The sequence below is a fragment of the Metarhizium acridum genome (assembly GCF_019434415.1).
Source record: "Metarhizium acridum strain ARSEF 324 chromosome Unknown scaffold_572, whole genome shotgun sequence".
NCBI classification, from domain to species: Eukaryota; Fungi; Ascomycota; class Sordariomycetes; order Hypocreales; family Clavicipitaceae; genus Metarhizium; species Metarhizium acridum.
The window spans coordinates 1-271,978 of NW_027094042.1; the positions used below are offsets into that span (position 1 = coordinate 1).

The following is a 271,978-nucleotide window of genomic DNA, read 5'->3' on the forward strand; positions in this document are numbered from 1 at the left end:
GTTGGGCCCTGTGCCTAGTGGCCATGTGACCACGCATATTTTTACCGCCATGAATTGCGTTCCTTTGTTCAAATGTTATGCACATCAACAGGTTGCTTACTCGCGTCTTTTCCTGCCGCCCTTCTCGCCTCGCTGTGCGGAGCAGTACACTTTCTCCAGGGTTTTGCCACTTTGTAGATTCAGGAAGCATTCGAAAAAGGCCAGCCAGCCCATTAGTGTCACACTCACTCCGCGAACAACGCAAGCTTGGGTCCATCGGCCGAGAATATTGACCTCATGCCGGTGTTCGTGAACGAATGTGGCATGTTTGTCACATCCCCCAGCGCCTGTTGAGAGAGCATCACCACTCCATGCCGCCAGCGTGTTGGCTGCTTGCCCGCTACGCGTATCCCGGGCCATACAGCTTCTACCTAGCTCCTTCCATTGCAAAATCCTTCCTTCCTCCTGCGTCCATCTCGTAACTTTTCGTAACCGACTTAAAGACACAACCCGCACATTGCACATTGCATACGCGTCCCGTCTCCAACCGTTGGCATATTCCCCCGAACCACCACCCACCACCTTCAACCGTGTCGCAGAGCACCGCTCGCATGGGGGCTACCAGCTCGTCTATTGGCCCGACCAGCATCAGCATACGTACTCTCTAACTCACAATAACTACCTAGGTAGGTAGTTATCTACCGCCATGGTGGTCGCCTCGCAAGGGGCGTGTCATAATCATTCTTTCTGCCTGGAGAGCGCTTCATCTCCAATAACGACGACGCGTTAAAGAAGGAGTTCAAGCACCTGCCCCTCATCACATCTCGTCATATGAAATCAAGTCGCCATCCAGCACCGTCTTCTCATGCCTCAAGCGCCTGCTTCATCACTTTGACCTCACACCAAAACACAGTAGCCAAGGCGACAGGCACCATGGCATCTACAACATGCTCAGCCACTAGCTCTCTGCGCATTCTCGCCGCACTTCTCTTCATCCCGGCATTTCCTCTGTGTCTCGTCCATGGCATTCTTAAGCACCATCCCGTTCCGGCTTTGGGTCTCCTGCCCCAGTTCTTTTCTATTGTAGCGGCTGCTGTTGTATTAGGCTTCCATCGCAAGAGAGATGATGGCGAGCACGGCGTGGAAGGGACCGACCAGCCGCCACGTGAGAATACCCTTCGGGATATCATTGTCCACCCGGTAACCGTGTTCTGCTACGACGTAGCCCTAGCGTCTGGCTATATGATTGTCTTGGTCTTTACTTGGATTACGACGGAAGGACCCTCAGGGCTCAGCATGTTGGCTGCGTATGCTACAATCCCGCTGCTGGCAAACTTGTAAGTCATTGAGCATAAGCAGTTGCTCTACCCCAGCGTGCTAACTCTAGACATGGAAGCCTCATCCACCTGTTTCTTGCCCTCCAAGCCGTCTATCATGGGCTGGCCATTCACAGCCTCGTCCAATGGGTCGCTTGGCGTGCTGTACCGCCAAACTGCCCCAACTGCAATGTTCGCCTGCGCACATCATTTCCCGATTTCCCGTGGCTCAAGTACCTCCAGGGCCGTAGAGACGGGTACACCCGCCATCCCTGCTATGGAACAGGATCGTTTATCGCGACGATGCTGGCGAAGAGGGACGGTATCGCTCGCGGGAGCCCTGAAGCTGTTTTGACATCATTTCCAAGAATCGCAAAGGGAAGGGGACGGACTTTGGGCATGACTCCACTTGGGAAAGCTAAGCGTCAGTTTTTTTTTTTCTTTTGATGGAAAAAAGTATCGTAACTCGCCAATTGAAAGTATTGTCGAAATCGGGGTCGGCATTGCAACATGGCGGTTATTGGTGTTTGGTGTCGATGGTCCCTGTCATTCCACAAGTCTCTGCTTATACTGATATAACGTCTAGTTGTAGCGGTCTTTGACACTTTTCCCACAATACACTCTATTCCCTGGTCCTTTTATACAAATACCTGTCCCTTGTATTCTGTGTGCACCCAGCCGTTTTTATACCTCCGTCTCAATACCCGGCTGCTTGCTATGATGGTCAAAGAGCCCCGACACGCTCTCTTCCACCTTTCCTATCTTGTGCTTCATCCATCTCGCCGTCCTCGGGACCTACGCTTATTAGCATTGCTACGACTAAAGAGTTCACAACCTGGGAGTAGAGGGCCTCATGTCTCACCTTCCACTGCATCAAGCCTCGATGCTGCCTATGCAGCGCCTTGTCCCGCCGCTTGTAATCCCTCAACTGGTCCATCAAGCCCTGCTTATGCTGTGCACTCCCATCCGGCAATTCCTCCTTTACTCCATCCGACGAACTGTCACTGTCGCTGGAAGCTTCCTCATCCACTATACCTGCTTCTCTTTCAATCTTGTCCAGGTCTAGATTGTCGCGGGCCGTGTCAATCACCTCGACCACGTCGCGGGTATGTTGATTTCGACTTGCCCAGCGGGAATGAGCAGTACCCTTTGCAGGGAAGAAAAAAAAAGATGTTAGTGGCATTATTCGCGTGAGAGGCAGCAAAAAGAGGGTTTTTTACCATTCCGGGCAAGAAAGTCAGTCTAACTTTCAGAGTGCCCATTTTTTCACCGCAGTCTTCTAAACAATTCGTCGTTGCGCGCTCATAATCACCCTTCAGATGGGAAGCTCGAGATCTTGTTCCTGTTCCTCGGGGATATCCTTGAGCCAGAGGACGCAGAATGCAGAGACTTTGTCCCCCAGAAAGCGCTTGTCTCGAAACTTCAACGGCCACCATGCAGCTGCTGTAGCGCTTCTTGACGGCCAAATGGAGGTGCTGTTCCTTTTTGGACGTTCCACTTGCCGCTGCTTCCTGTAGGTCGCATTTTTGCCATGCTGATGTCTGGTCTTGAGTTTGAGTTTACACGACTTCAGCTCGGGCTGGCAATTTTCGCTGACGGCAATTGGATGTCATCAACGGTGCCGTAGTGCCAGCCTAAGAGGTTAGAGGGAGCTTGGAGTCGGACGCTGCGCCAGACCATGGATAGTCTGATGCGACCACGGCCGACACCGCCACTTAAGGGGTACCATCCCATGATTTGGGAGCGGTCCTTGAAGAGCTCCGCAAGGGGGAGATGAACAATCCCTAGAAGGGGATTGTCTTCGTGAAGTCTCGCATCCCGGACGGAGACAAATACCTCGCAATCTCTCCAGTCTCTGACGAAACGCTCGCATCCAGCATTGAAGAAGGGCTTTGCATTTTGTGGTTTTGTTCGCGTCTTGAATGTCTTGCTGTGGTTGATGATGACGGTACAGTAAGAGCTGGGCAGTCCATCACCCTCTTCTTCTTCATCGCTCGCCTCATCATAATCTTCAGGCTGACGCTTGTTTAGTCTTTCGACTTCAAGACCAGTAATGTTGTGGATTTGAATGCTGAATAAACCGCTGGGATAGTCGTCTGGTGGAGGCGCCGAGCATATCATGGCATCCGTTTGTGCCTTCATCTCCTGAATAATTTGCTGTTCTAATTCTTCCTCGTCACGCACTTTGAGGCCTTCTTTGATCATAAATTCGCGAAGTTTTCGCTCGCAAGTCTCGTCTACCTTGTCTTTGAGCTGTTCCATCGATCGAATTTTAGGATCATGGGTTTGCTTGTCAAACTGGCCTTGCTGAATTCGGGCCTTGGGGAAGTAGCCCACGCTCCACTCCAGCTTTCCGGGCATGTTATCACCGGCCTTGAGAGCACGGAATCCGTCGGTTCGATGCCAAATCTTTCCCCTCGATTCAGGACTTTTCATGAGCTCCTTCAAGCTAACTTCAATGCGTCCCAGATCATCGTCCGCCGTAAACCTGTCCGAATCCCATAGTTGGACGCGGAGTCTCTCGTCAATGTTCACCTCCTCCGGGGTGACAAGGACAAAGCACGTTTCGTCCCAGCAAGGTTCCATTTCACATTTCAAAATGCGCGTACTCCAGAGAACCTTGCCGAACTTGGCCCACCCAACCGACACATAAGGATCGGAACTCGCCTCTCGGATAAGAGGTATTGCCGAGTCTCCCATCTTGAAATCATATCCGCGTTTGATGTGTATCATTAAAACTCCTCTCGAGACTGTATCCTTCTTGAAATCATCACCCGCCAGGATATCCTTCAAGTCCACGGTCAGGCTCTTTGGCGCGACATACTCGGCCACAGCGGCATCAATGGCACTCTGAACAAAGTTGCTAATGAGTGGAATATCCATGATATTGAGACCACGACGGCTCAATGGAACACACCGCACGTCGACTTTCGGCTGTCCCATGAAAGTAACTGTACAAAGCGAAAAGAATGGCGGATCCGGACACAGCTGTAGACGCATCCTCATTGTTCCGATAATACCAAGCAAATCTACACAGACGGGTATCTTGATGTTTCCAGGTAAATAGAATGCCACGTAGAGATGCATGTCCTTGGCTCTGTCCTTGAGGCTTCGCGAGCTGGACCGAGTTCGATACGCAAACGCCACTTCCAAATTGACGAAATCGCCTTCTTCACCTTCCATCCCCTCGGCGACAGCTTCAGCCTTTGACAAGGTCTCGGGGTCGCCAATTTCGCCAGGGCTTCTTACACGCCGGTGTTTGGCTGCCGGTATTCCCCTCAGAATCGTCGGGCGACGTGAGCTTGCCACTCGTAGTTACAGACCTGCTAGCGGCCCCCCGTTGGCAGCCATTGAATGCCCAGTATCCGAATAGATTCACTTCCCTGGCCAATATCCTCAACGCTCACCATCCGAACCAACTTAGGGAGGGAAGCTTGCATGACATCTTCGAGAGTATCCGACAGACTGAGAAAAAGATCTGGATTTACCAGCGGCCAAACAGCTCCCAACACGGAATTGAGCCATATAGTTGTCTCAGTCTCGTGCTTGCTAGTGTCTTTGGCGAGCTGCTGGCGGTGAGCATCCCAAACCTCATCTTGGAAGATGTTGTTGATTTTGCGAGTGGTTGTAGTCTCGTACTCCAGCAATCACTGCGGCGGCAGCACCGGCTACGAGTAGGATAGAGAGCATCCACCACTTGTTGCTGTCACTATCAGCTTCGGAAACCGGGCGCTATTTGTTTTCGTCCATGGGAAAATGCTCCAAGAAAGGAGGCAGACAGAACGACAACCGCAAGCCCCGCAAGGCCAAACGTCAGCCCTCGATTGTTGATTGCGGTAATGGTTTGATTCAATAAATCAAAATCGGGAGGCGGAAATCTGCTGTTGAGTCTCTCGTGAACATGTTGGAGGTGTCGAGCCTGTCGAGCCTGACTTTGCGACTGCTCAGTCGAATCGCGTTTCAAACTCAAGCCCGTAGCAGATCGCTTTTCGGATTTGAAAGCGGCATGATCCAGGACTGTTTCCTTGAGTGCCTCGTCTGTAAAGTCGTGGATAGTGACGGGGAGGTGAGTGACGGGATCCGTCACCTCCCGCTCGGCCCTTTCCTTCCGCCTGAGCTTCAACTCTTTTCTCCTTTGTTTTACATCGGTTGAGGCCGGGTCAACCTGGGAGGTATCTTCGGGGGTGTCGGCGTGAGTGTCGTCACGTTTGGCGTCGTCCTCGCGAGAGGGGCAGGGCGAAGGTTCATGCTTCGCCTCATCGGCAGCCGTGACGACGGGGGGCTCTGCGGCGATTTCCTCATCCGAGTCACTTCGCATTGACTCTTGTTGCCTGGCAGCCTTCTCTTCGCGGTACCTGGAGATTGTAGGCACAGGTCTGCGAGCGCTGTATGGTGCCTGGTACCGGCGGACATCATCATGTTCGTCCGTGGCCAGAGGCATGACGGCGGTGGCCCTGCGGAGTAAAGCCTTGACGGCGCGACTGCGGTGAGACCATGGGTATCAAAACTGACAATTGTAGCAGGCCGTTGCAGTTGGACGTTGGCAGAGTTTACGCCCGAGCAGGTTGCATCACAAATGCCCACAGTATTTCGCGTTACGTCATGAGCTTAATTTCTTGGCACGAGGCGTCCGTACCAGATCGGCAAGAAGGCACCAATTGGACATTATTTACGGAGTGGACGGGGTCAAACTTTGTTTGGGGTGGAGGTGGAAGATTGAGTAAAGAGAATTCACTGGGACTTTACAGGTAGGTGTAGCCGTCCTGCAAACATCACGCCGCAAAGCCACAACCACGATGAACAAAGTGGATACTGCCCACTTGCCACAGAACACTTGCCAAGCAGGGACCAGAAAAATAAAAAAGAAACTTGTCACCACCTAATTTATTGAAGAAAAAAAACAGAACAATAGAAAGAACCTGACGACAGAGACAGGACTCGAACCTGCGCGGGCGAACCCATTAGATTTCTAATCCAACTCCTTGGACCACTCGGACACTCTGCCTATTTCTGGGATGCAGGGATGTCGACTTATTCGAATTATATGGCTCTCACATTGGTTTGGATTGATTGCACTAGCGGCAACAGCTGCTGCCGTTGCGACGGCTCTCACTCATTCTTCACCTCAAATCATTGTGGCATATCTTGATCCAATCACTATCTATTAGACATTTTTTTGATCGTGCTGCATGTCATTTTATGACCAGGCATGACTATAGGTTGTTTGGTCTTCAGTGGTATTTGATGTCGGTTTCTTCACGTCTCGGCGTCGATGGCATCCAACCATGTGCCACTCGGGAAAGTCAAGTGTCCAATGACTTGCTTAGGGTTTACCAACCCCCCTCCGTCTACACACCTGGGGCCTTTATCCTCGAACTTCACCTACGAATGAGTCTCGTAGACATGCTTTAACCACTGTTTGTTGCTCTAAACTTGGCAGGTATTGGCAAGTCTAGGGTAGCTCTCATATATGCTGGGCTGGGTCTGATCGACGAATGGGGCCAATGAGTCAGTGATACGTTCAATGGGAAAAACAAAACCAGATTTTTCTCATGCAAAATGACAATGAGGTTGCCTGTGATGTTTCGAATTCGAGACCCGAGCTGTGTACGGAGGAAAGGGTGTCACAGCATGGAGGACATTGATACCATCATACCACGCCTAGTGATTCGAGATACCAGTCACTTTGGCCATGTTTAGCCGGCCGATGTTGTCCAAAAACTCGACTCGACCTTGGTGACATTCAGGCTTATGATTTATCGCTTGAACTTGCTGTGCGACGCACCTGTATTGGAAAGACGCCTTCCTCCTTCGGTCTACTACTTGCATTTGGCACCTGGCACTTTGCGCTGACCGCAGGGACCGAGCTGTATCGGCAATTGTCTCATCTCTGGTGCGTAGTTTCATCACCGTCATGATGAGACGACCAGGGGTCCGAAGGTGCCACCAACCAGGGCATGGTCTGGTGGCCATGAAAGCAACCAAGACAACGATGGACAAAGCCCCCGAAAACATCTGAACTTGATAAAGTTTTCGGGGTAGATTTCCGAGAGAGCAAGGCTCGCGGTGCTAATAATGAATGCGTAGCCAGGACTCGGCACTGCGTCTGGTGACGTTGGAACGGCGTGGGGGGATTAAATGGGTTTAAATGGGCACCGAGGACTCTTGGTGGTCACGGTCATGATCATACCATTCATTGATCGCCATTGGACTGGGATGTGGACGAGGCCATCTTCATGCCTCGCTCCTTCCTCGCATCGTACCACTGGCGCATAGAAAGAGCTGTGCCCCCTTGGCTGAATATTCAAATACTGAATATCGTACGCGGCGTTGGTGTGTGCAACAAACTCGTTCGTCCATACTTTCGCCTCTTGTTGTTTGCCTATTACGCAGTCTTCCAGCTGCATTTGAACAGGTGCTCGTCCTGAGTCTGATGAGAAGTGCCGCACGCGCTTGTACGACTTCGCAACACCGCGATTCCGCAATACCGACTTTCCGGTTTGGACCAGCCCGACTTTAATGACCCCAGTCGTAACGTCCAAGGTCGAAGCCGCTGACCCCCTGCCCCGGCCCCATTTGTTACAGACAATCCCGAGCACTGGACAGCTAGACCGTTTGGAACGCTTGGAGAAATCGACCTGACGATGGCGTAGTCACCTTGCATCCATCCGGGGCCCGTGTCCAACATCTCGTTGGCTCAACCCCAATCTCTAAGCGCCCGGAATAGTGGCCCCTCTCCTAAAGAGGTTTGGTGGCCGCCGATGTCATGATTCTTCGACCATTGACGTCCTGGATCGAGCCAACGTTTGCCAGTTTCACACGAGGCCCTTGCGGTCAAAGTGCTTGCCAAGAGGGGGGGCTTCGATGCATAACAGGCGGCATAGGTTATTATTGCAGGAAGACCATGGGACCGGACAGGCGCCTTGCTCGTTATTAAACGGCACCATCAACCTCACAGTCTTATCCATCGCAGCAGAGTTTTCATTTCGCCATTGCACTCTCAAAGGGAATGAGAGCCTTGCTCTGCGTTCCTCACCATGAACGCCTGTTGCTGACATCTGCCGCACATAACCAACCCCGTCAACCTTCGAAACACGCGAATAACTCCAACGACATAACGTTAAAGGTTTCGAAGCCAGCCTCACGCACTGACTGTCGCATGCCCCCGTTCCTCCATACCATCCCATCTCCAAAATCTCGGCCAACTAACAGGGTCCATCGCGGCTTCCGAACCTCTGCAGCGCCTGATCTACGATTCTGAACCGTGCTAGCACTTCTCATACTTCCAGGCCACCTTTTTATCTCCTCCCCTTGCCCCCGTTGTTGATTCTGTGAGCAACGGCTAGATATTCCCTGGCAGAATCAAAAGTTTCACGATCAATGAGACGCAGCTTACTGTACTGCTGTTCCCGGGTGCAAAAGATAGCCTGGCTACAGTTCCGCCAGTGTCAGATCCCCAGTTCACCTGCGACTCGGCTCATTCGATCCGTCACTGCCTTGGACAATTGTTCCCGCCATCTCTCGTCAGCATCATTTAACCACGTTGCGCCACTGTTTCCTTCAATTGCTATCTTTGCTCTCTCTCTCCGTCTTGGCAGAGGCTTGGACTTCTTTCCTTTCGCTACTGCTGGTTCAGATCGCTCTCTTTTTGTTGTATTTTGTTCGTGCCTAATTGTGTCTACATTCTTTCCTCGACTTTCGCCTACTATAATTGGTTCGAAGATTTGCGCATGCGGGTAGACTTGGTCAACCGAGAGTCGATATCTGTGAAGTTCACTTTGTGCATCTGGGCGAGCAAGAGAGCCGTGTCTTAAGCTCCGGACGGGCCGACTAATCTTGGGAAGAGCCCGGACAAGAATACTGTATAGATATTTGGTGCTTGTGTCCACTTCTGTCGCCGGTCGACATTGAAACCATCCTCAAGGCTCGGCAAGCGGTCACATTATTCACCATGGCGGGACAATTAGGTTACCGCGAGTTAATTCGCAAACAGTTCACCCCTCAGAAGATGATGTTCCACATCCTTTTTTGGACATTTCACTGGGGCATCTTTGCTTATGGATGGTAAGTATAGAGCTATCAAATACGGATTTGACGATTTTCTTCATCCTCCAAAGTGGAACAGTGGTCTAATACTCTGCAATACAGGTACAAGCAAGCTGCGGATGATCGACTAGCCGGCTTGAACACTTTGAAGTTCTCCGTCTGGATCTCTCGAGGTGCCGGTCTGGTGCTTAGCGTTGACGGAATGCTTATTCTTCTTCCTGTTTGCCGCACACTGATGCGCTGGCTTCGACCCAAGCTTCGCTTCCTCCCTCTCGACGAGAATCTGTGGTTTCATAGACAGCTTGCCTATGCCTTGCTAGTCTTTACCGTTTTCCACGTCGCCGCCCATTACGTCAACTTTTTCAACGTCGAGGAAACACAGATCCGTCCTGTTAGCGCCCTCCAAATTCACTACGCTCAAGCAGGCGGCATTACTGGCCACGTCATGTTATTGTGCATGCTGCTCATGTATACGACCGCTCATTCTCGTATCCGTCAGCAGTCGTTTGAAACTTTCTGGTATACCCACCATCTTTTCATCCCTTTTCTGCTGGCTCTGTATACACACACCGTCGGATGTTTTGTGCGTGATTCAGTCGATGCCTTTTCGCCATTCGCCGGAGAGGCATACTGGACGCACTGCATCGGATACCTTGGCTGGCGTTGGGAGTTGTGGACTGGAGGCTTTTACCTGATTGAGCGTCTTTACCGTGAAATCCGAGCTCGCCGGGAGACTAAAATTACCAGGGTTGTCCGCCACCCTTACGATGTCGTCGAACTTCAGTTCAACAAGCCATCATTCAAGTACAAGGCCGGTCAGTGGCTCTTCATTCAGGTCCCATCGATCTCAAAGTACCAGTGGCATCCATTCACCATCACATCGTGCCCCTTCGACCCATACGTGTCTATCCACGTCAGACAGGTTGGAGACTTTACTCGAGCTTTGGGCGATGCGACTGGTGCTGGTGGCGCTCAAGCCAAGCTCTATGAAGGAGTTGACCCCATGGGTATGTATGAAGTTGCTCTGCAGAACGGACAGCAGATGCCCGGCCTCCGAATCGACGGACCTTATGGAGCCCCCGCCGAAGACGTCTTCGAAAACGAAATCGCTGTTTTGATTGGTACCGGTATTGGAGTCACTCCTTGGGCGGCTATTTTGAAGAATATTTGGCATCTTCGAAACTCTCCTAATCCCCCTACCCGACTTCGCCGTGTCGAATTCATCTGGGTTTGCAAGGACGCCGGTTCCTTCGAATGGTTCCAGACATTGCTGTCGTCGCTGGAAGAGCAGTCCAACGAGGCTGCCCGCATCCCCGGTAGTTCCGGCGTAGAATTCCTCAAGATTCACACCTATCTCACTCAGAAGCTCGATATGGACACTACGCAAAATATTGTGCTCAACAGCGTAGGCGCCGACATGGACCCGCTTACTGAACTCAAATCAAGGACTCACTTCGGTCGCCCTGACTTTAAGAGGCTTTTCAGCACTATGCGAGATGGTATCCTTGACAGGACGTATTTGAGCGGTTTGGAGGGTAGCATGCGAACTACAGTGGGTGTCTATTTCTGCGGTCCCTCCGCAGCTGGTAAGTTGGACCTCAAACTTCATCCTGACGCCAAGATCAAGCCAAATGTCTAACATGTATTCTCAGCTCGTGACATTAAGTCGGCGTGTAAGGCTGCTACTGCACGGGAGGTCAACTTTAGGTTCTGGAAGGAGCATTTCTAGATTTTGTTTTTGGGATTTATTCTTCCTGGTTTAATGCAGGTGAGGTTATGTACACATCAGGAAATACAAATATGTCATGTTGGGTAGCGGATATGATTTTTTTTTTCTTTTTTTATATTTGAATTATGAGTCGACACATGTGAGCAGGGCAATCAATCATGTTGCAAGGTGTCCTGAATATTGCCACACTTTTTCCACGTATCAGTCCGACCTTGTGCGAAAGATACATTACGAGTTCCAACCCATTCCAGTCAGCAGCGTCCTCCTCAAATTCATATTGGTGGTGCATGGCACGGTTCCACAGGAGGCACGTCTATCACCACTCGGCGCATGTACAATCACTTCCCATGTATTATATTTAAAGACGCTCGAATAAAAACCATCTACCTCCAATCATGCCAGATTGGTTTAAAATATCCCGCGACAGGCGTTGCCTCCCTTCGCCATGCATGCATGTTCCTGTTCAAGATATATCCAAATACTAGTGCCCCCCACCAAAATCACCCACCGCCATGTGCCAATGTCTCATAATTCTTAAATCAGTCTAAGTCATACTTAATGCAAGTATATAGCCCTCTCTTTGCTGATGCATGTATTAAGGGTGTTTTTGCATATACGGTCATTGCGGTCAGCGTTAGCTTAACGTGATGCATGACTAACGCCCCCCATTGCGGTTACGCAATTATTCCTTGTCTTTTATAAAGGGTTCATATGTCGTGTCTTTTAGGGACTGGATGCATTCTTCTGTGTTTTAATGCAATAATATGGTATGCCGATGAGAAATTATTCACTGCGCCAATTGTCCGTCTGGAACCTGAAATAGTAGTTTCAAGTGTCCGGTTCAACGCATTTCGGTAGGTTGGCGTGAAATTTAACCTCTTCCATACCATGGTGTGGTCTCTCTTCAGGATAATTACCTGTCGAGGTGGCTAGTCTCGCTCTTTAGCTTCTTCATATTCTCCTCAGTCAACGCCTCTCCAGAGCTTGGTCCCTGAAACGACGGGGTACGATAAAAGGATGGACCACCTGCCGCATCAATCAACTTATTCTCTTGAAGCATGCTGGACAATTCTTTCTCGCCTTCCTGATGCCTCACCTGTACATTCAACCCGGGGACAGCAGGAGAATCAAGTGGCGATGGTTCGGGTTGGCCGTTCGCTGTCTTAAAAGGTCTCGGCGTCATGGGGCTGCCATGGAGTTCATCCTGGACTCGCTGCTCGGACCCGGTGGCTTGTTCTTCAACCCCAACATGAGGAATTCCTGCATTATCGCAATGTTCGCTGATCTGAGAGCAGTCCGAAGATTCCTCTACTGCTGCTGATACCTTGCGTCGCGACAGACACCACCGTATAAGCATCCTCTCAAGTATGTTCATTGTCACTGGCTTGGCCAGGTAGTCATCCATGCCGGCCTTATTACACTTTTCCCGGTCACCATGGATGGCAGATGCCGTCATAGCCACAATTGGGACATCCTGCAGCAAAGTCTTGTATGGGGAGTGATGACGCAAGAGGTGCGTGCACTTGTATCCGTCAATAATTGGCATCTGCACATCCATCAATATCATGTCTGGCTTCATATTTTGGCCTCGAGAAGTGGCCATCAGGTACTCCAAGGCCTCTTTGCCATTCCATGCTGCAGTGACCTGAAAGCCAAGTTTCTGGATTGTCTTTATGGCAATCATTTGGTTCACAGGACTGAGAGGTGTTGTCAGTAAATTTGTAAATCCTCTTCAGTTGCAATGGTACGGACAGAATTGGGGCTTACTTGTCTTCAACGACCAGAATATGCGTCTTAGCACGTTCGGTTCGAGGCATGTCTTGATCGACACAAGGAGGAGTGCGTACGGAGAGGCGTCGACGAGGAATTGACGAAGATATTCCGATCCCATCAGAGCCCGTAGATGTGCCCCCAACCTGGTCATACTCGGAGCTATTACATGATATACTTAAATCCGACTGCAATCGATCTGGAATAGCCCCGCTCTGGACTGGGTGAGATTGTCTTGGCCCGTGGGGCTTGTTGAAGGGAATCCAAAAAGAGGCCTTCGTTCCGCTATCAACAGTTGATTCCAAAATAATCCGTCCATGCATCAAGTCCAAAAGGTTCTTGCAGATCGTGAGGCCCAGACCGGTGCCGCCAAATCGTCGGGCCGTAGACGCATCACCTTGGCTAAAAGGCTGGAAGAGCCTCTTCCGTACATCTTCTTGAATGCCAATACCAGTATCTTCAACGACAAACTTGATGTTGATCGAATCAGATGTTTCAGACTCTGTGGTGACAGAGAATCTCACATAACCTTGGTTTGTAAACTTGATACTGTTCGTTAGTAGGTTTGTGATTATTTGCCGTACGCGTCCGGGGTCACCAATGACAACCATGTCATTTTCAATATCACTCCCAATGTCTGATTGGAAATCGAGGTTCTTTCGTTCCACAGCAAACCGGAGCATTCGCACGACTTCCTTGACAACTAATGACAAAGAGAATTGAACTTCCTCAACGTCCAATCGGCCAGATTCCACTTTGGAAAAGTCGAGAATATCGTTGATGACTGTTAATAGAGACGTGGCTGAGCTCTGAATATTATCAAGATAGTCTCTTTGTTCCTCATCTAAATCCATATGGCTGAGCAGCTCGGCCATGCCAAGAACGCCTGTAATTGGTGTCCGAATTTCATGGGACATGTTGGCCAGAAATTGACTCTTCAATCTGTTGGCTTCCTTCGCAGCAGCCTCATTCGCCACCGCTTTTCGCTTCTCCCGCGACTGCTTCAGTAAGGCCTCTTCTCGGTCGCGCAGTTCTGTAACATCCATAATGACACCAATGACCCCTTCTATGGTACTATCACTTGTCGTCTTGCCGTCGTGAGTCTTTTTGCCATACATGGGAAGAAAGCGAGTCCGGTACCAGCGGTCATCTAGGCCGTGTTCTTTAACGTCTTCGGTAGTGCGTCCTTGCAGTATGTCCTCGATGGGCTGTAGAAAGTCTAGCTGCTCGCCCTCCGGGGGCTGATCCACAAGTCGGTTGAAGACGGTGTGCATATTCTCTCCGATATACCATCGACTCGGGTCGTGAACGTCTTCATATGTATGGTTCCATATCAAGGCACCCTCGAGCATATTTACGCGGCGGTTCGGGTCTACAGTGAAGATGGTGACCTGAGAGTGAGCAATGACGCTTAGGAGCTGTTGACGAGTTCGCTTGGCATCAAATTTGGTTTCAATGCTCTCATGAACGTCGGTACATGTGCCTGTATGACGTTGATTAGCATAGTCCCTTGCTCTCCCACCGAAAGACCACTACAATTCGTCTTACCAAACCACTTCTCGATATCACCACTATCTTTATTTCTCACCGCCAAGGCACGACCCAGGAACCATCTCCATTCGCCTTCTTTACTTCGACAACGGTACTCCATTACAAACGGTTCGCCAGTCTCTAGAGACCGCTTCCATCGGGTTAGTGCTTCGTTTCTGTCGTCTGGGTGAAAGGGCATCTGCCACTCCATGCCGAGACACTCCTCCGGCCTAAGGCCAGTATATGAATACCACCGAGTATTGAAGAAGTCGTGAAGTCCATCCGGGGACGCCGTCCAAACTAACTGCGGCATTGTATCACAAATCAGCTTGAAACGCTCGTCATCTCGTTCTTTTATTTGAGTGATTTGCTCCGTGATAACCGTTACATCTCGGCCCGTAACCACAGCAGCTAGAAATTCCCCGGTGACATCGTCCCGGATTGCTTCGCCAAGTACATCGTGTATGAGCCTCTTCCCGTCGCGGTCTACAATTCCAACGCGCATGCTCGCAAACGGACGTTCTGTGCGAAGGAGAACAGAAATGGGGTATTCAGAAACGTCTAATTTTCTAGTAAAATTCTCATCCCATAGGTCCCATTTCCGTAGAAGATCAAGGCCGTCGTCACAGCTATCTAAATCGGCATCCAGAGATAGCAGCTGTCTCGAGGCTTTGTTAGGAAAGATGACGCTGCCATCTTTCCATATGGCGAGAATGGGCATCTGGGTGTTGTCAAGCAAGGCGTCCTTCATGAGGGTTATCTTTTGCAGCAGGGATGGCGTGCTCGAATGCGAGGCAAGCGACGGCGGGCCCATGGGAGGGAATGGGCTTGATGACATGGTGACGATGCCTGGGCTATAGAAGGAAGGTGAATTCGAGTCCCGGCTTGATGCAACGGACGATGGAGCTGAAATTGCAATTGTCCGTCGATGAGCAGCTTCCAAAACGCTCGGCTTTGCAACAAGTTTCTTAGTATTGGGTGGTGAAGAGGCCGCAGAATTGGTGTTTGTAAATGTGAGAGTGAAGAAGGTTTGCTTATCCTCAATTTCCCAGACAGTGACAATCATTTTAGCAAATGCTTGGTACTCGGAGGCCCTGGCTTTATATCGACTGTCGTAAGTCGTCTTATTCATGTCCTTCCTGCTGACTACTACTTCAATGACAGCGTCCTGAGAAGGCAGAGCCATCGAAGGACAGCGAGGCTCGGTGGCAGGGATCGGCAAGTCTAGCGTAGGAGTGGCATCACCGGGGTTTGCTTGGGGGAATTGAGGTTGCTGTGCATGCGGCGGAGGCGGACGAACGCCAACTTCCTGCACCAGACTATCCAAAAAGGACTCCCAAGTTATCCAAACCGGCCTGCCATCCTGCAACATGTCGATCCCGATTTGCGATAAAGTTTGACCCCGAAGATGTTCAAGCGCGGCGGTAGCATCATCTTGTGGCGTGGTCTCGGATGTTAGGCCCATCATGCGGCCGATGGCCTCGTTTGCTAGAACCACTGTTTTCAAGTTGTTTAAAACAATGACGGGTACGGGCAAATACTGCATCGCGGAAAATGCCAGTTGGCCGGGGGTTATCGAGGGGATAGGAAGCCGCAGCGGGCTTTGGGATTGAGATCGCCCTCCTTGATGCGCAAGGCTGAGGGGGTCCCGGAGGAATCGCCGGCCGTCGGAAAGACGAGGGGTTTCATCGTGGTGAGTTGGCGCAGCGTTCAACGCTTCCAAGGCAGGTCGCTTTGGGCCACCGTCAACGAGAGGGATGACGAGTTCATGCTGTTGTGAGACTTGATCCTGTGCGGCAATTGGAGCGGCCGACGCAGCTATGTCAGGTGAGGCAGCATTGCCCTCTGCCAAGTTCTCGGAAGCCATGATATCGCACACCGGCGTTCGCACATGGGAGACAGAGCGACTTGGGGACGGTCCGCGACCGCCCTCGATCGTGGGAGCAAAAATCTCTGCCACCGCGGTAAAACAAATATCTCCAAATTCGGTCGTGTGAACAATATTACCTTACTCGTTGGTGTAGCGGGCGAAGGATGTTTCAGATTGTCGTCGACACAATATAGACCACCCACCGAAGTGAAGTCGTTGATATAACTCGAATAAGCACAAGTAATCCAACAGCAATGACATGTGTTTGCGGCCGTGTAACTACTAGAGACGAGGGTTTGAGACTCGAAGCGTATGGAAATCGGAATGTATTACTGGTCGAAACTTCCCAGAGCTTGGTATTTGAGTCGCAACGGTAGTAGTAGTAATAGCAGTCGTGGTGGCGGTAGCGCCGTTATCTTGCGGTCGATGGATCGATGGCTAGTAGTACTGGAATGCCGAGTGATGCGAACTAGGGCCACCCGGATATCTGGGCGTCTGGGAAGGCTCAATCAAACTCCTGAAGGAGGATAGAATGGCACCCCGAAGAAACAATGGTGTCGATGACGGGTGATGGGCAATAAAGTCGGCTCGCAAGTGTCGATGGAAAGGAAAAAGGAGCCGGAACAAGTGTGGTTTCTAGACTCTAATGCGTTTTCAGACGCCAACCGAACTCTACAGACGCACCATGGCATTCTCGACGGCATGGGAGCCAACGACCGGGATCCTGGACGGCCCTGGGGATGGCTTGTACGACCGGCGGCAGCTGAGACCATGACCAGGTGGACCAGGCATACAACCAACCAAACTGTGTTGTGTGTAGGTGGTGGCGATGGAGGAGGGGGGGGGTGACGGCAAGGACGGTGTGGTGTGCGAAGAGAAAGACGACGTGCATGAGATGGAGAACAGGCACAACGCGGGCTTGCAAGCGTCCCGAGCTCAAAGCTTGACCCCCAACAACAGCCAGGTCCCAACGGCCAGGTCGCAGCAGTACCTTGGTGCCTCGTCGAGGGCATCAATATGCCAGGAGCAGTCGAGTTTGGTGAAACTCGCTGTGTTTTTCCATCGCAAGGCTCTTACTGGCGGCCGCTGCATGGATAGGCCCGGCATCAAGGTGACAACAAGACAATAGCCATACAGCCAGCGGCCAACGACCAGCCGACGGATGTCAACGGTCAACGGTTCACGGTCAACGGTCAACGGTCAACGGCCAAACAGGCATTGGTCAAGCGCCGGGGACATCTGAAATGCTCAAGCTGATCGATCAACTGTGGTCTGACTGGGTCTGGACTTTGACGTCCAGGAGCACGCACATTTGCAAGGTCACGACAACAGCCTTCAACGTCTGGCCATGATTGATATAGAGAACTCCGTTTGTACATGTACAACATCCATTGTGCGCTCCGTACGGTTGACTGAATACCTACTCCTCGGGTACGTGTCTTTGTGCCTTTTTGCCGCCACGAAGAGGAGAGAGAGAGCGAGAGAGTCACTAGATAGAGCCTCTTTCTGTCTCGCCAATACGGATCACATTAACGGCATACGAAGCCAATCCTGTAAGCTGGCATGCAACTTCAGCCTCGTGGGAATATATAACTACCTTCTGACACCAACTAACGCAAACGCTTCTGTTATAGTTTGAATGGACTGGACAGCCTGTCGATGTCGAGCTTCGGCCGATGGGCGGATCAACCTACGCATAGTACACTCTTTCTCGATTTCAGAGTATTGTACCACGATACGAAATACGTACCCAGGTACTCCGCACTTGACGTATGGTAGGTATCTACTACACTTGAGCACACAGGATATTTATTCCACGTCCCAGGTCCCAGGTCCCATGCCCCAGCCCGCCCACACAACCCGACTTTGAAGGCTGTCTGCCGCACTTGAGCGCTAGGCCACGCCCGATTTTTCTATTTGTGATCAGGGCCAGTTCCGGCATTGCCCCAAGCATGGTCCAGACGGGTCGACAGAGCTGTTACCAGGTGGCTGCATGGAGCGCTAGTATTCCCAGTCTCCCAGCAAGTAGCCTCGTGGCGTCCGCAATTGATCCAAATCGTGACACAGTTGCCGACATGAACCACACCCCACGAAGGAGTCTAACAAGGGGAAAGGACCCTGCGAATACGGCTACATGCAGATGCCGGTGGGTGACATTTGAACTTCTCAAGATCATGGCCATATGGAGTAGATGCCACCAGGTCGAGATTCCATACAGGCCTACATCCAGAGGCGGTGTGTATATCTTCACGTCCATGGAGGAGTTTTAGGTATCAGCGGGTGCAGCTAAGAGTGGCCAAGCAGCCATCAGAGAATTATTCCAATCTTGGGCGTGGCTGAAGCTAGCGCACGGAAAGCATCCGTCCGTCCACCACACACACCATTTCGACTCCTCGCCCTACTCGCCCTGTGACCAGATGGAAATCAGTTCTGAAGGGTCCGCAGAAGCAACTAGCGGAGAATGGGCACCACTGGAAACCCGTAAATACGACAGGGCGTAACCACTTCCAGCCCATCCAATAGTACCTCGCACCTCTGGACATGGCTAGGTGAAAACAATTCTTCCTGGCTCCTGTTTGTTCTCAGCCTTGAATCATGCTTGCTTAACATTGTAATGCGTGTAATGCGGACAACGTCGTTTAAGTCATAGACAATAGTACTCATTACCCCTTTTGCCCTCCTATGACCCGGCGATGGATCTTCGAAACAGTCCCCTCTCGAAACATTCCCTCGAGCATGGGTCCAGAAGCGATGGACACTCCTATTCTAGCACTCCGGCGATGTACATGGCGGGTCTCGGCGGCAGGGCAGATCCAGACTTCTTACCAAGACACGGAGAAACGGGCCAACGGAGCATCATCTCTAGCAAATGTGGAGGCCGTTAACTCTTGTTGCAAAGTAGATCAGAAACAAGGAACGGGAACAAAAGTCACCCATAGACTGAATATCTGGCTCTTCTTTGGGCATAATGCTGCCTACCCACGCCAACAAAATAAAATAAGAAATACCTTGAAGTAAACTGGAGACTTGCCGCCTATCTAGCCAGGATCAGCCTGAAGGTCCAGACCCGTGCGCACGACTCTTTGACCACGTTATAGCCGCTTTAATCTAGTTGCTGCACTTGGATGCACATGTCACTTATCTTAACTACTAGTAGGTAGTTGTACAATTCCGTGCTGGTGGCACACGATTCAACCGACAGTAGCAATTTTTTCTCTGCTATTATGCAACATTGTGGAACGGCTTCAACTCCTCGGCACCAGGCCAGGCACAAATCCGAGAAGTGGGCAAGCTGGCGAGTTGGTCTAACGGCGTGCATGCAGCGTCAAGCATGAAAGAATGAGGTGTCAAACCATGGTTCAGCGAGGAATCTCGCGCTTGTGACTTTTTTTTCTCTGCTAGGGGCGCGGTGTTGTTGTCGTTGTTGTTCTTGCCCTGCTTTGGATTTATGTCTGGCATCAAGACTCATCAGCCAGTACTCTAAAACAACAAGGCTAGTCTACATGGACAGGAAGTCAATTGGATACAATTGGACGGAGGACGAATTGAGTGGTAAGAGTAAGGTGTCCAAACCCCCGTGGTCACTTACTGCACAACCAAGAAGACGAGCGCTGTATCAGTCAACGGAATCAGACATGCCCCGAAGTTAATCGGCCAAGCTGATACTTTATCTGGTGCTAATTGATCCGGATAGCCAAGATAGGCTGGCCAACGCCTTTAACCGGTGATGCTGTCAAAAAGCTAGACGAGTCCTTCTGCTCTGGTCCTCCTCCACTTTCGCCCACGCAACCCTCGATCTGCGGACGTCGGGATTTGCGTTTGAAACGATTGCCAAGCTTGTGGGCCTCTTTATCAGCCATGGCTTGCAGGGACAGGGGCCGGTCATCACATCTCCAACCAGGCCCGGACCCTTACGCCTCTGCGATCCATCAGTGTCTAGAACACGGCTCCGGGCGTTGATCAATCAGCACCCAGAGCGACACGCTGCAACCTGCAGCGCCGCAGCACGCGGCTTGACCTGACCCTAGTGTCAGACAAGTTACAGCAGAAAGGAGAATGATGCCCTCCCTGTCTGCAGGTGGATGAAAGCTTTTCTTCTTGCATTTGCCCGTTGTGTGGTTGGTCTGCCTAGGCACATTCAGACAAAGTTGCTGCCACGTACAGAAAGATGAGTGCACCGTACCATGCCGCTTGCTGCCAAACGGATCATCTCAGGATAATGGGCAAGGTGTCAGGATCTGACACATGACCACTACATATGTACATCCAGGACATGCGTTGCATGCATGGCGGACACTCGCAGATGCGGTATTAGATGAGCGTTTGCACCAGACTCTACAGCCATATTGTGCCCGACTAGTCACGCAGCTAAGCTTGGATATATTAATTCGAAGCACTCCGCTCTTTCAGGGCCTACATCACAGGTGCGACCAGTCATCTGGTCAGCCCGATGAGCCCCAAAGACTTTAATTACCCTTGCCAGTGGGTGACACGACAGGTCGTGGGCGTCCAGGGTCCCCTACCCAGCCGATCTTCTCCAGTTCCAATCGGCACTTTTCCAAATCTTGCCTCAACAAAAAAGAGCCTTTTTTGTTTCTGATCAAGCAACGTTGAAACGTCGGCTCCAGCTCGTGCGAAGAACCCTATGCTGAACATAAAGGAGGCCTGCTGAACCTACGCCTCTCTGTCCCATTACATCAAAACACGACATGTGCACAACTAGAGAGGGGGGCCATAGTTGTACTCGACGCGATGAATAGGAATTTTCCCGTGTATACCAAAAAAAAAAGTTGTTATAATCTTCTCGCCGAAGTCGCTCTACCCTCATACTATTACAGGCATATATCTACTTGTCTAGCCGCACGCCGAACTGTATGGCTGTATAGCTGCATACACAGGTTTTATCATATATCCATCATCAAACACCCTACTTGGAGCTTTCCTTCATCTTGCCACATAGAGAGCACGTCCACCATTGTCGTTCCATAGCCGTCCCACAAAAACTGCATATCCACACCCAAGGTGCTTCTGAGGCCAACGAGGGCGAAGCCGCCGAGCTTTGGGTCTGCTTTTTGCTAGGTCTATCTTTGTGGTGCGTCTTCGTTTTCGGCGGACTATCCCTTGTCAAGTCTATCGTGCTTGCAGCCGGCGTGGCAGTAGTCTTCTTTTTTGCAGGCCCCTTTACGGACTCTACCGACCTCGTCCTCTTGCCTTGGGTCCGTTCCGACCCGCAGGCCTCACAGGAGAGATATCGTAGCGGGTTGTGCAACGTGCAAATTTCGCAGACCCAAAAATCCGGGCCCTGGCCGTTTCCAGAACCCGCTGTGCCTTGACCCCGGTCCTTCGGGTCTCGGATGATTGAAGCTCGAGCGGCAGCGACAAAGCGTGAGGCCTGACCCTGTATGCCAACGGCTTCCCGAGTGAGGGACCCGCCTGCACCTGTCCCCTCAGGATGGTTGGGCGACGGGCGTACGTAAGATTGACCATGTTTCGCTTTCTCCTCTTCCTGGACAAGTTCCCAGAGGGCCTGGGCGATGGCGACTTCATTCGCCTCGTCCTCCTCGGCTTGTGTTTTGAAGCCGTTCCTGGTGGCCGTGTCTGCGATTTCAATAATCTCTCTATCGTTGTACCGCCCGCTGCCACAGCCCTTCAGAACGGCGTTTCGCCTTTCAGCAGCGCTTGCGATGACTTGCCGAATATCCTGACCGGGTCGGGGCGCGGTTCCGCCCAGTCTTTGGCCGGATCCGAAGCCCTGTGATGCGCGGATGCGTCGCTTCTCGGCTGCCTCGCGGGCGAGACGACGTGCTTCCCGGTCTGGCATGCTCGCTCCCCCCAGCCGGTGTCCCTGGCCTAGGAATCCCTCGCCCGTGTATCCCTTCATCATCAGGCCCTGGCACTCGTCGCGCAGCTTGTCCCAGAGCGCGTGGAACTTTTGGTCGTGTGGCCCGTGGACAATATGCGCTAGCTCGTGCAGCATCGTGTCTAGCACATTCTCGAACGGGAGAAACTGGTTCTTGTCTCCTGGGTACCGTAGTCGAAGGCATATCTTGGCTCCTCTGTTGACATTTAAACCTGTCCATGCAATCTTCAGTCAGTCCCATGTCTGCTTTAAATAAAGCTATAGTGTAACAACCTAGCAAATTGGTCTGGTTGGGGTAAAACTCTGCCAACTGGCCGACTTTCCATCCGCGAGCCCTCATGATCGGCTTCACTTGCGAAGCGACCTTTTTCAAAGTATGCAGAGCGTCACTTGCTCGCTGCTCCATTGCCAGGTGGACATAGGAGCCTACGAGGCTCTCATGTTCAGGCATCTTTGTGAAGGGCCGTCTATAGGCACCGCACTGATGTTCTGTGCACGTCTGGAGCGGTGGTGCTGGAGGAATAAGGTGCGCATTTTGGAGGAAGGCGGACTTGGGCAGGCCAGATATTGATGATTGGGACGCGTAAGGCACGATGCCTTGCTGGGGGCCGAGACTGGTGAATTGGGCTGGGTGGTGTGAATTGCGTGGTTGGTGGGATGTTGGTGCGTGGTGCGTGGCTCTGGAAGTTTCGGCGCGAATGACTAATCGCGACTTATCCGCAGGCTTCAACCAGCAGCTTTGAGGTTGTGAAGTCGTTTGAGACGGGCGGCAGCGAATCATTGGCTTTCATTGGGGCTGTGATTATGCGGTCTTGAATGTGTAGTCTGCCCTGTCACGCCCTGTGTGTGTGTGTGGGGGGTTTTTTTTTTTTTTCGTTGATTATTCTCAAGTGGCTTTGGCTGTAAACTGTGCATGCTCAACTATACACCGTTGGCATTTAAATTATCCCTATAAACATATATATTGTCCCTTTGCTACTTCGAGGTGTGATTTGTGTGAGAATCATACTTATCTAACTAGCACATGTAGCAAACGGCAATTTCATGGTTCGGCACGGCGAGCCGCCTCAAGTGTGAAACTTGCAACTAGAGCACGATGCTCACTGCAAGCATAACTCACACATAGATGTGCGGAATACATTTCTTTCATTTCCGAGCTATATGCTGCGACACATACGATCCGAGCTAATACACGGAATTCTTCTACTGGCACAAAGTTGATTATAAGGCAACAAAAGCGGTTGAAAAAAAGGCCTTCTGTGACCGTTTCCAGGCACAGAACCACGAGGCCCGTTTTCTTCCCCTCGTTTACATTGTCCCATCCCTGTGAGAGTTTAACTTAATTTGTCTCCTTGAACATTGCAATTCAAATTTTCCCAATACGCCCTGTGGCTCGTTGTTACGTGCGCGGAATATACATTTGTTGACGTGTTTTGCGCCATGAAGCAATGACGGCGCTTGTAAATGTAAACATCTCTAGGTTGCCAATTCTAGGAATATCGAACCCCATTCATGTATATCGACAAAACCAAAGAGCTACTCCTGTCGCATTAGGCAATTAATCAACCTCCAGCAACTTGAACTTGTCATCACCTAGAGCATCTTCCACACGCTCCATCAGAGCGAGCACCTTTTCTTCTTCTAATCTCCGTCCAATGACTTGAACGCCAACAGGGAGCCCATGCATGTCGTTGGCGTCATACAATTTGTAAGCACCACGGGCAATGCCGTTCAGATTCCGAATGTTAAAGCCAGCAGGCAGTTGATCCTTGGTCTTGTCTACGTGTGTGACGGGGATAACGCCAGCACTGTAATCGAGCTGTTCAAGCCATATTAGCGGGCATGTCCATTGTCCGTGGCAATGTTTACTTACCAAATTGAACATGAAAGTATAACCGCAACTACTGACAGCATCATGCATGCCGTCATGAGGAACGGCAGGAGTGGCATTGGGTGGTGCAATGATAAAGTCCAGTTTAGTGGCCTGCCAGTACTCCCACCACTTTCTCTTGTAAGCTTCTCTGCGCCCAATGAGTGCCCAGTATTCCGTAGTGGTAGTGCGGTGCCAGTCACGAAGCAAACCAGCCCACAGTGTGTCACGGCGAATGTATCGGACCCAGAGGTAGTACAAGTACTTGATGGGGCTGGGAAGCTTTGCGTAGAATCGCATCTGAGCTACGCCTCGATCATTCCACTCACCAGTCCTGAAGAATCCGCGAACGGTATCAAGACCATCGGCACATAGGAGACGAGAGGCCAGGTATAGAGCTTCGTACGGCTCGGGTGGGTTAATCTCGACGATCTCGTGGCCAGCCCGACACAGGGCGGCCTCAGTCATCTCCAAAGCCCTCTTGCAAGCTGGGCTAGGGTCAACAACGCCGTCTGTTTGCAAAACACCAACTCGCATGACCTTCTTCTCTTTATACTCTTTGACGACATCTGCTCTCCAAGGGATAGGATGACAAGAGTAATCATAGTTGTAGGTGCCCTTCTCAAGGACAGCGCGAGTAAAGTAGAAGAGATCATTTAGTGTTCGGGCCATTGGACTGTATACAGCAGGAATGCCGTCCTGTCCGGGCATGCTTGTGGTCATACCAAGCTTGGGCCACCGACCAGTCGAGCACTTGAGGGAGTAGATGCCAGAGAAATGCGCGGGGCATCGGACACTTCCAGCAACATCGCTACCGATACCAATTCGGCCTCCCATGGCGAGGAGGGCGCCCTCACCACCCGTGGAACCACCTGGAGTGTATTTGCTGTTGTAAGGATTGGTAGAACGACCCCACAGGTCGTTGGAAGACTCGAAGCTAAGGAGGGTGATGGGGATGTTGGTCTTGACGTATGGGACAGCCCCAAGCTCCTTCAACAACTTGACAGTAACACCATCTTCTGCCTTGGGTTTGTGGACATTACACGTCACACCGACGGAGCTATCATAGTCCTTTACATCAATGGTATCCTTCAAGCTGACAGGGATACCAGCAAGAGGGCCTTTGAAGTTGATGGAGCCATCCTTGATCCACTTCTCAGCATCCTCAATGAGAACTTCAGTGACACAGTTGGTCTTCGCATGGGCTTTCAATGCGACCTTTCCATAGGTATGTAGGAGGTCGGCAGCTCTGCTTGGGTCCTTGTGTACTTCTTGGACAAGCTCCTCAATGGGCTTGTTGATGATCTCCCGATCCAATGGACTGAAAGGAGCATGGTAAGCAGTCAGAGCGCGAATACGACGCACACGCTCATCCTGCTTGAACCGGCTATGAGAAAGATGGAGGTGTTAACGTGGGGTCAACAGCAGTTTGGTGAGAGGGGGGGTATGGTGAGTTGGTGACAGGGGAGGGGGTCAAGTAACGACCAGTGTTGGCCAACTTAGGTACTGTCGACGGTGTTGAGGTTCATAAACGTCTAGGATGAGGGGAGCCAAGACGCAAGACAACACACATAACGAGCACTTACCAGTCACGGCGGTGCTGCAGGTAATCTAGAAGCATGTTTTGAGAAGAAGTCGCCAGACTCCGCAGGCTATTTATTGGATGCTGTTTGATGCTGTTGGGTGTGATATTGAAAGAGGGAAGTCGAGGGTCAAATGGTTGTGGTTGGATGTAACTGGTAGTAAACGGGCAAGTCACGAGGGTCTGCGGCATGGATTAACCATCACGGAGAATGGAGACGGCCGTTGAGCCCGGAAGGGAAAGAGTTGTGACACGGATGAAGACACAGAAAGGTCAGTTGGTCAGGTTGGAGGCAGGTGCGCCGGGCCGGGGAGCAGTTATTAGCTATCACAGGGCGGAAGCAGTGGAACCCGTTGATAACCGGCCACTTCACGACGAGGTGAGTGGTCAGAAATTAGAATGTGTCACCAAGTCGTCGTGTCTTTAGCCCCCTGCGGGCAGCGACGTGGGGGGGCTGGGGTTTCTCCAAGGCAAAACCTGGGGTGATGGGCAATGGCTGGTTTAGGTGTGGCAAGTCGCCCGGCTGCCCTCCGACTCCGAGTGCTCCATTTCTCCTCCGATGGCGGCTCCGATGGGCCTAAATCCCCCAGTCAGAAATTTGGCCATTATGTAAAAGTACATCGACCTGGTTCAGTGAAGCTGTGATCAGCCAGGCATGCTATTGTCTGACCTGTTCACATCGCGTCCCGTTGCACCCGCGTTGTGGTAAAATACTACGCCACCCCTTGCACGTTAGAGCTGTGGGTGCAAGGGGTACGATCATCCGAAGGCTGGGAGTCCTTGGGCCAAGCAACTATTAAGACATTACATTTAGCTAGCTATCTAGTTATGCAGAGCCGTGGTCTGACCTATATGGATTCCGTGTAAGGACCTGTCGTCTTCTATGCCGCTCATCCCTCATCTTCATCTTCATACCCTCTGGTGGAGACTCGTAAAACAGGTGACCACGATCAAAGGGCGCATCCAGCATCAAGCCCTGGAGCGTTTTTACGCGAGAGACAGCTACGTAGCTTAAACCAGTCTGAAAGTCCCGACAGGAGAGATCTGTCACGATGACATCTTCAGTGATGCTCTGCGACTTGTGAACCGTAATGGCGTAGCATACGATCAGGGGAAACTGCGTGCGAGTGCAGAGAGTGCTTCCGATGAGGAAGTCCCTGTCTACTGGGAGAATCGGGACAATCTTTCTGCCATCAGCGGTGGTCAGGAACACAGGTCCACTGTACTTGTCAAACTCCATCATGATAACACAGGGAGGGTCTTGGACTGGGTCAGCCCCCGGTGCCCAGCCGATATCGTAAACGGTACCGCGAGCGCCGTTGCAGAGACCAACTGGCTGCCAAAGGTTAGATGTCAGCATCAGACGGGCGCCAATGCATATAGGGATCTGCTTCGCAAGGTTGCCCGCCTTGTCATCAGGCGCCGCAGCCGCGCCAAGGCCGACATTCTTAGCCTTGACCTGAATGACTGGCCGGCCGAGGCGGTCGAGGTGGTAGTGGTTATATTCGTTCACCCTATCTTTCGTGGCGTATACTCGCAAGGCGTTGGCGAACCTGGCGACCTCCAGATCATCTAGCTTCGCCTGTACTCGACCGGAAAGGAGTTTCCAGGACTCGACTGACAGTTGGAGGAGCCGCAATTCCTCGAGAGCTGTGCGAAACGCCTTCTGATCGTCGCCCCGTTGCCGTTGGACAACCTTCAAGAAGACTGATTTATCGAAGCGTCTATATGCGTTCCTGCCTTTGATCTCCACTCCCTGCACCTCTTTATCGTAATAGAGCGGCTTCTGTAGCACGGGTGGAAGCTGGAAGAAGTCGCCAACCAGAAGGATGTTAAGACTACCAAAGAACTCCTCATTCCTACTCGGGAACGCCTCGCGCAGGCGGTCATCGATCCAAGAAAGCTGTCGCAGTCCCAGCATGCTCTTCTCATCGATGATCAGGTAGTTGATGTCCTTCAGCTTCTTCTGGAGCTGGGCCATGTCAGTGGGCGAGAGGGGCTTGAAGTCCTTGTTGATTGGAAGGTGTAACAGGGAGTGCAAAGTAGTGCCCGATATCTGATTTCCCGCGACGCCAGTGGGCGCGGCACGCCAAACAGGTGTCCCTCTCCCGGCAGCAGCGGCTTGGAGGTGCGCGGAGAGCAAATTAATGAGGTATGACTTCCCGGTACCACCTCCACCATCCACATGGAGCAGCAACTGAGAGGGTTCCTGATTCAGGAAGTGGTCCATCACGGTATCGTATACTAAGCGCTGATCCCGGTTTAGGGAATCTCGAGCTTCCAAGGGCTGATGATCCACATCAAGGTCAAGGCGGTTTGCCGCCTTGCGTTGCTTCCAGTAGTCGCCCTTGAGAATACCGTCATCAGTATACCGTCCAACGTGAGGGGTCCAATCATAATTGATGTCGATGTCTCGGCGGCCGAGCATGTCGATATCCTCTTCCTCCAGCGGGCGGTCGGGAAGCATGCGGGCGAGTTCATGCCAGTCTTCATCCACAATGGGCTCTTCATGGACCTCAAGCTCAAATTCGTCGTCCTCAGCCCTCAATTCATTTGTATCTGGCTCCCCATAATGATCGTCCGCATGGGTGTCACGGTGCTGCTCTCTGCAAAACCTGTACGCAGCCGCGAAGGAATCGAACCGCTGCCCGCCCACGGTGAGCAACTCCTCTGGAGAGCGATGCGGATGAGCCATCATCAATTTAACACGGCAGAAGTCACCAAACTGGGGAGATGCCTCCACGGACCTGTATCGAGGAAAGTAAGACAGGACTCTCTTCTTCGCGTTGGCAGCGAGTCTCCTCCACGTCTTGAGATTATACGATTGCAGGTACTCGAGGTAAGTTGCATCCTCGTGCTGGTCATTTCTCTCGAGATACCTCCTGTAGCTGCCGACGGTCTCGTTGACATCTTCATCCACGCGATACGAACGTGCATGTTGCTCCAAAGGACGGCAGTCGACAGAGACCACCATCCGCGTGCCTTCCTGCAGAGGAATGTTAAGGAGAAGATGGGAAATCTCCTGCGCCGAGTAATCTCTCTCGGCAATCAGCTTATTCATCAGGCGAGAGGAGAAGGATAATAGCGGCTGAAGGTGTGCCGTGTGCGGCAAAACCTGGTCTGCAAGCTTACAGTAAGGCTCAGTCTTCTTCTCAGATTTGCTGCAATACTTGGCAGCGTACGTAATAACCGCCTGTAGGCTGGTGCAAGGAGATATGTCGATATTGGCTAGCCAGCCTAGTATAATGGCGGGATTGAAGTGATTCATGAGGTTGTCATTCCGCGCCGCCTCGAAGACATAGTACGACTTGCCTTCCTTCCTGATCACTGCGGCCAGCTCCCGCAAGGCACGAGGAAAGTCAAAACGACACTCCCGCTCTGGATTGGCCGCATTGGCCGCCTCGATATCTGCAGCAGCGCCTTCCATATCCCTCGCCAGATCAACGGTTCTCTTCCTTACGCGTAAGCAGTATGTGGTATTGCATCTGTGGCGCTGGCAGCGGTTGACGATTTGTGAGAGACGCAGGAATGTCAGTTCTGTACTCAGTGGATCTACGCTCAGGGGGTTACCCTCACCCTGGGGCATAGTCCTAGTCGGCTCAGGATTAATGGCAGTGATGTGGAATCCCCACGTGCGTGCAAAAACATCACGAGCGGCTTCATCCACCATGTCGACTCTTGGGCAATTCTCCATCCAGTACAGGCCATGGTTGTGCGGACTGCCACGCCCTTGCCATTCATACCGATCCCAGTAATCCGTAATGTTGAACTTCTTGCTTAACACGATATCTCGAAAGAAACAGTATCGGCGGTAGAAATGGAAAGCAGCAATGTGAGGATTCTGACGCAAAAGTTGGCGCGAGAGACCCATCCTCTCGGACTCGGACGCAGCCAGCCATTCATCATATCGGGGCATGTGCTGGTAGAGACTCCGCCAGTGTAAATCTGCCGGGCTGAATGTGATGAATGCACCAGGACATCCAAGGTTGTAGGCATAGGCCTCGAGGTCCTGCCTCTTCCTGTTCCAGAAGGGGCGCGTGCCGCGAATAGGTACCGCATGTCTTGTGATTGAGTTGATTAGCACCTGCGCCTCAGGGTCCTCGCTGTGCTCCAGTGCCTGAACAAGCTGCTCCCGTGTGAGCGGTTCATGACTACCATCGTGTTGCTTCACGAAGAATTTGGACCGTGCACGGGCCTGTGACCGCATCAGAGTATTGAAGGCGACGAAGCGGAAGGTCGGGTGGCGTGCAAAACGCCCGTCATGCCAGCGCATCGCGTGCTCGATGTAGTCCTTGTAGTCGATTGACCGTAGCCGAGGCTCAACAAAGTCGGCTCTCCCGTCAGGAAAGAGGCAGGGAAAAGCTAAGGAGAGTAGGGCATGAGAGCGATTGAACTCATTAATGGGTGTGCGCCGTATATTCGGAAGCTGCAGCTCGTGCTGCACCTGCTCCTGGAAGCTTGTGGAAAGCCTTGGTTCAGCTTCTGGTTCTCCGGCAAGAATAGACCGCAGAGCATCGAGCTCCGTGTCCTTGGCCAAAAGGTCCGGCACCGCAGCCTCGTCCTCCAGGTCCGGTTCTGCCTCCTCATCTTCCTCGGGTCCAACTTCGGCAGCCTCCACCTGGCTCTGGGGGATGTCGTCCAGGACATTGCCATCTTGAGGCAATTGACTCAGCCGCTCTTCGTCGATGACGATGCATCGATAGCCAGGATGATGGCGCCGGAGGTAGTTAAGCCATATGGCAACTGGCTGGCGGCGTACACGGAACTGGCGGGTGAATTGCCGGCTAAGGTTTGCATGGGACGACGTATTGGAAGGACGGAGTAATACAGTGTTCAACTCCCGCGGCAAAAGCGGGAGTTGGTTGTACACCAAGCCAACCTCGCGGAGAAAGTGAACAACATGTCCCCGATATTTGTACTGCTGGCCCCGCACAAGCATAATATTCACGTGGACGTGAACACGGCCTATTAAAGACTCTTCAGTAGGTGTAAGCTGAGGCAATTGAGTCGGTACGGAGCCAAAATCCAACTGGTTGTCCACAGAGAAGAAGTACGGCTCTTCAGGGCCGCGTTTATCATCCTTTCGACAGCAACGCGCACAAATGCCATCAGAATCGATCTTCATCTGGAACCAACGCTCTTGACATCGACCACAAAATTGCATTTGGTCATTGTCCAGCTTTGTCCAGAACTCACGGAGGATTGCTTTATCACGACAGGTCAAGGCGCAAGCGTCCAGGTCCCCATTCCACACCGGATCTTGTGCGTGAAATACGGCCGATTCTTCAGGTGGAATCATCACTGGACTCCGGTACCGTCGTGGCGGCCCCGACGATCGAGTTTGCCTTTGAGATTTTTTTGGCCGCCCTCCTGTACCAGGGGCAGGACCACGGCGAGCACGGCGACGAGGCCCTGACTTTCTGGAAGGCTGCCGCGAGCAATAGCGAAGAGGGCTTTCGTCCAAGGCATTGCTATTATCGTTCCCGTCTTCGTCCCCTAGATCGGAATCAGACTCTACCCCTAGGTGTTCGAGGTACTTCCGTGGTCGAGCAGGTGAAAGCAGCAAGTTGAAATAGTCCTCGACGTCAACATCAGATTCAGAGAACTGTCCCCTGTCATCCGCTTCCTTGGTCATTCCATCCCCATCTGGGAGCTCATTTGCCTGTAGTCGATCTTGACTCCCAGCTACGTTCCGTGGTTAGCTTGAACAAACTGCCGGGACCACAGCACAAGGATACCTTCTCCAGGACCATCAGAACCTTCAAAGACGCCGAGTTGAGAGATTGTGGGAGTTAGTGACACAGCCTCCCCTGCACGGCGTCGTGAACGATGGTCGCGCCGAATAGTGGCCTGCTTGGCCCTGGCGCCGGCCTTGGAGGCATCATCTTGCGAGTCCTTCCCGCCCTTGTGGAACCTAACAGCCAGGTAAGAGTAGTCCACACCAGTCGTGCTGCTTCGGACAGTAGATGGATCAGAATGTGAGGCGACAGGATCGGTCGAGGGCGGCACAGGCGGTGAGGGAGCTAGAGCCCGGAAGAGCCGCGAGCTCGCTTGGGTTGGTGGGATCGGCGTCCCCAGCACTATCTGCGGCTGGCTGCCTGGCTCTCCGAACAAACTCCTAGCTGTATGTTGTTGCCGTAGCTTCTCTGGCGATGTAGGTTGGGTTCCAGATCTCTGGTTAGGAGGCGATAGGCCAGCGTCTCTGTCGGTTCTTTTCGGGGCAGATCTCTCAGCTGAGGTAGGACGGACAGCCAGCTTTCTCAATGCAAGGACGGCACCTTTGGACCTGGCACGCTTGATCAGGTTAGGGAGGCATATATAGTATATCAATGGTGTCAGTTACCTCGGAATTGCGGTGGTCCCGGCATTCCAGACAGGTTGTAGTTGGATTGGCAGATTTCCTCCTGCTAACGAAATTACTTGGTGATTTTGTTCGGTCGCAAGACGGGCAATGGACTGCCAATTCAGATCTAGGACTAATATTACCCCTAGAATCATAATCCATACCCAACCATGCGGTACATCTGTTTCAATAATGGAAGAAAGGCTGCTGGCCAAGCAAACGAACAGATCGCTGGGCAAATTTAGCGATTGTAAACGATTGTAAACGATTGTAAACGATTGTAAACAGAGAAGTAAACAAAGAAGCACCGACAGACGGTGGCTGTCCTTTACCCACTTTTCTAGAGCCACCAACCAATCCAGCCTTCTTTCGCGATTTCCCATACAAAATTTGGACCAATAGAAACTTATTTGTCAAGCCTGCACCAAACCCTCATTATTCGGAAAACTTATTTATGGATTAATGTAGAGTCAGCCTTCGGCTGAATAAACGCCTGTTAATTATATATAGCTAGTTTAAAACTTAGATTTACGTGAAAGAAATTTCACGTACTTAAAGTTAAGAAATATTTTTTTATATTTTTTTATATACTTTTATATACTTTTATTTCCTTTTTTTTATATATTCCTATCTTTTATTAGCTTAAGAATAATATACTCGTATATACAATTACTCTTATATATAATACTATATAGTAGCGCTCGTATAACTCTTATAACTCTATTATTTTATATTATAAAATAATAATCTCTTTATAATAAGAATAAACTAGCTTATAGTATTTATTTTCAACTAGCTTTTTAATAAACTTTTTTAGTTTCTTCTCTTTCTCTTGTTTTTTATTTATATTTTTAATAGCTTTATTATAAGCTTTTATAATTATCTTAATCTTTTTAAGCTTTTAATTATAGTAATTATAAGGTTATTTTTAAGTGTCTCTTTTCCTTTATATAAGGCCTTTTTATTAATAATAATAATAGTATAAATAACAGCTTAAAGATTATATCTCTTATATTTTATATAGTTAAAAAATATAATGCGCGCACGAAGTTATCTGTAAAGATTAGAGTATTAATAAGAAAACTATATTTTTAATTTTTAAAAAAGCTTAAATAATTAATAATAAGTCTAATAAAATACTTAAATTATAATAATAAATACATAAATTAGCTAATATTATTACCAATTAGCTTATGTAAAAAAGTGGGTCCCTCTAGCTTATTATAAGCTTAAAAACCAGATGATATAATTTTCTAAAAACACACTATATTATATAATTTATACTATACTATAAAAACTATAAAATGTAGTTTTTAAAGTTTTAAGCTTATAAGAGTATATAAGGACCCACTTTTTTAATAATAACTTATAATTTTATATTAATACTACTTATTCGTAAAACTTAAAATTTTATAAGTATTTTATTAGATTTAATATTATTTATTATATTTAAAACTATAAAAACTATAAAACTATAAAACTATACTATAGTTAATACTCTAGCGAAGATAGACCGAATCGGGTTTACTAGTATTCTAAAACGAGATATAAATCCCTATTAATTCTAGTTTAAATTATATAATTATAATTATATAAAAAGTAAGTATAAATTAAAGTTAAAACCCTTAATAAATAAGTATAAAAGAATTAATTTAAATATTAAGTAATTTAAAAAAGTTTTAATCTTATATTATTAAAAGATTTAAGAATAAAGTTCTTTTTTAATTTCTTACTTAATTATTTTATATTTTAGGTTTATTCTTATAAAAAAAAGAATAAGCTTTAATTATTATAATATAATTATATTAAAATAAACCTAAGATATAAAATAATTAAATAAGAAATTAAAGAAGAACTTTATTCTTAAATCTTTTAATAATATAAGATTAAAACTTATTTAAATTATTTAATATTTAAATTAATTCTTTTATACTTATTTATTAAGGGTTTTAACTTTAATTTATACTTACTTCTTACGTAATAATACTTATAGAATTTAAACTAAAATAAATAGGAATTTATACCTTATTTTAGAATATAAGTAAGCTTAATTTAGTCTCTCTTTACAGGTAACTTCTTATACGCGGTACCTAATTCGATCCCTCTTCGCAGGTAACTTCGTATACGCGTTATAAATTACTCTTACCTTAGGTTCTTAGCTACTTAAACTATAGTTCTTCTTGTATATAAATTTAATTAAATAAATTAATAAAATATTAATAAACTAAAGCATTAAATAAGAATAAATTAAAGATTAAAATTAAAGGCTATCTTCTTATACTAGTAAAATTAAATAGTCCCTCTAATTTCCTCTAAACTATAAGCATAGACGCCGCCACATAATATATATTTCTTAAAGTATATCTCAACTTATACTTAATTACTTGCTCTTAAGAGTAGCTAAGATATTATCGCCGATAATATATTCTTCTTAAACTAGTCCATCTCTAGAATCATGCATGTGGCCTACCGTTTAGCTTGTAACCTCCACGCACTCTATATCTGGCTCTTTGTCGCCCCCTCCGGAGCCCGTACAAAAGGCCGTCGTAGATGAAAATAACTCCGATTCAACCTGGCCACAAGAAGCAGTGCGTATCACGTGCATCCTGTAAGCAAATACGATACCTGCGGCCGTGTTGTAACTATTCGAAGTCCTCTTGTCACTGCTGGCTTCCATATTCACCCCTATTTCACGGGGCACAGGTGCTCCAGTCAAATCAGGAATCACGGATGCCTCAACGGAGATGGACGAAGTCAATGCAGCCTCATTGCTGACCTTGAATGAGTCCTTGGCAATGCGTAGTCCAGACACTATGTACACCGGCCGCTTCCTGGCCCAGCCGAATTTGCCACCATTGACGTACTTCTTCACTTGGTCGAGGTTGACAATCGCCTTGACAGTGGCTGGGCTCAAAGCACCACTGAACTGATGCACCACATGGTCAACAGTACCAAATGTTCGGTCAAGGAAGCGGGCAACGTCAACATTCCCCGAGCCTGTAGCCAGTTCGACAAATTTCGCAAAGAATCCGGCATTTATAGACTGGTTCGCTTCGGTGCCGTGCCTATGGGCAGTCTCAATCAGATACTCCACTTCGGGGAGAACAAGACTTGGCGTTTCATTTGGACCGACGGTTGTTATGCTGAGAGTCGGTCTCCCTGGGTCTTTGAGGATTGTTCCCAACCGTATTTCGCCTTCCGGTCGGAAAGTGAAGTCGGGTGGCAGAAACCAAGTTTTCTGTGTCATCGTTCTATAACGACAATCAACTGCAAAAGCTGCCGCAACAAGTAACTTAGTCGCGCAATAAGTTGGCGGAGATGATTTAACTTCCACGTAGCGACAACGGGTTCTTAATCGCTCTATTTGTAGATTTGGGCCTCATTGGGCATCAATTATCTGTACAAAGAGTCTCTGAGCCCAAAATGCCGCAGCCATTCAGTCGTTGGGAAGGGTCTGCTGTGCTACCAAAGAGGGAACTTCCGGTAGTTTACTCTGGAAGCTGTCATCTCTTCCCATGCTCTTGCACCCATCACATAATCTGCGGGGTAATGACCAATACGGAGTTCCTCTTAGTTGCAGGGCGTGCTATTATCATGCTAGCTACTTTAGGAAGACCTTCTGAGTTATCAAGTTTCGACTTCTTCAAAGCATGGGACATTGGTGTCAAATACGTACATCAAGTTAACCTAGGCCATTTCCCGCCTGCAGACGTGGACCAAGTAAGACTAAAATAAAAATGTACCTGACTGTTACACGGTCCCGATCCAGCAATAAAGCCCAACAAAAGGGCATCGGGACAAAGGACCTCACGTTTACACAGATGAACACCTGACCGGTGAGGGCCCCTAGACACACGTTCTTCTCATTATAGCGGTCACTAGTCCATTCCTCTCTCTTGGAAAACCAGGGACCTTTGACATCCTACAAGGTTATCAATGAATTGAACTATTTGCTTCAAGCCCTCTATTGAGCCCTTGTCACACTGACTTCTAGGTAGCTACCAAGCTGCCCGATTACTCTTGTTCAATGCAATCTTCTTTCAACCATCTCGATATCCTGCAATTTTGGGCCGACGGCTATCTATCGAATCTCTATTCCCACTATAAAAGTAACAGCTCCAAGTTGACTCTCTTCTCTTATGATATTCAAGTATTAATCCTGTTCGAGTTCAAAATATGTATATAGGTCAAGAAGTCCCTCGTATTTCATGTGAGTTTTGACATGAAGTAATAGCCTTTCTCGAACTTGCCTGTCCACATTCATTTTGCAGGGACGATGGGTCCATTACCAAGTTGCGCAACGACGGAGACTAGACCGCTCATGTAAGAGCTTAGTTACCAGACAACAGGGGTACTTTCTGCTACGTTATCTTTTTGACACTGTTGTTTAATAGGAGCTAGCTCCTCGCAGTTTGTTACACGGAAATAGCCCAATGTTAAAGGTTACACAAGGGCTACGGTCATGAGACCTAGGGCAAAGTCCCTCACCGACTTCTTGCATTTAAAGAGGTCTTTGGTCAACGAGGCCTCGAGGAAAACCAAGGACCTTTGATACCAAAGACTGTTATTAGATGAATTGAGCTAAATTGCTCCAAGCCCTCTAACGAGCCCTTGTCACACAGTTGGTGATTCTACATAGTCGGACCTAAGAACAACTGGGTTCGTTAAGATGTATGATTCTGAAACTCATCAATTCTTAAATTACTTGGACTTTCACTGAAAGCAATTACTAGTAAAGGTAATATGTTCCCATGAGTTAGAGTTGTAAATATGTATTAGTTTTAATATACTATATAGTTCTCCACCACGTATATAAAAACACCCTTAGGCCAGTGGACTTGGTATACCGGTCTGTGAATAATGACTAAAGGTCACACGGTTACATGAGGACTACGATCACGAGACCTAGGGCATAAGGCTCTCACCGTTTACTTGTATAAATAGAGCTCTTTAGTCTATCCAAGCCTTGAGAGAACCAAGGATCTTTGATACCACAGACTGTTATTAGATTACTTGAGCTGTTGACTCTAAGCCCTCTACGAGCCCTTGTCACAAGTGGATTCACACTGTTCCATCGCCCAGGAATCGGCCAGTGCGCATCCCGGACATCGACAGGTTGTGGGTGGAGTCTCGTATGACTCGGGCCACGATGATTGATACATCACCAATTGTCTAACGCCCTAATGACGCAGATCCACCGGCTTACACATGCAACCTCGCGTCTTGATTCCTCTTGCCACTACTCGTGCCACGCCCCACCATTAGTATGGTGGTGAGAGCTTCTGTAGCTGAATTACCTAATGGTGGGGCGTGGCACGAGCGTCGAGTACCTGCGGATTCGTTTGTCATCCAAACTCGCCTCAACTGTTATTTTGGCTGCTGTTCGCATCTGGATACGGAAACGACCATGGCAGGGTTAGTTGCTGTGGCTCTGCACCACCGAGATCATTTTTCTCAGGGAAACGCCCGACGAACTTTTGGCTACGAAGCTTACCACTGGGGTATAATCGTCATGCCCCAGACGAGCCAAGGGCGAGACTGCCACGCCTTTGATGCCACAGATGCAAGTGACATTGACCCCGTGACCTTTCGAATGAAGAACCCTACTATGGATTGGTGGTTCCGTTCCCAAACAGAAGTCGACCTTGAGCTCGGGACTAAGCTCATTGGGCGTATCGTCATTGGCCATGTTCCGGACGAGGTGTCGGCGCCGGAGCTTGGCGACTTTTTTGGCAAGGTTCCTCTACCCGTCAAAAATACGCATCCGCAGCAGAGTTGCGTGACGTGGGTTGAGGATGCCATTCGAAATCTGCAGGAGCAAGGCTGGGTCCAGAAATTTAATATTGATCGGTTCAAAGACTGGGCGCTCTCGTATGCTGATGAGAGAATGAAGGGAGCGGACTCGAGTGAGCCGTCTGTAAAGTATTACAATGTCGAGAGTTAAGACTGAGAAGCATGCGGAGGACTCTTCTAGTCTGCCTTCATTCAATACACAATCTGCGTAGATATAGAACCAAGAACCCTAAGTTCAAAGCACAACATCAGGCATTCTCGCGAGAAAAGATACAAGCAGGAGTCTTTATGTGCCCGTCATTGAGTGAACACTGCTGCCGTGGAGAGTTTGAATAATCATAGATTTCTTTTCTGATGTAAATACCAATCTGTCAGCTATTCGCAAATATAACGGGGGCGAATAATAAGAGGGCGCTGTTCAAAAGCTCGTACGAATAATTGGAAAGATATTCTGAAGCCGCCTTCAAGTAACTCTCACTCCTCTTGCACAAGTTTGCTTTAATCTTTGTCTTGTGGCATTTCGCAATAGTCATCCTCGTTGCTAATATCAAGATTTGGACGATCCAGAGCCTTCTCCTCGTCGGTGTTTCTTGTGCCTCTCTTGCTTCCTCTTTTCCGCCGCTTCCTCGGCGCTGCGATAAATCGCTCGGGTCAAGTTGTTTGAGGGACTCTGCGACTTGGTCACGTCATGGTAGACTACATCAAAGCCTGTCCTATATACCTTGTCTCTGTCACAAATTGCGCGGTGAAGGCCCGCCGATGTCCCCATCCTGTCACTGTCCCGCCACATTTGGACTCCTTTTGGTTTCAATGGATACTCTATCCTAGGACCGCCAGACGCCAAGTCGGGGAACCTTTCGATATTCGCAAACACTTTTGGGTACTCATTCTTGATTTCTTTGGATTTGCCCTTGGCGTGTTTGTCGTAGTCTGGGATTTGAGCTATCTGAGCTCTGACATCGGATGCTTTCACGTACCGGCCGGGGTGATGCGGTTCCAAGTTGGAGCAGGAGTACTAAGATGGTTTAAGCTTTTTAAAAGAAAACAGAGATCTAGTTGCACAAACAAGAAACTTACAAAAGACCCGTTTTGGGCTTCATCATTCGGACGTGACTGTCTTCCTCGCGTCACGAGTGTCCAGTCACTGGACTCACTGAGCATAGTTAGTACTCCTCCTCGTGGAAATGGGCTTGTGATTGTGTGAGCCGGTACTTCATGGTCTCGGGGGCGGCCATGTGTAGACCTTTCTCTCCCCATTCGCTCGAGCTCGATGCGTCCATTGCTTGTCCTGTGGAGCAGAAAACCAAGAGCTGGAAGACAGGAGCACAGTAAACGGTATCGACTAGGAGTGGGGGACTTGAGAAATACTCCATGGACAGACCGAGAACAGATATACAACATTGGGTTCCCAAGCCATGCATGGCATTGGGCCCGGAGTCGCACCACACAATGCCCAATCACAAGGCCAACAACCAACGGACCCGGCTAGGGGATCCGGCCATTCTTACCCCAAACTTTGTGTAAACTCGCAGACCCTCTTACTGCAGTAAATTTGGGGGCCAACAATTGATCATTGGACCCCCGAGGATGATGTGATTGCGTGGCACAAAGCGGTGCAACAGGCGGACCGCGTGCATGTTGGCCGTGGTTTCAGTTTCTGCCAAAGAACGGCGTGCCATGCGTGAAAACAAAAATACAAGGCTGTGTTCATGCACAGAAGTAGCCCTGTTGGTTAGCAGTACTCGTGGTGTCCGCTGCGGGTGTGGCAGGGCCACAAAGACAAGAGTCAATGGGTAACACACAGAAGCTATTGTGTGGCGGCTTCTCTGCACAAAAGGCCGGGGAAACAAACATTACGCATTTATCATATCTTTGTTGACAGCATCTGAGGACTCTTAACATCCCAGAGCATCGTTACCGGTGAGCTATTCATCAAAGGTTGATTTACTGCTTATTTGATGCAGAGGCTCGAGTTATGGTGCGGTGTTGAGACTTACACGGTGAACAAGGTGTCTAGTCCGTTGTGTGGTTGGTGTGTTGCCTTTGGGATCATCAAACTTGACTGCATATCGGGGGTGTCTGGCCTAGAGAAACTATTGCTGGATTCTTTTTTTCTTTGGGTCTTCATGGCTCAACGGTGAAACCCGCCTGGCGTTGTGAAATGTTGACTCTGCGATGTGAAAGTCGCCTGTTCGGACACAGAATGTCTTGCATGCATCAACAAAGGATGAACAGCTCCATGGCTTTGATCATTGCCACTGCTGATTGTGTGTGAATAATTTGACTCTCCAAGTATATAGAGCCACCCTTTTGCCGTCAACAAACTGACACTGACAATGCTCCGGCAACTCCATCCTCTCGATATCCTCTTCTTCGCCTTCGGCCACTATTTTATACGTCAATCCCCATCATGGCGGAGCAACAAATAGATTTCAGCCGTCTTCGCAACCGCGATGAGCTCGTGATCGACGAACTCGTAAACAAATTTCTCCTCGCAGCCGATGCGCCTCCTCGTACCCCTGATCGCCGAGAGAAAATCATAGAATTCTTCTCGTGCATTCAGCATTTTTCCAAGACCGGCCACGTTCTGTGTGTTTTCACTACTTTGATCCGTCTCGCAAGCTGTATTCCTCATGACCACAGTTGGCAGCGGGATCTAGCCACAGTTTTTGAGCAGATGTTTGAGAATGTAGTTGGATGGAAGAAACTGGATGAATTTGAAAAGCAACTGGAGAAACGGTGGATATTTAGTGTGTATACAACCGTCGATTCGACCACGTCCAGACCTGATTACTAACGGAAATATCCGACAAAGATCCCTGGTGTAGCGACGAGCAGATTCTCAACGATATCAAGACTTTCCAAGTTGACGAATGGATAAATCTCAATGCCTTCGTTGCAGGCCTATACGGTGAACTGGGCCGTGGCTTTTCCTCCTTTGCCAGCTCCGGGATGAGTCTCGCGCTTGACACGTGGAACGACAAGCCTGAGGAAGTACGTGATCCAAAGATTTTTGTAGCTTGCTGCTGGATAATTCGCGGCAATACTCGACTTTTGCAAGACTGTCTCAATGGAACTAGGTCTGGGGGATGCGGAGACCGCAACTTTTCCACCATTGGAGCTAATTTCAGCACGCCGCTGATTACAAAAATGTGGCAACTTTGGAAACGTAAATTAACGACACATGCACAGTGGATTCATGATGAGAAGATTTTCGACTACTGTTGGCGAGCTCTGGACTCGATGGACGAAATAGAGAAGAAGCTGTTGTCAGGACTCAAATTCGTGATTGATGCGGACGAAAATGTTAGGGTGGTGAATTGTCAGGAGGAACTAGATTCAGCACACGCCACTTGAAGCATCAAGGAAGCCAGAACACGTCAAGTTGGTTAGACTTTGGACTGTGCTTTTTGGGATAACACTATTGATGAGGACAGCATGGGGAGGAATTGAATTCAGGGTATGCTATTCGGAGGCTGGAGGAAGTTGAAACACTGCAGGTTTGCGAGACTATAGGATTTGCTTTTTAGGACTTCAAGATAGTTGAATCATGTTTTTGCTTCTCTCCTTTTACCACCATTATGAGCAAGACCCGGTTGATGGTGCCTGCGGCTCTCCCGTGACGTAAAACCAAACAGTTGGGTTTTTGAATATGTGTAGTAGGTAGTTGTATCGCTGTATAAGGATTAGCTACTCCTTACATGCAATAGTAGGAACCCACACGAGCTGTGCTCACCTCGCGTGACCTTGCGAGTGACAGGGACGAGTTGCGAATAAAGGATGCGCCACATGTAAAGGAGGACTAAACAAGCATTTTTACAAGTCGCAAGAATTTGTTGCATTTGCTTGGTTGTTCAAAGCGGACTCTGGGTGACAGGCTGAAGCGAGCGCGACGTCCATATAAGCCACCAGACGGTGGGGATTCACGGTAACTACTAACGGCCGGCCGTCTGGTCCTACGAATCATGGCAAAAACAATCGACGGTCGGGACCCGCCCCGTATGCTGAATTTCCTCCACCTCATCTAGATCTACCACCAATCCCTGCCTGACTGGAGCAATCGCTTCGTCCATGGCAACACTTGCTTTGAACAAATAATCCAGTTTACAGCATGTTGAGACCGACCCTTGGCACCCAGGCCGCGGCTTTTGTGCCTGTGTAGGTCGCAATACAATGGAGGAGCTGTTTCAGCACATGGGCAATAGCTCTTTGACCGGGGTGTTAATTTTTTTTTCTTTTTTGGTGCACCCCGCCTTTTTTTTCCCTTTTATAGAGCCAGCGTCTTCTCTCACAGTAGCCTACTTGGTCAAGCCTTTGTGTCCCTTCAATTGTTCCGCTTTGCCGCATCATGCCCACTGCCATCATGCCGTACCGTCACAAGACTCTTTGCTGCCGCTGCCCATTCTTGTCGCCCAACAGGTCCAGTGAGCAGCAAACGGGACCCATTGATTAGTACTTGAGACTTGGCACTCCAATGTGGCAGATACGACAAGCAATGGTTTACTCTACATTACTCCTCACCGTTCGAGTCTCGCACCGTATTGGCCAACTTCCGGGAATTGCCACGTGTGTGTCCGCTAGTACGCTACAGGCCGGGATCATCAGTAACTCTGTGATGCAATGCAAGCAAATCTGCTACCATTAGCCAATACCTGTCAAATTTATCCCGTGATCTTACATGCTGATAGTCACCTTCGTGGTGTCTCCACTGGCTGCGTCTGTGACTTGAGTGCATAACCAGCTGGGGAACAATCACCATCACTATATGCAGAGTGCTGTGAAAGAGGCAGATTAACCGGATGGCACATCTTGTCATAATTGCAGCATATCCCGCTCGCCACCCAAAGCCAGCTTGTGGTTTGACCAAAAGTTCAACGCAGAGCTTGCTCATGACCTAGGACATTGAAGGCTAGCGGTACCAGAATATATCTGCTAGATATGTACAGCTCGTTTAAATGAATGCAGAAGAAGGGAAGCGGTTCCCACGGAGTATGGAAAAGCTGAGTTCGCAAGGTTCAGCATCCATCGCTCTGTCCCGCTAATGACATTCCCTGGACGTATGCATGTCGTCGGAGCTGCCACGGCAGCCCAGCACTGCGTAAAGGACCAATTCTGAATGGAAATGCATTTTGTATCGTGTTAGCATGTGCCGCGACAGAAATACAGGCGAAAAAAAAAGAGAAGTTACATGATTTGCATTAGTAGAAACTCGGACAAGCAGGACAGTGTGCCCGCGGCCTTCGAGATACATATAAAAAGCTGGAAATGCCAGCTTTAAGGCACAACAATGTCTTTTTTTTTTTTTTTTCACTAAATACAGTCAAACAAAAGTAGCACTCATCATGCGTTACATGTCTGCTCTCCTCCCATCCGCCAGCCTGCACAGGCTTGTTTCTGGGCAAGACGTCGACGAAACGAAGCCAGCACCTGCTAATGCCGCAGCGTACGAGATCGGAATACCCATTAGTAACATCTCGTCCGACCCAGCGGTACTAATCCATTCGGATCTTCAGGAATCTTCGATCTCCTCACGTCGAAGTCGTGGTCCCGCAACTCTAACCTGGCCGCCCAATACTATGCAGACGGAACAGTCTACAACCTGGTGCGAAACGAAGAGAAGCCCAAGATGTCAATCGTCAAAGTGTGCGGCAATTACTTCTACGCACCCAACATCTACTGGAAAGGTGGCCTCACAGGAAAGCACCTGCACCAAGACAACAAGCGCAACCAGAAACAATTCTACGCGGGCGTCACGCAGGCCGAGCAGAACGTCAACGGCGAGTTTGTCACTCGCGACAAGCCCATCGAGATCATGACGGAGAGGACGAGCTCCGCGTGCGGCTCCGTCAGCTATTCGTGGAAGACCAAGGGAAACTGGGGTAGACTAGGTGACATTATGGACGACTTTTCAAGACTGTGGCTCGCCCCAAAGGACACGTGTGCCGTGTCCCCCTCGCACGGCGGCGGCAATGGGTTGCTGTGCGCTCTGCCGTGCGATCCCATCAGTCCGCTGTGGTTTCAGTCGACGAAACTACGTGAGGCAGACGAGGTGGGTTAATGGCAAGCAACTGTACTCGGTGGTGTATAAGCTGCGCGGTCAGTTTAACAGCGGGGACGGCAACGGTGGCTTGAGAAACCCGACTTGGCTGAATGCGCAGTGCGATGGGGATAACTTGTACTTTAAGGATACGCCCAATGATGCTACGTATGTGGTGTTTTGGTAGGCGATTGCCTGAGAGAAGTTATCGTCGTTGGGTCCAGCTGTCGGCTCAGAGTTCAATTCAGGATGGATCGGCTGCCTATGGGCTCCTGCGAGTGTGATGTTAATTCGGAGCTATGCACCGAATATGTAGTAGGCTTTTGATTTTATACAGGATGTGATATCTGGAAATGCAAAGCTGGCCAGAAAGAACCTCACCGTGCAGGATTGTTTTCTTTTACCCCAAGGTGTGTGTTGGGGTTGGTATGCCCTTTTCATCGACTAAGAGTGACCACCGGTTCTTTGCGACACGGGTTTCATGCGACTGACGTCAAAGAAGAAGATTTGTCTGTCAATGTGGTACGACGGGACGAGCCGCTTGAGTGAAGATGCCCGACGCATTCATGCTCGGAATAATCCAAAAAGGGTAATGTTCATCGGGGAACTCCGGGTCAAGCCGGACCGTCAACGGAACCGCGCCGCCGTGGGGGTTCCGTTCTGGATCAATGTATCCCGAACTCCACATGTTCAGGATCGTACCCAGGCGGGGACAAACGAATGGAACTTGTAAATGCGGTTGTTTGTATTTAGTCAGAGTACCTCAGTGCCTCGAAACTGCTTGCAGCGGTGCATTCCCACCATGCTCACTTGGTCCCTAGCTTTTAACCCGGCATATAGCGCTCCGAGGCTGCTATTAATACTGTTTTTAAACTCGAGGGGCCAAATGCAGTCGGTGCAGAGTATATCGTGCTATATTTCTACCATGGTGACTGGAATAGAAGGAGGCGCACCCAGTCCCCATGCAGCAGGTTGCAAATTCACCAGCATAAACAGAACTCAAGTGCACCCTCATACTCGACGTACTCTTCTCTCTCGTGTGTATTGAATTCAGAAATCAAGTACAATAGCCAAGTATCCCACATAGCGATGCATACCTAAGCTTTACCCTGTCCTCAGGCACACAGACGGCAGTATGGTTAAGGGCCGCCGGGTACTGGGTATGACTTGATCTTGGCACACTGGCTGCTTTTTGTCGGCTGCTCAGTTGGTCTCCAATTCATGCTCCTTGCATTTCTTCTTCTCCAACCAATCATCTCATGCAGTACAGAAACTTATTATTAGCGCTTCTACAAGACAGCCGGGGATGGAAACACGTGGACTCTTCCTTTTGCAGCCTCTCTTCCTCCTCCTGATGCTCCTCAGCCTCAGTCTTCTTCCGCCCGATGTTATAAGTCAAGCCGGTCAGCTTGCATGCCTTCTTAGCTGTCTCGGAACCGTCCATGCAGTACTAAAAGTCTAAAGGATCCCTCAGGCGCGTACCCGGACTGCCGCAAACCCACCGTGGGCGGATACAACCTGCTTGCCCCTTTCGAATCTGCTCTTCCCTCTCTTTGTCGGGCAGTCCGTTTCTATCTAGCTCGTTGGTGCACCTTTCTCTCAGCTCTTTGCCGATATCCGTCCTGGCATCATAAGCGTAGGACGTATCGCAGTCTTTCTTGTCGTGCCAAAACTTGCACTTCTTAACCGACTCACTCCAAAATACACTACTCGCGTCTTTGAAGGGTATACACAGCTTTGTGTTTGGCTTGTAATACACCATGACGTTTCCTGTAGTGTCGAACGGAGAGGACCTGGTGCCTGATGCGCCGCATATGGGGTTCGTTTGTAGCCACTGGCTAAACCCTATTTCGGGGCCAAACCAGCCCCCCTGTCCCATGTTAGCTATTATGAAGTTATACACGAGTACTGCCGTTCCTCCCACAGCACCCGCCGCTCCACCTAGGCCGTATTTGCTCTTGGTGACCGAGGGTGCGGCTTTGAGAGAATTGTACAAGCCGGTTACTGTTCCGGGCGCATCTCTTGACAGCCCAACAAGAAAGTCCTTGAGCTTCCCTTGGTCAACGTTGCCGTCTTTATCTGCGAACTTGGCAATAAGTTCGGTGGCGTTGCCGTCACCGTCGCCCACGTACTTGCACCAAACCTACAGCCATCAGGCATATTAGCACAGTGACAATAGCGGCGTGCGAGCATTTTCCCTTCCACCATGCATTGAACATACCTGCGGAGACTTCGTAGGTGTGTCAAGGTTTCCAGATGTACTGAATTCCATGCCGAGTTTCTCGCAATGTGAACAGTAATAAAGACGCCGCTTCTGGAGACACTGGAGGTACCCAAGGAAGAAGGACTAATACATCAGCCATCAACTACGCCTTGTCAAGAGATGGGTAATACCACCACCGATTCGGGTCTCTTTCTTACCCGCCCAATCGTATAGCATACTCTGTTTTTACTGTGCACAATTCCTTCAGATACTAGATGCTGCTCCGGTGATTCAACCGATGCACTTTTATTTACACAAGTTTAATATAAAGCGCACATTCACGGCAACTTTCACGAGCATAGGGCGGCAATGCACACATATGTGGCTCAATATTGGGGATAATCGGCCACGGGCCGCTATTTTAAGATCGGTTAGCCTAGTTCAACTTGACGCTTCAACCTAATACCCGTCCTGGCCGCAACCATGTAGCTCGTAACATGTCCAAGTACCCTGTTTGCGGCCCAGACTAAAGAAAGATATCGAGTCCGCAGTCGTCTGCATCTTGCAGAGCGGACTATTTGGGGGGCCCAGCCCCCATGAGTGCCTTGACGGCATGGAAATTGTCGAGAACGGAACCCGCCTCCAGAGGCGCCCAAAGAGCGTCAATCTTGGCCGCCACCTCGGCACTCAGAGGACCCTTCTTGATGGCCGCGAGGTTGCTCTTCCACTGCTCAACAGTCGATGCGCCAACAATTATGCCGTCGCCCTTGGAGGCATCTAGGGCAGAGTTGTGCGCCACCCAGCGGTATGCCAATTCCACGCTCGAAATGCCCTCGGCCTTGGCAATCTCGTGCCACTTGTCCAGCGCCTCCAACGCCGCGGGCTTGTTATACTGGAACTGGTACAGCTTTCCGAAAAGCCCTGCCTTGTCCCAGCGGCCCTGGAGAGACTGGTCGCGGAACTGCTGCGATGTCTTGGCAAAGAAGCCGCCCGCGATGGGACTGTAGGCCACAAACGCAATGTTGTGTTTGCGCAGAACGGGAATTACTTTCGTCTCCGGCAGGCGTGCGATGGCGTTGTAGCTGCCCTGGAACACGGAGGGAACTACAAAGCCTTTGCTTTTGCAAATTTCAACAACTTGTTCGATTTGTTCGCCGGTGTGGTTGGAAATGCCAAAACGTTTGAAGGCGCCCTCTTTGTAAAGGCTGTCGATGGCGGCAAGCGTCTCTTCGAAAGGGACTCGGGCATCCGGGGCTTGCAGGTAGAGAACGTCAACCTAAGCGCGGAAAAGTAATGAATTAGCTTTACGGAGCTGCAAATTCGAACTCTGGCAAGTAAACACCAACGCACCTGCTGTACGCCTAGCTTATTCAGGCATTCTTTGGCCTGGGCAATGACGTTGTCCTTTGTCGCCGTCAGGACTGGATGAGCACCACCTGTCACCTTGGTGGAAATGGAGAAATGCGATGCGAACTTGAGCTGGCCCAAGTAGTCCTGGCACTCGCGGAAGGCAACGGCGGTATCGACTCCGCTGATGGCGTCTTTACTCTCCAACAAGACGTCGAGCCATGGCTTGACGTCTTCGGCGGACTTGTAGCCCTGGTCTGCGTTCAACAGAACGGTACCGAAGTAAATCTTTGGCGTAGCCATGGTGATCGAGACGTTGTAGGGAGGGCAGCAAGTATGATGTTGTTTTGTCCACGCTCTGGAAATACTGCAGAAGGGGATAATGATCTCTTGAGAATTCGCTCAGATGTCAGGGGAAAGACAGGTATTAAATACAATGAGGCATTGCGAAGCAGCCCAACCTGCCCCCAGCCTCCTCCAAGGTGCCTTCGTCCATAGCTTGCCGCATTCGAGCCCTCTTACTCACACTCCCCACGCACTGCAGGACGTCGTGTTACTGTAGTGTCCATTCTGTGTGGCGCATTACAATATGACATGTGACTGCAACGCTGTTGGAAAGCGAGTCCGAACGTGTTGGTCCGGGCTTCGGGCACTACCTACAGAACCAACAAGTTCGGTGACTGGGGACCGTCTCATGTTTCCCGGCTCTTCGGATCGATGAATTGTAGCAAACATGTCTCAACTTGTCGGTGAGACTAGGATTTGCTCAACCAACAAGGTCAAAACTTGTGCCTGCCAGGATTGGTGAGGAGGCGGTCAGTAAGAAGCCTATTGGGATGAGAGATTGACTATAATCCCTCGAATTTCAGCCGTAGAAGCGATTGGTTTGCTGCAAACGCGAGAGATGGTTGGTTAGGTGGCGGACCCCGAATCCATATGACTGAGCCACTGCAGTTGACGTGGTGTACTCCGTATCATGCAAGATCATTTCCCCCCTTGGCCCCCAAGGCTGATTGAAATCCTGTCTTCCCCAGAATTCCCGGAGATAATTCTTGCGAACCTCTGTGTTGATTCAGCCTATGGCGCAGCAATAGCAATAGTCACCGGGCCTCTTGCTCGATACTTGGAATATTCGGGGCCGTAGTTTTGTAAAATCTTGAGTTCGCTCTGACCCAAGTTCCTACTCGCGAAAGCGTCCCGGAGCTCATTGTCCCTCAATAACGATCGGATATGTTGTTTATACTTTGAGACTGCTTCTCACTATCCGATAAAAAACGAGTGACCAATCGATGTTATGTGGGCTCAAACCTACTGAGAGCCTGAGCACCATGATCATTGCGGTTACAGCCGTCTTCTATGTCTCATATTCCGGCTCACTTATTGATTATCATCTCTCCTTATGCACTTTAGTAAGTTATCTGATGACATATCATGATAACGTCCCTGTGCAAAAAGCCTTGCTGTGGGGCGCGATGTCGTGACGGGAGCTCAAGCCAGATGTGTTCCATCAGACTACATGTCCGTGTTGGCAGTGATGGGTGCCAGAAAGCTTTGACCCGGTGGAAAATATAGTGCTGAGCGGCAATACTGATTGAATTCATCATGTCGTATCGAAATACGGGATAGGACGACACGCGACTTGGTTTACAGAAGGCCCTGAGCCAGCTGTCACATTGGCAAGGTACGCTCACAAAAGAATATGCAGGGCTGCCAAAGCTTCTTGCACAGCTCGGAGCCGGTCTAGCTCGACGTTGGCACCTCAAGCAAGTTTCTGTCAGGTTCAACTCGCATTCTCCTCGACGTACGACGCCGCAATAGCCACTTAGGCATCTGTAGACTGTAACTGACAGGTCAATAACTCGACGTATCGCAACAGCGACGCCTTCATATGTACCGTTGTAGAGCTAGTGTGCGTCTTCATTTACGGATGTCTGCCAATAATACCAGTGCTCTTCCAGGCCATTAGGAACTGGGACTGGTGCTACAAGCTATCATCACTGGTCTTGGATCGAGCGGCAACGAACAAGGGCCAGTTCTCGCAGGGTACCCCCAACAACTGGATGCAAGCCGTCACCAGCATCTGCCGAGAGCACCGAGCGGCTCGAGCTGGGCACACATCTCCCAAGCTGCGTATCGGCATTGGCCAGGGTGCAACGCACCATTGAGCAATTGCCAGAATCCTGCTCCGCAGAGCGTCACTGGTTTGATCAGCAGCATATCGCAGAAATCATCCAACAGGGCACCAACCTTTGAAACCGTGTAGTACACGGAGTAGGTTCAAATTCTTTCTTCATTTCCAGCACATAAGTGATGTGATAGACGTAAATGCACGTGGAAGGGACCGGACTGCCAAGAAGCTCCTTCAGCAGAGCGCCGTGGTTGGCGGTCACGTGGCAGCTTCTAGTCGGTGATGATTGCGGCCAAAATTCAAACCGCTCAAAACACCTCTCGGCCGCATCTTGGAGTGTCGGGACCGGCCAAGAACCCGAGACATCCATTGCGGCACCCAAGGGCATGTTTGGTTCCACCAGGTACAAAAATATGTACTCCAGACGGGCATCTCATCAGCCAAGCCACTGCTGGTCGTTAGGTACGTCGATTCCCGAGTCTGAACGGCCGCTGCATCCCTTGGCAATTCGGCCTCGACCTTGGCTTAAGCTAATAGCTGGTGGCACACAGTCGACATGATTCTGATTACGAGCCCACTTAGTCTGGGGAAACACAGACGGCACGGCCAACGTCGGGTCGAAACTTTGCACCGCCGTGTACCAGCCGGATGTCGCCCGTACTACGCGGCGTTAGCTTCGCCACGCAAACTATCTATAGCATGTTCGCGACACAAATACAGGTGCGCAAATGCACTTGGGTTTTGCGGCAAGAACCTAGACACCGCCATCTTCATTTGTTGTGATTGGAAGTGAGGCTGAGAAGATGGTCATGGGAAGTTGTGAGGCCTCAAGCAGGAAATGAAGCAACGGCAAAGACACCGCCTTTCTCAAAGCCCATTGAAGGGGACGACAACAACCGGATGCCAAAATGCACAATGAATCCAATTGAGGTTCAATCAGCCCTCCCTCCGCGTCAAATGTTGACTTTGGACTTCCGACGAAGCCTCAGCTTGAATTTCACTGGCGGTAGCATGGTATTCAAGAGCGATTTTCCTACGCTCTTGCCCACACGAGCTCAACATTATAGATCACAAAGGCGCGAGGCCAGTGTTTTCGACGTCTGCGCCACAAACCGCCTCCTTGGGCACGTATGGCGCCCATAGCTAGCAATTCCTTCGTCACAACCTGGTGCTTCTCTATTTTACTCCTCAAACGGTCTGGAGAAACGGAACGCATTGAATAGCCACCGCTTAATTTTCGGGATCCAAATGTATATCCTGGGTAGAAAGTACCACTTGAACGGCGGCGCCAACATGTAAGTTGTTTCTAATGTTCAAGTGCCCCGCGGTGACGTCGTGAAAGACGTTAGGGTCGCTACATCGGAAACTTGCTTTAACTCGCGCAGCGTCGAGTCGATCTGGTGAAGCTCATCGATCGCCTCATGGGTTCCAAGACCACCCTGCCTGGCCACTACTTCCAAACAGGATGGCAAAAGTGTGCAGAACAAGCATGCTAACCAGTCGCAAAGCTATGCGGGCAGCACCACTTTGGTCCTCGTTTGACTGAGATCGGAATCATTCACTATGGAAGGACGTCTGGCACTTTTGCTCTGCCAGTCTTCCACATCGAATGTGGCCCTCTACCATGTGACTCGGCATCTTGACGAAGCACGCTTGGTAGAAGTTGGCACGTAGTGCTATCACCGGACCACCAAGGCGGCGAAGGAATGGCGGGACGCAATTCATGTTAGCACTTCCCACGCGTAATGACGTTGTACAGTGTCGAGATATTCCAGATATTTCACGCAGTTTCATCGCCGCTGAGCGGCATGCCTATCATACTACGCTGGAAAGCCTGAGAGATGACTCGACCGCATATGTCGCAGCCAGTAACCTTCTTCCAATTGGGATCACTGCCACAGATGTCGCTACGGCCAAGATTGACCTCCGTCGTGGCGGCAAGTCGTCTAATTGCAGCAAGTTCTCATGTATTTCCGGGACGGAGATGACATACCTTAATTGTCTCGAGCATGCCTCTCAGGTTGGTCCACTCATTGTCACCTAACTTGTCCGGGCTTGGAAGTGTTGGGATGGATGGGGGGGGGGGGGGGGGGGGCATGAAAGTATTCACGCGGTATTGATGCTGGCAGAAACTTGGTGAAGAAACCGCGTTGAACAAGTACATATATAAGAACCACCACCTGCGGTCGGCTCCGAATGTCTGGGAATCCTACATTGTGCGTGCCAGTTTTCCAGGGGTGAATTTCGACCTCAACCATTGGTAAACATGAAGACTTGACGCAGTGCAGGAAGCTTGGCATGGGGTCAAGACAAGAAGGGAGGTGTGCATTTAGTAGCACATGCACAACATATGCGCCTCACCTCGTCCAGAGCCTTCCTGCAGCCGGACGTCCTTACAACATTGCCACGTCGGCGCGATTGTGGAGTCCGCGGATCTGAATCCGGGGCTGTGTTTGTCCTGCAGGCGATCATGTCACGACAAATGCAGGTTCCAGACTTGGTGCTACATGAACAAGCCTAGCGCCTGACATCTGAACCATGAATTACAAGAACGTGTGAGGCCTAAACGTGGAGGCTGTGAGAGAGTGAGTTGACTCTCCCCGTTACGGCACATCTTCTGGTACAGTATTAATTCCTCGCTCGACTCAGAGACATGGCGTTTTAGATAATACACACGCTTCGCGGAATACTCAGGTTTTGTGGCCGATTGAACCCGCGGCATTTTTCAATCATACATGGACAATATCTACTGTACTTTTGTACTTGAGCTCTGCTTCATGATTTTATAAAGAGTGGCCTAGAGTCGCTCATTCTACCTCCCATTGAGATGATCATTCAATTCGATCGAAAGAAGAGAGCTAGTATCTTTGTTTCACGAATCCGCTCCAATTGAAGAAGAAGCTCTGGATAGATCACGATGAGACCGGAGGAAAGTGACGGAGCACCGAGGATGGTCATGACTTCTACGAAATATCTGACATTATCCCTCGAGAATACTCATCAAACTATTCAAAGTATTGAAAGCATGGGCGCAACGAAGGAAGCTAGCAAAAGCTGCATTTTGCAAACTACATTACTCACAATCTCTCCGAGAAATTTGCTGCCGGCCCATCGCACTAGGGAGTGCAAGCCGGGGAAAGAACATCATTCCGTCTTCTTGCTTACCATTGCACTTTTGAATCGCTGTGCCTCGTTGTCAGGTGCTGTCAGCCTTTTTGAAGAGCAATGGGTACAGAAACTTGACCGACGAGTCGCATTCCCCCGTTTGGCATGGCCGTCCAAACGAGCGATACTCTCCATGTCTGGCTCTCCAAGCACCCTGAAGACCTTGATAGCTTCAACGATTCTATGGTGTTCCCGACGAAGCTGCCAACTGGCCTGTCGAGAAGCCCGTTACGTCAATGCGGTGGAGTAGGTCACCAATGTGCTCAAGTCAGAGACAAGTTTACAAATCTCTGCATGCCAGGACTCCTTATCCTGAAGGACATGTCGTATCTGATTGAGACAGCGTCGCCCACGTCTGGCGTTTGGGACAATGTACGCGACTGTTCGGGGCCTTGAGCACAAGTACAAAGTCAGACTCACAATGCGCCGAAAATGATGCAGCTTTAACTGACCTTGCGCTCTTCTCCCTCCAAAATTGTTCCGTGCCAGGCGCCGACATAATTATCGCTTGGATAATGAGTCTCGCCTTGTTCTTGAGTGCCAGCACCAGCTCGGTGATATGAAAATGCTGGATTTGGTGGACCAGCGGTGCAGGCACCAACGCAGGAAGTATACGTCTGCGTTCTCACAGCTTGTGTGTTGAACGAGTCGTACGGCGTGGCTTGCACTCTCACTTACAGGTCCTCTGGAATCGTCAAAGTTGCGACGACCTACGGCAAGCTCTGGGTGACAAAAGTCCGATGGCAGAGCTTCTTCGCCAGTGCCAGAGCCACATGCTAGTTGCCGTGGCCGGAGAAAACAACCTGCGCTGGTCCTAGAGACGCCCAGTTGTAGCGACTGGTGGTGTACGAGGAGGCTGATTGAGACCTTTGGCTAAGGATTTGCATGTCTACGACTCGGATTCAGCGGTTCCAACAGCAGGTCGTGGGGTTCTGCTATGGCCTCGGGTACAGCATAATGGCCCTTGGAGACTTAAGAGGACGGGGTAAGCTAAACGCCATCTTCTGCAACTGTAGGCGAGTAAACCTTCAGAGTCGTCGGCGCGTCTTGTATTCAAGCTGCGCATGCTCTGATGGCGTTTGCAAGCCGGGTTCATCGAAGAAGGAACTCGTGAGAAGGCATTTTAGAACTGTGCAGTTACAAGATATGTAAATGAGTTGCCCACCGTTCGGCCGACTGGTCAGAGCTACCAAGTTGGTGGACAGATTGTGCTCATTATGTAAGTTCAAGTAGAGCAGAGGATGAGGCACTTAGATGCCGTCAAGTTCTGTCTCATCTTGCACATTTTTGCGTTTTGCAGTTTTCAGGCTTTATAGCTAGAAGAATGTTCGTTTATAAGTTACTAACATACTAATATATGTCATATAGAGGAACGGGTTCGGGCTAGGGGCTACAGTCGATCTGTAAGCTTAGCTCGCCATAAGAGCATGCTCCGTTCCTTCGTAACGACATTGACGCACTCTGCATCATCTCGGTCGAATTGGCGGTTACGTGTATAGCGTTTTGTTAAACGGCAGCAAGAAGTGAGAGAATAAGAGAGGTGGTTGCGACAATTGGATATTGACATGAGTTCAGCACTCGGCAAAAATCGTGTCATCGTTGGAGACGTGGCAACACCGCCCGGTGGTGTTGTTGCGAATACTCTCATGACTTGCCTGGATGTTCCAGTTTGAAAGAGTTAGGTGTCGGCATTTTGTCTCGATTTCTTGTCCCATTAGCCATGTGCCATGAGTTCACAGTCTTCTTTTGTCAGCAACCAACAGAAACATGTATTACCCAAAATATTACGAGTATTCACCCATGGGCCGCTGTTGTTGGACGATTTTTTTCTCCATGAGTCAACAGTCAACCCCAACTCCCGTTGTGACACAGAGGGACGGGACCAGATCTGCAGCAAAAGTTGGAGCGCTCCGGCCGCCGTCACACGAGTACATCGGCATCGATGGCCGTGGAATAGGATACAGCTGGCCGGCCTCGAACTGCTTTCCAGATGACTTGTTCTCCCGGCAGGCCTTCAGAAAGGAGTCCAGGGGGCCGGCCTCCCGGGAGGCGAGTCGCAACACGCGACGCGATACGGACTCGCTCTCAACGACGGGCTCGGCGAGCGTTTTTGGCACGCGGACAAGACTGATGCCAATGGCAGCCAAATCATGGGCTACTCAGGCACCGCCAGTGTTGCCCGCGACATGGTGAAAGTCTCGGACAAGATCGCACAGCTGCGATGTCGTCAGCGAGGACCAGAACCAGACGAGGGGAGCAACGGAGATGTTGCCCGGGTCCAATATCTCGGTTTCTTATATGGGACTGTTGTAGGGCATTGCTTTGCTTCTCTGTTCCCCGAGCGCGTGGGCCGACTGATTCGTGACGGAGTGGCAGATCCCACAGATGATGCCTCGGGGCCGGTACGTTGCCGTCTTTTCCTTATCCATGCAGATTGTCACTTCCGACTCCTCATCTCGACCCTTGAAGCAATTTCCACTGTTGGTGCTTGTTCTTAGCTAGGGCGGGACGACTGCTTTGGCGGACACGGACAAGGTCCGCGATGCCTTCTTCTCCGGCTGCCACCACGCTGGCTCTTCTAGATGTGCCCTGCGCCGGACAAGCCACAAGTCTGGCGAGCAAATAGAGAGTCGCTTCAACAAGTGGCTTCAGCAGCTTGACGATACCCACTTGACGCCCATCGGCCCCAGTGGCGACGTGCGCATCATCACGGGAGACGACGTTCGCGCGTACATGTTCAGCGCCTTGTACGCCCCCTTGGCAACTTTCCAGACCATGGTGTTCGACTTTGATTCCGCCATGACCAGCAATACCACTGGCCTTTTTGAAAACACCACGGCATGAAATGGACGGTCATATGTCCGATGATCCTTCCGGTCCTGTTACAAGTGACGGTGGATATCCCGTCCGCTGTGGTGATGGCGGCGACGTCACTGGCAAGGACGTTGCTTGGTGGCAGATATATGAAACAGAAGCTGGCGTCGTGTTCATTCATGTTTGGCAGTTACTGTGCAAGCAACCGATTCGTCTGTTCAGGCTGGAACTTCAAGCTTCAACTGGCGCTTCACAGGGCCATTCACGTCTCCAGAATTCAGAAAAGATGCCATCGGGAAGCCCAGTGCCGGCTATCTAGCTGCCCCGAATCTCTATCTCAGTACTAGGATTGATCCTGTTACACGCCTCCGTTCTGCTCAAAACATGAGAAACTTCTATCCTGGCGCTGGCCTGGCCATCCTGGAAGCTGCAGGGCACACCTTTCTAGGAGCTGGGGCTAAGAATAAGTGCATCGACAAGATTATTAAAGACTACTTGGAAACAGGGCGTTTTGCCGCAGAAGAGAAAGCTTGTGAAGCTGAGTGTAGTCCCTGGGATAAGCATTGTGACCTTGGCTATATAATCTAACCGGAGCGGAACCCAACACACCCGCGCCCAACGTTTGTGTTATGCATGAGTGATTCGAGACTGAGACAATGGAAATTGTTTCTCAGAGCCAGAGAAAAACCGTTGCAGGTGCAGCCAACCTTTTTATGTCCTGTTCCTGTGATCAAACCAATCACCATCATCCCTTGTGTTGATACTGAACGCAGATGCATGTGGTTCCCCTGAGCCTCACGACAGTCAGTTTGTAAACTGACGCTCAATACGACTCACTTTCGAATACAGACTAGATGTCCATGCGACACATTTCCATTTGATTGAATTATAAGATACTATATGATACATGCGGTCTTGTCCCCATAATCTCTTTGCAATTACACCGAATTTTCAGCCGTCTACAATTACGCCGCCTTCCAAAAATTACCATCACATGATTTGTCCTCTTGAACAAGCAAATATCTATCCCGCAGCAATCATTCGTAAGTAACCATCTCACCTCCACTCCTATATATTAGTTCAAAGCGTCCCAAACATATTCCTCTCCCATTCGTTCGTGACCTGTTGGAGTCCAACGCCAAACACCGTGTCGAAGGGCCGATTCGACAACTTCGCGTTTGACTGGCTGGGGTGCAACTGCTTGGCGACACTGGGCCGCTTCGCAGCTGTTATCAGTCCAGCCAAATTGCAGATCATCAGCCCACCAAGTGCGAAGGTCAAGCCCAACATGAAGGCGGACAAGTACAGATGTGATGTTCTGGTATCCATCAAAAGTGACTGGTGTAAGAGGGCAAGGGGCATTAGGGAAGCTTGGACAGGCTGGCACGCGCTTTACTTCTGACCATGCAATAGACATTTCATTTGAGGCGGCCTGATTGTAAGTGTAAGCAGAGACTTCGAACTCACACCACTGCTCAGTAGCCTGAGCGGCACATCCCAGATTCGCGCTGTACAGGTTGAAACGGAAGCATGGATTGGGAGAGTTTGGCCCAACACCAATCTCAGCTGTATCACTGCTCCCCGTTGAGGCAGGACCAGTCAGAGCGGGCGGGACAAATTCTACAAGTTGGCCTCCGGATGAGGCCACATACCCTTGAACAGATTGAGGTGACAATGGTGCGACAAGGAATCCTTCTGAGAACCAGAAGTCTCCAGCCGGGTTGAAAAGAGGACCTGGCTTCAATGTATCAAACTGTAGACAATTAGCACTTGAAGTTGAAGAAGGCTCGACTGGATCACTCACATTTACTGTAGTATTGCCGACTTTGCCGCCAGCCGGGCACATTACCGAAGCAGGAGGGAGAGCAGCAACACTGGAGGTTGATGGCGCTGGGGTAGGATCCATAGGAGGAGGAACCAATGTTGCACTCTCAGTCAAAGGCGGAAGACTTGCAGAGGTTGAATTGGCCCAGCCAGCGCCGAAGGAGGCAAACCTGTCTGTGGGTTAGTAAACTCCATTCCGACTAAAGAACTCATTAGGGAATTACATACCTCTTCAATGGCTGAACAGCGCGCTTCACAACAGAACCCTTGGCAGAAACAGTGACGGTAGTGAGGGTAGTCAAGGGAAACTTCATGGTATATGTTGTGGTTGGCTCAGGAATGACATTGACCCAGGTGCTTGTTTGGACAAAGGTTGCAATCGGGCCGGCCTGGGGATTGAACAAAGATGACAAGGCACCATATCCAGCGGGAGAAACGCCGGCCGGCTGCCAGCCATATCCGCCGGGCGTGCCCTGTGGTGCAGGACCAGAAACAGGCAATCCCTTGGTGTCGGCATTTCCAGGACTACTGTAGACAGACAGAGGTATGGCAGTGACGACCGACAGGACAGGGATACCACCTGGGCCAGTAACAATGGTGAAAATGGTCGGTTTCGCGCCAACGTCTGTTCCAACAGGCAAACCGCCAAGTTCAGAGCTGACTACTGGTGGGGAAAGTATGGTAGGAGTGGCTGGAGATCCTGTACCGTATTCTTCCAAGGCAGGCGAAACGGCCGAAGCAGCACCTGGGATAGTCACAACGTTTGTGACTCCAGAAGTCAACGCCTGCGGCTGGGGAGTGATAACAATTGTCTGAACAACAGGCGAAGGGACTCCATTCGGTCCAACAACGGTGACGGTGACTGCAGTGGTGATTGGGCTTACAGAAACAGTCTCTGATGGAGTGATCCCTTGTGGGAGATCACTGAAACCCGGAGGGGCAACAGACGGAAACCTAAGTGAGGTGGCGAGGACAGTGGCGCCTTGCAGTTCCGATACCTGTGTCGTCAAGACAATTGTTTCCACGACGGGAGTTGCAACACCATTCGGGCCAAAGACATCAACAGTAATGCAGGTAGTGTAGCCTGAACCAGTTTGAGCGGGGATAGAAACGCCTTGAGGAAGCCCGTTGGTTTGGCCCTCAGGAACGATTGATGGAAGACCAATGCTGGTACCAGTCGGCAACGCATTGCTGTTGGGCATCACAACGGTAGATTCGAGGATAGTAGGAAGGCCATCTGTGCCAAGAACTGTGTACGTCACACAAGTAGTCAGCCCTTGAGATGCCATCTCGACAGAGCCAACCTGGCCCGGAGCGGCAGTAACTTGTCCTGGAACGCCGGTGATGACTCCGGATGGGACTACAGTAGCAACAGGTGTGGCGGCAGGTCCAGGAATGAGAAAGCTAGTTTCGACAACTGTGAGCTTCCCATCGGTCCCAATGACTGTGTAGGATGAGTGAGTGGTGATTGCCCCTGCACCAGGGTATCAGAGATCCAGGAATAGCTGTAGCTTGTATGGAGATGCCGTTTGGGAGATTTTGAGGCAATTCGGTAGCCAGAACAGCGGATGCAGGAACCACCAAGGTAGATTCAATCACAGTTGGTCGGCCGTCAGGTCCGAGGACAGTATAGCTAGTGCAACTAGTGATGCCCTGACCGTTTGATGGCGCTTGAGTAGCCCCAGGGGAAACAGAGACACCAGTTGGCAAGGTAGCAGACGCGGCAGTGATAGGAGCGGTTTCGATGACCCATGTGGAATAACGAACAGTAGCGATCCCATCAGCTCCAAGGACAGTAATGGCTGTAGTGCTAGTAGTTCCTGGCCCTGTGTAATCGGGAATAGCGCCGGCGGCGGTGATGGTTGTGACGGGAGTTTGCTGGCCGACAGCGGTAGAAACAGCCTGAGGAGAAATGTTGCCATCCGGTCCAGTGACAGAAGCAGAGGTTGCTGTTGGTGCACCGCTATTGACCTCGTTTGTAGTAACAGTTGATTCAATCACAGTTTCTTTTCCATCAGTGCCAGTAACAGTCCAGCAAGTCACAGCAGGTCCTGATGCAGAAATGGCTTCAGTTGCAGCGGTGCCAAGAGTGATGGTGTGTTCAGAAATGACAGTAATGGGACTTGGGCCGCCATCAGAGCCGGTAACCCACTCAACATTTGTATCTGTGACAACTGTGTACAAGTTTGAGGGATGCACTACAGTGCCTCTGTTGTCACCATCACTACCATTGGGATTGGCAGTCACTTGACCAGTGTTACCTGTCGTGTAGGGCGAGTTGGATGGAACATTCTGTACAGTGCCTTGAGTAGCACTTCCATTGTCTCCAGAATCATTGGTTTCAGCGGGACTTTTGCCCGAAGCTGAAGCAGGGGTGCCATATGTAACAGAGCCGGGAGGAGATGAGCCATCAGAAGGAGGAGATCCACTGGTGACATGGCCAAAGTCTGAGTTTGAGACAGCAACAGAAGTGGGATTGTTTCCGGAATCAGAACCACCACCACTCCAGAGATCTGAAATGGTAACAGTAGTAAAAGCCTGGACAGTTGGTCGGTTTCCATTGGAAGAATCCAATGGAGAAACTTGAATGGTCCGATAACCAGTGTGATCAGGAGTTCCGTCAGTGCCGGTGATGGCTGCAGGGGACTCGTTGCCGTTGGAGACGGGAACAGTAGGATAGACCGTAACAAATACAGTTAGTTGTGCCCTGCATCTGACAAGATTTCCCGTTGGGAAAGCCATTGGAGTTTTCACCACTATTGACAAACACGGTGACTGTGCTCTGTGGGGAGTCGACTTGGCCAGCAGAGTTTTCGGTATCACTGCCATCATCTGGGTTTCTGTGTCATTCAGTCAGCCAAGTATCGCAGCCGTAGCATGGTGAACTTGCCCATAGGTTGCTTGAGCGGCAGCTTGATACAGAAGACTGCTGGCCACCACGGCCCCGAAAGTAAGGGAAGCACGCATGGCGGACGGCGGATTGAAGATGCTCAAACAAGATGAAGCAGTGGCCAAACAGATGATTCAAACAAGTGATTTCTGCGGGAATATGAGAATCAAGAACAGGGGTCGGCGGGAACGAGGAGAGTACAAAATGGCGGGTGAAAGAGAAATGGTGGTGAGAGGATAAAAGAATTCAGGTGCCGAGAGAAAAGGGCGGCAGAGTTCAGGAACGGCACAAACGGCAGGCCAGAATCAGGTTTCCAAGCCGTGGAAAGTCATAGAATAGCCAAGACCTGTTGACATCGAGATCTCGTGCCGTGTTGCCGATATCTGTCGACGGAGGAAGGAGCAGTTTGACAATTGCCAGGTGCTAGGGAAGGCCCTTTCGCAGCGAAAAAAATCAGCCAAGCCAACGGTCAACGGCCAATCCTGATGTATTCAGTAGCACGTCTAATAAGTACATTGTCCATTGTCAATTATGACTTCTAGAATTGTGTTTGTGGTGGGAAATGCACGATGCATGATCGCTGTGGCGGCTTATCATCTAGACTTGTTGGCCAGTGTGAAGGTTCTTTCTTCCATGGCATTCCCTACTGTATGTTGCCTAAACTTGGATGCTGCGTGGCACGTAGCTGCCAAAACCCAGAGCTCCTTCCCTTGAACACAATACTGCATAGAAACCAGAGAACTAAGGCCAATCCCAGCCCACAAGTTGTGCCTAGCCTACGGCTGTCACGCCATTATCACAAGCCAAGGTCTGGCATAAAGGAGCTGTCCTATCACGGCCTGAGAAATTACGGCAATAAATGCCGAGCCAAGATTCAAGTTTAAATTGCCAATGAACAGCTGCCAGGGCCGCCAGGAAGTGTCAGACGGTTGACGGCCAATGAGGAAAGTCATGTGTGAAAGCCCCCATGGAAGTTGCAAGCCAGGTTTGAGACCAGAGTAAGAGAAGAAGCCACGGAGCGCAGGCTTCAAGTCGCGCAGGTCCCGATGATCGAGTTGAGCGCAGCGCGTGGCGGGGCTGGGCACAGAGCATGCACTTCGAAAAAGAGATCAATATCATCATGCCATATCGTCGGAATACTCTGGTGGGGCTTCAGTTGAAACTTGCTCATTGACAATAAGCGAATCGACACCCGTCCTTTTTCGCTCGTCCTCAATTCTTGCGGCCCACAGCGCCGATCCCGTCGTTGTCGTCAGGAGGAAGAAGAACGAAAGAATGGGGACCAGCTCGAGAATCATTGCGACAGTACCAAACCAGACATAGTCCCAGGTCAAAATCTTGATCTCCCTCTTTTGTTCTTCTTTTGAAAGCCCGCGAAGCTGAAACCACCGATAATGGGAAAGCTTGCCAAGTCTAGTGCCTGTGATGATGATGAAAGCCGGCGTGCCAACATAAGGAACAAGGTTGAGAGGCAAGAAAACAACCAATTCGACAATCTGTATGATGCTCCAGGGTTGATATATGGCAGGGCTTGTCGGTTTTCCAAGCATTTTGACAGCATTTGGTGCTTCATCGAAGAGAATTCGGTGAGGCGAAACGAGGTTCTTCAAGCCCAGCTTAATGAAAGTTGCCTAATGAGGGCGTTAGCTGACCAGCAAGTGTCTGACCGAGTATCGCGTTGCAATAGCTTACGTCGAAAACGTCCACCCGACACTCATCGACAAAGAAACCCTCAAAAAGACCTTGTATGATGATCAACCCTTCACCTAACGTCAGAACCACGGCGTTGACCCATGCTCCCCAACCATGAAAGATGGCGAGGAATGCAAACTGCGGTAAAAAGGCGAATGTGAAGAGGATCAAGTACACGAAGAACGATATCAGCGACAGGGGCAATAGTCTCCCACTGAAGAGGGGCCAAAATTCCTTGTTACGTAGGAAGTACCATATACCGCGCAACGGGTATGAAGCCGCAATGCCAGCCCGTTTGGCATAGTTGGCCGGTCGTGAATCGGTGAGCGAGCGAGCGTCTATGCCAATGGACCGGCCGCCGTACAGGCTGGTGGATAAACTACCTTGCGATGGCATCGTGAGCTACAGCATAGGTAACGAAGATTGAGAGAACAGAGTTGTAGTCGAGCCGCCAAGAATACCAAAGCGTCTTGTGGTTGCGTGTCCCCGGTAGTTAGTACGTCACACCGTCGGACGTGGGGCAGCTGAAGTGTCCGGTTCGGATTGGGCCAGCTGAGAGAGCAAAGCGCTATTGGCTTGCCTTCGCGAACATACTGGCTACCCTGGGGCTTGGAAGGCATGTGATTTTGGTACATGCCACAACTTCTGTTCAACACAGCACGCCAAGGACTAAAAGCATGGGCTTTTAGCACATGGGAAACATTTCAACGCCTTGGTGGTAATGCTCGGTGCAAAGGCGGCCTGGCGACACGCAAGTTTGTGATGCGAAGACAGCAGATCGCAATTGTGTCGAGGAAGTATTCAACAAACCAGCAAAATGCTTATTCCAGGTAAAGCTAAGCAGCGCTACAGCTGAATACAATGAATCAAGGTGATGTACTGGATCGCACAGTGAAGTAAGTCCGAAGCAGTCACGTACACAATATATTAATGAAATGGCAAAGTTGCTGTGCATGCAGTAACATGAAGCTAAACAAGGTAAGTGGCTGCCGGCCGCCTTTCCATTTATTTCGCGAGACTTTAATTTCACCCCGGGCCAACGTAATGCGAAAATATGACGTAATTTGGATGGAAACTGTACCAGTTCTGAGACTCATGGCCAGCAGTTCTCACTACCTTGTTTTATCATCGTGGTAGCTACGAGGCAGATGTCGCCACGGGTGCGGGAGTTTGGCACGGCCCTTGCCAGCTTGGAATACATGAGTGACTATTCTTTGTTCTATCATGGCTTATAAATTTCCAAGGGATTTTAATGACGTCTAGTATACCAAGTGCAGAACAAACCAGTTGCAATGGTTTAAGTTGTCGAGGTGCGAAGCAAATCAAGGCTACAAGCTTCCCCGCGCGGCGCACGCCACAAGCACGCTCGGCTACTCTACTTGGCGGAGCATCATTCAAAAGCCGTTAATCACGACACACCATGTGCCAAAAAGAACCAAAATTGAGAACGCCATAAAACTCCTTGCTAATCTTACAGATGTAGCCAGCTTAACCAAGCTCCAAACCAAGCAGTACAACAAAGAGTACGCACGCATCTACACGCAGCGCAAATCACACAATCACCACACCCATCGTCGACAACTCGCCAAGCCGCGAACATCAATGGCTGACTCCAACCCAAAAGTAACATGCCAATGCGGCGCCGTGTCCTTCCACGCTTCCCGCCCCAAGCCCCTGGCAAAATACGTCTGCCACTGCATCGAATGCCGCAAGCAATCCTCTTCAGCGTTCGGCACGTCTGCCATCTTCCCCGCCAAGGGAATGTGGCCTCTGCCGGATGATGTGCGGTCCAAGCTGGGCGTGTGGACGCGTATTTCGGACAAGGGCACGACGCTGGAGTGCTATTTTTGCAACGAGTGCGGCGTGAGGGTGCTGCACAGGCCGTTGCTGCCGGATGGGACGCCGAAACCGACGCTCACGGTAAAGGGCGGTGCGTTGGAGGGCTTCACCTTGGAGGGGGCCAGGCACATTTGGACCAAGTCGGCGGTCATGCCTGTGCCGGAGGGGAGCTGGCCAGAGAGTCCAGAGGGCTCGGATGTTGAGCTAGTTGAGGAATGAGGCGTGGCCGTGATGTTTGAAGCGTGGAGTTGATGGGAATTGGCGTGTGTGAGGTTGTTGCGTGTTGCGGGGTATACATGCGAGGGAGACCGGCTGAAGAGGAGAGCTGAATGAATTTGAAAAAGAGTTTGTGATTTGATAATTTGATAAGCTGTCTGGATTGGTTTGGGATGTACAAGAGAAACACCTGAGCATTTATATGCCTGGCTTCTTCAGAGCGTCCCTCCTGCACACCATATCAATCCAACCACAATACTGTAAAAGTAAACGACGATGCTCGTTCTATAAATAGGCGTACATATAACATGTTCATTTGGCATCAGTTGTCCTGCTAGGAACACGACACTGCAGGTGCGTAACGGTCCCCAGCATCGCCATCCTCTGTATCGAGACTCCAGAAACCCACCTCACAGTAGCAACCCACGAAACACGTCCCCTGGCTTCAGACTTGGTATGCGTCGCCAGTCCGGGCGATGTAGTGCGTTGAAGCTGGCGGTATCACGATTCGGCAGGGGCGAGAGTGTGCGTGCCACGAGGTTGGAAGCCTTGTCAAGGCGTGAATCGTCTTCCCATTTGATAAATTGAGAGAGAGATGCACATTCGACATGGTTGTTTTATTACTTTGCAGCCGCCGGCAAAGCAAAACTACAAGCATGCAGTTCTGAGCATGGCGATGCCGCGGTGAGGCGAGAACGCAGGTGAGCGAGTGGCGTTAAATAGCAGGAAATAGTTGGGACGGCTGAGATGCATCGTCAAGCCATTTTATTCCAGTCTATTAGACAAATCGCAATAGATAGGCATTGGGAGGGCGAATCATGGCCCAGCTGAATTGTAGGAGGCGGCCAGGACGGCACTCAGATCCGGGGATGTGCTTGGACACGCGCAAGCTGCGCCAACGGCAATAGCTCTATTTGCGACGGGCCGAATTTGAGTAAGTATTTCCATTATTACAACACTGGGCTCTTTGAGCTTGTTGGCGCCACGGATCCGCCATTGCAGCGTACCCTTTTCATACGAGGACCTGGGCCCTCCATTATATGGTCTGGATCAAGCACAAAGGTGTGTTCACTGTTGACCAGTCACTAATCGCCTGACCGCCTTGTCGACGCGACGCTCACGTCAAGTCATACCAGGACCATCTCTGCACCCGCTATTCATCCTCCCGCGTAATGCGTTCACGGGTAGCAGCACCGATGAGATGCTCATCCGGAAGCATAATAGCTCTATCCAACGTGTAAGGCAACCCCCGATGTCTCCCCCGTATCATCATGGCACAAATGACAAGTTTGCCAAACGTCGAGAATTCAGTTGACAGCGACGCGTTGATGCCCGGGTACCCTAAGCTCAGCCCAACATTGCCGCTGGAGAAATGAAAAGGGCATTAGCATGCTTGTCCCGATTATTTTTTTTACAACGAAAAAACTCAGGGACCTCTTGTCGCCCTTGGGTAAGCTGTGACGACTTACTATGCGGAAACGGCCTCGAAGAAAATGGGGAACAACCCAAATGACTGGCACGGTTAGCAACCAAGCACCAGTGATGCGAAAAGAAGAAAGGAAGGAATGACCATACAGGCTGAGCTAGCTGTTCAATCTTGCCGGCTTCCGAAATGCTGAGAACAAAAATACCCAAGAATATATACCACAAGTCAAAGCTCAGCTGCTGACTGCAGATGGCGAACGAGGTAGGACCGCCCGCGGTTTTCGTCGAGATCCTCCTCCGTGCCTACTCGGTAGATTCCCAACGACTTTTCCTCGTACGTGTTGGAGGCCCGGATGCTCAACGCGACGGGGAAGGCGGAGATGTACATCATGATGAGGAGACTGAATTGGACGGCAGGGCTGACGTTGGCGAGGTTGAACACGGAAGCGCCCGTGTGTCGTGACGATCCGGCTTGAAAAATGGCAGCCACGACACGGGGACCCGGAGGCAGGGACGCAACTTCGGCATTGTTCAGGTCCAGGATCAGGATGAAGAATGCGTCCATAAAGTTGAGGATGAAAATGATGCCGAAAAGGGCCCAGGTGGTGCCCCGTGGAAAGAGCAGCGTGTAGCAGCGTCGCGGGTGGTTTAGGAGGAACTGTAGAGATTCCTGCGTGACTGATTTTCGGGCCACCATCCTGGACATGGTCCAGAGGACGAGCCGGAGAAAGACGGGGTAGAGAGTGTTTCCTGCCAAGGTCAGGAAGGTCGAGAGGAGCAGCGGCCACTCTGCCTGTCGAAAGGATATCATGGAGTCGGGCGTGAGGGTGAAGCCAAGGTTGTCCATCATGCTCTGGGCGGTATAGAATGCCCACCAGATTCTATTTTGGCCGCACTGCTGCAGGTAGGCGTCGTACTTGGGATCGGCGTGCAGGATCCAGCCGACGAGGCCGATGGCCCCGAATATATGCATGCCGAAGAAGTAGATGACGACAACTTTGAGCAAGAGTTGTAAGCTTCGGTACTCGATTCCTCCCAGTTCTTGGCGGTCTCGGCTTGTCAGATTATGAAACCGTGAATTCCGTCCGATGGTTGCTCTCCTGGAGAGATACGGCATTCTGTCGGCTGCTGCTCGATGCAATGTTGGGGCTCTGGAGAGTTGCGGAACGGTTGGTGTTCTTCCAATGATGAAAATGGATCCAGCTGCACCAGCAGCTCTATCAAGTGACTTGGCTCTTGTCAAGCGGCGTCGCGAATCTTCTGCATCTGCATCGCTGGGGCGAGGTGAGCATGTCGCATCGGCGTCTGTGGCTTTGGTAAGAACATAATGGATTGGGAAGTGATGCCATCTAGGGCGTCGTAAGCTAACCACTGAGTCTTCGATTTCTCAATTCAACAATCGGATCTCCTTGATGAAGGGGGAGAAGTGAGCATGAATATCCACGGCCTTGCTTGGGGTCATCTAACAAACCTCTGTCTCGTTCACGTGGGCCAGGGATATACAGTGTACTATCTCTCCTGGAATTCGTAGGCTTGTCCCACACTGATGGATGGAAGGCAATGCGCTGGGTTGGTTTCTCAGTCGGTTCCAAAGACAACTCGAGGGCATGGTTGTGCGTTTCCGGCTCCGGTCGAATCTCGCCGACCCCGCCGTCATTGTCATTTTTCGAAGGCTGCCTAGTTCCTTGGCTGTCGAGCTGATCGCCTACATGACTGGGGATATTAGACAGCGCAGCTGAAGCCGTGGATGATGAGACCTCGGTGGGTTCAGCAACTTCAGGATCCGAATGTACTCCCCCATTGCCAGATTTGCGCCTCTTGACGCGGATCAATGCCGGACCTGTCCAGTAAGGCAAAGTATTAGCTTGTCAGAAGCTCTCAACATATCGCGATGGAGAGACAGAGGTTTCATGGGAAGATCGGCGACCCGTGGCAAAGCTTGAAGCTTACCGAACCTGTCAAGGTGCTGATTAAACCAATGGAGGCGGACGACGACGACGACAATGTTGATAAAGCACATGTTTGTAAGTATGGGAATGAAATACAGGTACAATTGTTGGTACAGCGCTAGGTTCTTAATGTCGACGCTGCAGATGCCGTGTTAATACAACACATACTTCATCTTCTCACAGCTACCTCATCTCATGGCCGCCGAGGAAACTTACGTGTTTAGTCCGGACTCAGTGGATGCGCTCGCTCCGAAAAAGTAAGCGTCAATGGCCGCCAGGTTGCCGTATGTGTATAGGACGGGGAACGACAAAAGTCCCATAGACAGTATCCAGGCATCTGGAGGGATTAGCACCGGCGGTTTCTTGATACTGAACAAGCACCTCGGCACTTCCCACGTCAACTTACAATGAAGGGTAATAAAATTGACAGGGGGATGCCACATTGTGAGCGACCTGGTTGCCCATGTCGATATATGGACGACGCATCAAGGATTCGCAACAGACGTATGCGTGCTTTAGTTTTGGTCAAGCCGAATCCGTCGGCGAGACTGTGAGCGATGGCCGTCTGCGGGTCGTATAAGAGTCTAATAACGAGCCGGCGAAGGCCAGTTCATGGACTCATCATGCGCGGTGGCATCGATTGATGAGCTGGAGATGACTGGGGTGCTCTTTGCCCAGTTGTTGTCATCCAGAGTCAAAAATCTCGGGAATTTCGGGCTCGGAGGCAGACGCGGACGCAGAGGCAAGCCCAGCGCCACCTTAAGTAGCAATGCGACGACACATGCGAAACCCTTCGACTGTCAATGTACAATATTGACCCACCGTTCACCTTCGCTCAAGAAGCCACCCACGTGTGCCGCCACATACCTTGGGGTAACTGACGTCAATCTTGGCTGGCAATCTTGAACGGCTATTAGAAAAGCCTAGACTTGTCAATCGCACCCGTATCCGGTCCCACAAGCTGGAGTCGTTCAAGGCGCTGTCAAAGACCTTGCGTTCATCGAGTTGTGGGCTTGCACCCGTTGGGGAGGTATGAAGGGACTGGTGATGGAGTAGTCTGATGGAGGTGGACTCGAAGTTTGTACGCCGTCATCGTGAGTTTTTAGCAATTGCCACTCTTGGGATTCTCTGCCCACGTTTGCACTCCGACTCAAAAATCACTGGCGTGGCAGACAGTAATTGAGAAAGGGGAGGAGTCCTCGAGTACCGGGGGCCATCCAAGACGCACATGGTATCACGCTGGCGGAAGAACCGACATAACCATCATCTCTGACCATGGAAAAAATCCAAATTAACTTTATTGCGGAGCCATACTTCACCGAATACATTGCATGAGCTGTGGATGAAAACAAGTCATACAACCGTAGGTAGTTTCTGTCATACACAGGTACACACATCCGAAAACAGAGTCCGCCAAGTTATCACTACCAATACGATGTCCCGTATATCTCGTCTCTGAAAAGTCCTTCTATGATGGCTCGGGCGTCAACTTCTCTGCCATCCTTGATCTTCTTGTCGATCCCAGCAAACTTTTCCGGAAGAATGTACTTCTGGTTTTCGAAAGCCATTTTTTTTAAAATGATGTCTAAGAATTGTAGTCCTCTCGGCTTTCTGATACTTCTTGTATCCCTGAGCCAGTCGGTCGCAGGATAAGATCAAGCTCAGTCCCGCAGCAATAGCAGTTGCGACTGAGCTTCCCGAGATGTAATCTTCCGACTCGAGAAAGGGGATCTTGCCCGCAGCCACGTCCATGCCCCGGATGGCATTATCATAGTTCTGCGGCGCATTTTTAGCCACCGCCCCAAATTCGTCACAAGATTTGATGGTTAGGGTCTCATGGAAGATAGATGGAAACGATATTCAATCCTTCGTCATGGGTGCTGCATAGCATTATGATGCCTGCCTTTGCGGCGTCCTCGCAGGCTTCTTTCAGTCCCTCCGTACTCTCCAAAGTGGCGAAGCTCATGGAAATGATGTCAACCTTTTGCTTTATTGCCCATCGGATTGCCTGAACAGGGATGGAGCCATCAAGTATTAGCGGAAATCGCGTCTAGACCACTCGATCTACCACGTTATCGGCATAGGGAGTATTCAGGGGCTACTCTACTCACCCGCTCGACTCGCGCCGGGATGATGCCAGATCTCCCTTCGTTGACTTTGGCTACGTAGAGATCACAACATGGGTCAATAGCGCATATTAGATTTGCCATCTCGGTTTCATGCGGGTCGGATGCAAAAAACCAAGGACTAACGCGAAAATTTTCCTCGACGAAGGATTGCCCTTTCTTCATGGGTGACGACAGAGTATTTTGTCTGCCATTTTTATCGATTTGGTATTCACCTTGAGACATGTTTTTGGAGGACGAGCCCTCCACGTTATCATCGGCGGATAGATTGTTAAAAGTATGCAGGCCATTTGGAAAAGCCGAATGGGTTTCATGTGATGGAGAAATGCTTAGAACACCATTATCGATCACAGCGACTCGAACGGGCTGGAATGGTTTAGAGTCTTCTGTCATCCGGTCCTGCACGTAGGTATGGTAGCTTTTAATAAAACGAGATAGTTTTGGGACGGCCCGGTCAGCTCTGGTATCGGTCAGCAAAAGAGTGAATTTATGGCTTCGTGCTCCGAGTGACAGCGTCATGGACTTACATTTCTTCCAAGTCGGCTACTCTTTCACGAGTTGGATTCCATGGACGGACACTGACGCGCACTACGAGCTTCTCATGACCCATAGCTGTTCGTTTGTTATTTATTTCATTACTCAGTCTCCTGAACTCTGTTCCAATAAATTTGACTGTGGCCCGGCATTCTCTTCAGTCATTAATTCCTTCGCACTGGGTTTAGTGCTTGGCGCGGTGATACTGGCCGTGGGACATAAACCTGCACAACATAATTTTCGAGGGTAGTGAGCTAGTATTCGTGGTTTGTAAACATGTGATATGTATAACGGACAAATAGAGGAGCACGACATCCGTGGAACTTACGGTTGTAAAAAGACGAATCCCATCCTCACTCAACCAATTCTGAATTGTCGCTCGTTTGCCGCTGAATAAAGATGGAGCTCTCGGATTCGTTGCAGTGTACCGTGTTCTTTAGAGTCCGAATCTTTGAAAACTGATATGGATATGTCGAGAAAACGCACTTCTCCCTTGAATTTCTCAACATATTTGCTTAATCTAACCTCGTCATACGGATTCACAAGCCTGTCTGGAACTGTCAGTTCGATGATGTCTTTAACGGTTTTACGTCGCAGCCAATCCAGGGCGTCAAAAATCTCGTCATGATCGGCTTGAGTTTGATCACTAAATATCTCTTTTTCATTCATGTTCAAATCTAGAGCCGGAAACTCGGCATATCTGGTCGTCTCTTCATAAGTAAACAGCTTCGCATCGTCTTGATGCTGGGTGAGTAAGTGACAAAATAGGAGACGCGATTGAGCTTCGAATTGAATCTCCAAAGATCAAAGCATAATTCATTGACTAAATTATCAGCTCATTTCCAAGATGAAAGTTTCGAGGGATGGATAAACTGTGCTTACCAGTTTCTAAAGAACGACCAAGTAACGAGTTAATGGCAGCTATATGAGACGAAAGGTAGACCGAGTGCCAACACACCATCAGAGTGCTGAAAAATTTCAAGCAGGTCCTGCATCTTATCCACATTTCTGCTTGATAGTGGCAGCGACTAGGAGCTTGCGGATGTCCTCGTGTGTTCTTTTGCTCTTCTCGTCACCCAGATCTCGGGGACTGTGCTTTCCATCCTCTATGACATTGTTGTTGTACTACAGTGGATAATAATTATGACTCGTGCTAGTGATGGAATTGTCATAATTCCGCAAAAACAGTTCCACAAACTTGGTGTTTTGGTGCTGGACAGCAAGATGAAGCAGTCCGGACGTGTTCGACTCCAAAACCAACTTATTCTCGCCTTACTGAGGAGCCCAGGCCTTTGTTCCAGGCCTTTGTCTCAGTCCATCCCCATCATACTACATTGAATACATCTACCCCCTAGGTAGGGAGACAGGTACTCCTAGCAATGCCCAACCTCAATGCTTTCTCTTTCTCGGGCATCAATGACCATAATACTTCCCAAGTAACAACCCACCGACGACTACTTCAATTTTCACTCTATTGGCAACAATCCTTCCCTTTACGTTCTTTGTGCGTCATAGAGTTTCAGGAGCACCATGGCCAATCTAACGAGGATGCTGGGCAATATTTCAGCCCCGAAAAGTTGAAAAGACGAAACACAGGAGGCCAAGGGGATGACCCAAAATCCCCAACAAGTGAACATATGACCTTCAGCCCCAAGCTAACGGCGGAGGGATTCGAAACGACACAAAAGCCACAGAGAGCAGCCAAAGAGGGCGGAACGTTCGCCGACACCTCGATCGAAGATCCAGAGGGGTCAGATAAAGTCAGTCCGCAGTTAAATGAGGTTGAAGGTACACCTGCTTCGGCACCATCCACATTGTGCAAGGTAGATTCGGCGGAATCTTTTCATGAAGCGGTCTCTAACTTGTGGGACGTGGCTTATGACAATCTAAGACCACGACATAACGACTTACTAGAGCATTACGAAAGAACAATGACGCTATGTTTGTACGTAAACGATTTGGAACAAGGGCGGAAACCTCCTGTATTTGACGCAAATGAAAACCTATTTTCAGGTTCAAATCATCAAGAAAGGCGACAGCATGCGCAAAAATTCACCAACTTCTGTCTGAACACCCAGAAAGATATCGATTCTGGCATACAGTCGTTCGAATTCTCTAGAAAAACGGGAAATGTGATCAAATCTTTACTCTGCAATATTGAGGAAGCAGCCCTACCATGGGCGGGAGCATGTCTTTGTGTAGAGGTTAGCTGCACAAGTCCCTTGCTAGCGTTCTATGACGAGCGGAATACTAACAATTGGAGATTATATAGTTGATTTCGTGTTCTTCTGCCCGACCAGAAGTAGTGTCCGGCGTTGATCACGTCGTATCCAGCATGCCCGGGTACACTCTTCTCCCTAAGCTTCTTGATGGCATTAACAGTGATCAAATCAAGAAAGGCTATTACTTGAGCGATAAAGGAAGCTTGCAAAACCGCATAATTAATCTCTACCTAGAAGTTCTTCTATATCAAGCTCGCATCATTTACTCCGAACAAATGGGCGATCGAGTGGATAGCTTTGCCCGGGTCAATCAAGGCCTGCTTTCCGAAGTTGTAACCTTGAACGCTTCCGACGTAATGACCGCAGAACGTCGGATTACATGCTCTCACGCTAGCGATGACAAAATTGATATCTGGCACCTTGCTATGCCCTCTGATGGCAAGAAAGCTGATGCGACCAGCCAAGGGAAGCAGGAGCCTAAGGAGAGCGATGTGGGCATCACGTTGGACATCTTGAGCGCAACCGATGAGCGAAACAGCAATCGAGAATTGGATACCCGAACCATCAAAAGTCTTTATAAATGGGTGAGCTCGACCTCCCAATACACCAGCTTCTCCGAAGGAGACGCACGTATGCTATGGATCAGTGGTGCACCAGATGCTTGTAGACCGATGGTTATTTGGTCAATTGTTCATGAATATCGGCTACAGAGAAGGTCGAGTTCAGAACCCAAGTTTTTATCACTTTCAGTTTGCGGTATTGGCGAAAATGAAGTGGACAGCGTCTTGTCTGTCCTTAGGAGTCTCATCTACCTCGTGCTGGTAGACCAACCCTTGCTGAACAGACACCTGACTGATGCTCTCAAATCAACAGGCAGGCGGGACTTTTCGGACTTCCATGATGTTTGCGCTCTAACATTACTCCTGCATGCCATGGTCGGCGACGAAATGTTTGAGTCAACTATTTTCCTCATTGAGTTCGGCGTCGAGGGCCCAGGGTCTTTTATATCATTCATTATGACAACGCTGAGATTGTCGGACAAGTTCAAATGGTTGATATCCGGCTCAAATGAGTGGTTCAAGGACAGTTTTGAGTCAAGCGACCTTCCCATGGAGAAAATACAATGCATAGATCTTGATGCCGAAAATGACAGAGTGCAAAACATCTTGAATCCGCTTTACATTCCCCCCAAAGTCTACCAAATAGCGAGTCGGTGGAATCTGGGGAGCGGATTCCGAATCGAAATCACAAACCTCCTACGCGAGGCGTCGTCGGGAAGTTTCCTACGAGTGGACATAGGGTGTCAGGGGATACAACGGGAAGATCCCTGGCATGCTTCGGATAGTCTTAAACAGCTGTCACATCACACATCAGCATATACAGACCCAACCAATAACCTATACTCTCTCTTGTACAACAAACTTGTGAATCTACCTTTCAATGACTTTCAGCTCTGCCTCGACGTGCTGCGTACAATGGCAGCCGCTTTTAGTCCTCTTGATGTTACAGAGTTGGAAGCACTTTTGAACATGCCATCACATTTCAAAATCCAAATCCTTGCTGAGAAATGTTTCGGATCCCTCGAATTCCGTGATATAGCGGTGTGCTTTTCACGCAAAACCGCCAGAAACTTTATTATCAAAGAGACCATCAATGATTTCTCTAAAACACATGCGCAAATTACGGAACGTTGTCTCAAGTCCGTGTCGGAATATTGGGATTCATCTTCAAAAAGCTCATGCGAGAGCCAAACTGAGGATGCGCCCGTCCCCAAAACCTATCCGGCACTGTATTGGATGCGGCATCTCTGTAGAATAGATGATGCCGAATGTGTGATGGACACGGTGATCAACTTTCTTACTGAGAATATCTTAAAATGGCTGGATCTCTTGGTATCTAAAAAGTGGCTATCTCAAGCTCAGACTCTGATATCAGAGCTAAAAAGCCATGTTCAGGTATGTTTTTCTACATCTCGTCTTGACAAAAGTCCGCTGAAAGGGGTGCCTAGTCACAAGACCGATACTAATGTGCTATTAGTTCAACCTGAAGCCAAAATTGGATGATAGGGTCCATCGGAACCAGAAATTTTTGAGCATCGTCTTTGAGACGCATCGGTTGATCAATTTTCAACAGATGATTCAGAATGAAACTGATTCTAACGCCAGCAATACTCTTCTGTTTTGGCCTCGCAATAGCATTATCCAAAAAACACACCTTGAGCAAGAATGGCCAAGCCTAGAAGGCCCGGTAACCTTCAAAAAGTCTTGGGAGCTTCCCATCGATATCCTTGAGGGACACACAGACTTTGTTGATTGCTGCGCCTACTCTTACGATGGCAAGCTCTTAGCCTCGGGCTCTAATGATGGCACTGTCCGTCACTGGGACACCGTTTCGGGGAATGTGCAACATACATTTCGAGCTTTTGGCAATGGGAAATATACTGTAAATGACGTGGATACCATTGCCTTCTCTTCCACAGGATTTATAGCGGCATCAGATTGTAATATTATAGAGGTTTGGAATATTTCTACTGGGATCCAGCAGAGGTTACTGGATATTGGGTACTTGCCCAAATACGAGCCAGATACAGTCAGGGACGTGAGCTTTTCAACCGATGGAAGCATGCTAGTGGCATCGGTGCAAAATACCATCATTATATGGAGGGTTCCATGTTTTGAGGTCATCTTACATCAAGATGTCCGTGTTCACGGAGTAAATATTGAGTCGGTCCGAGTGTCGAAAGATGGTAGTCTACTGGGCCTGACGTCATCGAGGCATGTTTCTATTTGGAAACTGGACAATGGCATATATTGCCATGCCGTGAATGGATGCGTTGATGACTCAGAGTCCGGTGTACAAGCAAGACGAATGTTGAGGTTGCAAAAGGAGCTACCTGTGCCTGCATGTACGATGGAATACGCGGCCAGATTTGCCTTCTCTCCAGATTCAAAATATATCGCTACCGGAACAGACCGCGACTACAAAGTATGCGTCTGGGACTGGAAATCGGAGGCTCCTCCCAAGGTTCTAAGTGGACACAGGGATCGCGTAACAACAGTTTCTTTCTCACCTGATGGCTCCTTTCTAGCATCTGGATCATGGGACAGAACAACCAGAATATGGCGAGAACCATGGGACGTTGAACAGTCACTAATAGTACTAAACCACAAATAAAGCATTAATGGCTTGTCATTCTCTCCTTCTGAGACATGCGTTGCCACCTGCTCGAGGAACGAAACCACTTGCATCTGGCACTACGACAGTCAAGATGAAGCCCAAGTGCAGTCAGAAGTTGGTGTAAGACGAGACCAAAATGCACCGTATACGTGGCCCATCACAAGTATCACAATATCCGAGGATGGGAAATGGGTTGCATCGGCCTCTATGGATGGCTTGATTTGCTTGTGGGATGGAAACTCAGGCCTGCTACAACGAAGAATATGTGAGCACAGAAAAGAGGTCCAATCACTCGCATTCGCCCATGATTCTCGCAAATTGATATCAGCTTCCGACGACCAGACTGTCCGTATCTGGGGGGTGGATCGCAACTCTAAGTCGCGTGTTCTCTATGGACACAAAAATCGGGTACGGTGCGCGGCATTATCGCGAAATGGCAGACTTGTAGCTTCAGGATCTGACGATAGGATCGTACGTGTGTGGAATATCACACAATCCAAGGTCGCACGCGCTAAATCGGGCCAGGAGGAAGAGGGGAAAGAAAGAAATATGCAAGGGGCACGAGTACTTCGTGGCCATGAAGCCTTCATCATGGGCGTTTTGTTTTCACCAGATGGAAAGTATGTCGTATCAGGTTCTTACATGACGTTCTCGGCAGATTCAACAATGTTCGTCGCATCTGATGCGGTAGGGACATCGATATGGAACGTGACTTGGGGAGCTGGGAACACGAGCTGCCAGCTCAAGCTTACAGCCCAAAAAGGATCCTGGCCTGCTCAATGCACGTCAACGCTGAGTTCCCGCAGAGCGTGGTGACAGAACGAGGATGCATACTTATCAAAGACCTAGGCAATGGTGAAAAGTCGCCGTGGATAAAACCCGAGCCATGGTGTCCTTATGGCGTCGAGGAGTTTGGCCCTCAGAAATGGATCACTTGCAATGGAAAAAAGCTCATTGTCTTGCCAAAGATGTATCACCCAGCTGAGGACCACACTGTGAGAGTTCAAATTCATAGGGTCAACTGGTTGTTATTGGCTGCGAGTCGGGACAGCTCTTAATCTTCCGCTTCAATGAGGGCGCACAATATCTATAGCCGTTGCGGCAGTAATATGAATGCAACTACATGATTTCTTCTTTGTAATGAGTCTGCCAATCTGTCCAACGGCCCTTGTGTCGCGATCTTTGCCTAGCTTGTGTTTGGGACTTTGACAGTCCGGGATGAATATTCGCCCACAGAGTGGGCTCTACTTGCTGTTTGGGAAGACACACAGAATAACACAGCAGTGGTCTGGCACTGACCGAGCATACAAAGATCTTTTGAACTATGGGGACTATTCAGAGGGCACTAGTTGGAGAATATTTGCCTGCATGGACGCTTTGATCCTGCAACACATTATGTAACCAAGCCACCCAGAAGCGCGATATACAGAAAACCAGCACGATATAGGCAAAAATCAACACAGTGTGATCTATTTCATCAACTGATAGCTGAGTCATTGCCACTGTAAATATACCACGTGGCACCTCTAGCTGATATGCCGCTGGTGGACAAATCTTTGCTCCCGCCGGGAAAGGCGAGCGGTCACATCCTTTGACTGTTCCCAAGTCAACATAAACGTAATGCTATCAGTTACCAACTATTTTAGCCTGGGCGCCACCATACGAAGCCTTCCCTCTCCCATGTACCGGCAAACCAAATGATTTTATTGCTATTGCTCATAGACAAGTTTTTACGCGGCGCTGATGTATTCTGGATCGCTCTACACAACCAGCCATTCAGATTGATGCCATTTGTAACATACAATAACATAACAAAGGAAAGCTGACATGAAGTCCCGCTCATGGTAAGTATTTATGGCTAAGCGTGTAATCAATTGGCTTGATACCAAGGGTGCAGAAGAAGAGGCACAGCATGATAACTAGAATTCAGCCGAAGGACTGCAGTAGCCGGAGCTCTTTGCGTGGCACCGAGGGAGGCGGCCACACTGGCGATGTCGCCAACTCGGTGCTGAAGGGGGAGCAACTAGGTTTTAGTCGGGTGAGACATGCGATTATCGATAACTTGGCGTGGCAATTTATCCCGCTTCCCTATCGAAATACACGAGAGTCCAAGGAACTCATGGTGGCATCCTGGAGCAGATTCACGGATAATCATCCGTCAGGATGATGGACGAATCGATTCGGCAGCTTTGGCAGCGCAAAGGGTGATGAACGAGTGTAGTATATCATGGAAAAAAAATGTGATTGGGCGAGGTAACTTGCATGATGCAGGATACTTGCCCGGGAGCAGATACTTGAGCCCAGACTTGGCAGCATTGTTGCACTGAGGTTTCCGGAATCTAATGAACAGTCCCAGACAGGAAAAAGGGGAGCAACAGGTAAGTACCACGACTATGGACAAGTCAACAGAAAACGACGCAAATCCTGGTCTGCCGCAGAATTATGTGCTGCGGCCCGGAGCTTGTGCGAAATCGAGCGGGTGAGATGGCACGATCAGGCGACTCGGCCGTGATCGTGGCTATAAGTATACACTGATATCGCGAGGCACTTTCAGCACTTGACGACAGGTGAAGAGAGTGTGGTTGCGCAACACCTTTGTGGTTTCGGTGGCAGTAGATAAGTGATGTACTATATAAGTGAAGATGTTTTTGCCACAAAAGCTCTCTCAAAGGCACGGGTCGCGTTCAATCATCTTTTCATTCCAAAACATCACCCACTCCCTGGGAAAAATATCCGCCTTCAGCATCCTCTGGGTTGTTGCCGCCGTCGTGAGCACGCTGACTGCCGGGGCCGCTTCTCGTGCAATCTTTGAGCCAGGATTGGTTGCGGAGACCAGGCCAACTGCACGCCGCACTACATTCGTGTATGTTGCTCTCTGGTGTCTTGCAAGTGATTTTGTTGGCTAACTACTCCCAAGAGCTTCGACTTCCATTGTATGAGTAAGGAGAGGCTTTCAGTGGCCGCGTCTATTCACCCCAACAAACTCTTCCAGAGCTGCCGTTACATCATATTTTCACGGCTATTCCTCCAAGTTGAGCTCATTCAATGGGACTTGTATTCTCTTGCCATCCAACCGATGGGCTTGACCAAGCCAGTCGGCCATATTCGCTCCTCCCGCATGAGCTAGTCATGTTGGCATGATGACCAACAACGAAACCTGCGATACAAGCCAAGACAAGGGGCCATCTTCCCAAGAGTTTGACGTTGGCGCCGCGTTTCGTCCCATATCCCGTCTCAAAACGGGCCGCAGTCGAGGTGTACGACGGATATATACTACCTACTCATTTTCTAAAATACGATAAAGATTTTTAACAAGACTTATTCTATTAATTGCAGACTCGATGGAACTGCCACATTGTCTGGTGAAGCGCCGAGTAAATACGTTGATACTATCGGCGTTGAAAACTGCAGAAATGCTAGCATCTCGAATGGTATTCTTCCTTCCAAGCTATATAGAGCACCCGCGCTCAACCACCATGTCGCGAACCACAAGGCAACCAGCGCTCCCCTATCCATCCTTCTCGCAGCTTCGACCCAACACCTCCATCTCCCATAAGCCATCTCGAAATTCAACATGGGCTCCTTACCTCTAATCCTCGCCGCGCCGGCACACCGCTCAACCCGGCAGCCACGGCTGGCAGTGCCTGTCGAGCGCGGCGCAGAGAGTCTGACGCGGCTTGTGCGAACGCCAACGACCAGAGATTTACGTTAGGCGTGTCGAACTAGGTAGGGGACGACGGCGCGGGCAACTGAGTTCGTGGTGTAGACTTTCCTAGTGTACAATATCGCATTTACCATCTTGTTAGAACCTTGAAGATGGGCTGTACATGAAGCGTCCGGTTTGGTTGCCATGCCGCGTGCACACCATTGATCGCACGGCAACACCCCCTTGTACAGGCATACCGCCTCCTCTTCCCCCAAAGCCCATTCTCGTTACATTTACATGTCAAAACAAAATACCCCCCATGTGTTAATTCTTCTTCAAGCTCGTCGCTAAATCCCTTGCCGGCCGAGCAGACATATAAGGCGGAGGCTCCTCAGCCGCCGGGCCTGCAGCCGGCGGCACCACGGCGGCCCGGCATCACGCTCGCCCATGCCCCGGACGGACTCGGTCCGCAAGTCCACCGTCTCGACCTGGCTCGGCCGCGCGCGGTTCCGAGTCCGCGGGGGAGCCTGGTGCGCGGCCATGATGGCCGTGATGCGCTCCTGGCTCGCAACGTCCTTCTCCTCCTGCCGGAGCAGCTTCAGCTCCCCGCTCACCGCGACAATCTGTCGAGTAATAAGGCTAATGGTGTAAATATAAGACAACCTAAGCAGAAACCGTCAGCACAAACCCCCCCAGCTTCCCAAAGTAAAAACGTACATGAGAATAATGGACAGCCAAAAGGTGGCGTTGGGCACGGCGCAGAAAGTCGGCGTCAGTCCACGGCCAGACTCCCCGACTACGATGCAGGTCAGCAGCAGTCCACGTTTTACCCTGCGCACCCGTCAATACTCACAGACATGAGGGTCCCTGCCGAATGCGATGCCGTGGCAGTCGACGGGCAGGCCGGCTGCCGCCAGGACAGCAACCAGGGGCACCTGCAGCCCCAGGCAGAGAAGGTCGAACAAGATGAAGAAGATGAGACACCCGCGTCGCCGGTATCCGGCCAGGCGCGTGCCGAAACACTGCTGCACAAAGGTGAGAACCAGGGTCAGGGCCGCCTGGAAAAGAGTCGTCGTTAGCAAACACGGACGGGGCGATAGTTGCAACAAGGGAACAAGACTCACCACCACCATTGCCAGCGTGACGCTGCCTCCTAGTCCTGCGTCGTTGGAAATCAGCACGGCGAGCAGGAACGCGCTGATGGCTATTATCGTCACGTTCAGCACGTATTGGCCGATTCTCAGCCAGCGCAGGCGCCGGACTAGCGGCCACCGGCCTTTTTCCTGAAAGATGGCCATTTTATTCACCCGTCAGCCAGATGGTGGAATCGCTGGGCCCGGGAAAGAAAGACAGTCGCACGAGACGACAAGGAAGAAAAGATACGGGAAGGGAAGAAAGATATGGAAACTTGGGATGGGGGAACGGGACAAGTTCATAGTCTCGAGTGCTAGTTTTCAAGGAACCGCAGGGATCCCGCCCTCGCCTCGTATCTGCCGTTTCACGCCCTAACGCAGCCCTACAATATGATGCGGCTGTGCCCTGTGAACCCGATCCGGGAGGGCCAACTTGGGAGGGCGGCCTCGCTCTCCGACTGGGCGTTGCTCTTCCACGGGCGGGCCAAAGCCCAGGGGAACCCGTCTGGAAGTTTCCTATTTGGACTTTAGAGATGAGCGAGGTGGGGCGAATGCGAATGGTGCAGAATGCTTCAGACGGATGGGCTTGACTTGGTGTAATGCGCGGCTCGAAAGAGGGTCTTGTGCCAGCGGCAGTTGTGACGTCGGTGGGCTGATTGCACTGCTTGACTGAATGAAAGCCCTTTGAGGAGGACCGGACTGGTCTTTATTTCCTCCAAGGTATATAAAGCCGCGTGTGCGTCGTGGCAGCGTGTCTGTCGGAAAGACTATCCCCTCTCCATCGAGGTTCCGTCGCCTTGCGCAAAACACGCGCCCGTCTTATTCGACCACCGCTTCTCGCCCGACACCGAAACATCATCCCATCTGTATACCGTCTGTATACCGTCTGTATATTCATATATCCATTGAGCGAGGCGAAACGCCGGGATGCCGCTCCGGAACGGTGCTCGATGCATTTTGTATCCTCCTCTCGCCGCGACTAGTTGAGCCTCTGGTGCAGCGACAGTCTGTCCGAGCCTCGCCGCTGGAACGACGGCTGTGAAAAGTGTCAACTGGTCCTCTGTTCGCATCGAGCGGCTATGACTCGCGCGCCCCGAGTTAGTGCTGTGATGAGCGTCGAGTTTCAACCGCTGGCTCAAAATGTCCCCGCTGCTGGTGCAACGATGAAATCCCCTCGGCCTTTCGCTCCATCATGCCGTAAGTCTCTCGGAACGCGGCAAAGGGGGCCGCCATTTAGGCCATGCATTCGATTCATTGGAAAATATTCCACCATTCGTGACACTGTAGTGATAACGCGCGTGTCGCACTTGGGGATTGGCGTCGTTTTGCAGCGCCGTATCGAGTCGAGGAACCGCGAAGTAGTAGGACAGAGCCGTCGAGCCTGTTGAAGCCTGTTATGTCGTAAACTATTCATCAGAGTTGGCCGGGTGCTTGTGACTGGCGTGACATGTCCGGTACTATATATACGATGTACTGGTGTATATTCAAGTCTTGACGCAAACGCCATCCCGTCTCATAGTCCCTTACATTCATCAATATCAATCATGCAGATGCTAAACTACAAAGTAGATGATTGTCCAGGTAACCGGCGACATGTCTACTACTTGACTATTTATACAACAGTGTAAGTCCAAATCTACTTGCGTAACTATCCACCTCGTGCTCTATAATCCCTCAACTTCATCACCATCAACCTCACAGGGCATACAGCCCCGACAAACGACCCCATCACTGCCCCGACCAATATATCGTCAAACAAGTCATCCAAGCCGAGATGTCGAACTCTCTCCCGCGGTCCACATTCAAGTGCATCCTCCCAATCTCCCCTCTGGCCGAGCTGCTCGTAAAAGCCGCCACGACATCCTCCCGCCCGTCGCCCTCGCCTCCGCGCTCCTCTGTGAGCTTGTAATTCTGCGCGTGAAACGCCCGCTTGGGCATCCCGTCCACCGTGACGCGCTTCGTCCTCTTCCAGCAGAGGCTCCTCCTCGCAAACCTCCCCGCGAGAGTCGCCCGCCGACACATCCGCAGCCTACCTGTGCTTGACGCCCGAGTGTGCGGCGACCAAGTCCTCTCAGCGCATGGTGTCAGGCGGGCCCGATCTTGAACGAGTTCAAGGAGTGCGGTAGATTGGAGACTGCCATGACGTGACAGCTCTCGTCTGGCCCGTCGTGCATCGTCAGCAGGGGCATGTGCCCTGCGACGGGCCGTCTGCGGATATGCACGGCAGGACTTGCGGTGTCGCCCATGGGGATGATTTCGAGGTGATGTTTGAAGGGGGAGGCCCTTGGCGGCGAATAGGCACGGCAGGACGATTGCGTACGGCGTTTGCGATATCGCCATGGGTGGATGATGTTTGTTGGGGTTATCACATCGCAAGATGGGCAGTATTTTTTGTTCTCTCAGACTCTTGTATTTTATATAGATACGCGGTTTGTATCATCATGCAGCAATAGCATCGGGGCCGACTCCGGCCTGCTCTGCAGCTTGTTCAGTTGTTGTCCAAGGCCACGAGGGCCTTCTCGGTTCACGCAGACTTGCGAAACACGACGAATGCGACAAGACGTCCCAGCCGGCAAGAAGTCACGGAACACCCAGGGAATGGGTGACACAGTTCGGCTGGCATCTAGGCCCTTCATGCATGCGACAGGATGGCGTCGAATGGTTCTAACACACCCGTGGACAATTGGACACAGCATGTGCGCGAGAGCGGCAACGAAGCCACATTGTTATAGGAGCCAGCACCCAGTATCATGAACAATTCGTAGGCCCCATGGCCGAGCCAGTCGTGCCTACTAGTACAGAACAGGTGCGGACGCAGCACACTCCATGTGCGTGCGTAACTAGAGAGAAATGAAACCAAAAAAAAAAAACAAAAAAACAAAAAAAAAAAGCATGAGCCTATATTACCATGCCACGCTTGTCTGCCATCAGAAAGTGAACTCGCTAGTAGGTACAGCAGAATAAAGCAGAGGCACCCGACGCAGAGTGAATAACCCCCCTTGTTGCCCACGACGATGTGTTGAAAAAGGGTGGAGGGGTAGAAAGCGGTAGAGTTGAAAAAAGAACAAAAAAAAAAAAAAAAAAAAAAAAAAAAGACAAAGGCCCTCAACGGGCATTGACGTTGATTAGGCTGAGAAACTCGTTGCGCGTCTTGTCCCTCCGCTCGAAGCAGCCGAGCATGCAGCTCGTGACGGTGGTGCTGCTCGTCTTTTGCACGCCGCGCATCACCATGCACAGGTGGCTCGACTCCATGACGACGGCGACGCCCTGGGGCCGCAGGACCTCGAAGATGGCGTTGGCGACCTCCTTGGTGAGGCGCTCCTGGATCTGCAGGCGGCGCGCAAACATCTCGGCGATGCGGGGCAGCTTGGAGATGCCGATGACGGCGTTGTTGGGGATGTAGCCGATGTGCATCTTGCCGGTGAAGGGCACCAGGTGGTGCTCGCAGACCGAGTAGACGTCAACGTCCTTGACAATGACCATCTCGGAGTGGCCCTCCTGGAAGATGGCGCCGTTGACAATGTCGAGCACGTTTTGCTCGTAGCCGCGCGTAAAGTACAGCATGGCCTTGGCGTAGCGCTCCGGCGTCGCCAGGAGGCCCTCGCGGTCCGCGTTCTCGCCCACGCACTCGAGGATGGTGCGGACGGCTCCCTTGATGCGGTCGAGCCGCGCCGCCGCCGCCTCGGGGCCTTCTTCCAGCCGGTCGCGGGCGCCCACGCTGGGACGGCTGAGCCCGTCAAAGTCGATGACGGGGCTCTCCAGTCGCGCCAGAGATCGCGACCGCGAGGCGTCCCGCTTGCCGCTGCTGCTGTTGGCTTCGTCGTCGTCGGCTGCCGTCTGGCGCCGCTTCTCGCTCTTGTCGCGCTTCTCCCTCTTCTGGCGCTTGGTCCTGGGCTCAGGTTCGTCGCGGCGGTCGCGGCCTGGTTTGCTGATGCTGGAGCGGCGCAGGCCGTCGCCGTGAGGGCCGTTTGCCAGCTTGGTGACGCCCCCGTCGTCCTTGTCACCTCTTTCGCGCTTCTTGCTGCTGTTGCTGCTGCTGGTGCTGCCATCGCCGTTCTTGCTTTTGCGTCTCTTTCCTCCTCCGCCTGCCGATGCAGACGAGACGGGCGTGTCTCGGCCGTCGGTGGGTTCCGATTGGGGCATTGTGGGAAGGTCGGGCGGGTTGCGCGGTTTCGAGATGGTCTGGTCTGGCCTCTGAGGCTGGAGTGGCCAGAGTGCCAACAGAGTGCCTGGACGGTGCTTGCGGGAGCAGTGCAGTCTCCTACTGTTTGCCGGATCGCATGGACTTCATGGGCCAAGCTGCAATGCAGGAGTGTGCAGATGCGTGGAATGGAAAATTTTGAGGCGCTTCAACAAGTCGAGTTTTCCAGATGTCGGTGCGACCAAAGTTCCGGAGCGGATCAATTGGCGGCGGTTCGCAATGGCAGCGTGGGATGACGGATGAAAAATGGCGTAAGCCAAGCGGTACGGAGTAACTTGGGTTGATGGCTCCATTTTACGCATTCGTTGCGCCGATATCGCCGCGGGGTAGCGAACGAGTGGATGTTAGCCATCAATTGAGCCGGGCCAAAGAAGCAATGGAATAAGTCAATGGACTCTGTACAACCACGATTATGGTCCCCGTACAACATCAAGGTTCGAAATGTTGCCCATTGCTGACCACCAAACTCCGGTCTGTTGGGGGCGGCAGAAATAGTTAGACTGAGTCATAACCTAGGTACCTAGGTACTCCGTACTACCAAGGAACAAGAGGGGTCCGACACTAACCCTAACCCTGACCCTACCTCTCGTCAGAACCAACCAGCTGAAAAGCGGGCCCCAAGTTGGAATATATCCTCGTTGCCTGTGTTTCCAGCCTCTGAATGTCCTCCGCAGCCTGTTCGTCCTCCTCTTCCAACTCCTCCCTCTGCTCGCGCTCCGACTCCTCAGCATCCTCCGTCCTCGTGCCGGCCACCTGGCCGCTTCCCCCCGCAATGAGGGGTTCTCCATTCGCCCTCGATTGCCTCCTCTCTCGCGTCTGCTCCAGCAGCATCGCCGCCTGCTTGGTGGCCTCCTCCGCCACAACCGCCAGGTGGCAGCGCTTGTATACACCCAGACTGGTCCCCAGGTTCCCGAGCACCTCGTACGAGAACAAGACGGGCAGGGCATAGTACAGGTGCGGGTTGCAGCCGCCCGACCATATATCCGTGAGGACCTCGTACGCCGCGTGCGCCGGCAGCGCGTACCCCCAGCGATAGAAGCCGCTGGACAGGCTGAACGGCACAATGACAGAGGTGACGTTGGTGATGACCCAGGTGACGAGCGCAAACGGCACGTACTGCGGCGGGATCCATATCGAAAAGACGTCGAGCACGAGGAAGCTGACGTGGCTAAGCAGCCAAAACGTCATCCAGTCCAGGACGAACGCGGCCCCCGAGACGTTCCAGCCTGCCTTGAAGGCCCAGATGGCCGCGGTGATGAGCAGGCCCCCGAAAAAAGTGTACCCGCAGGATATGATGGCGCGGATGAGGATGATGAACCTGGGCGGTGCGCGGTTGTAGATTTTGAACTGCACGTACAGCCCGTTGATGGTGGCGAGGAAGAAGAAGTTCTGCAGGAGAATGAGGACAATGGCAATGGTGTTGTACACGGCGCGGGCGCCCTGCGTCGTCGTCTTGAGATTGATGGACGTGACGGTCCACGGGTTCGCAAACACGGACAGTGCAGCCGGGTTGTCCGGCGGCATGGTTGCCAGCGCGGCCGTGCCGTTGAGGGCCACGTAGGAGATGCGGGCGGCGCTGGACAGGGCCACCATGTTGCTGGACAAGGCGCCGTCCATCACGGCCGGGTATTTGGCCTCGTTCCAGATGTAGAAGAGCACGTTCGACTCGTTGTACTGCGACGTGTTGAGCCCGGCGATGGCGAGGCCGAGGTTGGCAGACGACCCTGCCGCCGTGTACATCGCCGCCCAGTAGTCCGAGTCGCACACGGCTCCGCGCAGGGCGTCGGCCGAGGGGTACTGCGAGGCGGACCGCGCAACAAGAGTGGGAAACTGGTCGGATCTCAGCCGCGCGTAGGCCGCGTTGACGGCCTGGCCGATGATGCCGCCGTCGTAGTCTACCCACAGCACGCTGAGGTTGTGGGTGCGCGGCCCTTGCTGGTACAGCGCGCCGAAGAGGTAGCAGAACAGGGCGAAGAATACCACCTGGACGAGAAGCGCGCTGATTATGCCTGCTTTGATGAGCTTGGGACGGGTGGCCTTGAGGACTGGGTGCAAGAACGGCAGTCGGCAGTCCCAGGCGCGAGGGTAGTACTTGTGGACAATGGACAGAGGAAAGGTCCGTCCGGGCCGCGTTTTCTCCCCGCCCATTATGAGAGGCAGACTGCGTCTCTTTCTAGGAGCCAAGCGAGGCTTGGTGAGGGATGAGAAATGGCCATTGTTTCCGAGTTGCGATTTCAAGTACGGTTCGCGGGGCTGGTGGCATATCGCTCCCGTGACCTCCGGAAGGAGGCGCTCTTTGAGCTTGAATATTGGTGAACATGGGCGTGGTGATGATGGAAAGCCAGGCCTTGAATTCTACTGGTTGAAGCCCTACGCCGTGGCTTGGTGCCGAGGGCAGAACTGCGTGTCGACTTCATCGAACCTCGCCTCGAGTTCTGTAATCACAATGGTAAATCAGCGGTTTCTCTCGCATGCTCATCGAGACGGATTCTTCCAATCGACTGCAGGTCGTCGCTTCCCAATGCCAATCCCTCTCAAGATGGATCGAATCAGCAATGGGAAACACTCAACATGGATGAATGTGGGTCGTGAGGCATCATATGTTAAACAAGATACTCGCAGCTCGTAACTCTGCAACTACAGTGTATGGACGTCTGGTGGCCACAGAGGCCTTGGAGTGATTGCCAAGTAAGGGCCATTTCGCATCTTGTATGAAACTCCTTCTTTTGGGTGACTAGAATATGCGAAGATGTCATACAGCAGTGCGACCTTGTCGATACAGGGCTTAATATTGCCCAGTCCTAGCCATTTGCTAGCAGACGTACGAGAACTGCAGCCATGACGCGATCCAAGTCACCCCCAACACCGACTGCAACAAACCCAAGAGAGTCCAAGAGAAAATTTTATGAGACACAACCCAATCTTCCCGACGTCAAACCATGACAGACTGTGCGGCTATAGAGGGGGCTGGCGGCGGAAAGGGCGCTTGTTGGAGTAATGTCCGCAGAGTTACGGAGTACAGGAGCGAGACATCGAAAACGCAGACGCCAGGATTCCCTGGCACAGCTTCCCCCCCATTGGGAGCCCTTCCCTTTATCAGCTTGAGACTCATCGGATATGAGCAAAACCGGGGTCCCTCAGATCTTCAGTGCCGCGCTCTGACATGCGAACCCGAAGCTCGACTTGGTCTGGTGGGAATAACCCTAACCCTACTAAATATGATGGGAGAATTGAGAATTGGCGCAGAGTCAAGGCCCAGCAGGTTCATCGCGCCTCTCGAGCCATCAGCCTCGCCGCTGCGCTAAACCAGAACATATCAAGCGAAGCTCTAGTTTAGGGGGAAAAAAATTCAACTCTTCTCCCCCGAGACAGTCCATTGTTGCTTCTCAGTCCTTCCAGGCCAGCATCAGTCGCACATGACCACCTTGTCAGACTCTCCTCAACAATAGCCCGCGCTCTGTTGTCCTCCCAAATCGGCTCCAAACAATACCCACCATTCGCTAGCTCAGCCGTGATCGACGCTCCCTCGCTAAACCAACCCCCCAACAAGCTTAACCTATTGACAGAACCTAACCAGGGAAAAAAGGGGGGGGGGGGGGGCATTCAAGTGTCCAGTCACACACTGTGCCCCACAATATGCCTGCCCGTTGCAAAAAACTCCGAACCGCCTGGCACGCGCTCAGAGACACTGACTCGCCAACACGACATCGAATCGCCCGCAATGCGCCGTCGATCCTCCTGGCGAGCAGAGCATTATCCACCGCATCGACCCGAAGCAAAGCATGCACCACGCACGACACCGTAAAGCACGTTTCATGTGCTCCGTGCTCCGTCCCCCGCGGGTGCGCCTAGGGCAAATCTGCATGCGGATTGACTTTTTTGCATCTGACTTTGTTACCCCAGATGCGGTCTGGTCTGGTACCGTGTAACTCAACTTAGCATCCATCAGGAGCCGAGCCTCAAACTCTAACTGAACCACACGTCACAGTTGCCATTTTCTGCCCTTAACAAATCAATGATACGATAGGCGAAGAAACCAAAAGCCCCCACAGAATGAATCTAAGAGATATATGCACCTCTCTAGTATGAATTGACCATACTCCGTAGTACTCGCTATCGTACAAGAAATTGCATCAAAACCCCAGATGCCCCTAGTTTCCCGTGATCCCGAATAATGACAAAAAAATGTAGTAGCAAATAGAGCCGTCATGGGGGGGTGGACAAGGCCACGATATTGTGACAAGAAAAAAGAACAAAAGACAATGAACCAGTAGATGCAACGTAATAGTAGCCAAGAATCCATTGCAGCCGCCCTCTGATGCTAATGACCCTCTCGCGAACGTTGGAAGGAATATAATTAATATAGTGGTGATTGTGTGACATGATAAGACAAAGAAAAAAAGACTTGCTATGCATGTCCAGGTCGCTTCAGAATAATCAGGGGGTATAACGCCATCGCCTTGCATTTTCATCAACCCACCACCTCGTCATAAACGACGCCTCCTCAGCCCATTTGGCTGCATCCGATCCGTACTTCTTCTCTACGCTGTGTAGGAAGGTGACAAAGTCAAATGAAAGAACTCCATCCTTTTCGTGTGGATCCTTTTCGAGATTCGTAAATCTCCACTCAATGTCCTTGATCACAGGCACCACCAGCCGCCAGTTGGGTTCTCGTGCGCTACGGGTAGCAACCTGGGCTCGCCCAGTGTTCATAATCGTGAATTGCCAGTCGGCCTGGCCAGTATGTTTCGACGACGTCTGGAGAGGTCGGATCAGTGACTGGCCTTCGTAGTTGCGCACCAGATCAGACGCGGCTTGGCGTTCAGACTGAGACAGAGAGCCCGTCTCGATGAGCAGGTCCAAAATTGTCGGCAGAATAGAAATCGAGTTTACCGGAGTGTTGATGTCGATGGGAGGAAGCTTTGGATGTGACATGACCAAGGGGACATGAAAGTTGCCGACATTGGGTTGATAATAAGGCGTAACCGCGCCCGTTTCGGGAACCGACAGGCCGTGGTCACCCACCATGACCACCAGCGTGTTGTTAGTAGACCCCTCCTCCTCGATGATTTGCAAAATCTTTCCCAGCCATCGATCAACAAATCCAATAGTGTTGACATAGTGCGAAAGGTCTTCGAGCTTGCCTTCGGGCGCAAGGGGCACATATGTTTCTTCGTCGGGCATTTTGAACGGGTGGTGGGCGGTACTTGTCAGGTGAGAGAGGAACAGTCGCTCGTTCTTCTCGTTGGCCGTCTTGAACGCATCTCGAATATATTCCTCAACGGCAGACTCTGCCATGCCGTAGTAGTTTATCTCAGGCATAGTATTTTTACCAAACTTGGCCTCATCGCTCTGCAGATACTCCTTGTGGATGAGCTCCTCCTCCTTGTATCCCATCTTGGGCATTAAAAGATCCTGCTTGTCGTAGAAATTCGTAACCGACATCATGAAAGAATTGCTCCACTTGTATTTCGTGTACTCGGCGGTGTGCTTCGCAGAGTCGTTGGAGTGGTCAAGGGCGTTGAATGCGTTGAAAATATGCGGCAGACAAGGCTGATAAATGTGGTTGGCATACTCTACGTTAAAGTCGGCAACCAGAGGTGTGATTCCACAGAGGGTTCCAGGAAGGCTTTTGAGGGTGTAGGTGCCGGTTGTATGATCATTGTTCACGTTCAGACCGCCGCGTCGCTTAGTAGTCTCATGTTCGAACCCATCGTTATAATCGCCGGTCAGAAAATTTGCATTCTGAGTGAGAGTTGAAAGCCGCTCTTGCACTTCGTCAGGTAAAGTACCATTCTCCCAAGTCTCGGCAAACTTTTGCCAAATCTGACCATCTTTCTTGATGGGGAATACATCCTTGCGGGTGCTCTCTAGCTTGATTAGTACCACGTGCCGAATATCGACGTCACCCAACTTGCCTCGCAGAGGTGCGAGCATGTCATCCTCCAAATTAGAAATCTTGAGGGGGTCATGAGCAGCGTTGTAATGGTCCATCTCAGCTTCATACCAGTCCTCAAATCCGGGGAGCGGGGTTTCCGATTCGGGCAGCCAGTTCCAGCGAATCGGCTCGGCCAGGGCTGTCTCATTATCCCAACCCCAACCAATACTCTGACTGTAGTAGGGAAGCAGACCGGCCAGAGTCGGCGAAGAATGAGCAAAGTCGATAAAGGGCAGCAAAATCGGCGTCCAGGACATGAAGATGAGTGAACTTTCAACAGGACGAACGATGGCCAAGACTGCCTGTGTGACCAAAAGAATGCCAATCACAGTGTAGAGCAGCCACATGATCTTGTTCTCTGGCAGGGTTGCGGGACCGAGATTCTTGCGTTTCCCGACCGAAGTGAACTCGTCATCACCGTCCGATCCATCTTCAATATCAATCTCCTTTTGCGGTACGTAGTCATACTTGACGGTCGTGGTCGAGCGGCGACTGCAGTAGGGGATCTTGCTGAACAAGAAAGTAAGAGGCAGCTTGACGATATCGAGAGCCATGCCGGCAAAGGCAAAGCAAAAGTCCTGAAGAAGCCAGCCAACTATGAGGATGGCGACAAAAGCAATGGAGCACGACACGAGCCCAGTCAGAAGCACGGACCAGGACGATGAGTCCCCCGCCAGGCCGATGTTACGCCAGTGAAGCTCGGATCCCGCCACGACAAAGAACGAGATGTTGATTGAGGCGAGGACATGCTGGACAAACGTAATGACGCAGGCCAGACTAGTAGCCAAGAAACGCAAGCACCCAACTGCGGCAAATAGAGGCAGCTCAGCATCCAGCAGCAGGCGCAGCATCAGTAACAAAGCCGTGTCCTGCGCAAAGAACGACAGTCCCCATCGAGCCATTTCGGCCGTTGGAAGGGCCGTAATGTGTGCATATATATGGACCCATTTGGCACCGAGAATAGAAACGGCAGCAATAGAGAAAACAAGTCGTCGGTTGGCAAAACGGGAGGCAAAGGCCAGGCAGAGCCGTCTATTGGTCAAGACACAACGTCGGCTGTTCAAGCAAGAGGCGAGAGAGCCTGCCGTGCGGCGAGGTAAGTCGATCATAACGGCGAGGCGGCGGATCTAGAGTTGGCTCGATATCTCATACTCGGAAAATGCGGAAAGATGGGGCGTCGAAGTGATGGACAAGGAGTGTGGTCGATGCCAGTCCGTTGATTCGGCGGAACTCCGCTGTTGAAGCGGCCTCGATTGCTCTCCCAGCGCGTGTAGCTTGCCACTGCAGGAAACGAAAGTATAGAGAAACAAAGAGAGAATACATGCAGAGCTAGCCAGCAGAGGTGACAAGGACTGGCACGAGTACGATGGGCAAAGGGCGAACTCCAAAGAGAAGGGAAAATGCGCGACCAAGGTGAGGCGCGACAAAATGAGTACGAAGAAGAGGTGGCGTAATGGGGGAGGGAGGAGAAGAGTAAAAAGGAAGGAGGTGACAAAAAAAAAAAAAAGAGGCGACGATGGGTGTGTGTGCTCGAGAAGGAGTCGAGAGCCAGGCAAGGGCTGGCACGAGACGAGACTGGAAAGCGTCAACGTGCGGAGTGCAGCAGCATCGTGCATCTACTTACTTGAGGAATGAAAGGAAGCAAGCTTCCATTTCCACAACTCACTTCGACTTCTGCTCCATCCACGCCCTGTCGGCCGTCCAAAGGAACCTAGCATTTTCCTGATCACACACCCTGGCTTGCGGGGAACGGCTGGGGCAATAAGAATGAATCGAATCCTGCGTACATGACTACACCGGCTTGACCGACATCTGGAATCTTTACCTCTGGCAGCCAGCTTCCTCGTGTGTTTCCCCCAGGCATCTTCAACTGTCCTGCACCTCGATGAGTATGTTTTGGTGTTTTACAGCTGCACATCACGCCCGCCTTGCCTGGCCCATGAGGCGGATGGGCTAGCCACTCAATACCATGATGGCATGTTCACATGGCAACATACAAACATGGAGGTGCGGGAGGCGGCTGACAAGATGAAAGCGAGAGGAGCCAGGCAAAAGCCAAGGCAACATTCAACAGCCACCATCCAGGGACCCGCTCCAAAAGTATGCGCACACCGTGTCGCGTGAGAACACTAGCTGGCTAGATGGCTCGGCTTCATCGGATGTCCTCCGAGAATCCTGGATAGCGTACGGAGCAGAGCCCCGAGGCATCCAACGACATGACCGGAGAAACGGTTAGAGACGAGATTCTGAGGGGCTTGATAGCTTGGCAGCTTGGCGGATCATCACCATGAAAGGGGGGAGTGGGGAACAAAGAGTTCCGACGATGGAACCAGGGCGGGCGTGACAGGCCGTCTTTTCTTTTTGTTTCGAGTACGTACCGAGTACGGAGCACAGAGGATGAGCAAACAAGATGGCGTTTCGAGGTTTGAGCTGCTGGAGAAGGCGAGTCGTGCCTGCCCTTGAGAAGCGCGCTGGAATGGCGCATCGGCGTTGAGGTGGTGTTGCCGGAATCGACTCGACCCCTCTCAAATTATGGCCAGGCGCCTTCGTGCGAATAACCTTGAATACGGAGTCAGCAATGGGGCTGGTCTGTGGCTCGTCCCGCACAGTCTCCGGCACACTGTGCCCTGCCCAGCCAAGAGATGTGGCAAAAGGGTCGGGGCCGAGATGTGCAAGACGACTGTCGTCGAATAATGTAGTTACTGCTGCAACCCTCGGCCATCGATTCGTGCATTGCCCTACAGCTACTACCAGTCAACCGAACCAAGTTGTCAGCGACTCGTCTCTTTTGCCTCTACTGTACGAAATATTGGGCCAAGGGTCGGAACTGCGCCAAAACTCGCGACAGCCCCGGTGAGGCTCATCCTTGACAGATATTGATGAGTAAAGAATCTCAAGTACAAAGATGTATAATTTACTTCAAAATTATAAGGCTAGTAGTAAAAGCACTTCATACAAGAGAGATAGTACACTACTTGTAGCTTTGTATAGGTAAAGAATTTTGGCACTTGACTTTATGAATCAAGAGGTAACTACTTGTTCAAGTATCATGGACGGAGCGGAGCTGTTACTCCGTATGCAACAACCAACATCTGCGAACATCTAGAGGGATACGACGTCTCCATTCGAGGTTCCTCCGTATGGAGCACCGAGTACGAGACATGAGGAGACCAACTCATAGGGCTGCCAACCAACAGGCTCTCGTCCCCACAGCTTGCATCGTGAAATTGGAGGTGCAGGCAGTCAATCGCAATGTGCATGGACAGCGATAGCCGCGATGTATGTCTGAGATGCCCTTTTTTTTGTCTTGATGAAAGATGCGACGCGGTGGGTCAAGGGGCATCTGTCACAGAAATGCCAGATGGTTCAGCACGGGAATCCCGAAAATGCATACAGACTCGGTATTAAAAGAAGGATGCAGCAAATGCAAATGGTGAAAATAGGGGCTTTCCAAGACGACGGACCAAAAGGGTCCCCATGCCGCGACGCAAGCGCGCCCGTGGTGGACCAGGAGCCGCATGCCGCCACGAATGCACCAGTGACCAGTTGACGTTTGGATTTTCCGCGCTTGCCCGGTTATGGGCATTCGACACGCGACTCGCTCCATCTCGAGTTCCACAGCGCCAAGTACAATACCTTGCGACGTCACGACAGCATCGAGGGAAAAAAAGACTGCCGGACAGTTGATGGTATATTCCACAACTCTCCACCCCTTCTTCATTCCGGCTCAGCTTTTCGTTGTCTGTGGTTTCGACTCTCACCGTGGCATCACGCGACCTCTTTCTGATTTAACACGCCCACCATGTCGTGCCACCACAGGAATGATCCGAGAGGCCTTCGAATCAATGGCGTGGCTGGTGGGTGGCTGCAACAATCGGCGCCGGCGCCAATGGACCTCGGGAGTCCATGCTCGGTAGTGCGGAGTGCTGGCGACGCCATCCATCATGAATACCCCTGAGCCCGACACCATCATGGTGCATTCCACATTCTCATTCAAAATCAAGCCCAAGCCGGAAATCTTATCAAACGGGGCGATTCTAAAGAGCAAGAGGTCGAAAAGTACTCCGCCGCCGCAATGCGACCAAGTTTCATTTCGGCAGAATGTCAGCAGACGCAGCAAAGTGCAGAATACGGACAATAGAGTGCAGAGAAACATCATGTGTACCTACTTCCGCCCTTAGACAGGGCAAGCCGTTTATTCGCTTCCTCTTTCTCTGTCTTGGCTTACCCACGCTCCCTTCGATCTACTGTAACTTGATCCCTCGATGCCCACGGTAAGCATCAAGTGTTACGCACATTGCTAAACAGTACACCTTGATACTACTCTCGGCAGGGGAACTCTCCAGCACTACTGCTTACATGGCAGTCCATCATTCATCATGGAGCTCATCATGTTCAATGAACCATTCCCTACGGACGAGTTGCGTCCCTTATCCACAAAGGTCCCATGTTGGCCATGGGTAATGCAGGATGAGAAACAAGTCTGGAAATAGTAAAGTCCCATGTATTACATATGCTCAGTTGAAAGGAATTCGGTCTTGGCGTCGCTTGACCCCCCCCTTTATATTTTGTTTCTTCACGTCCTCCTCCCCCTACGCGACCCGGTTCCATACGCCACATCATCAACTCTGTGTCGCCGAGATTCCGGCCCAAGTCTGCGGTTAGCGAGAGGTGAATACTACCATCCTTCCCCATTCGGTCACACATGTTTGTCGGGAGTGAAGATGTCAGCTCCATGGGATGGGTCTAGCTGGAAATGAGGCCCATAATTCTACGCACCAGTTGTTGACCCATTTCCCAGATGGGTTGTCAGCTATTAGTTGCTTTCTTTATTATACTGATAACACGCATGGTATGAACCCTTGTGTCTTCGCTGCCGCCTCCGCCGGATTCTTCATTGGCTCTGGCCATGCGACCCGATCGGCGTGATAAAGAATCCGGCATCTGAGCTGCCTTGCAAATGATGCTTGCTCTGGTCTATTTTTCAACGGAGTACTCAGCAACTACTCAGTATAAGTGTCACGCACTACAGTTAGCCTCCACGATCCAAAGCCCACCAACGATTTTGGGAGCCCTCAATCCAGGGTGCCCTGCAACTATTACAATGTGGAACACCGGAATGAGGCATCTCAACTTTGTATCGTATACGGTGCTCCAAACTTTGCGTACGGCTATACAATCCAACCCCTGTGAGTTTAGCCATGAGTGACCTGACAGGGAAGTTAAATGGGGGTTATTTACAGGAACTTTTCTGTTAATAGGAGCTCTTTTTATTTATATTACGGGCTATTAATTATAATATAGGTTAAATAATAAGGGAGTAATAGCTCTTATTATCATAACCTTTATTAATAAAAATTTTGATCGCGTTATTAGGTACTTTTAAACCCCACACGCTCTCTGTCATAATCATATCTTATTACATTTAACCCCCTTGCTATGTCACGCCTGGCTAAACATTCAGGGTCTGAATTGTACAGAAGGCCATTTCAAATCCACAGATATCAGATGGCGACGGCGCCATGCACATCGCCGTACGTACGGTGCCTGAATATTTCCTTCGTATACTTGCTAATTGAATTACCAGGCATGTCAGCAGCATGTCATGCAGGTAGGTCTGGGGAACTTGAACACTGGGTACCTAGGTAGTTGTCTGCGAAAATATACTAATCAGGCTATAACAACGCCACCACCTATGGCAAACTTTTGATATACTAGTAGCCAGACCAGGTGCACGATCCTCCCGTCCTCGCCAAGCCACTGCCCTTGCCAGGTCAACTCCACCTGTCCATCAAAAATCCCACCAACTCGGATCATCTTGAATCAGTTGCCCCTTTGTAGCAAATCCATCATCGGTTGTGGCCCTGTGTCGATTTCTTGAACGAATCTCGGCATCACCGCTGACCGCGTAGGAGCAAACTATAGGAAAATGATATTTTTGGAAGGAAAGAGGACGTTCAGTGCTGGATGATCGGTAGAAGTCCCGTCCTGTTTTTGTCGTACGGAACATGCATAGACTTGGCCTTTGCTACCTTGAGTCGCTTAGTCGGGCCAGATTTTCCGTAGTATTAGCATCAGTTCAAGACGGCCAGGCGCAGGTATTTCAACGGGGCTGTATTTTCCCATCTTGCCCTTGCCAAGAATGACACTAAGCACGAATCAGTCCGTTGGGCCTCAAAAGACCAAGGAACACTGTAGTCGCTCCTGTCTGAACCAAGGAGTAGATTGCGGAGTAAATAGGGTTTAATTCAAGGTAGGGAGAATCCGAGTGCGTATCCCGACTCCTGACGATGGCTCTGCATTGACGTGAGTATTCCGACCGCCGCACCGGTAATTACTGTACAACGGACGATGCGCGAAGAGACTGCTAATTAATTTATCAGAAACGTAGTGGCTCCATTTCATGCGGTTTCGGCGCCACTGAGCCGGAGCTTGTGCTTCGTGACTCGATTCTCCGGCGTTCCCGAAATCTATCTTGAGCGTATGGAGTGCTTTGAAATAATACCGTAAGGGGGAGGAATTATAGAATTGGGACATGGAGGAATAAGTCGAAGACATTATTGGCTGCCCGGTGCTGTTTGGCCTTTGCAAAACACAACACAAATTTACTTGTTAGACTTCAGCTAGCTAGAGACCGTAGGACCTGGGATGCATCAAAGCAATAAAATTAGAGAGAAAACGAATCACAAAGTCTGGCTAGTTGAGGTTCCAGCATGCCAGTTAGGGCTCGCAGTCCCTTCGGTGAGATGATGTGTTTGTTGTGAAGCGCAGTCCTCGACTCATGTAGGGTAGCCCACACTTTCAGTGCAGATACCTGCCAGCGCGGGATCAATTGATATTTGCTACAATGGACATTGGCAGCCTATTTTCTTGTACCGTGGCACGGAAACGCAGTAGTCGACCAGTCCGCTAAGCAGCTAAAATTGCCTTTTGCAAAGATACTAGCCTCGGCGTCGAAATCTTTAAACGACGCTGATTTGAGTATCTGAATGCTTAAGCGAATTTAAACTCTGTGTCTCTTTTGAATCAAAACTCATCAATTTGCCATATTAAATAGTCATCTAGTGTGCTCTAGTGTGTAGAAGCATGGAATCTGACCTTCTGTGATAGCCCCCAGCAACCGAGGGTGGTTATGGCTCGGAGAAGCACGAACATGGCTCCCCAAAAAGATGATGTAGGACTCACTTTGAGAAAATGTGACGTCAAGACACAAAGTCTGAAATCACGTTACTTGGCTCTCTTCGTGTTAGAGTCGGCGTGTCATCACTTCGTCTATGCGGTTTTGCATTCCAACAATAGCTCTACTGCGACGGTCTACCTGTGGCGGCGTGTTGCTCCAGACTCAACGCTGAAACCCAACAAGCATGGTAACACATAACGCCTCTGTAGGAAGAAGATAATTGATGGTCGAGTTGAATACACTAGAATATAGCACCTCGGTAGGATGCGGTAAAACAGAAAGGTCTACGGAAGCAGGAATTGTTCTGCGGGCGACACTCCATCTGTTGAACGGCCTATTTCAAAAATAAAAAAGTGCCAGAGGAACGGACGACAAGAGGGCTTGGGGTTATGATGCAACACGTTGTGGTGATTCTTAAACTAAAAAGCCAGACGAAACAGTTGGAATTGCAGTTGGACGGCTGGGGGCACTTTGGCACTATTGACGAACTCTGTCTTGCAAAATGGCCCCCGTGGCCCATATATAAGATTAAAAGGCGTGTATTTGAGGAACAGGATAAATTTTTCGTCATTGAACGAGTTCAAAAACTATCTATGTTGCAGTTCAAGCTACAGTTGCTTATAGTAATGATGTTAGCGCCACACATACACAGAGAGAGAGGGCCAAAAGGTCACACGCTGGGTCTCGGGGATACTCGGCCAAGGGCTGCTGTTGCTGGATCCTTCTGCCCCTGGCTCCACGGTCAAATCCAGTAACCGCCATGATGCATGGTTTGGTAGTGGCAGAACATGCCAAACTATACAGACACGGTGAAGGCGCCAAGTCGGCCATGACAACGACTAAAGAGCGTCGTGTTGGGTCGACAGTCCTGCAAGTAGAGTTTTCTACTAATTGTTGATTGAGTTATACGGGTCCCCTGAAGACGAGGCTGTCTAGAAGATAGCATTAGCCGCGCAATTCCATCCGTCTTGCTGTCTAAGAATATCTGGATTTACTGCTATTTTAGGAGCCTACTAAGCAGATAGTTAACACGAAGTTGTCTGTAGTCAAGTGTCAGGAGCGTCTTGATTTGCAGAAACTTGAGCTAAAGTTGCCCGCGACCTTCAAAATGCACACGACTCAATGACGTAACTAAAGGCTGTTCCCCCGTTTGAGCAGAGTTAGTGAGCCACCATGACCGCTTAGCCGCAACAGCAGATAGGTGGAATGGTTTGCTTCGCAATCAGAGGTCGTTCCATTTGTGACGTGCTGAGATGGCGCCTTACGGTTCTGCTTCTGTATGGAGTGGTCAACCTGCTACGCCACCGCAGTTACAATCCACGGGCCGTGTAGAGCCGTCCGACAAGTAGTCTCGAGGGCCTTAAAATCAAATAGTCAGAGAGAAAAAACTAGAGCCGGTACGTACCTCACGATGTTACTACTGTGGTGTTTAGTGCTGCGCGAGGCCGGCGGGCGCCTTCTACTAATCCGGGGCGAAAGAAAAAGAAGGCGCATTTATACACTTGCTCTAAAAGGTATGTTGCACTTTGCTGGGATCCCAATATTAATGGTGAAACTTGTTGGTGAAATCGAAACTATAAGTGAAAGGAATTAAGCAAAGCGGGATGAAAAATTGGTTGCCGAGTGGAGTGAATACGGCACGTTGGGCAAGCAATAAGCTGAGTGCAGCTTCCAGCTTACATGTTTAATGTAATATATAATACGGGTATCCCCTAGCCTTTAATTGTTTTATGAAAAAAATACTTATTAGTAACTGGTCAATAGGAAAAATAGGGCTTACTCTATTTACGTGTATAGCATCGCGAACCTCGCAATTTATTGATGCCACCGAGCCGGCCGCAGGCGGCCCCCGGCAGAGACCCTGAAGCATCTCTGAAGGGGATAATCTACAGGCTCCAGCTCTCTCCGCTTTGCCTATCCCTAGGGCAACTTGCTCGCTGATATCGGGTCTTGTAGTCTCAGACAATTTGATACTTGTAGGCGGTAGTTTTTTTGGGCTGTCATTCCTAACTATCTCACGAGGGAAATCTTTTCGGCTCAGTGGAAAAGAACCTGTTCCTTTCAATAGTGGTATTCAGCTCATGTGATAGTCGTGTCTTGGAATAAATAGGCGAAGAACACGCCAGTATACTCAATTCGTCACCGTAGATCATTGTAGCCTTATAACTTGTACAACAGAGGCAATCGTCTTGTCTGTGGCATAGTTGAAGGAACGAAGAGTCCCAACGCAACTTCCGTGGCCAGCCCAAGCTCTGAACAACTGGGTCATTGTGGCAACGGCAGAACCGATGGCGCCAGCGCCTCGCGCACGAACTCGCACCGTTGAAGAGAGGTCACTGTCAACTGCAGGTTGACGTACACCGAGTCAGACCAGTTGACACTAGTGACACAATGTTGCTCTTCAACTGCCCGTTATAAAATTGCATCCAAAGAATTCAGGTCCAATCTTGGAACTAGCCATATCTACATCGGCAACATTGCTTGAAAAATTCCCGACAGACGCATTGCCACGGCAAAACCCCCATAAAGAAGCCTTTGCGATATCCATTCATCTTGATACTAAGCCCACGCTACAAATGTAGTAGTGGCTTGCGATTACGGCCGGAGAGCCTCAAGGGACAAGGCTTCTGCTCATTTATTCCTCAGTATGACTATTTGTGAGCATGTGTGATTCATTGGCGCAGCGTGGTTGCCAGACTGGTGGGTGATATTTGACGCAAGTCAGCCTCAGCTGACCATACGGCTCCTCAGCCGCAGGGACAATTGTTATTCTTCCCGCTTTTCTCCTCGGCTGGTCCAGTGTATTCAGCCATAAATATGCGCTGTCGGCTTTTCAAAACTACTCCGTTCAACAAGTCCAAGTTCCTACGTTTACACATCTTGCTTGTTTCTCGGTACAACATCGGAAGCCTTTGAGTACATACAGGCACCCGCACAGCTGTCTTTATTCTTGTTCCCTGGGGAACACATTCGACTGACTGTTTTACATTGACATCCTTGGGACCGACATCCTTCGGGTGTCAAAACGCCCCAAATGCTGTGCCATCTCTGCGACTGCCTCAGTATAACGCGCTTGAATCGCGGAGGCTACCACCACGTGCCTAATGCTTCAGCTCTCGACGACTCGGCCGCCAAGGGCTGCAAGTTTTGCTCGCTGACACGGGCCGTGCTGAGTAGAAGCCCTCCAGAGCCCTTGGGATCGGCTCGAAACACTGCCGTCGCACTCTCACTGGCAAGAGTTGGCCGTCGCGAGGGCCAGTCTTCACTGGGGCGGTGATGTGAACGACGGCATCAAAGCGGTGCTGCGGACCGATCATGATGGCGTACTGGAGGACCGACATGGTCGAATGCACCTTTTCGTCGCCCCGGGTGTGTATGACGGGATCAATGTGCGCCGCAACCTGCGAAATATATGACACATCGACTAACTTGCTTTATTTTTTTTTCCATCAAGATTCTCGGCTTGCGGGCACAATAGCAGGACGGGAAGTCCATGCTCGTGCGGATTCCGATGCCGTGTTTGGCCGGATAGCTTCATGGATGAAGGACTGTATATGCAACCACCCAAATGTTGCCGAGGACGCCAGGCTTTGTCAGGACATCTCTCAAAGTTATGAGGAAATCAGGGGGCAGAAAGAAACACAGCAGCAGTTGTTCCAGCTCAGGGATGCAGATGCACACACGGTCCATGACCTTCCTCTACTGCCCACTCGAGTCATCGACGTAGGGCCCTCGGATGGATCGAGGATCCCTTTTCTTCTGGAGACGGAAAGGGAGCTTCGCGGATTCTACGTCACCTTGAGCCACTGCTGGGGTGCCTCAAGACCCCTCGTCACAGACGTCGAAACTTTGGCGGCCAGAAAAGCGCAGATCTCCGAGTCCGAGCTGCCGGAAACCTTTAGAAATGCCGTGCTCATCACGCGCAAGCTGGGAGTACGATACCTATGGATCGAATCTCTCTGCATCTTGCAGGGCACGGATGCCCGAGCCCAAGCTGACTGGCGGCGCGAAGCGGCGCGAAGCAGCTCTGATGGATCAATACTACAAGAAGTCGCTGTTAACAATCAGTGCCGCCGGCGCCGCGGGCAGCGAGCAAGGCTGCTTTCTTCCACGCGAGACGAGAGCCGGACGCGTCAGGCTCAACTTGAAGCAGAGTTTTGCCCTAATGACAAAAGCCCCCAGAAAATGCCTACCTTGTCTCTCCCCTAGGATACAGAGAGACGTCATGGATGGCCCATTACCGGGTGGCAGCGACGTGTTTGTGTCGCAAATGCCGCCCAACGTGCCCTTCATACACTCTGAAAGGGGAGACGGGCGCGCCTGGATCCTTCAGGAAAATGCGCTGTCGCCTCGGGTGCTCATTTACGGCCAAGATATGGTCGCATGGCGATGCAACACGAGACACTGCACCAAGCGGGGAGACGACATCCTCCACGACACGTCGAGCCATTATGTCATGGCGCCCCGGCTCCCTCACCACTTGCGACATGCGCCGGGCTACAGCAGCGAGGACCTTCGTTGGCGAATGGCTCTGCGATGGGTCACGATGGAGGCGTCGACGTGGTGGGCGAAGATGGTGCAGAACTACTCCCGGAGGAACTTGACGTACGAGGCCGACAAGCTCCCTGCCATTTCGGGCTGCGCGAGGGCCATTCAGGCCCTGAACAAGGACGACTACTACTTGGGGCTGTGGAAGCGAACTCTGACAAACGATGTCCTGTGGCAATCCGTGGCGTCCAGGACAGCAACCAGGCCGGCGACATACCGTGCTCCGTCTTGGAGCTGGGCGTCGATCGAGGGGGAGGTCAGGTGCTGCATCACGGCGAAATACGACGATATGAAGGAGAAGCTTATCGAGCTTGTTTCAATGCAGGCAGAATACGTCGGCCCAGACGTGTTTGGGCAGGTCAGGACCATGTCCCTCCTTGTCAATGGAAGCCCTGCACGAGTGAGGCTCGGACCGAGAGTCTCGGGTGACGCAGGCGAATCTTGTGCCGAGAATCCAATCCATCTCCTAGAGGCCATCGATGATCCCTGCCCCTGTCCAACCTGTGTCCAAAAGAGAGCGTCGCTCAAGAGCTTGCAGGGAAATGTTATAGCCTCTGGCGCAGATCCGACGCGGCCTCCGCATTCCCAACTTTGGCGCGATAGGCGCAACAGATGTCTACTCGTCGCAGGATCTGGTGACGATGCGTCACAACGGGCTCGAGGGGGGACATATGGGCAATGCTGGCCCTCAGTATACTGAGATGACACTCAAAATCAATAACAATGGCCTCATGAATGGCCAAATACTGGAACATGATGGGCTGGATGCCGCGGGGTCTTCCAGTTCGATGTCGAAAGCGATAGGGACATGGCGGCGAAAGGTTTATGTTGCTTGCCCATCAATCGACAATTCGGACTACTGCTGGTCAGAAACGGTCCCCTGATGGTGTAGGGTGAAGTTGTGGAAAGCTATCGCCGGGTCGGGCTTGTGAAGTTGAATCTCATGCTCACGAGTTGTCACCTTTGGCTCTTGTATGAGGAGTCAAGACGCCTTGAAAAGGTTGGAAACAGCGTATTTGAACTTGGCATTTCATAGCAAGGGCGTGGATCCGTTGAATTAGTCGTGACCCATGTTATTCAGATGCCTTGAAGTGCTGCGTAGCCCAGCTTTCTCACGCCGTGCTGCGGGCGGGCAAACTCATGCCCAGACACAAACATTGCCCATCCCGAGTCTCAAGGGGGCATTATCGAATTTGCCGTTCTTTTCCGGCACCGTTCATCTCGTCAAAGGCAGGAAAAGGGACGTGGCTGACATTCAGACTTGCTATTGGCGCGCAGATGCCAAAATGTGGTGGCTTTCCCCGACGTCATCAGCGCGCAACGCACGACTACTCGGGATATGTGTGATCAGGGCTGATCGTCATTCACATCTCTCCGGCACACAAATTTCCAAGTGGCCATGACGTCCCACGCTCCTGACTTGTGCAGCGGCGGCAGCGTTGCCGCACAATCATAGCACCCGCACTCCGCTCCACCTTGATGCCCATCGGCCTGGCGAGGAGCGCATCGTGACATTTCCGACCCTCGTCTTTACTCTTCGCCGTCGCAGCAGTCGCGACACCATGGCCTCTGAGAAACAAGCCGACGAGCAAACGCCCTCTCCAGACTCTCCGCGACCCCGAACCTCATCCGACCCCCGCGCCGCATACAATGCCGGCGTCGACACGCAGAACCTGTCTCCCCGACGCGCCGAAGCTCGCCAGCGATCCGCTCGCTCCGACACGGAAATCTACCGCGATTCCTTGCCACCCGTGCTCGTCCGCCGCCGCAGCTCGCGCGCCAACACGTTCAAAACTGTCGATGATTGCGATGACTTTGACACGTACGGCGCACTGCCGGGCTGGCAGCCTGGTTCCGAGCCGGGCTACGATCCTGAACTGCCTGATGGCGGCCACGCGTCCATGACCGCGCTGAGTGCCGAGTGTGACATTACCGTTGTGGACTTCGCCCTGGAGCGCATGGTCCAGCAGCATTTCAACAACGAGTCCTTCATCGCCTTCTTGGAGAAGCCAAAGGAGACCTGGGCCAAGTGCCGCTGGATCAATGTCAATGGCTTGAGCTGGGACGTGATCCAGGCCGTGGGCACCAACAAGGGGCTGCACAAGCTCGCGCTGGAGGATGTAATGAACCTGCGGAACAGGACAAAAGCCGACTGGTCAGTCTCTCTCTGCCATTGGTAGACCGTGGGAGATCTTGTTGATGCATTGCACCACTGCTAACTTTGGTTGAACGACCCAGGTACCCCAGCCACGCCTTCATCGTCATGACGCTCCAGAAACTGGTCCACCTTGTTGGCGACGACGACAGCTCATCCACCTCGAGCAGCAGCACGCCGTCCCAAACCACCGTCAAGCGGTGGCTAAGCAGCCTCGGCCACCGGGCGGCGAGGCAGGCGGAAAGGGACCCCGAGCACCACATCCGCGACGCCCAGGGCGGACCGGTCCTGGCCGACGGCTCAACACTGCGGGAAACGTCCATGATACGCTCGCTCCAGCGGTACCACGCGTCGGGAAACGAAGCCCGCACCGAATACATGGAGCAGAACTCGTCCCTGGCGGCCTACAGCATGGCCGTCTCGGCCGAGCAGGTCTCCATCTTCCTCACCAACGACAACACGGTGATATCCTTCTTCGAGGTGTCGGCCGACGACGTGCAGCGGCCCATCGTCACCCGCCTCTCCACGCCGGGCACCAGCCTCCGCGAGTCGTGCGACGCCTCGCTCCTCGTCCAGGCCATCGTCGACGCCATCATCGACCTCGCCTTCCCCCTGACCGCCGTCTACACCGACCTCCTGGGCGACCTGGAGCTGGACGTGCTCACGTCGCCGAGCATCAAGCAGTGCCGCCGCCTGTACATTTGCATCAGCGAGATCAACAAGATGCTGCGCTTCCTCAACCCCATCGAGAACCTCGTCAACGTCCTCCGCGACCACCGCACCCACTTGACCCAGGAGCAGGCCAGCCGGGAGCTGGAAAACCCCGCCAGCGGCGTCATCGTCACCCCCATGACGCACACGTACCTGGGCGACGCGCTGGACCACTGCATCCTCATCACAGAAGCCATGGGCCAGCTGAAGCAGAGCTCCGAGAACCTGATTAATCTCATCTTCAATACCATTTCTGCGAACCAGAGCGCGTCCATGCAGCAGCTGACCATGGTGACAATCATTTTCCTGCCCTTGACGTTTATCACGGGCTTCTTTGGGCAGAATTTCGAGGGGTTCCCGGAGATCCACAACGGGATATGGTACTTGTAAGCTCTTTTCCTTTTTCCTTTTGTTTGTTCGCCGCCCCGTTTGGTTCTGGTCTGGGGCACGTGTACTAATATCGAGTTCAGTTGGGCGTGTGCCGTGCCGACGGCGTGTGCGACCATTATCATTCTCATGCGGGACATGATATACGCCTGGTTTGTGAGGCTGGTGCAGCGCAAGCAGATTGTCTCCCTTCGCAAGAGGAAGAGGAGGCCGCGGAGGGCCTGAGTCTTTTCGGGGAGAGAGACCATGGGGACTAGCAGGTAATCTTTTTCGAGGCGGCGCGCATGGCTGCCGGGTGAAGAGCAATTCTTGGCACCGAGGGCCACAGCAAGCTAAGCTAATAATAGAGAGCTAGAGTTATACGAGGCTTTGTGCAAATATACATGACCCGAGCCCCCGTGGCAGTCAGGGAGCGCCGTTTGTACAGTCCGCCACGATGCACTCCCACTCCGCGCAGCGCGCGTCCCCCGTGCCCAGCGCCTTCATCAGCCGTGTCCGGTGGCACGCTCCGTCGGCATCACCCTGGCGAGACGCGCAGTTCGTCTCGTCAATCTCAGCTACAAGACCCTTGAAACGCTCAGATACCAGGCTCATGGCCCTTCCAAATGCAAGAACCAGGTCTGTCCAGTGTGGCGACACGTCGAGCCCGTGGCGGGGATGCCACGGCGCGCAGCGGAAAGACGCTACGGCGCAGCACGAGGTGTTGCTGTCCTCGGCGTCGTCGTCGTCGTCGTATACGTACAGGGCGAAAGCCAGGGGGCTGTGGTGCCGGTCGCGAAGCGCGCTCGAGAGATGGGCGAGGTCAGAACACGCCCACAGTCTCTGCAGGCAGCCTCGGGCGACGCTGTCCCCCAGGCCCGTGGGCAGGTGGGAATGCATGATTCCCTCCAGCAGCGGGTCGAGAGGCTCGGCGACATCCATCTGCCCATGGCGAGAAATCGCCATGAGGGATGCGGTCGTCACTGGCCGAGGGCAGACGACGGCCGCGTCGCGGCTCAGGTGCCGCAGCGGAACGAGCAGGTCCCTTTCCGTGAGCCACACCAAGGTCGCGAGCTTCTTGGCCTGGACCAGTGTGAAGTTGTTGTTGGGCCGGAGTGAGACGCTGAGCTTGCAGGATGCATCCACGCGGATGAAGATGGCGCGGCGGAGGGTTTCGACACACCGGTGCACCGGGGACAGGTCGCCGTTGAGCTCCGTGTCGGGCATGAGCGGGCTTCGGAGCTTGACGCCGCTCCAGTCGTAGTTTGCCGGGCTGCCCGACGAAGCGAATGCGCTGTGGCAGGGCTGTAGGATCCAGGAATCGAAACGCGCAGACTGCCAGGACCTCTCTGTCAGGTGCGTTTCGTTGTGTCGGATGATGACGTTGGCGTTGTCTCTGGACAGGACGGCCCTGCATTGGTGCAGGACATCCATGGATGGGTCGTCTGCTTGGGATGGACAGTTCCATTTGTGAATTTGCGAGGCGGTGCTTTCTGTATCGTTTCCAGCAGCTGCGGTGTTGTTGTTGTATTTGTAGCCGTCTTTTTCGACAGCCACGAGGAACTCGACCTCGATGATCACGCTGAGCACATTGGGATGGGTCGAAGCATAAGCCATGGTGACTGAGAGAAAACTACAAGTTTGGTCTGTGAATTCTGGGTTTTGTTGAGTTTTTGCAAAGGGCTTGCCAGACCTGGATCACACTGAGTTTCTATATATTACGTGGTTGGACGAGGGAGTACACGGCAGTAAAGTGGCTTGGAATAGGGCATTTGAATGCCATGGCGAAATGTGCCATCGACAAGGCCGATTAGCTCAGAATCTATTCCATCATGCACCCACGCAAAGCATCCATGCGAGGTGGCTGAATAATTGAGACTTAATGAGCCTTCAGTCTCTCGGGTGAACCTTGGGAGGAATGCTCATCGTCCAACACTTGGCTTCGGCTGCCCTACCCTTTCTCCAGGTATTGGTGCCAACACATGTCGAGCTCTTGTAGAACAAAATTAAAAGCTTGATATGATTATTTCATGGGAGAAAAATCCATATTTCGCCAGACGGCTTTCACATTGGCGCATTTTGATCCCACGGAAAGAGGGGGCGTAGGATGGCACAGAAATGGTTAAGCCCATCTCAGAACATGGGCAAGGTAGGTGGCACGATCCCCGATCGTGCACAACTGGTGAGACGAGAGGTCAGCTCATATGCGGTACGACAGCAAGAAACCGTGTTATTGGTACTCATGTCCTGGACAATGTGGCTTTCGTGGTCACTTGCAGCATTGTGCACATCGCATGGCGCCAGGGCCATGGTAAGAAAACGCATGGCGGGCAAGGTGGCTGAAGATAATTGTGCAACCGAACCGGCGGCTGACACGAGAGCAGTCAGTGATGATGGTCTCGCCACGATACGATGTTGAGGTGAGACAGAGCTAGTTTGTCGTGGCAAGGGACAGCCCGATCCAGCGCCCAGCGAAAGTGTCTTTCGATCGGCTGGCCCCTTGAGAGTTTCAGACACATAGGGCTAGATGTAATTCAGCAGCGAAAAGAAACATGGGCGCAGGAGCGAAAACAAACTACAGTAAGGGTCATAGAACGGTGCATCGTGAATGCTTGCCGTGAGTGTTAAGAAGTTGAGACGAGGTGGCGGCCTGGGAGTTTCAATTTCAGTGCTGCTCATTGGCTCCAGGTTGGCAAGCGCGGTTAGCTTCAATGCCGGTTCAACATTCACCCCACATCCAAGCTTCTGCCTGCTCACGTACTCTGCGCCGGAGCACAAGCAGGTTGACCTTGTTCAACGCGAGAGATGCTGCGCAGTGTTCGCCATGATACCAAAATCCCTGGGACCGACATAGCACGCCGCTTGAACTTGGTATTTTTTTTCTTTTGTGACTGATCGCTAAAAGCCAGCGCACCAACAATGAGCGGCTTCAACAGGGCCAAGTCGCCAGATGCGGATGCTGAGCGTGAGGAGGAAATGCAGTATGGCGCAGTCGGCTTGACGAAAGAAGAGCTCGAGGAAAAGTAATCATTGAAACCCTCATTTTCGTCATTGATGTCCTGGCTGACAATCTGGCAGGTACCCAAACAGACCGCATAATCATTCCAAAACCCTACGCTTTTCCGAGCTGTTCTTGCAGCTCTTCAACCCGCTCAATGAGAACAAGAAGCAGCCCGCGGCTGGCCCGGCTCGCAAGAAGGGCCCTCACGGTGCAACTTCGCTCTCGCCGCAGGAGCAGAGACGCCACATCATCGAGAGATTCATCAACAGGTGGCGCAAAGAAGTCGGCAACGACTTCTATCCCGCTCTGCGGCTGATTCTGCCCGACAAGGACCGCGACCGTGGTGTCTACGGGCTCAAGGAGAACGCCATCGGCAAGCTACTGGTAAAGCTCATGAAGATTGACAAAAACTCTGAAGATGGCTACAATCTCTTGCACTGGAAGCTGCCCGGCCAGACAATGGCGGCTCGACTGGCTGGCGACTTTGCCGGCCGATGCTACGAGGTCATCTCCAAGAGACCGATGCGGATCGAGGTGGGCGACATGACCATTGCCGAGGTTAATGAGCAGCTGGACAAGTTGGCTGCATCGGCTGGAGAAGCGGAAAACCTGAGGGTGTTTGAGACGTTTTACAATCGCATGAACGCCGAGGAGATGCTGTGGCTCATCCGCATCATCCTCAAGCAAATGAAGGTCGGTGCCACGGAGAAGACGTTCCTCTACCTGTGGCACCCCGACGGCGAGACGTTATTCAGCGTGTCGTCGAGCTTGAGACGCGTGTGCTGGGAGCTGTACGACCCGGACGTCAGGTTGGAGCAAGAAGAAGCCGGCATATCGCTGATGCAGTGTTTTCAGCCCCAACTGGCCCAGTTCCAGATGCCTGCTTCTTTTCAAAAGATGACGGAGCTGTTGCGGCCGACAGAGGATGACCCGGAATTTTGGATTGAGGAGAAGCTGGATGGGGAGCGAATGCAGATGCACATGGTGGCTGATGCCGCCCACCCCGGAGGGAAGCGTTTTTGCTTCTGGTCGCGAAAGGCAAAAGATTACACGTATCTATACGGCGACGGCGTACTGGACGAAAATTCCAGCCTGACGCGCCACCTGAAAGACGCCTTTGCCCCCGGTGTTCGAAATCTCATACTGGACGGGGAGATGATCACATGGGACATGGCGGTCGACAAAATTGTCCCCTTTGGCACCTTGAAAACCGCCGCCATTGCAGAGCAACAGAACAAGTCCGGCTCCGACGCATCCGGCCACCGGCCCGTGTATCGCGTCTTTGACATATTATATCTCAACGACAAACCTCTCACGCAGTACACCCTTCGCGACCGGCACCGCGCCCTCGAAAAGGCAATCAAGCCTGTTCACCGGCGCCTCGAAATCCACACGCACAAAAGCGCCACGACGGCCGACGCCATCGAGCCCATGCTCCGAGAAGTCGTGGCCAACGCCTCAGAAGGTCTTGTCCTGAAGAACCCACGCTCCATGTACAGACTCAACAGCCGCAACGACGACTGGCTCAAGGTGAAGCCAGAGTACATGTCTGAATTTGGCGAATCGCTGGACTGCCTCGTGATAGGCGGGTACTACGGCTCCGGCAAACGAGGCGGCACGCTGTCCAGTTTTCTGTGCGGGCTCCGCGTGTCCCAGAACCACATCCAGGCCGGCGACAACCCCGAAAAATGCTACAGCTTCTTCAAGGTAGGCGGCGGGTTCCGCGGCGAGGACTACGCCGAGATACGGCACCGCACCGAAGGAAAATGGGTCGAGTGGGACAGACGGAAGCCCCCGACCGAGTACATCGAGCTCGGCGGCGGAGAGAGCAAGCAGTTTGAGCGGCCGGACGTGTGGATCCGGCCCAGGGACTCGGTTGTGCTCTCGGCAAAGGCAGCCAGCGTCGGCCCGTCGGACAGCTTTGCCATGGGGTACACGCTGCGATTCCCCCGGTTCCGCCGGCTACGCCTCGACCGCGCGTGGGACTCGGCGCTGTCGGTGGACGAGTTCGAAGAGCTCAAGCGGCAGGTGGACCGGGAGGCCAAGGAGAAGGCCATGACGGTGGAGGACAGGAGACGCAGAAACCCCAAACGCGCCAAGAGAAGCGTCGTGATTGTGGGCGAGGACGCGACGGCCGTTGAGTTCCGGGGCGAGGCGTCGCACGTCTTTGACGGTCTCGAGTTTTGCGTGCTCTCCGAGTCGCTCAAGCCGTACAAGAAGACAAAGGCGCAGCTGGAGGCTGTCATCAAGGAAAACGGCGGCACCATCTCGCAGCGCGCCGTCGCGGGTACAAACATGGTTCTCATTGCGGACAAGAACGTCGTCAAGGTGGCGAGCTTGATCAAGGGCGGCAAAGCCAATATTATCCGCCCCAAGTGGATCAGGGACTGCGTCGTGCAGGGTGGCGATTTTCTGCTGCCCTACGAGGAGGGCCACCTGTTTCATGCGACGGAGGAGTTGCGCGCTATTGCGGCCAAGAACACGGACATGTACGGGGATAGCTATGCGCGCGACGTCTCGGTGGATGAGCTGAGGGGGATATTGGGCGGCATGCCCAAGGTGGAAGAGGCCTTTGACGGGGATCATTTTCTGGCCGAGTTGGAAGAGAGGGGCAAGGGCATCACGGAACTGAGGGGGTTCATGATGAGGCGGTGCGTGGTGCATTTTCGAGCCGTGGACGGCGTGAACGGGTCGATGGGGAAGCTGGTCCATTATATCATGTATACGGGCGGCAAGGTGGTGGACAGCCTGCGGGAGGGCGTCACGCACGTGGTGGTCGTGGGAGACGACCCCATGGAAGTCGGGGAGACGGCGGACACGGTGAGGAGACAAGTGAGCTCCTGGGCCAAGGTGCCGCGTGTTTTGGGAGATGGGTGGGTTCTAGATTGCTGGAAGGAGAGGACATTGCTAGACGAGGAGAAGTACATGATTTCATAGCCGTGGCATGTTCCCCAAGGGGGAATTTATATATGTACATATAATGGAGGTCAAGCTTTGAGTTGTACTGCTGCGAGACGAGGCAGCCAGCAACAAGGATATGAAACAAGACGGGCAGTAATTCTATGATTCATCTACGCATGCTTAGCTGTCGTCAGGAACAACCTGTCACCGATATCGCCCAGGCCAGGCTTCAGCATGCCGTCGGGCGTCAACTCGGCGTCCACGCCGGCAATCCACAGCTCCGTCCCCTCGGGCCACTCCTCGGCGGCCCTCTTGAGACCTTGCTCGGCGCCGAGGACGGACATGACAAGGACCTTCTTGGCGCCCCATTCCCTCAGCGTCTGGATGGCGGCGGCGCACGTGCCGCCCGTGGCGATGATGGGATCAACCAGGATGGCAAGGCTGCTGGCGGTGCTGTTGTCGGCGGACGACTGCGGGATATGGTGCGGCAGGTTGTTGTAGTACTCGACGGGGTCGAGGGTGGACGGCTCGCGGTACATGCCGAGGTGGTGTACGGGGACGGGGGCGGGGAGGACGGTCTGGACGGCTGCGTTTTCTGCGTCAATGCCGGATTCATTCCCACGCGGTTGAAAGCTGGTTTTTCTTACCGTCCACCATGCCCAGGCCGGACCGGAGAATGGGCACGATGCAAATCGTCTGCGGGTGCGCCGTAGTCGCCGTGTACTGGAAGCCGAGCGGAGTTGCGTCCTGGCGTCGGCGTCAGTGGGTGGTTTGAAACAGCTAGAGCAGACTGGGGGATGTTCACCTTGGGTCCGGGGCCGGTTACAAGATTCTTAGCCAGGGCCTCGCATGCCAGGATGAGCGAAATGTCATTCACGAGCGCTTTTACTTGTCTCGAGTCGGCTGTTTTGGAGCGCAGCTGGCTCAGTTTGGTGAGCAGGGACGGATGCGTCGAGACGTGGACGTTGGGGAGGGACGACATGGTGAGGGAACGCGAGGCAAACGGTCAACTGGCTGGGTGCCTAAATCCAAGGACGTGGTGCGGATGCAATTGCGGGCGACGGGAGTCCTGGGAGCTTGAGATTACAGGCGAGGTGCTCACGTATCTGGGTAGCGAGCATCCGGGGGGAGGGGAAGCGGGCGAGGCCAAGGAGGGGGAAGGGACATTGAATGTTGGGAGGTGTGAAGTTTGAGGTTTGAGGGCTGGTCACCTGGCATCGTGTCACTTATCGGGCGGCTGCGGATAAGGTTGCCTGCGTGCCGAGCCCGGATAAGGACCAGTTTGACCAGTTGCACATGGCGGGCGCCACTGCATGGTTAACGGCTGATGGTATTTCGCTTGTCAGTTGACGGGATGCGGCATGATGTTGATGGAGGGTTGGTGAGGGGCACCTGGGCGATCTGTGGCGTGTGGCGTGGGGAGTCCGGAGGTCTCCGCTGCGGTTGGCGATGGGGCATCGAGTTGGGGTACGCACCCGCTGTCAAGCCCCATCACACGTCATGGCACAGTGATTTCCCCTTGAATACTGATTCTACCCCGTCTACTCCGCACGAAACATGAATGTTCTGTGTCTACGACAAGCGGTTCGACGAAATATTGATGGCACGTAAGTCGCAAAATAAACAGATTAATAAAATGAAAAGGCATTTGAATACGGGGACATGTCGATTGACTACATGGAGCCTTGTTAGCCGGATATTACCGCTCCCGGCAGCTGTCGATGGAATTTTAGAATATTGAAGATATCAATTGATGGCGCCAGGAAGCCGGATTCCGCACTACGAGAATGGGCGGCTCGGCTAGTTTAGAGAACAGATGGCAATGGACAGCGAGGACCCTTCAAATATCAGGATGGCACCATATTTCCAGAAGGAGATCGATCTTGTCAATGTTGCTTTGCAATTGATGTTCTAGATTCGGCAGGTCGTAGCTCGAGACTGGGGTGCCGGGATAATGCATGCTTTCACTAGACGGCGGCGACGAAGGGTGGGCTGCTTAGTTACATGGGTTGTGAACAATGAACATGCTGCAAGTTGCGGAGTGTCGAGTATACACCGACGTCGGCACAGTGTCTGCCGAATGACGACAACGGCCACCTGAAATTGTGCCCATAGTCATGAAAATAGCAACAACACAAAACAAATTCGGCTCGATATTGTTCGTTCCATCGAATCACGTCTTGTCACGGCCGCTGTGGGACAGCTCCAAGCCTCCACCGCCGCCAACACGAAATTTACCGTCTGCCAGTGCCAGCCGGTATATCCGTTGTGGGTCCAGCTAACCCAGCCGTCAACGGTCACGCATCCTTCCTGTTGTCAACCACCCCCGGCCTGCCAACCCAAGACTTTAAGATGCTCCAACCCTCTTCATTGAGCCGCCTCGTACGGCGTCAATGCAATTCGGATCCCTGAGCCATCATGGCGGGTGACACGCAAAAGCTGCGCGATAACGAGTTGATATCAACCACCGCCATCGCCAACTCACCCGACGCGCCCAACGCGGCCTCGGATAGTCCAACAACCATGGTCAACAACCCTTCTGCCTCAACAACCACGGAAAAGAGGGTTAGCCGCTCCAAGTCTCGACGCCGAAGAGCCTCCGCAGTAGACGAGGAGAGCTACTCTATCCCCGATGCCTATCTCAACCTCGACGAACTCGCGGCTCCTTGCCCTGTCGAAAACGTCACCGACGGCCCCGTCTACCGTCATTCGAGCTTAGAAGTCGCACGTAGCCACGAGAGAGAGTGGCGTACAAGACGATCACAGCAACTTCCCGAGGGGCCGTTTGAAGCAGAAGAAGCTCGCAAGGGAAATGTGTCCCAACTTTTCACTCAACTATACACCCTATCATACCTGGTCTTCTTCTCATTGATGGGCACGCTGGCGCGATTGGGCCTGACGGCTCTTACTCATTACGTCGACACTCCCGTGATATTCACCACAATCTGGGCCAACTTTGGGGGCAGCCTCATCATGGGCTTCCTCGCTGAAGATCGAATGCTGTTCCGCCATGAATGGGGCACACCGACCTACGACCAGACTCTCGCGCGTGCAAAGGGGCGTAGTGATGAGGAGAGCGCATCTACGGCAGGGTCTGCGTCTGGCATTGATCCCGCGGCCGCAAAGAAAGAACACCTTGCGACCAAAAAGACGATACCTCTGTACATTGGGTTGGCGACTGGTTTTTGCGGGAGCTTTACCAGCTTTTCATCCTTTATCCGCGATGTTTTCCTGGCCATGTCGAATGACATTGTCGCGCCGGGATATGGGACCGAGGCTCAAAGTCGAAACGGGGGTTACTCGTTCATGGCCATGTTGGCAGTCATCATCACCACCGTGGGACTGTCGTTGGCAGCGCTAGTCTTTGGTGCGCACCTTGCCATCGCAACGGAGCGCATTATCCCTTCGATACCCTACCCGATTACACGAAGAGTCCTGGATCCTCTGTTTGTCCTGCTGGGATGGGGATGCTGGCTTGGTGCCGTACTCATGTCCATCTTCCCTCCGCATGATCAGTGGCGTGGGAAAGCCACATTTGCCCTGGTGTTCGCGCCTCTTGGGTGCTTGGCGAGATTCTACCTCGCAATCTACTTGAATGGTAAAGTCGCCGCGTTTCCTCTGGGGACGTTTGCCGCCAACGTCATGGGCACGGCTGTACTGGGCATGGCATGGGATATCGCCCACGTTCAGAGCGGCGGCATTATTGGATGTCAGGTTCTGCAAGGTGTGGAGGATGGATTCTGCGGCTGCTTAACGACGGTGTCGACGTGGGTCGCGGAGCTGAACAGTTTGAGGAGGAGAAATGCCTACGTATATGGCGCGACGAGTATCGTCGTCTCATTTGCCGTCATGGTGCTGATTATGGGAGGGTTAAGATGGACCGACGGCTGGTCTGTCTTGATGTGCTAGGTTGCCGTGTACAATTACTCATCAGAGCGTCAAAAGCCCGTGTGGTGAAGACAACTTGATGGTGAATCAACCCTTGATGGTACGAAAATTCTGTTCAAGATGCTCAAGTGAACCGTGGAGTAGGTGCAACGCCATGTACTTCAACAAATGGCCGACGTAGTCTCGTCTGGTCGTGTCAATTGATGGCTGGCAACTGCCCCCCAGCTGGCATTCGTGCCATGCACGTGCGTTTTGCGCATTCATATTGACGAGGTCGTTGCCGTGCAGTCAGTGATTGACGTTCCATCTTGCAAGCACGCTTCCTTTTCTTTGTCCACCTTCTTCATCATCTTCGGATCCAACAAGAACGAATATTAATTCGCACCAGTTCGTACCAGGGCATTCCGTAGCGCTTACATCTTTCGCTTAGGAGCTTTTCTTTCCATGATATAAATCACCTTGCCTTCGATACAATGTCGCCATGACCTCAACAAACTTGCAAATGGAAACGTATCCCATCACACGGCCAACTTGTGCCGCAAAGAATGAGGCCGGCAAACCTTGCGGCGCTACACCGGTTATGCCTTGCCTGGACTGCCACCTGGTTGCTGTATGTACGATGAGACACATTGAAGTTGACTCTGAATTAAGAATCTCTAGTACTGCGACCATGCCTGCCGCGCCCGACATTGGCCCGAGCACAAACTAGCCTGCGAGAAGACGCATGACCACCAAGTGTCGAACGACGTGCAAGCGGACGAACGAAAAGACGTGGATAGCTATTTTACTTTTTGGTCAAACTACGCCGCAACAGACTTACTGAACCTTGAGAAAAACGAAGGGCGGTTTTTCAATGGAATGTTGTCGATGTTTATACATGGACGTACGTCAGTTGGACTTGTCACTCCGAGATTCGCATTATAACATTGGCTTAGAGTCTTCATTTCGACACTTCATATACACGCTTCTCAAGATACCAAATACAGCCAAACCAGTCCTTCGACTAGCCCTGAATCCTACCACTCCAGCACATGTTTGTCGGGACTTCTTCGCTATACACCTGCTTTTCGATCGGCATCACGATCCTTATTTGAATGCCGAAGCAACGATTCACCTCTGGTACTCAGCGAAGCTGCCACTAGCTCTCTGGCACCATGTAGACGTTGTTATGAAGGGATATTACGAGGATTTTGATGAGTGCTTTGAGACTGCCAGAAGAGAACAGCAGAGCGTATCTGACGATGGTGTTGGATATGAGGTATCATATCAAATGTCATGGGGCGACGGTGACATCAAGTTCGTTGGAAACTTGTTTGAGCGCCAATGGCGCCTGATAAGCAGGGTTCTAAAACCAGACAAACAAATGTCTACTGATCAGGCAGCCATAGTTCGAGCTCTGGATGCTGAAAAGAGTTGCGAACCTCTCAAAATAGCGGCTTCCCGAATGACGCATTCCAGGACTGCGGGCTTGATGAAATGGAGAAAAGATGGCTTGTTGTTGCCATTTGGACACCCGACAGATGGATTCGACATGTTAAACCCGCAAGTTTCTCTCCTTACCTTGCGCTTCATCTGGTTCGGTTGAACTAACCTCTGATTTTGATGTAGCATATTCTTCCAGGGCGACGGTTGTTATCCACATGGAGCAACCGCAGAGCCCATAGCAGAGTGGCCCATGGAGTTTCTCGACTTACAAGACGGGTTAGTCCAAAATGATGTATATGGCAAACTGTTTTACTATTTGCGTGACATATTAGTCAGATTTCAAGAGGAAAGCAAACGACTGTCCATAATGGTTGGCCTCACTTCGGTAGGGATGTCCATGACCCTTCATCGAGCTCCTGAGCCAGTCATGTATGATCGTATTCACGTGAGTTTGTTCCAAAACCGCGCACCAAACAACTTGGCTGATGTAACAAGATGGGAGACTTGTGGGATTTTAATCCTGCGTGCAATTTGACAGTTGCGGCCGGGAACCTGCGACACCAAGACCAGAATCCGTTTGCCACAATGCTGGCTATGTGTCGACTATCGGTCACCAATTCTGACGCAGAACTGGAAGGGGAGATTTGTGAAGAGGGATACCAGACTTTTGAGCCGTCGTCTACAATTCTTGACGACTATGCCCCCCCAGTCAGAATAGAACAAGGTTGTGAAACAGAAACCGTCATTCGACGGCGAATTGGCCTTTTGATGTGGCGCAACTGGGACAAGTTTTCGGAGCGGTAAGACGTAACTCGAGTACGAAGGCCGTCTGCGGCATGTGGCTTACGAGCAGTTCATGACACAGGTTTATCGAAAGCGCGAAGCTTTTTGCATTCTATCTCGCAATCGACTGTGAAACCGACAAGGAGAAGAGCATTTTCAAAACGGGATTCCTCGGCATGGAATACAAGGAGAAGAACACGATAACCCGAAGGTGGCCTAACCGTCTGGTACACAGCAAAAGCGACAAGCCCAGCCTTCGGGACTTTGACCGGCATGTCGGTTGGTTTGACACCATGCCGCAGAGATGGATAGAGTGGAAACGTGTTGACGACGCCGGTGACAATGAGTGGGAAATGGCGAGACAGTGTGTTTTGGATAGTTCATGGCGCGACATGGCTGAGGTGCAAGCGAAAATAATTGATGAAGAAGCGCAGGTACTAGATGAAGAAGAAGACTTGAACAGGCGAATTGAAGAACTGCTGGCGGAGGATGCTATTGATAGGGAGAAGTCCAAGAAGTCAGGGGCGACGAAACCAAAGGGAAAAGCATCAAAGCGGAAGAAGGGTAAGAAGAAGTAACTAGAATTAGTACAGTTTGATTTGTCGGGTAGACTTTTTCCAGCAGTTCTTGAGTCTTGGTAACAGCGTAATTGACGTATATAGTATTTGGTGCGCAACAGTCTTTTGTACGGCTGATGAGACTAAGATTTCTCTGGAAAGGTGAGGTTGATCAGGCTCAGTCTCCAGGGCGTAAAGCACCAGGCGGCTTTATCAATCAAAAACTGCTACGAGCCTTCTGACTGCAGCATCAATCCAACGGAAGCCCTCTGCCACAGACCTCAAGTGCCCCCCCTTTAATTTATCAGCCGTCACAGCCAACCTTTCGGCAATAGTCTTGTTTCATTCAACAAGCCCATCACAACCTTGCAGCCCGACTCGTTAATCAACGCGATAATCGCTATTAATATGCTGAGTTCATAAGAGTAATGGCGTTTTTAGTAGCTCCATCTCCAGTATTAGGTAGCGATAAATCTATGGTATCTACCAGAAGACCTTGCAGCAAAGAAATCATGTCCCCCAGCATCTCCAAGAGCTCTGCTCAGCTAGCCTTTAGTATCGCGGCTACCAGCAGCAGAAGCTGTTGGTCAGTTAATCGAGACTAGTGGCGAGACCAAGCCCAATACGCTTGGCATCGGGCCCAGCAGGAAGGCCGTCACATTCAACAGCGCCGATCCGGGCCCGGCCGCAAGCTTCCAATTACGGCCCAATTACCCGGTTCTGGGACGTGATGATCAGGTCCAAGAAAGAAACGCGCGGCGTAGCGATGGCTCTAGGGTCTAAATATTATATAACACAAGTGTTTGGTAGCAGAAACGTTGAATAATTTTTACGATGTATGTGACTTCTTTATCGCTTATAATATACATTAATCTTGGGCGAGTTCCAAAATCGTCATGTCGCCCCCGTGGCCTAGTGGCTGAGGCGTAAGATTTCTAATCTTAGTATTAGTGTTACACTAAAAAGAAAAATTAGATTTTATACTATAATACAGCATGGTCCCGCCGGGGGTTCTTTTTTCATTTCAATTTTCCCTCTACTTATTTCATCAATTATTAGTAACATTATTATTACTTTTTTTTTTTTAAGCTTGATTCATGGTTCATGCTAAGAGTACATATATACATTCTGTCAGCCGCCAAGTGTAAATACTTGAGAATTCAACACAGTGGGCGCCATGGCACATCTCGCAATGGTGTATTTGGCGTCTTTTGCTTCCGTTATAACGCGGGCAAACGACATGTATGGCCTGGTTCACGATCAATGTCACGGCATGGCTGGAGCAATTTTTCAAGTCCTCAACCAGCTATTCCCAGAGCGAGGTATTCAATACCCTTTACTTATATTTGTTCTATCCTGGCCTATTTGTTCTCCGTCAAGAAGACACACAAGGAGAGGACGGCTCCTTTTCACCGCCAGTACTTGCCGATATTGCGCAAATCGGCAATCAACGCGGGCGGACTGTCCCAGCCCCGGGAGTTGCCGCCAAAGTCGTCCTTTGCCGGTCAGCACCAGTCGAAATGATTGTGTTATTGTTCCTTGAGCGACTTCAGAATATCCTGGCTAATGCCTATTGTCGACCTAAGCCCGGGGACACGGGGCTTAAGGGCAGACAAGCATTGGTGATAACATCGCTCATACGCGGCACATCTTTCAAGAGATTTATACGAAACTTGCTCAGGTTGTATAGCCTGCTAATCGCTGCAGTCTGAGCGGCATGCAAGCTCATCAGCCTTACTGTAAGGCTTGGCAACAACTTCATGGTGACGATGGTGGTGGAGAAAGGTGGCTAGGCAGACCGACGAGGGTAGGTATGAAAAAGTAAGCTAGAAAGGCACTGAGAAGTGACGGCCGGGAACTGACAGAGGTCAAAGACGCTAGGAGGAACAACAGGGGTAATATATCCTGAGTTTGTTAGTGCGAGGCTTATTGGGTCATGGACTCTTCAACTTCGTCATAGTCGACGAATCCTAGCCCCTCGACAGCTTCACGCGTCAACAATGGCTAGGCCACTTCATGCGATCTAAAAGGGTGCTTCTTGCGCTTGTGCAGCTCATCTGTAATGTATGGCCGGACAGCCTCCCGCAACATCCGTTCTCGGTACATCATGTCAATCCTGGGGCTGAATTCTGCCATCGTGGACCTTGGTCATCGTGGCTACTAGGCTGCTGCCCATCCTTGTCCTGCTGAATATATCCAATTTTGGCATTTGGAGGTAGGCGGCTCGAAACTCACTGAAACATGTTATTTTCGTGCTTGGCTGGCTGCTAATCTTGACGTTTTCCTGCCTCGCCAGCTCCGTGACGATGTCGGCCACGGCTGATGAATCGATACTAGCAGACGGATAGATTCCCACTGGGACATCGGCTCGTAGTCGCAGGCGAATAGATTCAACAAGGTGCTCACGCACGCCCTGGACCATTTCGTCAACAGTCCGAGTTTCCGCCTTGGGCTATTCATCACGTTAGCCTCGTGGCCAAATGTCGGGCGTCAAAAAGACCATCCTGACCTTGTCCTCGTACTCGGCATCCCAGTATCGGTGAGACTGAAGTCCTCCCTCCGTGGCCTCAAGCCAATGCCCAGGCAGCAGTTTCTTGGCTCGCTTGAACAGCGTTCGAACATTCAACTGCCAGGCCGACGTGGCAATCGCCTCGACAACCCAACTCGGCTTCCAACCAACAAGCGGCAGGAAAGCCTTGGCTTCGGCCGCCGTGAGAACTCTGTCACCGACAGTCGTCCAGACCATCGGCTTGATGCCGTACCTATCCCGTGCGGCGATGACCCGCCGGCGGCCTTGCCTTTCGTCGTACAAGACGAACGCGAACTCACCACGCAAGTGCTGGAAAAACCCGGGCGTCCCGTAAATTCTATACAACGCGAGCAACCGGCTATCGCTCTCGCTGGAAAATTTTACCCGTGTTTGTCGGCGCAGAGCTGTCGTAGTTGATCCTGGTCGTAGATTTCACCGTTGACCACGGCGTGGATATCTCCGTCGTCGCTTGCCAGGGCCCAGTGGTCGCCTGCCGCTCGGCGTGAGATCATTGACCGGAAGTCGACAGTGGCCGAGAGCGACGCTCTGATCTTGGCTTATCCACATCCCCGACTCATCGGGACCACGGTGGTTGAGGGCATTGATGGACGCTTGAAGCATCTCCGAGAGCGACATCGAGTTGTAATCGTTCACATACGTATATCCTTTCGTGTGCCCATCAGTGTACCCGTTTGTACGGCCGTTGACCCAGCTGTTAATACAGCCGTTGGCCCTAGCTAGTAACAAGCCGATGGAAGCAGTGATACCACACATGACGTCCTAGCATGTGCTGGCCATGCCCGTTTTCCACTGGGCATAGGATCGCCGTTGGAAATTGATAGGCGCCTGCGCAGATTGGCACAGTTGTCGATTCACATTCTTGAATTTTGCGGCACGAGGTCCGCTGATACTCAGCCGTGGATAACATTCAACCCCATTTGCGTCTTGATTGTCCCGCCGTCAGCAAAGCCAGCTCGGACTTGGTGCCCTTGTCCCAACTTGAGGCCTCCGAAGCCTTGGAGTGGCCGCCTTGGAGCGGAGGCATTCGAATTTGCCCATGTGGCTTGCCGGGTTGCAAGGGATGCGTAGTGGGCTCCGTGTGTAGTTGACGGCTGTTTCTTGAACGGACCGAGCCATTTTAGGACGCTGTTCATGCGGCCTGGTTATTCTTGAGTGGCGTAATTTAGTCAAAAATGTAGTTGATAGTGCTGATGGCATCGATTTGCTGGAGCGCAATTCTACCTCGGGCTACGGGGACTTTGACCTGCAACCGAATTGGGTGAATTTGGTTGTCCTGAATACGTAGTGGATAGGTATTGGAATAGTGCTTTGCACGTGGAAGCTAGATGTAAGCCCGCTGGAAACTCAACGTTTCTGTAAAGAAATGTATTGCAAGAATGTTGGTCTAGCTACAAGTTAGAGTGCGAAATTTGCCCAGTTCTCAACAGGCAAAAACCATCGTGATCATTTGCCGCTTCGCTTCATGGTGCTGGCTTGGCATTGAGCTGGCGACTCAGTTCTTCTCGTCGGGCTTGCGTAAAAGTGAAGCGGGCGAATTACAAGAAACTCAGGATCGTATGTGACGGCCTCTGTCGAAGGGTCCTCAAAATGATAACTATACACAAGCTCCGCAAGGACCGTCTGGACTTGCATCAGCGCGAGGTTTAAAAGATGCACATCCCCTCCCGCCTGCCGCGAATGGCGAGCACGTCCCATTCTTCATAACTGTGCCTGAGATGCCGGGGACGGCCCACCGATCTGGATCGAACTGCGCCGGGTTATCCCAGTAGGCTGGGTTCTTGCTCAAAGTTGGAAAAGACAGAATGACCATCGCGCCCTTGGGAGTAAGGTAGCCGCCAGGCAAAATGACACCTGTCTTTGTATTTCTTCCGGTTTGGAAGCTAGGGCTGTGGAACCTCGTTGTTTCTTTGACGAAATCCATGAATTTCATGTGGCATGAGTCCATTTCCACTATCCGCGCGCTCCATGGTCAATGAGTTCCTGGAAGTGGCACTATTCATTGCCCTCGTGCTTGACCAGCGAGTAGAGAGCCCAGTAAAGGAGAGACGACGTAGTCGTGAAGCCGGCAGCGACAAGGACGACCACATTGCCGAGCAGAATATCTTCCGGCAACTTCACCTTTTGACCGCGGGCCCAAGACAAGAAGTCCTCGACACAGGCAGCTTGTATTGGTGTCGTGGGATCCTCTAGAGACAGGAGGCCAGTCCCTGGCATGAACACGTCCATCTCGTCGGCGATCGTCTTGAAGAGGAGGCGCCGAACAACCTTCAAGCGAGCAGATTCACCAAAAGGCAGGCTGCCTTACCATCTCGGACGCAGCGAAGTCTTCTTCATGAGCCGAGGTAAAAGACGGATTGCGACTCCCGGTGGTGTCGATAGCGAGGTAAAGTGCTGCAGGTGTTGTTCGAGTATGACCCGAAACACGAACTGGCCAGCGAGCTTGAACACGTACTGGTATACGTCACCTTCGAGCTTTTGATCCGATAGTTGGTCGAGAACCTTGAATACTGGACGGGTCGCATCTTGTACCAGAGGCGCGTAGTGTGTGACTGCCCTCGGGGACATTGTGAGCTGGGGGAAATGCCCGCGTGGCGCTGTCGCATGTAAATAGTGCCGTCTGCTCATTCCTGTAGTATAGTGGGTGAGAAGGATCCGAGGTGGTCCTGGACCCCTGGTGAACGATTCTCCCCCTCCCAGTACGTAGCGGGAGATCTCAGCATCGTTGGTGATGTAGATGGTCACCCCTATGTTGGTGGTTTTGGTGACAGGGCCATGGCGCGTAAAGAGGGTAGTTTCCAAGCGGATCTGGGTAAATCTCAGACTGGTCTCCCACGATGGGAAATGCTCGCGGCCCCCGAGGAGGTCGCACGGAGCCTATCGCGGTCCAGAGCTCGACCGACTCCCCAGACATCCGTATTGTCGAGAGAGAGGAGAGCTTCTCGCCCTGCCTCCTCTGGAAATACAATGCTGAGAGTTGTTGTTGGACACTACCACATCGCCTTGATGCACCTGGGACGGTGACTGGCCACTTACACGATGGATCGGCAAAAGAAAAAGCTGTGCCACACTTCCTCCTTGTTATTCGAAGGTCTTAAAGGCCATAGTATGGACCGATTCGCTCTGACTTGATGGCAACTGGCCAACAAAGAATTGTTTCTGCATGGCTACGGCTGCAGGAGCACTTGATTTTTTGTTTGTTTTTTTTTTTTGGGAAAAAGGGGGGTGGAATACAAGTGAAGCCGACAGTAACGCAATGATTTTCCAATGAATATTGTAGTTGAAGTCAAAGATTCTATGCTGAAGTTTCACAAGGCCGTATACTTGAAGGTGATCAAGTGCTGCGAGACCAGCTCGTGGCTTCTGTGCTATTGTGCCACTCAACCCCAACACCTCCGACAACGCTTTGCACCGAGCGCAAAGATGTTCTCCCAACGTTGTTAGCCCTGACGATGGCGAATTCTTGCTACAAAAGGCGCGAGACGGCGGTTTCCTGTCCTCGGTCGGGTTGCGCTTATTACGCACACTCCTTTCTAGGGTGTAAAAGGTCCACGGGTACCCGTGTGGGTTGCTTACCCGTGGGCTTTAGGTAAGTATAGGTAAGAAAAAAGACTTAAATAAATTTATAAGGGAAAGTAAGATACTTATAATTATTTATTAAGAATATTAAGTGTTTTTAAGTACTTAAATAAAACTTATATAACTTACTTTATACTTTAAACTTAAGACTTATTATAAATATAATTAAATATTAAAGAGTTAATATTAATTATTATAATTAATTATTATAATTAATTTAAGAAAATTAATTTATATTATTATATTATATTATTTTACGTTTTATAGGTATTTATAAGGTACTTATCTTTATATTAGGTTACTTATAATATACCTAAATTACTTATATAATAAAACAAGTAGCCCACGAATAACCTAAGAAAAACTTAAATACCTATAGGTGCCCACGGGTACCCGTTTTTACACTCTACTCCTTTCTAGCATACAGCCTAGTCTTCCGTACAATACTCGAATGTCCATGGCGTAATTCTATTACCGGCTGATACGTGCCTTATATAATTGGCTGCTTGGCGCCTTTCGTTGAGTTTATAGTAATTGGCCCAACAGGCTCGTCAAGAAGTATTCGAAGGGATGTCACACGCGTTGATCGCGCACTCCATGACGAATCCAACGTTGATGACCGGTTTGCTCCTATAGCAACTTCCTCTTGTTTTCAACTTAATGGATCATATTTGACACACTCAGTGCCCAATCCAAGCAGCCGTTGACCTTTGTCGAGAACCTGGACGTGGAGAGTCTAAACGACCAAAACCTTCGCAATTCAGACCATGGGCCAATCATTCATCCCGATTTGACTTTGTAGCAAAAGTGTAGGTTCACCGCAAAATGCCTCCATTTTGTGACGGCAAGGCATCAATTACTTGCCAAACATGGCTCTGTCAAAAAGACATGGGGGACATGCTGACACAACAAAGGTCAACATGCACCTTGTCAAGTCTAAATGTGGACAAGGTAAAGCAGCTCTCTGGCCCTGCACTGCGGTATAGTACTATGTGCTCATCCACGTCGGCTCCGTCTACAAACTCACAGCATCCTGTTCAGTAATCGTCAAGCATCTGGCGAAGGCGTTGAAGGTGAGCGAGCATTCTTTCTGTACCGTCACATGCTAACAGGTTTCAGCTGTTGCAACACAATGGAACTTGAGAGGAGTAAAGCCGACCCACCTCTTGGCCTGCGCATGTACTGCGGCCATTTATGCGACCATGTGTCCTTGTGACCGTTTGAGGGCATTTCCGGCGCTGCTGCCTAATAACCAATACATCAACCAACATTCGATCCCAAGGCGGGCGAAGTAAGGTACAAAGGAGCAGTCTTCCCGCTTGAATTTCTTCAGCTTTTGCAACCACGTTCATCAGCCAGTTCTCCACGTCACCATCACCAGCTCGGCCTTCCTCTGTGAGACATCCTGCCACCGGTGCCCCGTTCACCCGAGTGAGTCCGTGTGCCCGCACCTAATTGCAAAATCTCACCACCACCCGACACCATGTTCCTCCCAAGCTAGAGGGATCATCGCCTTTGAACATTTGCCTGCACATTTTCCCCTGCCCAACTACCGCCTCGATAAGATGGCGATGAGAGGCGACGATGTCGCCTGGGAAGAGAGTGACCGCGTTGAGCGCGTCTGGCGCCACTCTCTTTTCGAAGAAGCAACCATGAGGGCAATCGGCCAGTTTATTGCCAAGCACCGACAAGGAGTGCCCACTGAGCTATGTGAACCAAGGGCTGGCGGCTTCAACGCGCTGTTCAGGATGAAATTTCTAGACGGCGGTTCAGCCGTGATACGCTTTACCAAGCCAGGCTCTACAATGTTTCCAGAGGAGAAGATAAAAAACGAGGTCGCAACCATGAGATTTATCCAATATCACGCCACGATACCGGTTCCCTTTGTCCACCACTGGGGTACCCAGGACGAGAGCCCTCTTAATATAGGCCCGTTTATTATTATGGAGTATGTCAATCATGAAATGGACATGGTTGACGCGCTGAATACTCCTAGTCTTTCATGCGATGACCGGCCTATTTTAAACCCAAATGTTGACGAGGCTACGCTTAAGATGCTATATAACCAGGTTGCAAAAATACTGCTTCAGCTCTCTGCATTAGAGTTCCCTCTCATAGGCGCTCTTGAAGAGACTGAAAAATGGTCATGGGAGGTTACGCGCCGCCCCTTATCGTTACCCATGAATGAGTTGGTTAGGGTTGGGACTTTACCGCGGGATAAATTGCCCGACACCACCTTTAGCAGCACATCTGAATATCTCCAAAGCCTAGCAACCCTTCACGTCCATCATCTCGCCCACCAGCGGAACGACGCGGTCGACTCCGTCGCCGACTGCCAGCGCAAGTATGTGGCTAGACATCTATTCCAGAAGCTTGCCAACGAAAGGCGGCTTCTATCTAGTGAATACGATGAAGGACCCTTTAAACTCTGGTGTGACGACCTGCGGCCATCTAATATCTTACTCGACGCCAATTTAAACATCGTTGGCGTTATTGATTGGGAATTCAGTTATGCCGCGCCAAATGAATTTACATTTGCTCCTCCGTGGTGGCTGCTCCTTGAGCAACCCGAGTACTGGAAGGAAGGCCTTGATGATTGGATCGAAAAGTACGAACACCGCTTAAAGGTATTTCTCAAGGCCATGGTAGATTGCGAAGACGCCGCTATAGCCTCTGGAAAGTTACAAGAGCATCAGCGACTATCCTGTAAGATGCGTGAGAGCTGGGCCACCGGCGACTTTTGGACCGTCTACGCCGCGCGGAAAAACTTTGCATTTGACTGCGTCTATTGGAAAAAGCTTGACCCACGGTTCTTTGGGCCAGACGAACGGGATACTACCCCTCTTGAGGATACTTGGATGAACCGATTCGGGCTGCTTGATGAACAGACCCGGGTGGCTATGGGATCTTTTGTGGACAAGAAAATGGCCGAGACAGAGACGAGGGAATTGGCTTGGGATCCAGATGAGTACACTTTGAAAAAGCAGGCAGCTGTCACTGGTTAGATTCTGAACAAGGGTCGGGCAAAGACGTCGTTGCGTCGACACGATATAATTGATGGCGATCGTGGGCATGGCAATCAAAGACACTCGTAGTGGAGGGGTTTCCATCCAACCAGACCATATTGTCAAGTGTGCCTTTGGTGAAGCAATCATAGAACTTCTGTAGATCATCCATTGTTTCTCTGCGAAATAGGTCATGCCCTGGGGAAATTTTTCAATGTCAAAGGTACCCTGCTAGTAGCACATGGAAGTCTAGTCTTGCAATCTTGTGATGCTTTGGATTCTTAGCCACTTGTTTGAAGATGTCGCCTTCCCAAACGTGGTGAAGGAGCCCCGTGAACGAAGTCGGGAGCTGGGCATAGGTAAGCTAGGGCGAGAGACGAGTCAGTGTACATGGCAGCTTTGTTTCACGAGTAAGAAGCAGTCAAATACATTGAAATGTCCCAGATTCTCGATATCATTGCGCTTGGATTCCCCATAGTCATCGTAGAGAGGTCGAGGACCAACATTAGACCAAATATCCTCCGCTTTCGACATTCCAGCAAACCCTTGGTCGATGCTGTATCGCGTCAATTGTAACCTCTTGGAATACAAAGCTTCAGAACATGCATAGAGTTTGCGCAAAGGAGTTCTTTTGACAGCTCACACGGCCGCGGCAGCATATTTCTTGGTACGCATCAGTCATTGCTTCCCAAGGAGCGATTGCTTCGATACGTTGTGGCATGGCTGACTGGCGAGCCACGAATTGCCAAACATTACGGCGCTACCATCACATCAGTCTTGCTTCCAGAACCAGTCAACAAAGTCGATCTCGATCGCTTCTTGCTGCCCCCAGGCATTGATGTCACGTTCTGATTGGCAAGCGCCACGAGCATCAGGATGAACCACCACGTATCCCCCCTCACACCACTCGGCAGGGTTAGGGCCTTTAAAATTCTCGTAGCCGGAGAGGCTTGGTGGGAAATACCCATCCAGAAAGGACCCTTGGAGTCGTAATTCTGGGGAGAGGTGCCACCCGCAGCTCTCCCGTGCGGACACCAGGCATTCAAAGTAGGAAATTTCTCCGGATCAGGCCGGGAAGGGCGATACATGTTGGGGTAGGTTTTTTTTCCCCATCACTCATTGTCACCGAAATATTAATCTTGAGGATGACATTCACTTTGAAGGAGTCGAATCCGGATGCAAGACATGGCCTCTTGGAAGTTAGATTTGGTCGCCTGGGCGGTGCGGGCGGTGGCCTTGGTAACGAAATCCGGGGTACTTCTCGGGGAACGTCAGATCACGCCGGATAGTGTTGGGAAAGAAATGCGTATATATGAAGAAGGAAAGTGAGCGCATAGGGTCCGAAGTGCCCGGAACAAGCTTGGGATGCGAATCGAGCCATGAGTTGGATGATGATATACTGCAGTAACACGTGGGTGACTTGATTAGCCTACACACGGGATATGCATTGCCTTCGGTTCAAGCCCATCAATCAATTCAAGGCTAACGTAAAACCTGAATATTACTCGGCCGGCAGTTGCGTACCGGGCTTGCTACTCGGAGCTGCTCACGAGTCACGAGGCAAAAGATTAGCAAGTGTGACATTTGACGAGGTCCAACGACTAGACAAGAATCAAGTGAGATTAGCGGCCCGGTGTAACACGGTTAGGCCACAACAAAGGCGTTGGGCCAACTACGGTCACACAACAATAAAGAAGCACTCGAGGTATTCAGGTCGGACCTTGGGCGGGAGTTGCCTCAGGCCTCTGGCAAAAATTGACTCTTATATATATAAAGACCTCTGGTCCCTTAAGGCCTCTTAGAGAACTAAGGACCTTTAATATCATAGAGTCAATTATGAAAGATTAAATTAAAACCATTACGCTCCAAGCCCAGTTGGCCTGCCCTTGTCACATCTAACCCGGAAGTAGTTGTTACGGCCCAGCCTAGAAAGGCGCGTGTAGGTGCAAGGCGCTGTGTGCCACCGCGCAGGTCTTATCAATCAATGTAAGTTGTAGTCAACCACATACATACGTCTGGTACATACTACCAAGTATTCCGCAACGGCTTCGATGCAAGAGTAATAGCGGAGGCCTTCTTTACCTCATCTTCCGTATACCTGCGGCTTCTTTCGCGAAAAGGCTTTGTGATCAGATAACAGCTCCTGGCTAGGAGACCGGTACCAGTATCCGAAGCTGAAGTGTCGTAGCTCCAGACTGTCAGAGCTGGTCCAGAGCCTCGAGAGCAGCGCGCCACACCTCTACATCTATTTAGTGTTGCGTGAGACCCTCTATGATTGTATCCCTACCCTGCGTTCAACGCCAATTCACATTGTGAAAACACCTTGATTTCACTTCTAAAATCTCCATGATCACTAGATTATGCTTGTGACTGGACTTATCCACTACGCGAAAGCAAACGGCACGATTAGACTTGCCGCATTTATATACGGATTTGGCCCGTTAGATGTAAATTGGGGTGGCAAGGCTGTACGGAGTATCTCGTGTCATAATCCGGGCCTGAATGACTCGCAAGACGGCAGCATGCATCAATCACACTGAGGAGATTAGAGTAGGGGACTTGAGTCTAGCAGTGACGAAGGGCTAAACGTTCCGAAAGCCAAATGGCACAAGGCACTCACTATACATCAACGTTGTAGTTTTAGTGTTTTTCAAGTCTTGACGAATTTTAGTGCGTGGCTGTTGTCACGCCGCATGAATAGGCAGGTTTAAATCCGACGCATTACTACTGTAACATCACTCGCCCCGCTGTTCATGTCTCAGGCATCATGCGGGCCTCTTGCTCATCCTTCGTAAAACGTCCAGTCCCTGGGTAGTTCTCGCCAATGCTTTCCATGCCATCAATGCCTTCTCAGACCCGGTCTCGCTCCCCTGTAGTTTCCGGTATATTAGCTAGTATATGCATTTAATTTAACCTCGCCTCATCAAAGAAACGCACAATTGGCTCATGTGTAGACGAGTGGTTCTCGGAGCTGCAGTTGCAGGCCATTTGGTCTATTTGCCGCCTCTTGGCTTTTCACTCTTGGCATTGACCAAAGACAACATCTGAAGGCAGATGGCTGAACTCGGGACCTAATCGATGACCCGCCCCTGTTGGTTGACGGATAAGAGACACGGCAAGTCGGGGATTCCAACTCACGAGAGTGGCTACGTAACTAGGACCAGATTTGGCCATATCTTCTGCCCACCGACCTCGATGCATTTGGCCATCATGGGAAACGATTCCACGGACCGAGAGGGTGACGACGCGTTCTCACCTTGGGAAGCCATCAACCTTGCATTTTCAAGCCGCAACACCGACTCCCAGCTTGTCATCATGTGCAACGGGGTACGCTTTGTCCTCCAATTCTCCGAGAGCAACTTCGATGCATCCCCTCAACTTCTTCAAAGATACCTTTCTTCTTGAAGGTTGCTGAAGGTTTTGAGCTCGATGGGTGTACTGTTGACGACTTGTACGATTGGGCCGCCGAGCCTCTTTTTCCTATATTTCACGGAATGAAGCCTTCACCTAGCCCACGCAAGCGGTCTGTGCAAGACTTTCTTTCCCCAGAAACGTACCATTACAAGATATGTGGCATCTCCGAAAAGCTGGTTGCAAAGTCCATGGCCCCTGGCCAGAATAGCGCATCGAAATAACGCACTCCATCAAGCGAAGAGTACTGCGGGAAGTGGCCTACATACCTACCGTCCGAGATTTGTATCGACCAAGGAAACCAGGGCATAGTTCCGACTCATGTGCCAAGGAGGGTTCTGTTGCCGGACGGCACCCAGGCCTTTCTCAAAATGATGCACCTGGGTGACAATTGGAGCCTCAGACAGGAGGTTGCAGGCCATCCGAAGCGCGCCAGTCGATGCATCGCTTCGCATCTCGCGCTTATTGGGGCTCGTCAAGGACAAACGGATAGTCTATGGCCTGCTACTCACCAATGTGGACTGTGGTGGCGTGACGCTCTCATGTCCAGTTCGGCCAGAAACCCCAGCCACCCTCAGGCATCATTGGATAGGACAAATTCGAGACATCCTTTGCCAGTTACACTCCGCGGGCATATCCTGGGGCGATGCTAAGTCGGCTAATGTACTGGTTGACGGAAACATGGATACATGGCTTGTGGACTTTGGTGGCGGACATACCGAGGGTTGGGTGCCGAAGGAGCTGGTAGACACGATTGAAGGAGATCTCGTGGGTCTTGCAAAGATGGAACAGTTTATCAAGGATCCTGAAAGCATGTTAATTTAGTAGAGTCATGAAAAACCGACCGCTTAGAAACCGCACGAATCTGCAATCGGCCGACACGGTGTAATACAAAGCGCTTATTCCCCATTCTGCATCAAAATGGTGTAGGCAGTGAAGTACACAAATTCGCCCACGTTTTCTTTGTTACATTGCGTAGTGGAAAATACAAGGCCACGTTTGGCACTGTTATAAACAGTGCCTGAAGCAGAACCGTTGTTGGCCCCTCTCGCAGGCTCGTTTGTTGTATTAATTATATGGCGCCACCAGGCTCCGAGGTCCTCTTTCCCTCCCTGTTAGCTGTGTTCCATTCATTTCTAGGTCTCATATTTCCGTTTCGACTATAGAAGCAGTTAGCAAACTTGCCAGAAATGTAATTTGGACGTGTAACTCACCTCCAGGTTCCCTTCCCTTCATACTAAATCTATCTTTAATCTTATGCCCCAGCACCTTTGTTTCATCCTTTACAAACTTCAAATGCCTTAGAGCTGAGATATTCATTATTCCTCGGTGTTTCCGATGCATTTCCGCCCTGCTCTCCTTTTTATCCTGTTTCTGTCTTGCCCTCTTCAGCTCTGCGTCCTCTATTTCCGAATCCGTAAGGTCTTCTTGGAGAACGATTGAAGAATGGTCATCTGAGAAAACCGAGGACGCCGAAGAGGCGTACCGGCCCAGGTCACTCGCAAACTCAACACCAGTTAAAGAGTCGGAATTTGCTGAATATGACGAATCAACCTCTTTGTCGAAGCTGGGCGCCCCGAATGGTAACCGGAAGGCGTCGGCGTCGGCTTCGTCGTCCTCTGCGGATTCGGCACCTTCAACATCGTCAGAGTTGGTTCCCGCGACCTCGTTGTCCGCATTTCGGTTAGTTACAACGTCCTTTACTGCACCGGGCGTCTCCCGCTTCACGATCCGCGTGCGATAGCCCTCGGCAAGAGTACATCTCCAACTCTCGTAGCTCTCGTGGTCGTCATTTGTTTTGAGCCATTGTTGATGCGAGTTGTCCATGCCCATTTTGAACCGCACCGTTAGCTCGACAGTGCCAATTTTTTCTGCTTCCAGATCGTTTATTGCCTTGGCAGTAGAATGGTAGTTCTGCGCAAGCTGTTTTGGCCGAGAGGTCTTGTATATCGGAAGAGTCAGAGTAGTGGATGTGTTATCAACCAAGTCGGAGAGCCAGTATACTGCATATGCGATAGGCTTTCGGCTGGTAGGGCTGAAAAACAGCAACCGCAGAGGGGATTGATAGCGATGGCGCACTGGGATGAGAATACGGTGTAGCTGCAGCTCATTCGATCCTTCTTTGAAATGGTCAAGGTTCCACTCAACGGTGCCGGGTCTATTTCTGCCTTTGTTGATCCAGCGGCGGTGAATGTTGCCTTTGGCCGAGTCCGTGTAGACGGCAATTCGTGAATTCGACAAGGTACCAGCGGAATCGTCCTCGACAACGACCTTGTCACCTAGGACTTCAATGCTGCCAATGTCCCAACCGAGCATGTTTTTGGGAAGCTTGAGGTCAACTGACCTGAACAAGACCGAGATGGTGATGCGGCCATATCCCATACCGCCATCCAGGGCATAGACGGCAGTCTTTTGTGACGCTGTCTGAAGCACCTCACTCAATTTAATTGTTACCGCACCCAGGATCGGGTCATGTTCCCGGTACACACTGTTTCGGCATGTTACTGTGAAAACACTCGTGCGCCAGTCTCTGACAAATCGTTCAGTCTGGGCATTGAATATTGGTGTTGAACTCTTGACTTTGGTCCTCGTCTTGAACACCAATTCATCATTTTGGAGAATGGTGCAATAGGAAGACGGCAAATCATCTGCCTCTTCGTCGGTATTCTCCCCGGTGATCTGAGCTGGTGTCCAGGGTTGATAGTTGCCAAATGTTCCAGAAGGGCGGTGTACCTCGAGATTCGAGACTTGATGAATGAGAACTGAACAGATGCCGGATGGAAGCGAAGGGTCTGGGGGTGTCGTAGTCACATCGACTTCATGCTGCGTCATTACCGTGCCCTTATCATCGTGAAATTCAGGTCGGTGCCGGATGGACTCTGGTAAGGAAGCGTCGCGTCCGTCTGTCTTCATGGACTCCTTTAATTTTGACCTGGGAAAGTAGCCAATGTCCCAGTACAATGTTCCGGGCAACGCTTCCCCCTTCTCGTCTTCAAGTGTGTCAGCGCGCTCGGCGATTCGATTGCCGTAATTCTTAATCAGATCTCGAAGGTCAAAATGGACCTTGCCAACCGCATCGTCAGAGGTAATCATGTCTGAGTCCCACAGCTCAACAGAGAGCCTTTCGCCTGCTGTGAGCTGATCCTGATAGACAAGAAGACACGTCTGTTCGTTCCACCGGGGATTGAGTTCCTGTTCGATGATGCGAGTACAGTAGACTGGTTTTCCAAACTCGGAAAATGCGAGGGTGATAAATGGGTCGCTTTTGCCTGATCTATCTTGGGCAGCGATGCCTTTCGCGTGTTTGATTTTGATGTAGATGAGGCCCATGGCATCGGTTTCCTTCTTCACCGAGTCCCCCTGAAGCAATTTGGATACATCCATGATGAGGGACCTCGGGGCAACGTAGATATCCAGCGCAGCGGCAATAGAAGAGTTGATGAATCCAGAGATCAAAGGCAAGTCAAGAACGTTGATCCCCTTGGAAGTCAGTGGTACAGCGGATGCGTCAATTTTCGGAAGACCCATAAACGTAAATGTGAGCTTTTTGAGAAACGGTGGATTGGGAGTCAGTTGGAACCGAAGACGAATTGTCCCAATAATACCATTCAATTCGACAAAGATGGGAATGGGGACGCCAAGGAGGCTTTGGATTCCAAGGTAGAAAATGACTTCTAGATGCAAGTTTTTGGCCTGCATTTGCAGTTAGCATTACAATTCCCTCGCATCAGCGTAGGCATCATGCATTGTTGGGAGCAGAATAAGTCTCCAGAGTGAGCACAAAAGCACTGGGCTTTGAATTACAAACCTTTCCAATTACTCCCGAGGCGGGGATCGCATGGTACGCGAAGGAAGCCTCAAGGTTGTAGTACTTGCAGTTCGGATCGTCCTCGCCCTCCAATTCTCTCTGTTCCTTCTTATTGGTTTGACTCTCTTCTGCCATAGTCTGTTCACTTGTCTCGTTTTGCACCGTTACGCCGTCTTCTGCTGAAGGAAGAGAACGAAGCGAAAGGATTTTGAATGATTCATCTCCGAGCCCAATCGACGACACCTTGACATTTTGAATCAATGCCGGCGGGACGGATGCCTGCATGACATCCTCAAGCGTATCTGCCATGGCAGCAAAAATCTCCGGGTTGATCAGCTTCCACACGATACCCATTAGCGAATTCATCCACTCTACGGATTCTGGAACCAAAGACTCGGTTGCGGCGGTCGCTCGCTGGCGCTCAGAGTCCCAATTAATGGCATTGGCATTGTCTTGTATATTTCGAAGCCAGAGATGAATTCCAAAAGCCACAATTACTCCTGCCAAGAGCGATGCGAGTAGCCCTTTCCAGCCGCCCCCCAGGAATATCCAGTTCAGTGCCACAATACCAACAATGACTACGGCGTTGATTTGACGCACTGCCCCTTCCAAGGCAGAAAAGCTTGCTTTCCAATCTGCAACTGGGGTTGGATGGTACGGCACATCGTAATTCTTGCTGTGATGCAGATAGTCGTGCGTCCTCGCTGGGTCGGCTTCTGGTGGCGCGAGCTCGTCCAGCGTCCGTCTGTAGGTCTCTCCCTGGCCCTCGGGAAGATGATTGATGTCAGGCACAGTAATCTTGGGTCGCCGAATCGAGTCCTCGAACGATCCATCAACATCTTGGATAACGATTTCGTTCTTGGTAGTGGGATCAATGACTTTTCTCCGAGAAGCTGCCCTTGCGGCAGCGAGTTTTGCAGAGTCTTTGCCAGAGGCTGCTTTGGATGCATCAGCCTTTTGAAGGTCTAGCCGTTCTGCCAGTTCCTTGGCGAGCTTCTGGATGGTCGGCACCTGGTATTGGACCGTGGTGTCAGCACGCTGTCGTTTCGAAGTAGCTTTGAGTCTGGTGTGGCTTACCTTGTTTCTCGCGGAATAGGGATGCATTTTGCACGGGCTATGTCTGTCACATTCACAAAATAAAATCCCATTGATAAAAAAAGTCGACGAGAGGTCATTTTCGAAATCATTATCCGGACGCAGAATGCTTTTGTGGCTGGTTTCTATGACGATCTTGTCCAACTCTTGCAACGGCACAAGCAAGTCATGATCCACAAGTTTGATACTGACGTCACCATTCTGCCCGCTTTCAACGGGTGATCAAGGAAGGGCCAAAGACAATCTGGCACCAGGGCTCCCATCGAATTTTCAACTGACCGCTGGACCCTGCCTCGGTATTGTTGAGTGTAGGTTGGGAGATGCACATTTATACCCAATAGCCCAAGTCGTCTCGAACACAAGCGTGAATGACACAAAGGCCTATTGACATAAGACGTCCACCAACGCAGACGGAATGGATGCTCACCCCTCGGCTGCGAATGCTACTGGAGCTTGGAGTTGCGACGGCAGCATTGATAAAGAAGGCCTCGTTCGTCGTGAAACACTTACCTCTCAGGTATATTGTATTCTAATCACGAATTGTGACTTGGAGCTAATCATTTACAGAGCCCTCAACCATCTGGTCAACCGCCGACTGACTCTCATATCCAGTATACACAAGACAAGTCATTGAGGGCAGATCCAACCAAGTACGGACAGGCCTACTCCGAGCGAAATCCCCCCACGAATATTCAAGCATTCCGCGAGCGGCAACAAACAAAACAAGAAGCGTCTAGCCGATACTTTGATTCGGACAAGGCGGAAGCCGAAATATCACAAGACCACCCTGAGGATAAAGCACCGGAAGCGGACCATGGCCCAAGGGCTGGTGAGACGGACGATGTTCCAATTGGGGCAGAGAAATCGAATGTCCTGTTTCACCCGACTCCAGATGTGAACTTTGATCGCGTTTTCGACTCCGTCGAGCAAGGTCTGAAGCAAGTGTCTTATCTTGTATTTGCGGCCATCGTGGTACTCGATTGGCTTTTTATCGGCGGGGGTTTCAAAGGCTTTGTGAAGTCAGTCTTTCCGGCAGCTGGTGTGGCAATAGCTGTTTACTTAATTTTGCAAATGGTCAGCCAGAATGCGGCCGCGCGAAAGATTGAGCGAGCACAACATAAGACAGAGAAACTCAGATACGTACCCGAGTCTGTGGAATGGATGAACAGTCTAGTGCAGACCCTATGGGAAACCTTGCAGCAAGAATTCTTTGACAACGTTGCGTCGCAGATCAACGACACCATCAAGTCATATATTCCCGAGAGTGTTCCAGGTTCAGTCAAGATTACTAGTCTTGGCCATGGCAGCCACGCAGTCAGGGTTCTGTCGGTGAGATCTCTTCCTGACTCTGAATTTGGAAACTTGGTACCTTCGCACGGGCTTGAGAAATCTGCATCGCCCGACAGTGTCAAAGAACGGGAGAGGGCAATTGAGATGGAGGAGGGAGGGGTGTTTTACAACCTGGAAATCTCCATTGCATACCATCAACCCCCCTTTCAAACCCGAAAGGATCACATGCACGCCGACATACTGGCAATGCTGGGTCCTGTGCCTCTGCCAATATTTGTCCAAGTCAAGGAACTTTTTACCACAGTTCGAGTTCGGATCCAGATGCATCCCGACTTGCCATTCTTGAAGAAGGTGACGTTTTCCCTAACCGAGAGCCCAAAGATGAGTGCGAGTATATCGATTGGCGCATATTGGACCATGGATCTTTTGAGTCTGCCTGTTGTCGACTCTATTCTTGCGTCACAGATCAATGCCGCCTCGGCTAATTTTGTTCAGCCAAAATCCATGAGCTTGGATATGACTTCGATTATCGGTGGCTCGGACCAGAAAGAAGAGACTGACGCGATTGGGGTCCTGGTGGTCAAGATTCACCGAGCTCGCAACTTGGCTCGCCAGGACACGAGAGGGCCAGGAGCAGATCCATACTTGACTATTGCCTTTAGCAAATACGAGAAGCCCATGTATGCATCGCGGATCATAAAAGGGGATAGGAATCCGGTATGGGAGGAATCAGCCATCATCATGATCCGTGCAGAACATGTCAAGCGCAAAGAGAATGTGCTACTGCGACTGTGGGACTCGGACACCATGGGATCGGATGACGTCTCTGGCGTCTGTGAGTTCCCTTTGCAGGAGCTGATTTTGGATGAAAACAAGATGCACTGGAGAGAGGATCGCCTTCAGGGAGAGACGGCAGGCACTGATGCCGAGGGGGTTCTCGAGTGGGAGATTGGCTACTTCCCACGAGCACAGTTCAAAAAGCAACTCAGAACAGACGCTATCGACCCACGGGACCGCCACGGCGAGAAGAAGCAAGTTGCCGCCGAGGAGCAGGCTCAAAATGCCCAAAATACCGTTCCCGACCCGGGTCTGCCGTCGGGAATACTGGGCATCACAATCCATCAGTGCATCAACGTCGAGGTCGATAACCCGAACAAGAGATCCATGGGCCACGTCAAGATCCGGGGGCAAGACTCTGATGGAGATGACGATGCCGAAGAAGAAACCGTCAATATTGAGTATATCCCATCGCTCTATGTCGCGGCGGACGTCAACGATAAACTGGTATACAGAACTCGGGTCAAATCCATCACCAACACTCCAGTTTTCAACTCAAATACAGAGACATACATTCGGGATTGGCGCATGGCTACCTTGACTTTTTCTGTTTGGGACACGAGAAGGGCATCAAACGACTGTCTCGTGGGTGTTGTGGGACTGACACTGTCAGAAATATTCCACAAATCCTCGTCTGTAGTCAAATTTTACGACCTGAAAGGCGGCGCAGGAACAGGCCGCATCAGAGTCGGCATGATTTTCCGTTCCATTGGGATAAAGCTCCCGCAGTCACTCCTTGGCTATGAAATTGGCACATTTGTCGTCACGTCACCAATCATCTGTCTCGGTGACGGTGTCAATACCAGGAAGCTTACCTTGCGTACTAGCGGATCACGGAGGGTATTCAAAGGGGGGCAGAAGACAGAAAGCGGCTACACGTGGACGCTGGCGAATGGACAGGCCTCACTTCCCGTTCACTACAGATACATGTCACCGCTCGTGTTGGAGTTTTCTGGTATCTCGGAGGCGATACCTGGTCCTCTGAGCAAAACAATGAGCAAGAACAAGCATTTTGCTATTGTGTGGCTTTCTACACTGACTGATAACGAATCCCAGCAGTTTACGCTCCCCGTCTACAAGACAAATAATCCAGATCGTCTTATTCAGAATGTTGTGTCCGAGTCTGACGACAGTATGGAACTGATAAAGGTTGGAGAAGTAAGGCTCTCAGGACGTTTCAAGGCTGGATTAGACGAGAGTCACGAAGAGTTCCTTGGCAAGGGGAAATGTAGCTATGATCATTGGAGTTCCTATCGTAGCTGGGTGGCTGCAAAGAAGAGCGGTACGTGAGTCTCAATCTTTGTTCTAAATCACGCAAAGTAGGAACTAATGTGTGAAGTAGGACAGAGGGAGTTGCAAGTTAATCGGAGGTGTTGAGTGGACTAGCCGGCGCACACCGCAAGTAACTTCGCGTGATCCATGAGAGTGCCGCTTGACTTGGGCTGTCATTCAATGGGAATCGTCTCTTCTAGTCCAATGCTTGGATAACTGACCAAGTCAGCTACAGCATGCTATATTCTAGGTTGGTGGGAGCGTTTGGTAGCCGTGATACTTCTTTACCCTCATCTTCTCTAGCAGGATTTGTAGGATAAGAGTTGCCAAGAGACAAACAACAATGCAACTGCCTCGCATCTAGAAACCATATGTAAATTCAGCACGCGAGTCCAAGTTTAAATTGGTTGTACAATGATTGCAGGCACCTTATAATGCGGGAAAGGCTGTTCAGAAGCATAAGAGCTTACACCGGCATCTGCTAGTCCGCCATAGAAACCCACACGAATCCAGCAATAAACAGCCTAAAACACTTGACTGTCAGAATCCATGCGCCCGCCCGGTCATCCGTGGTGATCTCCGCAAGCTTCTCCTCGCCATTGCTGGCATGGCCGCTCCCATCATTCCGCTTGGAGATGCCACCAGTCGCACTGGTCACCGACGGGTTGGTACCATCAATCAAGAGGCTAGGAACCGCTGCCAACGCATTCGTGGCCTCTCCAGCGCCGCTCGTGTTGTCCACCGCCGGATCGATTGCCCGAGGACCAGTCAAAGCCACATACTCTTCCGCTGCTTCCGCCAGTACACTGGGCAACTGCTGCCTCGGAGGATGTTTTCAAGACGGAGCCTTTGTAGGAAAGGACATCGGGAGTGCACTGTCCTTGCTTCATTTCACAACTCTGCTCGTATGCTATGCCCTTTGGAAAAGAGTACTCCAGCGAGGCCGTGAGCAACTTGTCGATTCGGGATTTCCATTTCTCGTCGCCATTGGTCTGTTATCCTCCTTGAAAACAGAACAACAAAGCTAGGAATCCCCTAGGTTGCGTATCGCGGGGGAGAGGGGTGCAAATACTTACATAATTGTACATAAACGCCGCGCCTGCAGAAGGATGGCGGCATTGTAAGAATACGTGGTTGGCGTAGGCTTTGAACTGTTGGAAACTCCATACCCGCCATCAAAACCAGCCAGGATTCATGGTCAATGTACTTGACTTCCCAAATCCAGTCCCAAGTCTCTTCGGTGTATTTGGCATACGTATCGTTATTCGTATAACGTGCCAGACGTATACCCGTATTGAAAAAGCAGCCGTTTGCGTAGTATCGGCTTTTGTTTTCCGCAGGAGGCCCAGGCAGAATGCCGGGGACCTGGCCGTATTCATCGTCGTGATAATGACTCCTCAGGTCAGCAGCAATGGAGCGAGCCGTCTCCTCGATATTGTCTATTGGTTGTTTATGCCTCAGCTGCGGTCATTCTTAAGAAGGGCGCGGCGATGGGAAAGAAAAGCTGTCATACCTATTGTGTCAATGTTGTACGCGGCACTTACAAGCAAATCTAACTGCATAATGATGCAAAGCGTCGCGGCTGCCCAGCGGCCGAAGCCACAACTAGTTCTCAAGATCATTGTAAATCATATAAGTCCGGACAAACAACGCAAGACAGAATGGGGCTGCCTCGCTCTACCCTTTGTCTACCTCCAACCGCATGAGTCGACCGTGTTGCGTATGAAGAGTCCGATCAAGATTGCGAGGATTCACACCTCGACGGCGGTAGTCTGGGAGGACGACTCAAGCACAGCCCGCTACCATAAGATCATTGAGCGTGGAATTGGTCTCTATAGCGGGTGGGCAGGCATCGCCGCGGTAAGCTCCGTACCTCCTATTCGAGGGCTTCATTGTGGCGGAGTAGCGTCCAAGTCACTCCTCCAAGGAGCATCAACAGGGGCTATGTCATTACTAGATTAACATCTGGACCTTGTCACGCATTAACAAATCTTGAAGCTGCCCACTCAAGACGATCGAATGCTCCGAGTACCGAGCCGCCTTGGCCCACCGCGAAGGATGTGAATCGCGCGACTGCACGCTTCCATTCCTTGGCATGCATACTTTTCGGCTCCATGTTCAATCTGCTATGCCCATCACGCTTTGAACTTGGACGGTTCGGCCCTGCTGCGCCCCGTATGCGTTTGCCCGTCTGAAGGCTTCTCTCTGGGTGAACACAACTGTCAACTAAATGGTACACCATCTGGTTTTCTAGAAGCCTTGTTGATAGCAGCCAGAAATTCCAGCGAGAGTCTAGCTCCATTCTCATAGTCCTAAACTTGTTGGCAAGCTGCATCGTGGTCCATATTGCGCATATTACAAGCTGAAACGCTATACCCATCAATGACTAAGTGGGCGAGCCACTTGCACCAGACTTGTAGACGCTGATGCATCGCATAGCCACACCCTCAAATTTGCCTTGTCTAAATATGGACTCGAGGCCTACGGTTTAGACGGCCGCCGATTCGTAACTTGAATGCGGAGGTTTTGCGGAGGCTTTGCTTTGTTTCCCGCCGGGTTCTCGTGGTCAACGCGGACAATTTGTGACTGTTTCATCTCACTCTTCCGAACGTTATACTTGAACATTTCCCGCTTGGTTCCAAGTCTGCAAAACAAAGTCATTCATTTTCATTGCTTTCTCTTGCTGTCATCTTTTTCAGCCCTATTTGCCACGAAGTCTCATGGCAGAACCCAATCACCACCGCTCGTTTCGGCTGCTGTATATACTTTGCGTTACCGGACAGACGGTCGATAAATGACCAAGATGCACCTCCCGCGTGCCCAGTACCTTCATGGGTCTAGCTTTCTCACCGGTCTTCTGTATACAAAAGTTGGAATCTGCAGCTCGCGCCAGTTGCCAAGAAAACTCTCGTTTCTCAGCCATTTTGTTCAACGTCGTCTTCACTCCCAACAACAACACGGCGAGTTTCCAAATATCCGCCACTTCCACTGTTGAGAACTACGTGACTTTTGACGTTCGAGGTTACGCAAACTGCACGGCACTGCTGTTGATTGAAGCTGCGGCGGTGATTAGCGCATCTGTCATGCGGCCGTGGATGGACAAGCCGACTAATTCTTTCAATCTTGCTATTGGCGTAGTCAACTTTCTCAACGCAATATTCATTTTTATATTTACTAATGTCATTGGCGCGCCAGGAGTCGTTGTCGGCGTGCTTGGGGTTGTCTTGTTTGCTCTCAACTCCGTCTTTGCCTGCGTCTTGTTGATCATGGTGATTGTGTCAACGCCTTGATAATGCTGCGCAAGAACCCGGACGCCCGCTATCGGATCATGGCTGACGACCGCGCCTCATTCACGAAGTCGGACATTCAGCTTGCAAACGTCAAAGGGTTGGACGCATTAGAACCTACGGCTCAGGATGATAAATCTCGATCATCTTTACAGCTCGGGCAGAAGCGGTCGCAGTCGCCTATCGCTCCATTTGCGCCACTTTTACCAGCAAGCGGCGGTCGATTGTTGAACTAGTCTCGTTCTGCGTTATTAACCCATTAAAGTTGGAAAATACGCTGGCCGGAAAACGAGGACGCATACATTACCGCCCAGACGGAGAATACCCATGAGCTGTGGAAGCAGACTGGCAGTCACATCGATGCCATTGTTTAGAACGTCGGATCGGCTGCTTTTCTACGCGATGTCTCGGAACGTCTTCGGTAGCATGGTAGGCACACTGGCTTTGTCGCCGTCGAGCTGGTGGAGTCAGCTTTACTGTCCGGAGGTCCTTTAGGGGCACGATATTGATGGTAATCGAATTGGGGACGTAGTATCTTTACGACACAAAAGTATTGTCAACGGAATCACGCCAGTTTCAAGCAATGAAACTCAGAAGATGGCCTTTAGGCTGGCACACAAAAAGCGCCGCAGCCTATGTACTAGGCAGAACGTCGTGGTAGAGCTAGAGTTGACAGAGCACATAGATTCAGATGCCAATTTTTTTTTGGGTTGTGTGACTCGTAGGTAAAGTACGTGGCAGCATTTTCACGACACAGGGACACTCATGGCTTGCACGGGTAGTTTGAGATACATAGTCCAGTCAAGGCAACAGGCCCTTAGTTTGTCAGGCTAAATACTAATGACAACGAAGGAGAAAGAATGCATTGTATCATTACTTCTATTCATATGGAGTCACTGCATGCTACATGATAGTGTCATCGTATCTCTAGCGGGTTTCAAGCTATTCGGAGTCAGCAAGTTTTAATATCAACCGAGAACAAATCCGAGTTATTATGCTACAGCACTTGAATATGTGGGAAACACTACTGAATGTGTGTAAAGTTAATATAGCTTCATAGGCGTAGCTTTTATGATGTACCATAATACTTCCGCCGACAAAAATACCTCTCACCGGCAGATTGAGACTTTTGAGTTGCTTCTCGCGATACGTTAGCAAGAAAAGCAGGTCCGATATCACAAAGGCTCAAAGCGAGAGAGGCTACCTGATGGAGAAACAAGGTTCTAGATTCGCCGATCCGACTCATTGGACGAATTAAAATTCACTTCCATGCTCAGAGATTTCCGCAGTGCACTTGTGCTACCTCTAGGCTCGTGCTGTATAGGTATAGAAGGTCATGGAAGGCTCCGTTTGCTACCAACGCCGTTTGTCAAATTGACTCACGTGAGAAAGAATTGCAGTAATTACGGATCCAATTACATTATTATTTCGCAAGTCTGCGCTTTATCTTCCATATCAGAGCACCATCCGTTTGCAATCCAGTTTTTGTAGACAATTCAAGACCTGCCTAGACTCACTCGACAGACGCCGAGAAGACGAACGAGACGATACCGTTTGACAGTGACACCATGGTCAAAGTTGATGATCATATCGGCGCCTTCTTTTCAGGCTATCCTGACTTCGACTACGAGCCAACAAACGAAGTGTGGTCTGAGTATCGTCGCCTAGTCAAGCAGTATGGGTGGGAGCCCAAGAGCCGAGAAGAAAACGAAGCAAATGGTGCTTTTCGAATTGCATTGGTGAAGCAATTTGGAAGGATATATGGGACCGACGATAACAGGCTCGAGGTCCTTCAGCAGCTTTGAGAAAAATTAGATGTCGATCAAATTCCGACTAGCATAACTGGTTGCAAGAAAGTAAGAGGAGTGCCAATTTATATTAAAGCGAACAGGGCTGACAGACAACAATGGGATCCAGCCCATTAAGCGCATCCATGTCGACTCTGAACGAACTGGAGAGCCGGTTCACAAAGTTGAAAGTGTTGGGACAAAATACATTTGGAAAACGGGCAAGGTCTTTCCCAAAAAGGAAGCAAAGAGCAGTAATTTACTGCGGTTTCTGCTACGCCGTCTTTGCCATTAGCCTAGTTGCGACTGATGATGAGCCATGTGGAGGAGCCGATTTTTGTTGTTCAGGGTAGCTTCTAAGACATGGTGATTTCAACAATGAGGAAGACTGTCCGCGGAATATAAGGGGGTGTAATTACATCGCAGTTGGAGAATGTTCTTTTGGGGACAAATACCGACAATTGCATATTTGGGCACTGTAATTAATAAGAAACGATACAAAACCGGGCCTGACATATTGTCACGACGGGCGTTGGGTTGACATGTACACTACGGGGCAAAAAGCTCGAGTCACAGCGGTCCTTGGCCGAACATCCCGAAAATAATATGGTTATAATAGTGTGAACGGTCTTTTTTTACGAGGAAGCTCAATCATTGTATTACTATGAACAACGCCATTTCCCCGTCCGATATTTCTTCCCCGCAGCCTCTACAAACGCCCATAATCGTCTCTTGGCGACCAAAGACTCGATCGGGATGAGCAGCTATGAGGACGAACACAGCGATAACAATAAGTCTGCATTATTATAAATTATAAAGACTTACTTGAATAGACTAGAAATACTTCTTACACTTCCTCTTGACCCATGAATGTGCCCTCGTTGATTATTCCGCTCGAGTCGCGGTGCCCCTGGCTTATCTTGAGGTACCTCCAGGAACATCACCCCAGAATCTAGAGAAAGGCCGGGGAGATAAAGGGCAAGAAAGATCTCATAGTTACGGCTATTAGCCACCTTGAGGGGCCGCTGCCATTGAAGTACCAGATGAGAGCGTCGACAAAGCAAAGGCAGAGGGGAAATATCACCCTATAAGCGCGGGCCAAGGCCTGCAGGGAAATGTTGACACCCGGCAGACTTTACTTGCGCCGCGACAGATATTGCGGAGACCACCTCCAAAGGCCTGAAGGCTGATGCAGACGACACCCAGTAGAAAGCTCTGATGCGCCACTGCTCCGGGGTGCAACAAAGAAAACGGGCCGGAGTGATTAGGTACAGAAATTTGCTGGAAAAGTAGGATTGAGCCGTCATAGGTAGAGTATGTTGAATTAGGTTTCTTGATGGGTACGCGTATTATCCTTACAGAATGTTGGCATTGGTGATTTTGAATATTATAACAGAACATTGAACCCAGTAGTAAAGGTCATGGTCAAGTCTGGTGTGAAGATGAACATCTGGCGCCTGAACAACATAATTCAGGGGAACTGTGGGGATGGTGATCTTTCTGGCAGCTGTCAACTGGTGGCACCGTTGACGGTCAACCAGTTGACCCATGTGACTGCAGCTGGTAGCCGAACAGACCCCGGTGCTTGGTCTGTGCTAGCATCAAGGTCAATTCAAGTTCCTCGCCATCACATCCGCCACCATTAATTGTCATGCTTCTGCCGCCTCAACAACATTTTAGACTCCGGCAATGCTGATTCGCACCGCTTTCAACGTCTACTCTGCCAGCTATCGCAAACATGGCTTCCTCGACTACCGATCCCGCTGACGTCTTCGGTCTTCTTGCCTGGCGACCGCAATACCTAGATCAGACAATGATACGCGCCAAGGTCCCGTTGAAGCCTCCACGCGTCAAGCATATCGACCGCCCAAGTTCCCTTGGTACTCTTAATAGATTGCCACCCGAGATTCAGCACTCAATTCTCAGCATGTTGGACTTGCAGACGATTTCACACATGGCCCGGGTTTCTGCTCACGGACTGGCCGTTATCCAGTCATTGTCGGCCTACCAAGAACTCCTTGAACACGCACCGTATATAGTCGACGTAGACTAGGCTCCGGAATGTTCTACGGTCCCACCGCTGCGAGTGTTGTGCAGAATATGGCGCGTACTTGTTCCTTCCGACTTGTGTGAGGTGCTGCTGGGAGTGGCTTGAGGGTGAAGCCATCACTCCGAGCCATCTCCCCAAAGTAGGCTAAAAAGTATTTCGGCCTCAAGGAGCAGCACGTCCAGCAACTTCAGGTCCTGCATACTATCCCTGACCTGTATCTTTTCTCGCGCGCGCAGGACATGGAATCATCACACCCCTTGTGAGCGCCGTTGCAGCCAAAGAGCAAGCGATTCGGGTCTATGGATCAACCGAGAAGCTTGCAAACAACTTGCTGAGGAGACTCAGGGCGCCGGAATCGATTGCTATCGGTGAGTTTCCCCAGAGAACATGTACAAACCATTTGCGGAAGGATTCTCTTGCACGTCCATGCCAGGGCAATATTCCACCTGACGACTTCATTGGGATGGCATCAGTACCATTTCCTTCGCTCCCAGCACCAGGCATTGTCGAAAACGGTCTATGGTGCAAAGGCTGTCACCATGCATTTGAACTACTTAAAAACGGGCAGCTGGACGCGGTCAGTCTTTCGAGTATCGTACCTACGGGCTGGGAGCCTTTCCGTGTGCTAAACGGAATGGCCAGAAGTGCCTGGTCCAAGACTGGCTTTTTGGAACATGTTCGGCATTGCTTCGGGGCACAGAATCTTATTCAAGATTCAGCTCGTGACTAATCGTGGTGATATTTGTGCGCTTATTTTAGGTATCATCCCAATGTACAGTCTGTGGCAGACTGTATTCACCCACCGAGTAAACACAAATATACTGTAGTATATTTCGATACAAAGCGCGATAATCGAGTACCTGGTCTACTCAAACTAGACACTTTTTTCTCCCACTCTATACGCTATCAATAATCGATAGGTTGCTAAAGCTAGTCCCATTCACAAGGTTCCCGAGCCCTCCAGCTCCCAATGGCTCATATAGCCATCTGCCTACCATTTATCAAGGCATTCCGGGCTTGCCATTACTGACGCACTAAGTACCGAATCCTCTCTACACGTTTCTAGTGATCCGACGAGTGTACTCAGTCGTGGCTTTCCCCTCCCTCGGCAAGTGCTTGGGGCAGTAGTTGCGGGAAATTTGCTCGTCGGGTCTAGTTGTGTGGCATTGTAGGTTGGACTGGGCATCGCGCCGATCATATTGTTTGGACTCCCCCTTTTACTGGCAATCGCATTGATACTTGTGATACACTGGGTGCACATGTCGGATGGATCCACCCTCTTGACCGTATGGAGACATTCAATGTTGACGCTTTCGCCTCGCCCATACCTACGCACGTGCTGAAGAGCAACTGGAAGTCGCTTATACACCGCGTGTTCGTTGAAATTTCGGCACATAGACATCTCGTCGGTCTTGGTTCTTTTCGCTCTGCATCGATTAAGCCCGAGGGGCCCCAAAGTCCAAGCACAAAGGAGTAAGCCGGCTACAGCACCACCTTTACCATGAAGACGATTCCAAAAGATGAAATTGAAGTCCTGAACCAGGAGATTGACGACGAAACCGGACAGTACCGCATCCGTGCCAGGAACAGAGTACACTACCTCACCATTCCAACAAGCGTCTTTGACGACAACTCCATATGTCGGCCGTACCTCCTCATCCCACAACTCCCCGAGTTCCCAGACTACCAGTGGACCACCATGCAAATCAGTCGAGACGACGCAGGATTGAAAACTACCTTGTCGTCGGAACCACTGCCAGAGATCCAAGCCATATGGTATCCAAAGCGCATAGATATTCTGTCCTTGGTCAGACGATTAAAAGACGCGCGGCGGTCATCTCCGTGGTTGGGCACCTCATGATTGAGTGCCAATGATTGTGAAACTCATCCCATGCCTCAAGCCCTTGTAAGTTCTCCTGTTCAGCCCTGTGCGGTGTTTTTGTAAAGACGGGCCGAAGGCATCGGAGAGCTGCCTTATCAGCGTGCCAAAGACACAAAGGCGGAACTGAGGACGGGAAGCAGGTGGCAACAGAATGACGGGTCGTGGCGTCTCCTCGACGGTGCGCTTGACTAGGGACTGTGCGAGATCTAGCGATTTGATACGCGCAAAAAAGCGGAGTCGCCTTGTTTCCACGAGTTGGAGAACCGGTAATATGCCGGTTTCTCGGTGCAGGGCCGTGATTGGCGTGGACCTCCAGGCGGGGAGAGTGGAACTTCTGGGCCGTAGTTGACAAGTAGTATGTTCGATTTCCACCACCAATTTAGTGGTTAGTATAAGGGTTAAGGTTAAGAGTTAGAGTTAGTGTGACGTGATGTGATGATTTCTTGTTGAGCTAAGCTAATCGAGCCCTGTGGGCAACTAGATATATAGACCGTGTCACGTGACAACAAAGACGACGGCAAACGAATCTCCCGCGGAGATGGCAGGTGCGACGCCGCCCCTTCCTCGTAATTCTCGCTTGTCTGCGGGGCTCCTTCCTGGCGCGTCGCTGAGATGTGCAATCGCTCGACTTATCCTGCCACTTGATGCACTTCAAAAGGATTCCGATGTGCTTGGGACGGCTGGTTACGCGTGGATGTTAAGCTGTCTAAGCCGTTACGTTCACTTGTTATAAAACGTTTAAAATAAACGTTTACTCTTAATTTAAGTGAGAGGGAAATTAAAATCTAGAACGCCTAAGTAATTACTATATAATTACGTAATTTAATTGGTAATTAAGTTATAATTATCTAAAATTAAAGATATAAATACGTGGTTTATAATAAGAAATCGTGCTAAACGTATAATTTTAAGAATAAATTATAATAGTAAAGGTATTAAAGACATAAATAATAGATAGGTAATAAATAAAAAAGATGCTCTTAGTTCTAATAAATTAATCTTAGTCTTAGTACACAAATTTTCTTAGTAACGTATAATTACTACTAGTTGTAACGTAATGTAATAATTTCTTGTTAAGCTAAGCTAATCGAGCCCTGTGGGCAACTAGATATATAGACCGTGTCACGTGACAGTTAGCCTATCCCTTTAAGTGTGCGCAGGTGCCTATTATGTATATACTCTACTTTTCTCTAGTACTTGCTAAGTACATCGTTTATAATAGGGTAGCTACTTATATGCTTGTAACTTCTAGTATATAAGGCACTTTATTTACCATATATATTCTTAGGTGACTTAAGTATCTTTTGATCTTATATCTTTAATTAGTTAATATCCTTAATCGTTACTAAAATAGCATCTACGTGTAACGGTAGCTTAAGTTCTAAGGTATAATAGGTCTATTTCTTAGAAAGTAAGTTAAGTTAAATACTATAAAGTAACTCTTAAGTAGTATTATAATAAGGCTATTAAGAGTATAACTCTTAATAGTAAAACTATTACTTAAATTAATTAATAAAGAATCAAATTATTTAATTATAATAGAATATTTTCTTCTTAAGTACCCGTTTATTTCTCTATTATAATCAGAGCATTAGAAGTAGTGTAGTTTTGTAGTTTTTAGTGAATTTTAGTGTAGTGTAGTGTAGTGTAGTTTTACTATACTACATTATATTTTAAAAATTAGTGTAATATATAGTATTAATTAATTTATAAGCTATTATTAGCTAATATAATTAGTAAGCTAAAATAGAGCTAGATTTACTTATTAATATTAATATTAGTAAGTAGGGATTAGCTAGCTTAAATAAGCTAAAAATAGGGATTAAAAAACTAATAAAAATAAAATAAAAATAAAATAAAAGGGAATTATAAGGGAATTATATTAAGTAAGCAAGTATTATTTTATATTATTATTATAAGTAAAATATATTAAATATAATAAATTTAAAAATTTCTATTATTTATATATAAATATCTTATAAAATAATAGTACTTAAATATAAAATATTAAATATTAAAGTTATAAGAAATATATTAAAGTTATAAATAATATATTTAAATACTTTAAAGTTTTTCATATAAAATAATATTTTATACTTTCTTTTTATATATATTATTTCTTATATTATAATAGATTTTATATTTCTTACTTAACTTTTTTATTTTTAAATTTTATTATAAAAAAGTTTTACTAAAAAAAGCTTATATAAGCATATTATATATTAAAATAAAGCTAAAGATCACGTGATTTTTAATCTTTAAAAATTAACCTTAAAATGTGAATATTAAGCGAGATATTAAGCTTTTAATCTCTTATTTTAAAAAAGTAGATCTTAATTTTTAGCTAAGATTTAACCTATTATAACTCGCTTAATTTATAAGCTATACGTATAAAAATTAGAGTATTATAAAGAGCTAAATTAGTTTTATTTAAGTATAATAATTATAACCTTATAAGTCTTATAATTAACGTTATATTTATAATTAAAATTTCCCTCTATGATTACACATTACACTATAAATGTAGTTGTAGTGTAGTTAAACTATACTAAAACTATAAAAACTACACTATACTAAAAACTACACTAAAAAACTACATGTAGTGTAGTTTTTTTATTAATGCTCTAATTATAATTCTAAACTAATTAGCTTAAATATTAATTTCTTTAAACTTTAATTAATTAGCTTAAGGTTTAATTAATTTAATTCTTCTTAATCAATACATTTAAATATTAATCTCTTTAATTACCTTTTAAATTACGTAATTAATTACGTACTCTTACCTTCTTCTTATACTTATAAATTATACTTATCTTAGCTAGTATAGTCCTATCTCGTATCTTATATAGTATTATTTATAATATTATACCTCTTCTTTATTAGTTTTATTCTTAAAGCTATTAAAATAAATTAACTAAGTGTTATATATTTTTTCTTCTTTTATTATTATATACTATTATATTAATTAACTATATCTTAAAATAGTAGTTTAAAGCTTTATTTACTTCTTCTCTTTACTAGAATAATCTTCTTTTTATAATAATTAATAATTTATCTTTATCTCTTATAAAGGCTTACGCTTATTACACTTATATAGGATTTCCTTAATATAAAGCCTTTATTTTTAATTTAAGTTATTATATAAAGTGTATAGTAGATAAGTAAGAGAATTATAATATTATAAGAGTAACCTTTTAATAGCTTTATAGTGTTATAAATTAATATTATAAGCTTAAAAGAGAGCTTAAAGAAGCTAAAAAGCGTGTCTTAGCTAAGAATTAAAAGGTTTTACGTTTATAAAAATAAAAGAAATTATAGTTTAAGAAAATAATATATATAATTACGCGTAATATTAATAATATTAAAGAGTTAAAGCATATAAAATGTAAGAAAGTAAAATAGCTTTAAAAGATTATAAGAGTTCTTTTTACTTCTTTTAAGAATTTAAATTCTACTTTAATTTATTTCTTAAATATTAAGTTTAATATTAAGTTATTAGGTAATACTTAAAAGATTAATTAAAATGTATTTCTTAAAAATAAAACTATTTAAGTAATATTAAGTAGTTCGTAAGATTTTTAGCTAGTTTTTAAGTGTTTTTAAAGTTTAAATATCTCTTTTATTTAATAAAATAATAGTAATTCTTTATATTCTCTTATACTTTAAGTATTTATTTAACTTTATATTTATTAAAATCTTTTATTATAATATTTATAGTAATTATAAATTTATTTAATACTTTCTTTAATAATAATATATAAAATATAAGATAGATTTTTATTTTATTTAATAACAATAATTTATAATTAATATTTAAGATTTTTCGTTTAATAAGAAATAATTTAATCTTCTTTTAATTAAGTTTATTATTAGGTTACTTAATTTTAATGTTTTTATAAATAAAATATACTTTATATCTTTTCTTTAAGATTAATACTAATAATCTCTTTTTATTCGCGTAGTATTTTATTTAATTCTATAAAAATATTTATTTCTATTATAAGTATTTTTATATTTCTATTATAATTATTATATACGTTATAGCTATTAATACGTTTATATTTTATATTATATATATTTTAATAATAGAGTTAAATTCATAATTTACCTTAAATAATAATATCTTTATACTATTAATCTTAAAGCTATTATAAGCCTATTATACTAGTAATAGCTATTTTACTTAATTATTTTATTAGTAGTTAATATAGCTTTATAAATATTATTTAAGTATTTAATTTAAGATTTTTATTTATTTATTTAATTATAAGTGAAATACTATTAATAAGCTTTATTTAATCTTTATAGTTTCTATAAGGTATTTTTAAAAGTTTAAGATAAATAATTTATTATAATTTAATATAAGCTTTATTAATAATTTATATTATATAATAACTATTTTAAAGAATATATATATTAAGTTCTTAGTATTACTTAATTTCTTATATAAAATATAATAAGCGTATTTTATAAGTTTATTTATAATAATTAAAATACTATTATAAGTTACTTTTATTATAGGTTCTTTTAACTTTAATAGTTTAATAATAAAGTCTATTATAATAGTTTATTATACTCTTTTAAGTAATAATATTAGTTATAATTTTTTATATAACACGTATTACACTAATTTTACTTTATTACACGTATTATATTTCTTAATAACTTTTTATATTATTTTTTTACTTTCTAAGAAGTTATATAATTTTTATAATCTATTAATTATCTTTCTTATACTCTAATATTCGTGTAATAGATACTTATATATTTCTTTAATAAGCTATTCTTAGAGTATACTAGAAATATACTATTATTTATTATATAAGAAGGTTTTACCTTTCTTAAATAAATGCGTTTTTATTTTTTAATTATTTAAATAGCTATTATTATTAATATATAATACGATTTAATATATTTATATTTTATTTAACTTAACTTATTATATTATATTAATTTCTTAGGTACTTAATATAAGATTTTTATTCTTAATAGTACGTAATAAAAGTGTATTACTTACTTACTTATTTAATTTTAAGTTCTCTCTTTAATTAAGTGCTTTTAATATAAGTTTTAATATAATTAAATCTTTTATCTTTTAAAGTACTATAGCTTTTAGTTTATTTTATTAAAAGCTAACTTCTTTCTTTATTAGGTTTATAAGAGGTTATAAAATATCTTTATATTCGCTTAAAAACTTATAATAAAAGTTTATAAATATTATAAATTCTTTAACTTCTTTTAAATTCTTTAATATAAGCTATTTCTTAATAGTTTTAATCTTATTTAAGCTTATTTATATTTCTTTATATATAAGTATATACCTTAAAAAGTATATAATATTCTAATAGAACTAGTATTTTAAGGCTTTAATTAAGAGTTTATTATTCTATAAAGTTTATAGTACTTTATATACGTGTTATTTATATTTCTTAAGGGTATTTAAGTAAATAAGAATATTATTAAGGTATATAATTATAAATACTTTTAATTATTTTTATAAGATTATATTAATTATTCTTTAAAAGGTTACTAGTACGTTAATAAGCTTAAAAGGTATTATTAAATATTTATAGTATTCTTTACTAGTTTAAAATACTATTATTTACTTATAGCTTTCCTTTATTTATATAAGGTTATAAGCTTCTTTTAGGTTAAGTATAATAAACTATTTAGCTTTTTTAACTTTATCTTTAATTTTTATTATAAGTAATAATAAATATTAATTCTTAATTATAATCTTATTTAAGTGTTAATAATTAATATATAGTTATAGTTTCTTATTCTTCTTTAATACTTATATAATTAAGTATTTTATTAGGGACTTTAATAGTCTTATATATCTCTTTTATAATATATTCTTTAAATACTTTTTAAGCGCTTTATTTTACTTAAAGTTTTAAGGATAAATTTTATTAAATGTTAGTTTAATATTAAGTTAAAGTTTAATCTTATAGTTTTAACGTAAATACTTTAATAGTTTTATTTTTAGCTCTTTATTAAATAGCTTATTATACTTTAAGTATTCCTTAAAAATCTTTATTATTTTAGCTTTTAGCTCTTTAATAATTATATATATTTCTAAAGGCCTATTATAGTTTAATTAAGGTACTCTTTATAGGTTACTCTTAACTTTATAATTGTATTTTAATAAATTCTATTAAAGTTAGCTGGTTCTTTAATTAACTTATAAATTACTCGCTTATAATTATTAACTAGGGTATTCTTAATATAATATTATATTTTAAGATTACTATAATATTTAATGTAACCTAGTATTTTATATCTTATATATTAACGAGAAGTTACGCTACTTTTATATTAATTACTTCTTAGCTATACTTTATTATAGTTTCTTTTATAATTATAAGTTAATAAAGCTTATCTTTAGGTATTTAAGGTAATTATAATTTATTAATAAGATTTAGTAAGATAAAATTTTCTTATACTTTACTATTAATTATTACTTAAATCTTTTATTCTATTATAGTTATATTAATTATAAGGTATATTATATTACTAATATTTATAGTATATAAAGACCTATTATATCTCTATTAAGAAATTAGTTTTAATTATAATAATAGCTATTATTTTTTAATTTATTAATCTTATTCTTATATTATTCTTTAACGCGTTATTTTAAGCGCTATTATTAGCGGTTATCTTTTAATATATTATTAAAGCTTTCTTAGTAATCGCTTAATTTACTATTTATATTAATTAAACTTAAGTTAAGTAAGTTACTTATAATTATATAATTCCCTTTCTTCTTATATTATAAGGTTATAATTTAAGTAATATATACGTTATTTTTAGTATAATATAACTTCTTATTTAATATCTTTAAATTAGTTTATTATAATTTTAATTATATTATAAGGGTTCTCTTCTTTTATTACTCTTATAAAAACTATTCGCTTTCTTACTTATTACTAAGGTATATATAATAATTATTATTATAATAAAAGGTTTAATTAAGAAGTTTATATTTAACTTTAAGTTTATCTTTTTTAATCAAATAATTCTCTTCTTTTTAAATCTATTTTAATAAAGGTTTACTTTTTAGTAAGAGCGTTTAATATTTCTAAAAGTTATTAGGTATTAATTAGGTTTTAAATTTCTAATCTTTATTTAAACTAATATTACTTATTATTATAGGGTTTTCTTTTTAACTTATTATACTAAGATTTCGCGTAGGTAAGTCTTTTTAGTTTATAGTATAAAGCTTTTTACCTTTAAGAATTAGCTTTTATAGCTTCTTTAAAGCTTTATATTTATTTATAAAGTATTTAATCTTACTATAATTATAATAAGTCTTTCTCTTTTTCTTATTTATAGCATTAAGTTCTAAAAGTTTAGCGTAATATTTATATATAATAAAGGTTTATTATAGTTTATTATTATTAGCTTTATTATATTTAATATAAAATTAATAATTCTTATTACCCTTTTCTTAACGTTATTTATATAAATAATTATTTATCTTAATAATTATTTTAATAAAGTTATTAAATAGCTTAAGATAATCTTCTTAATAAATATTATTCTTTACTTCTTTGTTACGAACAGAGCATTAACAAGAAAACTACATTTTCAATTTTCAAAAAAGCTTAAATAATTAATAATAAATCTAATAAAATACTTGAATTATAATCATAAATGCATAAATTAGCTAATATTATAACCAATTAGCTTATATAAAAAAGTGGGTCCTTCTAGCTTATTATAAGCTTAAAAACTAGATTATGTAATTTTCTAAAAACACACTACACTACACTACACTACAAAAACTACAAAATGTAGTTTTTGAAGTTCTAGGCTTATAAGAGCTTATAAGGACCCACTTTTTTATGTTAGCTTATAGTATAAAATTTATACTATTTATTTGTAAGACTTATAATCTTATAAGTATTTTATTAGATTTAATATTATTTATTATATTCGAAACTACAAAAACTATAAAACTATAAAACTACACTACTTCCAATGCTCTGGTTACGAACGACACTGCATAAGACACGGGACGGGACCGCACCAGCTAGGATAGGCACGACCTATAGGTATAAGAAGAAGGTAGGGGCACGTAACTAGCTACGTAACCTAAAAGGTAATTAAAGAGGTTAATATTTAAATATATTAATTAAAGAGAATTAAATTAATTAAACCTTAAGCTAATTAATTAAGGTTTAAAGGGATTAATAATTAAGCTAATTAATTTAAGACTATAATAAAAAGATAAATAAGTACTTAAGAAGAAGGTATTCCTATAGCTAAATAATTTAAATCTCTATTAATTAATTTAAGTAATAGTTTTACTATTAAGAGTTATACTTTTAATAGTCTTATTATAATACTACTTAAAAAGCTACTTTATAGTATTTAACTTAACTTACTTCCTAAAAAATAAACCTATTATACCTTAAAATCTAAGCTACTATTATATTTTAATTAATTCTATTTAATAAGTTACCTTAAAACTTTAAGTAATAATAACTTTTAAGATATTTACTTTAAGCGAAAAGACTATTAACCCTAAAGAGATAATAAAGTACCTTTATAATAAGATTATTAAGCTTAAAAAGTAAAATTAATAGCTTCTTAATTAATAGAATAATCTCTATAAAAAACTTAAGGTATAAGAAGAGAAACTTATAGTAGTTTAAAATCTTATACTTATATTCTTTATTAATAATAAATAATATACTAAAATTCCCTAAGCTTAAATTATATAATAGTTATAAGGGTAATATAAGAAACTTTCTTATATAAGCTTAAGCTTACCTATAAGTTAACGAAAAAATCTATATAACACTTAAGTTATAAATTCTTTATATTAATAACCTCTTAATTAAAAAAGAAGTAAAATAGTAAAAGCTAACCCTTCGCGTATATCTTAAATATAGTGTTAAAGTTAGAGTAAAAGTTATTTATATTTTCTTTAATTATAAAACCTTTAAAGAATAACTTTTTATTATATTTAAAAACCCTAATAAGTATAAAGAAGCTATATAATAGCTTACTTAACTTAAGTAAACTAAATTTATAGCTTATTATACTAGGGAGTTTAAACGTATTATAATAAAACTTAATTAAAATACTAAACCTAAAATAAAAGTCTTTTATTAAGGACTTAAAGAAGAAGTAAAGAATAATATTTATTAAGAAGATTATTTTAAGTTATTTAATAACTTTATTAAAATAATTATTAAAGTAAATAATTATTTATACAAGTAATATTATAAAAAAAGTTATAGGAAATTTAAATTATATACTAGGTTTAATAAACCTAATAATAATAAGCTACGCTAAATATTAATAGTATATAAGTATTACGCTAAACCTATAAAACTTAATGCTATAAATAAGAAAAGGGGGAAGACTTATTATAATTATAGTAAAATTAAATACTTTATAAATAAATATAAAGCCTTAAAGAAGCTATAAAAGCTAATTTTTAAAGGTAAGAAGCTCTATATTATAAATTAAGAAGACTTATTTACGTGAAATCTTAGTATAATAAGTAATAAAGGAAACCTTACGTTAATAAATAATATTAGTTTAAATAAAGACTAAAAATTTAAAACCTAACTAATACCTAATAACTTTTAGGAATATTAAATACCCTTATTAAAAAGTAAACCTTTATTAGAATAAATCTAAGAAAAAGAGAATTATTTAATTAAGAAAGATAAATCTAAAATTAAATATAAACTCCTTAATTAAACCTTCTATTATAATAATAATTATTACATGTACCTTAATAATAAGTAAGGTAATAAATAGTTTCTATAAGAATAAAAGGGAAGAAGAATAACCCTTATAATACAATTAAAATTATAATAAACTAATTTAAAGATATTAAACGAAAAGTTATATTATACTAAGAATAATATATATATTACCTAAGCTAGAACCCTATAATATAAGAAGAAAGGGAATTATATAACTATAAGTAACTTACTTAGCTTAAGTTTAATTAATATAAATAGTAAATTAAGCGATTACTAAGAAAGCTTTAATAATATGTTAAAGGTTAATTATTAATAATAGCGCTTAAAATAACGCGTTAAAGAATAATATAAGAATAGAATCAATAAATTAGGAAATAATAGCTATTATTATAATTAAAACTAATTCCTTAACGAAGATCTAATAGGTCTTTATATACTATAAATATTAATAATATAATATACCTTATAATTAATATAACTATAATAAAACGAAAGATTTAAGTAATAATTAATAGTAAAGTATAAGAAAATTTTATCTTATTAAATCTCGTTAATAGATTATAATTACCTTAAACACTTAAAGATAAGCTCTATTAACTTATAATTATAAAAGGAACTATAGTAAAGTATAGCTAAGAAATAGTTAATATAAAAGTTACGTAGCTTTTAGTTAATATATAAGGTATAAAATATTAAGTTATATTAAATATTATAGTAATCTTAAAATATAATATTATATTAGAGATACCTTAATTATAAGCGAGTAATCTATAAGTTAATTAAAGAACCAGTTAACTTTAATAGAATTTACTAGAATATAGTTATAAAGCTAAGAGTAGCTTATAAAAAGTACCTTATTTAAACTATAATAGGCCTTTAAAAATATATATAATTATTAAAGAGCTAAAAGCTAAGATAATAAAGATTTCTAAGAAATACTTAAAGTATAATAAGCTATTTAATAAAGAGCTAAAAATAGAACTATTAGAGTATTTATATTAGAATTATAAGATTAAACTTTAACCTAATATTAAACTAACGTTTAATAAAATTTATTCTTAGAACCTTAAGTAAGATAAAGCACTTAAGAAGTATTTAAAGAATATATTATAAAAGAGATATATAAGACTATTAGAGTCCCTAGTAGAATACTTAATCCTATAAGTATTAAAGAAGAATAGGAAATTATAATTATATATTAATTACTAATACTTAAATAAGATTATAATTAAGAATTAATACCTATTACTACTTATAATAAAAATTAAAGATAAAGTTAGAAAAGCTAAATAGTTTATTACACTTAACTTAAAAGAAGCTTATAATCTTATATAAATAAAAGAAGGCTATAAGTAAATAATAGTATTTTAAACTAATAAAGAATACTATAAATATTTAATAATACCTTTTAAGCTTACTAACGTACTAATAACCTTTTAAAGAATAATTAATATAATCTTACGAAAATAACTAAAAGTATTTTTAGTTATATACCTTAATAATATTCTTATTTACTTAAATACCCTTAAGAAATATAAACGATATATATATAAGGTATTATAAACTTTATAGAATAATAAACTCTTAATTAAAGCCTTAAAATACTAGTTCTATTAGAATACTATATACTTTTTAGGGTATATACTTATATATAAAGAAATATAAATAAGCTTAAATAAGATTAAAACTATTAAGAAATAGCTTATATTAAGAAATTTAAAAGAAGTTAAAGAATTTATAGTATTTATAAACTTTTATTATAAGTTTTAAAGTAAATATAAAGACATTTTATAACCTCTTATAAACCTAATAAAGAAAGAAGTTAGCTTTTAATAGAATAAACTAAAAGCTATAATATTCTAAAAGATAAAAGATTTAATTACGTTAGAACCTATATTAAAAGCACTTAATTAAAATAAACCTTATAAGCTTAAAATAAACGCCTTAGACTTTATACTAGGCGAATAGCTTAAATAATAAGATAATTAAGAAAGATTACACTTAATTATATTCTTTTTAAAGAAACTTTACGAACCTAAACTTAATTATAGGATTTATAATAAAGAACTTATAGCTATTATTAAGTGCTTTAAAGAATAAAGATACTATTTTATAAAAGTAAAGCATTAAATTAAGGTTTATATTAACTATAAGAATCTTATATTATTCTTAACTATAAAGAATTTAAATAAATAATAGATTAAATAGTATAAAACCCTTATAAATTATAACTTTAAAATTATATACTATAAAGGATTTAAAAATAAAAGAGTAAATATACTTAGTTAAAGAGAGAACTTAAAATTAAATAAGTAAGTAAGTAATACACTCTTACTACGCGCTATTAAGAATAGAAATCTTATACTAGGTACCTAAGAAATTAATATAACCTAATAAGTTAAGCTAAATAAAATATAAATATAATAAATTACATTATATATTAAGAATAATAGCTACTTAAATAATTAGAAAACGAAAACGCATTTATTTAAGAAAGGTAAAACCTTTTTATATAATAAATAATAGTATATTTCTAATATACTTTAAGAATAGCTTATTAAGGAAATATATAAGTACCTATTACACGAATATTAGGGTATAAAGAAAACGATTAATAGGCTAAGAAGATTATATAACTTCTTAAAAAGTAAAAAAATAGTATAAGAAGTTATTAAGAAATATAATACGTATAATAAAGTAAAATTAGCGTAACACGCACTATATAAAGAATTATAACTAATATTACCACTTAAAAGAGTATAATAAACTATTATAATAAACTTTATTATTAAACTATTAAAGTTAAAAGAACCTATAATAAAAGTAGCTTATAATAGTATTTTAATTATTATAAATAAACTTATAAAATACGCCTACTATATTCTATATAAGAAATTAAGTAATACTAAGGACTTAACGTATATATTCTTTAAAATAATTATTATATAATATAAATTACTAATAAAGCTTATATTAAATTATAATAAATTATTTACCTTAAACTTTTAGAAATACCTTATAAAAACTATAAAGATTAAATAAAGCTTATTAATGGTATTCCACTTATAATTAAATAAGTAAATAGAAATCTTAAACTAAATACTTAAATAATATCTATAAAGCTATATTAACTACTAATAGAATAATTAGGTAGAATAGCTATTACTAGTATAATAGGCTTATAATAGCTCTAAGATTAATAATATAAAGATATTATTATTTAGGGTAAATTACGGATTTAACCCTATTATTAAAACATATATAATATAAAATATAAACGCGCTAGTAGCTATAACGCATATAGTAATTATAATAGAAATATAAAAACACTTATAATAGAAATAAATATTTTTATAAAACTAAATAAAATATTACGCGAATAAAAAGAGATTATTAGTGCTAATCTTAAAGAAGGGATATAAAGTATATTTTATTCGTAAAAACATTAAAATTAAGTAACCTAATAATAAACTTAATTAAAAGAAGATTAAATTATTTCTTATTAAATAGAAAATCTTAAATATTAATTATAAACTATTATTATTAGATAAAATAAGAATTCACTTTATATTTTATATATTACTACTAGAGAAAGCACTAGATAAATCTATAATTACTATAAATATTATAATAAAAGATACTAATAAATATAAAGTTAAACGAATACTTAAAGTATAAGAAGATATAAAGAATTATTATTATCTCGTTAAATAAAAGGGATATTTAAACTTTAAAAACACCTAAAAACTAGCTAAAAATCTTATGAATTACTTAACGTTACTTAAATAGTTTTATTTTTAAGAAACGCATTCTAATTAATCTTTTAAGTATTATTTAATAACTTAATATTAAATTTAATATTTAAGAAATAAACTAAAATAGGATCTAGATTCTTAAAAGAAGTAAAAAGAACTCTTATAGTCTTTTAAAGCTATTTCGCTTTCTTACGTTTTACACGTTTTAACTCTTTAACGTTATTAATACTACGCGTAATCGTATATATTATTTTCTTAAATTATAATTTCTTTTATTTTTATAAATATAAGACCTTTTAATTCTTAGCTAAGGCACGCTTCTTAGCTTCTTTAAGCTCCCTTTTAAGCTTATAATATTAATTTGTAATACTATAAAGCTATTAAGGGGTTACCCTTATAATATTATAATTCCCTTACTTATCTACTATATACTTTATATAATAACTTAAATTAAAAATAAAGGCTTTATATTAGAGAAGTTTTATATAAGCGTAGTAAGTATAAGCCTTTATAAAAAATAAAGATAAATTATTAATTATCATAAAAAAAAGGTTATTTTAGTAAAGAGAAGAAGTAAATAAAGCTTTAAACTATTATTTTAAGATATAATTAATTAATATAATAGCATATAATAATAAAAGAAAGAAAACGTATAATACTTAAGCTAGCCTATTTTAATAGCCTTAAGAATAAAACTAATAAAGAAGGGGTATAATATTACAAATAATACTATATAAAATACGAGATAAGACTATATTAGCTAGAACAGGTATAACCCGTAGGTATAAGAAGAAAATAAGGGCACGTAATTAGCCACGTAACCTAAGAGGCGATTAAAGAGGTTAATATTTAAATATATTAATTAAAAAGAATTAAACTAATTAAACCTTAAGCTAGTTAATTAAGGTTTAAAGGGATTAATAGTTAAGCTAATTAATCTAGAATTATAATAAAGAGATAAACGAGTACTTAAGGAGAAGGTATTTCTATAGCTAAATAGTTTAAATCTCTATTAATTAATCTAAGTAATAGTTTTACTATTAAGAGTTATACTCTTAATAGCCTTATTATAATACTACTTAAAAAGCTACTTTATAGTATTTAACCTAACTTACTTTCTAAGAAATAGACCTACTATGCCTTAGAACCTAAGCTACCGTTATATTCTTCTTTAAGTTCTTAATAAAAAACTTTTGTTTTAGGTTTAATATTTTAATTAAGTTTTATTATAATACGTTTAAATTTCTTAACGTAATAAGCTATAAATTTAATTTACTTAAGTTAAGTAAGTTATTATATAGCTTTCTTATACTTATTAAAATTTTTAAATATAATAAAAAGTTATTCTTTAAAGGTTTTATAATTAAAGAAAATATAAATAACTTTTACTTTAACTTTAATACTATACTTAAGATATATATAAAGAGTTAACTTTTATTATTTTATTACCTTTTTAATTAAAAGGTTATTAATATAAAGAGTCTATAATTTAAGTGTCTTATAAATTTTCTTTTTAACTTAAAGGTAAGCTTAAGCTTATATAAAAAAGTTATTAATATTACTCTTATAATTATTATATAATTTTAGTTTAAGAAATTTTAATATATTATAAGTATTTATAAAAGTTATAAGTGTAATTTTATAAATTATTATAAGTTTCTCTTCTTACTTATTAAGCTTTTTATAAAGGTTATTTTATTATTTAAAAAGCTATTAATATTACTTCTTTATTTTAATTATCTTATTATAAAGGTACTTTATTATCTTCTTAGAGTTAATAGTCTTTTTACTTAAAGTAAATATCTTAAAAGTTATTACTACTTATAGTTTTAAGGTAACTTATTAAATAAAATTAGTTAAAATATAATAATAGCTTAGATTTTAAGGTATAAATATAATAGGTTTATTTCTTAAAAAGTAAGTTAAATTAAATACTATAAAGTAGCTTTTAAGTAATATTATAATAAGGCTATTAAGAGTATAACTCTTAATAGTAAAACTATTACTTAAATTAATTAATAAAGAATTAAATTATTTAATTATAATAAAATACCTTCTTCTTAAGTACTTATTTATTTCTTTATTATAATTTTAAATTAATTAGCTTAACTATTAATCTCTTTAAACCTTAATTAATTAACTTAAGGTTTAATTAGTTTAATTCTTCTTAATTAATACGTTTAAATATTAACCTCTTTAATTACCTTTTAAGTTACGTAATTAATCACGTGCTCTTACCTTCTTCTTATACCTACAGGTTATACCTATCCTAGCTAGTGCGGTCCCGTCCCGTGTCTCATACAGTGTTATTCGTAACACTACGCACACTTGCAGGGATAGGATATAAATTAAAGTGGAGCCGTTATCGGATGAGTAGGGACCTACTATTATTTCGTGTACCGCTATAAGATCGATTGATAACTATATGCGCTGTGCGAGGGTGCGCGTGCCAATATAGGTACCGTCTAGTGCTATCCATTTAATCCAACTCGATTAACACCCAGGTTGCGTGCTCTTTAGTCCCATCTAGGATAAACGCTAAGAGGGTCTAGTTCCTTGGGAAGACAGTACTTTGCATGCGACGATTATGCGCATGGTGTATGAGACGGAAACATGAGCCGTTCTCGCCCTGGAAAAACCATCTTATCGGTCACGTAAATAATGGGAAGGACTCATGCTCAAATCGCCCCTTGACTTATGCCCGGTCACGTGAGGCAATTATATCCTAGTCTTAGGCTGTGCTATGCCTACTACATCGACAATTATCTAGCAGCCGACCCTTTGGGGTAATTGGTACGTCCAGCTAAGAGTAAACAGAGTAAACAGAGAAAGTGACATGACATGGCCAGGTGGCCGCATGACCTTCGCTCGCTTACAGGAACATCCAGCCTGCATACACTCAAGTTTAATCAATCACCCCTAACCTAGCAGGGTTAATAGAGCAAGGGGGCCTTATTATATTTATAATATAAATATCTTAAGTGGGTTATTATCAAGTAGGCAAGTAGTTATTAACTAATTTATAAGAGTATTAATAAACGTTAGTAATAAATATAATTTTATAAAATCAGGGTACTTACTCCCCCTACCTCCTCTCTATGACTCACGTTCCCTTGTAAAGTCACGGGTAGTCGGAATAGTTGGTGGAGACTCGGTTACTTAGGAAAATTGCATGGCAGGAGAGTCTCCATCAGCCATTGCGCAGCTAAACAGATAAAGAGTCTGGCTCCAAGGTAATCCCCTAAACTTGGAATCGCAATTACACTTAATTACTTTTAAACGCGTTAATACTTTTCTCATGAAAACCTCAACAGTCCTTGCTGGCCTGTTGGGGTCAGCTTTACCTGCGCTAGCGGCACTCGAGCTTCGTATTCAAGACAAGGCGCCTTGGAACCTGCGAGCCATTTCTCATCGGTCCCCTCACAGGGCTCCAAAGGTGACTCGTCTTCGTAATTTCAAGTATTACTATTCTTGGAACGACGAAACACCTTACTATGCATACGTCATTGACTCGGGAATTCGAGTTTCACACAACGAGTTTGAGAACCGCGCGGAAAACCTTTGGACTGCCTTTAAGACTTCGGATAAAAAAGACAACTTTCAGGATGGGAACGGCCACGGCACCCACGTTGCGGGAATTATTGCCTCCAAAACCTATGGAGTGGCTAAGAAGGCTCGGGTTGTCTCTGTCAAGGTTTTGAACAACGAGGGCCGTGGAGACTTGTCCCAAGCCATAGCCGGATTCGACGCTGCTATCCGCGATATTCACAAAAATCGTCGCTACCACCATGCCGTGATTAACATTTCTGCCGGATGGACAACCTGCTCCAAGGCCCTTGCAACTGCCATAGACAGAGCTTATAATACCCGCGGCATCTTGACTATTGTCGCCGGTAATGAAGGCCCGGGCACTGTACAATGTACACCCACGGATTCGACGCACAGTATAACGGTTGGGGCCATGGCGCCAGATTGGAGCGCTGCCCCCTTTACTAACCTGAGGTACAAAGTCGATATATTCGCGCCAGGAGTTGATATCCTTTCACTTGCAAAGGACAGCGACTCTGCTACTACGACCAAGTCAGGTACTTCAATGGCTGCACCTCATGTTGCCGCTCTAGCTTTAAACGCCATGTCGGTCTTCTCAAAGCAAGGCCAAGAGGTTACTTCATTCCTCCAAAAGACTGCTACCAAGAATAAAGTGAAGGGGGACCTTGGTGGGTCGCCAAACTTGCTCGTGAATAACAACAACGACAAGCAGAATTCGTGCAAGGCTCAACCTGAGTCCGACGACTCGTGTTAGGGTTCAAAAAAGCTAGTGTAGTAAATGATATATATTGACACTTTGCGTCCGTGCGCTGCAGGTTTTCCTTCCTCATCCCAAGTCCCGCGCATGTGGCCCGGCCTGTCGCGTCGTGACCCTATTCATGTAATGATATGAAATTAAATGTTTCCACGCCTTCACAGAACGTGAAAACTCCCTGTTAAGTTTTCAATAAGAGAGCAGGGCAACCCCCTAATCTCTCTGTTATTACATTTCTACACCTCTACACCTCAACACCTCAACAAAGACCAGAGAAAATATTATCGACAGATAATCCCTTCACACGACTTCCCGTTAAAGCTCGACAATTTCATAATGCGGGACTAAGACCGGCGGTTTACTAGCCTTACACTGTGGATAGACCATAATGCCGCCGCTCTTATTTGCTGTCACGACAGATGCAAATGCGCCATCTCGACCAAGGCTTCGCGGGCGATAACGTATTTTGGCGTAACTTTCATGGCATCTCTACAGGTCAGGAAAGGTCAAGTTTGACACAGCGGCTAGCAGCATTTGAACTACGAAACCCAGGGGACATCCCTGCCTTCAAAAACAGCTCTCCTTCGCCCTCAAAATTACGAATCTATAAACGTTTCGCATGCAATTAGAAACCACTAGTCTCCACATTATCACAAAAGGCTATCGCTTAAAAGGACTCGAAGCTATTCGTGCTCTTCTGCTAGCGCGAATAGAGGTTCGCTGCTCAAATAAACGACTTCGTTGAGCCCGTGTGACTGCGGACATGGAAGACAGGCCTAGGACGAAAGTATTAGATAATTGTGGGTAGCAGTAACGTAGTAAACTCCGCCGCGAACCAGTCAGTTAATACAAAAAAAGGTCATCATTATTAATCAATGCGACAGCTAGAGAACAAGAGGGACCACATCCGCGATTTGCGGGCGGCCGAAACATGGATCGAAAATCCAAGTACTCCATCGCTATCCTTCGAACAACGGCCTTGGCTTGAGCGGACCGCTTTCGAGGAGATATTCCGGAAGAAAATCCGTCACCTTCTCACCGCTCTCGTAAGAGTTAGGCGATACATGTGACAAGGGCTTATGTGAGGGCTTGAAGCAAATGGGCCCAATTCAAGAATAATCTCGTAGGATGTCAGGGGTCCATGGTTCTCCAAGAGAGAGAAGGGGATCAGTGACTAATATGTATACATGAGAAGAACGGTTATACCTAAGGGTCCTCACCAGTCAGGTATTCAATCTGTGTAACCGCGAGGCCCTTTGTATCGATGCCCCTCTGTTGGGCTTGGTTGCTGGATCGCAGCCGTGTGACAATATAGACCAGATAAACAGCCCTACCTACTAGGGCGGAAAGGTGTGGATAGGCTTAAAGAAGATCTCGTAAATTTACCAAGCGACGAGCTAAGAATTTCCTACACTATTCGATTATTCGATCCTATCATGGATAAGTGTGAAGTAGCAGCAAAGAAGACAGGCCACAGGGTACTCTGCTGGCTGAAAAGCGTTCGCTTACAGTCGAGTTTCCCCAAGCTATTTATACTCCTACAAGAGCCCTCAAGTACGAGGAAGTGTCATCTGATCTTTAAGCGGGCCTTGAGATTTGTATTCCAGATATATCAACTTAATGCGTTAATTTTACGAAAGATAATCGATATATGCAGTTGAGGGAAAAGACACTTATCCTGCTTAACAGAATATAGCATAACGACTACTAGAAGACTGTTTAGAAAGGCTGTTCAAGCACTAACAAGACTGGTACTAGTACATCCTGTAGCGCCCTAGCAACGAGTGTGCACGCAGGAGAGAGCGGTAGTGGTGAGCTTAGTTGGATAGTAGGGATGAAGATAACTGTGATATAGAGCAGTACACGACAGCCGACAAAGAGCGAGCAACACAATCAATGAGCGTTCTAGTCAGCAAACTAGCGAAGTGGGCGGTCATGCTAGATCGCATGGCAGTGTCCACTCATCTGAAACGATCCTGGAGCTCTCGGGGGAAATTTAGGTGGTGTATCCTGAGCAGATGCTTGTGTTGTTTGATGATGTGATGCTTGACGAGCCTCGTCACTAAAGGCATAGAGATTGCGTGCAGCCTCCTTAAACGTCCGAGGACCTTTGTTGATAAAAATTCCTTGACCGACATCTTTGGCAGTGATGGCCGACTTTATTTTTTCGAGAAGGGCGACAGTTCGCGCCTCGTAGCCAAACGGCCACTCTAGCCGACGTTAACCACTTCCAGCTGGTACTGGCGCAGGCGTTTGAGATTGCCAGAACTATTAAACATGTCTTCTTTAGGATATAAGAATACTATAGATAGACTAATAGCACTTACCATCTTGGTGGCAAAGAGCTCATCACTTTCTACAATTGTAGCAGAGTAGTCAACTCCATCTTCCCCTTGGCCAAGATGACCCCTCCAGTGGATGCGACCATATTTGGAGCACTGCCGGAGCTGGGCGTGTTTGATATCGCTCCAGGTGGTGGAGGGTGGACCGTCAAGGAATGCTTCATCCACAGGGGGGACTATATTCCATTTTTGTTTCTTTGGTGGCGTTGCTTTTGTGAGGCATTTCGATGACTAATGTGATGCAGATGCAGTTGACTCTTCGGGACGGGCCGAACTCGAGTCTACCCCTCCGTGGAGGTAGAATTCCGGGGACGCTCTAGGCTTAGCAACGGGGAAATTTTTCATACGGTAAAGGAATGCACAACGCCGAAAACAGACACTTCATTCCCTTGGTCAAGCCTCCGGTCAGTGGTCGTCGGAATATATGTCGCTGCACGAAACACTCCGTAATCTCGCCCCAGTTCCAAAAACGAATGTCGCAGGGACCGCAAGGTAAGGATTTCGAACACGTTATACCGGGCTTGCCATCTAAATATAAGGCGAACCAAGCCGGTAACAGCGAGCCCATAGCTCTCCATTTTGAAAACCTGGATCCAGCAGATAGCGCCAGAGCGGCCCCGATTATGCTGTTGTGCCGCTATTCGCAACTTTGTTTGTTTCCAGGACATGCATCTTCGACTCGTCTTGTATGCACCCTGTAAAGTTGCCTTGATTGGGGCAACACACCAGAATGCATGCAGCATACAGCACGCAGCAACCAGGCTCCGTCACAATCTGTCTGGTCATCCCGCTACAGAACGCAACTGTTTTCTAGTCCAAAAGAACCATCACCTCTGCAGAATGAGGCGAGGAAATCGAATGGCGTAGAGACAGTCCACCTACCCAGTTGTCGATATATTTGCTGGGACTGTTACATAAGCCGACTGTCTGCGCTGTCTTCCCCCTTCAGGGACTGGGCCGCGATTGCAACCTTGTGGCCTTTCGAAGCATTATCATCAATGGCCCGGACCCGGATCCTTCAGAAGGCTCGAGCTCGAATATTAATTACATCATGTCCAATTCCATCATTGCTAATACAACTCTTCGAGTGGTGGGCATATCCACTTGCTATTCCGAGTTCCCATCCTTCCATGGCTGTTAGTGATTCACTCGCATGTCAATATCGCCATTGTCTTCAACTACACCAAGCTTCACTCTGTGGAATTAGAAGCGGGGCGTGCTATCATGGATGACCTATCAAGCGAGAAGAGAGAGGGCTTTGAGCTGAAAATTATACTGTCTAGGATCCCCCGCTCTGGCTGACTTTCTTGCCCTTTCAGTTGCGTAAGCTAGTATATTCGCTATCCCTTGGCTAATTTGGTGCATTAGGCTGAGTTGGAGTGCTGTTTAGTATCGTCAGAATTTGTCAACTTGCTTCTTCTCCATGATTAGTCTTGAATTAGGTAGACTCTCAAGGCAGGTAGGACTTACGATCAGTGTGCTTTAGACCGTTGGGGATAATGAAGTGATGTATTTAAAAGGAGACTAGAAGTCCGTAATGCCAGGCCTATCTTACGCTCCATCATCTTCTGCATCTTTCATCAAAGCCAAGATTAAATCAATTCGCAAGCTCTCCACCTAGAATCAATTTTCGGACACCTCGGTACACTTTCATCCAAATAGAGGAAATGGGCGATCAGAGTGTGGGGAGTTCACGGGCCAAACGCTGGTAAATTTCTTCTCCTCCGTGAGGAGCTAGGCTGCCGTATGTGACGGAAATTATTCTACTTACCGACGTCAAGAATCCCAAGTACGTCGCCATCAACCCGAACGGGCGGCTGCCCCTCTATCCAGAACCCAAACACAGACCTCACGCTGTAGGAATCGGGCGCTATTATCGAGTACCTGACAGAGAAATACGACAGTCACCACAAACTAAGCTTCGCGCCGGACACAGTTGAGGCGTACCACGCTCGTCAATGGCTCTTCTTTCAGACCACCAGCCACGGACAGTACTACGGGCAGGCGATGTGGTTCATCATCTATCAGCCGCTTCCCGAGGCGCGCGAGCGATAGGTGACCGAGGTTAACCGCGTAACTGGAGTAATGGAGGGACGCCCGGCGAAGCAGAAGCCTGACGCGGACGGCAACTCCTGGTTCGTAGGCGGCCGCCTCTCATACGCGGACATTGCCTTCTTTACCTGGCAGCATACAGCTGAACCGCGAATTCCGAATGAGGAGTTCAACCAGGATGACTACCCGCACGTCAAGAAGTGGCTTGACAACTTGCTCGCGTGCCCGAGTGCGAACAAGGTCTTGAAGCTCCAAGAAGCCAAGTAGGGCGAGGGGGTTCTCTGTCTTACACAGGCGAGTCACTGCTATGAGGGTGGAGGTGAAGAAAGATTCTGTTAAAACAGGGTGATGAATAAATACCCCTGCCATGTGCGCCTCCTGCTTGATCTCGAGTGTTGGTATATTCCTTTAGGGGGGCAAATTTGGCCTCAGAAAGGTTTCCCAGGTCTCGATGACTGCTTGTGGTTCATCAAAGCCTGTTCAACACCCTTGAATGTTATGGATTGCGGCTATGAGGGCCCAGTAAAAGCGTGTCCGAGATCAAGGCTACTTGGGACGAGATAGGTCATTAATAGAGCTGTATTAAAAACCAGTTATGCTCAAATAATCACATAAAGAACGCCGGAGCCCTTAAGCTGAAAAGTTGAACAGCCTTTTTTGCTTCGTCATGTAAGCTGTTGCAAGCGCGATGCATTCGCGCCAGTTCCTCGGAACGTGAGTGTGTGCTTGGATCCCTGGCAAGTGTCTCTAACAAACGTAGAAATGGCTCGAAGAGATCGAGATCTGAAATTGTGTTTGGCGACATGGGATTTTGTGTTAAATTGTAGAGCATGCCGCTGGCTGAAGCGCGGAAAGCGTCAAGCAGCATCCTAGAGTGAGTCAGACGACGAATTCAGAAAGGTTCTGCTTCTCTAGAGATTTACCAGACACAGGCGCAGTCTCCTCGAGGAATGGCTCCAACAAGACGGATCGCTCTGCGTGACCCAGCGTCGCATAGACTGCTCGGGGGCAGTAATGGTTCAGACCGGCCGAGCTCTTGAGTGGAGGAAGACTGCGCCGTCGGGGGCAGGCGAGGCAATGAAGATATGTGAGTCGTAGAACCACCTTGTGGATAATGTCGCCTGAAAGTTGGAGGACTGAAGATATCGTGGAGTCCTCTGGTAGTTCCAGCTGCGCACCGGACCTCCAGTACGATAACAAAGAACTCGACTCTTGTGCCGCAATCGCCCTCTGTGCCCTCGTTTGTCGTCCAGCCCGTACCGAGTACAATTGTTTATACACCTGTCCCTGAACAACGCAAGCCCTATGCGACAGTTGAAGAGGTCTAGACTACTGGGCGCAAGACTTGCGTTTGTTGATGGCAGACGTACATCCATCATCATCTTGACCAAAGGGTCGGCCCGTCCGGAGACTGATATCCTTGTCAAGAATGCACACCTTCCCAAACACCCGCCTCCGTTTCTCGGCTTGTGATTCCGTGAGTTCTGGACTGGGAAATTTCCTGTGCAGATTCATAGCCTGTGCCAAGCGCAGAGCTGCGGCAACGAGCATTGCGGCTGGCTCCGGACTCGGTGTGCCCTGAAGAATGCAAGTCATGTCCGCCAGACCTGGACGACGGAGAGGCTGCGGTCAGAGACGCCCAGCTCGGAGACGACGCTTAGGGCGTTTTGTACATAACCACCAGCTAGAATGTTCTCCTCTGTCGGGGCTAATGTGCGTAAGGCGCGAGACGATGAGCTATCGACAGTACTACATTGAGGCATGCCCACCAACTAGCATCTCCAGGATTGGAAGTCGAGTACTTGAGTTGAAACTATCTCAAGAAGTCCTCTTCATTAAAAACTGGAAGGAATCTATTATAGCTGCTAAAAGCTTCCTCAATCAACTCCAGGCCGGCTGCGTTTGTGGGGAGCTGCTGGCGCGCTGGTAGAGAAACTGGGCGTAACTCTGGAGCGGCATGAGGCCACATACGGTCAGTTATATGACTTCTAAGCGTAAAAAATGGGGTTCGTTGTGGTCGTGTGCCCGAGATAGAACTCCAAGGTTAAACCATAGGTTATCTGTGTGTGCGGCTGAAGTAATTTGTGGCTCACTCTCTGGCATCCATGGATTACTTCCATCAAAAAATTTAATCAATGCCGCTGTGTTGAGTGGCTGTGTCAGGTAATACTGCGGGTGTCGTCTGCTCCTTACGCGAACCAATATCAGGTACAGTTTCCTTTCCCAATGACCTGTCTCCTAGTAAAGCCTCCACTTCCTAAACTCCTTTCTCGAGCTGTGCGATATATTTAAATCTATAAAACTTTTAACACGGGCAGACTCCGTTGGCTAGAGTAGCATACTAGTCCAGCTGGTCTGCGAGGCTTCCTCTTCGTTGCAATTGGCGCAAAATGACATCTTGCGCCATATTTGGTGCATTAATTGCATCCTTACGTAGGAGGCTCGCAGCGTATCTTTGAGATGTTGGAACTCCTACTATTGCATACATCAGTTAGGCTCGAGATTTTTTTATCTCCTGTCGACATTAGAGTCTAGTAGCTCCCCATTAATGTTGTATTTGGGTTTGTCCGGTGATACTAAGCCCGGCATGGGTGTACATATGGCAATCGCTTTTTCCCCTTTTAATAAAAGTAACAATTATAAAACCACGCACAACACACGCGTTGTCAGTGAGAGCAAGATCAAGAGGGGACTGGAAAGAAATGCATCGCAAATTAGCTTGCGTATCTGCTACTCGCCATCGCGGCGGCGTAGTAGTGCGTGTAAAATGCAAAAACTAGCAATAAAAGTTAAACATTAAGAAAGCTATAGTTTTGGGAACCTTGGTCCTAGTCCTATTTCTTTACCTAGCACTAATTAGGTAGCGCTGCAAGAAAGTTATAAGATTCTAATTCTAGGCGGTAAACACTGCAGCTTGCATAAGTCACTTAAATATTCTTAAAAGAAATAACTTACCAATCTAAGTTTAAACAGCAATTACATGTCGTAATTACTTCCCCTTAATTTCGGGTCTGTTGGATGCTCTCTGCCGGAAGAATCCGGGTAATATCTGTGGTGAACATAATAATAGTAACTAGTATTCTTCTCTTTCTACGTCACTAGTAGTATAGTGTAAGGTTGAACTAATCGATACACCTGTATCCTACATGGTTGGTGCAGCTTTAGAACACTAAACGGGGATCAATTGCTAGGCTACCTATTTGACTTAGACGAACTTTCGCAGGCTCTTACTGAGACAACTGACGGGCACTTGTTACAGACTACATATGTCAATAGTATGGTCGTCAAGCTAGCCCCCGAGAAAGACACCTAACCTCCGGCAACAATAGCGTCTGAGGCCATCAGGTCTGGTACTTATTGTCAGCGAACACCCCGGTGCCATTTGCCATTAGGGCACGCTTTACTTCACCTTTCAATTTTGTAAAGCATGGCACGTGAAGAGGACATTTTAACAGCCGTGGACAGTCCTACACATATGATATTAAAAGTAGGGTTTAAAAACCATGATCAATAAGTTCAAATTCATGATTTTGCGTATCAGACGGACACGTCCAGTTGTCAAGCAATGGAACGGTTGGCTTGTGGCATGTTGATTCCTTCATGGTAACGCAATGCAGGTCACCAACCAGTAACCACGCAACGAAAATGGAGCCCCTTCTATGGGCCGGCGGTGGCTCTATTAAATTGCAATAAGCTAATGTATATAATATATTTTGCGCATTTCACTCATCACAGTGCCTCCCAAAAGTCGTCGTATTCATGGCTCGCACGTCTCTCAGTGGCACAAGATCCGCCTCATCTGTATCTCCATCCCGATCTCCACAATTGGCGTGGACAAATCGTCCAGGCCGAAGTCTCTTTTGGTTCATGCTTTGTACCCAAAGCGTTGGATAACCAATAGGCCTGGGATGATGCCCAAGGTGTTGGAGACGGTAAGGTGCTCCCGACTTCGATCCCGGATCGGTTCACCGCAGGCGTGAGCTGTGAGATTTTTAACCACTCAAGGGCAAGTTATTTCTAAAACAGTGTTTTGCTAATCATCTAACTCATAAAGTGATGCTTGAACTGAAAAGTTCTTTGGAACGCAAGCGATTATGGATTGCTAAACAGCTTGATCGCCACAAATGCAAGAAGAGTTAGTGAGAGCACATTGCATTTGCCTCAACGCTGGTTCAAGGCAAGAAATCTATTTCAGGAATTTTATTTAGTAGAAAAGAATCAAGACAGTCAGCAAAAGCAATCAAATCTTGACCTACAGCGCATAGGGGATACTTCGTGATAGCCGTCACGAACTCTCCCTGACAAGTGCCTATCGGAAATGGCCATAAGACCAATCATGTAAAAATTGCAAACATTCGATACGAGAACCATACTTTTGTAGTGCAAATCATGTCCAGACTGCGCTGTCCTGAAGAAAAGTCGATATCATTCGACTTATAAGGGTTGCCTTGTTTAATTCCAGGCATTCACACTTGTCGCTGTTGGTTCAGTCGTGCGACAAGAGGTATGACCATAAGTGTTGGGGAAATGTTTCCGTATTTGGCGGTCACATCAAGGGCTTCCACCAGTCAGGTAGATGGTCAATAGATGATCACTAATTCGGCAGTATTTCTTCGTGTGCTCAAATACCAAACTTATCTCCTCCAGACGTTTGGTAGTTCTGTCTGGGGGAAGCTGCAGGCTGGCACAACTGGAATGCAGGAGCAAGATGCCACTTTGCTTAGCCTGAACCCGGTCTGATTTCAGGGCATTGTGGCATATTGAGTAGATTGGATTTGGATATTCTTTTTGGCTTCTCCCTACTTGGACTAAATGGCCTTCAAAAAGGCAAACACACTAGTGAGTTGATGCAGCTCATCATGCGGTCACTACCATGTACCGGACGTTTTGCAATGGTCAAATTGAGCTGACACTCCCAAGTTCAGTCGATGGCCACAACTCAGACGCCAAGACTGGCCACCAATTCTTTGTGTGTCGTAAACAGCCTACCTGTCAGTTGGGCTTTTGGATATTCCTGCTTTGAGCATCTTGTGTACCAATGCCAAATTGGATGCATCTCACATTATTACCGTTTCCGGAACGTCTAGACCAATTACAGATGAAAGCTTACTTGACAAGCGAGAATTTTAATACAAGGAGTACACAGTCTCGGTAAACTCTGGCTCAATCTCTCTATCTGTCTGTTGACTCTCCTTCTAGGATGACTATGACAACTGCACCATTGGCCTTACGCCCGCAAGGCTCACTCGCCTGGTGGCTTCAGCAGCCGAAGAACATGCTTGAGACGCTTGGACCTTGTCTACCCGTTAAAGTGTCGGGTATTATAGAGGTGTTCATTGCGGCATATGTGACCGGTTATGAAGGGACATTCTCGTGGCGTCAACAACAGCCGCGCCCTGTGAGAGGGGATCGACACGACACGCGGGGTTTGCCGTGGCTCCAAGCCACAGTTTGCTAAATTGACTTCGGCTGGTCAGCCGTTTCGGCGTACAATTCGGCATACTGATTGTTCGGCAAATCTGGGCTAAGCCCCCATCAGGGGGTTGATGACCACCCACAATGAACTGTCATCAATATACATACGCTTGTTTGTGGTTCAACACAATGCGCAACATTAGTTCAGGGGCTACATGTTAGTTCTGACAGTAACCTCTACGTCTGATAGATAATCATAGTGCTGGCTATGATCGGCCGACTCAGCGCCTTTGACCTCTCTGGCCGCCCAATGTTGCTGGCAGATCATCGGCCTGTGACTTATATTCCCTTTCTCTCAGCAAGAATGTTCCTCATGCTGCCAGTTCTCTGTATTTACTATTGCTTGTCAAGATACCAGTTTACCTGAGACATATTCGTTTATTATATTAAAGCGATACTTCTAATAAAGCATTCACCTTGTCTATATCCCTCGCAGCTACCAGCTGAATCTGATCGTTATCCAGATACACAACAGTGAATGTTTCCTGGTACGTGATTCCGTTGTTCCTCGTGCCTCCTTCCCCCGCTGATTTAACCTGTGACGCCTGGTTACCTACGTCTCGCCGCCCATAACTGACAAGGCCAGTTGCACTTCCGGAGTATGAATTGGTCGTTTCTCGTAGCTTGGGGAATAATTGAACTAGCCTTGAACGCGCTGTTGGGAGACAATCGCAAATGATGCTGACGTTTATCTCAACATTGGACCAAATGGCCACGTCGGCGAAATCCCACGTCGGGTTAGTCATGGAAAATGATAGCTTGACAAGAGATCTCAGGCGCAAAATGCTCACAATCGTAACGCTGTGGACGTGTAAACCCATCTGTCAGCTGCTGGCTTCTTTCGTGGACGGCCAAGTTGATGGAATGACTTATAATGCCCCTATTGAAAACATTTATTCCACAACTACATTTTCCTTGCAGCCCAGTTTGAGACTCTTAAGTTGTCACAAAGGAATGCCCAGCATCCAAATATCAAGAATTATGCTGATAATGGCATTTGACCACGATATGGCGGATATTCAGGCATCTGCCGCCGGGCTCGCCGTCCCACATATTCCAGAAGTAACTGATTGGTGTGCACTGAAAGGATGCAATAAATATATAAGCCGGCCCAAAGAGACAGACGGAAACGATAGTCCCACAGAGTAGACATCGGACGGCCGTACCGGGGAATATGCGTAGATGGAAGAACAAGAGTGCAAGTTTTGCTACGGCGACCTCGGTTACGGAGATTATCAGTTGTACACAGAAATATAGGAAGAAGTTGGTGATTTGGGCTGGTGTAAGCGTCCAGATGTCACGCCCCAGGCTGTTGACGGGAATAAGCCTTGCATTGACAACAGTTGAGTGCTTGGGGTGCCGATCAAAACCATCGCGAGAGTGAACCAGTCATCAGCGCCAATACTAGTATGTGCGGGTATTTTGTAGGCAAACCGCTGTATTAGCAACCGGCAGCAGGATAAATCCGGGTAAGGTCTGCCGTTGAGATGATGACCCATTTACAGAATGATGAATACCTTCAGAAATATTGCTGATAAACATCGCATGACGCAAAGTGCCCATTCGCCGCTTCCGTGCCAACTAACTTCCGAGGAATGAATGCAGGGAACAGATTGATTCTTGGTGCAATCAGCTGCGAATCATGGCTGATGATGTGACGATCGTTCGAAATTCATGTAACGGCCGTGTCTCACAAATGTCCCTTTTGGTACAGCAGTTAGATTTTGGGCCAGTCAAGACCGCCATGTCAAGTATGGCGACTGATACATGGGCACCCGGGTGCCCAAATAGACTAGCGCACCCAGGTGCCCAAATTATGTCAGCACTCCTCTAGCGCTGGGACAGAACCTGTGCCCCAGCATGTTCCTGCAGCCACTGCACATTGCAGCGCCAATCAGATTGATGAAACATGGATCAGGCAGCATTCCCTGACGACGTTCTTCCACCCGAAGGCACATATGAATCACGCGAGTCCTTACTTGATGCTATCAATTCTTGGGCGAAACCTCGAGGGTACGCATTTACAACAGGGAAATCCCTCAAGACACCAAATGGCAGAGTCAGAGTAATATTCGCTTGTGATAGGAATAAACCTCCTCCAAGCCCTTCTACTGATCGAGTGCGACGCACTTCGAGCCGAAGAACTGGCTGCAAGTTTTCAGTTCTAGCCAAGCAATCGCTAGATGGTAGTACATGGGTCTTGAGCCATCGACCAGACATCGAATGTGCTAAACATAATCACGCGCCCAGCGATGATCCTTCTGCACACCCTGCCCACCGCAAGCTTGTGGGAAAAGATGCGGCGATCGTCTCCAAACTCGTGAAGTCTGGAACTGCCCCTCGAGAAATAAGGACCTACCTCCATAACCACTCAGAAACACTTGCAACTCAGCGGGATATATACAACCGGATTGCGGCAACCAGGAGAGATCTTCGCGAAGGCCAGAGCAGCATTCAAGCCCTAGTCGACCAATTAGATAACGAGGGCTTTTGGTGTCGCGTCCGCTTGGATGTAGACAATCGACTGACGGCTATCTTCTTTGCCCATCCTGACTCTGTGGCGTATTTACAATGCAACCCGGACGTATTATTGCTGGATTGTACCTACAAGACGAATAAACACGGTATGCCGCTACTCGACATGGTCGGAGTAGATTCTAGCCAGCGGTCGTTCTGTATCGCATTTGCATTTCTATCCGGTGAATCGGAAGAGGATTACTCTTGGGCGTTACAACATCTCAGGTCACTTTACCAGCGTGAACTTCCGTCAGTTGTCTTGACTGATCGATGCCTAGCTGCAATGAACGCTGCTGCACATTGGTTTCCAACGACCAAAGCGCTCCTCTGCCTCTGGCATGTCAACAAAGCGGTCCTCCAGCGCTGCCGGCCCTTTTTTGTGCAGAAAGAAAACGAAACCTCAGAGCGGGCAGAAAATGACACATGGGAAGAATTCTACACCTCCTGGCACTCGATTGTTGCTTCACCAAGTGAAAAGATATTTGACGAGCGCCTGGCCAAGTTTGAACTGAAGTATGGCGAAAAATATCCAGAGTGTGTAGGGTATATCAAGATGTATTGGCTCGAGCCGTACAAAGAGATGATCATTAAAGCATGGGTGGATATGCACTTGCATTTCGGCAATGTGGCCACCTCGAGGCAGGTGGCTTATACTATATGCAATTGACAAGACGCTAATGGAACGTTCCCAGGGCCGAGGGTATCCATTCACTGATGAAAGCACACATTAAGAAATCGAATTTGGACCTTTTCGACGTTTGGCAAGCCATGAAGCATGCCATCGCAAACCAACTCAAGGAACTTAAACATATTCGAGCTTCGCAACAGTTACGCACACCTCTAGATGTATCCGGGCTCATGTTCGAAGCAGTACGAGGTAGGGTTTCGCATGATGCTTTGCGCAAAGTCCAGGGGCAACGGCAGTTATGTCTACAAGAGCCACGTCAGATTCTATGTAGTCAGACTTTCACTTCGTCACATGGGTTGCCGTGCTCCCACACCCTCGAGAAGCTGGAAGAAGAAGCTCAGGGTCTTCTGTTAGAGCATTTTCACCCACATTGGCACTTAAAGCGAGGGGTGGCACTGCCAAAACCTGTTCTGGAACCTCGCCGGGCTGCAAACCAACTAAATAGGACTCAACCCTTAACGAGCACAAGACGCGAACCATCCGGTTTCGAGAGAATCCAGGGTAACAGAAAGGCTCCCACTTGCAGCGCATGCCACGTGGTAGGCCACATTATGACCTCGAGGTCCTGTCCGCTGAAGTTCAAGGGGTCGCCGGTAGTACCTCTGCCGGAAGCTCGAAGTTCAGTCACATTTTCAGGTGCCACGGCGGAAATGGCTCCTGCGGGTGTCTCTAAGGCCCCCCCGGAAATCGTGCCAACGACCCAGCAGTCGCAATGTTCAAATGCAGTGGCGGATGCCTTGGCAGAGATTGATCAACCCTCTTCCTTTGCAGCACGCATGCCACCCATCCGTTCATCTCCTCTCATGAGATTTAATACGTCGACTGACTTGGGGTCGCTTGCCACATCAAACAACGCGCCCGGCAGTCCGCCAATGTTGACCGTTGAAGGGCCAACGGTTGAGCAAGTCCAGTCTTTGTCTGGTGTCACCTTGGAAGAGCCGCGGTACGATTCCCCGGGTGCCATTTATGAGAGATATGTAGCTGCTAGAAATGCGTGGTACGCTGCGCAACCTGCTGGCAGCATCAAGACCAACCAGCAATATCGCAAAGCGATGGGGCTCCCACAAAGATACGACAAGCGGAGTTACGAGTGGTGCTTGGACTACAAACAAATGTCGAAGCATCGCGTCACTGCGACAGGGTCCAGAGAATGGACGAAAGAGGAAATGATGGCGTATCTAGACTGGAGCAACCAGGAAGATGAGCGGATTGAAGCCCAGGTCGCTCGGGAGATGGGTGATCATCCTTTGGCTAACAAGAGAAGAGGAATGAAAGAAATATGGAAGAGAATAGAGGTAGACAGTAATGAGCAACAAGCTTTGCACTCAGCGAATAGCGCGACGGAGGATTGCATTGTTGTCAAGTTGTAGATTAAACTGGAGAGAGTAACTAGTTGAAATGATCTTCCAGCCGGGTCTTGCGGGTCTGTCCCAGCGCTAGAGGAGTGCTGACATAATTTGGGCACCTGGGTGCGCTAGTCTATTTGGGCACCCGGGTGCCCATGTATCAGTCGCCGTCAAGTATGGAAGCGTTATCGCTTAGTAATTCTGATTGGTCTGCCAACGGGTGCAATGGCATGCACTTGCTATTTCCTGTCCAACCTAGATATTATAAACTGCAAAACAAACTGCCCAACGAGGATAAACACAGCACATGGATGGCCATTGTATCTCATCTGGAATTGACGAAATAGTTCTATTAATTACAAGTCACTTGCCTTCCCGACGACACTCGAAACCTGATATTCTAATCTTCTTCATTACACAGGCTTTCCAAACACCCACTCGGCAAAGTCAAGCACTGTGTCAAAATGAAGATGCTCTCAGCATTCCTCTTGTCACCGCTGGTATTTTTCTCTGCTTTGGCTCATGACCCCAAACAATGCAACTGCGCCGGCACAACCAACAGCGGCGTTGATTCGGCACAGTACATCTGCCATGATTCGCGTCTCGGACCCGTAGTCCTGCCGCGCAAGCTGCCGCTGGCTACGTTCATATCAGACTATGACCGTTTCGGGGGCTTGACTCCAGGCGAGTTCCTCAAGAAGTGGACGAATGAAAACGGGACGTCGGGACGTATGTGTTCCCGCCGCAGAATGGATTTCAGCTCAACACAGACGGCAACGCCATCAATGGCACTATGATTCTGCAAGCCGGAACCCTGATAGACCGCTTTGGAGGCGAAGGCGGTAGGTTTCCTTGCCAAACTGTCCCATGGTCACGGTTAGTTGAGTTAACTCGGTCGTAGGAACATTCGTGTCTGCCGCGGACGCTCCCTTCTCTCAGAGGGCGCTTCCTCCTTCTAGTCTCAACACGAACGCGTCTGCACCAAATTTTCCCTACAATTACCACCTCTACCGAGTCATTCAGTCATTCCCTGTTGTCGGGGGACCCATTGCGCCATGGTTTGGCCAACCAGGACTTGGTGCACAGTTCTATACTGGTGGAATAGGGAATATCGCATATTTGATCAACCAGGGCTATCTGCAGAGAGAGGACCCCAACGTTCTGATCGCCGGTAAGAAGAAGGGTTGCGTTTTTTAGCGCCTCTGTTCTCGTGCGCGGCCCCAAGAAAGGGATCACAACGCCCTAGAACTTTCTTCAAGTAAGCCCGTTCAGATATTGGTCCAGGGAGTAATGGCGAACTCGAGTCGATCGGCAACAGAGCCAAAGGGTTGGGTAATTGGTATGGAGTACGTTCTTCGCTACTTATTTAGTATTGGTATTAGGTGTGACGGGCCATCTAGTAAGAAGATGGGAAATCTTTGACCCTTTAAATAAGGGCTTGGAAAATGGAAAAAAATATGATTAGAAGTGGTGATCCAAACCACATCTTTGGAACTACGTACACTGTCGCACTAGGTGAATGGAAAGGTCCTGTCCTTTTACCACCAAAGACAGACTTTGAGTCTCTTGCCCAGAACAACGGAGTACACATGGAAAATTTCTTCAGCTTTATAAAGTGCTTTATTGCATGGCTACCTGGCGATCGACTTACATGCCTTTAGTACTATCTACACCCATGGCTGAAAACGAAATGCGCCCCGGGTACGATATGAATACTAGCAAGTTACCCAAGGGCGGGGCATATGATGTAGGTCGTGGCGGCTAATAAATCACCACTCCGTTTTACAGTGTTTGCTAGCGCGGGTATGAACACTGCATGTCGTATTAGCTCAAGTGAGTTTTTTTTTCTGTATAGTTGTTGCGATCTACACCTGGAGTGACACGATGAACTACTAGGCGTTGGATAAACTCATGGTGAGAACCACCATTTGCGGTATTATAGCGACTTCTCGAAAAGTTTGCTGAAACGGGGCAGTCAGACATGTTGGAACATACTCATAATGTACTTACCCCTGGCGCAGATTATCGTTGTGTCAGAATCGTTGGGCTGCTAGCAGAGTGACTAGGGAGATGCGGCAGAGAGCCTCGCTACGAGTGAGCTATTAAGTAGAGTTATAATTATAATCATATTAATTTTTAAACCTTTTATTTTATATTTTACTAAATTTCTTTTTTATATCTTATTATAATCTTATAATCAAGTTATATAATACACCTAGTAGGTCCTTAATAGCCCGAGCGCTAGTTCACCACTATTCGTCCCTGACACGTTGAGGTTTCGAAAATTCTGTTCGAATTTAGGACCCGACGACTCTGCAAAGGACTAGGAGCTATAAACAGAAATACGAAGCCACATTATTTCCGAGCGCGCTTGCGTATTTACAGAGCTCTCACCGGCATGAGTGTGCAAAGGTCCTTTACCAGGGCTACTTGGTTGCCTCTCAAGTCGCCGACCATGGCTGATAGAACCATGTCGCTGCTACGTCTCCAGTCCGGAGACTTCAGCAACTCAGAAACGGTGCAAAGTTTCAACTGCTCCGGCTTTGGTGGCGATACCCTCGGCCGCTAGACGGTGTGTAGTGTTCTGTCCACCAGCCAGCCGCATAGTGTAGCAGAGGTGGTGTACCACTCTGGTCCGCCTCTGAAGCCTCCCGGCCAGATAGCTGAGGAGTTTTTCCAACATATGCAGATGTGTCTCTTCAAGTGACTGTGAAGTAAACAGCTCCGAATGCATAGGAATGGCCTGGATTGATGCACCGCTAGTCATGACACTGAGGCTGCGAACGGTAATTAATCCGCATAAAGCGCTTTCCAGCTTGAGCACCTCGTGGCCAAGGTCAAGATACCGGTCCGGTCTTTTCTCACTGTCTGCGCTACCCTCGAGATCCTCGAGAGCGAGAGCGTGGGACACCTCTAAGAACGACAGAGGCCGTTTCGAATGTAAAACCCATAGTAGCAGCCTTGCCGTATGTGCTCGTTCGCTATTCGGTAGCGTGCCGAGGATGAGCGATACAAGGCTCCGTGCTCCTGATCTGTGCATTTGTGACATGGTGGATCGAATTAGCCCTTCATCCTCCAAGGAAGCTGACTTTGCTACCCATTTTAGCGTCACGCTGTACATGATAGGTTCATCTTCTGCGACCCGTTTGAAACATTGCTCAAGCTCATGCTCGATAGGGCATAGAATCCACATGGGTATTTTGCCGCTAGGTCTTCGACATCTGACGACACTCGTGCGCTCTGACACTCAACCCATGGTTTCCCTTTCAAACGGACTGTCTCTACCATGTGGTGCTCCTTCATCGAAGTTATTGCGCTGACTCGGTCGCCTGCCGTCTCGAACACGACGCAGGGCTTGAGCCTTGAATTCGGAGAGATTTCTGGAGCCAACCAGCCTCTCGACCAAGGTCAGCAGCTCTGCAGAAGATTTCCTGATTCCCCAGACAACCCAGACTACTCGCTCGGTTCTTCTGGAGAACCAACGGTTCACGTCTTAAAAAAAGGTTGTGGATCTCCATGCCCGTTAGTCGGCCGGGATCTTGCAGGGCCTCTTCGATTCCCGGCTCGATTCCTCCCCACCTCTCGGCTCTTACAAGGAGATAACAGAGGGCCCGGGTCGCCAATGATTTCAAGACGGCCCTGGCCGTATTGGCGCGAGGGTGCTTTTGTTCAAAGGTAAATGTGAAGATGGGAAATTGTGATCCAGATTTTTCCCCATTTCTCTTCATATACCTGATTAACTCGTCCAGGCTTGTTGGCTGTCTTTCCGGATTGATCAGGTGTAGGATCCGTGATCTTGAACTTGGCCACTCAGTGCACGACATTACCCATGTCGTGTCGGTATTCCAGGACGTCCCCGCCGGATGATTGACCTGCTTTTCTAATGTTACGGGCAATTCGGAAGTGACGAGGTGTTGGAGACCCTTCAATTCAGCCTTCATAGGCGACACGACCAACTCACCTGTCACTTGTGTGAGTTCTGTACATCACAGTAGCGGAAGATATGCGACCTACCCTTCTCGTCAAACCCAACATCTATATAAGCCGTTCATTGCACTTGCTGCCTACTTTTGCGCATGGCAGTGGCATGGGCGAGTTTCCCATAGCAGTGCGCGTTTCCGAGTTCCAATTCAAGGTTGCCGTAGTCTCATCAAAGAGCTGATTGATAATAAATACCAAACGTAAGCTAGGCGTGCTAGATGTAACCTTTCAAGTCCCGGTGAGAAATAGAACGCACTTACCGAGGGCGTCCTGTGCTCAAGCACAGAAAAGACATTGGCGACTTGAAGTCGAATGGGCATGCCGCTTCCGAGAAACATGTAGTTTGTGACGAGGATCGTGGAGGCAGCCAACTTTGCTGTCTTGAGCACCCCGAGTCCTTCCCGACAACTCGCTTTGTAAAACACTTCAGCAAGGGCCTCTGAAAGCTCGTCTTGGCCACTCGGCCTATGCGGGCAGTTGACAAAGATCTAGTCAGAGAAGGAACTAGCGTGGCTCGTCACGAATACTAGCTCTAGGGAAGCAACGCGCCGTCAACACACCAGGGCATATGTTGCCTGAAGCATAGCCCCAGACTTTTCATGATGACCTGATCCCGTGGCGAGAGCCTAGGTCCTGTCAGTGGCCCTGAGTTTCGATTGGAAAACTGAGGCTGAAAAGTGCTCACTCTCTTGACAATCGTCATACCAGTATCTTGGCAGATGAAGGCCAACGGTCGCCGTATCTGTGCCAAGTAAGAAGGAGAAATCAAGAACCCAATACGCGGCAACAAACCTCTTGTGGCTTCGTCCTCCACCGTTCCAACGCCTTGAGAAGCAACTTGGCCGGATGCACAAGGTCCTTTCTGCTGTGGATGCCATTCAAGACAGACTCGGACCGTGTATACAAAAACCAGCACGAGCGACTCACTCTTCAGGAAGAGCTCGCGCTCGATCCATTTCTCCCCCGACGGGGAATCCCCAGGGTTCGCCCCTGGATCCGGTTAGGCCGTGAACGGTGACTATACTGAAATCTACATGGTGAGTCCCGCAGTTCAGAGAAAATGCTCGTGTCTTAAGGCTACTTTGAAGTAGTTTGGTGGCATTCTCGGTTACCTACTCAAGCTTCGGAGCTCACCCCCTGGAGAAAATTCTTCGACAAACGAGATAGACATGTTGGTTCTGTTGGCCGGTAGTTAGTGCTAGTATGTACTTTGATGTAAGAGTATGGGGCAATGAATATAGTGACTATGGCCTTGCTCTGGCCTTGAGCAACGCTGCTTCGTACTGTCGTTCAAGACTCGACATGTTGCCAAGAGTAATGCTGCGGCAAGATAATGGAATGGCCACACACAAGACGTCACGCCGCATTGATTTGCAGAATGGTGTGTCACACGGTTAAGCCACAACAAAGGCGTTGGGCTAATAAAGGCGTAACACAACAACAAAGAAGCTCGAGGTATCACGAGAACAAAGAAGCTTGAGGTATCATGAGACCCCGGTTGGAGCTTGGGCCAGAGGCAGCCTCAGGCCTCGATCGCACACCGACTTCTTGTATTTATAGAGTCCTCTGGTCCCTGAAAGCCTCTTAGAAAACCAAGGACCTTTGATACCTTGAAGTCGATTATCAAAGATTAAATTGAACTTGTTACGTTCCAAGCCCAGTATCACTGCCCTTGTCACACACGAGTTGGAGAGACCAGTGACGGGAGTCGGACCGATAGATGCCATCGCAAGCATCAAACGTCTTGGACCTATTCCTGCGGTGGCGATGGATCTAGTTTCGATATTCGAAATGTAATATTTCCGTCGTCTTGTCTTGCTCAAGGCACCTTCTATCTGTTTAGCATTCAGACCAGACTTGCCTCCTAAGTGGAGCATGTGTGATAAGGGCAGGATAGTTGGGCTTGGAATATTGGGTTTAGTTTAATCTTTAATAAATAAGATATTAAAAGTCCTTGGTTTCAAAGAGCTCTTAAGGGATTAAAGGTCTTTATATATACAAGAAGTTAGTGAGCTCTAGCAGCCTGAGGTAGCTCTTATTAAGGTTCGTCTCTGGGCTCTCGTGGTTTTTTTGTTGTTGTGTAACCTTTGATATCCGATACCTTTATCCGGGCCTTGGCAGTGTGACAGCATGTCACTTATAACGCGCCATATTCCATCTTTGACCGTAGTTTCCCTAATCTACAAGCACTCACGCAATCTACACTAAAAGAGGCCCCGGGGTCAACTAATCTAGCAATTCAGGTTAAAGTGTTTCTTTATAAAAAGCACCTAGATCTTGCTGCATAAGTAGCTACAAGTATCTTCCCCATATTAAGAGGGTGGAGTTACTCAGTTCACGTTCCAAAATACTACCTAAATCAGAGACCAGTCAGTTATTTTCCTAGTGTTCTTAATCTATTAGCCCCCTCTTCACCCCGGAATAGTAGGTTCATGCTATACACATCAAGCCAAGTCGAAATAGGCTTCCACGCTCGAAGGCTCACCGCTGCTTTGCATAAATAAGAGCCATTCGCCCCAATAGTCTCAAGGAGATAAAAAGGAGTAAAAACATCGAAAAGTAAAAAACATAGAACACCGGGTATTCGCTGGTCGTCACCGACCCAACTACTAATCCAGCGCTTGCTAGTTTGTCGCTCGGAGATCAAACGGGATCCAGATCTTTCTAGCAGCTATGGTCCTATGTGACTGCTTACAAGGAAAAATGGGTTATAAATATATCAAACGAGGAATTGGTGGTTTCTTTAATTAAGGGATTTAAATTGTACTCATTCCAATGACAAGACGCAGAAGAGCGCTGTATCAGTCTTCATTGTCAGTATCCGCGAATCGGGACAAAAGAGACCAGTCAATCCTTTGGTCTGTCCCGGCCACGCGCCGCCCTACCGCGCTCAACATGGACGGACCTCACTGCGTGCCCATCTCATGCATCACAGTAAACCAATAGCATACCGCACTGTGACCTCATGCAGCTTTTTGCAGAAAAAGGACAGTCTCATTATGTACTGGTTACTGTGTTTGATTCGCCTCAGTCACAGTGCGTCACAAGAATGGCTGTCGCTAGTTAAATAGAGGTCAGTTCTCGTTCAAAGCCTTTTCCCTTCTTCTCTAAACTTGTCCTTTACTGTCTAACGCCCGACATGTATCCCGACTGGCCAGAATCAGAGGCCGATTTGGTGCCACTCCCGCAGGTAAGTGCTTGTTGCACCCCCCACCCCCCCAAATGTCACCACTTCGACCCGCGCGGTCGAGAGGTTCAGCATGTTTACGAACTGCGCTTCATTGTAGGTAGATGGCCCGAAACTGCCTCCGTTTAATTTCCAGGGCCCTCAAGACATCAAATTCATTGAGCATATCGGAGAGGGCCTTCATGCACATGTCTTCAAAGTCGAAATCTCGGGCCAACTGTACGCCTTGAAGCTGGTAAACGAGCGTCTCGACAGCCCCAGCCAAATCTCGGATAGCGAGAACGCTAACTAGCTGCATGTGAGCTGTCAATAGTTTCGGTTTCCCTACGACTACGACTGGGAGGGGCCGCCTGCACCTGCCACCGACGACTACGATTGTGACGAGTACCGTGAACTGTTTTCTGCCCTCTACAACTATGCGGACCCTTTTACCTGCGAGTGCCGTGCCTTTGGGCGCCTTCAAGAATCAGGCCACGAGACGGTGGCGCTCAAGTGCTACGGCTACGTCTTGCTCGATGAGGAGCACGAGCGCACCGTCATGGCTCAGTTCCCCAAAGTCGCGTCCGGGGCCGACCTAGACTTCACCGGATCCGGCGACTACCCCGGACTGGATGAGCTGCGCTCGCGGTTTCTGGGAAAGAGTGGCAGGCCGCCGCCTATTCGTGGCATCGTCAAGGAGTTGGGTGTGGCCGACGAGGACAACTTGCGGCCGGCGGTTGCGCGCAACGTCCTGCGCGACATCATCAGACTACAGAAGCTCGGCATTATCGGCATTGATGTTAGGGACGTGCAGATTGTCAGTGGCAAGTTGTGCGACTTCAGCACCGCCGTCACTACTCCTCATTTTCTGACGACCCCGGAGATCAATCCGCATCTGACAGCCGATATGGTCTCACTCATGGAGCTTGCGACTTTTTCCATAGCACTGCAAGACTATAAGAGTTTTGACGACATGATACGCGAATGGAACCTGTTCATGGGCAAGGCGCGCCGCATCTCCATCACCACATTTCCTGGCGGCCGTGGCAGTGAGCTGCCGTACAATCTGAGAAACAAAGCAGCCAAGGGGCGTATTTTCACCTACGTTGACCCGAGATCGTATGACTGGAGGATGCGCGGGGCAAATCTGGAGACAAACGGCGGTGATACGATACGGCGGCGTCGATCAGAACGAATATCAAATGTCCGGGAGCGCGAAGGCGTTCCACGACGGGGGGGCTTCTCAAGAACACGCAGACCACTGACGTCTACGCCATCTTTGTGGCATTTTGATTGCAGATTTCGCCCGGTTATTGCAGCCAAGCTGAGAGCTGGCAATCCTCCGGGGGTCTGGTTACAGTGGTACCTGAAAGACGGTTTCCTATTTCCTTACGAGGTAAGAGACTGTTAGTCCTAGCTCTTGGGAGGCCGACTGACTGTGGAGATGCCACTCCAGGGGTCAATAACCAGTAATTATAAATAGTACCTTCACCAATTCGGCTAGTGTGTCTGACGCATCGCGATGCGTTCATGGTGTCTTGCGTGGTTAGTTACAGTTCCCTGGCCTAGGTGCGGCCAAAATACAGTTCTACTAGATGCCCTTCATCTAGCCCCTTTTTTTTTCATAGTTCAATAAATAGTACTTACGCCTAAAATTATTCCGTATAGCCAATCATGTACCAAGCCGCTAATTCTACAAGCCGTGGCTGTCTTGCTCTTCCTGGGGTGCCAGTTGCATCACAAGGGAGTCAGCATCCCAAGATACTCTTGCTCTGACATCGTCGTTCCAACCCTCCACCTATTCCTTTATAGCTTTCAAGTTTGTCTCCCGAGTTCTGCACCACGCCGCCCTCACTGAGAGGCAGTTGAGCCTTCAACTTGGTCCTGTCCGTCATTGCCATTATCCACATCAAAGCCAAAGCCCTGCCCGTCATATGCAGCAACGAAGTCGGTGGAATTGTGCTGGAAGGATAGCCCAAGATCAGCAGGTTGGCCCGGGATGAGGGGGGCGTTGGAGTCGAAATCCTCTAGTACGTTGAGTCCTACTCCGGCCATGAAAAGAGCGGCATTGCCGGCCACGTCGTCGGGCGCCGGTGTCTCGTAGGCTGGAGGAGACGGGGCTTCCGTGGGCTCCTTATAACCCGAGTATTTGTGGCGACGCACCCAGCCGCGCTCATCGTCATCGTATTCGACGTCCCACTTGCTGATCGGAACTATTTCATGCTCAAGGGACGAGCGGCTGTGAGGAGCCGAGACAGCCAGCATACAGAGCCACCATAGCGCGAGGTCTGTCGTGAGCTGTGCCGGCCCTTTTTCTGGACCATGGGACTGGCATAAGAGCAACTTTGAACCTACCGAAGGGGAAGTCGGGATCTTCCCCAAATGTGGTGTAACGGCACGCAACGAGCGCCTGGTCGGTCATGATGTGTCCGTATCGAGTCTTCGCAAGTCTGCATAAGTTGGCAAGTTGTCCCAGCGCCCACATCCGATCTGTTGATGTGACTTGAGAATCAGCGAGCAGCACGCTCGTCGGAAATTTCCTATAGGATTTCACGAGGCCCACCACGAGCTTCAACAACGGGTGATCAAGGATATCGTTCTGATTCTGGCCCTGGTTGAGTGGTCTGGAGCAGTGAAATCGTTCAGCAGGGAGACGCCTGTGTCAAGGCCAAGGCTTTCTCTTGTTAATTTTTGAGCCCTATCAATTACAAGACTATTCCATTCGATCAGACGCAGAATATCGCGAGCTTCGGAAATCTTGATTTCGCTATTCAGCGGAGTGGCATCTGGGACTAGGATGCCTCTTTCAGGAGCTTCCCGGTTAAGAATGTAGCCGAAACTCTCATTAAGGAATTCAAGTTTAAACTCCTTCCATTTAGCAATCCCATGCTCCTCACTCAGCCTTGATCACCGACCCGCGGTGTTCTTGGATAGTCGATATTTTTTCCAACAGATTTCTGGCTTTGGTGTGGTTGGAATAACCCGCAAGCTAGTCGTGTTTCGGATTAGTGTCTCTTCTATCCAGCTACTTAATTTATCATTAGAGATCCCTGGTTTTCCTTATAGCCCTTGGGGCAGATGACCTTTTTAATCTGAAGCAGCGGTGAACCTTCAAGCCTGGAAGCCCAAGGCCTCAGCTAGGTCTCGACCCCTTGTGTAACCATCTTCAAGTTCGAGGGTCGGTCCGTGCCGCGATGCTACGTGGCCTCCGTGTAGCCCATGATGGATTTCGCAACAAACCGTAAGAGGGGCGGAACGCTCTTTGGCGTATACTGTCGTGGCCATTGTGGCAAGAGTGTCATTTTTCAAAAATCATGGATATTTGTGTGAGCCAAGTGGATTTGCCTGATTCACCGTCTGCTATATGTATGCTAGCACTGTTATAGAAGAAGATCTATCCACATCTTCTTCTACTCTAGGCTATTCTACAGAAAGATGTGGTTTCTTCTTAGAACTGCCACAGTATATTTATGTATGTATGCATGTATGCATGTGTGTGTGTGTGGGGGGGCGTGTGTGGGCGTGTGTTTCGGTGTCACACGGAGTGACATATCCTTCCGAAGACGGTCAATATATCATCATGCGTCTGGAACCGGCTGCATCAGCATAAAGGATGCATGGCGGGGGTACAAAAATGTCAGGAGGTCAGACCGGGCCTTTAAAGATGAAATCCCAAGGCAGCTATAACCCGGATGCCTCAGTCATCCAGGTCAGGCTACACACACCTAGGATATCATGTATATGTACAGGTCAGAGGTCAGGTCCCTAGATTATAAAAGCCAAGGACCTTTTATCCAAAGACAACTACTAGATTGAATTTAAAGCTAATCACAAGCCCTCTATGGAGCCCTTGTCACAGCCGAAAAAAGAACATGCTCTGCTTGCGAAGCAGTCATCACCCCTGGTATTCCGTTGACAACATATATATGAACTCTTGTGTTCTAAATACAAACCGAAAAATCCCCCATGTTTCATTTCCCTTGTTTACGCCCGTGTCAGTATTTCACAAGCTCATTCTTATAGAATAAATTTGACCAGCGCTGTCCAGCCTCGGTCCCGGATGCAAAGCCCAGAAATAGCCTAGGCTCCCCAGACGCCGTCATATAAACCGCCATGCCCTCCGGCTCGCGAAACGACAGCGGTTCTCCAGCCTTGGCCAAAAGAGGACCCTGTTGAATCTTGGCCGTGTTCATGTCCACGCTCGTAAACTCCGAGTTGACCTTGCCACCACTCTTTTCGTACGACGTTCCCGTAAGCACGTACAGATACTACCCGTAAGCAGCGTATCCCCGAAACACATCCGAAGCCGCTTAATCACCGGCTGCTAGAAGCTCACCAGCGGCTTGGAGAAGTCGCCCTTGGCAGCGCTTGACAGCGGAAACGCAGCAATGTGTTTTGCCCCGTTGAGCTGGTAGCGGACAATGAGCGTATCATCAGACGGGTTGATAACACAGGTGAATGATGACCCGTTGGCAAAGGGCTTGAACGTCTTGACACCAGCGGAAGCAGGGGTGATGGTTTTGCCGGTCTGGAATTTAAACCGCGCGAGCTTGAGGCCGTACCTGCTGTCTGGGTTGACGTCGGCCTCGGTCCAGAGATATGTGTCTGCGCCGACGCCGTGGCTAAAGCCTTTGAGGTACATGTATCCCAGCTTCTTGCCCGTAAAGTCGAGCTGCGTGATGGCCAGGTCGCCCTCTTTTTCGGGTGATGCGTTTTTCAGCTGAGCCACGAAAAGCCGGCGGTTCTTGTTGTCGAAGGCGAAACCTTGCTAGACGGTGCCGTCTTGGAGAGCCTTGTTGCGGAAGAGGTCGTGCGATGGCGCTTCGAGGTTGAAGTAGCTCGAGGCCGGGAGTTGTCGCGTCTCGGGGCCATCTCGAACTGCCACTTGCTCCGGGGACATAAGAGTCGCAGACGCGGTAAAGGATAGGAGGGCAGCGCCAATTGCCGCTAACAGACTGATTGTACAACGCATCTTGAGTGAGACGTTAAAAGAATGGCTGGTGTACAGAGAAGGGACGAGATGTAAAGATGAGATGTAAAGATGAGATGTAAAGATGAGATGTAAAGATGAGATGTAAAGATGAGAAAGGACGTCGTGTACATGAACAATTGCGCAAGTCTTTTATGCCTGTTTGAATCACCCGCACCTACAATATAAAATTGAGATGGACACGCGACAGAAATAAGCGCTAGTCCTCGTTGACAACCAGCAGGACTATTCACAGTTATGGTTGATCACAAGAGTCTGCGGCTGAGGACGTTATTCTGCATGAGCCTGAAGCTACTAGGCACCAATCCTTATGGCCGCGGCGACTGCTCTATTAGATTGCCCGGCTAAATAGAGCCTAAATGCAAATTTCAGCTGCTAGATACCTCAAAGGGGCAAAATCTGAGGCTAAGCTAGCTTTTCAGTGCCTGTTGGTAACAGATGCTATATCTAGTTTTGCCTTGTTGGGACTGTTGCCAAGTATTTCGGTCTTGGTCCTGAAGCAGAGTAATACACAGAGAGTCATGTTACCAGTTCTATAATCACTTCTATATATTCTAGGGAATTCGTGTTTGAGGTACATCCCTACTCATACCATGTAGGGCGGCCATGATCGCGCTTCAATAGCCATACGGGGCTAATAGTCCCCGATCGGAGCTCGATCCAAGATTGTTCCAAGGTCTCTTCCTGGAGCACTCAATCTCACCATTCTATTCGCCGCCAATGGGCGAATATGCACCCAGCTCAGCGGGCACCCAGTCAAGGGAAGACCGAAAGATACTCTGTGAGAAATTCCGTGGTACACAAACGTTGTGCAGTCGGCTTAGAGAATGACTGGTTCCCGTGGCCCTGTAGAATGGAACCACAGTTCCCACGGGATTCAAGTATTTTCGTAGTGCTGAATTGCAAGACTCAAGGTCATGGCCCATCGTATACGTCTTGAATTCCTGGAGGTCGGTGTCCTCGAGGTAGTAGCGTTATCAAAAGTTATAGTTCATGTCCTTTCCTCTCGTGCCTATTCCTCGGATGGCTCAACGTCATACTCAATGTCCGTTCTGATGATGTACTTGGCTCCCTTCCGTACACTTGTCCCCTCGTGCAATAATGCTCCTTTGGTCTCGCCATGGGGGAAAACTGCGACGCCTCCCATCACCGGACGCACAGGATACGCATTGAGTGTCCCCTCACGCTGCCCCGGTATGTAAAATGTTGTTTCTCCGCCTTCAAACTCATCATTGAGATACAGCAGGAAAGTGAATAGGGAACTTTGCTTCTTTTCTGCAGGGGAATCGTCGTACACATATGTGTCGTCGGGGCGAATACCTGAAGGCGGCCATGCCCCATCTATATGACATCGGTACTCGGCCCCAGGGACGTATCGATAGACACGGAACCGTCTATTCACGCCACGGGAACGACGGCTATTGAGCGAAGCGGGGACGAATGGCGCCATGCGTGCCCAGAGCTTGTCGTGAAACGCCGTGTCTACGACCCAGTAGAAGTTGTGCGCCAGTACGCTGGTATCTTCGCCTTCTCGAACGGGTATATCGGGAAGGAAGCCAACACTCTCTCCTGTGGCGATTATGGCCTTGCATTCCTCGGGAGAAAGGACACCAGTGGCAAGGCCAAGATGGGGAACGCTGGGGTGCTTATGATATGTTATTCCGGAATGCTCTGGAGACAGGTCAACGGTGTTTGGTTCTGTCGTGTATAAAATGGCTGGATGGTGGTTCGGCGGTTTGCGTAGATGTCCGGGCGTCGTCTCGATAATTCGGAGAGAGGAAGAGAGAGAGTCGGGGCCATGGGACAGGATTGATTTATCCAGGACCGAGGCATAGACTTGGTGTGGCTGTGTGGAAGGCCGCAAGTCCCATGTAGGCTGCAAAGCTATGTGAGAGGACAATTGGGATGGAGGTTTTGCCTCCAGGTTGGTATCAATCGGGCAGCTGACGCGCATCACAGCATCAAGAACTTCCAAAAGTTCCTTCTCTTTGTCGGAGCGGTTGGGGCTGACGATGCTCGCGCCATTGGGCTGCGTAACAACATCCAGATCCCGAACCCAGCGGCAAAGAGCACCCAGCTTCGGTTCTTCGCCTCGTAGTCGCATTTCAGCCAGCAAGATCTTAGCCTCAAGGTACTTTTCGTCGGCAAGCGCCGCTGTGACGCGGCCGGTGAGGTTCGCGCCCTCGGCTGAGTTCACGCCCGTGATACATGATTGCCGGAAATCGTAGACGGCGGTTCGTAAATTTTTGCATAGCTTCGACTTGGTAAGGCTTGGGTATTGCGCTAGAGTTGTCAACGTCTCAATGGTGATGTCGAGCTCTTCGTCCGAAATGACCGTTTGCAAATTTTTTGGTTCATACTGAGTGGCATCATCATCGGGAGGCGGTGTCACAATGGTTGTGGTTTTGACATGTTTCTTTGGCAATTGGGCCTGTGCCTTTCTCTTTCGCTTTGCTGATTTCGATTGTGCCATTGCGAGGCGATGGCAATTGGTGAGAAAGGGTTGGTCGAAGTCTAGAACCCCTCATGCTCCATCATGTCGGGAAAATGCTGTGGATTTTTGCGGCTTTCGGACCCACTCGAATGTTGTCCATGGGAAGGTTGCGTTCGTCTAATAATTGATCTGCAGCTATTTCTCGAGTACAGTAGCAGGTGAGAGGGTTATTCTACATCGTCGCCAGGGATTTTGTGTTCGTATAGGGCTTCAGATTTTCCTAGCATGTTTGCAGTCTTCCATCGTTTGTCGGTGCGTTTCTTAGCAACTTAGGCACCTACCCTATACCAGGAGGTGCCCTCGGAATAATTCTTCGGGGAGAGGGGTGGGCAAGGGGGGACAATTGCTTCATATTCGCGCTTTTTGCGTAATCGGAAAAGAATGATTGAATTTACAGAGAGCTCCTAATGCCTGTCTGATGAGGCAGTCTGCCAGTCTATTTTGCTACAAATTGGTTCAACAGATTTACGAAAAGACGGAACCACGACCCACGACAATTTTCATAATCAGATTGACAAGTGCGGGCACTGTCTCGAAAGCATCTCGCAATCCTAATTCATTGCTACGGCGTCCATGATCCTCGAGTAAGAGAGCAACACGATTCTGACCGCCTACTCGCAACAAATAATGGCTGTATGCTCGACGTTGTTGTCGCAGGCATGTGTTTGCAAATGAAGAGGGCTGACTCAATTGACCGTTTATGGCAAAGATCATCCAGGCAGACAGTCTGCTCCATTAAGGTGCCAGTTGGAGGTCATGTCTCTCAGACATGGCTTTGCGAGACAAAAGAGGTTGATCCAGCACCAATTTGCCCTCATTGAGCGGGCCAATTACCTCAAGTCAGACATGCAGTCAAGCTTGCTTCTTCCCGCAGAAGGTTGTCGTGATATTTCTCTATTTCATCCAGTCTCGTCAATTGGGTACGCTAAGCCATTGAGGAAGCCTGGGCTCGTGACTGGCCCTTGCCGTTACTAAAGCAGCTCGAATTCAGAACAGTCGAAAGCCCGGACCGTGCTGTTACTCTTGATTAAGAATTTGAGTGTGAAGGAAAGTAAAAGTCAGCAATGACAATCAAGCAACAAAGGAGAAATTGCGAGTCTTGTATTTGATTCTGCGCAAGGACTCTCAGCATCCACAACTGCCTCTCATGTCATGCTGCCTGGTAATAGACCAAATTGGACAATGATGAAAAGACTGGTAAGCATGGACTAGGGTTAGGGTTACTGCGTGAACATGCGTTATTGGAGATACGCCAAGTACAGTTCATTAGATTATGCTAAAGATTATGTCTAGTTCGGCCAAATACCGTATAGTAATAAACTATGGTCGTTTTGCGGCAGCCCGCGCGTTGATCGCTCTCATCTCGTCATATATTCATGTAGTTGACTATGGAGTATGAGCATTTGTATTTGCTCGTACTCCACTGTCCAATCCACCGTCTTCTGAATAACCATTGTTTTTGCCGGGAACGACGGGCGCGTTTGGATCTCGTCGACATGTTTCCACGCTAATAGGCCGTCGATGTTTCTTGCGGTGCCTCCTGTCGATGGCCTGTTCATGAATCGGGCGTGTGTCCCGGAAGGATCCGTGAAGTCGTCCGCCCATTGTCTATCGGCCCGACCACTCTGTAACGAGGTTCCATATACATTTTTTGATGAGGACCCTGTTGTCGTATAGCCGGTTGAAGAGTAATTGCGCTTTGACGTCACTTTGCTGTCCCATTTGTAGTCCATATGAAATGTCCGCAAAAACGGGCGAAGCGATGTGATGGATGCGGACAGGACAGAGAAATGCAGCGTGAATTGAGTGATTATGCTTGGTGCAATGCTCGTGTCTGTCGAACCCGTGTTCACGCCTGGAGAGAGTAACCAGAGTCGTACGGCAACGAGGGGAATCAGCCTGTTGGTCGTAAGTACTGGGCCGATATGCGCATGAGAAGAGCTGGGGCATACAATAAGCGAGCAGCGAAAGCAGACAAAATGACAAGGCGTTTTTGTGCCTTTAGTTGCAAGCTGCCGACGAGGCTTACGGACAGTAGGACCAACATAATCTCAACAATGAGACCGGTAGTCTCTACGACGATCCATCGGAAATACTTTGATGATTATTAGGAAGATAAGATCGGCGTTCCAAAATACTTGCAAGCTCACCATAGTTTTCGTTCCAACTAGCGTTTGCCATGGACGACGCGGGTCGCCTCTCAAGGCGATGACAAGCATAGAGCCGATTGTCCATATCGCGGAGACCCCAACCAGCACATAACCTGGTCTATTTTGGGGACCCGAATACGCCAAATGTATGACAAAGAGTGCCGTAGATACCTTGGAAAGTCCCGAGATGAAGATATAGAGCTGCTGACCGGCGTAGAGAGACTTAATGCGTATTAGTACTTGCAAGCGACTTTAACAAAGACTGTATTGAAAGATGGATGTGCACCTTTTCAACTACAAGTTGATCCTCTCGTGCAATTAGGTCCATCGGCAGACCGTATCCTCGATGAATTGCTGACATGATCGCCACAATATCCATTGTCGATACCAACTATAACGGAACAGGTGAGAGGGGGTCTATCAACAGAGGTGTCTTCGGGATGACCTTACAAATGCAACGGATACTGTATAGTCTTCAGCACCCCAGCGTTTGGCAGTTACTTTCGCCCAAACACGAACGAAGAAAATCAACGTCGACCAAGCCCATACAATGGTCATTGCACAGACAAGCCAGTTTCCATGATTCTCCGGTTCTGCCATTGTCATACCGGAAGGCCGAACTGTATGGTACGCGGCGTTATAAGGTTCTGTCAAACACACGGAAACCACTAATAGGAAACAGATGTTATATGAACACAGGAATGGCGCTTTGCATCATTTTTGAAGTCACGCCTATGGAAGCCACGGACACGTTGGCCTTCGCGGCACTTTAGTCTTCTTTGCCACGATATTCCACATCGGCTCTTCATCATCATCTGTCTTTCTCTCAAACATGGTCGCCAGTTGCCCTGTGCGGCACGGTTCGGCAGTTGGAAACAGCCACGACCAAATTCTATCAAGAAGGAGGATCCCAGCGTTTCTTGCGATAGATCGCAAAAGTATCTAAAAGACATATTTAATCACGACAACCGTATCAACAAAGAGCTTTACGCGGTTGGTGCTGTGCTCGTGCCTAAAACGGTCGAGGATGGCGATCTCACGCCTCAATTGGAGCAGAGACCCTGCTTCTAGGGGTAAATTGGAGTACAGCCTGCTCATTCTGTGGGAAGTGATCTCCAATGCGGGGACGAGCTTGAACCAAGAATGTCTCTCTATTATGGGGTACTTCATGTTGTGTGACCAGATCAGAGCCATTTGCGGTGAGATTAGACTGCGGCTCGTGGCCACATTATGCAAGCTTGGACTGTTTACAAGCTTTTCGCTTTGGCGCCCAACATTTTGGCGCCCAGATTGGCCACTCAGAAATGGCGGTTGCTGCCAGGGTAGCAAAAGGCCATGGTAAGCTGTCGTGGAAAGCCTTATTCAACTTGGTGTTTCGGTCGCCATCACATCCACTCAGTTTTCTTTCTTTCTCATTTTTTTCTCAATTAACAGATTCTTCTTCTGTCGGACTCTCTTTCGCACTTTGGTATATTCTTTTGACTTTATCGCCCTCTCATCGTAACCATGATTCCCAAGGCAGAGTCTGTCCACCGCCCTAATGACACATCAATTGAACTGGACTGCAGTGTGCTCAGAGATAAATCCAATTCCAATTACAATTTGACCTTTTGCACTCCAAGAGACAACAAGCATGGTGCCGAGGCCTCTGTTATTGAAGATGCCGAGCATGACCGTCAACGAACAAAGTCCACCGCCGCCGACGCTGCGGACATGCGCCGCATGGGAAGAAACCAGGAACTAGTCCGAAATTTTCGCACGTTCTCGGTTGCTTCGTTTGCTGCGGTGGCTGGTGCGGGCTGGGAGTTTGGCATGTTCCAGATTACGCCTGCTCTTCTGGATGGTGGCAGGCCGGGCTTGATATACTCGACCATCTGGAATTTCATCGGCTTCGCCCCCATATATCTGAGCATGGCTGAAATGGCTAGCATGGCTCCAATTGCTGGTGCCCAGTATCATTGGGTGAGTGAGTTTGCACCGGAGAGCATGCAAAGAGTCCTCAGCTATGTGAGCGGGTTCGTAATGTGATTCCCAACAGAACAATTGAAGGGGTGACAACAGTCTGACTGGGATCCGTAGATGGACATCAACTCTGGCAATGCAAGCTGGTCAAGCACTTGGCGTTCTTTTAACAGGCACCCTAATCCAGACCACCATTCTTGTTAATAACCCGGATTATACAAGCCCGCCATGGCACGTGTTTCTATTCATTGTCGCGGCTGTTATAACAGCTTTTATTGGCAGTATCTGGGGTCATCGGTCTTTACCACATTGGCAAAACATCGCATTCGCCTTGCATGTTCTGGCCTATTTTGCTGTTTTAATCCCTATTTGGGTGAATGCACCAAGGACTACGTCGGAGCAGGTATGGACAGGGTTTGAGAACACAGGAGGATGGCCGAATTTGGCACTTGCCCTCTTGATCGGCCAGATGACTGGCGCGAATTTTCAAGTTGGCATTGATGTGGTATGTCAGAACCCCCTATATTATTGTATGTTCGGCAACTTGAGTAGAATCGGTTGATTGACCATGGAAAAGGCGGTGCACATGTCCGAGGAAGTTCGGAATGCGGCCTCGTCTGTTCCCAAGGCCATGTTGGCAGTCTTCTTGTCCGGCTTTGTGTTGATACTACCTCTTCTTCTTACGATTGTATACCACCTTCCGGATATTTCCGTTGCTCTCAAAGACGACACAGCTTACCCGGTTGTCTACGTGCTGCGACGGAGCATGTCTAGCAATTGGATCACGGGCGTCCTTGTCGTTGTGAACTTCCTGGTAGTCTGTTCGAACGTTTCATTCCTAACCGCCGCTAGTCGCGATCTGTATGCCTTTTCTCGCGACAAGGGGGTTCCCTTCTCCGACTGGATCTCCAAGATTGATCCAAAACGACCCGTGCCTCAAAACGCAGCGATTCTGACGAGCATCTCCACGCTCGCAATGGCGCTCATTTACCTCGGCAGCCCTGTTGCTTTCTATGCCATTTCCTCGCTCTTCACCGTGGCCTTGCTCCAATGCTACTGTTTGAGCATTGGCTGCTTCTTGTGGAGAAGAATCTACTACCCCGAGACCCTGCCGCATGCCCAGTTCTCCCTGGGCAGATATGGGATTCCGACAAACGCTGCCGCAGTCGTTTTTGGCTCATGGACCTTCTTCTGGGCTTTCTGGCCAGAGTCATATCCCGTCACTGCACAAAATTTCAATTGGTCTTCGATCTTGTTCGCAGCAGCTCTGATCGGGGCACTGATGCACTTTGCACTTGTCGGTCGACATAGATATCACGGACCAGTTGCTTTGGTTGACGGAAGAAAATTAAGGTCATTCAGCCGGCAAGATTGAAAAGACGATGGTATGCTGTTTTAACGACAAGCATGGTGGCATATCATCTGTTGTCCTAGTCTGCGCTGGCTTGGTTGGCGGTTGCCGATGGAGGGAAGACATCGCATCCCGCACTTGTTCTAAGCGTTAATGATATTTAATAGATGACGGTGATAGTGTAGATGTCAATAGCTCAGTGGTAACTTTGGTAGATGTAATAGGATGGTTTTGAAGCTTGTAAATTATGTCTACACAGTGGCTATGCTATAATTATATGCGAAATATACATGCGTTACATGTGTCTCGAAGCTTATGGTTTGACCGTTGAGCCGTGGAGCAAAACCATCCAGCAAAGCGGCACTTGGCCGAATACCCTCGATATGCCGCTTACAAGTATAACCTTTTTGGCTTTCTAACCTCATAGTCATGTGAAGATATTATCATAGATCTGGCGATCCATAGTCGCAATCTGTCAACTTTTTGTTCAACTCATATTGACCCAACTCATAATTCTGGCGAGACTAGAACCATTAGGGCATACATTTTAAATTCAAACAACAAGCGCATCATCTGAAACTTAGCTTGACATCTAAGCCTTGCCGTTAGTTCTGGGCGTCTTTCTCTGACTGCATTCAAAGACGGCATATCTTGATGATGGCGGGGCCGGCAGTGTTAGCTTCATTGGTCACAGTCTTGTTGCAGCCGGTTAGGACAACAGAAGGCCGACAAGCAAAATACCCAGGAAGCTTTATCAAAGGGAGTGGCAGGGACAAAGATTGTAGGTGCGCTTCGTAGCAGCTGTTTTGCCGGGCATGTCTGTTTTCTAACCTTCAACACAGACCTTGCTGGCATCCACAGCGTCACCGCCTCAACATCCGCGGTCGTTGTCTGCGAAGCTTTTGAACTATTTCTTCAGCCACGGATATTATTACTTGGGCATACGTGCCAACTATCCCGTGTACGGAGCCTGCTCTTGTATCGGTGAGGGTTACTGTCGGTGTTAATGGAACGCCACCAACGTGGTCGTGGGGCAACTCATCTTCCACTTTGCCGCCGGCTATCGCGGCGGCCAATGGCCGAGCAATCACTGGTTGTTGGTCGAATGATTGGCATTGCCGTTGCTTCTGCCATGTTAATGCAAATATAGGGAAAAGGAGACGAGGGCTAAACAACGAGATTTAGCAAGATGCCTGTGGATCTAATAGTTTTTAATGGCAGTGGTAGTTGGACAAGTCACTTAAAAGCCTGTAGACCTGTTGTAGTCAGCGTGCCTAGTTGTCGAACTTTTCGAGGTTGGCTGAGTTGTCACAAATAATGCTTTTTTCCATCCCCAGATTTGTACCTAAAGTCTAGAATACTGCCGTCTTTAGGTGCTGGGGATCATTAAATTCTCATCCATTCACTTAGTCACTGCAATCCCTTCGATTGGTACATTCATATCGACCCTTGCGCTGGCTGATGTGCAACTCTCTACCTCCGTATACATATTTATGCCATGTTTCCTATGGATGAGTTTGGTGGACGCTAGTTCAACGGTAAACATTATTGTGTAATCTACTCGGATTTAGTAATACCTACATCTAACTGTACCTGTAGGCCGCGCTATAAAAAGAGGGAAATGAAATTGGCCAAGCGGCTTGATGCCCTTGTATCCTCAGCTGCCTTGCTTTGCAGACATCTCATATACAGCGTTGTTACTGGGCTGATTATGCAACTCATTCCTTGAGGGGGGATCAGAAAACATCTCCTGTGTTTGAAGCGGAGGGACAGCTTGCCCGTGGACTATTTGTGTGGACGGTTTTGTCCACGGACGCCGGCACCTTGAGAGGGAGAGTCCAAATTGGCCTGCTGCTGCTGCCAGCCGTCCCCAGCCTCTGTTGTGCCAGGATATACTGGTGGAGAGCCGTGTGGTATCGGGCTCACTGTGTCCATGGCACTTGAGTATGGAGATGCGCTCGGCACGCTCGAAGGGTAATGGGGAGAACCAAATGGAGTTGTTGATGTTGCAACTTGAGGTGGTTTGCCAACGCCATCCGGAATGGGGACCGTCGAAGACATTCAAGGAGGTCCGTTTCCGGCTGGAATCTGGGAGGCTATTGGCGTTTGTGATTTCACAATGTCGTTTCCTCTGTATCCAAAAGTAATACAACAGAGCGCAGGCAATGACGATGATTGCGGCTGCGCCGATGGCGACTCCGAATATGGCTCCTGAAGGGAGACCACCTGAAGATGATGACGAGGAACTTGCCGAGCCAGACGAGTAGCCATTGCCCGAGTTTCCGCTTCCTGAGCTTCCACTTGCTGAATTTCTATTCCCAGGGCATCCACTGCTTGAATTGCCATCGAGACCTCCGCCCGAATGGCCCGGTACTGCACCGGACGATGATAACCCAGCCCCGTTCGCAACGCTTTTGCATATGGCATTGGCTGCCGAGATGGCCGATACAGCAGTGCAGAATAGTCAGCGGCAAACGTCTGGTCACAATACTTTGGACTGTCTGGTCTTTGCCTATACCGTCGGCCACAAATGCGCCGCAAGCCGCCTCAATGCAGTTGAAAGCTCCCCACATGATGGCATTGGCGTTCAACGGCTGGCACTCACACGCCGTGTCCCCGAGCTTGCATTCTGTGGACTTGGTGACGGCGCTGGCAATGAATCCCGTCTCGCAGGAGTTGACGATTGCGGTGCGTTTCTCGAGACGCCTGTTGACTAGGTCTGGAGACGGAGCTGCGGTAATTACTGGAAACGTATCAAAGTCGCGTGCAGGAGTCGGGGATGAGTAGACAAGAATTCGGCTTGCAGAAATCGTTTGAAGTAATAGCATCACCGTGGAAACCGGTCGCCACGTTGAGTTGTCGTTGACTTCTCGCCATTACGATCAGCGTCGCATGTAGACAAGGCAGTTTCGGGATGGGATCTTGGCGGCGATAGCGATGTACAGAACAGATCACAGATGTAACGGATGAAATAAGAGAACAGAATTGTGCGGACAGAGTAAAGTACGACCCTGGCAGCTGACATTAAAATCCTCGAAACGCCCAAGGCCTCTACCCCGTACACAACTTTCCATATCTTCTCAGCTCGCTAGCCGTTTTCATGACCATGTCGATGCAACAAGGCTCCCTGGCTAAACTTCGCTGATATGGCATCTCGCCTATGTAAATGGCAGTGGCTGCATTAGAATCAATGGCCGCGCTTCATTTCCGCACCGTTTCTCATCCTTTATTAGACAAGAAAGCCTGGGACTGGGTTTCGCGAGCCGCCTTTGCCTCGGGGGCTTCAGCCGCACGTGGGCATGGTGTTGCAATACAACCCGAACAGTGTTAGTCGACACTGTAAGGTTTGGAGAGAAGATGAAGGGAGTAAGATTATTTTAAACTTGTTTAAAACGAGTCATGTATGTCGGAGACAGTCGGGGTTTAATCACCATCTGCTGGTGTATACGTAACTCGGAAGAGGAACTCAAACGAGTTGCTCAGCCTTGCTCTGATCTCATAACTCCCCTCCCGACATACCAAGTTGCCGATTCTCCGAATTGTGGCTTGAGCTCGCTAAAATTGCCCACGGGGTGGACACCGGAGAACCAGGATTCAAAAGCAAGCTGAGCCTGACTGCCGAAAGCAACGATGCTCAGACTGCACTGCTGCCAGGGCCGAAACGTCTGTCTTGATCAGCGTTTGGATAATTTCTTTCTTTTCACATATTTATGCGCTTCAAGGATTCATTCCATCTTCTTCTTTTGATGGAGAATTGGGGGTTGGTGTCCCCAGGTTCTCACCTTGTTTCGACTTTTTGTCTTGCAGCCCACAAAGTTTAGCTTCAAACAGATCATTTAGCGCATACATGATAAAAGACTGATTGTATTCTGGATAAAGTATGAGAAATAAGTCAGTATTTTCCCAAGACATTCGGCACTGAGTTCGTAAGAAGAAACGTATAAGTAGATTTGTCCGCAGGATGCTTCTCATGTAGAACAGACTTCTGATCCGGGTGTGCGGCGTTGTGTAAGATTTCACAATATTCAATTCACATGCCAGGTATTAATAACTTGAATCTCCTTTTGTTTCGTAACCCAGTATCACTTGTGCACAGTCTATGTGCTATGAGTCTCTAGGCAGCTCGTAGGAGCTCCTAAAGACTTGAAAAAAAAAGGTATATGCAGTTCGCTGTCGCGAAAAGGAAGAATAAAAAGTAATACGTTAATACTTATAATAGCTCTAGGGTAACCAATAATAATAATAAAAATGAGTTAATAAAAAATACCAAAAAAAATATATATATATATTCATGTAAGACATTTAGCACTCTATTTTAGCCGTACCTAGGCCAGGGAACCGTAACTAGCCACGCAATAGAAAAATTTACCAAAGAACTAGTAAAAGAATAAACACCTTATAATGGTTTAACCTCATCCCGGAGGGGTAGAATAAATATAAATAGATTTCATTACTTGTCAAGTTTTGTACGATAATTTTCAATCGCGTTTAGTCATTCCATTTGCTCATTATTGCTTTTATGTCAAGAGAATCCGAGTCAGTAACCTCTTCCAGCCGACCAGCATCGACCCGCCTGATCATATCGGCATGCGCCGGACTCCTCGGTGTAATTGTATACGGGAACTCCTTCGGAAAGCAGGCCACTCCACAGCCGAGCTCCAGCTCCACGTCAATGTCTCTACCTTGCTCATCGACGGCCTTGCGAATGTCGAAGGAGGCGAGAGTTTGCGCGAATGTGAGATACAGAATGGTATCCCCCACATACCTCCCGGGACATAACCGGCGTCCATAGCCAAATACGTCCAGACGCGGGTCGCGTTCGTTTCGTGGCTCTAGCTATCTTTCGGGGTCGAATTCACCCGGCTTTGGGTATACCTCAGGATCGTGTAGGAACCACCACACGGCCGGCATTATGATGGCCCCTTTTGGGATACGGTACCCTTTACATACCACCTCTTCCGAAGTAGCATGTGCCAAACCTAGCGGGATTGCGGGCGACCATCGGTATGCTTCCTTAACCAAGGCGTCGACATAAGGCAACCTTTCACGATCAGAAGCAGCGGGAAGCTGATGTGGCCCTAGGACCGAATCAATCTCCTCTTGAGCCTTGCGCTGGACGTGGGGAAACAAAATCATGCACAGGACAAAGATTCTCAAGGCAGTGACAATGGTGTCCGACCCGCCCAGATACATGACCGCCGCAGTGGTCTTTATCTCGTCCTCGTCCCGTGAAGTCAGTGCCTCGCCTTGTGTTGCCTCGCGATGTTGTTCGACCAGCCCTGACACAAACGACTCCCGCTGAATGCCCGAGGCCATCTGACTCAAAACAAATTCGTATGGAACATTGGCCATTTTTTGCGCTACTTTGCTGAACTCCTTGGCAGTTTGCTTAAAACCAGCCCCGGGGAACCAATCCGGCAAATACTTCAGAGCCGGGACAATATCCACGGCCCAAGCCCCGGGAACAAGTGCCAACCCTAGCTGTGACGCCGAGAGCTCGATCAACTCGATAAGGGGGTCTTTCTCGGCCTTAGTAATCGTGTAGCCATAGGTGACTCTTAGCACAGAGCCGCCGGCATGGCTACGACATGAATGGTAATTAGCTGGGTGTGCAATTACGGATTTTGGAGCCCCGTTTGACGTCCGGCATGATTGCCTCGAGCTAAACTCACTTTGCGAGATGCCTGAACAGGCTACTTGGGCCATTGAGTACCTGAAGTAAATACTTGCGTGTTGCCAGGTCTTGGGCGTCATCAAACTTGGAAGCCGAGATCACTGTACCGAGATTCTGGTGCACCATTTTTCGACAGCGCCGAAAACGCTTGTCGTCTCCCCGAAGAACAAACAAGCGTCCGTATCCGCAGAGATTGTTGGCGAATTCCGACGTTGGCCGTTCCGACGACTTGGACGACGTTTTTGTGAGCAGCTCGTGTGCCGCATCTCTGTCGTGTATGAGAACAATGGTCTGGCCGAGCACTCTGACGGAACTAACTGGACCGTATAGATCCTTGTGCGCAATCCAGTGCTGATACTCGGGTCTACCACTGGGCGGCAAGTCTCTCATGTTGCCCAGTATTGGCAGCCCCTTGGGACCGGGAGGGAGGTCATGGGTGCGACGTTTTCGAAAGAAGATGAGATAGATGCAGTACGTGACTATGGTGAAGCCGACAACTGTTACCAGCGCGTTTGTCATTGTGCAACCGGTTGTGAAGACTTGCGATGGCACTTGATGCGGCTGGGCTCGGTTACGAAAATTAGCAATGACTGGTGGTTTGTGGCTGTTCAAGCTTCCAAGCAGAGACAGACAAACTGTGTAGCTTAGTTGACTCGATATATGGAGCCATTCTTTGTATTTTATAGGCTCCTGGATGAGCGGCCCCGCGAATGCCTGTCAAGCATTTCACGGTTCAAACCGGTGGGCTGGCGTCGTTACCGGTGGTACAGCAAGTGTCAGGCTGCAGCAGGCTGTGGGTGTATTAATCCTAACACGAATAAAAGAGAGCCGTCACGCTATGGTCGAATGTTGCCACATTCTGCATGTGTTGGCACACCCATTTGGTTTGGATTGCTTGTGGGTGGTGGTGTTGTAACTTGGCAGTACGTCTGACATGGCAACTTTTGTCGCAGCGTTTTTGAAGATGGTATAATTTTTCACTTAGTTGTTCATCAATGGGCTTACGAATTTCTTTGGAGACATTCATCCCAAAAGCAATGCTTCATCCATGTCTTTCTTACTTGGATATTGCAACAGCCAAGAATGAGCTGAGTCTAGCCGCCCTCAGGAAACCGGGTAGGATGTCGAGGATGCGGTAAGAGGGCATGTGACGCAAAATCCAGCTTAAATCAGAACACGAGGTCGCACAAAGTGGGCAGTCATATTTTCTGACATGGAGATGGAGACGTGTGTGCAACGGGCATTGGTTGTCTTCTCCCTCCGCGTCACATCACGTCTAATCGACAACATCACAGCAGCGTGCCATGTAGATGTAGATGTTTTAAATTACTCCGAAATCGGCCCAGCGAGTATGAGGACACATGTCTTTTCCCAGGGGGTTATTGAAAATATGTCATTGCACAAGCCAACTGATTGGGGCGCCTGACTCGGGGTAGCTAGGACATCTGAGCTGGGCTCTTGGTCGGCCCAAGCCCGATCCTATCGGGTATATGCTTTCAAAAATGTCTACGTACCCGGACCGCAACTGATTGCCTAAAGAGTGAGGTGGCCGCGGTTGTAACCAGTCTTCATGTGGTGGCGGAGGGTGGATGGTTTACGGGCCAATTAGGACCAGGATAAAGTGAATCAAAAAATTTGCAATGAGATTTCCTGTCGACCCTGCCGACGACTAGAAGTACTCTAATTCCGCGAAGGTTTGAGCCAGCATAGGGTTTAGGTGAATCGGAGATACGTTGACTGGTTTCTTTTGACATCCGTCGAGGCTCTAATGCTCTCTTCCTCCGCATACTTCAACACTTCGACACTGGTATGACTCATCGCATGAATGGATCAACCCTGTACAGGATCAATTCGGATATACCGCCAGATACTCCTCATGCGTTTGCACTGCTCCTGCGTAAACTCCGTCCTGCATTCGCTAAACGTCCATGTCAGCAAGCCATCCGCCATGACCCAACATCCACTCAACTTACTCAGAGGTGTAGCTCATATAATTATGGATGGGATCAAGGCCCGGAAGACCAGGACAGCTGTTTTGGCCACGAGGGCAGGTGCCCAATACTTCGCCCATGGTCTCATTCATTGCCGGCGTGTCGCTGACAAAGTCACCCTTTTCCTCATCGCACCCGCCTTTGAAGGTATGCAACAGTCCTAGCCAGTGACCAACTTCGTGAACCGTCGTCTTGCCCATATGATAGGGGGCCTTTCCACCGGGTGTGGTGCGTGACCCGATTTTGCAGCCATCCACGTTGAACGCTGTGCCAATATTGAGTGCGCCTCTCATGCCAGGAAAGGTGCAGAATCCGCCGTCTTCGTCCGGGGAGTAGTATAGATTGAGCGTCTTGTAGCTGCCTTTTCTGTATTTGCCGTAGAATTCAAAGGCTATCTTTTCGTCTGGGTCAAACCCCGTGGGCATGGAGGTGAGGTTTCTTTGCAGTCCCCTGAGAGTGAAGCCGATGTGGCAGCTGGAAAACCCGTCGTTGAGCACCTTCATTTGCTTTTCAACAATGTCGTCCTACGCGTGCGGTCAGAAAGCTGGATTGTGCGTGTTCAAATAGAAGTCAGGGGGTGATTACGCTGAGCCAACCACCTTCGTATGTTTCGTTGTTGGCGAAAAGGGTGATGTAGGTTTCAATGTTGATCATATCCTTCGCACCGCAGCGTCCTGTTGCTGCTTCTGACCCATTTCCGCGACGAGGAGCTGTAAGAATGCTACTTGGAGCCTGGCTACGGCCTGGTGCGTCCGAAGTGGTAATATCAGGCACGGTACCTGCGATGGCTGTGCTAGCCAAGGCAAAGTAGAGAGAAAATGGATAGAGCATGGTCGCAGCACTGTACTCTTACTCTTATGAAACAAGATAGGGTAGGAAAGTGTAGCGTTGTCGATAACTTGGGATTTTGTATTCTGAAAGATGAGGCGGCTGGAATGCTATTTATACCTCTTTTACTGTCGTCGAACTGGAGAAGTCAAGTGTCGAGTCAGTTAGATAGTACAGATATAGAACCTTCATCGTCACCTCACTTGGCAGGAGGTAGGCGAAATCGCCATAGCCTGGTCTGTGCCCGTCTTTTGCGATGAATCAAGCCTCCATGTCGCAGTTGAGGCCAATGGAACCCATGCGACAGGGGGCTTGTGCAGCGGATATTAATGCAATACTAGAAAAGGGGGCTTTGCGAGTTTGCACACTGGCCCACGGAGCAGTGATGCATGAAGTACCAGGATTATCGTCGACTACTCCTTGGCTACCCCGTATATTTGCGGAGTCTTTTGGACCAAAATAGCTTTTGACTCGCGCTACTCGCGCTACTCGCGCCGTGAGCCTTCACTTACATGCGTCTCTCCGCAAGTATTCGGGTCTTTGGCTTCGCCTATGGCACGCGCCGGTGGGTACTGTATCCGAGGACCCTACTCGTACTATTTCTACCTCGAATATCTTTATAAACTGGTCGTCTTTCAATATGTGCGGATGCGTGATAATCTTGCCGGGTAGGTCAGTGGCTGGTAATCTTGGCAGCCCAAACAGGAACGCTCTCCTTACTTGCGACATTCATTTAACGCTCATTTTCAGAATGCGAATACGAGGATTCATTTGATGAGGACGCCACTTATAGTTAGATCCATCTTTGCATAATCGGCCTGTGCCCCGGCCATTCCCGGCATTGCGGGTCTAGTCTCCTCGTCCCTTGCATCAAAGTCTTGGAATATCTTCTTCTATATACTTCATGTGGCCCCATCCAAGAAGACTCCTGCTGCTGCCTGGCTTTTCCTCCTCGAAGATGTGCTTTGGGGTTCCCATTCACGTATATGATGACTAGTCTGAAATTTCATGCTTTTTGAACTCGGTCAACTATCTCTATTTGCAGCGTGACAGTTTCGATAGGCACAGTTGCTAATTCATCCAAAGATAGGTTGTAGTTGATGCATTTCCTCTCATGGGCCTGTTGCACCCCCCCGGGGGGGGGGCCTTTCAGCTCAACATTATCCTCCCATGCGTTGAGGTTGGAGTTGCATATTGGGCAGCGGTGGAACCATTCTGTCCGCCTCCTTGCGTCCGGCTGACACGCATATTCCCTTCCATCCTTACTTTATAATGGGAATATGGGGCTGTCCTGACTAAAGCAGAAATTAGCGGTAGAAAGGGGGATATAGGCGGCGCGTGAGAGACGGGGTGGGCATTGCGACGTCTCCAAAGTATCTTCCAAGTAGCCGACATACTACGTAGTAGGAAATTTAAGCTTAGTTCTAAGCTGATAGGGTATCGATTAAGGGCAGTAGATAGCGAAAAGTATTTGACAAAAACAGGTACCTGGCTATAGCGCTCTGCAATATAACATACTACCAGACGGTTTATCATGTATGCTTGTGGGTGCGCAAATATATTCTACCACAGGCCGGACGGGACGAGCTCCCAATGTTCCGCGTCATCCATCGCACCATCCCCATATGCTAGAGCGGTTATTCCCTGGATTGTCCCATGTCTTGAGCATATATTGTTACCAGGTTTGTATGCTTGGATGGGACGAGACGGCCATTCTTTGCCCCGTGAAAACTCTTCATATTGATAATCCATGAATAGCTTACTCGGAGGCTCGTATTCGACGTCGGAATTAAGAAGCGGGCCACTGACGTAGCTCTTTTGCGGCGGACTGCCGCGAGTTGTATAAAAAGTCGAAGAGGCCTCTTGTACTGATACTTTGATATGCTTGCAGAATTGAATACGGTCTTCAACGAGAGTTTATTCACCCGGTGCCTGCTGGCATCTCACCTACGGAACACTTCTGCCTCCCTGTTTGCTGCAAGGAGATATTAAATAACACGGTCCGACGCCAAGCTCCTATTCAAGTCCATTCTCTCGGCGTCACGCAAGTCCCCCTTTCCGAATGTAGACGCCATTCCGCCCAGTAGGACAAAATAAGAATTCAAATCGATGTAAGCTGGCTTCCAATCACGGACACCCTATATTTGCGCGCTGTAGGCATCGTCATCATAGAGCATAACCGTTCGAGATGATGTGCCACGATGGGTATTGGGTTGATTTAAAAAGGGCTCAGTGAAGGCTTGGAGCAATAGCTCATTCAGCTAATAACAGTCTTTTGCATCAAAGGTCCTTGGTTTTCTGACAGGCCTCGAGGGACCGGATGTCTCTATAAATACAAGAAGTCGCTGAGTATTATGCCCTAGGTCCCGTGCGTGTAACCGTGTGACAGTGTTATGATGGGTAATGGGTTGAACTATTGGGCCGTGGCAAAACAAAAAAAATTCGCAATAGGCCTCCAGCTGAGACTTTTCAAAGCTCTCCTGGTTATCATTTGGTATTTATCCCTGTGAATATGCGACCTGTTCAAATATTCCGGGGCTTGCAATGTCACGATTGACAGCTTTGGATCGCATTGGATGTGGACTTGGTGCTCGGTTGTATCTGTCGATTTAGGAAATTGAGGCGTTTTGTATGGTCGGAAGTCGAAAGACATGCAAAAGGTCACTTTCCAATTGAACAGGCCATAGCTAGGAGGAGTTTGCTAGCGAGCTTCTGATTTGAACCTTCTGGATGACGAGGCCCGGCTAGATGGCGTTCTATCCAATGTAAGCGAAACCACAAATCACAAGCAGCTTTGATAGCGTCTTTTTCACGTCTTCCGAGAGAAATTGATCTACTTGGTGTGGTTTACTGTATAAAGGTGCACGCCAAAAGCCTGGCCTATAGCTGTGCACTAATAATAAGGTTAGTAGATGGAATATATGATATATTTTCTACTCTTACTAAAAAGTGCCAAAAAATAGCGACATTAGCTTCTAATATTAATCTCTTGTAGTGACATTTTCAATTAAGAGGATTTTTATCTCGGGGTTAAATTATAGTTGCTCAAGTACGAGAAAGTACTCGCAGGGATTAACATTGAATCCTTATTTGCACATGATCCAGATAACAAGACTTTTGAAGCCCACCTCCGTAGGTGCTCAGACTATCGGCCCTATCACATACTACGTGGAATCCAAGAGCTCTAAATGACTTTCAACCAAAAGCGACCATGATTCGCTCGACGATATCATGGATCTGAGACCCTGGCAGAATCTTTTGGCCGCCTAAACAGAGAATACCCTCACCGACATCATCATCGTCGCCAGGACCGGGATGTCTGTTGCAGTGTTTACAGTGTTTGCAAGTGGATCGCCCATGTGAGCAGATTGTAGAATGCTTGCAAGTTCTCGGCAGTTCATTGATGACCGCATTACACTCTGTAGTGACGCTGTATTCGCCATCTCCATCAGGCATGGGCATGCCGTCAGGAAACATGATGGTTCCTCTTTTAGCACCGAGTTCGTACTCGGGCCAACCCGTGCGACCTGTGTCGTCAGCAATGAAGCTTGAGCCCGAATTTCCGTTGGAGACTACGCTGACAAATGATGGCGCAAAACTCGGCAAGAAAAGACCCATAGTTGCTCATATCAGGGATTTCATAGTTGCTATACTCGTAGGCCGGGAGAAAGGCATTTTCATCAACGAAAACGTGAATACTAAGGAGTCTGTTGTTCTCTGCTGGCACAACTGGCTTCATAATTTGAGCGACTCCGTGTCCCGGGATAGTAACTTTGTCAAGGACCATGACCTCGCTGTCGGCAGTATCGAAGTGCTTATGGATCAGCCGAACACTAACACCCCTGGGGACATTATGCTTTTCAAGTAGCTCGCGAAGATCTTGAAGATCGCGGGAATGAACCTCTGGTGCCTCCGCAACCTGGCTAATTAGGGGCAGGCTGTTGTAAGTCATACATGGTACAAAATTGTCAACCAAACACGCCATTGTGGTACCGGAGAAAAAACGGCAGGAATAAACGAGTTGTATAATCCAAGTTTTGACTAAAAAGAAAATTACGCTTTGTCGAATTTGAGTTGGAACCCACGAGACCATGACAGCTGGGATGTGTTTATTCACGTATGCTCCGGCAAAGGACAATAACTGGGATACCTGGAATAATATGTTGCTACCACCATGTTTGTAGTGCTGCTTTACCCCTCAGTGTTGACCCCTCTGTGATGGCTCGTCGGGCGCTTTGTGATGGCCCGTGAGTGTTGTCCGGCATGTATATGTCGTTATGTGTCTGGTTACTTATTGGTTAGATGTTCCGGTGAGAATGGCGGTGTGCAGATGCGTCAAGCGGACCAACAAAACAGCCAGCCAAGCAGGTCCAAGCAAGGTAAAAAAGCCAAAAACATGAGCCATGCACTGGCTGCAGGCTGGGGTTTCACAACATGGCCAACGTGACATGGCACAGTCTTGCCAAAGTGCCAACAGAACAACAACTACCAACAGAAGCAGGCCGAGGCTCCCATTGAGGCAGATTATGGCGGAAACTGAGATGTCGGATTGGCCTCTGGACAGCTGTTATTGTTGGGTATCCGCGCATCGTGTTTCTGCCTAGAGCATCCTGCGTAGTTTTTGATGTATGGCTGGTTCAGTGTTCAGTTAATTACGTCGATACACTTGGCAACTTCGATGCTGCTCCCCGGGCCCTCAATTTGTCCGATGTGGATGGACTTGGATCGAGAGGGTTGACAAACGAGGGTCAGGGCCGCGACCTCCTTGCCTCCTTCACAACACGTCGTGGCACAGAGTTCATTTTCCTATTTTCAACTTCCCTCGCCCTCCAAAAATCCGGCTCTTTAAATCGCATCACCCTTACCGTTTTTTTAACTGTGAGGCATGTTGAATTCTCAGGTTGGTTTGATTGAACCAGTGGCACAAAATTTCGGCGCGGGTGCCATGGGGCATAATTGAAAGCCAAGCTCAACCACCACCACCACTCCTCAGACCAGCATTGGAATACGAGAAGGTAGCAAGCGCGTCTGGTCTGTTCTTAACCGATGGTAGTGTCCAGCTTTGGGATCGAGTCTGAACCTTCTGCTGTTCGCCGTACGCTGCTGCAAAAGAAATGGAAGCTTCTCCCGTAGGAAAGCACTCACCAGCACCTCAGCTGGCCACCATGGACGAAGAAGAAATTTTCGACAACATAGACGGCCGCATGCATGGACCCATGCCCGGGTTCATAAGAAAGTTCTTTGGAAAATCCCCCCATACTCACCGAGACGATGGACGGGAGGTCCAGTCACTTGCTCCAACCCCCGACAGTTTCCTGCACTGGTTTTCAAACTTTGTATCCGAGAAATCCGATGCTGACCGAGCCTCGTGGCACGTATTCAGAAACACCGTAACGGCGAACCAGGAGCAGACTGACGTGGGGACAAGTCTCCTCCTGACTATGCCTCCATCACCAAACCCGAACGGCCAGATCAGTTGGAGCCATGTCCAAGTCATTGGCCAATTCAACCACGATGACGTTGGTTATCAAGACGGACTGTTGCGTCTCTGCCAATCCGCCCAGCGAGTTTTTGCTAGTCAGCCGATCCGACTCTTCCTCCATGGCTTTTACATACGTGGTTCACTGATCGAATTTTGGCTCTTTGATAGATCGGGGTTATATTGCAGCGAGGTATTCGACGTTCAGAAAGATTTCGATCAATTGGCTTTCATTGTGCTTAACTACGGCCAGATGACCGACGAGCAACTAGGAAACCTAAAACTAATTAAGACTGACGAAGAAGGAAGCTACATAAGTATTGAGAGTGCGGCAAAATCAAATTTGGAGAAACTCTACCTAGAATGCCAACCGATTGCCCGTCGTGAAGACCTCGTCGGGACAGGGACAACCTGCTACCGTGCCAAGCCATCCGGCTCGAATCACTGGAATTACGTCTTGAAATTCAAATGGAGATGGGCCAGACACCGCCCGGAGGACGAGCTACTCAGGCTAGCCAAGGAGAAATGCGCCACAAGTGTCGTCTCCCTCGACTATTACAAGGAAATCCAAAGTACAGCAGATTTGCGCGCGGGTCTCCGATGGGGGACACATAGAAAGTTTTCCAGCGAGCAGCACTCGGGTAGCAGACACAAAGGCGTTGACGACCTGCGTCAACCGACCGGACTAGCCGCGTACACGGAGGAAACCGACAACTACTTCCAAAACCGTATTCTCACTTGTGTCCTTACGTCTCCTGCCGGTAGACCACTTGACACGTTTCGATCTCCATTAGAACTGCTTCAAGTATTCCGTGATGCTATCCAGTGTCATCGATCACTCTACCAAGACGCCAAGATTCTTCACCAGGATGTCTCTGCGGGGAACATGATTATTCTGGATAATCAAGAAGGAGGGGGACCAAAAGGGACGCTGATAGATCTTGATTCTGCCATACATCTTGAAGCCGACTTGGAACGTCCTCCAAGTATTACTGGAACTAGACCATTCATGGCCATTGGCGTCTTGAAGCACCATCGTCACACTTACAGACACGACTTGGAGTCTTTTTTTTATGTGTTTCTGTGGATAATTGTAACCAATCGCGCCGACGATCCCCCGGAAGCGAGCAAGCTCCGCCAATGGAGCAATGGCAACTGGGACGAACTAGCTGCACGCAAGTCTCGCGATGTGGACTGCGATGGTTTTGCAAGTATTTTGGGGGAGTTTCCTGTAGAGTTTCACCCCCTAAAGTCACTTGCCGAAACAGTTTGGAAGATATTGTTTCCACTGCGAGATGGGACGATGTGGATTGGCACTGATACCAAGGCTGAAGCTGTGGACAGGCTCTATGATCAAGTGATTTACGCTTTTGAGGAAGCAATAGTTGGTCTTGGGTCTCTCGAGTAGTAGTGGCTATTAGAGATACCCGCTTGGGGAGGTTGAATGACAGTGAACCGAATGGTTTTATGGCTGAGCAATAGCATCGGGTGCATGTATTATCAGTGTTGTAGCCACGCTTGACACGTAATGTCGTCACATTTTGAATTTTGTAGCGACAGCCCATCATCCAGAAAATGAACAGCAAGATGCCATTTGAAACATGCAATCGAAAACTACATTGTGCGCGAATGTCTTTAGATTTGTTATATAAAAGATGGCCACTTGCCTCGCGAACAGGGAGCACTATGCCGTACCCTAGAGCAGTCTGTTTTTTTTTTTTTATAATTCATTACTCTCGTGCAAGCCCTAGGCTTATGGAGAGGCTACCTATCTAATCTAAAATATAATACATCCAGCAAGTAGTAATAAGCTAGCCTTCTATCTAGCATTTCTTCCCCTTTTACATCCTTGGTTTACACTTTTAAGCTTGTTTTCCCCTCGCAATACATGTTCCTCCAAGATCTAGGATAAGTATTCAACTTTTGATCGTGCCTCTTTTTCAGCTGCTTCAAGGTGGCCAGGGTGTTTTGGTCACACCTTGTAGTTTTACTTGTCCAGCAAAGTCTGGCAAAATCAGAATTTCACCCACGACGAACTCTGCTCGACTAAACCGAACTATAAAATGCGTATTATGTAAAATGGTCTACAGTCTTGTCTAAAATTAAATCTACGCTAATACACGAAGTGGCATTCATTATCGCGGGGCGTCAATCGTTCCCGCGGCTCTCACTACAAACGTCGTCTTGCATGTTGGACACACGGCGCCTCCATTACGCAGCGGCGGCCCGAAGCAAGTTGAGCCGACTGCACACGCTGTAGCAGGCGTCCAGCAGCGTCTTTTTCGTCTCCCAGCACAGCTCGCGGCGCGCGCGGTCCACGGCGGCGACCGAGGCGGCGACGTCCCCCGGGCGGCGGGCGACCACCTCGCGCGCAATGCCCCTGCCGGACACCGTCTCCATGGCACGGACGACGTCCAGGACCGAGCTCCCGGCGCCGGTGCCGAGGTTATAGGTGCGGTAGCTGCCCTCGACGCGGCCCTGGCGGCAGGCTACCAGGGCGGCGGTGTGGCCGCGCGCGAGGTCGCTCACGTGGATGAAGTCGCGGACGGCGGTGCCGTCCCGGGTGTCCCAGTCGCCGCCGTAGATCTTGAGGCCGGCCCGCTGGCCCGTCATGACCTGGGTGACGACGGGGACCAGGTTGGACGGCACGCCGCGCGGGTTGTCGGCGAGCAGGCCCGAGTCGTCGCAGCCCACGGGGTTGAAGTAGCGCAGCACGACAATGTTCCACGAGGGGTCCGACGTCACCACGTCGGACAGGATGGCCTCGGCGAAGAACTTTGTGCGTCCGTAGGGGTTGGTGATGCTGGCGCAGCCCGACTGCGGCGGCGAGGGCGCCGCGCCGGGCTCCTCCCGCGCCAGCTCGTACTGGTGGACGCAGTTCTCCTCGCGGAGGGCCCGGCCCCCGGCCGAGAGCGACCCGTAGACGGCGGCCGAGGAGGAGAAGATGAAGGTCTTGACGCCAAACTCGTCCAGCAGCGCCAGGAAGTCGACCAGCCCGTTGATGTTGTTCTGGTAGTACCGGAGCGGCTGGCGTATGCTCTCCTCGACGGCCTTGTAGGCGGCCAGGTGGATGACGCCCACAATGTTGGAGCGCACAATCTCGCCCGTCGGGCTGGGGAACGAGTGCAGCTCCAGGATGGACCGCATGGCCGGCAGGTCGCGGTAGCTCGTCTGGTGCATCTCGACCATGGGGCAGCGACGTGCGCCCTGGCGACTGTCGTCGTAGTGGCGGCGAGCTATTTCTAGTATTCCGTCCAGCACGCTGCGGTAGCTGTTGCTTAAATCGTCGACAATGATGACGTTGTATCCGGCCTTGAGGAGTTCCACGACCGTGTGGCTCCCGATGAAGCCGAGGCCGCCCGTCACCAGCACATACTGCTCGCGCCGGGCGGACAGAGACGCCGCCGACAAGACTCCAAAGCCGTCATCAAGGGGCACGTCGAGGAGCGAAACATCGGGCTCGGTGGTCCATGTCGCGACTGTTGGTGGGCTATCTGCCGAGTCGCGAGACAGAGTCCCCGGGGAGGATTCGAAGGACTCCATAAGCGTCCTTGGAAGGAAGAAAAGGGGGGGAGGGGAGGAGGGCCGTGCCGACGAGACGACGAGCACAGGTGGGAAAAATATCAAACGGGAGATGAATGGAATATCGTGTGTCCTAGCTCATTGCCAAAATCAAAAAGACTCGGGGGGAAAAGCAACCAGACAGTCAAAGGTTGGCGGAGCAGGTGCCTCCAGAGCTTGGATAGTCTTACTTGACGCATGACGCGAGGCTTGGCGGCTTGACGGGCCGTATAAGAACCACAACATGGCGTGGACATACAAGACGTGATGGGAATCAACTCTTGTGTCTTTGATATTCTCTGGTACCGCTTCCGACTAGTGCCGTCTGCTTTATCGACCATGAGATTGATCCTTGGTGAGCGAAGAGGTGTACCGTGCTCTACGGTGAGGATCAAGCCAAGTCCTCGCAGAAGACGACGGAGCAAATAGTCTTTGCACTTGCAGCTTGGACGGAGCAATCCGCAGCAGACTTGGCTCGCCCCTGCAAGGGTGGTCAAACAACCTCGGACAAGGGTCGAGATACGATGCATTGTGCAATACCAGACTGGATGGAGAGCGTACCGGCCTCGGGATGTGCCTTGTTGCCACGGGGCCGACGCAGAAGTCGTCTGGTCTGGTTTGTATACACATCATGCTGAGCCCATTCTGTGGATATTGCCAGCTCTCAGGATTTCTCTGCCATGCCAGTTGTGGCGTGTAATCGCGCGGTAGAACCTGTTCTAGATAACCACGGCACATGGGTGTTGAATTGCGAGGCTGAATATATTGTGCCTGCGCGTCGTGACTCCGACCTGCTGCCCAATCCATGTAGTTACACGTCGGATGCAGCCATGAATCACCAAAACCAGGGCTAGACGGCCTTTTTTTTTTTTTTTTTTTTTGTCAGTCGGCGGCCGGGATCACAGTGGCGTCTTCGGAGCTGAAGTGTCAATGGTGACATGGAGCTTTCCGATGGACACATGCAGGTTTTGACAGCCACCAGGAACGCGCCGCCCAGGCTTACCAGCAATGGCAATGGCCATGGCAATAGCCTGCTGATAGGGCTGGCAGACGCAAGCCTCTGGGATCCACATGAAGCAAGACGTCTCCCATACGAAGCTGAGAGGTCAGGCCGCTGGGCAGCATTGACTCTTCAAGCCACGACGATGCTATAAATACAAGGACTTTTCAGCCCGCGTCTTATCGGGCAGAAGACCCCTGCTCCTCGTTCGTTCTTTTTTTCTTCCGCATCTTGCCCAGCATCCACACCGACAATGGATGACAAAAAGACGCCGTGGGTGGTCATGCCACTATACTACTATCCACTGGACGAAGCCACCTGGAAGCCGTTGTATGATGCGTAGGTTTCTTTCCTCTTCATGCCGACCCTGATACGAGGCGGGACAGGTCGAGACTAACGATGCCCCATTCTACCGCAGAATCGCCTCGTACCCGGGCGTGAACTTCCTCGTCGTGGTGAACCCAAACAGCGGCCCCGGGACGGATCCGCTGCCCGGCAAAGACTACGTGCGCGAAGTGCCGCGGTTGAATGCCTTCCCCAACGTCCGCACAGTCGGCTACGTGCGCGTAGACTACTGCAGGAAGCCTCTGGCCGACACCTGCGCGGAGATTGACAGGTACGCCCGCTGGAGCCAGCACCAGGACCTGCCCGGGCTCCATGTCCGGGGCATCTACGTGGACGAGACGCCCAACCACTACTCGGCGGACAGGGCGCAGTACCTGGACCGCGTCGGCCGCTTCGTCAAGAGCAGCAGAGGGCTGGCTGGCGAGCGCACGGTAAGGGCTGCCCTATATGCCGCCTGCAATATCGGAGAGCGTTCGTTCAAAGTTGGGTTGGCGGGTCCAAGTTATTAACTGGCGGACCAGGTCGTACACAACCCCGGGACGCCCCCGGAAGGCGAGCTCGCGTCATTTGGGAACCCTGACCTGGTGTGTGTCTGCGAAGAGCCGTACCACCTCTACCAGAGGGACGGCCTGCAGAGGCGGCTGGCCGACTTGGCGCCCGAACACGAGCGGTGCATTTACCAGATCTCGGGGATCCCCCCCGACGAGGTGGCCGCCGTCGCGCAGGAGCTGTGCCGCCGCGGCCGCTACGTCTTTGCCACGGACCTGGTGCAGGACTTTTACGAGAGGTTTGGAACCAGCTGGCCCAGTTTCGTGGCGGCCGTGGCCAAGGCGTCGCTGCATGGGACAGCTTGAGGCTGCCTGGTTGAGCAGAGCGCTTGACACATGTCGACGCCTTCTCGTGACGGCCATGGGGAGGAGCATGGTGTCTGCGCCACGTTGGAGTGGTTAGGCGCCGTCTAGGATGTCATGTATTCACTGAATCACTGGTACTCCGTATATATGCATGATGGCATTATGGTGGAGAGGCTGCCTCTCCTTTTCTCTCACTCTCTCTCTCTCTCTCTGCCTGCCTGTGCGACGTGGCGTTGCGCCAGGGCGCCTTTTATTTGACTTGCGTCCACCGGCAGACTTCCGGGCGGCGTTTCTGCACCAGAGCACTAGCGTATTCGCCATCGTAAGATACCTGGGTGTCCAGCCTTGTCTCGAATTTTTGCCTGTTTCATCTGAACTTTCACCTGCGCCACGTGCGGCCTCTGGTTGGCCGGCTTGTCATCCACCGCCGGGCTGATGCCACGCCATGACGTTTCCCAAGAGGGTCAAGCTGGTAGTGTGGTTTTGATTTTAGGTGTGTGAATAGTGTGTGTGTGTGTGTGATTAGTCGGGTAAAAAGATTTATGCGAAACGTACATGACGGTGTGTACAACCAGCCTCAGCTACACTCCGTATCGCCATCCCTGTACGCAAATGCATCAAGGATTTTCTTGCACGGAAAAAACCCTATTAACTCTATTAGGGTCTTGAATCTGCTTCCCCCCCCCCCCCCCCCCCCCTCGTTTCCTTGCCCTGGCAAACACGCCAGGGCCCTCTACGCCGGTACCTGGCCGACAAAGTCCAGCCAGTCGTTGGCAAAGGAGTTGTAGAAATCCACACTGAGGCTAGTGATGAAGACGTACTTGGCCAGGTCGGATAGCGAGTTGACGAATTGGCCCATGGTGCCGTTGTTCATGGCGGGCACCGTGTTGACCATTATGCTGTAGGCGCCCCTGGTCTTGGGGAGTGCGGCCAGAGACGTGCTCCGGTCCTGCCACTTTGCAAACGTCTCCTCGAAGACGACGGTGATGTCCACGTCGCTGCTGTTGAAGCGGGCGTCTGGGATGACGCCGGGGTTGTGGATGATCTGGGAGAGAGTCAGCCAAGACGTCCGTGGTGGTTCCGCGGACCCTGCCGGACTAGAAACTTGGGCGTACCGTCTTGCGGCCCTGCAGCCCGGGCGCGCTCTTGACAAAGCTGTCGGCGGCGCGAAGGAACGCGGCCGCCTCCGCCGAGTACTCGTGCGGAGCCTCGTCGAAGAAGATGCCGTGCATGGCCAGCGCGCTGGAGTTGCTGGACCAGCCCGAGTAGACGCTCACCTCGCGCGTGACGTCGGCGAGGCTGCGGGTGGCATAGCCCGTCCGTACGTACCCGACGGTCTCTATATTTGGGTACGAGTTGAGGCGGCGTATGGCAGCGTCATAATGGACGTCGGGCCAAGGGCTGCTCCCCGGCCCGCTGTTGGGGTTCACAATGACGGTGAAGTTGAGGTCAGGCCGGCGACTCACGCTGCGGTGTCTTCTTGTAAGTCGTCACCCATCACGCACCGCCACGGCGGGTTATCGGCTTGGGGGACTCACGCGTCATACACGGGACCCCAGGAGGAGTCGGCCTGCGGATAGATGTAGAGAGGGAGGATAACGTTGGCGGCAGGGTGGTGGTTGCGGTTCCTGCGCGGGAGCAGGACGGCCAGAGGGACGACAATGACAATGATGACGGCAACGGCAATGGCAACCACTGCTGGCCAAAACCACTTGGTGCGCCGCCAGGGCCGAGGAAGATACTGTTGCAGGTTCATGCTCACCAGAGGGGTGGTGTTGGTCACGCAACCAGGTTTTTCTTCCTTCCTTTCAAGAGAATAGCAAGTAGGAGGAAGTCAGGGTGTATACTTATAAGGCGGCTCGCTCTTATACCAAAAGTCTATTTGGTTGACTGGGAGTGAGCCTGGGCAGATGTGATTGGTGCGCCAAGACTATTCTGAGGCAGTGGTCGCCAACGGTCAACTTTATTTCAGGTTGTACTTAGTCATCACACGGCCTTATATTACTGTAACAACGTTGAAACATTAAAGGATAACTTTATGGCAAGTTCCACAGTCCGAGCAGAGCCTCAAAAAGGGGTAAACTTGGTCGGACGGCCTGCTTGAAAAAAAAAAAGAAAAGAAAAGAAAGAATGGCATCGAATCACAGATCAACTGATTGAAACAGAAATTGCATTGAGTCACCAATCTTAAAAAAAAAAATGAAAATGAAAAATGGTATCACAACGCTTGGCAGTTTCTACGGCGGAGCCTCATGGCGCAACCGGGCACGTCGATAGCGCAAAATACCTGTCTTGTGTGCAAATCGGAAGCTTGAGCCATCGTCAGCATCTTGAGCCCGTATTTGTCATTTCTGTATGTTTCGGCCACTCTTGTTCCTTGACCCATGTTCTGTCGTACATGTGGTTGGTGCGATCCCTGCCGACTGACACCCTGCACCCATGTCTGACCCTGACCGATATTGACGCCCATGGGGACTGTCGCCCGGTCCCGGGGTCCGGGATGTGCTGTTCTACAAGCCGGGCGAGTTCTGCATAGCGAGATATTTACTGCGTGAAAGAGCCTCGTATGGCACTGGGTGTTTGAAAAAAAAAATGCTGATAGTTGTCGTCCGGCCTCGTAAAAATCAAAGCAATTCGGTGTGGCCGACTAGGATATCGTCAGGGTCTGGTCTGACAACTACAAGTTTTTTGCACGGCCTCGAGTCACAGGGCTGACTTTCTCCTATTATGCCACTGCATCTTCAGCCGTCATGTACGAGCACACGCACGCTCTTCTCCGTGGCGCCACGGGCTGCGCCTGCATGGTCCTCGGATACCTTGCCTACTACCGCCTTCTGCGCCATCTAAACAGCTTTGGGTAACTGGGCTACGGAGTACACGCTTGATGATTACTGCACTAGTCTGGCCACGTCGTGAGCTGAGAGGCAGGGGCCGTGGTGAGGCGCCAATAACGGACAAGCCAGACGTATAATCTCGTAAACGGGATGCATTGGTTTCGGGGCCCTGGCTAAGGCCTTGGGAAACTTTGCCATGCTTTTGCTGGTGGGGGCTTCGCTCGCACGCATGAGCCTGTCTATATGTGTTATTTCTTTTTGAACATGTACGTATCACAAATGGACTTGGGAGGTGTTGCTATTTTTTGTCACTGCCTATCTTGTCGCCGCTTGACGAGTGAGATATAGTCCGCACTCCGCCGTAAACTTGACATGAGCGAATCTTAGTACTCCTCTCGTTCCGGCCTCTCTTTACCTCTTTGTTTTTGGTTTCAGAATTGCCTCCCCTATTGCAGAATGGCCATTAGCCATCTGGGGTTGTCGGCCGTTGGCTGGCATTTAATGATTGACTCTTGGTGGGACTTGGTAAGAAACGTCACATATCCTGGGGGGAGGATGATCGACAGACAGCATTGATACTGACTCTAAGCTATCTATCCGATTGTCTGTAGCTCCTCGCTGGATTCATACTCGCCAGCATTGTACTGGGATCTTCATATTTATTATACAACGGCTGCCGTTTAATCATTCGACGGGCCAAGGTAAGAAGTCTTGGGATGGCCGCCGCTGCCTTGCAATCGGACTCATCATGATGACGGTTTGAATCTAGACAAAACGCCCGAAATCTTCGCTCCCGCGTCAAATCGCGCGTTATTTTGCCAGCTTGCGGCGAAGCTCAAAAAGTTTCCAAACACGCTTCACTTCAGAAAAGATTACAAAGGAGGAACTCAACTCCTTCGGCGTCTTCCTCGGTAACTTTTCTCAGCCGCCGACCGCCGTCCAGCATCGACTTCTTTCTCGGTGGGACATCCTTGTCGTCGATCCCTTTCAGGACGGCGTCGCCAATGCATTGAAGACCTGCCAGCCCACCGCCAAACATGTCCTTGGCCGCATCGACGTGCAAGCGCTGACCAAGCACGATGACTTGGGCGACAAACCGGAGGATGTCATCAGGAAGCTGACCACGGTCACGCAGGCGCTGCACTCGCACCTGAGAGACGGGAGCCGGGAGCGTTCGGCGTACCGCGGCGTGTTGCTCGCCGGCTTCCGCGAGCATTTCCAGCCGCCAGTTATGAACGAGCTGTGCCGACACATCAAGGACCTCGGACTCGACGTATGGCTTGAACTGTCGTGCCCAGAGTACCTAGCCGAGCATGAGGCACGCGCCCTGGACATGAAGCACATCAAGGGCATCGTTTACCGCAACGGCACCATTCGACAAGATGGCGACAGGCAGAACTTCTTCCAGATGGAGGCGATGCGTACCGTCATGCGTGCAGTTGCCGCACAGCGTGTGGCCCATGGCCCTGCGCTCGTCATGTGGGAGACGGTAGACGACGACAAGCAGATGCAATTCGCCGTCGTCATGCGCGCGTACAGCTGGTGCACGTACAATAGCGCGCTGTGCTGGATAGGTCACGCCGATGCGTTGCTAGATGCGGAGCGTGCGCACACTCGGTCCATCGCGACCAAGCCTCTGGGAGCCCTCATGTGGTTGAAGAACGAGGCGAACATGGGCGCCCACGACACTTGGCGTGCGAACAACAAGGTAAGCGAGTAACCCTAACCCATGAGCGCTGGAATGGCCCCGCATTCGGCCTTGGCACCTTGTATAGCTGACCTGTATTAATTAATATAGATCTCCCTTACCTCGACCAGCCGGGATGCAATCTATGACTCTATTTCCGCGTTTCTTCCGGATCTCTCGGCACAGCTCCGTCTTCTGCCACCGGCAGTTGATGTCTCCCAGCCAGGCCCGCCGCCGGCTTCCAGGCACGGCGCCCCGTTGCGAGGCGCGCTCGTTCCAAGCGATTCTCCCTTCGACTCTCCACGAGCCGCACACGCATTGTCCGTCGTGTCCAGGAACAGCAGCAACCTCGACCTCGACCTCGATCTCGACTCCGTGGGGCTTGGCTGCTTCCAACTCGGCCACAAGGCCACCTTTGCCGACTTTGCACAAATTCGCCTGAACCAGAGCAACCTTGCCGAGCTTGATCTGCTGGCGAAGCTCAAGCCCGACGAGCTGAGCAACGTGCGCAGTCAAATCGAGACACTGTGCGACGACGCCGACCTCAGCCCAAGGACCCTCCGTGCCATCCACGACCTCGTCGATCTCCTTGGCACATGCACTCCCGACAATGAGCAAGATGCACGCATCAAGGTCTTCTCCGGCCTGCATTCAGGCTTCCAGACTGGCTCCGGGACGCAGTACTGGGGTGTCTATGAGCTCGGCCATGAGGATTCCATCACCTTGTACCTGTCCAACAAGGCCAAGGACCGCACAGGAACGATTCTGCACACATTCCTCTCCAGCCGTCAACTGACATGTGCCGAGTGCTTCCTAGTCGAGCAGGCCTTGGCCAAGAAGACGGGACGTCTTGACGACTCGTGGCAGCTGTGTACTCGCATTGTCCACGATCTTGAGCGCCTCTCACCGGCCGAGGCCATCTTGTTCCTCAGACGACTCCAGTCCTCTACAGCAAGCTCGCAGTTCCTGGCCCGAGTTCGCAGCTGCCTCGAGTATCAACTGCTCGATATACCGTCGCTCACCCAGCAGCGCGTCCTCAGCTCTGTTGACTACCTGAGCGGCAACATCTCTGCTGAAACGCTGGTTGATGCCCGCCTGGCATGGCTTGCCGGCAAGGGATGCTGGACTCCCGATCGCACCAGGGCCATTCAACTTTTCCACGACGTCGGAGACCGCCTGTACGCTGTTCTCATGCAGGGTGAAACCTCTACTCTTGAGCAGCTGAGTCGCGGTATACAGCAACTCGTGCAGCAGGGCCAAGTCGATGCTGGAGTCGACATCTTCGCCCTCGCCGTCTTCAGCGCATTCCGCAAGCTTGCGCTTGACGAAGTCTACCTCGAGGTCCTTGATCGCAACGTATATCCCAACCACGCTGCCGATCAGGCGGGCTGCTTTGCGGAAAACTTTGCTCTGGGCTCGCGCTGCGACTCCTTCTTCGATACCACCCCTCGCGCCGTCGGTCGCATCATTGCTGACCGCTACCGTGCCTACTACATGAAGTATCAGCCACCCATGCGTGACGAGATGTTTACGGAGCTCCCCACCGCATATGCTGCCATGCAGGTCGATTTTGACCCCGACGACGGCAAGGAGAAGGTGACTGTCGCATACAGGATTACCTTTTTTGCCATTTTCGCCGTCCCTGCACTCATCGATGTCATGTTGCTGACCACCATTGGACGCGGCTTATACCTAACCACCTTTATGTCCTCGGAGCAAAAGACGATGGCTACGACGGCTCTTATGCTGGCCCTGCTGATGAGCGGTGCATTTGGTGGTTGGATCTGCTCAGGTGGAAGTTACTACTTCTACGCAAACACGTTTCCTGCAATGAACTTGTTCGTGTTGACCAGATGGATTGCCGGTTTCGCGACAAGCATCATCGCCGCCATTGGCGGCTTTATTGTGGTCGCTTTGGTGCAGAGATTGTCGGCTGCACTCATCTTTTTGTTCTACTTCCTCATGCTGTCCACATATCTGCTGGTCCTAAATGCCCTATCCATCTACCAGCTGCCTGGGTCGAGCTTCCTCTCGGGTAGAACCGTCATCTTCTCTTGCATGCCGATCCTTTGCATCTCCCCCATTGTCAGCATGTTCACGGAAAACGACATCGTTGTCTACCTCCCGGTCCTGAGCTGCTTCTTGATTGCTCTCCTGGTGGGCGCCCAGAGCACCATTTCGCAGTGGAGCTCTTGGTACCTCAAAATCCCCTTTGTCACCGACGCCGAGGTTATCGGCTGGTATCGCCAAAGCACCAAAGCTGAGGCCGCGGATCTCGCCAACCTGGATGACAAGGACATGATGCCTATAGCGCGCTCTGCGATTCACGCTGCTGTTCTCAAGGAGTGCAACCGCTTCTACTTCTCCAAGCGTTCCCCAGATCCGCTCGTTAGGAAGCTGGCTGAAGGTTACGAGTCTACCATGTTCCTCATGCGATGGTACTGCAGACACAAGAGATCTCGCTTGCCATTTCCCTACAGCACCACATGGAACCTTACTCTCAAGGCCGGCATGGAGAACTTGACCAACATGCAGAAGGGACTCAAGCTACACAGCGCCTTCTTGCACTGGCGAGCTACTGGCCGCGACATCTGGTCTGGTCTGCTCTACTTCGTCGTGGCTCTCTTGGACAAATGGGTCGCTCTCTTCACTGGCGGCGGCCTGGTCGGTCTCTCCGCCGCCAGCAGCGAGGAATTTCGGCTTGGCATTGGCTTTGGTCTCTGCTACTACCTCGTTGGTGCAGTCTCTCTTGACATCGTGTCTCAGCCTCTGTGGACAGCCGCCAACGAGAAGTCCACCAAGCCCATCACTTCACTCGAGTCCCTCAAAGTCATCAATGCTGAGGAGTCCCAAGCCAGGCGCAGGCTCTACTGGAGGTCACTTTGCAAGTTCTTCTTCTTCCACATCTGGGGCGCTGCCATTTTTGCGGCTCTTATGTGGGTGTTCCAGTCCTCGCGCGACAACACCATCATGTTCCTGGGATACATCGTTGCCTACTCCGGTCTACTGGGATATCAGTTCAACAAAATCTTCTGCGGAACCAACGGCGCCGCTGCCCTCGCTGTTGGCGCTCTCGCAGGTCTTCCCACTGGTCTTGCCCTTCACAAGGGTATGCCTGGCTTCTCGTATAGCGGTCTCATATGCCTGGGTGTTGCCACGTGGGTGTCTTGCATTTGGTCTTTCTTCTCCGCCAACCTGGGTTGGCCAACCTTCTTCAAGTCTGCACCAAAGTCTGAGGTATCCGCTGAGAAGCACAACGCCGAGTCTTCCAAAATTACCTACTCTGTCAGTGCTCTGCAGCCCCTCCCAGAACTATCCCAGAGCACCCTTTCGAAAATGTTTGAGTCGGCCCGCAATCTCCCGGCGGACGAGCGGTACTTTCTCGATTCAGCTGAGCATCCTGGTCAGAGAGTTGTGGAACTTCTTTCTTCGCATATGATGTCGCAAAGTCCGGAAATCCTCACAGACGCCTTCCCATCAGCCAACGAGCTGCTCCAAGTGGCTGTGCAAAACTGGGAGAATGGCAAGATTGTTGTCGAGCTCGTGTCCTCCCATCATTTCTCCCAGTCGGACATTGAAATCCGGTCCATTAGCCGTCATTGTGACCAAACACTGCACATTTTGGTCATTCTCGACTCGCACCCCGTGGACAATCATCGCACATTGACAATGTATCGTCACTGGAAGGTCATCGCGGAGGCGGTTATCAGGGCCACCGCACAGCACCTACTCGGCTTGTCTTGCCATGACTCTATCCTTGCTGAGCTGCTGGTTGTCGATCACTTTGATAACATCGAGATATCGATTCCCGAAGGAGTCAAGCGCCAGCTCAAAATGTCGTCCGCGGAGCGAACTCGGGTGATTCGTGAGGGCAACCAGACTCTCCTCCGCTACATTCTTCTCGGCGTGGACTTGGAGGTGGAGTGGGACCTGCTCCCCGGGCACATTCGGCGCTTCCTGCTTCAGCGCTGTGATGGATGGGCTGGACCGTTGTCAGATGGCGAAGAGAGCTGGCTGCATCATAGACTCCTCTCTCAAGGCTCTTCCGGAAATGTAGAAAGTCACATTGCTCGCTGCAAATTGGGCGTCGCTCTCACCACCGCCATCCTCGCATATGCGCACGATCTTGAGGCTGACGGCTACCTTGAGAACCCACCTCACGCCGACATCGAAGACCGTGGGGACAGTGTCCAATCCGGTGATGAGATGCCAAGCACGGGGTTTGCATCCCTCATCAAGCCTACTTCATCACGTATTCTTCAAAATGTCAATCTGTGCATCAAGTTCCTAATCATTTCCTTGATTGCCGACCCGGAGTACCAGAGGGAGCTGGACTTTGTAATACAGGATAAGCCGGGCTTCGTTCGCTGGCCATTGGTCTTCTTTCTCAACACTATCTGGTCCTATTGTAAATTCTGGCAGAACGTGCTCATTCCCTTGGTTCTATTCCACGGTCGTGAGCACGTGGCCAGGGTCCAGAAACACATCAAAGGCATGACAACTGTTCTGGAGAAGCGCAAGATCGTCACCGAAAGCTTTAGTGGCCCATCTACCTGGTTCTGGACTGTTCGGGCCGACGGTAGCTTGAGAGTGTCTCAATATCAGGGTCGCCATGATAGTGAACCCAGCAACATTCAGAAGCTGATGGCCGTGAACATGTACACGAACAAGCTGGTCTTGCAACAGAGGGATGTCTACAGCAAGGGGGTTGTCAGTAGCTCATACCAGTATGAGTACGAGAACGGCGATTCGAGACTTCCCCTTCAGCGTCAGTGCTTATCCGGCGATCGCCAAGGCGAGATTGTCCAATATGATCGTCGAGGTTACATCACGTCTGGTTCCGCTATGAGAGGCGTCAACCGAGTCACTTGGAAGTTCTGGTATCGTAAGAACGCCAAGCACGAGGATGAGTTGCTCTGGGCCGAATACACCTTCCCTCACATTACCGTGAAAGTGCTTTGGAGCATGCCTCCCCGCAATCCTCAGAAGCGTCTGGAACAATGGATCCCGTTTTCTACCGTAACGGAGGCTACATTCATCCATGGTCATGATGTGTACCACGCCTCTTGGGGTTTTGAACACAAATCTCATCCCGAGTTGTCGGTCACTCTCAACGGGAACCCTATAACGACCCCACCCATGATCAAGGAGGATTGGTTTCAGGTCCTGCAGAAGCCCGAGAAGTGCAGCTTTCAGAGCGAGAACCCGCTCCTGCCTTTCTCATCCATCAATACCAACCCCGTATCTCGTCTTCTGGGATTCAACATCAGGCGATACCCGATCCCTACCTCGGTTGCGCGTACTCAACTCTGGAAGGCATGGAAGGACGGCCGCGAAGTGGACGCCATTAGTGCCAGATGGTTGGACGAAAAGCTGCTCCGCTCTGACTATATCATGCGCCCTTACTGGAGAAAGCGCGACTTTGGTCGTCTGGAGGCTGCCAAGAAGTACCTTGATGCTCAGGCTGATACCATCATGGCCCGGGTTGACCTTGACTCGACCATTAGCCCATGGGTGCACATTGCCTACAAGATTGCTGATTTGTATAGCTTTGGTCCCGGTGGCGACGCTCGTATCAACACCCGCAAGTTGGAATCTCAGCTCCACGATACCCCTGAGGAGCTCCATGTTCTTGCCATGGATACCTCGACTTGGCCCAATGACCCCGGTGGTGTGTCTGCCTGCCGACGGGACATGGTCAACGACCTCAAAACAATCAAATGGCATGTCGTCGCCGAGTCAGCCAATGATTATGGCGTTCCCCGGTTCCAAATTGAGCGAAATGTCCAGTCTCTGACCATATTGCCACTTTGGGGTTTGGATTTCCTGAATCCCACACACGGTGTGCTGGAGACAAGTCTTGATTCGGCAGTGGTGCAGCGGTCACACATGACGCGCACTGCAGATATCACACAAAACTTCCTGCCCATTCTCAGCAGCCTCGTCAAATGCTCGCGAATTACTCATTTGAACCGCCAGCACATCGAGGAGGCTACCAGGGCCTTGGTGGACCTCAACACCTACTTTGAGAAAACCCGTAATTGGAACGACGTTTGGCAGCACCCCGTTGTCAAGGAAAAGTGGCGCGAGCTATGGCTGACGGAAAGCTTGGAGGGTGCCTTCAACATCTCCCAGTGGTGGGACTTCGAGAAGCCCAGCCTCAAGCAGCTCGATCTCGCGCTGGACTTGTGGTGCCGCTACCTTTTCATCTTCTCCCTGCCCGTCCCCGAGGAGATCCCCGATGTCTTCCAAGCGTCGCACCACTTCACGGGAGCAACGTACGGCATCGTCTGCAAGGCCAAGCGCAACTGCACCCTGCACATCTGGGACCACTGTATTAGTTACCGAGAATTTACTACTTTTATGAGCTCGGCCGTTTCGTACGACGCGCCGTTTGTCAACAGCTCTCTCATTTCTCTGACACACCTCAGTTGCGTTCTGCTTGAACACCACGCTGATGTCGTTCTACCCTGCTGTGACTACTTCAACCCCGGATGGGAGGTGGAGCTTGGCACCGCCGAGGGTGTTATCGAGCATCGCCGGACCTTTGAGCGCAAGATTGACCCTGTCGTCAATGGCATCTGTAACATGGAAAAGTTTGAGCCCATCAAGACCATCAAGACCAACCAGCCTACAGTGGTTATGTTGTCACATGTTCAGTACGCCAAAGACATCAAGAACGCTATCATGGCGACGGACATTATTGTCAACAAATGGGGCATCAAGGACTATCGCCTCCACGTGTACGGCGATCAGGAGCGTGCCGCAACCATTGCCACCGAGTGTCAGGAGCTCATCGCCTCCAAGAACCTTCAGGACTACTGCATCCTCAAGGGCCTTGGCAACCCGTCAGTGGTCCTCCAAGACGCCTGGCTGTTCCTCAACTCGTCCATCTCCGAGGGCCTGCCCCTGGCCATGGGCGAAGCTGCGCTGACGGGTGTGCCCGTAGTGTGCACCGACGTGGGAGCCTCGTATTGTGTGGTGACGGACCGTGCGACGGGCGACCGGTTCAGCGAGGTGGTGCCGCCAAACGACTCGGAGTCGCTGGCCCGGGCGCAGATCAGTGTGATGGGACTTCTCGGCCGGTGGGCAGAGTACGCTGACGACCCGCCCGGCGCCGAGGTGCCGGTGCTGGGATACCCGATGCCGACGCCGGAGCAGGTGGAGCAGATCTCGAAGCGCATCTACGCCAAGACGGAGCAGCGTCGTGCACTGGGCATGCGCGGCCGCCAGAATGTGCTCAACAACTTCTCGTCGGAGCGATATCTTCGAGAGCACGAGCAGATGCTGTGGGTTGGCAAGTATCGCAGCCAGGCGTACCGCTCAAGGGTTGCCGTGACCGGATCCAGCACGCCGACCTCGCTGCCGTCTTCCCAGTGGGTCTCTCGCCTCACCCCCGAGTCGTGGATCTCGCTGTCAACGGAAAATCTGGTACGTCCTGGGTGGCGCTCCCTCTCCTCGAGCACCCTTAGCGTGCATAGATTTTTTGCCCAAAAGGAGAAGCAAATGTGCTAGCCACGATCTGGGTTGATAATATCAAACCCCGGAATGTCTGACACGAGGAAATGCTCTGCATTGATCTCTGCCCTCTCTGATGAAACTCTGGCAACCCATCAACTCAAAGAGTAATGAATTTCCCTTTTCAATCTGACTGACATCAAATAATATATTTCCTTAATACAGTATATGCTCATGTATATTTCAAGATGGAATGTTTATAAACACTACATAGACTATTATTCATTATTGATAATTACACACAATTGTGTCAATAGACTTGGAATAAAATGTTTTTTTTGTTGCTTCACCGGTATTTTTCCCGTCTGCTGCCCGTTCCGCTGTTACACGGTCAGAGCTCAACAACGCCTCACAAAGGGGCGTCGCATGGACCTACGAGGTTACATAGACTGAGCACATGACCCGCTGGGAGCCTTGGGCACAGCTGTTCCTTTCGTCTATATACGGTGGTTATTCGTCCCTTCCTTTCCCTTAAAATCAAGGACCTTTTAACATCCTACAAGATTATTATTAAATAGAGTCATTTTGCTCCAAGCCCGCTCCAAGGGCTTGATATCAAGGGCTTAGAGTGGAATAACTCTTTTTAATAATAATCTTGTAGGATGACAAAGGTCCTTGGTTTTCCAAGAGGAAAGGGATCAGTGACTACTATATACATAAGAGGAACATGTGCCCAAGGCTCCCGGCGGGTCATGTGCTTACATATGTAGTCCGTGTAACCTCTAGGTCCTGTATCGGCGATGCCCCTTTGTTGGGCTTCACAATCTGTTGGGCCTTTTCCGTGTAACATGCATATATTTCTTTCGGCAAGAGAGTCAAACCGGACCGCCCGGACAAAAGATTCCATCGAGTGTGATTTTTCAACAATCACAAGTCCATTGGTGCCTCTCTGTCCCCGTATAGCACTTGACAGTATTCCCGAATCTACCGGGATAAATGTAAGGTCTGACGCAGCACAAAACGCAGAGGCGCAACACTCTTAATCTTCTCACTAGAGTCTTTGTCGTATTTGAAATACTTTGTGTTTTTCTTCTTGTTTCAATACGGTGTATAATGAAATAGCTAAGACTGTGCGGCAAACCGCGCCAGGATGGCACTCGCTTCGTGGCAGTATGTAGATGCTGCTTGGAGGGTGGGCGGTCCCGAAGATCTTGTTCAAGACTTGTTCGCAGTAGTGCTTGCATTTCAATATTTCTCTAGGGTTTTTGATTACTTTGCCATGCACCTGCTTTTTCCCACAAGATCTAACGCGCCTAATGAGACTGGCCCGCGCAATCTTACACAGAAGCTACGTAGCATCGCGGCACGGGACCGACTCTCGAAACCCGACGATAGTTACCAGGTACACAAGGCTCGAGACCTAGTTGAAGCGAGGGCTTCGAGGCCCAGAGCCTCACCGCTCCTTTGTATGAACAAGGGTCTCCTGCCCCGAGGGACTTGGGAGAAACCAGGGACCTCTACTATCAAAGCAAGTTATCAGATTGAAATCAAAGACAGTTTCAAGCCCTCTTGCACTGAGCCCCCTACCACACGTATTCGGGTTGCCGGCGGGGACGAAGCATTTGTGTCAGCGGCACGATTGGGTCTATATGTACTAGAGCCGTCACGTTCGGCAAGCTCCTTTGTTAAACTGCTACTCAAGATTCGTGCATCCAAGCAATCAGAGAGAAAAGCTGCAGCCCCAGGAAGAGGAGAAGTCGCCGTTGCCATCGCGTTGTATTTACGCCTCGGCATCACGTAGCTGCATACAGAGCCACTGTTGGATGAACTGCCTGGCATGTTTCCGTACCGCCTTGGGACGACACTGGAGGGACACGTATACAACACACAAGCCACATGAGAAGCCGTTCCGATGCTTGGATTAAAGCAGTTCAATAGTAGCCCGTGCTAGTACGGGTTTTATACAGGATATAGCTACCACGCCCTTCATAATGCTAAACAGGTGCTGGGTCAACGTGTACAGGCAGCAAGAAATGCGATGCGCATCTGTCCTTCAGACATGCCTCCGCAACGTCAATCCACCTGCTCCGCCCCCCAGTAGTAGGTGAATATGTCGACCCCCGAAAACACATCCTTGTAGACACCAGCCTTCTCGCCGTCTCCCGCGGCGCCCGCACACACGAGCAGCGGCATGAAATGCTCGCCCGCCCGCGGCGGATGCATCCGGTTCGCATGCGGCAGTTTCCGCCACGCCCGGAGCGCGTTCCAGCGGTCGTCCCTGCTCTCGGCGGTCGTGGCGCCGGTCAGAGCGGCGTTCCACTCGTCGGAAACGGCTTTGAACTCCCGTACGGACCCGCGGCTGCCGAACATGAGGTTGCGCATCTCGGCAAAGTTGTGCAGCGAGGCGAAGCCCGACCCGATAATGGCAATGTTCCTCTCGCGCAGGCGGGCCAGGGCGGCGCCCATGCGCAGGTGGTGCTCGGGGTCCTCCGACTCCAGGACGGAGACCTGGACAATGGGGATGTCGGCGGCCGGGTTGATGAGCAGCATGGGGACGAAGACGCCGTGGTCCCAGCCGCGCTTGGGGTCCAGCCTGCCGGCCAGGCCTTGGGCGTCGAGGAGCGACTTGATCTCGCGGGCGATTTGCGGGTCGCCCGGCGCCGGGTATTTGAGGGAGTAGGACTCGGGCGGGAAGCCCGAGTAGTCGTAGTACAGGTCGTGGCGGGCGGCGGAGGAGACGGTCGGCACCGCCGTGGACCAGTGCGCCGTCACGAGGACGATGGCCCGCGGGGCGGATGGCGTGCCCAGGCCGAGGATCTTGGGCACGCGGTTCTTTAGGGAGTAGACGATGGATTCGTGGTTCTTGTCGCCCAGGATGGGGAGGGGACCTGTGATGTTTCAGCTGGGTTTGTGCCTTTGGTGGTTGCGTGGAGAATGCTGTTTTTCTGTACCTCCCCCGTGCGAGAGCGCAATGACGGGCGCAACGGGCATTATAGTGGCAGTCAGTCTGCTCGCGGAAATCATAGACGTATTGACGGAGTGGGATAAAGCGACGAAAGAAACGGATTGGGAGATTCTCGTCATTCCGGCTGTCGTCAAGTTTATATATACCCCCCCCCAATCCCCCCCGGTCGGAATCATCCCATGGTTCCGAGTTATCAATCAGTAGTTTCGGTACAGTTCTGGACCCTGTGGCGCAACAGCAATTAGCAATGACAGCATTTCGCGCATCGTGGATGGCACTCTGGTAATCTGCCGCGCGGGGAGGTCCACCACATCACGCCTGTTTATTTGTCAGCGCCTCGATTCCGCCAGGCCACCACGTGGAGATCGACATGCGAGTTGTAGCTGTGGCGTATGACTTGAACCCCTCGGTTCTTCCCCTCTGCGGCTGTGAGATGTGCTAAAGACGTCTTGGACATGCTTGATGAATCGACTACGGCTATACAAACACCGAGACCCTGCCGTTGCCGGCCGCCACCGCTCTTACCCTCGATCCAATCTCCAATGGGCTGCCCTCGCTAATCATGAAGTGGCCCTTGTCCTCCTCCTCGTCCACCCTCAAGCCCAGGACCTTGTATATATTCCGACTCACCAAGTCCAGTGCCGACTTCTCCGTAAATCTCCCATTGCCGTTTCGATATGCGGTGCCTGCTTCAAAGCCCAGGTCGCGCACGTACCAGTCCTCCGGCAAGCCCACGGCAACCGTGACGCCCGCCGTCACGAGCCAATCCGCCGCAGTTCCATTGGTGAGCGGTGCGCCGGAGAGCGCGCGTCTCTGATCCCACGTCAGGGGCATGGGCTGCAGAGGCTGGAGGATGACGCCGACAGACGCCGCTGCCAGTTCTGCGGCTACGAGGTAGGACTCCGCGCCGCCAATAATGGCCATGTTGATCTTGGATTTGAGCACCTGCTCGACCTCGGACTTGATGCGTAGAGCAGAAGCGATTCCGTCGGCAGAGTTAATGGTCAACGCGAGAACGAGGTCGCCGGAAACGACCCTCTTCAGGTATGCTGCCTCGGAGTATGCTTCGGGCTCCTTGTCAGACTTGCCCGCGTCCAAGAGCTTCTTGCGCAACGCGCCAAAGGCTTCGCTGTAGCTCTTGTCGGCCATGCGGGCGTTCAAATCCAGGGTGTAGTGGACGGCGGCATCTTCTGCGAACACGGCGCCCCTTTCAAGGCTTGTGAGCGCAGAAGTCACAAAGCCGACACTTGTGCCGTGGTGCGTTTTTAGACCATTGAACTTGGGGGCGGATATGGCCCGAGTCACGCCATATCTTGCGCCGACACGAAGCTTCTTGTTAGCAAGCTGGAGGCCGTCGACGGCACGAGTGAACTTTTCCTTGGTGTCGCCATTGTCTGTCGAGTCTTCCGCATCGATTGCGTTGAGCCCAATGGTGCCGCCGACGCCGGTGAAGGAGTGAGTGAGGTAGCCGTTGTTGAGTTGGATAACCTTTACGCCGGCAGCGGTGGCGGCTTCAAATTCAGACTTGCAAGTTCCGATGCAGGTAATCTTTCCGTTGGATACGGCGACATTGGATGGCGTGCCGTCGGTAGTGTATGCGTCGTCGCCGGAGAGGAGGACCTTGGTGACGCCTTGGAAGAGTGCATCAGCGACTCGAGTCGGCTCAGACACAATGTCGGCGAGAGTGGCATCGGGGCCAATGGGGCCTTGAATCGGCTTGTCTAGGTACACAGGCGCCGTAAACTGGGCGGTACCATCAATCCAAACTTGCACGGGCGTGGCTCCGACGCTGAGAGGGTCGCTGTCCCAGACCACGACATCGGCATCATATCCAGGCTTGACTTTGCCCAAGCGCCGGCCCATGCCCAATTCATCCGCCGGGGCAGTCGTGACACTGGCGAGAGCAGCGTGATATGGCAACCCGTAGTGGTAGGCCTTGGCAGCTTCGAAGAGGACGTGCTGCGCGTTTAGAACGGGATTGTCGCTCACATACACGGGTGTCAGTCCTGCTTGGTATAACATCTTGCCGGCAAACTCGGAGCCAACATATGCTTCCATCTTGTAGTACATGTTGTCGGCAAAGAGGGCCGAAGCAGGCGGTCGGCCACCCCAGGTGCGCTTCAAGATCTGCTCAACCCATTAGTACTTTTTCGCTATTCATCGTTGAGGCCAATAGCCACTTGTCCACCCTCCTGAGCCGCGGAACATGAAGCTGGGCAAATAATTATTGCCTTGAGTTCTAATACAAAACAAAGCAGGTCCGGGTACTCGCCTCGGGAACAAGAAAAGTCTGATGAGCATGGTGAAAGGTCCGCACAGCAAATTTGAATTCATTGGTATGGTCGACCATGGCTTCCAAATCAGGCACAGTGTAGCAATGAGTGTTGATATGAACTTGGCCGCGCATAGCAGCGCCCAGAGACTCCCACGCAAGCTCTTCCGGGAGATAGCTATCCATGTCATCAACACCCACAGCCTCCGCCTTGTCGCACCAGTCATCCTGCTTTTGGACCAAGTCGCGCGCCTTCTCAAATGCGCGGCGGAACTCGAAGCTTTCGCCCAAGCGGCTAGTCATGCGGCCACTGGAAGAGAATGACTGCTTCGGATTCTCACCGCACGCCATCTTCATGTAACGCCAGTGACGCTCGGGGTCGGCTAACATGTCTGTAGCACTGAATTCGTTGCGGCCCTCCTTCTTGCCAACGGCATGCTTGATCAAGTAAGCCTCGCCACCAATATTGTTGCTCGATCCCGGCAGGATGAGCGAAGTAGTCACACCCCCGGACTTGATCACCTCAATCTGGGGGTCAAAGACGTAGAGTCCGTCGATGGCACGGGTCCATGGCGTAACGGGGCTAGAGAACTCATTACCATCAGAGTTGCCGCGGAGGCCAGGCATGGAGTAGACGCCCGCATGGCTGTGCATGTCAATGATGCCGCTTGTGAGAAGTCGGCCCTCTGCATTGTAAAACTGGGTATCCTTGGGCAGCGAGCTCGGCGAGATATGCCGCTCGACCTTTTTGACGAGGCCGTACTCCAAGTAGACGTCACCCTTGGTCCACTCCCAGCCCTTGCCCGCCCGAGCATCCTCGCTGCTGGTGCCCTCGACAGGCTCGCCAATCCAAATGGTAGCGTTTTTGATGAGCGTGGGCTTGCCACCGTCGACGAACCTGGCGCTCTTGTCACGACCCAAGCCAATGGGGTCCCGCGGCTTGTGCCGCAGCGTTTTGCACGTGGCCAGATTCTCGTTCAACTTTTCGGCAGAGAGTTTAACGGAATGGCGGTTGGAGAGCCAGATCTGCTTCCATTGCGCCAGGACAAGGAGCGACAAGCATGCGAGAGCAAAGAACTTGATGGCTCTGCTGCGACGAAGGCCGCGTCGGCCCCGAAGCCTGCCGCCATTGTTGCCAAGCGGAAGGTGCGACTCGGCCGAGACTTGCGGGGGCGAGTATGGCGTGTAGGGAGGAAGGCGACTTTTTTCGTCCATGGCTATGTCAGCTTTGATGTCGAAGGCCGGGATGCAAATATGAGATGGATGATAGGAAAGGGTCGATGATTGCGGCCGTTGCTCACATCAATAACGTGAGAAGACGCGACAACCCTCTGGTCGGTTGGAACTTGGCACACAGAGGCATGGCCCCACAGGAGCTTCCAAGCGGTCGAGCTGGCCGGGCAACTTTGGGGCGCGGTAACACCAGGGCTGCAGGGCAAAGCAAAGGGGTGCTGTACCCGGCCGGCGTGGTCCAGGCAGCCAGCTTCAACTTGGTAGGCGGCCTACCCTACAAGGTACCAACCCTTGGCAAAAATCGTTAACGATCCATCACAATAGAGCAGGTGTCTCATTGCTACTCTGCCCGACGGCAGCCTCACGTCTCTTAAGCTGCTGGAGGACGCATGTCCGATGCTTGCGACCGATGGCCCAAAGCACCCTGCTTGTTGTTGGTGGGTTCCATCTGCAGCCGAATATGCGCATGTCAGACTGGTAATTAAACATCAATTGATACTATTTTTGCAGCTGCGCCTGCTGTGGAGCAGCGCCCTCAGGGCAAGTTGTGCTGTGCTGTTGAAGGCGACCGTTGACGTGCATCAAGATGTGGCGTGATCCTGCCGCCTTGTCAGGTTTATACTCTTGCCATGGACACGGCCTCTTGGTCCTCCCTCTTGCCAGGTACAAATGGGACGAGATTTCCAGTGCAACTAGCATCTCTGCCTCAAAGTAATCCTTCCTTAATTCCACTCACAATCGTCGACGAATATCATGCCAAAATGCGAGCTACCACTGTCTTTGTCACCATCTTTGTCAGCTTGTGCCTGGCCCATCCGTTGGCAGACGCGTCTGGAGATAAATGTCCTCCAATGGGTGTAAGTACCGCCGGCCTTTGGGTGCTTTTTGAGACCGTCAAGTGTCGGGCGTTCTGATTAACATGTTAAGTACAAGGGTTGTGTGCGAATGGCCGGCTGTACATATGAGAAGGATGGCTGTGTTTACTGCAAGCTTGAATGCCAAGTTGGGCGGAAATTCATGTGACCATTCGCAGTTCCAATGCGAAGGTGGCAAAATGTAGCCTGCACGCCAGACTATCTGATCCGCCGGGAATCATGGGGAGACGCGTAACATGTATATTGCTATTCCTCACTAGTAGGTAATGTGCATAACTCCGTACCCAGGTAGTTGGCTATTATTTCCATTGTCGCCTGCCCCTCGTTTGGGTGAATACATGTTGATAGGGTATCGCAGCATTGGGTATTAGTGAATAAGAGCATAGATTATATAAGTTGTTGTGAAATGGTAAAAAAGTGAGTATAATTAATGGGAAACGGCATTATGGTTGTAAAGGTGGCCAAAATGAACCACCACCCACATGGCAAATGATCCATTCAAAAATTCATCTAGCCCACGCTCCAGCGTTACTTGTCCTTTGATAGGTTACTGCTATTTAAGGAGCTGAGATATGCCAATTCCTCAGTAGTTGACAATTGACTGTAATCCTTTGATTGGGAGGCGAACTAAAAAAAAGAAGACTGAGGGACACCGGATTTGAACCGGTAACCTTCGGGAGGTTCGTAATGAAGCTGAACTGGAATCCGACGCGCTACCGTTGCGCCAGCCCCCCACTGATGACAGATGGGCTATTATTGTCCTATATATAGCAGGCGCTTATATTCGGGGAAACTCGCACCGCTGTTGGAGAAACGGCAGAGACTCCACCGACAAATTTTCACATTTGACTCTTGGGCACGCTGTTAACAGAACGAACGCAACGTACTGGCAGCCAACAATGTCGCAATAGATATATTGCGCAAATGGCAAAACAATTCTGGCGACTGAACGCGACAGTCTATGGAGAGAGCGAGTATCTACCGTCGCGCATACGGGGGAATTGAATCACAGCAGATAGTACAAGTGTCGTAGAGTATATTGACACATGAAAGATGGCCACTGGCTACGCCAAATTTTTTTGTCAGACGGTAAGGCAGAGCGTCAAAGGGCCCTTTGCAGGCGCCTTTCGAGATCACCATCACCTTCACATGGCCTCGCATGCAGGTCTTTTCCATCGGGTTTCGGGAGGAACTTTGGCGGTATTCCTTCTTGGGGTCATTTCGAGTAGAGAATGGACAGTCGGTCTGCGGATATTCGTTGAAGCAGCCTTGGGCCGAAAGACTTCCTCCCATCGCACAAGTCCAAGTATTCTCCCCAAATTTCTATTCTAATGTTTCAAACAATTACACAATACCCGTAGTTACTGTGTCTTGCAACCTGTGCGGGCCATTTGTGTTGGCCGTTTCTCAGAGTGGTGGTATGCATATGCAGTTTCTCAACGCCGTTTTCTACGGCGGCGAGAGCATGTACACGAGACATCTAGAATTCCTTGCCTTATTAATTCTGGGAAAAAAAAAGGATGAGTGTGTAAATGCTCCATGTTAGCTGACCGGGGGGGATCCGGAATGAATATCCCAGAGAACAAGCGAATCACTGACAGTTTAGATGTTGTTTGTTAAACCAACTGCTTCTTGTGCCAAGTCTTTCAAACGGGTTATCTATTAGCCTTTCAATGGACAGTGTGCCAGGAAACTTCGTGTGATCCAAAAAAAAAAAAAAAAAAAAACAATAGGAAGGGCAGCGGAGGTCATCGCCCGCCGAAATGTTCAAGGGCACACACCACGAGTGTCAATTATTTGCCGTGGGGGTTTGTATTCAACCACGGGTCATTCAATAGCTTCGCCCCTGTGGCACGCTCCTCAGGTACCCAGAATAGCATTTTCCTTAAAAATTCGCGTAATCGTTCGGCATGACTCTCTTCACGTATACATTCTGGCAGCTCCTGGTCTGGTTTTCGCCTACTGGGTATCCAATCAACGTGTACATAGGAGCCTAATTCGCCCAGTTAATAACTGTTGTCACACCATCAAGATTACACTCACCATCTTTGGCCAAAAACGGCCCACCGTAATGGCGCAATAAATAGCACACTATAAGTCTTGAAAAGGAAGTGGCCAAAATATGTACCTCTGCGTATCATGTCCCGGCCAAACTGTCGAGGAGGTGCCCCAACCGGTTTTCACATCTAGTTGATACCTATTCTCTAACATATCACCCGGGTTTGCGGGATAAAAGCGCCTGGAATTATAGCCAGGGACTCCCTCTCCATCGACAGAAAGCTCTCGTGGAAGCACTTCATATGGTGAAGGGAACGACTGTGACAAAAGGGGCCGGCACCGGGGGCCGGACGTTAACGATGAGAAACATTCCCAGGGCATGCTCAATTCGCAGCGGTGGACGCGAAGTTGAGGACGCGGGAGATAAAAACAGGAAGAAGAGGAGGAAAATGAGTTAAACGATTTCGCATGGCGACGTTGGCAGCACGAGGGGCCGTGGTGAGTAGAGTGTAAAAACGGGTACCCGTGGGCACCCGTGGGTATCTAAGTTTTTCTTAGGTTATTTATAGGCTACCTATTTTATTATATAGGTAATTTAGGTATACTATAAGTAATCTAATATAAAGATAATTACCTTATAAATACCTATAAACGTATAATAATATAATATAATAATATAAATTAATTTTTTTATATTAATTATAATAATTAATTATAATAATTAATATTAACCCTTTAATATTTAATTATATTTATAATAAGTCTTAAGTTTAAAGTATAAAGTAAGTTATATAAGTCTTATTTAAGTACCTAAAAACACTTAATATTTTTAATAAATAATTATAAGTATCTTATTTTCCCTTATAAATTTATTTAAGTCTTTTTTCCTTACCTATTACCTACCTAAAGCCCACGGGTAAGCAACTCACACGGGTACCCATGGACCTTTACACCCTAGTGGTGAGCTGTCGGAAGGACCACTCCTTTTTTGAGCTAGCAGCGGCGTCTTGGCTGTTGGCGAACAGACTACCATGCGGAACCCTAACCCTGAAACCTCTAACCACCCTTGCCGCAGATATTGCAGCATTGATGCCAATCCCTTGCTCCATCGTCAATATCGCCGACCGCGGCACCCTCAGTCCAGTCGTCGGGTGCCAGTGCAAAACAGTGAACCCCCCCCGGAGGATGCATTCATGGCTGCACATGTAAGGATTGTATCTGAGGCACCACGGTGTGTTATGCAATATGTACTTTGTGCGCCCCGGCTCGTGAGGATTGATCTCGCAGGCGAGGATGGCTTCGTGGGCGAAACATTGCATTGATTGCAACATGGATCCATGGTGAACCGTGAAAGTTACCATCTAGAAAACCACACCAATGGCTCCTCTCCTTGAGCAATCCTCAACATCATTTTGTCTCCACGGCTCGAGCCCCGCAATTCCCCGCACGATCATCCATAATCCATTTGATGCCGGTGCTGCTTGATTCTCCAATATTCATCGCATTGCCTTCTTCATCAATTGCCCGCCAGAACCCGCTCATTCGGAAACCACAATGTCCGAAGCCGACACCAAGCGCGTCAAGACCGCCAATGAAGCTCCCTATGAGCTCATCTACTGGCCCAACATTCCCGGACGCGGCGAGTTTGTCCGCCTTTTATTTGAGGAAGCTGGGGTTTCATACATTGATACCGCCAAATCGGGCGGAGATGCTGTCCCGACGGTTCTCAAACTCATGGATGCTGACAACAAAGGTGATGAAATGAACCCTCCATCTTTTGCTTGTCCAGCCCTCAAACACGGCGACTTGCGTCTCTCCCAAACACCAAACATTCTTCTCTATCTCGGACCCAAGCTTGGCCTGGCTCCCACCAAAGGCAACGGCATCTACCACATCAATCAAATAGCCTTGACCATCTTGGACGGCTTCTCCAATGAGGTCCACGACACACACCACCCTGTAGCTGTGTCGGATTACTACGAGGCCCAGAGGCCCGAAGCCAAGAGGCGAGCCAAGTCGTTTATTGAGGAGCGGCTTCCCAAGTTCCTTGCCTATATCCAGCGCGTACTGGATGGGAAGGCGAGCGGAGATGGCCCGTGGTTGTACGGCGGGAAGCTGACATATGCCGATTTGGTGCTTTTTCAGGTTTGTTCCCATTCCTAGCAAAAGGCGGCTCAGAAGGAGAGACTGACGTAAATAACAGGGCATTGATGGAACGGAATTCGCCTTCCCCAAGACTATGAAGAAGATGCGAGATTCCGGAAAATACGACGGTGTTTTCAAGCTCTACGAGGTTGTCAAGGAACGACCCAACATCAAGGCATATCTTGCCAGTGATCGCCGCTCCCAGTATTCTGACGGTATTTGGAGGCACTATCCCGAACTGGAGGAGGACTAGCCACCTATTGTTGCAGGATGGTGCACACGAGTCCACAGGCAAATCTCTAGACTAGTTCAAAGCATAATTCGAGACCCGACCGGACGTGCTGTCTCCCTCTTTGGCCATGGTTTACAGGTATATAAAATTCGTGGCTACGGTTCGAGAACGGCTCACTGTTCTGCTGGTTCTTTTGCATCGTAAATCATAAAGGCGACAGCACCCCTGCCTTTGCCGCCATTTAGCACATCGCCTAATTTACCGAAATCTAAGCGTTTGATATAAAGGGAGACCTACCCGATAACTCATCGAATACATTTCAATACTAAAGTCGTTCGCCGTGTCAATAAGAATCTCGAGCCCATGACTCAACCGTGACATATACCATTTCCTCCACACCAATTTGCGGACATGTACCGCCCGTTCATGAAATGCGCTCCCTCACTCGCAAGCCATGACGCAGTGCAGCGCCAGCTGGCAGATCATACGAGTCTCGAAGGGTGAAGAAGCCTGCAAGCGAGATGGCGTATATCGGAACCGTGCTTGGGCAGGCAAGTCGTGGCCAAGGCTACACCACAGCAGAAATACTATTCGAGGGAACATTTGAAGATTGGGTGCAAAAGCTTGTGACCGTTGACGTTGCACGACTAGTCCTGTTTTGGAAGGGGCAACCCCGCCACGTCCGTCAGCTAGGCGTCATCAATGAACGCCAACTAGCGTGACGTCAAAGACACGTCTGGTGCAGCCATCGAACATTCAACATTGAACCAGACGACTTCGGCTTCTTTAAATGGGCCCATCGCCGTATCGACACATCCCACTTGTCAAAAGAAGCATTTCAAGACATGTGAGACACGATTTAATACGACTGCAACTTCTTGGGGTGCAGCGTTGTCAACCCATCAACAATCTCGCTCCTACCAAGTAAGGCTCCCAGGCATCGCTAGTCATCATGGATTGCTTTGGATTGTGCGGCTCGAATGACGACGACGTGGAGCGACAGCCATTGCTGCCTCAATACAATGAAGAAACGACGCGGCAAGCTCGACTCCATGAGAAGCTTCACACATACCAAATGCTTCGAGCCATGTCAAATGGCTACATGCCCTCGAATGAACAAGTCATCATTCACCTGCGAGCCCTGTTAAGTGCAGCGATTCTGAACCCTTCGGAGCAGAGCGCCCTCAGCAACTCAGGCCGCGCACTCATACGAACAACGCGACTATGGCTGCAGCATTTCATCGATCTGCTCGAGCGAAAAAACTCAAAGGATCAAATCCAGGATTTCATCTGGTACTTGTCCAAGGCGAGGCTGGATGTTGATGTGGCAAATGTGAGGAAAAACATGTCCAAAAGCAAAGCCCGTGCGGATGTTTCTGCAACAGTCGAGAGTCTGCGCACCGTCGTGTCCCTAGCCATGTTGAACAGCGACTTTCGAGTATTTGTTGCCGACTTGGCTACTATTGCAAGACAAGTTCTCCGAGACACCGCCGTCGCGTTGGGAGACGTATCGAAAGAGGTTGGCGATAAGCTTAACACTCCGGGTGAGGACATGGAAGCTCTGAAGAAGACGGATCAAGACGCGCAGGAGCCTGCATCTTCGGAACATGTAAAGGACCAAGCAAAGGACGTCGGTGAAACTGCCTACAAGGAAGCCGTACACGTCGGAGAGGAAGCCTATACAAGCTTTTCCGAGCATATGAATAAGGAAGCAAAAGACATCCTGGTGAACCGCCTCCGGAACGCCGTCAAGAATCTCCGGAAGAGGACTGACTACTCTGAGTCTCTGTCAACGCTGTCTGGACTTTTGCAGAAATATCTCAAAATATACCTGTCGGTGGGATCGGATGCAGTCGAGACACTAGAGGGCAGCATTCAAGACAGTAGCCAAGCTGAGAATGCCGTCCACAACTTTTGGCTCTTTGTTTCCTCCTTTGGTGACCGCGAAAGCTGGGACAAGGTCAGAGCATCATTTTCGGCCTTTGCTGAGCACAATAGAACGGATGAAAACCTAGATGAATTTGTGAGCCAGTTTGTCAACCTGGTCCAAGACATGCTCTCCAAGCCCGAGTTTTTCGACAACGTGGACGAAAGACTTGATGAATTACGTGATCGACTCAAGGAGCTCACGTCCGGGTCGTCAATGGGCGAGGATGCTAACAATCTCCTCCGAAGCGTCCAACACGCCCTTCAATCCACGACTGAGGACAAGGACGTGAAAAACATGACCTCGACCTCGCTACGCCTCGTCCACATATTGTTCCCGTCAGGAGAGATGGGAAACTCGGATCTCGTAAGAGATTGCATCAACACTTTCGTACCATTGCTGGTTCAGGCGGTGCAGTACATTCCAATTCCGCGGCTAGAAGTCTCGACGCCAGCACTGGACTTGCTAATGGAGAATCTCATCCTGGAGCCGGGACATACGGTCAACAACAGCTCATTCCTGCCGTATAATTTACAATTCTCAACCCGTAACGACATTGACATTACCAAATCTCAATTTGGAACTAGTTCCTCGGTGTTTTCTCTGTCCACCATCAAACTGGCCGGCATGTCCATTTCAGCCGATGACCTCGGATACTGGCTCCGGTTGCATTCGGGCCTCCTTCGTTTCGTCGACGAAGGCCTGACCAGCTTCCACCTCGACGAGCGCGGCATAGACGTCACCCTGAACGTGGAAATTGGGCGACAGCGACTAGAGGAGCTTGTCACCTTGCGCAGCGTGCATGTCAAGGTCCACCATCTGGAGTACACTCTCAGCAAGTCCAAGTTCTCTTGTATCGCGTGGCTCCTTAAGCCGTTTATCCGACCCCTTCTGCGGAAAGTGCTCGAGAAGCAGATATCGTCGGCGATTGATGAGGGACTGAGGACTCTGAACCGAGAGCTGCTGTTTGCGCGAGAAAGGCTTCGCGCAACTCGTGTGTGCAACCCCAGCGATCTCTGGACCTTTGTTCGCGCAGTGGCTGCTCGTCTGGCGCCGCCGCCTGATGCCGACATTCACACCCGAGTCGGCGTCGAGCCTGGGAAAGGCGTGTTCCGAGGGCGGTACACGCCGGGGAGCCTGGTCAAGGTGTGGGAGGAGGAGGCTCGCGACGCAGAGCAGAATATTTTTGAGTATCGCCAAGATGGCTGGCGTAATGGTATATTTGATGTACAGACCACCCCGGTGTCGTAGGGCGAAATAAGACGGAAAGGACCGCTTGCAATGGGTATGAAATGCGCCAACACAAGGAGAGTTTTTCGCGCTGGAGACGAAATACTTAGACAGTCTGCTGGAGGAAACTCACCCTTTGCCCTACAGCAGTATGACCAGAATAGGCAATACATACGCTGTAGATATTATATGTACCGTGCCGAGTGAGCTGGGGGGAACACCTTTGTCCAGTAACCCATGATAATCGAGTGTCGTGGCATACGGCTATTTGCCTGTTCGCTTTCATCGTGATTGGTGTAGCACCTGGCCGCAACGGCAACGCCGAAAACCCAGGATGAAGAAGGCCCAGTTTCAGTCAAGATAGCCCCCTTGAGCCTGTTGGGTATATCAGCTCATACGATATCACGTGTAGTACACGACTCAAAGACACTGCTGCGTCATCATGAGCCGGAATTCGAGCGGCCGTCAAAGTCGATCCGTCAGGCTGCGCATGGTCCCGGAGAGGACGATGCAAACGCTGGGTATGTGCCCGATGCCTGTTGCAGTTCTACTCATTGCGTCAGGAAGACACTACAGGGAGTGTCTTTGTCTTTGTGGGAGAATAATGGTGATGCAAACTTGGCCTATTGCTTGCGAGATGCTTGGAGTGTGATGCTGCTACAAAATGAATGCAATCTTTATTGTAAATATGTCGGTATTGAGACGGGGCGCGTGAAAAGCAAGGCCTACCGTGTCATGTTGGCTGGAATGGTAGAGCACTCGGGCTGCCAACAATGGCTTGTCAGGTTCAGGAAAATGTTTTCCTGCCTTCCTTCATGACAGTCGACCTTGGGAGAGCGCCTCTCCCCGCCCAAATAATCCAAAAAGCTGCCAGGTTGGGTGATACTCAACCTGTGGTTATGCCAACTGTCCCATTCAGCCGCAGAGCATGAAGTGTGTAGGCAAATCTGAACAGTTCGACCCAGCTGATGGGGCAACTGAGACAAGTATACGGAGTATATCTCTGCACTCTACCTTCTCGCAGCGAGACAAGAATCCGCTGCTTGGCTTCTTCACATACCACACGCTTGTGATATGTTGGCGATATCCTGCCCAGTGTGGGCTCAAACAGGCTCTCTGACAAGGCTCATCCAGTGTCGTGGAATACTTGTTGATTATCCGAGTACGGATCAAGATTTATAGCCTGGCGCCTGAGAAGCATGACCGGCAAGGGAACCAAGCTGGGGAGAAACTATCAGTATGCCTATCCAGAGTTGATTTTCTCCTCCTTGGCATATTTACTATTAATGTATATATGTTTCCTAGTGGTCACGCCGCATCGTAGGGCAACACTGCATCTATTATATTTATGCAATGTCTCATAGCACCAGCCACCAATCTCGCCGGCTTACCTTGCGTGCTGCTTTCCCGCGCTTTTATCGGTTCTGAACAAGGAAATGGGAACTTTGGGAACGCGGCGTTTTCAGCTCATGTCAATGGAAACTCCTAGACGGCAGAATTGCCGTCGAGTCGTAGCTGCTATAGGAGCAGAAATAACTCATCATCATCCCACCACTCCGGGGGGCGGGAGCTGTCCAGGTCACTGAGACACTCATTTTCAAAATAACTGCCTTTGTGCACAAGGTTAATACAAGAACCACTAATTACTGTTCCAACTCACATCTAGGCCTGATTTTGTGCGTCTTTGCGTCCGTGCTGCAGGACAGCCTCCTGTTTACCAACCTGTTTGGAGGGGCGCAGAATAACGAAGGCCTCGGATTCCTGGGGCTTTGCTTCAACTGAAATTACATTGCCGGGCTGAGTTCGCCGCTGTGGTACCCGTTGTTCACGCTCGTGAATAGCCTGACGGGGTACTTGCTTTGTATTGTGCTCTTTATGGGCATCTACTACGGGAATGTCTGGGAATCAATCAAGTTTCCCCTCCTGTCGCAGTTGCTCTACCACGGCTCGTCAAACGCGACCAACTTCGTGCAGTACAACCTCACCGCCATTCTCAACTCTGACAACACCATCAACAGCACTCTGGTTGCTGAGCAGGGGCTTCCTTACCTATCGGGCTCATACGTGCTCCGCCTCATCACTACCAATGTTGGCATCACCGCTGCCATCGTCCACTTGCTGCTGTGGAATTACAACGACCTCAAAGACGGCTGGGCGTTTTTGCGGCCATCTAGCTTACGAAAGCTCTTCCAGGCCTCGACATACTTCTCCTGGAGGAGGTATGGCTCCGGGGACGAGGCGGCGCGACGACAAAGGGTGATTGACGACAAGGACATAGATCCGCACTACAAGTTGATGATGCAAAACGGGTACGTCGAGGTACCAAACTGGTGGTATGGGCTCGTACTCGTGCTGTCTTTTGCTATCGGCATCATCACACTTTACAAGATCGGCTCAACGCTGCCCTGGTGGGCATTCTTCGTATCCAATCTCTTCTCGGCTCACTTCATCCTCTTTTTCGGTGCCCAAATGGGTCTGACCGGGTTTCAATTCGACCAGCAGCCCGTTATTTTGATGCTAGGCGGTTATCTACTGCCGGGGAAGCCGCTTGCAAACATGTACTTTACCGTGTTCGGCTTCAACGGCATCCAGCAAGGCCAGTGGCTTCTGAGGGATCTGAAGCTGGCCCAGTTGGCCCATCTGCCGCCGAAGGCGACATTTGCGGCCCAAATGCTCGGTACCGTCATAGGGGCCATCATGGACTACGTGATAATGGTCAGCATTGTAGATAATCAGACGCCAGCGCTTCTGTCCAAAAACGGCACAAACGTCTGGTCTGGCCAGAATGTGCAGGCATACAGCACTCTCGCTGTAGCGCGGTCGATGGCAAAGGACATGTTTTCGGTAGGAAGCCGCTATCAATGGGTCATTCTCTCATACTTGATCGGATTTCTGGCACCTCTTGTTAGGACTGGGTTGTAAGCAGAGTGACTACAGAGATGGTTAAGGATGTCTCGCGATACACTAGCCACTAGGTAGGGTCGTGTGAATGACGATATTAATCTCTGAACCTCCTACTATCTAAGATTACAAAGTTGTCTTTGAATACCTCGCCGTGCCCTCGTAACTAGGGCACAGCTAGGGCTTAGGTTTAATCTGCCACCACTGTAATCAAAGAACTAGGCCGCCTAAGCACAGCAAGAAAGTAACTAGCTTATAGGCTATCTAACTAACGTCCCATTAAAAGGCTATCCTATTAAGAGGCTATCCTATTAAGAGGCTATCCTATTAAGAGGCTATCCTATTAAGAGGCTATCCAATTACTCTAGTTCAATTGTGCCTGGAGGCTTTAAAGTGGTGTCGTATACGATCCTCGCAATGCCGTCTACTTCGTTGACAATCCGCCTGCTAATAGCCTTTAAGAGACTCCACTTAAATTCGTATCCCTTTGAGTGCGCTAAGGTGCCACTTTCGTACCGAACAAGGATATAAACTAATAAAAAGTCTTAAATTAAAAGGTACATTTTCCTACTAAGAATTAGTATAATAGTATAAGTACTAATAGTTTCTAAGTTTATAAAGAGCTACATTACATTTATTACAGCCTTAACGCGAGTAAGGGGCCCGCCTTCTAAGGCTATTCCCAGAGACCTCTATAAGCAGCTTTTTTAAGCCTTATAACCGAATTTAACCACATTAAAAGCCTTAATAAGCGAGGCATTTAGCCCGTTTCCCTTAACGGATAAGATTATACTGTGATATAAGCGTAAAAAAGTCGCTAGCCTAAAATCTCTCCCAGTTAAAGCCGTTCTTAAAGGCCCTAAAAAGGTTCTTTATAAGCTAAAGCCGCTAATCGTGTTAACTTTTATAGGGCTTTTAAGCTAGACTATTATAAGCCTATAAAATATAACTGTTTATAAGGGCTATCTTAAGAAGAAAGGTCTACGTAATTACCCGTTAACTTCCCTTATAAATCCGGTAATTAAATCCCTTAAAGGCTCGTAATTAATTACTAATATTAATAGCACCTATAAAATTATTATAATCCGCTATTATTAACGGTATAAAAAGAACCTTTACGGGCTTATCACTAAATTTTTGCTTAATTAGCCGTAATTATAGCTGCGTTAATAGTAGCTTTCAGCGAACCTTTTCCTTAAATTTCTCGCTTATATAAATAGTAGTTAATAATAATATAAGGGTATTATCTTTCTAAGCATATTAATTAACCTAAAGACTTAAGAGATAAGTTAATAAGGGAAATACTAAGAAATATATTTATAAGAGCTCTTATAAGTCTATTAAGCGTAAGTATATATTTAAGCTAGCCTTAAGGCTAATATTTACCCTTTATATTATCTTTTTTAGCCTATATAAAGAGCTTATATAAGCTATAATTAATGCAATAAGTACCTGTAGCTTTAATCCTAATTTTTCGTAAGGCTTAAAAGAGGTCTAGTAATAAAAAGAGGTTATTTAAAAAGACGTGGTATATCTACTTTAGTAGTAGATTTACTAGGGTAATAATAATACTTTAAGTTAGGTTTAAAGTAATATTATCGTTATTAATAGCCCTTTTCCGCTTTCAGCTGCATTATTTAGTAATAGGGCCTAACGTAGCATTTAGTATATGCTAAAGCCACCATAAAAAGTAGCCTTTTTAGGCTATAACCTACACTTTAAAGCTCTTAGGCGTTAGTTTTATAGGGATAATAATTATCTCTTTAAATCTTCCTTAATAGTGTGTGGCGGCATCTATGCTTATAAGTTAGAGGAAGCCGAATAGTGTATTTAATCGTAGCTACGTTATTAGTATAAGAGAATAGGTATATATATAAGTCTTTAATTTAATAAGTTTTACCTTTATAATTAGTTTTATAAGGTCTTTTATTAATATTTTATTAAGTCTTTTAATTAGCCTTATATAAGCTTATATTATATAATTAAATTATTTAAGTTATTTAAGTACTTATTTACACTTATAATAGGCTATAGCTTATAATACGTGTAATTAAAATTACTAGTATTTTAAAAGCATTTAATTACTTTATTTAAATTAATTTATTACTTATTTAAGGACCTTATTATTCTTAAGAAGTAAGTTATAGGAATTAAAAAGTAACTAGATTATAATACCACGTATAGAGTTATAAGTATATATATATATATTACGTTTAAGCTAATAAAAATAGTAGTTTTACCTAAGCGATATTTCTATTAAGAAAAAATCATTTAATCTCTTATAAAAGGTACTTTTTAACTGCTATAAGAATAAATTTAAATAGGTATAAAGGCCTAATAATATTTACGTTTAAGAGAATATAAAAGAATTATAATTATAATAAAACGAATTAAAATTAAAAAAGAAATTATAAGTAAATTATAAAGATAATTTAAATTATTTAATTAAGTAAAGAGAAATTATAATAAGATAGAAATTACTATAATTAAGCTAAAAATAAAGAGTTATTTTAAAGGTCTTTAATTAAAATAAGAACGTACTTACCCTTTAAGTATTAATAAACCTATAATTAAAAAGAAGACTTTTATTAGAATAACTTAAATTAATTAAAAAAGAATTAAAAAGGGAAAGAATTAATTAATTAATTAAAAGAATATAATATTTCTTATAGTATCTTTAATAATTATAATCTTATAGTTAATTATAAGAAATAGCGTTATAATATTTATTATTTTAGCTTATAAAATTATCTTTATAATAGAATTATCTTTAAAAGAGATATAAAAGATTATTCTTAAGTTAAGTAAACTGATATAAATATTTCTTAAATATAATTAATTAAATAATTAAAAAGAATTTAAAAGAAAAGATTTTATTAATTTATTTATTATTAATTAATAAAAAGTTATTAAAAAGAACTTATATTCTTATTAATAATACTCTCTTTAAGAATTTAACTTAAAGAAAGAAAAGCTTATAATTAAAAAGCTAAACGTTTTAAGATTAATTAATTTTATTATAATTTATAATAAAAACTTATTTAAAGTTATAAGCTAATAAAACCTTATTTTATTTACTAGTATAAGCTTTAACTTTAAGGGATTTATTAGAATTCTTAAAGAAGCTTTAAGTAAATAAGAAATTTTAATTATATTTTAAAAAGCCTTTAAAGTTAAACTCTTTAATAGAGAGAATATCTTTAACTTTTTAAAGGAATTTAAGAAGAAGATAATTACCTTAATTATTTTAAAGAAAAAATAAATAAAGATATTAAAACGTAATATTACTTCTCTTAAAAGAACGTGCGTTAAAACTCTTATAATTACTAGTAATTAAAATAAAGCTAAGAAGAAACTTCTCTTATAATATAATATAATTAATTAAAATTAAATAAAAACTATAATAAATAAGCTAAAAAGTCTTAATACTTAATATTTAAGAGAGATTTTTAAGACTCTTTATTAGTTATACCTTTATTAAAGCTTATAAAGTAAAGTTAAATCTTTTACGTAAATAAAATCTATCTTTTAATTAAATACCTTATATAAAGCCTTACTTAACTATTTAATTATAAGCTTTATAAATAAGAAAGGGTATTTATAAAGTAAAATTATCTTAAAGAAGTATATTATACTTTAAAGTAAGTTAAATAAGTATATATAAGCTAGGCTTAAACTTATAAATTATAACTTAATTATATTAAAATTAAGGCATTTACTATTAAGACTAAAACTCTGTTATCAATAATCTAAATTATTGTGGCTAGTATATACATGTAAAGTCTGTAAGCTTTAGTGGTTACTGTTTCTGAAACTTTATCGCTTTAACAATACCTACTATAACCGCTACTAAAAGTATACCTTAAAGATTATTTATAAACTAATAAAGGGTATTCTTAAGAGTAATGTTACGAACGTCACTACACGAGACGCGGGAAGCTAGGCCGCACTAGCAAGGGTAGGTATAGCCGCTAACTAATAAGAATATTAGGTTACGTAATAGCTTATTAGATTATATAAATAATCTAATGAGATGGGATTATTAGAATTATTAGGCGATTTAAATAATCTAGGACTATAATAAAGAGATAAACGAGTACTTAAAAAGAGGGTATTCCTATAATTAAGTAATTTAAATCTCTATTAATTAATTTAAGTAATAGTCTTACTATTAAGAGTTATACTCTTAATAGCCTTATTATAATACTACTTAAAAGCTACTTTATAGTATTTAATTTAACTTACTTTCTAAGAAATAAACCTATTATACCTTAAAACCTAAGCTACTATTATATTTTAATTAATTCTATTTAATAAAGTTACCTTAAAACTTTAAGTAGTAATAACTTCTAAGATATTTACTATAAGCGAAAAGACTATTAACCTTAAAGAGATAATAAAGTACCTTTATAATAAGATTATTAAGCTTAAAAAGTAAAATTAATAGCTTCTTAACTAATAGAATAATCTCTATAAAAAACTTAAGGCACGAGAAGAGAAACTTATAATAGTTTAAAATCTTACACTTATATTCTCTATTAATAATAATAATATACTAAAATTTTCTAAACTAGAACTATATAATAGTTATAAGAGGGATATAAGAAACTTTCTTATATAAGCTTAAGCTTACCTTTAAGTTAATAAGAAAATCTATAAAACGCTTAAGTTATAGATTCTTTATATTAATAACCTTTTAACTAAAAAGGTAATAGAATAGTAGAAGCTAACCCTTTATATACATCTTAAATATAATGCTAAAGCTAAAGTAAAAGTTATTTATATCTTCTTTAATTATAAAATCTTTAAAGAATAACTTCTTATTACATTTAAAAACCCTAATAAGTATAAAGAAGCTATATAATAGCTTACTTAACTTAAGTAAACTAGATTTATAGCTTATTATACTAGGGAGTTTAAACGTATTATAATAAAACTTAACTAAAATATTAAACCTAAAATAAAAGTCTTTTATTAAGAACTTAAAGAAAAAGTAAAGAATAATATTTATTATGAAGATTATTTTAAGTTATTTAATAACTTTATTAAAATAATTATTAAGGTAAATAACCGTTTATATAAGTAACATTATAAAAAAAGTTATAAGAAATTTAAATTATATACTAGGTTTAATAAACCTAATAGTAATAAGCTACATTAAATATTAATAGTATACGAGTACCACGTTAAACCTATAAAACTTAATACTATAAATAAGAAAAGAGAAAGAACTTATTATAATTATAATAAGATTAAATACTTTACAAATAAATGTAAAGCTTTAAAGAAGCTATAAAAGCTAATTTCTAAAGGTAAAAAGCTTTATACTATAAACTAAAAAGACTTACCTACGCGAAATCTTAATATAATAAGTAATAAAGAAAGCCTTATATTAATAAATAATATTAGTTTAAATAAAGATTAGAAATTTAAAACCTAACTAATACCTAATAACTTTTAGAAATATTAAATACCCTTACTAAAAAGTAAACCTTTACTAGAACGAATCTAAGAAAAAGAGAATTATTTAATTAAAAAAGATAAACCTAAAATTAAATATAAACTTTTTAATTAAACCTTTTATTATAATAATAATTACTATACGTACCTTAATAATAAGTAAGATAATAAATAGTTTTTATAAGAATAAAAGAAAAGAAGAATAACCCTTATAATATAATTAAAATTATAATAAACTAATTTAAAGATATTAAATAAAAAGTTATATTATACTAAGAATAATATATATATTACCTAAGCTATAATCTTATAATATAAGAAGAAAGAGAACTATATAACTATAAGTAACTCGCTTAGCTTAAGTTTAATTAATATAAATAGTAGATTAAGCGATTACTAAGAAAGCTTTAATAATACGTTAAAAGATAATTGCTAATAATAACGCTTAAAGATACGCGTTAAATAATAAGAGAAGAGAAATAATAAATTAAGAAATAATAGCTATTATTATAATTAAAATTAATTCCTTAATAAAGATCTAATAGGTCTTTATATACTATAAATATTAATAGTATAATACACCTTATAAATAATATAATTATAATAGAATAAAAGATTTAAGTAATAATTAATAGTAAAGTATAAGAAAATTTTATCTCGCTAAATCTTATTAATAAATTATAATTACCTTAAATACCTAAAGATAAGCCCTATTAACTTATAATTATAAAAGGAACTATAATAAAGTATAATTAAGAAGTAGTTAATAGGGAAGTAGCGTAACTTCTCGTTAATATATAAGGCACGAAATATTAAGTTACGTTAAATATTATAGTAATTTTAAAATATAATATTATATTAGGGATACCCTAATTATAAGCAAGTAATCTACGAGTTAATTAAAGAACTAGTTAACTTTAATAGAATTTACTAGAATACAATTATAAAGCTAAGAGTAGCTTATAAAGGGTATTTTATTTAAACTATAATAGGCCTTTAAAAATATATGTGATTATTAAAGAGCTAAAAGCTAAGATAATAGAGATTTCTAAGAAATACTTAAAGTATAATAAGCTATTTAGTAAAAAGCTAGAAATAAAACTATTAGAGTATTTACGCTAGAACCACGAGATTAAACTCTAGCTTAATATTAAACTAATATTTAATAAAATTTATTTCTAGAACCCTAAGTAAAATAAGGCGCTTAAGAAGTATTTAAAGAATATATTATAAAAGGGATATATATAATTATTAGAGTTTCTAATAGAATATTTAATTCTATAGATATTAAAGAAGAATAGAAAATTATAATTATATATTAATTACTAATACTTAAATAAGATTATAATTAAGAATTAATACCTATTACCGCTTATAACGAAAATTAAAGATAAGGTTAAAAAAGCTAAATAGTTTATTACACTTAACCTAAAAGAAGCCTATAATCTTATATAAATAAAGGAAGGCTATAAGTAAATAATAGTATTCTAAACTAATAAAGAATACTATAAATATTTAATAATATCTTTTAGGCTTACTAATATACTAGTAACCTTTTAAAGAATAATTAATATAATCTTATAAAAACAACTAAGAGTATTTATAATTATATACCTTAATAATATTCTTATTTATTTAAATACCCTTAAGAAATATAAATAATATATATATAAGGTATTATAAACTTTATAGAATAATAAACTCTTAGTTAAAGCCTTAAAATACTAGTTTTATTAGAATATTATACACTTTTTAAAGTATATACTTATATATAAAGAAATATAAATAAGCTTAAATAAGATTAAAACTATTAAGAAATAGCTTATATTAAAGAATTTAAAGGAAGTTAAAGGATTTATAGTATTTATAAACTTTTATTATAAATTCTTAAGCAAATATAAAGATATCTTATAACCTCTTATAAACCTAATAAAAAAAGAAGTTAACTTTTAATAGAATAAACTAAAAGCTATAGTATTTTAAAAGATAAAAGATTTAATTACGTTAAAACTTATATTAAAAGCACTTAATTAAAATAAACCTTATAAGCTTAAAATAAACGCCTTAAACTTTATATTAAGCGAATAGCTTAAATAATAAGATAATTAAGAAAGATTATACTTAATTATATTCTTCTTAAAGAAACTTTATAAACTTAAACTTAATTATAAGATTTATAATAAAGAACTTATAGCTATTATTAAGTGCTTTAAAGAATAAAAATACTATCTTATAAGAGTAAAGTATTATATTAAGGTTTATATTAATTATAAGAATCTTATATTATTCTTAACTATAAAGAATTTAAATAAATAATAGATTAAATAATATAAAACCCTTATAAATTATAACTTTTAAATTATATACTATAAAGAATTTAAAAATAAAAGAGTAAACGCGTTTAATTAAAAAGAGAACTTAAAATTAAGTAAGTAATACACCCCTATTATATACTATTAAGAATAAAAACCTTATATTAGGTACCTAAGAAATTAATATAATATAATAAGTTAAGCTAAATAAAATATAAATGTATTAGATTATATTATATATTAAGAATAATAGCTATTTAAATAATTAAAAAACGAAAACGCATTTATTTAAGAAAGGTAAAACCTTCTTATATAATAAATAATAGTATATTCTTAATATACTTTAAGAGTAGCTTATTAAGGAAATATACGAGCACCTATTATACGAATATTAGGGTATAAGAAAAACGATTAGTAGACTAAGAAGATCGTATAACTTTTTAAAAAGTAAAAAAATAATATAAGAAGTTATTAAGAAATGTAATACGTGTAATAAGGTAAAGATAATATAACACGTATTATACGGCGAACTATAACTAATATTATTACTTAAAAGAGTATAATAACCTATTATAATAGACTTTATTATTAAACTATTAAAGTTAAAAGAACCTATAATAGGAGTAGCTTATAATAGTATTTTAATTATTATAAATAAACTTATAAAATACGTCTACTATATTTCATATAAAAAATCAAGTAATACTAAGAACTTAACGTATATATTCTTTAAAATAGTTATTATATAATATAAATTACTAATAAAGCTTATATTAAATCGCGATAAATTATTTACCTTAAACTTTTAAAAATACCTTATAAAAACCATAAAAATTAAATAAAGCTTATTAATAGTATTTCACTTATAATTAAATAAATAAATAGAAATCTTAAACTAAATACTTAAATAATATTTATAAAGCTATATTAACTATTAATAGAATAATTAAGTAAAATAACTATTACTAGTATAATAGGCTTATAATAGCTTTAAGATTAATAATATAAAGATATTATTATTTAAGGTAAATTACGGATTTAACCCTATTATTGAAACATATATAATATAAAATATAAACGCGCTAATAGCTATAACGTATATAATAACTATAATAGAAATATAAAAACACTTATAATAAGAATAGATATTTTTATAAAACTAAATAAAATATTACGCGAATAAAAAGAGATTATTAGCGTTAATTCTAAAGAAGGGATATAAAGTATACCTTATTTATAAAAACATTAAAACTAAGTAACTTAATAATAAACTTAACTAAAAGAAGATTAAACTATTTCTTATTAAACGGAAAATCTTAAATACTAACTATAAATTATTATTACTAAATAAAATAAAAATCCACCCTATATTTTATATATTATTACTAGAGAAAGTATTAAATAAATTTATAATTACTATAAATATTATAATAAAAGATACTAATAAATACGAAGTTAAATAAATACTTAAAGTATAAGGGAATATAAAGAATTACTATTATCTCGTTAAATAAAAGGGATATTTAAACTCTAAAAACACCTAAAAACTAGCTAAAAACCTTATAAATTACTTAACGTTACTTAAATAATTTTATTTCTAAGAAACGTATTTTAATTAAACTCTTAAATACTATTTAATAACTTAATATTAAACTTAATATTTAAGAAATAAATTAAAGTAAAATTTAAATTCTTAAAAGAAGTAAAAAGAACCCTTATAATCTTTTAAAGCCGTTTTACTTTCTTACATTTTATATACTTTAACTCTTTAACGTTATTAATACTACGCGTAACTACACGTATTATTTTCTTAAGCTATAATTTCTTTTATTTTTATAAGTAACGCACCTTAACGCTTACCTTTTTAAGTTCTTTCTTAATAGCTTTTAGTTTAAACTTAGCTTTTTAGTATTAGGTATTAATATAACGTAACTATTATAAGGTAAGAGAATTTATATTATAATAAGACCTATTTAAACGAATACACTTATAATAATAGAATAAGTTTACGTTAAACGCCTTATAATTCTAGAGGCCTTAATCTTAATAAAAGAAATAAGCGGGTATATTAACTAGGTTTTTAATTATTAACTTAAGAAAAGCGTTTTACTTGTTTATTTTACGAGAAAGTTTACGAGATTAAATAAGAGGTCTTAAAATATAATTAGTTAATATAATAATATATAAGGAGAATAAAGAAGAGAGAATTACCTAAAAACCCCTAGCTAACCTACTTTAATAGCCTTAAGAATAAGACTAATAAAGAAGGGGTATTATATTATAAACGTTACTATACGAGACACGAGAAGCTAGGCTATACTAGTAAGGGTAAGTATAGCTATTAACTAATAAGAATATTAGGTTACGTAATAGCTTATTAGATTATATAAATAATCTAATAAGATAGAATTATTAGAATTATTAAGCGATTTAAATAATCTAGAACTATAATAGAGAGATAAACGAGTACTTAAAGAGAAGGTATTCCTATATTTAAGTAGTTTAAATCTCTATTAATTAATCTAAGTAATAGTTTTACTATTAAGAGTTATACTTTTAATAGCTTTATTATAATACTACTTAAAAGCTACTTTATAGTATTTAACCTAACTTACTTCCTAAGAAATAAACCTACTATGCCTTAGAACCTAAGCTACCGTTACAAGTAACTTAAATAATTATAAGAAGTAAAGCTTATATTAAAATAAATTTATAATTAAAGAAGTAAATAGAAATTAAAGAGAGAGTAAAGAATTTAGTTTTATTATTAATTCTTCTTTTAATTAAATAAATGAAATTATAAAGTAACTTAAAGAGATAAAAATCGCGTTAATTAAGTAAGTTAAAAGATAAATTAACTTAAAAGAATAACTTAAGTAATATTAAAAGAACTTATCTTAAAAAAGTAATAAGCTTAATTAAAATAATTAAAGACTAATTTAATTTAATTATATTTAATTTAAGAATAAAGAATTAAATAATAATAATACTAATAATTACTTTAAAATTAATTACATTTATATAAAAGAATAATAAAAGATTTAATACTATTATTATAATAATATAGAATATTTTCCTAAGAAATACCCTTACTTAAAGTATAATTAAATGCTTAACTTTACCTAATATAACGTAAACGCGCGTGTTTTTATAATTAATATTAAAGTATAAGAATATATTATATTATTATAACTTTTATCTTAGTTTCTTATTATTAAAAGTTATATAAAAAGACTTATTATACTTTAAGTTAAACTATTTTTAAATGTATACGTTTATATATACTTAAATTAAGTAAAATACTTTAAAGATACTTTATTAAAGAAATAAAATATACTATAAGAAAAGATTAAAATACTATAAAAGAAGTTAAAGTAAATTAATATATTTAAGTAAGTGTTAAAAAAGAGTAATTCTTATAATTTACCTTTAATTAAACTCTTATTTATTATAATAATTATAATATTTAAAATATATACAATAAAAAGCGCTTAAGCTTATAATTTTAAATTTAAAGTTAACCTTTTAATAAACGTAAACGTGTATAAGTAAGTAAAGCTTAAAGATAATTTAAATAATATTAAGAATAAGAATGAAAAGAGTAAGGTTATAGCTTAAAATAATAAAGCTAAGCTAAAAATAATTAAACTTATTAAAGATAAAGCTAATAAATAAGCGTAAATAATGTAATTAAAGGGAAATTATTTAATTAAGAGAATTATAATATAATTATATAAAGAAACGCTTTTTAAAAAGATTAGCGTTTTATTAAGAGACTTATATTAGCTACTTTTAAGCCTTATAACTTTAATAAGAAACGAAATTAATAATTATACTAATAATATTAATAATATTAGGTAATATAATAGAAAATTAATAACTCTTTTAAAGAAACCTATTAAATTTACGAATAAAAATACTTTAAAATTAAATTAAGTAATCTTAATATTTAATATAATATTAATTATAAAGAATTATATTAAAAATAATTGAAATATAATAAGAATCTTAAATAAAAAAAGTAATATACTTTTAATAAATATAAACGTAAAACTTTAAGTATTACTTATAAAAAGACTTTAAAATATACTTAAATTAATTAATTATTAAATTAACTTTTAAGTAAACTTAATTTTATAGCTTAAAGGGATTTTTAAATATACTTAAAAGTTATTATACTTATAAGTGTAACTTAATTATAAGAGAGTACCTTTTATACGTGCTTTAATAGATAATAGCTTATAAGAAAATATTATTAATATAAAGTTTACTCTTTAAGTAAGTTTAAAGATATATACACTTATAAAGAATATATTTATAATATTATTCTTTAATAAAATTATATATATATATAAGAAGATAAGAACTTATCTTTACCTTAAGAATATATAAACTTTAATTTATTTATATATTATATTAAATACTATTTATATTTTATTAGTTTTAGGTATATTATTTATAAGACTTACTTAAGTATTATTTAATTATAATAAAGAGAGTAAAAAGTTACTTATTTAATATAAATTTAATATTATACGTATTATATTTTAAGTAAAAGAATTAATTATATAAGAAGTGTTAAATATAGCTAATAAAATATAGCTAAAAACTTACTTACTTATAATAAAAACATTAAAATTTTTTAAATTATTTAATTCTAGTAATTAAAAGGCATTAAAAAGGTAAGAGAATATATAAGTAAAAAACTATTATTTACCTAATATTAAAGTGTTAAATAAAGTTAAATATAATTAAATATTATAAATACCACGTTAAATATAAGAAATATATAGTAAAATATTAGCTTTATTTAATTTAAGTAAGTTAAATATATTAAGATAAGTGTTAAATAATAATTAAATAGCTATAATATAAGTTAAAATAAACCTAATAATAGCTAAATATATTAAAGATAAGTTAACTTATTAAGCTTTTAATAGCTAAAATAAATCTAAGATATATGAAAAAGAGTTTATATTAATAAATTAATAAGTAATTAATACTATTATATAAACTATAAATAATAAGGTAAACTTATTCTTAAATTTAAGACTTTATAAAAGTAAAGTTAAACTATTAAATATATTTTATAGTTTTATACACGTAAATATATAAGTTAACTATTATAATTATAAACTTAATATTATTAAAATCTTAATTAATAACCTAATTAAAAAGATTAAAAAGATAAAAATTTATAATAAAAGAAATAATATAATAATATTAAAGAAAATATTAAGAAGAGAGAAAAAAAAGCTATTTACATGTCTTTAACCTTTAATAAAGAATTTAATACTTATAATAAATTTTATAAGCTATTAAAAGAAGAACTTAAAGAAGAGTTTATTTCTTTATTTATTAAGAAAGAGAAGAAAATACTAGTTTTAATAATTAAAAAAGTATATTAAAAATAAAGTAAGTAAATAAAGGTAATAATAAAGAAGCTTTAAAAGGTATAAGTAATTAATCTTTAAGTAAATATTATATATAAAAGAAAAGCTAATAAAGTGTAATTAAAAGATAATATTCTATTAAATAAGTTAACCTTAAAAGGTAATTATAATTAAAAAACTAAGAAATAAGAATAAGTTAAAGATTAAATTAAAAAAGATAATAAGTACTTAAAATATATTATAAGAAGATTCTTTAAGTAATTAAAAGAATTTAAAGTAAATTAAAAGATATTTAATTAAGTGCTTAAAGGGGTTAAAAACTTCTTATAATTAAAGAAAGCTTATATTTTTAAGATTATTCTTAAAAACTATAAACTAGCTATTACGTAAAACTTATTCTATTATAATAAAGTAAATTCTATTATTATACTCTCTTAAGTTATTAAGGTAATTAAATATAAAGTATAAAGAGTAAAATTAATTTTTATATTATTAAGACTTTAAGTTAAATTAATTAAATTATTAAAGAAAAAAATAAAGTATAAGTATTTAAAAGAAAGCTATAAATTATATTAAAACCCTTACTTTTTAATAAGAAAGAAGAATAAAAAAGTATATTTTATTCTCTTAATAATTAATTATAATAAGGTTATAATATAAGATACTTATATCTTATTAAAAGTAAATAAATTTAATAAAAGATTTAATATATTTAAGATTCTCTTTATTATAAACTTACTTTTAAGCTATAATTAAATAGCTCTTATAAAATTAAGTAAGAATATAATTATAATCTTTACGTTAATAGATTTATTATAACTATATATATTATTATAAGAAGCTATAAACTTAATAGCTTAATTTCTAAGAATTATAAAAAGGATTTTATATAATCTTATATTAAATATATACGTCTCTTTTATAAATAATATAATAATAAGGGAACCTATAATTACTTATAATAATAAAGAGATACTATTAAGAGTAAGAAAATTTATATTAAAATATTAAATTAATATTAATAAAGTACTTATAAACTTTAAGCTAATAGGTTATATTATATTAATATTAAAATTAAAGTTCTATTATTAAATAGCTATTATAATAGAATTTATTTATAAAACGTATAAATAAAAGTCTATTATAGTAAAAATACTTAAGATTTTAGAATAAAAGACGTATAAAAATTAAAAGAATATAAGGTTCTTTTAAGGGTTAATAAACTATTATAAGGTATAAATTAAGAGATATATTTAAATAATAAGCTTAATTATTAAACTATTAAGAAAGAATATAAAATAAAAATAAAATAAAGCTTAATAAATAATAATAAAAACCCTAAAAGATATAATAATAAAAGCTTTTATTCTTATAATACTTAATCTCTTAAAGAATTATAAAGAGATTATATTAATAGTTAATACTAGTAATATAAAATAAGAATACACTTTATTATAAATTATTAAAGGGAAGTGTTATTTAATAAGGTATAAAAGTAAAACGTAAATAAAACCTAAAAAGAAGTATAATATTATAAAATAAGAGTATAAAGCTATTATTTATACTTTAAGAAGGCTTAAAATATATTTATATAGTATTTACTTTATTTTAAAGATTAACTTTTTAGTTTTAATTTATTAAATTAATAGAGTAATTAATAATATATTAAGCTTATTAATTATTAAATAAATTAATTATATTTTATTATTTAATTTTATAATTAAATATATTCTTAGAGTAATTAATAGAATTATAAATAAACTCTTAAGAAAAGAGCTTAGCCTATTAAATTAAATAAATTAAGAAGTTAAAGAAGATATAAAGAATTTTATTAACCTTTATTTAAACGTATTAACGTTTAAGTTAAAGGAGTATAAAGATTACTTATTAAAATATCTTTAAATTATAAAATTTCTCTTAACTTTAAAGAGATTAATTAATCTTAAGAATAATAAATATAAAAAGCTAAGAATAAGAGTTAAGTAATTCTTTATAAAAAATAATTAGCTTTAAAAGAGATTAATTAAAATAATAAAGAGATTAGTATTAATAATTAATAAAGCGAATTATTAATAATTAATAATTAAAAAGATCTATAAAACTATAAGTTATAAGAGCGTTAAAATAGTTTATTAAGTAGCTAAATAATAATATTAATAGCGAATAATATAAAATATAATTAAAGAAATAATAGTATATTATAAGACTTACTAGTAATTTATACTATAATAGCTATAAGAGATATTAATACTAGTAGCTCTTAAAAACCCTATAAGTAAGATATATATTAATACTTAATATTTATTATTTAATTATAGTTTTAATTACTTACTTAAAGCTAAGTATAATCTTATTAATTAAGTTAAAGTAAAATTAATTTATAAAGTAAACGTATTAATAATAAGAAAGTTTTTAAATAAAATACTTATTAAATTTAAAGTTTATAAGTATATTATTTATAATAATAGCTTAAAAATACGGGATAATTTAAGGGAAGCCTTTAAGAATATTAAGGCTTATAGAATTTAAATATTTAAATATAACTTAAAAGCTAATATAATTATAAAAGCTAGGTATTAGTCTTTAGCTTTAATTATATTTAAAATAAAAGGATTAGCTAGAAAATAATACTAGTATTTAATAAGAGTACTATTAGTAAATAGAATAGCTATTTAAGCTTTTTATAAGAAATTCACGTTTTATTTTATTTATAAATAAAAGCTTATATTACCTTTAAAAGTTAAGTTTTTAACTTAAAGGTTAATTAAATAAAATAAGATAAAATTAAAATAAGATCTCTTTAAAGTAAGAGTATACTTATTATAATAAAAAGTAAAAAACGTTATAAAAGCTAAGAAAAAAGTATATAAGTTTAAGAGAAAATTAGTTAAATAAATTAATTACTTATAAGTTAAGTTAATTAAAAGAGATAAAGATTAATTAAATTTAAATAACCTTATACTTATTTATAACGTTTAAAGAAGTATTAATATATTTATAATTAAAAAGCTTATTATAAGATAAAATAGCTTATTTAAAATTATTAATTACGCTATTATTTTAAGGGCTTATTAAATTAAAATATTAAATAGAATTATATTAAGTAAAATAATTTTAAGCGATTATTTAAAGAAGTTTACGCTTAATAAAAACGATTAATAGTTTTTTATAATAAATAATTAGCTATTAAGAAAATAAAAAGAGATAAACTTAAACGCTATAAAAAGTAATAAGAAAATTAAGAGAGTTTACTTAAGTTAATTTACCTATAATATAAGTAATTAAATAATTAAGATTAAAGATAAGATTAACTTAATTAAGAATTAAGTAAAGAAGCTTAAAGATAAGAAAATAAAGGTTATACTTTCGCTTAAATAATACCTATAATAGTATCTTAAGATTAAATTACTCTTTATTATAATTAAGAAAAGAGATAAGTTTATTTTAATAAATATATTAATTAATTAAAGCTAAGAATACTTATTTTAAAGATAAAACTATTATTCTTAACTATTTTATCTTAAGAAAAAGGCTATAATTAAAGTAAAAGATAAAAGCTAAAAGAAGAAAGATTAATAAATATATTAATAACACTTAAATACCCTTAAAAAGTAAAGAAACGTTAATTAAAGAAGAAATAAACGCTTAAAATAAGAGATAAAAGATAATACTTATATTAAACGTAAGTAAGCTAATAAAAGAATTATTAAAATAGCTTAAAAACCTAAGAACTTACCTTTATTTTAACTTATATAAATTAATATTAAAAATTATAAAAGTTTAATAAGAAATATATAATTTTACTTTAAAAATTATATAATTATTATATAAAACTTATATAAGTATAACCTTAATATAAGTGGTTTTAATTCTTTATAATTAAATAAAGCTTAAAAGTATTAGGTTTTAGCTTAAAGATAAAAGCTATTTTATTATTATTTATAATTAATAATATTAATTATTAATAGACTTAATTATTTAATAATTAACTTTAATTATAAGTACTTAAAGCTAAGATAATTAAGAGTATAAAGAGATTAAATAATTTAATATATTATAAGAATAATTATAAGTTAAAGAGGTAACTATTAAATTAATCTATTATATTAACCTTAAAGAGAGAAGTAAATAAGCCCTATTACCTTAAAATAGAACTTCTTATTTAAAAGTCTAATATTACTTAAACCTCTTATAAATTATAATTTAAAAAGAGGTATTATAAAGTAAATTAAATAGGTTAAAAGAAGTAAAAGGTATTAATACTAAGAAAAAGATAATATAAGCACTTAAAAGAGAGATAAAAGTTAATAAAATAAGATATAAATTAATTAATTATATAAAGTAAAGTTAAAGTACTAGTAAATATAGTCTTATTTTACTTATACCTTAAATTTAACGTTCTTCTTTATCTTTTTATTAAGCTTTTTAATTACCTTATAAGTAATAACCTTAATAAGTCTCTTATTATTATAAGAATAAGGGTAATTAATTATAATACGTAAAGTATTCTTTAAAGTAATATAAGAAGAGATATTTAAATTAATACATACCTTAATAGTTAAAGATAAGTAATTCTTTTTAAGAAAAGGCTTAAATAAGAAACTATAATTAGAATTATAAGGCTTATAAGCTAAGTATAAATACTATTTATAAAAAGTAATATAAGAGTTATTTTAAATATAATTATTATAAGACTTATATAAATATATTTTAAAGAATATATAATTATAAAAAGAAGTTATAATATATTCTTTAAATATAATAATAATTTTCTTAAAGAAGTTAAAGTAATTAAAGTATAAAATATAATTTAATCTTTTATATAATAGAATAAGTAAAGTATAAACGCGCTTAAGGTAATTAATTATAGCTAAGAGAAATTAACCGTTAAAATAAGCTATTTTAATAGAAATAAAAACCGCGTTATAAGGCTAATAATAAAGTGTTTTTTAATATAAAAGATTATTATCTTTAAACTTATTAAGAATAAACTAATAAAAATAATTAAAGGGCCTTATTTTACTCTAATAGCTAGCTTTATTTAAGGGAGTACTCTTTAAAGGCTTTATATAAATAATTATTTTAATATATATAAGAGTATTACCTTATTTAAGGTTATACTTATTATAAACTTAAAAGTAAAAGGCGTATTTAAGTTAAAGAAAATTAATATATACTTAAAAGAAACTTTAATTAAATAAAGAAAAGTAAAGTACTTAATAAATAATAAGAGAATTAACTTAAAGCTTATTATTATAATCTTACTAGATCTTAATAATAATAAAGAATATAAATTAATCTTTAAGAATTATCTTAAAGATAATTAAAATAACGTTTAAAAGGTTCTTATAAATATAATAAACTTAATTACTTATAATTAAATAATTAAGAGATAAAAAAGAGAGATATTAAAAGAAAAGAGTTATAAAAGAGAAAAACTAATAATTAAGTAATATTAAGTAAGAAATTATATAATAATTTATTATAAAGTTTAAATAAAGCACTTAAAGCTATAATCTTATATATTATAAGTATAAAAAAGTGCTTTTTATACCTCTTAAGCATTTAATCTTCTTACCTTTTACATATATTAATATTTTTTCTTCTCTTTAATATAATATAGCCTTTATATCTTTTCTTCTTAAAGCTTTATAACCCTTAATATTATTATTATTAAGAGTATTATAAAGCTTTTTTACTTATTACTTCGTATAATATTAAATTTAAGCTATTAAAGATTAAATCTTTTAGCTTACTTACCCTTTAAGTCTCGCTTATAAGGTATAAGAAACCTTATAAGAAGATATTTAAGTATTAATTAAATAAAGTATTTAAGCTTTTTAAGCGTTTTTAATTAAAAAAGATATCTTTAAAGAAATTAAACTTAAAAAGTATTTAATTATAACCGCTTAAATATAAGTATAAGCTAACGTTATTAAATTAAAAAAGAATTAAGTATACTTATTTTTAAAGACTAAAAATATAATTATTATTATATATAAAAGAATATACTTTATATATATTAATAAGTTTTATATAAAAAAAGAGAAACCGCTTATTAAGTAAAACCTTATTAACCTTGATCTCTTTTAATTATTATTATATTAACCTTAAAAGTAATAGAATTATAAGCGTAAAGTTTATAAGAACTTAAAAATCCCTAATAAGTATTATAAAAAACTATTACTTATATTTATAATAATATTTAAAGAGTTATAAAATAATTACTTTATAGAAATATTTAGATTTATAGCTAAAAGTTATATTAAAAAAGGGTTAAACTATTAATTAAATTAGTTTAAATTAATAATAATAAGTTATATTATAAGAAGAGAAATTAAGAAGATTCTTAACGTTATATTACACTTATTTATTATATAAGTTAAGTAACTTATTAAGTAAAAACTATATAAATTAATTAATTATAAGATTAAAAGACTTAATAATACTCTAATAAATATTATATATAGCGTTTAATATAATTTATAGAATATTTATATATACTAAAAGAAAATATAATTCTTTATAAGATTTATATACTTTTTAAGCTATTAAGTATACTTTACATTTAATTATAAGCGTAAGATATTATACGTGTTTAACTCTTTTATAAGAGGTAAAAATTAACGTTTTAAGTAGTTTATTAAGAGATAATAATAAGTGCTTTAACTATTAAATTACCCTTATAAGTTTAATTATATTCTAGTATTATATATACTATAAACTAAAAACTAAAAATATAATTATATATATTTAGTATTTTTAATTAATTACTTTAAAGGACTTATAAGCTATTACTTAAATAAAATAATAGGAAAATAAGTTAAATTAAAGAATATTTATACTTAAAAAATAATAGTACTTAAAGAGAAAACCTTAACTAAAAGTAATTATAAGCTATATTTAAGAGATTAATTATATTTATTAAAAGAGAGCTACGTTATAAATAATAAAAGAGTAAATAAAGTTTTATAAATTTTATAAGATATAGCTATAAATAAGCTTAAAGTATATCTTAAAGTAATAAGAGAGAAAAATAATGACCTTAAATTCTTAGGTTAAAGTCTTTATAAAAGTAAAGGTAAATTATATATACTTATAATAAAGAAGAATATTATTATGCTTATTAAAGGCTTTATTTTAAGAAATACTTATATTAGCTAATAAAGATATAATTATTTAAGATTAATTAAATAAACTATAACTAATAAGAATATAATTATATTTAAGATATAGTATTATATAAAAAGAACGTAACTTAAAATTCTAAGAGAACACTTAATTACTTATAATAACTTATAATAATTAATTATTAGGTATAAGGTTAATATAATCATTAAATACTTTAAGATTATAAGAGATTAAATAAATAAGAAAGTTATTAATCTTATAAAAGTCTTAAAAAAGATTAAGAAAAATATTATTATATTAAACTTAAAAAAGATATTTTAATAGTAAAGTTTTAATAACTTTAATTACAAGGGTAATAATAAAGAGAATAATATTTAAGGTTTTATAACTTTAAAGCCTTTAAGATTAAAATTAAGAAAATAAACGAATTAACTTTTATTATTTAATATTAATTTATCTTTTTCTTTATTATTATTTTATAAAAGCTTTATTAAAGAAAAGAAAATAATAATATTAAATTAACTTTTAACTATTAAATAACTCTTTAATTACTTAAAAGACCTTAAAGAAACTAAGAAAGCTAAGAAAGAAGTAAAAACTAACGTTATATTATTAGCTATAAAAAATAAATACTTTAATTATAAAGAAAATATTTAAGAGGTAATTTTAAATATAATAACCTTTAATTGAAGTAAAGCTCTCGTAAATTAAGTAAGATACTATTACCTTTCTTTAACTTAAAAGATTACGTGTAATATAATAAACCTTTTATAAAAGTATATATAAGAATAATTAATATATAATAAATTACTTATAGGTATAAGCTTTATAAACTTAATTTTAAAAGAATTAATATAAAAAGAGTTTTAATATAATATTATTAAACGCTATTAATTATTTTAAGAGATAATTATTAAATTTATAAGATATTACTTTATAAGAGTCTTTAAGAGACTAAAACGTTTTAATATTATAAAGAAAAAAGAAGAGAAAATTAATCTAATAATATTAAAAACTTTAAAGTTAAGTAAAAAGATAAGAGAGCTAAAATTATAATTAAATAATTAATTTATAAATTAAAAGATTATATAATAGATTTACTTAATTATTACTACTTATTATTAACTTATAAAAGTAATAAGCTTTACTTATTTAAGGAGAATTTATATAATAGTATTTATACTTATAAGTTAAAGAAAGCTAAATATATATTTAATTATAATTACATTATTAATATAAGAGAATAAGTATATATATAAGTCTTTAATTTAATAAGTTTTACCTTTATAATTAGTTTTATAAGGTCTTTTATTAATATTTTATTAAGTCTTTTAGTTAGTTTTATATAAGCTTATATTATATAATTAAATTATTTAAGTTATTTAAGTACTTATTTACACTTATAATAAGCTATAACTTATAATATATATAATTAAAATTACTAGTATTTTAAAAGCATTTAATTACTCTATTTAAATTAATTTATTACTTATTTAAGAACCTTATTATCCTTAAGAAGTAAGTTACGAGAATTAAAAAGTAACTAGATCGCGATACCACGTAAAGAGTTATAGGTGTGTGTGTGTGTATCGCGTTTAGGCTAATAAAATAGCTAATAATACACTTATCTATAGTAATATAAGTACCTGGAATATAAAATTAAAGCGACGCCTTTTATATCTTATTAGACTACTCGTTAACCCGGAAAAGGGGCGATAATAGCTTAAGGCTTTAGATAAATGTATTATTATAGGTATTAAGGCTTAGGTTAATAAGCTATAAGTTTAATTAAAGTAGCTTAAATTAATTGAAAGTTATAAATTATAGTATTTAGTGCGAGAGCATAATATCTTACGATTCTAAAGCCTTTTAATAGTCTCTTAATTACGTCTTCTTATAAATTTCTATATAAAGTAAAATAGTAATATACAAGTAGATTTCTGTAACGTAAGTAAGCTTTTAATCGTGCTAGCGCGAGCTTTTCTTATAAGGGCTATAAGGGCCACGTTAGGGACCTTTATTAATGTATTTAACCCATTTTTCTACTAATAATAAAGGTAGAAATTCCTGGAAAAGTGATAAAGGGGTTAACAAAAGTTATTAAATTTAAGCCTCGCGGTTAGGCATAGAAAAAGGGATAAAAAAAGGGCTAAAATCGAGCATAGGGTTAAAAGAAGGCCTTATCGTGCCTTTATTAATAGGCTACTTAATTTAATAGTATTTAAGGCAGACGAATAACGCATTATCGGCTATTAAGATGCTTACAATATTACTAGTTAGCTTCGCTATAAATGCCCGAATTTTTAGTATAAGGATTTTAGTGTGAAAGG

At 46.4% G+C, this 271,978-nt stretch overlaps 72 protein-coding genes and 2 non-coding genes across 78 annotated transcripts; 36 read left to right on the forward strand and 38 right to left on the reverse strand.

Annotated features, from left to right (window-relative positions):
* The first annotated feature begins 887 nt into the window (after positions 1–887).
* On the forward strand, positions 888–1,425 carry J3458_020136 (uncharacterized protein). Its single transcript, XM_066121863.1, has one exon. It carries the CDS (start codon positions 913–915, stop codon positions 1,318–1,320), a length of 408 nt encoding a protein of 135 aa, XP_065973038.1. The 5' UTR covers positions 888–912; the 3' UTR covers positions 1,321–1,425.
* A 344-nt stretch (positions 1,426–1,769) lies between these two features.
* On the reverse strand, positions 1,770–2,607 carry J3458_020137 (uncharacterized protein). Its single transcript, XM_066121864.1, has 3 exons — positions 2,516–2,607; positions 2,158–2,442; positions 1,770–2,090 (listed from the first exon to the last, which is right to left on the reverse strand). The coding sequence occupies exons 1-3, from the start codon at positions 2,555–2,557 to the stop codon at positions 1,980–1,982; spliced, it is 438 nt and encodes a 145-aa protein (XP_065973039.1). The 5' UTR covers positions 2,558–2,607; the 3' UTR covers positions 1,770–1,979.
* A 257-nt stretch (positions 2,608–2,864) lies between these two features.
* On the reverse strand, positions 2,865–4,899 carry J3458_020138 (uncharacterized protein; the record flags this gene model as incomplete). The annotated part of the gene is made up of 1 exon (XM_066121865.1): positions 2,865–4,899. The coding sequence occupies exon 1, from the start codon at positions 4,476–4,478 to the stop codon at positions 2,865–2,867; it is 1,614 nt and encodes a 537-aa protein (XP_065973040.1). The 5' UTR covers positions 4,479–4,899.
* Positions 4,900–5,007: 108 nt separating this feature from the next.
* J3458_020139 (uncharacterized protein) lies at positions 5,008–6,003 on the reverse strand (the record flags this gene model as incomplete). Its single annotated transcript, XM_066121866.1, has 1 exon — positions 5,008–6,003. The coding sequence occupies exon 1, from the start codon at positions 5,734–5,736 to the stop codon at positions 5,008–5,010; it is 729 nt and encodes a 242-aa protein (XP_065973041.1). The 5' UTR covers positions 5,737–6,003.
* Positions 6,004–6,218: 215 nt separating this feature from the next.
* J3458_020140 lies at positions 6,219–6,300 on the reverse strand. Its single transcript has one exon. It is a non-coding gene; the product is annotated as a tRNA-Ser (tRNA).
* Positions 6,301–6,956: 656 nt separating this feature from the next.
* J3458_020141 (uncharacterized protein) lies at positions 6,957–7,310 on the reverse strand (the record flags this gene model as incomplete). The annotated part of the gene is made up of 1 exon (XM_066121867.1): positions 6,957–7,310. The coding sequence occupies one exon, from the start codon at positions 7,308–7,310 to the stop codon at positions 6,957–6,959; it is 354 nt and encodes a 117-aa protein (XP_065973042.1).
* Positions 7,311–9,246: 1,936 nt separating this feature from the next.
* Positions 9,247–11,070, forward strand: J3458_020142 (uncharacterized protein; the record flags this gene model as incomplete). Its single annotated transcript, XM_007817217.2, has 3 exons — positions 9,247–9,359; positions 9,444–10,927; positions 10,994–11,070. 3 exons carry the CDS (start codon positions 9,247–9,249, stop codon positions 11,068–11,070), a joined length of 1,674 nt encoding a protein of 557 aa, XP_007815408.2.
* J3458_020143 (uncharacterized protein) lies at positions 9,444–16,237 on the reverse strand (the record flags this gene model as incomplete). The annotated part of the gene is made up of 3 exons (XM_066121868.1): positions 9,444–12,767; positions 12,838–14,323; positions 14,389–16,237. 3 exons carry the CDS (start codon positions 16,235–16,237, stop codon positions 11,984–11,986), a joined length of 4,119 nt encoding a protein of 1,372 aa, XP_065973043.1. The 3' UTR covers positions 9,444–11,983.
* An 832-nt stretch (positions 16,238–17,069) lies between these two features.
* J3458_020144 (uncharacterized protein) lies at positions 17,070–17,369 on the forward strand (the record flags this gene model as incomplete). The annotated part of the gene is made up of 1 exon (XM_066121869.1): positions 17,070–17,369. One exon carries the CDS (start codon positions 17,070–17,072, stop codon positions 17,367–17,369), a length of 300 nt encoding a protein of 99 aa, XP_065973044.1.
* Positions 17,370–18,192: 823 nt separating this feature from the next.
* Positions 18,193–18,510, forward strand: J3458_020145 (uncharacterized protein; the record flags this gene model as incomplete). The annotated part of the gene is made up of 1 exon (XM_066121870.1): positions 18,193–18,510. One exon carries the CDS (start codon positions 18,193–18,195, stop codon positions 18,508–18,510), a length of 318 nt encoding a protein of 105 aa, XP_065973045.1.
* A 2,657-nt stretch (positions 18,511–21,167) lies between these two features.
* Positions 21,168–22,217, reverse strand: J3458_020146 (uncharacterized protein; the record flags this gene model as incomplete). Its single annotated transcript, XM_066121871.1, has 1 exon — positions 21,168–22,217. One exon carries the CDS (start codon positions 22,215–22,217, stop codon positions 21,168–21,170), a length of 1,050 nt encoding a protein of 349 aa, XP_065973046.1.
* A 1,441-nt stretch (positions 22,218–23,658) lies between these two features.
* Positions 23,659–25,849, reverse strand: J3458_020147 (uncharacterized protein; the record flags this gene model as incomplete). Its single annotated transcript, XM_066121872.1, has 2 exons — positions 25,557–25,849; positions 23,659–25,357 (listed from the first exon to the last, which is right to left on the reverse strand). The coding sequence occupies exons 1-2, from the start codon at positions 25,742–25,744 to the stop codon at positions 23,659–23,661; spliced, it is 1,887 nt and encodes a 628-aa protein (XP_065973047.1). The 5' UTR covers positions 25,745–25,849.
* Positions 25,850–34,368: 8,519 nt separating this feature from the next.
* Positions 34,369–35,142, reverse strand: J3458_020148 (uncharacterized protein; the record flags this gene model as incomplete). Its single annotated transcript, XM_007817118.2, has 1 exon — positions 34,369–35,142. The coding sequence occupies one exon, from the start codon at positions 35,140–35,142 to the stop codon at positions 34,369–34,371; it is 774 nt and encodes a 257-aa protein (XP_007815309.2).
* A 1,736-nt stretch (positions 35,143–36,878) lies between these two features.
* On the reverse strand, positions 36,879–39,031 carry J3458_020150 (uncharacterized protein). The gene is made up of 2 exons (XM_066121873.1): positions 38,766–39,031; positions 36,879–38,703 (listed from the first exon to the last, which is right to left on the reverse strand). The coding sequence occupies exons 1-2, from the start codon at positions 38,943–38,945 to the stop codon at positions 38,236–38,238; spliced, it is 648 nt and encodes a 215-aa protein (XP_065973048.1). The 5' UTR covers positions 38,946–39,031; the 3' UTR covers positions 36,879–38,235.
* Positions 36,887–38,099, forward strand: J3458_020149 (uncharacterized protein). Its single transcript, XM_007817119.2, has one exon. It carries the CDS (start codon positions 37,162–37,164, stop codon positions 37,837–37,839), a length of 678 nt encoding a protein of 225 aa, XP_007815310.2. The 5' UTR covers positions 36,887–37,161; the 3' UTR covers positions 37,840–38,099.
* Positions 39,032–40,098: 1,067 nt separating the features above from the next.
* On the forward strand, positions 40,099–41,045 carry J3458_020151 (uncharacterized protein; the record flags this gene model as incomplete). Its single annotated transcript, XM_066121874.1, has 2 exons — positions 40,099–40,438; positions 40,504–41,045. 2 exons carry the CDS (start codon positions 40,099–40,101, stop codon positions 41,043–41,045), a joined length of 882 nt encoding a protein of 293 aa, XP_065973049.1.
* Positions 41,046–43,030: 1,985 nt separating this feature from the next.
* J3458_020152 (uncharacterized protein) lies at positions 43,031–43,746 on the forward strand (the record flags this gene model as incomplete). The annotated part of the gene is made up of 2 exons (XM_007817121.2): positions 43,031–43,154; positions 43,202–43,746. The coding sequence occupies 2 exons, from the start codon at positions 43,031–43,033 to the stop codon at positions 43,744–43,746; spliced, it is 669 nt and encodes a 222-aa protein (XP_007815312.2).
* Positions 43,747–45,175: 1,429 nt separating this feature from the next.
* J3458_020153 (uncharacterized protein) lies at positions 45,176–45,997 on the reverse strand (the record flags this gene model as incomplete). Its single annotated transcript, XM_066121875.1, has 2 exons — positions 45,176–45,868; positions 45,947–45,997. The coding sequence occupies 2 exons, from the start codon at positions 45,995–45,997 to the stop codon at positions 45,176–45,178; spliced, it is 744 nt and encodes a 247-aa protein (XP_065973050.1).
* Positions 45,998–46,291: 294 nt separating this feature from the next.
* On the reverse strand, positions 46,292–48,582 carry J3458_020154 (uncharacterized protein). The gene is made up of 2 exons (XM_007817122.2): positions 47,279–48,582; positions 46,292–47,204 (listed from the first exon to the last, which is right to left on the reverse strand). The coding sequence occupies exons 1-2, from the start codon at positions 47,576–47,578 to the stop codon at positions 46,503–46,505; spliced, it is 1,002 nt and encodes a 333-aa protein (XP_007815313.1). The 5' UTR covers positions 47,579–48,582; the 3' UTR covers positions 46,292–46,502.
* Positions 48,583–51,126: 2,544 nt separating this feature from the next.
* J3458_020155 (uncharacterized protein) lies at positions 51,127–51,447 on the forward strand (the record flags this gene model as incomplete). The annotated part of the gene is made up of 1 exon (XM_066121876.1): positions 51,127–51,447. The coding sequence occupies one exon, from the start codon at positions 51,127–51,129 to the stop codon at positions 51,445–51,447; it is 321 nt and encodes a 106-aa protein (XP_065973051.1).
* Positions 51,448–54,718: 3,271 nt separating this feature from the next.
* Positions 54,719–55,412, forward strand: J3458_020156 (uncharacterized protein; the record flags this gene model as incomplete). Its single annotated transcript, XM_007817123.2, has 2 exons — positions 54,719–54,970; positions 55,071–55,412. The coding sequence occupies 2 exons, from the start codon at positions 54,719–54,721 to the stop codon at positions 55,410–55,412; spliced, it is 594 nt and encodes a 197-aa protein (XP_007815314.2).
* Positions 55,413–56,457: 1,045 nt separating this feature from the next.
* J3458_020157 (uncharacterized protein) lies at positions 56,458–58,495 on the reverse strand (the record flags this gene model as incomplete). The annotated part of the gene is made up of 2 exons (XM_066121877.1): positions 56,458–57,376; positions 57,435–58,495. 2 exons carry the CDS (start codon positions 58,493–58,495, stop codon positions 56,458–56,460), a joined length of 1,980 nt encoding a protein of 659 aa, XP_065973052.1.
* A 115-nt stretch (positions 58,496–58,610) lies between these two features.
* J3458_020158 (uncharacterized protein) lies at positions 58,611–59,948 on the reverse strand (the record flags this gene model as incomplete). The annotated part of the gene is made up of 1 exon (XM_066121878.1): positions 58,611–59,948. The coding sequence occupies one exon, from the start codon at positions 59,946–59,948 to the stop codon at positions 58,611–58,613; it is 1,338 nt and encodes a 445-aa protein (XP_065973053.1).
* A 649-nt stretch (positions 59,949–60,597) lies between these two features.
* On the reverse strand, positions 60,598–62,244 carry J3458_020159 (uncharacterized protein). The gene is made up of 2 exons (XM_007817125.2): positions 61,789–62,244; positions 60,598–61,727 (listed from the first exon to the last, which is right to left on the reverse strand). The coding sequence occupies exons 1-2, from the start codon at positions 62,182–62,184 to the stop codon at positions 61,215–61,217; spliced, it is 909 nt and encodes a 302-aa protein (XP_007815316.1). The 5' UTR covers positions 62,185–62,244; the 3' UTR covers positions 60,598–61,214.
* Positions 62,245–63,136: 892 nt separating this feature from the next.
* J3458_020160 (uncharacterized protein) lies at positions 63,137–64,208 on the forward strand. Its single transcript, XM_007817126.2, has one exon. It carries the CDS (start codon positions 63,391–63,393, stop codon positions 63,844–63,846), a length of 456 nt encoding a protein of 151 aa, XP_007815317.2. The 5' UTR covers positions 63,137–63,390; the 3' UTR covers positions 63,847–64,208.
* A 1,286-nt stretch (positions 64,209–65,494) lies between these two features.
* On the reverse strand, positions 65,495–66,385 carry J3458_020161 (uncharacterized protein; the record flags this gene model as incomplete). Its single annotated transcript, XM_066121879.1, has 1 exon — positions 65,495–66,385. One exon carries the CDS (start codon positions 66,383–66,385, stop codon positions 65,495–65,497), a length of 891 nt encoding a protein of 296 aa, XP_065973054.1.
* A 247-nt stretch (positions 66,386–66,632) lies between these two features.
* J3458_020162 (uncharacterized protein) lies at positions 66,633–67,537 on the reverse strand (the record flags this gene model as incomplete). Its single annotated transcript, XM_007817127.2, has 3 exons — positions 66,633–67,108; positions 67,219–67,355; positions 67,434–67,537. The coding sequence occupies 3 exons, from the start codon at positions 67,535–67,537 to the stop codon at positions 66,633–66,635; spliced, it is 717 nt and encodes a 238-aa protein (XP_007815318.2).
* A 4,675-nt stretch (positions 67,538–72,212) lies between these two features.
* WSB2_2 (WD repeat-containing protein) lies at positions 72,213–75,273 on the forward strand (the record flags this gene model as incomplete). The annotated part of the gene is made up of 2 exons (XM_066121880.1): positions 72,213–74,054; positions 74,137–75,273. 2 exons carry the CDS (start codon positions 72,213–72,215, stop codon positions 75,271–75,273), a joined length of 2,979 nt encoding a protein of 992 aa, XP_065973055.1.
* Positions 75,274–78,674: 3,401 nt separating this feature from the next.
* On the reverse strand, positions 78,675–80,366 carry J3458_020164 (uncharacterized protein). The gene is made up of 4 exons (XM_066121881.1): positions 80,047–80,366; positions 79,776–79,980; positions 79,640–79,718; positions 78,675–79,585 (listed from the first exon to the last, which is right to left on the reverse strand). The coding sequence occupies exons 1-4, from the start codon at positions 80,218–80,220 to the stop codon at positions 79,270–79,272; spliced, it is 774 nt and encodes a 257-aa protein (XP_065973056.1). The 5' UTR covers positions 80,221–80,366; the 3' UTR covers positions 78,675–79,269.
* A 2,794-nt stretch (positions 80,367–83,160) lies between these two features.
* Positions 83,161–84,198, reverse strand: GCH1_2 (GTP cyclohydrolase 1; the record flags this gene model as incomplete). The annotated part of the gene is made up of 1 exon (XM_007808463.2): positions 83,161–84,198. One exon carries the CDS (start codon positions 84,196–84,198, stop codon positions 83,161–83,163), a length of 1,038 nt encoding a protein of 345 aa, XP_007806654.1.
* Positions 84,199–84,835: 637 nt separating this feature from the next.
* J3458_020166 (uncharacterized protein) lies at positions 84,836–86,404 on the reverse strand (the record flags this gene model as incomplete). Its single annotated transcript, XM_007808462.2, has 1 exon — positions 84,836–86,404. The coding sequence occupies one exon, from the start codon at positions 86,402–86,404 to the stop codon at positions 84,836–84,838; it is 1,569 nt and encodes a 522-aa protein (XP_007806653.2).
* A 2,289-nt stretch (positions 86,405–88,693) lies between these two features.
* J3458_020167 (uncharacterized protein) lies at positions 88,694–91,303 on the reverse strand (the record flags this gene model as incomplete). Its single annotated transcript, XM_007808461.2, has 1 exon — positions 88,694–91,303. The coding sequence occupies one exon, from the start codon at positions 91,301–91,303 to the stop codon at positions 88,694–88,696; it is 2,610 nt and encodes an 869-aa protein (XP_007806652.2).
* A 9,975-nt stretch (positions 91,304–101,278) lies between these two features.
* On the forward strand, positions 101,279–102,622 carry J3458_020168 (uncharacterized protein; the record flags this gene model as incomplete). Its single annotated transcript, XM_066121882.1, has 1 exon — positions 101,279–102,622. The coding sequence occupies one exon, from the start codon at positions 101,279–101,281 to the stop codon at positions 102,620–102,622; it is 1,344 nt and encodes a 447-aa protein (XP_065973057.1).
* An 862-nt stretch (positions 102,623–103,484) lies between these two features.
* Positions 103,485–105,400, forward strand: J3458_020169 (uncharacterized protein; the record flags this gene model as incomplete). Its single annotated transcript, XM_066121883.1, has 3 exons — positions 103,485–104,077; positions 104,161–105,174; positions 105,259–105,400. The coding sequence occupies 3 exons, from the start codon at positions 103,485–103,487 to the stop codon at positions 105,398–105,400; spliced, it is 1,749 nt and encodes a 582-aa protein (XP_065973058.1).
* Positions 105,401–105,580: 180 nt separating this feature from the next.
* Positions 105,581–106,771, reverse strand: J3458_020170 (uncharacterized protein; the record flags this gene model as incomplete). The annotated part of the gene is made up of 1 exon (XM_007808458.2): positions 105,581–106,771. One exon carries the CDS (start codon positions 106,769–106,771, stop codon positions 105,581–105,583), a length of 1,191 nt encoding a protein of 396 aa, XP_007806649.2.
* A 490-nt stretch (positions 106,772–107,261) lies between these two features.
* J3458_020171 (uncharacterized protein) lies at positions 107,262–107,573 on the forward strand (the record flags this gene model as incomplete). Its single annotated transcript, XM_066121884.1, has 1 exon — positions 107,262–107,573. One exon carries the CDS (start codon positions 107,262–107,264, stop codon positions 107,571–107,573), a length of 312 nt encoding a protein of 103 aa, XP_065973059.1.
* A 170-nt stretch (positions 107,574–107,743) lies between these two features.
* LIG4_2 (DNA ligase (ATP)) lies at positions 107,744–111,092 on the forward strand (the record flags this gene model as incomplete). Its single annotated transcript, XM_007808457.2, has 2 exons — positions 107,744–108,177; positions 108,233–111,092. The coding sequence occupies exons 1-2, from the start codon at positions 108,074–108,076 to the stop codon at positions 111,090–111,092; spliced, it is 2,964 nt and encodes a 987-aa protein (XP_007806648.2). The 5' UTR covers positions 107,744–108,073.
* Positions 110,389–112,228, reverse strand: J3458_020173 (uncharacterized protein). The gene is made up of 3 exons (XM_007808456.2): positions 111,862–112,228; positions 111,704–111,803; positions 110,389–111,642 (listed from the first exon to the last, which is right to left on the reverse strand). Exons 1-3 carry the CDS (start codon positions 112,036–112,038, stop codon positions 111,227–111,229), a joined length of 693 nt encoding a protein of 230 aa, XP_007806647.2. The 5' UTR covers positions 112,039–112,228; the 3' UTR covers positions 110,389–111,226.
* Positions 112,229–113,474: 1,246 nt separating this feature from the next.
* J3458_020174 (uncharacterized protein) lies at positions 113,475–114,965 on the forward strand (the record flags this gene model as incomplete). Its single annotated transcript, XM_007808455.2, has 1 exon — positions 113,475–114,965. The coding sequence occupies one exon, from the start codon at positions 113,475–113,477 to the stop codon at positions 114,963–114,965; it is 1,491 nt and encodes a 496-aa protein (XP_007806646.2).
* An 82-nt stretch (positions 114,966–115,047) lies between these two features.
* On the forward strand, positions 115,048–117,969 carry J3458_020175 (uncharacterized protein). Of its 3 annotated transcripts, XM_066121887.1 has the most exons (5): positions 115,048–115,827; positions 115,880–116,486; positions 116,553–116,814; positions 116,865–117,169; positions 117,235–117,969. In XM_066121887.1, the coding sequence occupies exons 1-5, from the start codon at positions 115,803–115,805 to the stop codon at positions 117,728–117,730; spliced, it is 1,695 nt and encodes a 564-aa protein (XP_065973062.1). In that variant the 5' UTR covers positions 115,048–115,802; the 3' UTR covers positions 117,731–117,969. The 3 variants fall into 3 exon arrangements, with proteins under 3 accessions (XP_065973062.1, XP_065973060.1, XP_065973061.1); XM_066121885.1 differs by having other exon boundaries at positions 115,048–116,486; XM_066121886.1 differs by having other exon boundaries at positions 116,865–117,969.
* A 1,850-nt stretch (positions 117,970–119,819) lies between these two features.
* On the reverse strand, positions 119,820–120,751 carry J3458_020176 (uncharacterized protein; the record flags this gene model as incomplete). Its single annotated transcript, XM_066121888.1, is given in 3 exon segments — positions 119,820–120,161; positions 120,219–120,609; positions 120,624–120,751. 3 exon segments carry the CDS (start codon positions 120,749–120,751, stop codon positions 119,820–119,822), a joined length of 861 nt encoding a protein of 286 aa, XP_065973063.1.
* Positions 120,752–122,252: 1,501 nt separating this feature from the next.
* J3458_020177 (uncharacterized protein) lies at positions 122,253–122,486 on the reverse strand (the record flags this gene model as incomplete). Its single annotated transcript, XM_007808453.2, has 1 exon — positions 122,253–122,486. The coding sequence occupies one exon, from the start codon at positions 122,484–122,486 to the stop codon at positions 122,253–122,255; it is 234 nt and encodes a 77-aa protein (XP_007806644.2).
* A 75-nt stretch (positions 122,487–122,561) lies between these two features.
* J3458_020178 (uncharacterized protein) lies at positions 122,562–122,825 on the reverse strand (the record flags this gene model as incomplete). The annotated part of the gene is made up of 1 exon (XM_066121889.1): positions 122,562–122,825. One exon carries the CDS (start codon positions 122,823–122,825, stop codon positions 122,562–122,564), a length of 264 nt encoding a protein of 87 aa, XP_065973064.1.
* Positions 122,826–124,968: 2,143 nt separating this feature from the next.
* J3458_020179 (uncharacterized protein) lies at positions 124,969–127,127 on the forward strand. Its single transcript, XM_007808452.2, has one exon. The coding sequence runs from the start codon at positions 125,402–125,404 to the stop codon at positions 126,839–126,841; it is 1,440 nt and encodes a 479-aa protein (XP_007806643.2). The 5' UTR covers positions 124,969–125,401; the 3' UTR covers positions 126,842–127,127.
* Positions 127,128–129,685: 2,558 nt separating this feature from the next.
* On the forward strand, positions 129,686–130,476 carry J3458_020180 (uncharacterized protein; the record flags this gene model as incomplete). Its single annotated transcript, XM_066121890.1, has 2 exons — positions 129,686–130,168; positions 130,231–130,476. Exons 1-2 carry the CDS (start codon positions 129,920–129,922, stop codon positions 130,474–130,476), a joined length of 495 nt encoding a protein of 164 aa, XP_065973065.1. The 5' UTR covers positions 129,686–129,919.
* Positions 130,477–130,829: 353 nt separating this feature from the next.
* Positions 130,830–135,267, reverse strand: J3458_020181 (uncharacterized protein). Of its 2 annotated transcripts, none has more exons than XM_066121892.1 (4): positions 135,138–135,267; positions 134,061–135,071; positions 131,467–133,945; positions 130,830–131,412 (listed from the first exon to the last, which is right to left on the reverse strand). In XM_066121892.1, the coding sequence occupies exons 1-4, from the start codon at positions 135,162–135,164 to the stop codon at positions 131,396–131,398; spliced, it is 3,534 nt and encodes a 1,177-aa protein (XP_065973067.1). In that variant the 5' UTR covers positions 135,165–135,267; the 3' UTR covers positions 130,830–131,395. The 2 variants fall into 2 exon arrangements, with proteins under 2 accessions (XP_065973067.1, XP_065973066.1); XM_066121891.1 differs by having other exon boundaries at positions 134,061–134,995; positions 135,138–135,162.
* A 303-nt stretch (positions 135,268–135,570) lies between these two features.
* J3458_020182 (uncharacterized protein) lies at positions 135,571–139,394 on the forward strand (the record flags this gene model as incomplete). Its single annotated transcript, XM_007808450.2, has 3 exons — positions 135,571–135,672; positions 135,723–138,564; positions 138,625–139,394. The coding sequence occupies 3 exons, from the start codon at positions 135,571–135,573 to the stop codon at positions 138,657–138,659; spliced, it is 2,979 nt and encodes a 992-aa protein (XP_007806641.2). The 3' UTR covers positions 138,660–139,394.
* J3458_020183 (uncharacterized protein) lies at positions 138,361–140,176 on the reverse strand (the record flags this gene model as incomplete). Its single annotated transcript, XM_066121893.1, has 4 exons — positions 138,361–139,368; positions 139,631–139,653; positions 139,724–139,993; positions 140,068–140,176. The coding sequence occupies 4 exons, from the start codon at positions 140,174–140,176 to the stop codon at positions 139,036–139,038; spliced, it is 735 nt and encodes a 244-aa protein (XP_065973068.1). The 3' UTR covers positions 138,361–139,035.
* A 1,670-nt stretch (positions 140,177–141,846) lies between these two features.
* On the forward strand, positions 141,847–142,077 carry FLC3_8 (putative flavin carrier protein 3; the record flags this gene model as incomplete). The annotated part of the gene is made up of 1 exon (XM_066121894.1): positions 141,847–142,077. The coding sequence occupies one exon, from the start codon at positions 141,847–141,849 to the stop codon at positions 142,075–142,077; it is 231 nt and encodes a 76-aa protein (XP_065973069.1).
* A 1,332-nt stretch (positions 142,078–143,409) lies between these two features.
* Positions 143,410–143,646, forward strand: J3458_020185 (uncharacterized protein; the record flags this gene model as incomplete). The annotated part of the gene is made up of 1 exon (XM_007808448.1): positions 143,410–143,646. One exon carries the CDS (start codon positions 143,410–143,412, stop codon positions 143,644–143,646), a length of 237 nt encoding a protein of 78 aa, XP_007806639.1.
* A 3,403-nt stretch (positions 143,647–147,049) lies between these two features.
* On the forward strand, positions 147,050–147,953 carry J3458_020186 (uncharacterized protein). Its single transcript, XM_066121895.1, has one exon. It carries the CDS (start codon positions 147,180–147,182, stop codon positions 147,537–147,539), a length of 360 nt encoding a protein of 119 aa, XP_065973070.1. The 5' UTR covers positions 147,050–147,179; the 3' UTR covers positions 147,540–147,953.
* Positions 147,954–164,344: 16,391 nt separating this feature from the next.
* J3458_020187 (uncharacterized protein) lies at positions 164,345–165,349 on the forward strand (the record flags this gene model as incomplete). The annotated part of the gene is made up of 1 exon (XM_007817078.2): positions 164,345–165,349. The coding sequence occupies one exon, from the start codon at positions 164,345–164,347 to the stop codon at positions 165,347–165,349; it is 1,005 nt and encodes a 334-aa protein (XP_007815269.2).
* A 14,884-nt stretch (positions 165,350–180,233) lies between these two features.
* On the forward strand, positions 180,234–180,966 carry J3458_020188 (uncharacterized protein; the record flags this gene model as incomplete). The annotated part of the gene is made up of 3 exons (XM_066121896.1): positions 180,234–180,498; positions 180,540–180,611; positions 180,671–180,966. The coding sequence occupies 3 exons, from the start codon at positions 180,234–180,236 to the stop codon at positions 180,964–180,966; spliced, it is 633 nt and encodes a 210-aa protein (XP_065973071.1).
* A 5,923-nt stretch (positions 180,967–186,889) lies between these two features.
* Positions 186,890–188,584, forward strand: J3458_020189 (uncharacterized protein; the record flags this gene model as incomplete). The annotated part of the gene is made up of 3 exons (XM_066121897.1): positions 186,890–186,940; positions 187,038–187,172; positions 187,251–188,584. The coding sequence occupies 3 exons, from the start codon at positions 186,890–186,892 to the stop codon at positions 188,325–188,327; spliced, it is 1,263 nt and encodes a 420-aa protein (XP_065973072.1). The 3' UTR covers positions 188,328–188,584.
* A 183-nt stretch (positions 188,585–188,767) lies between these two features.
* J3458_020190 (uncharacterized protein) lies at positions 188,768–189,181 on the reverse strand (the record flags this gene model as incomplete). The annotated part of the gene is made up of 1 exon (XM_007817074.2): positions 188,768–189,181. The coding sequence occupies one exon, from the start codon at positions 189,179–189,181 to the stop codon at positions 188,768–188,770; it is 414 nt and encodes a 137-aa protein (XP_007815265.2).
* A 1,730-nt stretch (positions 189,182–190,911) lies between these two features.
* Positions 190,912–191,558, reverse strand: J3458_020191 (uncharacterized protein; the record flags this gene model as incomplete). The annotated part of the gene is made up of 2 exons (XM_007817073.2): positions 190,912–191,184; positions 191,253–191,558. The coding sequence occupies 2 exons, from the start codon at positions 191,556–191,558 to the stop codon at positions 190,912–190,914; spliced, it is 579 nt and encodes a 192-aa protein (XP_007815264.2).
* Positions 191,559–192,201: 643 nt separating this feature from the next.
* J3458_020192 (uncharacterized protein) lies at positions 192,202–194,390 on the reverse strand. The gene has a single exon (XM_007817072.2). The coding sequence runs from the start codon at positions 194,377–194,379 to the stop codon at positions 192,919–192,921; it is 1,461 nt and encodes a 486-aa protein (XP_007815263.2). The 5' UTR covers positions 194,380–194,390; the 3' UTR covers positions 192,202–192,918.
* A 3,666-nt stretch (positions 194,391–198,056) lies between these two features.
* Positions 198,057–198,578, forward strand: J3458_020193 (uncharacterized protein; the record flags this gene model as incomplete). The annotated part of the gene is made up of 1 exon (XM_066121898.1): positions 198,057–198,578. One exon carries the CDS (start codon positions 198,057–198,059, stop codon positions 198,576–198,578), a length of 522 nt encoding a protein of 173 aa, XP_065973073.1.
* A 502-nt stretch (positions 198,579–199,080) lies between these two features.
* Positions 199,081–199,887, forward strand: J3458_020194 (uncharacterized protein; the record flags this gene model as incomplete). Its single annotated transcript, XM_007817070.2, has 1 exon — positions 199,081–199,887. The coding sequence occupies one exon, from the start codon at positions 199,081–199,083 to the stop codon at positions 199,885–199,887; it is 807 nt and encodes a 268-aa protein (XP_007815261.2).
* Positions 199,888–204,699: 4,812 nt separating this feature from the next.
* J3458_020195 (uncharacterized protein) lies at positions 204,700–206,056 on the reverse strand (the record flags this gene model as incomplete). The annotated part of the gene is made up of 2 exons (XM_007817069.2): positions 204,700–205,444; positions 205,536–206,056. The coding sequence occupies 2 exons, from the start codon at positions 206,054–206,056 to the stop codon at positions 204,700–204,702; spliced, it is 1,266 nt and encodes a 421-aa protein (XP_007815260.2).
* Positions 206,057–207,506: 1,450 nt separating this feature from the next.
* On the reverse strand, positions 207,507–208,359 carry J3458_020196 (uncharacterized protein; the record flags this gene model as incomplete). Its single annotated transcript, XM_007817068.2, has 2 exons — positions 207,507–208,052; positions 208,114–208,359. The coding sequence occupies 2 exons, from the start codon at positions 208,357–208,359 to the stop codon at positions 207,507–207,509; spliced, it is 792 nt and encodes a 263-aa protein (XP_007815259.2).
* Positions 208,360–211,810: 3,451 nt separating this feature from the next.
* Positions 211,811–212,224, forward strand: J3458_020197 (uncharacterized protein; the record flags this gene model as incomplete). The annotated part of the gene is made up of 1 exon (XM_066121899.1): positions 211,811–212,224. One exon carries the CDS (start codon positions 211,811–211,813, stop codon positions 212,222–212,224), a length of 414 nt encoding a protein of 137 aa, XP_065973074.1.
* A 972-nt stretch (positions 212,225–213,196) lies between these two features.
* J3458_020198 (uncharacterized protein) lies at positions 213,197–215,243 on the forward strand (the record flags this gene model as incomplete). Its single annotated transcript, XM_066121900.1, has 1 exon — positions 213,197–215,243. The coding sequence occupies exon 1, from the start codon at positions 213,471–213,473 to the stop codon at positions 215,241–215,243; it is 1,773 nt and encodes a 590-aa protein (XP_065973075.1). The 5' UTR covers positions 213,197–213,470.
* Positions 215,244–215,582: 339 nt separating this feature from the next.
* On the reverse strand, positions 215,583–218,007 carry J3458_020199 (uncharacterized protein). The gene has a single exon (XM_066121901.1). It carries the CDS (start codon positions 217,376–217,378, stop codon positions 216,047–216,049), a length of 1,332 nt encoding a protein of 443 aa, XP_065973076.1. The 5' UTR covers positions 217,379–218,007; the 3' UTR covers positions 215,583–216,046.
* A 642-nt stretch (positions 218,008–218,649) lies between these two features.
* Positions 218,650–219,595, forward strand: J3458_020200 (uncharacterized protein; the record flags this gene model as incomplete). Its single annotated transcript, XM_007817065.2, has 3 exons — positions 218,650–218,735; positions 218,815–219,172; positions 219,263–219,595. 3 exons carry the CDS (start codon positions 218,650–218,652, stop codon positions 219,593–219,595), a joined length of 777 nt encoding a protein of 258 aa, XP_007815256.2.
* A 475-nt stretch (positions 219,596–220,070) lies between these two features.
* Positions 220,071–221,655, reverse strand: J3458_020201 (uncharacterized protein). Its single transcript, XM_007817064.2, has 3 exons — positions 221,134–221,655; positions 220,711–221,062; positions 220,071–220,640 (listed from the first exon to the last, which is right to left on the reverse strand). The coding sequence occupies exons 1-3, from the start codon at positions 221,349–221,351 to the stop codon at positions 220,329–220,331; spliced, it is 882 nt and encodes a 293-aa protein (XP_007815255.2). The 5' UTR covers positions 221,352–221,655; the 3' UTR covers positions 220,071–220,328.
* A 1,230-nt stretch (positions 221,656–222,885) lies between these two features.
* J3458_020202 (uncharacterized protein) lies at positions 222,886–231,914 on the forward strand (the record flags this gene model as incomplete). The annotated part of the gene is made up of 4 exons (XM_066121902.1): positions 222,886–222,954; positions 223,041–223,130; positions 223,199–224,137; positions 224,228–231,914. 4 exons carry the CDS (start codon positions 222,886–222,888, stop codon positions 231,629–231,631), a joined length of 8,502 nt encoding a protein of 2,833 aa, XP_065973077.1. The 3' UTR covers positions 231,632–231,914.
* Positions 231,915–233,647: 1,733 nt separating this feature from the next.
* Positions 233,648–234,715, reverse strand: J3458_020203 (uncharacterized protein; the record flags this gene model as incomplete). Its single annotated transcript, XM_066121903.1, has 2 exons — positions 233,648–234,462; positions 234,526–234,715. The coding sequence occupies 2 exons, from the start codon at positions 234,713–234,715 to the stop codon at positions 233,648–233,650; spliced, it is 1,005 nt and encodes a 334-aa protein (XP_065973078.1).
* A 301-nt stretch (positions 234,716–235,016) lies between these two features.
* Positions 235,017–238,026, reverse strand: J3458_020204 (uncharacterized protein; the record flags this gene model as incomplete). The annotated part of the gene is made up of 2 exons (XM_066121904.1): positions 235,017–236,666; positions 236,812–238,026. 2 exons carry the CDS (start codon positions 238,024–238,026, stop codon positions 235,017–235,019), a joined length of 2,865 nt encoding a protein of 954 aa, XP_065973079.1.
* Positions 238,027–238,643: 617 nt separating this feature from the next.
* On the forward strand, positions 238,644–239,539 carry J3458_022572 (uncharacterized protein). Of its 2 annotated transcripts, XM_066123068.1 has the most exons (3): positions 238,644–238,901; positions 238,978–239,178; positions 239,278–239,539. In XM_066123068.1, the coding sequence occupies exons 1-2, from the start codon at positions 238,674–238,676 to the stop codon at positions 239,065–239,067; spliced, it is 318 nt and encodes a 105-aa protein (XP_065973080.1). In that variant the 5' UTR covers positions 238,644–238,673; the 3' UTR covers positions 239,068–239,178; positions 239,278–239,539. The 2 variants fall into 2 exon arrangements, with proteins under 2 accessions (XP_065973080.1, XP_065973081.1); XM_066123069.1 differs by having other exon boundaries at positions 238,644–239,178; positions 239,278–239,367.
* A 23-nt stretch (positions 239,540–239,562) lies between these two features.
* On the reverse strand, positions 239,563–239,653 carry J3458_020205. The gene has a single exon. It is a non-coding gene; the product is annotated as a tRNA-Trp (tRNA).
* A 2,634-nt stretch (positions 239,654–242,287) lies between these two features.
* On the forward strand, positions 242,288–243,856 carry J3458_020206 (uncharacterized protein). Its single transcript, XM_007817061.2, has 2 exons — positions 242,288–243,062; positions 243,121–243,856. The coding sequence occupies exons 1-2, from the start codon at positions 242,472–242,474 to the stop codon at positions 243,313–243,315; spliced, it is 786 nt and encodes a 261-aa protein (XP_007815252.2). The 5' UTR covers positions 242,288–242,471; the 3' UTR covers positions 243,316–243,856.
* Positions 243,857–244,066: 210 nt separating this feature from the next.
* J3458_020207 (uncharacterized protein) lies at positions 244,067–246,750 on the forward strand. The gene has a single exon (XM_007817060.2). It carries the CDS (start codon positions 244,247–244,249, stop codon positions 246,470–246,472), a length of 2,226 nt encoding a protein of 741 aa, XP_007815251.2. The 5' UTR covers positions 244,067–244,246; the 3' UTR covers positions 246,473–246,750.
* A 1,481-nt stretch (positions 246,751–248,231) lies between these two features.
* J3458_020208 (uncharacterized protein) lies at positions 248,232–249,373 on the forward strand (the record flags this gene model as incomplete). Its single annotated transcript, XM_007817059.2, has 1 exon — positions 248,232–249,373. Exon 1 carries the CDS (start codon positions 248,327–248,329, stop codon positions 249,371–249,373), a length of 1,047 nt encoding a protein of 348 aa, XP_007815250.1. The 5' UTR covers positions 248,232–248,326.
* Between the last annotated feature and the right edge of the window lie 22,605 nt (positions 249,374–271,978).

Bases quoted from the DNA above. Each gene is read 5' to 3' on its own strand.
- J3458_020136 (XM_066121863.1), top strand. From the start codon at position 913: ATGGCATCTACAACATGCTCAGCCACTAGCTCTCTGCGCATTCTCGCC.
- J3458_020137 (XM_066121864.1), bottom strand. From the start codon at position 2,557: ATGGGCACTCTGAAAGTTAGACTGACTTTCTTGCCCGGAATG. The intron at 2,443-2,515 runs GTAAAAAACCCT...TTCCCTGCAAAG, and splicing joins TGACTTTCTTGCCCGGAATG to GGTACTGCTCATTCCCGCTG. The intron at 2,091-2,157 runs GTGAGACATGAG...TAATAAGCGTAG, and splicing joins GAGGCTTGATGCAGTGGAAG to GTCCCGAGGACGGCGAGATG.
- J3458_020149 (XM_007817119.2), top strand. From the start codon at position 37,162: ATGGTGGTGAGAGCTTCTGTAGCTGAATTACCTAATGGTGGGGCGTGG.
- J3458_020150 (XM_066121873.1), bottom strand. From the start codon at position 38,945: ATGGGGAGAGAAAGGTCTACACATGGCCGCCCCCGAGACCATGAAGTA. The intron at 38,704-38,765 runs GTAAGTTTCTTG...AAACCATCTTAG, and splicing joins AAGCCCAAAACGGGTCTTTT to TACTCCTGCTCCAACTTGGA.
- J3458_020154 (XM_007817122.2), bottom strand. From the start codon at position 47,578: ATGGCTACGCCAAAGATTTACTTCGGTACCGTTCTGTTGAACGCAGAC. The intron at 47,205-47,278 runs GTGCGTTGGTGT...TTCCGCGCTTAG, and splicing joins ATAAGCTAGGCGTACAGCAG to GTTGACGTTCTCTACCTGCA.
- J3458_020159 (XM_007817125.2), bottom strand. From the start codon at position 62,184: ATGCCATCGCAAGGTAGTTTATCCACCAGCCTGTACGGCGGCCGGTCC. The intron at 61,728-61,788 runs GTAAGCTATTGC...CGCCCTCATTAG, and splicing joins GTCGGGTGGACGTTTTCGAC to GCAACTTTCATTAAGCTGGG.
- J3458_020160 (XM_007817126.2), top strand. From the start codon at position 63,391: ATGGCTGACTCCAACCCAAAAGTAACATGCCAATGCGGCGCCGTGTCC.
- J3458_020164 (XM_066121881.1), bottom strand. From the start codon at position 80,220: ATGGCCATCTTTCAGGAAAAAGGCCGGTGGCCGCTAGTCCGGCGCCTG. The intron at 79,719-79,775 runs GTGAGTATTGAC...CCTGCATCGTAG, and splicing joins CGGCAGGGACCCTCATGTCT to TCGGGGAGTCTGGCCGTGGA. The intron at 79,586-79,639 runs GTACGTTTTTAC...GTTTCTGCTTAG, and splicing joins TGGCTGTCCATTATTCTCAT to GTTGTCTTATATTTACACCA.
- J3458_020173 (XM_007808456.2), bottom strand. From the start codon at position 112,038: ATGTCGTCCCTCCCCAACGTCCACGTCTCGACGCATCCGTCCCTGCTC. The intron at 111,804-111,861 runs GTGAACATCCCC...CGCCGACGCCAG, and splicing joins TAACCGGCCCCGGACCCAAG to GACGCAACTCCGCTCGGCTT. The intron at 111,643-111,703 runs GTAAGAAAAACC...CAGAAAACGCAG, and splicing joins CGGCCTGGGCATGGTGGACG to CCGTCCAGACCGTCCTCCCC.
- J3458_020175 (XM_066121885.1), top strand. From the start codon at position 115,798: ATGGAATGTTGTCGATGTTTATACATGGACGTACGTCAGTTGGACTTG. The intron at 116,487-116,552 runs GCAAGTTTCTCT...ATTTTGATGTAG, and splicing joins GGATTCGACATGTTAAACCC to CATATTCTTCCAGGGCGACG. The intron at 116,815-116,864 runs GTGAGTTTGTTC...TGATGTAACAAG, and splicing joins TCATGTATGATCGTATTCAC to ATGGGAGACTTGTGGGATTT.
- J3458_020179 (XM_007808452.2), top strand. From the start codon at position 125,402: ATGGCGATGAGAGGCGACGATGTCGCCTGGGAAGAGAGTGACCGCGTT.
- J3458_020181 (XM_066121892.1), bottom strand. From the start codon at position 135,164: ATGCATCCCTATTCCGCGAGAAACAAG. The intron at 135,072-135,137 runs GTAAGCCACACC...GTCCAATACCAG, and splicing joins CCTATTCCGCGAGAAACAAG to GTGCCGACCATCCAGAAGCT. The intron at 133,946-134,060 runs GTTTGTAATTCA...CTGCAAATGCAG, and splicing joins CCTCGGGAGTAATTGGAAAG to GCCAAAAACTTGCATCTAGA.
- J3458_020186 (XM_066121895.1), top strand. From the start codon at position 147,180: ATGAAGACGATTCCAAAAGATGAAATTGAAGTCCTGAACCAGGAGATT.
- J3458_020192 (XM_007817072.2), bottom strand. From the start codon at position 194,379: ATGGCACAATCGAAATCAGCAAAGCGAAAGAGAAAGGCACAGGCCCAA.
- J3458_020199 (XM_066121901.1), bottom strand. From the start codon at position 217,378: ATGGAGTCCTTCGAATCCTCCCCGGGGACTCTGTCTCGCGACTCGGCA.
- J3458_020201 (XM_007817064.2), bottom strand. From the start codon at position 221,351: ATGAACCTGCAACAGTATCTTCCTCGGCCCTGGCGGCGCACCAAGTGG. The intron at 221,063-221,133 runs GTGAGTCCCCCA...AAGACACCGCAG, and splicing joins TGGGGTCCCGTGTATGACGC to CGTGAGTCGCCGGCCTGACC. The intron at 220,641-220,710 runs GTACGCCCAAGT...ACTCTCTCCCAG, and splicing joins GGCTGCAGGGCCGCAAGACG to ATCATCCACAACCCCGGCGT.
- J3458_022572 (XM_066123068.1), top strand. From the start codon at position 238,674: ATGGACACGGCCTCTTGGTCCTCCCTCTTGCCAGGTACAAATGGGACG. The intron at 238,902-238,977 runs GTAAGTACCGCC...GTTAAGTACAAG, and splicing joins ATAAATGTCCTCCAATGGGT to GGTTGTGTGCGAATGGCCGG.
- J3458_020206 (XM_007817061.2), top strand. From the start codon at position 242,472: ATGTCCGAAGCCGACACCAAGCGCGTCAAGACCGCCAATGAAGCTCCC. The intron at 243,063-243,120 runs GTTTGTTCCCAT...CGTAAATAACAG, and splicing joins CCGATTTGGTGCTTTTTCAG to GGCATTGATGGAACGGAATT.
- J3458_020207 (XM_007817060.2), top strand. From the start codon at position 244,247: ATGGATTGCTTTGGATTGTGCGGCTCGAATGACGACGACGTGGAGCGA.